General features: G+C 36.1%; 10 protein-coding genes across 16 annotated transcripts in view; 6 read left to right on the top strand and 4 right to left on the bottom strand.

Annotated features, from left to right (window-relative positions):
• Positions 1-1430, top strand: part of safb (scaffold attachment factor B) — a 9809-nt gene extending 8379 nt beyond the window's left edge. The window contains 2 exon segments of the mRNA XM_056447573.1: positions 1-43; positions 957-1430. The exon segment at positions 1-43 is cut by the window's left edge and continues 12 nt beyond it. Of these exon segments, the coding sequence (XP_056303548.1) occupies positions 1-43; positions 957-1107 (194 nt within the window). The 3' untranslated portion in view covers positions 1108-1430.
• Positions 1431-4289: 2859 nt separating this feature from the next.
• si:ch1073-396h14.1 (disintegrin and metalloproteinase domain-containing protein 10) lies at positions 4290-46889 on the top strand. 2 transcript variants are annotated; one of them, XM_056447335.1, is made up of 15 exons: positions 4290-4742; positions 7155-7302; positions 7393-7514; positions 9092-9247; positions 19663-19742; positions 21942-22061; positions 26774-26866; positions 28103-28271; positions 35441-35601; positions 37426-37597; positions 37749-37893; positions 40177-40360; positions 43378-43477; positions 43647-43867; positions 45738-46889. In XM_056447335.1, the coding sequence occupies exons 1-15, from the start codon at positions 4670-4672 to the stop codon at positions 45840-45842; spliced, it is 2049 nt and encodes a 682-aa protein (XP_056303310.1). In that variant the 5' UTR covers positions 4290-4669; the 3' UTR covers positions 45843-46889. The 2 variants fall into 2 exon arrangements, with proteins under 2 accessions (XP_056303310.1, XP_056303309.1); XM_056447334.1 differs by having other exon boundaries at positions 4292-4742; positions 21939-22061.
• Positions 46890-49233: 2344 nt separating this feature from the next.
• LOC130215512 (lipoprotein lipase) lies at positions 49234-61447 on the bottom strand. Its single transcript, XM_056447336.1, has 10 exons — positions 61197-61447; positions 60173-60357; positions 59682-59861; positions 59491-59602; positions 57668-57901; positions 56734-56976; positions 53031-53151; positions 52218-52424; positions 49686-49781; positions 49234-49604 (listed from the first exon to the last, which is right to left on the bottom strand). Exons 1-10 carry the CDS (start codon positions 61300-61302, stop codon positions 49583-49585), a joined length of 1506 nt encoding a protein of 501 aa, XP_056303311.1. The 5' UTR covers positions 61303-61447; the 3' UTR covers positions 49234-49582.
• A 3173-nt stretch (positions 61448-64620) lies between these two features.
• On the bottom strand, positions 64621-70473 carry lpla (lipoprotein lipase a). Its single transcript, XM_056447655.1, has 10 exons — positions 70188-70473; positions 68969-69156; positions 68702-68881; positions 68468-68579; positions 67288-67521; positions 66920-67162; positions 66727-66847; positions 66297-66476; positions 66107-66214; positions 64621-65978 (listed from the first exon to the last, which is right to left on the bottom strand). Exons 1-10 carry the CDS (start codon positions 70303-70305, stop codon positions 65927-65929), a joined length of 1536 nt encoding a protein of 511 aa, XP_056303630.1. The 5' UTR covers positions 70306-70473; the 3' UTR covers positions 64621-65926.
• A 21914-nt stretch (positions 70474-92387) lies between these two features.
• tpm4a (tropomyosin 4a) lies at positions 92388-117090 on the top strand. 4 transcript variants are annotated; one of them, XM_056447406.1, is made up of 9 exons: positions 92388-92688; positions 95906-96031; positions 108512-108645; positions 109366-109483; positions 109568-109638; positions 109734-109809; positions 110024-110086; positions 110180-110249; positions 114689-114876. In XM_056447406.1, the coding sequence occupies exons 1-9, from the start codon at positions 92575-92577 to the stop codon at positions 114769-114771; spliced, it is 855 nt and encodes a 284-aa protein (XP_056303381.1). In that variant the 5' UTR covers positions 92388-92574; the 3' UTR covers positions 114772-114876. The 4 variants fall into 4 exon arrangements, with proteins under 4 accessions (XP_056303381.1, XP_056303380.1, XP_056303383.1 ...); XM_056447405.1 differs by lacking the exon at positions 114689-114876 and adding an exon at positions 116379-117090 and having other exon boundaries at positions 92398-92688; XM_056447408.1 differs by lacking the exons at positions 92388-92688; positions 95906-96031 and adding an exon at positions 102315-102850.
• A 318-nt stretch (positions 117091-117408) lies between these two features.
• On the top strand, positions 117409-127168 carry hsh2d (hematopoietic SH2 domain containing). 2 transcript variants are annotated; one of them, XM_056448160.1, is made up of 6 exons: positions 117409-117693; positions 119472-119611; positions 119762-119851; positions 119976-120141; positions 121042-121236; positions 125567-127168. In XM_056448160.1, the coding sequence occupies exons 2-6, from the start codon at positions 119487-119489 to the stop codon at positions 126059-126061; spliced, it is 1071 nt and encodes a 356-aa protein (XP_056304135.1). In that variant the 5' UTR covers positions 117409-117693; positions 119472-119486; the 3' UTR covers positions 126062-127168. The 2 variants fall into 2 exon arrangements, with proteins under 2 accessions (XP_056304135.1, XP_056304134.1); XM_056448159.1 differs by having other exon boundaries at positions 117413-117693; positions 121042-121263.
• A 788-nt stretch (positions 127169-127956) lies between these two features.
• Positions 127957-151363, top strand: ankmy1 (ankyrin repeat and MYND domain containing 1). The gene is made up of 16 exons (XM_056448153.1): positions 127957-128514; positions 130910-131056; positions 131147-131592; positions 132283-132499; positions 133350-133526; positions 135786-136273; positions 136956-137127; positions 137891-138031; positions 138115-138225; positions 140392-140499; positions 141174-141305; positions 143818-143931; positions 144017-144167; positions 146227-146338; positions 146418-146566; positions 150364-151363. Exons 1-16 carry the CDS (start codon positions 128386-128388, stop codon positions 150513-150515), a joined length of 2946 nt encoding a protein of 981 aa, XP_056304128.1. The 5' UTR covers positions 127957-128385; the 3' UTR covers positions 150516-151363.
• A 2159-nt stretch (positions 151364-153522) lies between these two features.
• Positions 153523-199786, bottom strand: gpc1a (glypican 1a). Its single transcript, XM_056448112.1, has 9 exons — positions 199289-199786; positions 162909-163067; positions 161780-162177; positions 159583-159748; positions 158756-158886; positions 158474-158611; positions 158259-158389; positions 157140-157315; positions 153523-154117 (listed from the first exon to the last, which is right to left on the bottom strand). The coding sequence occupies exons 1-9, from the start codon at positions 199443-199445 to the stop codon at positions 153909-153911; spliced, it is 1665 nt and encodes a 554-aa protein (XP_056304087.1). The 5' UTR covers positions 199446-199786; the 3' UTR covers positions 153523-153908.
• A 6078-nt stretch (positions 199787-205864) lies between these two features.
• gpc5b (glypican 5b) lies at positions 205865-268016 on the bottom strand. Of its 2 annotated transcripts, none has more exons than XM_056448266.1 (9): positions 267627-268016; positions 263695-263856; positions 260355-261064; positions 257880-258061; positions 257318-257377; positions 256862-256984; positions 240439-240559; positions 227452-227578; positions 205865-206458 (listed from the first exon to the last, which is right to left on the bottom strand). In XM_056448266.1, exons 1-9 carry the CDS (start codon positions 267793-267795, stop codon positions 206271-206273), a joined length of 1842 nt encoding a protein of 613 aa, XP_056304241.1. In that variant the 5' UTR covers positions 267796-268016; the 3' UTR covers positions 205865-206270. The 2 variants fall into 2 exon arrangements, with proteins under 2 accessions (XP_056304241.1, XP_056304242.1); XM_056448267.1 differs by having other exon boundaries at positions 227452-227575.
• Positions 268017-270663: 2647 nt separating this feature from the next.
• rpp21 (ribonuclease P 21 subunit) lies at positions 270664-275669 on the top strand. Its single transcript, XM_056448065.1, has 5 exons — positions 270664-270815; positions 270899-270999; positions 271116-271198; positions 271293-271427; positions 275387-275669. Exons 1-5 carry the CDS (start codon positions 270759-270761, stop codon positions 275503-275505), a joined length of 495 nt encoding a protein of 164 aa, XP_056304040.1. The 5' UTR covers positions 270664-270758; the 3' UTR covers positions 275506-275669.
• Positions 275670-288358: the final 12689 nt, after the last annotated feature.

The raw sequence follows: 288358 nt of genomic DNA, 5'->3' as shown, positions 1-288358 counted from the left end.
GTGTCCCGGGACAGGGTCACATGGCTCGAGGAGGAATGGCGGGGTACTAAACTTAAGTCTATTTTTTATTTTTTTTGTAATTTAATGACTAGGGTTGGGTGATGTTGACCAATTAGGCGTCATACGATGTCTAATGGTGTCGTTGTCGTCATCGTCTGTGAATTAATTATTTCTGAATAATTCATTAATTCCTAACAAATGAATTAGTTGTAGCCTTCCATTTCAACTACCTGACCTGTATGGTCTCTGTTTTACCAATAACCAAATTATACATAAATAAAGATAAGTTACACACACATTACCAACTGTCAATCACTTTTCCCGCAGAGTGATCTGTGCCGTTATAGTGGCGTCGACAAACTTGGTTGGTTAAAAAAAAAAAGGTGCACAACCAATAGTATCTGATGTTTTCGCTAAAATGTCTAAGTACAAGTGTGAAAGCGAAAGATTGAAGCAGAGAACTGACGCTGTGACACATTACTGATAGATTCAAAAGACAGAAGAGTCGTTAGTTAGAGACTAGATTCATTAAATATCATGTTTAACAACTGTAGTGAGATACGGTGCATCCTTGATAAACTGTCCGACATGCACTGCTCTCTGGGTATTGTGCTCTGCACCCGCTGACTGCTGGAGCTCAGATGTGCGCATATGCTACAGCGCATGAGAGCATGTGTGTGATCGCGTGATGTGTGTTTTCAGCGGTATAGTGTGGAAAGGAGGGCTTTTTAAAAATGCTAGAAGAAACTCCAGTGCGGACGTGGATCGTTTTTGTTCTAAAATGCCATTTTAAGAAGACGTATTCGCGTTAACGCAGCCTAACTGTGTATTTTTTGCGAGCGGGTTGCTGCTGTCAACAGGCCATCAGCGATCGACCCAACCCTAGCAGTTACTTGATGATATGGGAAAGATTTTTGATTAGTTGTGAATGAAACTAATAATTGTGTGTTCCACAGCCGAGGTGGATACATGCAGGCAGGGGCATCCCAGTCGATTTCTGGGCCCATAAACCGACCCAATCAGATGATGCAGGGTAGTGGAATGCAAGGTGGTGGTGGTGGTGGTGCTGGCGGCGGTGGTGGAGGAGCCTTTGGTCGACGCTATTAACGTGAAACTCCATCATTTGTGTACCTGTTGTGTGGAAAGAATCTTTGCAGCTTGTACATTGCTAGTCGAGCTTTGTATTTTTTAAGTCCACTTTTCGTTTCAAGGTGTAAAGAACGGGAAATTGTTTAAATTATGTAAAGTGTGATTTTTATTTCGATATGCTTTTTGTTCCTGCATTCCACATTTAGATTTTAGTCTTACTGTTTGTACACTTGGTGAATGCTCAGGAATGTTTTGCTAAAACGCAAGCTGTCTTTGAAACCATAATTAATTTGGTGTTCAATTGTTCCTGATTATTCAATAAAATTGTTTTCTTTAAAAAAGGGTGCAGCCAAGTTTAATGCTTCACTCAAGTTTTCTTCCACTAGGTGGCGCCCATAGTCAAGTTTAGTCACCTTAATTTTGGTAGCGATTTCATGTAGTGCAGAAGATTGTCAAAGCAGCTTTAGGAGAGTCTATACTACATTGGAGGAATTGAATTCTGGTAGAGTTGTGACAATATAAGGGTGCTGTTATTGTTATTTCTATTAATGTATATGTGAGGCATGCTATACCAAGCGCAATAAATGGCATCGCTTTGATCATTTCAATGTGGTGGCCCATGAACATTCCTGCCTATCAAACCATTTCATAATTGTAGCAAGAGGCAATTCAATCATATCTCAATGTTAAAACAGCTATCATAACATTATTTATCAATATGTGGCTCTTTTTGGATTCTTGGAAGCTATAGAAATGAAATATGTGAAACAGGAAATGCGTTCAGACCATTGTTTTTGTTTACATCCCTTAAAATGGTCTATAGCAGGGATCACAAAACTTGTTCCTGGAGGCCCGGTGTCCTGCAGATTTTAGCTCCAACCCTAATCAAACACACCTGAACAAGCTAATCAAGGTCTTAATAGTTATACTTGAAACACCCAGGCAGGTGTGTTGAGGCAAGTTGGAGCTAAACCCTGCAGGACCCCGCACCTCGGTGAGATTGGTGACCCCTAGTCTATAGCATGTCCACTGGCCAATTGCTCAATCTTAATCATTCAGAGCTTCTTTTTTTTTTTGTCTGTTTGATCAACCATTACAAATAGATTCACTTTTTACATTTTAAATGTCAAGTGAAGATCAGAATGTCAGATCTTGTGCAAGCCTAATTGCTTGTGTATTAGATCACTAATACATCTACCAATAACTGAATGAAATTCCCATGGTGCACAAAACCCTCATGGTCATGAGTGGGAACGTTTCCTGAATGTTTATTTTAGTGTACATCCTCAACCCGTGTTGTAGTTCCTCATATTGCAGATGTTCCTCAGGATTTGAGGGGTGACGTTGTCCAAACTTCTGTTTTCAGTTAATCATTATCACAACAAACTGACCCTAGAGAGAAGATTGTGGATTGCTAGCTTAAAATTAGCCATGGAATGTTATTTAAACTTTGATGCAAACAACTGCACTGCTTTTTGTTGAGGTTCTTCACAGTAAAGTTCATCCAAAATTATAGACTAACAAAAAAAGATAGCAAAACTGGAGCACCTTTTGACTCCAGTGAGAATGAGGAACACTCCACTTTTTTTTTTTTGTATGTAAATAACCTCTTTTTTTATAAATACAGTTAAAAAAAAAACTTCATTTTACAAAGTTAAACATTTGAGGTTTACCATTTTTAAATACATTTAGCTGATCTCTGCGTTTGGTTGGAGCACTTTAGCTTGGCATAAATGCTTTAATTGGATTAGACAGTTAGCATCTCGCTCGAATGAGTTTTGATAAATTTCCTATTTGAAGCTTCACTCCTCTGTAGGTACATTGTGTATTAAGACTGATGGAAGATGTAAAGTTGCGGTTTTTAAGCCTGGTCTATGAAATCTGCCAGCAGGAGCGAAGAGTTTGCAGTGACTGAACATGGTCCCCAGCAATAGGTAACTAGTAGCGCTGTGTAATATCATGCCTCCTGCACCCATGGTATTGCAGCAAAATTACTTGATTTTTATGCTTGAATAGAAGCATAGTTCCTAGACATATTGACCTAGAAAATGTCAACTTTTCTGTCAGTCTTACAGCCTAGTCTATAGTCTATTTGTGATATGCTAATCTAAGATAAGAGTTCTCCTGCCAGAGCTGAATATCAGCTGAATGGATAAGAAATGGTAAAATTCAACTGTTTAACTCCAAGGCTGCTTTCCAGTCCACTTTTAGATACGCACTCGTGAACTTGCCTTCAGTTGTACCCTCAGGTACCATTCTGAAGTGCGTTCCACCTCATCAAGTGAACGAGGGAAGCTTGCATGGACACACTCTCGATCCCTTGATTTTGACCAAAGGAGCAAGTCTGCTTCATATGTTCACTCCAGCACCTAAATGTCCTAAGTGCTCAAGGGTTTAGGGCACAGTTCAAACTTAGTTCCTGGAGGGCCAACAGCTCTGCACAGTTTAGCTTTAACCCTAATTAAACACCCAATCAAAGTAGTTGAGTCCTCCAGACTTGTTTTAAACCTTCAGGTAAGAGTATTGAACCAAGTTTGGAACCAAACTGCAGAGCTGTGGCCCTCATAGAAGTTTGTCACCCCTGGTTTAGGGCATTCCATTTAAACCCATTCAGATGTTTCACTAATAGTGGACATTTGACTTATGTAATTAATGACATATCTGAGGAAACGAGATGGAGAGAAGTTAGCGAGTGAAGGGCATAATTTGGACTGGAATGCAGCCTAGGTGACTTGTAAGATGAGCCTATTTCCAAAAAAGGGGAGTGTTGCTTTAACAGATGACAATCTGAGAGGTGGGGGTCTGGGGGATGATGTTTCAGCTCAACAGTGTCCTAAAGTAACCTCAACCTAAAGAAACTTCTGGAGAGGCATCTTGAATGATGTCACTTACTTAGATCAGGTCGTGCACTGATAGCCAATCACATCCAGGCTAGGAGCCCTGGGGGTGGAGACTCAGAAAAAGATTTTGATTCCTAGAAAAGCCTGAAGGCCATAAAACTTTCATTATACATCACATTGTTGTAATGTGCCAGGAGATTCTTCACGAATTTATGCTCTCTATAATCCTGTCTGAACCATTGTCCATGAACTGCTGGTTGTCTTCAGTCCTAATGATATTATCCATTGTTTCAAGACTAAAGAAGCTGTTTGAACTGGCAAATGTTCTCCTTTGCAAATATGTCAACATCTGGACCAAGCTGTTTGGAGCAGAACTTGAGAAGAGCTGGAAATTCAATTACTACCCTGCGCATACCCATGAGAATTTCTATTCTCTCCTACAGGGAACTATACAATGGGTTTTCTGGATCTTTCCCAGAAGGAAATTCCTTTTTAAAGCCATGAAAGAACAATAAAATGGGAGACCCTTGTGCTCAGAACATGTCATTGTGTGTCCTATGTTTCCCCGAGCAAAGCTCATCTGAGATTCGCATTGTACTTTCGGAAGTGAATTGAAATTGTGGTCCTCCTTCAAAACACATCAACAAGTCTGTATATGTCTAAGACGTAAAGTTTAGGAATGTGAAACCAGACGCATTTCTTTCTGAATAGGTTTGAAGCACCAAGTAAGCTACGAAGACATGTTAGCCACACTTTTGAGTGCTGCCAGGATTTGTCTGCTGACTTATATTTTATCTAGAGGTCATTTTACAGGTAAGATACCTCTTGTCTTGTAGGTGGTGGGATTATCTAAGGTCAATGAAAGTATATCTTGATTTTAGATTTTTAAAAATCCTCTTTTATTGGAGTTGTTCACCCTTGATAGCTTGTCTAAACTTGTCCACATCAAAATAAGACGTTCTTTCCTACTCAGACGTGAGAAACTCTTAATCACAAGTGTTTAAATGGTAATAAGGGGTCTTACTAAGGTAAACAACACAGATTTTGGCACTTTGGTCTGTAACTTGATCTACTCCATTTGTGCTACAGTTTGTGGAGGAAAGATATGCTATTACATTTATAAGGAAATTATTTTCATTTGACAGGTAAAAGTGACAAAAAACAGTAAACTCACAGCCTGAGTCACATCTAGAAACCAGATTATTCTAGATTTTGTAATAGGCTCATAGCTGGGCCATCAAATTCACTTTGTTGACCATGCCTGCACATTAAAATGTTGATGCCCAAGCTGTTAAGCTGCAGGTGAGCAAGTCCCCAAAAGTGACCCAAACCCATTTTGTAAATCACCGTCTTTGTTTGATTAGTTTAAAAAAACGTTTACAGAAAACACCCTGCTATACTTGTCCCACATCCAGGTTCTTCTGATTGGATCATGGTTTTGACATTAAGGAGCTGCAACCAAGTGTGTTGTCCATCTGAAAAGTGAAGTAGCACTTATTAAATAAATCGGGTTTTTTCTTAAAGATCGTTTTCATCGTTTTAGGAAGTTCATGTCAAAATGATGCCTGTTCATCTAATCATTTTACATATAAGTTTGCTTTTAGTTAGTAATAGTGTTATAAAAAGGAATACTGACATTGAGTCCCTGCTGAAAAACAAAACAAAACAAAAAACTGATGTTGACCAGCCTGATTTTAGAGGAGTTTTGGCCATTTCCAGGCTGGTTTCCAGCCATTTTCAGCCTGGTCTTAGTTGGTCAGGCTGGGAGATGACCAGCCAAAACCAGCTATGTCCAGTTTGAACTAGGCTGATTAAGCTGGTTTCAGCTGGTCATTTTCCAGCCTGACCAGCTGAAACAAGGCTGGAAATGGCCTAAACTCCTCTAAAACCAGCCAACCAGATTAGGCTGATTTTAGCAGGTTTTTTTCCAGGTTTGTTTTGAGAGGTCAGAGAGGTCATTTATTTTTTAGAGGTCAGATATATATTTTTAAAATATCAAATAAATAAACAGAATAAAATATAAGGCACTGTTTATGTTAGATCAATGTAATTTTATACTGTGTATATATAAGAAAGAATAGATAAAAGATTGTTTAGTTTAGTTTAAAACTTTTTTAGAGTTACTCCCAATATCTTGGAGCACATATTAACGATGCCTTGAAGATGATTCTTGTTTTTGATAGACATTGAAGAAAACCAGCAAATAAAGGAAAAAGACAAAATACTTTCAATGAATGAATTGTAAAAAGGTCTTAAGAATAACTTTCTCTACATTACAAGAGTTGTGTCTCCGCAATAAAAACAATCTTTGACGAGCCTTATTAACAATTGTATGTGTTTTGATCAAATTTCAACCTATTGTCAAAAATTGTTTCTAGGTACCTATATTCGTTCACAACCTCGACCTGTGTGTCATTGATTAGCACCCTTTAGAGAGCAAGTATTTTTTTGTTTGTTTGTTTTTTTACCAAAGTTAATGAGCATTTCTTTGGTTTTTGACACATTCAGGTCTAGTCTCATTTTATTACACCATGAGATAAAATCATGCAGGACTGGACCATATTCCTGGTCTGAGTGAGAAAGCAAAGATAAAAGCACCGTATCATCTGCCTATATTTTCCTGTGTACTCTAACAATCATTTGTATATAGTATAAAAAGAACAGGAGAAATTACGCTGCCTTGTGGAGAGCCTGTAGAAATAATTATGATGTCTGATAGTGCCCCATTTACCCTAACTCGTTGTTTCCTACATGTTAAGAAATTCATAATCCATAACTATACTATGGTTAAAATTAAACTGTGTGATAGGTTTCTCCCCTAAAATAATAGGTTGCAAACAATTAAAAGCAGTGCCGCACGACAGAATTTCGCACACACAAAGCCCAGTGTGACCGTAGCTTTACACCAGCTTTCTTTAATATAAATACACACCTCCACCGTGATGTTTTCCATTAGATTGAATTTAAATAACAAGATTAACAGTTATAAGGACTTTTTTTTTCAAAAAAAAAAAAAAAAAAAAAAAAATTGTGTGATAAAATGTAAATTGTAAAAGTCATTTCTACAATATTGCTTGTGATTAAGTAATTGTTATTTAATTTTTGAGAAACTTTTAATTTGACATGGAGTCAAAACGTGTGAGACGATTAAGAAAGTGGTGACTTTCTATGTCGTGCTATTTTTAACTGTATTTAACCCAGTATATTTTGTTCAAAACATTTCAGAGGCTTCACACGCCATTAGTGAGTACATAAAACATTACGAAGGACTTTCCTACGACCGAGAGCTCGTAAAACAACATCAACATCGCATCAGACGCGACGCAAATCCAAACAACCGAGAGCTTCATCTGGACTTCAGCGCCTTTCAGAGGTAATTTGCAGGCGTCCAGGCATCTGCGCTATTTCAACATACAAATGAATGTGCACTAGTGAACTTTTATTAAGCCCAGGATTCTTGCAGGGAATTCCACCTGCGTCTCACGCCAGATGTAAATAATGGCTTCACAGAAGATTTCAAAGTCCTGTCAGAAAATGAATCTCAGATGGTGGATCTCTCGCACATATATTCTGGAGTACTAGAAGGTAGTAAAGACATTAATTGTTTTCCCTGCTACAAAACGATAGAAAAAAACATAAAAAAATAAAATAAAAATCACATGGTTGGCTGGTTTTAGAGGGGTTTTGACATTTTCAGGCTGGTTTCAGCCATTTCGAGCCTGGTCTTTGCTGGTCAGGCTGGAAATGACCAAGTAAAACCACCTTGACCAGCCTAGCAAGGCTGGGAGAACAGCCAAAAACTATGTCCAGTTTAAACCAGGCTGGTTAAGGTGGTTTAAGCTGATCATTGATTTCCCTGCATGACCAACTAAGACCAGGCTGCAAATAGCCAAACCCCCTCTAAAACCAGGCTGGTTTAAGCTGTTTTTTTAATTAATTAATTAATTTATTTATTTATTTATTTATTTTTTAAGTAGGATTTCACTACAAATACAATTTAAAACATAACAAACCCTTACATTTGAAATTCAGTCAATTCTTTTGGTTACTATTGCATTTTGGGACATATTCAAATAGGTTTTATTGGTTTTCCCATACCACAAATAGAAGGCAGAATTGACCAGTAGACCTAAGCCACCATTACAGTTTCATTAAAACAAATATAATTTCCATCATAAAATTTAGATTAAAGGGATAGTTCACTCAACAATTTTAATTGTTTCATGTATTACTTAATGTATTGCTTAATTACATAAAATTTTTTGTCATGTGGTCCGTGTGAAAGCAAAATTCATATTGGTTTTTTGCTAGCACACATTGTTATTTATTCATTCATTTTCTCTTCATCTTATTCCCTTTATTAATCTGGGGTCGCCACAGTGGAATGAACCGCCAACTTATCCAGCACATGTTTTACGCAGCGGATGCCCTTCCAGCCGCAACCCATCTCTAGGAAACCCACATTGTTATTTTGGTGAAAAATTAATACATTGTACAAATCAATCCACTTGTAAATAAAATGTTTGTTTTCTAATCTTCAGTCAAAACCATTTGGATCTGCATTTGGAGTTGCAATTCTTCAATGATGATGTCAGTTTGACTGCTTCAGCCAAAATCATAGACCGTAAAAGATATGGATTAAGTATCCGTGACTTCACCCATAGGTTTCCGAAGAACGCAAAAGAAGCTACAAGTTGACGTGGCCAACTGTTGCCATTTTGTTCGCGCAGTTTTAGTTACTTAGGTATTTGCTTCACGAGGGAGAGCGGGAGGTTGTGGCTTGGCCACAATATTCTTAGCCATGCCCCTCTTACCGTTAGTTTTCAATGTGGGAAGGATGCGTAAAAAAAAAAGAGAGCCCCGCGCCCTACTCAGTATTCTTCTTCAGTTGGAAGTGCATCAACATACTGAAATAAAATCAGCAACTTCCGGTTCAGGCAAACTTTGAACCTTTGTGAATTTCTTTCTTCTGTTAAACGCAAAAGAAGACATTTTGAGACCCATCGACTTCCATAGTACTAAAAAAATTACTATGAAACAATAAAAAATTTTGGGTGAACTATTGCTTTTAAACCATTACAAATTCTATGATGGTTTCTATAGTTTTGGTCAGTCTTTTAATATGTTATCTAAAATGAAAATGTTTTGTGTCTCTCTCAAAGATGACAGTAAATCGTCATGTCAAGGTTCGGTTCTTGAAGGCCAGTTTGAGGGCTCCATCACAACATCCAATGGGACGTTTTATGTCGAGCCTATTGAACGATACGAAACCACTCATTCTGACCACCATTCCATCATTTATCATGAGGATGATGTGGGTAAGTGACATGAAATACATTTCTTTGTCAAAACAATTGATAGGAGTAAATCATAGTTTTCTTGTGTGTTCGCTGCAAAAACATTAGAAATCTTTTACTACGTATGTGTGCAGATTTGTGTGTGAAATCTGCATACAATTTTATTTGAAACCACACGCACACACACATATATTATTGACAATTTGTATGAATATCATATTATGCTTTGTATATCATATTTTGCATATCATATTTTGCTGTTTGTATGAGAAAAATCAGTATGCACTGTAAAAAAATAACCTGGGTTCCACACAAATCCTTCATGTTGTCCCAACACAAATAAATTAAGTTGACTTATTTGTTTTTATGAACTTATTCAAGTGAATTGAACATAAAGCAACTAAGTTGTCCCAAAATAAACTTTAGAATTGTGTTGTTTTAACTCATTTTAAATAAGTTGTTTGAACAAGAAGCACAACCCAGCAAGCATTTCTTGCTTCTAAAAGATGTCTAATAGAACAGAATAAGTGAAGTTTATTTATAAACTAATTTCGAGAGGATCACATGCTTATGATTGCTTGTGGCTGGCCCTCATTATTCAATTCATCATTCACCAATCAGACGACTACTAAGCCACTATAAATGCCCTAGGTTTCATGCCACAGTCATGTTTGTTTTGAAGAATCCCCCCTTCCACTCCTACTCCTCCTCCTTTCCTAGATGGGTGGCACGGTGGCCCAGGGGTTAGCACTGTAGAACGTTTGTTCTAGTCATTACCAAGCCAGCCAACGTTTCTGTGCAGAGTTTGCACGTTCTTAACTTAAGTTAATTGACTAGTCCAAATCGGCACCATAGACATGCACCTAGTAGGTAGTTTTCTCTTATCACTATCTGTTCATTAGCTACTACAGCAGGGGAGTTCTCGAGTTTTACCTGAGCTCAAACTCCTCGCCTTGCAATGGGAGGGAGCCCCACACTCGAGATTCGAGATTCAAACAAGCTTTATATACAGTCATCAGCTAAGTGTGAACTCTTAAAAGAGAATTGAATGACTACACATAAAATCGGTCTAATCTGTCTATTTGACGACTAGTTTTGGGCTATTCTTAGACATCTATTAGATTTTCACTGACAGCCCAAGTTTAGCCTTGTTTTTGCCAATTGTCTATTAGACATCTATTAAAGGTTCAAAAAACCCTTGAGTATCTTTTTTTGAGATTTTTTTAGTGTATGTTGAGCATTAGGTAAAACAGTGTTAGCACCTGTCAGCTTTAATTGTGGGGAAAACTGGATAATTTTGAGCTTTTGTCAGCTAATTCCATCTTCCGGGTTTAAAATAATTTTTGGGGCGGGATCAAAATTGGTGACGTAGCGCGAATCTGCTAGTGGAGTGATGATGCATTGGTTTCTCATTATTATTCATAGCAGAGTTTTCTTATACTATGAGAAGACCCTGCTTCTTAATTTTTCATGACTGTACGTGCTTTCCGCAGGCAAGGCAGAATTGCCAAGCTGTGAGATCCTATAGCTGGGTGAAACCGCGTCCACGGACTCCGCATACGGCACGCAGTCGTTCATGAAGGGTCGTATGTGTTTGTTACCATGATCCACAGGGTTTGTTGCATGTTTTTCCTTGCGATGCTGTCAGGGCCGATACAGCAAAGCTGTTTGTGTGCAGCAAGCATTTTTGTCGGGAGAGCTGTATGAGAAATGGAAAAATGGCGGACTTTGTTTTTTATCAGTTGAGTTTGTTACCATTCAGACACATCGCCTATCTGTGCTGCTGTGTTCGCCCATGTTTAAAATCCTCCGGATTACTTGTAGGCTTAATGGTTGACAGGACAAGAGACATGCTGCACTGCTATTAACTGTGTCTGCATTCAGACCCGGGGATTGAGGAGGAGAGAATTCCTCAGTTATAGTGTCAACATAAACAAGATTATCTTTTTAATGATACAAATTGTGGTTTATTTGTATATGAAATTATGAATAACATATGTAGCAGGACATTAAATTACTGTTTATTTCTTTGCATTTTTAATTTTGTAAACTATAAAATCATGCGTCTCCTCATGGTTTGTGTCTCATTTTGTGAGCCAACTGACAACAGTTGTTCGCTCCCCTCTTTCTCCTGCTCTGCTGGCCACGCCCACTCCTCCCTCTGGTCGCAGCGCTCCATGCCCATTATGATGCTTTTTTTTTTAATTCTGAGATAGACTTGAATGGAAAGAGGGGGGGTTCATGGACCTTTAACCACAAAATTCTTTGCTGGGAAGTCATCAAAACATTTCAAGATGCTAACAAAATCTTTAATTTTTTTTTGTCAACTTAATACCATTTATGCATCTCAACAATGCTAGTAACTAAAAGTGTTTAGCATTTATTTGATTCTTGATAAAACATTGGTAAATGTAATCACCAGAATACCCTAAGAGCTAAAATACAAGCTCACTCTGGAGCTAAATGATCACTCGCCTATAAATTTAGTTTTAAAAGTGAGACTTGTACTTGAAGTGGCGCTGATGTTGCTGTATTCCATTCTCTTTGTCCAAACATGAATTCAGTGAACTCTGTGGGGTATTTTTTTCTTTTTTACTGCAGTTCAATGCCCTGTTAATATGCTCACGCAGGGGAGCCACACGTGTTGCACGTTACATTAACCATTCAAAGGAATAAGTCTAATGAATCTCACAAACGAGTCCATTTACACCATGATGGATGTTATGGAGAAGCCTGATAATGACTCTAATGCATTTATTGTTCAGCCAAGCAGTGTTTAAATCCTATTAATCTTCCTTCTCTGCCAACTGACATGGAAATGATTGCTTTAAGTAGCAAATGTGGAGAGGATTAAAGATATTTGTCTTGTACTGTAAAGAGATTTTTCCCAATCTGTCATGGATGTACAGTGTGGAAAATGCATTTCCCATTGGCTATTTGGCATGGTACACAAGTTCAGATTTGCTTTAAATGTGCTTTTTTACAGGATTATTGGCATTTTGTGAGTGGTCTGAGATGTTTGTACCTTGTACTGTTTTAGTACAAGTGTGTTTCTGGGATTTACATTTGTGTTTGTTACATTTTTTTGCTTGGGTGGGGAAAAATGGAAAAAAACAAACGACAAAAAAAAAAAAAAACATGTGTTCCTGCTTTTGTATAGCAGGAGGTAAACATTGGCAGAGAGACAAGTGTATGTATAGTCTGTGGATATTAGTGATCATGTGATCCTGTGGCTGAAGTCACACCATATTCATGTGGTTTCAAGGTTACTCTAGAGCATTTCCCATGAGTCTGCAGGTGATTTGAGTTATTCATGTGTTATTAAAGATCGGTTTTAAAGGTGGATCAATTAAAACATCAATGCTATTTTTAGAGACCATATGTTGTATGTCAAAACGTAATAATGTATAGAAATAAGAACAGAATTTGCATAATTGCAGAAATGCTAGACATTTTGGTGCATGCAGGTTAAAATGCACACTAAAAAAATGCTTGGTTCCACACAATTTCTTCATGTTGTCCCAACACAAATCGAATAAGTTAATTTAATTGTTTTTACAAATTTAAGTGGATTGAACTTAAAACAATCAAGTTGTCCCAAATAAACACAAGAAGTGTGTTGTTTCAACTCATTTTAAGTAACTAGTTTGAACAAGCAGCAAAAATATGTTTTTGAGTACAGCATTAGTAGTTAACTATAATTAATCTTTTTATAAATGGTTAAAATGTATTGCAATTTACTGTATTTTCATTTAAAGTACTTTTTAGGTAATTTACATTGAAAATCCAAAAAACTGCACATACTTTCACAGAATTTGAAAAAATTTCAAATAAAATCAGTTAAATAACAATTCTGTAATACATTAAATTGTTTTATACAGTGTTTTGAGCTGGACATTTTAATGTAGATGTGAAAAGACTACAGCAGTAAAAGAAAAGGTTTTTAGTCAACCTGCAGTCTTATCGTAAATGGACAAAAATTAACATATTAAATGCACTTGAACATTATTATTTCTTGTAAAGTCTTTTAGAGGGTGAATTACCATATAATTTATGGTAAAAACACATTTTTTAAGTGACTTTGAACAAGGCATGGTTGTTGGTACCACTCCTGTCAACTCGGAACAGGAAACTGAGGCCACGATTCACACCTGAGGCTCACCAAAACTGCATAAAAGATGATTGCAAAAATGTTGTCTGGTCGGATGAGTCTCGATTTCTGCTGCGTCATTCAGATGGTTGGGTCAGAATTTGGCGTCAACAACATGAAAAACATGGATCCATCCTGCCTTGTATCAATGGTACAGGCTGGTGGTGGTAGTGTAATGGTGTGGGGGGTATTTTCTTGGCACACATTGGGCCCATTAGTACCAGTTGAGCATCGTGTCAAAGCCACACCCTACCTGAGTATTGTTGCTGACCATGTCCATTCCTTTATGACCACAGTGTACCCATCTTCTGATGGCTACTTCCTTTGCCATGTCATAATGCGTGAATAATCTCAGACTGGTTTCTTGAACATGACAATGAGTTCACTGTACTTAGATGGCCTCCACAGCCAGCAGAACTCAATCCAATAGAGGACCTTTGGGATGTGATGAAATGGGAGATTCACATTATGGATATGCTGCCGACAAATCTGCAGCATCTGCATGATGCTATCATGTCAATATGGACCAAAATCTCTGAGGAATATTTCCAGTAGCTTGTTGAATCTTTGCCACTAAGAATTAAGGCAGTTCTGAAGGCAAAAGGGGGTTCAACTTGGCACTAGTTAGGTGTACCTAATAAAGTGGCCGGTTAGTGTATGTGCGTATATAATTTATTTCAGTGTACTAATTTGCACTGTAATTTGTAGCAATTTTAAGTGATGGATTTCCTGCTTGAGTCTCTTGATGAGTGAAGCTGATTGTACATATCAGATCTGTTGTTTATATACCAATCTCATTTTTGGACAATGCCGTGGCTTGTCTGCCATCTGGAAGTTAAAACTAACAGGAAGAGGAGCAGATTTTTTGATTAGGTTTTGCTGTAGCTGGCTCAAATAAGGAAACAACCAATCAGGGCATACGACACGATAAACTTAGATATGAAAACACAAGTGGGACGGTTTCCAAGCTTAAATTTGGAAATCAATTTAACAGCAGGTTAAATTAGATTTTAAAACTAAGCAGTTTTACAGGAAATGAATGTCTTTAGAGCCAGGGTTCCCACGGGTTGTGGAATTTCATGGAATTTTAATAGGTTTAATTCAGACATTGAAAGTCAGGGAAATTTTATATTTGTTTGTCCAAGTGATTTTTAAAAAAAATATAGTTTTCGTTCATCAAGATGTAATTATTTGTACTTTCTTTTTTTTTTGTAGTTTCACAAATATTGTTATGGTTAAGCTATTTTCAGCTCTTCATTTTATTCCTTTAATGCTCATCAACTGAATGTTCAGTTCAATTCATGTTTATTTCTACAGTGCTTTTACAATGTAGATTGTGTCAAAGCAGCTTAACACAGAAGCTCTAGTACATTGAAACTGTGTCAGTCCAGTTTTCAAAGTTGAAGTTCAGTTTAGTTCAGTGTTGTTTAAATTTCACTGCTGAAAGTCCAAACACTGAAGAGCAAATCCATCGATGCGCAAGCCCTAAACTAAGCAAGCCAGTGTTGACAAACTTCACCAATTGACTAAAATGAAGCAAATTCATGTGTAATAACCAGACTGTGGCTCAACTAAGCCTAACATTTCACCATAATATAAAGTTCAAGAGCTTTAGCTACGAAATGACCAGTTCAAAAACTGGGTGTTAGAAAGTAGATGACAGAAAAGCTAAATATGAAGCTTGTTAAACTATTATCAAACAATCAAACATGGAAGAGGGAGCACTTTGCAACCATGTAAACAGCAATTACTTCAGATTTGTTTCAATTATTTATTGTTGTTCTCATAGTGTCTATATAAAAATCATTATATTCATGCTAAAATTATTTTAATATGTTATTTTTAACATATTTTGATATTATTAATGTATAAGCACAACATCATCATTAGATGTCATGGAAATTCAGCTTTTTACTCAGTGAAAGTCAGGAAACTTCATATTTGGCTTAAATTGGGAACTCTGTAGAATTCAATCTTCATGCTAGCAACAACAAAGTTGTGTATTTGATTGTCTGCAAACTTGTGTGGTATTTAAAATTGTCACATGAATGTAGTTTAATAAATTACACGCACTGGATGGCTAAAAAACTCAAGCTCAAAAAAAGAAAATCAGGGTCTGTTTTCCAGATTAGTCTTTGATTCCGCAAGCTCTCTTGCACAAACATTCATTTTAATTTCCGCTCCCCTCTAGAGTGGATTGTTTCTTGATAAATTCAGGCATATTTTTTCCTCAAACAAGCTCCTGAAACCTTTCAGCCTTGCTCTCCACATGCGCAACTACTTGAAAGAGAGGCGCGCAGGATGAAGCCAAAGTCTGGAAGTAATTCCATCAATGGGTCAAAGCCCGACATTTACCCTTGCCTTCACATGCTCCATTTCTCTCTACTCAAACTCAGCGATCCAGGAACGACTCTACCAGCCTTCGTGTTTATAGAAACTCTGATCAGGTTCCAGAGTGTGATCTGAGACCAGCTGTCCGACTCATTTACATTACAGGACTCCTATTGGCTGATTCTTGCACACCAGGATGGTGTGATCCAATCCCTTTTTTGCTAGTTGGAGGAACATCCTGACATTTACTCCCAGCTAAGTTTACAGTGTAGGTAAAACTTAACCAAGCTGTTGTGGATGAAAGTCACCTGATTTGAATGAGCTTGTTTTTGTTGTACAGTATGCAATTACTCCAAATTAATGTTTAATCTGGTTTGAATTGTAAAACCTCACTTAAGTCTTGAGTTTTAAAGGGAAAGTACACCCAAAATTTTGCACCTAATTCTGTCATCATTTAGTCTCTCTTGACTTGTTCCAAACCTGTTTGACTTTCTTTTTTCATGTTAAACACAAATGAAGATATTTTGAAGAAAGCTGCAAGACTTCCTTGGTATTTGTTTTTCTTCATATAGAAGGCTTTCAGCTGTCTTCAAGATATCTTCTTTTGTGTTCAACAGAAGTAAGAAACATATTAAGGTGTATATCTACCTTTAAAGTTAGTAAGTAATGAGTGAATTTTCATTTTTGTGTGAACGATCCCTTTAATGTTATACAGTCTACATAAAGCTAGAAATGTTATGTCTGGTTTAGGTCACAATGCATCAATACCACAAACAATCAGTTCAGCATAGACCAAACATCACCTTGCTCTTTTTGAAGTGTCCATGAGAATGCTTTTAAGTTATTCTTTGAGAGTACTAAAAAAAACAACATAGTTAAGGTGTTTTTATTTGTTGATATGCTTTAAGATCAACAGCGTTTGTAGATGCTAAATTTGTTATTCCAATAATGCAACTTTAAGGGTCATACTGTGTTTGACTGAAACTTGGTGGTTAAAAGTATAGTTCAACAAAAGAAAGACAAAAGAAGGTGATGACAGATTTTTTTTTTTTGGGGGGGGGGGGGGGGGGGAGGGGGAAACTATCCCTTTAATGGAGGTAAAAATTCACATTTTTACTCCAATTTGTTTTTAATTTGTGTAGTTAATTTTTTTCAGACTTTTTTTTTGGTCTAAGAGATAATTAAAAGGCACAAGATATCAATTAGTTGGTGGAGTGCACTCAAAAATATTAATTTACATTTATTTCAAATATTTAAAATGAGCTCAAACAGCACAATTTTTTGGGGGGTTGGGGGGAGGTAGACAGCTTAATAGTTATGTTCAATTAACTTAAAAAAAATAAAATAAATAAAAACATTGTTAACCTATTCGATTTGCATTGGGATGACATGAGCGGATTGTGTGGAACCTGGCATGCTTTACATTTTGGACAATAAAAATTTTTTGCTGCTTGTTCAAACTACTTTTTTTTTCAAATAAGCTGATACAAAACGATTCTTGAGTTTTGTTTTGGGACAACTTAATTGTTTCATGTTTAATCCATTTACATTTGTTAAGTTAACGTAATCTTACGTAATCTGACGTCTTGGCTAAATTTGGGCTGTCAGTAAAAATCGAACTGATGTCGAAAAACAGAAATGGAGAGGTTACACATACATCACGTGTGTGGTCATTCATTCCAGTCTATTTAATAACGAGCCTATTAGACTGTTGTTGGACGTCTGTTAGATTTTCACTAAAAGCCCCGATTTAGCTTTGTTTTATCCAAGACGTCTATGTTTGGATGTCTATTAGACGTCTTTTAAACAAAGAAAATGCTTGCTGGTTTAAAACAAGTACATTTTTTACTAAATAAAAACTCGCATTCCTTTTATTTGTGAGGCCTAAGTGCCATGCCTACCAAAGTTTAGTACAGTTAGAAATGATGTCACAATGAGGTTTTTCGAAAGAGGTCAGAACTGATTTAGTCGCTTAATTCCCAGTTGAGCAATCAAATCGATTTCGCAATGAATTCATTGTTTCAAGACTGCACGAAATAGTCCAGGATTTTTTTTTTGCAATCTTTCCTTGTCAGAGTGTCTGCACGTCAGCTAGTCCTTGATTTCTAAGGACAGCAGTAGTGAATAAAACAAATGTGTTTAAATGTACATTTAAATATTAAGTACATATAAAAATGCATTTGCTAGTATTTTAGTGGATTCAGTGCTCCCAAAAAAGGTCTGCCTCAAGTTTTGCTCTAGAAATCATTCGCACATCAATCAGTTGCATTGAATTTCATGAGTGATTTACACATTTGTTCTGTCTCAGGAATGAGACACTCTGGCACTGATGTAACAGAACATCACAAAAAGGGACCAACAAAGTATCTTTTTCATACATATACAGAAGTTTGTTGTGTGCTTTTGTCATTTATTTTTTATTCTGTGTGTATCTATAATTATATTTAACTTTATTCTAGGGGATAGTTCACCCAAAAATGAAAATTCTGTCATAATTTGCTCATCATCCACATTCTTTTGTTGAATAGAAATGAAGATATACTGAAGAATGCTGTTGGGAATTTTTTTTGTTACTACTATGGACATCAATGGCTGCTTTTTCGAACATTCTCCAGAAAATCTTGTTTTGTGTTCGACAGACAAAAGAAAATCGATTCAATTCATGTTTATTTCTATAGCGCTTTTACAATGCAGATTGTGTCAAAGCAGCTTAACATAGAAGTTCTTGTAAATTGAAACTTTGTCAGTTCAGTTTTCAGCGTTTGAGTTCAGTGTGGTTTAAATTTCACTGCTGAAAGTCCAAACACTGAAGAGCAAATCCATTGATGCGCAGCTCCACAAGTCCCAAACCAAGCAAGCCAGTGGTGACAGTCGCAAGGAACAAACTTCACCAATTGACAAAAGTGAAGGAAAAAAACCCTGAGAGAAACCAGGCTCAGTTGAACACGACCATTTCTCCTATGGCCAAACTTACTGTATGGAGCTGCAGTCTAGGCACTGGAGGCTGGAGAACACTGGACGCCCATCGTGGAGAACTGCACAGGATCAATGTGAAGACTCGTCTGTCACTGGGGTCTTTCAGAAATCAGTCTCATGCTTTCCGCTCCTCCATGACCACTGCAGCATCAGTTCAGGGAACGGCCTGGTCCAGGATTATGGATACCTTGGCATAATTTCTTCACAGGTCTTGGATCGCATCAATGGCGCTGCATAATCTCTAGAGACCTCGGGTTGAGTACCCCCTAGTGGAAATAGAGAATAAAGAAAAAAAATTGAGTAGCTGCTGTTCATAGTGTATTTAAACACAATGTAAAAATGAAGTGCTATAAATGAAAATTTCAGTTATAGAAACAAACATGTAAAGCAAATGAGAGTTTCTAACACAACGTCTGGTGTATTAAGACAGGATGAGTGTGTCTTACAGGTGGGTGGTTTGTCAAGCCCGCTCTCCTGCGTGGAGCACACTCATGCATCACACCATTATGTGATGCATTGTGTGTATGGTTTACTAAAAAGATAGGTCTTTAATCTAGTTTTGAACTGAGAGAATGTGTCTAAGCCTCGGACATTATCAGGAAGGCTATTCCAGAGTTTAGGAGCCATAAATTAGAAGGCTCGACCTCCTTTAGTAGACTGCTATTCTGTGTACTACCAGCAGCCCAGAGTTTTGAGATCTTAAACCATAAAGCTTTGAAATCATAAAAGTTTAGAACCACTTCTGTGAAAATGTTATTTTTTTGTGTGAAATATCCCCTTAATTACTCACACTCAGACCATTCAACATGAGACCGTAGTCTTTGGTGATTCATTAAAATGTAAAAATGTTCACTTTTGGTTGATTTGTTACATATTTGGTTCAAATGTTAATATATAACATCAAAAGCTTTAATTTGATACCATTTGAGCTTCATGTTGATTAAACAAATCTGGTTAATTTTTGATGTTTCCCCCACAGACGACACCATCTTGAAAAATGGCCATGCTGGTTTTTGTGGTGCCGAACGGCTGCAGAATCTTCTCCAAAACCTCAGAGAGGTCAGACATGACCTCACTCATTTTCAGTTCAGTCTGTACATTCACAAATTGTTCCTCTAAGAGGAACACCAAGGCTTGAAATAAATAACAAATCAGATGTTCAGATCACTGCACTCTCAGGAATAAATCTTTAAAAGCTGTCACTGGGGCGGTGACTTTTTAAAACGTGAATTATTATTACTATGTGATACCATATTAAAATTAGTAGAAGTAGAAGTAGTACAAGTATAAGTCCACCTTCCAATTTGAGTCAAGGTAAAAAAGGCCATGAATTTAATTTAATTAAGTAATAAAAGTAAAAGTACTTCAGTGAGTTGTTTACCGGAGACTCACTCTGAACAGATCTTTTGAATCAGTGAGTTGTTTACTGGAGACTCACTCTGAACAGATTGTTTGAATCATTGAGTTGTTTACCAGAGACTTACTCTGAATGCATCATTTAAATCAGTGAGATGTTTAACTGAGACTCACTCTGAAAAGGTCATTTGAATCTGAAAGTTGTTTACTGGAGATTCCCTTTAAATGGATATTTTGAATCAAAGAGTTGAGATTGTTTACCAGAGGCTCATTTTGAATGGATCATTTAAATCAGCGAGTTGTTTTGCTGGAGACTCACTCTGAATGGATCACTTTTATCAGTGACTTGTTTACTGGAGACTTACTCTGAACGGATCATTTGAATCAATGATATATTTACCAGAGACTCACTGTAAACACATAAATGGGTCATTTGAATCTGTGAGTTGAGTTGTTTACTGTAGACTATCTCTAAATGGATCACTTGAATCAGTAAGCTGTTTACCCGTGACTTACTCTGATAGATCATTTGAATCTGCAAGTTGTTTACTGTAGACTCACTTCAAATAGATCATTTGAATCAGTGAGTTGAGTTGTTTACCGGACACTCACTTTGAACGTATTATTTGAACAGTGAGTTGTTTACCAGAGACTCACTCTGAACATATCATCAATGAGTTATTTACCAGAGACTCACTGTAAACGCATCACTTGAATCAGTGAGTTTACCAGGGCTGCACGGTGGCGTAGTGGGTAGCACGTTCGCCTCACAAAGAAGGTCACTGGTTTGAGCCTCGGCTGGGTCAGTTGGCGTTTCTGTGTGGAGTTTGCATGTTCTCTCCGTGTTGGTGTGGGTTTCCTCCAGGTGCTCCGGTTTTCCCCAAAAGACATGTGGTATAGGTGAATTGGGTAGACTAAATTGTCAGTAGTGTATGAGCGTGTATGGATATTTCCCAGCGATGGGTTGCAGCTGGAAGGGCATCCGCTGCGTAAAACATATGCTGGATAAGTTGGTGGTTCATTTCGCTGTGGCGACCCCGGATTAATGAAGGGACTAAGCCCAAAAGAAAATTAATGAATGAATGAGTTATTTACCTGAGACTCACTGTAAACGCATCACTTAAATCAGTGAGTGGTTTACCGGTGACTTACTCTGATAGATCATTAGATCTGCGAGTTGATTACTGTAGACTCACTCTGAATGGATCACTTGAATCAGTGAGCTGTTCACAGTCTAATTCACAAATTGATTGTTCAGTGTCATTTGTGAACCAAATTAACAGGTTAATTGATAAAATTCAGCCTGTACACCAATTAAACGCCACTATCTTGTCACTTTGCTCCATTTCCTCCCCTTCAAAATAACGTTTAAGAAAAGTAAGGGAGTAAAAAGTACAATATTTTATTTTGGAATAAAGTAAAAGTTTCCTAAAATAAAAATACTCTGATAAAGTTTGATAACTAAAATGTGTTTAGCTACAGTAGTGATTAAAAACACTATATGGACTTTCAGGTGCAAATGTGTACCTTCTGAAAACGTACCACCCCATTGATAACTATTGTACCTTTATTTTTGAGAGTGTAGTGGAAGTGGTCTATATTGCAAAAACACTTTGTAATGACACTCAGTGATTGTTTTGCTCATCTACTTTGTCCTGTTTTTGAGAGGTGACCCAAGCTATTACATGGAATAGAGCGTTATCTATTGTTTTTTGAAGCACCTGGTAGGGGTAAAGCCATTAAATCGGTGCAAGGACAACCTGTCGTGTTTTAGAATCAGATAGCATGTTACCGTTTTTATTTTAGGCGCACAATTTCCACTGGTAGGAGGGCAGGATTGAAAAAGCAGATGTGAACCATCACCTCATGTTCTCCCTTGACGCTTTCTCTGACCTACAGCAGATACCAGTGTCCAGGTCAAAGCGGAAGGTCGACCAGTCCAAAACCAGCTGTCTTTTGCATCTCCATGCTGATCACCGATATTACAAACGCTTTGGAAGCATTGAAGCTGTTGTGGCTCAGGTGGGTTCCCAAGATCTTACATTGATTCAGTGTTGTTTTTCTCAGTTTTTACCCCCCTTTGTTTCCCAATCTCCCCGAAGTTGTATTCACAGCATGTTCCTTCCTTGATCCCACTGGGCACTTCGGCGAAATTGTGGGATTGTGTATCACTGATGGACCAAAGCCAAGTTCTTTACTATGGCTGTTGAAAAACAAAGGTCTCAGCTGCTTTGGTTGAACTTGCTAACGTTAACGTTATGTAATGTTTGTATGTTGAAGATAAAAGACAGGATTTCCATGAGTTAAAGTGTCCGTTTGTTATCTTGTGTCTGACGAGTTTTCCAGATTGGTGTATTCTGGGGGCCGGTCCGCCTGCTTTATGTCTGAGGTCACACTGAGCTTTTTCGGAGGGTAGTTCCCATTGTCTATGTAGGTTACGCAATGTTTTTGTTTCACTCTTCACAGCTGGGGATTTTTATTGTTTTTTTCAAATCATGAAATGTACAATATTCCTGAAAAGCAGCATCCCTGCCAAAGGAATAACCCAAAACAACTTTTGAAGAAAGTGCCTTTTGGTTGTTATTTTGTTATTTTGTTGGTCTTTTTATTTGGTTGGTTTGTTGGATTGTTATAATGATTTGGGTTTTGTTTCCTTAGCGAGAACAATCAGCATTTTGTTGGTAAAAATATACACAAATGTTCAGAATTTTTGTGTCAATAAGAGTATTTTTTTTGTTTGTCATGCATTTTTTATGCAAATTTTTTTAATAATTCAGAAAGAAAAAGATTCTGTTTTACACATTTTCTACATTTACACTATGTAACAGGCAAAGCAAAGAAGAAAAAAGAAAAGGAAAAACTATATCAAAATCATAATAGTAAATATAAAAAACCCACTCAAATAATAACACATAAAGCCAACTTGTTTACAAAGACCTGCTTGAACAACAGAGTATAATGACAAAGCATATTAAAACATTACAGAAATGATGCATTATGCCACAAGTTTTTTTTTTCAAGATAACAGATAAAAAAATGACAAATTTTGTCAAATTGTTTTTTTTTTAATAGTATCTAATTTGCACTAAATGTAACATAGAGGTGATTTCCCCAAGCCACAGTTTACATTCCTTTTTTCCCCAGAGTACTAGCAGTAACCATGCAGTACTGTAGTTAAACAGTATGAGAGCGATTTATGTTGTGAATTTGAAAACAAATGCGTTTGTTTAGAAAATCACAGAAATTAAATCCGAATTTGGATCCGGTTGTAATTGCAACTTCAGCATCTCAGAAAGCTCTTCAAAAATTCCATTCCAATAAGTCTGTATCTTAGAACAAAAAATAAAACTGTGAGATAGATCTGCATCTGATGAATTATATTTGTCGCAAAGAGGTGAAAAATTTTGGAAGATTCTGCGTGCATATATATATATATATATATATATATATATATATATATATATATATATATATATATATATATATATATATATATATATATATATATATATATATATATTTATTTATTTATTTAATATATTTATTTTTTTATTTTTTATTTTTTTGGAGTAATGTAACCTATGAATTATTTTTAACTAAATAAGACAATGTCTAGAATTAATAGATTGTTCATTAATATCCTCCAAACCTGATTGCCACATTTCTTCCGAAATTTCCACTCCCAATTTTTTCTCCCACTTTTCCTTTTTGTGGAGGAAGAAGCAACGGATTGTAGTACATTTTACTGATGATGATATTTGGATGAATAGAAATACAAAAGAACAGCATTTGTTCAAAACTGTTAAAAATATTATGTAACATGAGTGTCCGTTAAACATTAATGTTATTATATATACAGTGCACAGCATAAAGCACACACCTTTTGAAAATGTATATTTTTATTCATTTCACAGTGAATATGGACAATATATTTTGGTGAATTTTTAGTACACAGTTATATTCAATATGAGTGTGTTCACCTAAAATCTTTAGGAATAGAAAGCTTGCTTACTTTCTCCCAGTGCCATGTATATCAAAGTTACGCCATGTTGGTGTTTCGTAACATCCAATTTTTTTTTACGAGGTAGGTCATTAGCCCAATGCTCCACCCCCAACCTGGAGGACCAGGACATACACACTTGCACTACAAACAATTTTTGCTTACACAATTCATCTATAGCACATGTCTTTGGGCTTATGGGGAAACCAGAGCACCTGGAGGAAACCCACGCGAACACAGGGAGTACATGCAAACTCCACACAGAAATGCCAGCTGACCCAGCTAGGGCTAGAATTTGCGACCTTCTTGGTGAAAAAAAAAGCTACAAAATTGTAACTAAATGTAATTATTTTTATGGTCTTCTTGATTTTTTTCCTTAAAAAAATCCTTAAAAAATGTCCTTTAATATTGTTCCCTAACATATTCATTGGGTTGTACACGTTTTTGCACTGTGATCTTAAGTTATTTTGTTAGGTTATTTCCAGTTTTGGAAATATAAATAATTTTAAAAAGTAATTATTAATAGTAACAATGGAGCGTCACGGTGGCGCAGTGGGTTAGCACAATCGCCTCACAGCACTACACTATAGTTATTACTATTAATAAATACTGTTTGATTTATGATTTCCATTTCCAAACTGGAACTAACCTAACAAAATAACTTAAGATCACGGTTTGACCCCCGGCTGGGTCGGTTGGCATTTCTGTATGGAGTTTGCATGTTCTCCCCGTGTTCGCGTGGGTTTCCTTCAGTTTCCCTCACAGTCCAAAAACATGCGGTATAGGTGAATTGAATGGGCTAAATTGGCTGTAGTGTATGTGTGTGAATGAAAATGTGTGTTTCTCAGTGTTGGTTGCGGCTGGAAGGGCATCCGCTGTGTGTAAAACATGTGTTGGATAAGTTGACGGTTCATTCCGCTGTGGCGACCCCTGATTAATAAAGGGACTAAGCCGAAAAGAAAATGACTTAATGAATGGTGTAACAATACTGTACAATTTAAAATATATATGTCATTCAGTAAAAAATACTTCTGTGCAGCTGACTGGCTTTCCTTAAGTTATTGAAAAACACAATATTTTTTATACATTTTTTTAAAGATTTTATTTTAGCTTTTTTCGATGGAAAACACAATTGTTTTATGCAATTTTTGTATACTTATTTATTTTTCGCCAACTTCACACTATGGGAATTCTCCAAAGCAACGTAACATTAATTTAGTGGGTAATTTGTTTTATTTATACAATCTCATTTGTATATTTTGGTACAATTTGCTCATCCCCGATGAGGGGTAGGGCTCGGGGTGGGGTTTTAAGGCAAGCATCCTTTTAAAAAAAATCATACATTTTTATTCAGATGAAGTTGAATGAATTCATATGAATTAGCCACTTTTCAGATAATACGTAAAATAGTTACGTTTCCTCATGAGATTGGTCTGGAATTTTCCTTTTCACCTCCCTCCCCAGCACCACCTGTCTAAACCCTCTTCAAAGAAAATCCCTGCTTTTTTCATTTTTTTTTTTTTTACTGTACTATGTTTTTCTGTAACAGGTGCATGTTTCGGCAGTAGCCTTCTCTCATCCAGCAGCACCACATGTAGTTCGGACAAAGCAGATATACATTTAAACTAAGATGCTGTTTAAAGGAATTTGTTAGGAATAAAATAAATCTGATAATAAAATTCAGTGGTCCCTCGTTAATTGCGGGAGTTACGTACTAAAAATAACCTGCGGTAGGCGAAATCCGCGAAGTAGTCAGCTTTATTTTTTACAATTATTATAGATGTTTCCCAGACAGGCATTAACATTTTCCCCCTTTATTCTTTTGTTTAAACGCACTCAAAGTTCAAACCTACGTAGAAAAATAAGTCCAGTATTATAAAAAAACTAAATCGTCATTTATTTATTCAGTAATGACGCCCTACAGCCTCAACTTCTTCCATGTCCAGAAGTCCAACTTCTTGTGCGTTGGTTTGCATCGTTCTCTGCATTTTGAGTGCTACCGCAGGTGCCTTTGACGGCGCAGAACGTTTCGTCGCCATTGTAGGGAGAAAACTTGCAAACATAAAGTCCAGCACTGCAGAGTCACGCTGCTAGCGATCGAAGATTTATGTAAAATTGGCAAGCTGAACACATTCTGTACTGTACAGGAGACACGCCACGGAGGAGATTGATTGACAGTGGTCTACAGCCAATCAGGACGCAGAACACAATGCGCTGTAGAAAAGAAGCATGTCAAATTACTCTAAACAAATCTGCAAAACTGCGAGAGCAAGGGATCACTGTACTCCATTTATAGTCATAAATTGTGCGTGTTTATGCACACTAATATCTTCCAATGTTTTATTATTTTACACATTCAAAAGTGTTTTTGAAGTGCAAATGGGTGTAGGTGCTCAGGCTGCATGCCATGTCACTTCGTTATTCCCCATTACTATATTTACCCAGTGCTGTGTGCTAACATGTTGGTTTTGGCCTGCGCGGTGTAAGGAGCAGAGGCCAGAATTTCACTCCTGTTCCCTACCAGACACTTTACCCAAGAGTGGTTTCATTCCCTCAGAGGCCAAATGTGCCTTTCACTGACAGTGACTGGGGCAAGAGACTGTCCAGAGGATTCACTGTTGCAACTGGAACTCTGAAGAACAGTGTCTCAACTGATCAGATAATTTGATAAGACGTCTGTGGCTAAATTAATCTGTCTAATTGAGATAAACTTAATGAAATGATGTGTTTTCAGATTGCCTCCTACATGAAAGCTGTAAATGACGTTTACGACAAAGCCAACTTTGACGGCATCGAGCTGATCAACTTTAAAGTGAAGTTTCTCACTGTAAGGTCCAAGTTTGTATTTTTTTATCTTCCTTTTTGGAATAGCTCGCCCAAAAATTATGTGTACTCACCACTTACTCACCTTCAAGTGGTAACAAGCTTTAATGCATTTTATTTATCAAGACATTTTGAAGAACGTTGTAGAAACCAGTAGTCATTTACATACATCGTAGGAAAAGTCAGTAGCTGTTTCTTTCCACCTATGGTTATACATATTTTAGACAATCACATAAAAAATTGCCTAATGGAAAGGTCATATTTAATATCACACCTACAAAAGCTACCGCATTTCATTGTAGAACTCGATAATTATTTTCCATATTGAACGATAACGATAGATATTTCGATATCAGTTGTTAATTCTTCCAGATTTAAAAAAAGTACCCCAACAATAACTAAAGCCACAAAAATTAGAGGGTCCATTAAATGACAATGATTTTCGGACGATACATTTTCTGTGGCCGAAAATTTGGTACATCTCTAGTATCAACACATTTTTAGATTCCCATTGATGTGTGATTGGCTCTTAGTTCAATATAAAGTAAAATAGTCCAGAGCTTATCATTGTTATTGACATAAATTTTATCACGATTTGATATAATATCGTTTACCGGCACAACTAGTTTAATAGATAAGAAAAAAAGGCCTATTACGGCAAATTATAGTTTTCTTTTTGATATTCGACGTCAGTTTATCAGGAAGCGATGATTTTGTTCTCTTTGACTCATTACATGGAATCAAATCGACATAACTAATGGCTTCTTAAAAATATCTTGTTCTTTTGTTAAACAGAAACTTAAACAGGTTTGGAACAAATGGAGGTGAGCAAGTGATGGCAGAAATTTCCTTTTGGGTAAACAACACTTGCTGCAAAAAACAAACAAAACAAAACGTCATTGAATTTGTAATAGTTTTTAATTGGTATGGTTGAAAATTGAATTGTTTTAATGTAAATATAATGGTTCTTTGGGTCTCAACTGCTAATTCCTTTGCCTTCTATAGGTGGCATGTTAAAACCAATCAATTCTTATTGAAAATGTCCCAAAATTGTGGTTAGAATTTGATGATGTGTCATTTGTAATGGTTTTTGTAGTGGAAATTAGAACTTGCGTGATGGTTTCTACTGATTTTATCAACAGTGATCCGAAACCTTTATTGTCATACTTCAATCTGACAAAATTCTTCATCCAAGTCAAAGATTTGCAATTCCCCAAAACAATCTGTTTAATTATTACAGGTGATCACTGAGGAAGATCCCAGCAGTCCCATAAGCATTACTCACGTTGGTCCTGAGAAGCTTTTGAGTTTGTTTTCTGAGACGAACTGGAATGACTACTGCCTATCTTATCTGTTGACTAACAGAGACTTCAGCGGGGTTCTCGGCCTGGCCTGGGAAGGAAAAGCAGGTAATATTTCAGCCTATCCGCTCTAGACAGCATCGCCAACACAAGCCGCCTCACTGACGTCCACAACAAATGTCACATGGAGAAATATTATGATACTCAATGGTGGCCAACTATTAATGCCTTTGGTATGCGACCTCCGTGTCTTAGACGCTACACGACATTGAATGGAAGCTATCTGATAACATCACTCAAGCCCCAGACACCCTATTGAAAAACTGTAGTGCGCATGGTGGGGGTCTGGGCGTGGAGCGGTAGTCTTTTGGGGAGTGTTTTCTTGGAAAGAATGTGCGCTCGTGTAAAATTCAGAGAAACGACCTTCCTAGAAAAAGTTTTTATGCGATCGAATGTGCTGTTTTATGGGGTACAGATGGATTCAAATTTACTAATATGAAACTGCAGCACTTTCTGGGGAATCATTTGTTTACAATAACATTCATGATTGGGTGAGTAGATGTAGGAGTAGATACATTCGTCTACATAATTGAACAAATAAATGCAGTTGTAAAAGCTTACAAAATTGAATGTATATAGATTTTATTAAACAAGTTCACAAATTTGAACAAACAGATATAATTTAATGACACAACATGGTTGAATAAATATACAATTTAAAAAGTATATATAATCAAGTAGTTGACCACATAATTGAATAAATAGATATAATTTTACAACTAGACATAGTTTGAATGGTTAGATGTAATTGAATAACTAGACAAGGACACAAGTGTTTACAAAATTGAACAAACAAATAATTTACCAATACAACAATTGAACAAGTAGACATTATTGAACAAGTACAGATAGTTGAAATTGTACACAGTTATGTAGTTGCATGCGTAATTGAACAAATAGATGTAACTAAACAACTAGATGCATTTGAATGGTTAGATGTTACTGAATAACTAGGCAAGGAGACAGTTATTTACAAAAATGAACAAACAGTTATAGTTTAATGATGCAACATAATTGAATAAGTAGACATAATTGAACAAGTAAATAGTTGAAATTGTCCACAATCAAGTAGACGACCATGTAATTGAATAAATAGATATAATTTTACAGCTAGACATAGTTTGAATGGTTAGATGTAATTGAATAACTAGACATGGGTACAGTTATTTACAAAATTGAACAGACAGATAATTTAACGATGCAACATAATTGAATAATTAGACATAATTGAACAAGTATATATAGTTGAAATTGTATGCAATCAAGTTGACCATGTTGACCACAACCATTCAAACTAGTAATTGGTAAGAGGTAATTGAATAACCAAATATGAATATTATTATATACAAAATTGAATAGATGTTATTGAACAATGCAGCGAAATTTAATAAGTAGAAATAATTGAATAAGTGGACAAAGAGCCAGTTATCTAAATAATTTAAAATCGTAATTTGAATGGTTAGAATTTGAATGGGTAGAAGAATACAGTTATTTACAAAACTGAACAAACATGTAATTTAATGATGCAACAATTGAATAAGTAGACATTATTGAACAAGTACAGATAGTTGAAAATGTACACAGTCATGTCGTTGCATACGTAATTGAATAAATAGATGCAATTAAACAACTAGATGTATTTGAATGGTTGAATGTGATTGAATAACTAGACAAGAATACAGTTATTTACAAAATTGAACAGACATATAATTTAACGATGCAACATAACTGAATGATTAGATATAATTAAACAAGTATATATAGTTGAAATGGTACGCAATTAAGTAATTGACCACATAATTAAATAAATAGGTATAATTTTATAACTAGATGTAGTTTGAATGGTTAGATGTTATTGAATAACTAGACAAGAATACAGCTATTTACAAAATTGAAGAAATAAAGATAATTTAACGATGGAACGTAATTGAATAATCAGACATAATTGAACAAGTATGTAATTGAAATTGTCCGCAATCAAGTAGTTGACCATGTATTTGAATAAATAGATATATTTTTAGAACTAGACGTAATTTAAATGGTTAGATGTTATTGTAATAACTAGAAAACAATACAGTTATTTACAAAATTGAAGAGATACTATTGAACAGAGTTGCGTAATTTAAAAGAAATAATTGAATAAGTACATATAGTTGAAATTGTATCTAAATACAATCATATATTTGCCTATGTAATTGAATAAATATATGTAATTAAACAATTATAAAGTTAAATGGGTAGATATAATTGAATAACTAATATTAATTTGAAAACAAACTTAATTTAACAATGAAATGTAGTTGAATGAGTTTGCATAATTGAACAAATACATATAGTTGAAATGTACACAATACACAATCGTGTATTTACTATGCAATTGAATACATATATAACTAGACAAGCATATGGTTATTAACATAAATGAACAAATGTAATTTAATAATGAGGCATAATTGAATTATAGACAAGCATGTAGTTGTCTATAATTGAACAACTGTAGATATAATTGTGCAAGTAGATGTAAATTAACATACGATTATTTACATCATTGAACAAATATGTAATTGTCTGCACGGACATAGTTACCCAAGCTACTATTGTCTACATAACTATATGAGTTGACCAGAACATAATAAGGAAGTATGATGCTTAATCAGTAAAATCTTACTATAGCTTTTTTTAAAGCATGTTAGTGCATTGTTTGTAGTACCGCTACTAAGATGGCCTTGTAATTAACATTCCTCTCGGCAACACAATGAATGCCGCATTCCCCATTAACAGCTTCCTCTACATGACAGGACATGACCTCAGCTCTCATTCCCTTTAATCTGGTCATCAACTAGATCCCGAGTCTCATAAATGGGACCCTCCCATGTTCATTGAACAATTTATTCATCTACTAGCATGAATTACCATGGAACTCCTTTTGGTTAAAGGGATAGTTCACCCAAAAACCATTTACTTACCCTTCATTTGTTCAAAACCTATTGAGTTTCTTTTGTCCGATGAACACAAAAGAAGATATTTTGAAAATTGCTAATAGCTGCACCCACTGACTTCCATAGTAATTTTTCATTATGGAAGTCTATGGGTGTCAGCAACCAGCATTTTTCAAAACATCTTTTGTTTTCAACCCCATATAAACACACGAGGGAGTAAATGATGAGGTAATTTTCATTTTTGGGTGAACTATCTCCTTAAGCTAGTTAGTTAAACATCCAAATAAGGAAATCCGAACAAATTATAGTTACAAAATAATACAAAATAACCTAATTGTGTGGTATAAGTGGGCACTAATTTTAAAGAGCACATATTTTACCCCTTTTCCCAAGATTTAAGATAAGTCTTTTGTGTCTCCAGAATGGGTATAGTTTCAGCTCACAACACACAACATTTTAGGGGTTCCCAAACTTTTTAATTCGCGACCCCCAAAATAACAATGCCACTGACCCCCAATATCCTCTGAGGTGCTTATAAATATATAAACCTTGCACACAACGGTGCACATAACCAATAGGCCTAAGTCTATTCCCCATTTAACTTTGGAGAATGCCATTCAGAGACCAATCGATGGCCTAAATTTATTTTTAACATACCTGAGTGCTGTAAAGGTGTCAGTAAGTTTAACCTGTGGGCATAAAATCAATCTGCTACATCTGATGCTATTGCTGTGTCTTTAATATAATTAAATTACCCCAGGGGTCGCAAAATAATCAAAAGGCTGATGGCTTATTTTTAGCTTTTTGTATGCAAGTATATATTTTCTTCTGTATGTTAATTATACTAGTATACGGAAATTAATTAGATTTTTGGAAATCACCAAGCAATCCCTGCTCATTGACCTGAGACCGCCCTGGGGGTCCCGACCGCCACTTTGGGAACCACTGGAATATTTATTAATATAATTCACATTATCTGCTCTAAACACACTGTTTTTGTTGCCCGTGTCTCAATCTCCACCAAGGGTGCGTGCGTCAGATAAACAGCACAGTGACAGACAGGAAGCAGGTCTCACGTAACGTTTGTGAAAGATAATACAGTAAGAACTTCCAATGATTATTTGATGTATTTGTTGTGTAGTTCATTCAAGCCTTTCTGCAGTGATGAGTCACACACAATGTTGTTACAAAGTTCACAACACACGGAGACGGAGACACACAGTGCGTGCGGTTAACTTTGCACTGTTTTTGCACTGCAAATGTGACAGGATACACGTTAATATTCACTGCTGTATGGACAGCCGTTATGTTACTGTATAAATTGAACCTGATTTAACGTCCACAAACCAGGATTGAAGCATCTTCTTTTATAATTGTATTAACATACGGCTCTGGTGATAAAGACGGTAAAATCGCTGTAATTCATTACACACATGCACTGTTTTAAAACCGTTTTAAACTTGTAAAACTCATTCCTGATCACATTTGATGATGATTGATGATCACAGAGAGCTGAATAGTTCTATTAATCCCAGTTGCTTTGCGCACGTCCTGTCTTGTTGATATGATTATGCGTGTTACTATGGAGACATGTTAACACGCGTCTGTCAATCAATTAGATGGGCGGTGAAACCTCACTCCTACGTCATGTTGTGGTGGGCCCTTAAAATAGGAGGGATTTGGATCCTATTTTAACATCAGGAAATTAAAGAAAAGAGATTTGTTGTGTTTATATCACTCCAGTATGACTGTGGACTTGCTATACCTACACACATTTCCGTCTAAACAGCTTACAAAAGATGATTTTAATCATAGGTGCCCTTTAAGTTAAATGCTAATAAATGTTGTGTATTATGTGCATTATGTTTCAAATAGGTCTTACAAATAGGTCTGGCTTCTCAGCAGGTTATTTACTCATCTGCGACCGCATTCCTTTCAATTTGACTCTTCATGATTCTCATATCTTCGAGTGGATGTTTTCACAGAGGTTGTGTTTTGTAAATCTACACTGGCCTCAATTCGGTTACACCATCTAAATGTCACCAGGATCTCAGTTGGACTGAAAACTGAGCAGTCATTGTTTTGATTTTTGTTGCGGTTGGAGGTGCAGGCCACCAGTGGACTGAGAATGTTGCCATGGGATTGACAACAGCCATCACTGTGATTGGCTGAGAAAGGAGGTGTGAGTCCAAAGCAATTGTGTCATGTGACCACAGAGTTATGTGCTAGACCTCTGCCCCCCCCCTCCATGGTAAAACCCTCACGTAAGGAGGTTTCATTAGACATGCGTATTAGCATTTAAACACCATGCAAATCCGCTAGCAAGTTGCGTTTGATTCTTCACAGTGGTCCTCCTCAAGTGTAAACTTGTTTTTGGACAATCTTCACAGCGGCAACAACTTTTGATGTGACTTCCCAGTGCTTTAGCTCTTAAAACATGTCAGATAACTTGATGAATGCTAACGCTAATGTCTGGGAAGTTGAATAAAGACATCTGCAACAGACCACAGTCCAAACTTTGTTGGCATTGTTTTGACTGGGCTTGTTGTCACTCATTTATTTCACAGCGGGGGTTGGGCCTTTCTTCTAATCATCCTCACCAAAATAATAGGCACACTACTATGGGATTTTGTAGGAGGTCTGCAATTTTTTTGTATTTTCGAAGCATTAAAGTGTCATATTATTTCATTTGTCATGTAGAGTTATGCAGGCATGAGAAATTTAGGTATTTTATGTGAATTTTGCTGGTCAAGGAGCTTATTTTGTGCTTCAATCAAAAATCATAAATGTTTAATTGGGTTTTTGTCAAAGGATCCAAGGAGTGTTAAATTTAGGGTTGTTTTATGAAAATATATCATGCCTTTTGAGCTTTATTTATCCTAATCAATAAAAATGTATGGGAGCTTTGGTCAAAAAAGTCCTATTTACTTTCCATTCTCTAAAATATTTCCTTGATCTAGACTTTCGTGCCAATTATTTAAAAGGTTTTAACCCTAGACTATGATGAATGCTCTCAGTTGACTGTGTTGGGGTGCCAATCAAGCCTTGTGCCCTAAAAACCTCGTGACAAAAATAACTCCATGCAAGCCAGTGGAAAATGAGCCTGATATAGCAAGCGTGACTGCCAGTGACGTTCCCAAGGGGCCTTCCTGGTCACCTTGCAAGTTGTTGAATGAGGTGTAAAGGTGCCTCTTAACTCAAGTACACAATAGTAAACGTTTCACCTTCGTTTCACTTGGCTCTCATCCCAGTCATATGAGATGAGCAAGCTCTGCAACCATGCATTGCATTTATATTCCACTGCCTAATTGAATATAGCCCACATAGTTGATTTAATATGTTTGTGAGGACCAGATGTCCTGGTTAGAAATTGCCTGCAAGACCTTAATAGATCTTTGTGTTATTGCGTATTATTATTATTTTTATATATTATAGTTATAGATTATAACTTACTATGAATGTATATATTATATAAGAGATTATTATAAACTGTCTATGCAAATCTCAGTTGAATTTTCATTAGAAGCTCTGGAGACAAATGACTCAGCAATTTAAAAAAAAAATCAAGACCTGTTTTCCGTGTGATTATGTAAATGAGACACAGATGACCAGACAACTGTAAAAGCTCCATAAACCCTCATTTCCCATATGTTTTATGTGAGCAAGTTCATCCGACCTCAATGTATGGTTCTTGTAAATTTCCACCCCTGACAAGCAAAAAAAAAAGTCGATGGTTTCATGACGTTTTCCCAGCAGGCTCGAAACACAAATCTAACAACATCTGAGGAAGCCATAAGCTTGACCTTTGGTTTTGCTGGACTAAAAGTTCATAGGCTGGTTTAAAACGATCCAGGACTTTGGGTTTTGATGGACAGGCTGGTCTTGACCAACTACAACCCCTCTTACCACCCACCAGCAGAGTTTAGTGAGCAATGATGTAATTGGTTAGTGCTGTGCGAAAAACTCCAGATGTTTGTGATCAGCAGTAAAATCGTGTGTTGGCATTTATATAAGCTTGAAACATGGGGGAGTATGATATCCTCATAGGATATTATTTGGCAAGCCTAAAAGTCAATTTCAAAAGACACTATATCTTTACTTTTAATGTATAGCCAAGTGAGCTATTAAGAGTTTACCGCACTGAAACACAAAGTCAATAAAAATGACCTGAGTGAATCCAATCTTTGCTTTAAAACAACATGCCTGAAGCTTGTTATTGTGTTCAGCTATGTTTTTAGCTTGAGTCTCATTTCTGATTGTCCTTTCTCTGATTCGCAGATAATTGGGGAGGAATCTGCTCTAAAATGATCCTCAAGAGCGGTCACAATTGCAGCCACAACACTGGTCTAGTAACTCTTCAGACCTACGGCCACTACCTTTCTACCAAACACGTACATCTGACCTTCGCTCATGAGTTGGGCCATAGCCTTGGAGCTCCTGTGAGTCTGATGCCTCTCTTTACTGTCATCACCAGCTGGATTAAATCACCAACATTTGGTTTGCAAATCAAATATGGCTGCACTGTGTTGCTTTGTTTTAAAAAGCATGCTGTTACATTGTTGTCAGATGCTAGCATGTATTTGCTTGATTCCAGACTTTAGTGTAGAATGTCACTCTATTGCATGATGCTGCATATCTAAATGCATTTCAGTGACTCTTATTTCCAGCAGTACTAGGCATGTTTCTCACACTACATAGAACTCGCATTAACGTTAAGTCACATTTGACAGCAGAAGGCTGACAAGCATGGCTCATTGTTTCCAGACTGAATTTGGGATGCTGTGTAGATCAGAAGGTCCGCATCACCTGTAATTTATGGGGAGGCCTGGGAAAGGGGCCAAAGGCCCTTGCTCCAGTTATCTCATTTCATTCTTGAAGCTCAAAATATTCTGTAGAGCATCTGTGAATAAAATGCACGACAACACTATAGTGTTTAGACACTATAGTGTTACACATGGAACTATTTTTCAGACACTCAGAATTAATTTTGAAAAATTAATCAACTGCTATCATGTAAAAATAATTATAATATTATTATTTATTATTTATAATAATATTAAGGGCATCCGCTGCGTAAAACATATGCTGGATAAGTTGGCGGTTCATTCCGCTGTGGCGACCCCTGATTAATATAGGGACTAAGCCGAAAAGAAAATGAATGAATGAATAATATAAAGAAATTTTGTTAGACTTTTCAAATTCAGCCCAATAACTTGAATTGTACTGATTTAAAAAAAAACGAAACAAACAAAAACAACGATGTTTTATTGGCAGTAAAATATTGAGAGGTGTAATTTTACCAGTGTTGTCAGGACAGCACATTCCATGTCAAAACAGTAGTGCTATTGAAAGCAACAGAAACAAGTATACTGCATAGAACTGCCCTGTCAGGTCGTTATTCGTGTAGGCTATGCTTCTCTGGTGAGCATGTGCAGTTTGTGCATAGATATGTGTACAGTTACATGAGGGGAATATCCAGAGTGCAAAATACTGAGCTATTTTAAAAAAAACTGACTACGACGTGCTTGCAAATTAATGGATTTCATTGTGCGCCGCTTTCCGCAAATGGTGTGAAAGTCACTTCTTGCAGTGACTGGCCTTGAGAGTGAAACTGTTGCCAACTTTTTTAAGGCTCAGTTCCAACTGTTTTCTCTTTCCGACAAAAAAGGCAATAATTTCAAGTAGGGTATAAACGGAGGTCGGACCCATCTCTAAGTGGGTGGGACTTGAGCTCCAAGTGGGTTGTACAAACCTGGAGTTTTCATTATATTAATGTCTTTATTGTGATACAGAGTCCAACCTACTGTGTTTTATGAATATCTACACCAGGGGTGTCCAAACTCGCTCCTGGAGGGCCAGTGTCCTGCATATTTTAATTCTAACCCCAATTAAACAAACCTGAACCAGCTAATCGAGTTCTTTCTAGGTGTACTAAAACCTCTCAGGCAGGTGTGTTAAAGGAAATTGGAATTAAACTATGCAGGACACCATCCCTCCAGAACCGAGTTTGGACACCCCTGGTCTACATCTACCCCAACCCTTAACCCAACCTCACAGTAACCTGTTGTGTTTTATTAATGTCTACTACCCCTACATCAACCCAGCCCACTTGCGGTGTACGTGCCTCCCACTTGGAGGTCACCCAGCCTACTTGCAGTAAAATCCCTCCCACTTGATGGTCTCCACGCTGCAGCGATACCTACTTGATGATTTCTGCCAGCCAAAAATTCAGTGATCAAATTGTTGTGTTTTGTCTACAACAGCATGATGAAGGCACTAACTGTGGGGACCTGGAGGTCACCGGTGGCAAAGGAAGATTCTTGATGTTCCCGAAAGCCGCCAGCAGGATTGAGGAGAACAGTGACAAGTTCTCCCCCTGCAGTCTGCAGCATATGAGTCTCCTTCTGAATATAAAGAAGGACAAATGCTTTGTTGGTAAGATGCCCAAACAAGTTTTAGGGATGCAGCGGATGTGCTGATAAATGTTAGGTTATTCAACATTCATTCTTAAATGTTTTAGATTCATGATTGATCAAGGTGGGAGTAAATCTAGCTGTCCTGCCTTATACCGGTTTTGTTTTGTCAGATAGTGACCAGCCCATTTGTGGAAACCGCATTGTAGAAGAGGGGGAAGAGTGTGATGTGGGCCATGATGATAGCGATCCATGCTGCTACAGCTCAAAAGAGCCTTCAGGCATTGAGTGCAGACTGAAACTTGGCAAACAATGCAGGTTTGCATTAAACATTTTAATATCTGTGGACTGTTTTGATGAAATGAACTTCCCAAATTTAATCACTTGACGCCATGTCTTGGTTATGTTGTACTGACTTTAGTATAATAGACATCTGCGGAGATCACCACAAAGGGGTTTTCTAAAAATATATATCATTATTGCTTGAAATGCTTGTGAGTTCCCTTTTCAAACACACAATGAATGTCCAAGAGCGTCCAGTCCTGCTTCTCAAGTTGCCACCTTCTTCTGGAGTTGAGACTCAGTTTTAATTTAACACCTTATTTGAAATTAGTTGACAAAGGAATTTGAACAAGTTGGAGCTAAACTCTCCATAATGCTGGTCCTCTGAGAATTGGGATTGACACCCCTGTCCTAGAAGGGGGAAAAGTCCCATCCTTCTCTTTTGGTGGACTACTTTGTTTTAAAAGTTTAACTTTGACAAGTATATCTAAATCAACTAATCCAGATTCTTCAAGGCATCGTGCATCCGGAAAGTATACATAGCCTTATTCCAAAATGGATTAAATGTATTTATTTCCTCAAAATTCTACACACAATACCCCCTAATGACAATGTGAAAAATGTGTTGTTTTTTTAATTGTTGCAAATTTATTAAAATAAAAATTCTGAAAATCACATGTACATAAGTATTCACAGCCTTTGCTGCGAAGCTCTAAATTGAGCTCAGGTACTTTCTGTTTCCACTGATAATTCTTGAGATGTTTCAGCAGCTTAATTGGAGTTCACCTGTGGTAAATTCAGTTGATTGGACATGATTTGAAAAGGCATACACTGGTCTATATGAGGTCCCAGGGTTGACAGTGCATGTCAAAGCACAAACCAAGCATGAAGACAAAGGAATTGCCTGTAGACCTCCGAGACAGGATTGACTTGAGGCAGAAGGCTGAGGAAGGTTACAGAAAAAATTGTGCTGCTCCGAAAGTTCCAATGAGCACAGTGGCCTCCATCATCTGTAAGTGGAAGATGTTTGGAACCAACTGGACTCTTCCTTGAGCTGGCCAGCCATCTAAGCTGAGTGATCGGGGGAGAAGGGCCTTAGTCAGGGTGGTGATCAATAACCTAATGGTTACTCTGTCTGAGCTCCAGCATTCTTCTGTGGAGAGAGCAGAACCTTGCAGAAGGACAACCATCTGTGCTGCAATGCACCAATCAGGCCTGTATGGTAGAGTGGCCAGACAGTAGCCTCTCCCCGCATGGATTTGCCAAAAGGCATCTGAAGGACTCTCAGACCATAAGAAACTAAATTCTCTGGTCTGATGAGACTAAAATTGAACACATTGGAGTGAAAGCCAGGCATTACGTTTGGAGAAAACCATGCACCGCTCATCCCCAGGCTAATACCATCCCTACAGTGAAGCATGGTGGTGGCAGCATCATGCTGTGGGGATGTTTTTCAGCAGCAGGAACTGGAAGACTAGTCAGGATAGAGGGAAAAATGAATGTAGCAATGTTCAGAGACATCCTGAATGAAAACCTGCTTCAGAGTGCTCTTGACCTCAGACTGGGGCGACGGGTTATCTTCCAGCAGGACAATGAGCCAAAGCACACTGCCAAAATATCAATGAGTGGCTTCACAACAACTTGATGAATTTCCTTGAGTGGCCCAGCCAGAGCCCAGACCTAAATCCTATTGAAGATCTCTGGAGAGATCTGAAATGGTCGCTTCCCATCCACCCTGATAGAGCTTGAGAGATACTGCAAAGAGGAATAGGCAAAATTCCCAAAGGCAGGTGTGCCAAGCTTGTGGCATCATATTCAAAAAGATTTCAGGCTGTAATTGTTGCCAAAGGTGCATCAAAAAAGTATTGAGCAAAGACTGTGAATACTGATGTACATGTGATTTTTTTCAGGGTTTTTATTTTTATTACATTTGCAACATCTTTTTTCACATTGTCATTATGGGGTATTGTGTGTAGAATTTCGAGGAAATAAATTAATTTAATCCATTTTGGAATAAGGGTGTAACATGTGGAAAAAGAGAAGCGCTATGAATACTTTCTGGATGCACTGTATCTTGAAACATGTTTTAGCTAAACTAAAAGCAAAATTGACCTCCAGGACCAGGATTAAGAAATGCTGCCCTAGATCAGGGGAGGGCAACTTGAGTTGCGCAGTTGACTTTTGACCTGGCTTTTAGAGCAGGTTAGACCTAAACTTTCTAGGAAGGCTGCCCTCTAGTAGTTAGGTTTGCACCAAAGTTTTCCAAATGAACGTTCTTGAGGTTGACCATTAACTGTTAACATCTTTTATCCCCTTCAGTCCTAGCCAGGGTCTGTGCTGCAGCTCCCAGTGTGTCTTCAAGGAAGCTGGGCTGATGTGTGAAAGAAACTCAGAGTGTCGTAACAAAAGTGTTTGCGCCGGTTCCTCTGCTGTTTGTCCGGAACCTCCTTCTAAGCCTGACATGACAACATGCAGTAACGGCACACGCGTCTGTTCCAGTGGGGTACGTCCAACAGGGTGTATATGGTTATTCTTAAAGGTCCCATGAAATTAAAAGGAAGCAAAATAGATGTTAGTTTATAGATATCTATTAGCTAGTGTGCTCCAAAACAGTGTCAAAAACGTGTTTAGATTATATTAAACTGATATAAACATCCAAAGCTTGCAGTTTGTCACTTAAGCCTAAATAGATCAACTTTTTTTCACACCACCTCATACTTAAGTTTCTTATCAAATCTTGACTAATTATGGCTCGTTTCCATTAAGTTGTTTGGTACGTTACGGGTCGGTATGGGTCACCTTTATCAGGCTTGCATTTCCACTGCCAAAAAGGTACCAATGATGAGTATGGTGTACGACAAAAAGTTTATGTCGACGTCGTTCTCGCTCGAGAAAATGTCAAAAAACAACAGGCAACATATAGCCCACAGTCAGTGCAAACCTGTCATCTGTATCTTAAATCTTACCAGCACATGTAGCCTCTCATTAGAATGTAATTCCATCATTCCGAGTTCATAATAGTCCAAATGATGATAATATTTTAACATGGCAGGTTGTTCATGTTTTAGTTTGCTGAAAGAATCATTTGCTCCTTTTGTTTTTTCCGGCTTCTCCTTTGTTTTTTTCACACGTCACTCTCGCGTTTGTTCATTTCTGAAAGAATCAGATATCAGAAGTACTTCAATAATCATGCGCAAGTTATTATCATCAGCTCAAGAAGTTCGCTATTTCAAATATAGATGCGCACGCGAGCTCTCCAGTAAGTAAAACCGCTCGCGGTTTAGACAGCCTTGTAAACGGTGCACAGGGTAGATTCTGCTCTTCTTCCCTTATGGACTGTTCATCAAGACGACGACAAGGTTTGTTTGAGCTCGGGTTGACCATGGCTCGTTATTATATGTATATATTTTTATGGTGTAATATCTCGGGTTGTATTTAAAAATGGCGCTTCCTTTGTTTTTATTCTCCTGGTTTGTGCACAAGCTAGTTACGATTCAATAGCATTCAGCTGCGCATCTTGCTCCGCCTTTTGATACACTTTTGTTGTGCTAGGTACCCTTTTGAAAGAGTACCCAAAAAGTGGTATGGTACGGTTCGCCTTTTGATACCTTTTGACAGTGGAAACGGTCATAAAAGTGCACTGTACCGTATCACTCAGTGGAAACGGGCCATTAAATGCTGTCTAGTATTAGACATGACCTGCCCCCTTCAAAACGCTTCTCATTTGCTTTTCATTTGATCTGCTTGATCTCAACCACTCACTGGCAGAGCTGTGATAAAATAAAAAGTGCTATTGGCAGCTTTTTAAAAAGGAGAGGAGCTACTCTCTCCCACCCTCTCTTCTTTTTTCAGTTGAGATTACTTCAGACATTTCAGAGCACTTCATGGGACCTTTAACACTAGAACAGGAAGTCATTTTGACCATGTTTAAATGTTGTCAATTTGATAACTTTTGTTAAAATAAAAGCCCACATAATAACTGTACCCTGACCTTTTCCTAATTGTGCGTTTATTTCAATTGTAAAGGGATTTTATTTAAACTACAAAACTGAAAGCTAAAGCATTTCAGCATCCACAACTTTTTTTCCTGTGCTTTTGAAAATACATACCTCTGTTGCCTAGCATCTTTCTACTAACAAAATCAACAAAAAAACTTTCTGATAGCAAACATTTAACAACATTTTAACTTCAGTAAAAAACTTTGCTTTCCACTTGCTGGACAAAATGAGGTACCCACCTTCAAGGGCAGTAACTTGTACATAATTATATAGGCTATATTACAAAAAGATTGTGTTTTTAGGGCAGTGGTAGGGAACCTATGGCTTTTTGACCAAAAATACGTGGCTCTCCAGCTGTGTCCCTATAATAATATTTTACAGTTAAAAAAATTATAAGCGGCACTAAAGTTTAGTTAGATAGTCAGTTTCCTATTGTAAATACAATTATCGTTCCCTTTTTTTATTGTATTTTTTTTACAGCAAAATGAATAAAAACTCAGTTTACAATATAAGGACATTTCAACCAATGGAAAAACTTGAATCGCAGCACTAATAAAGGGCAAACAACTTGCGTAATTTCACGTAAATTCAACATTCATGAGTGCTGATGGCGAAAAGAAAAAATTTTATAAATTGTCTTGTCTTCATTCATGGACTTGCTCAACATGTGATGCTTCATATTTGTTCATTTTTGAGTTGTGCATGAACATTAGTTAACTCAGTTTTTGCTAATTTAAGTGAATTGAACATAAAACAACTTTGTTTATTTCAATTTATTGTTCGATGTCCCAGCGGAATCTCAAGATTTGTGTTGTTTCAGCTCATTTTAAATAAGCAGCTTGTACGAGCAACAAAAAAAGTGTATAGCCCAATGGCTCTTTAAAAAATGCATTTGCCAAAAAAATCTGAACTGGCTTTTTGCTGAAAAAATTTTCCTGAACCCGGTTTTTATGGTAATGAATGATTTAAATATGACAACAGACATTTAAAGTTTAATTCTCAAATCTCAATAGAGGCTTTGAATTGACATATGACGTGACAAATTCAATTCATTACAGTCTAATTTGATTGGTCAGCAGTAATACTGTAGCATTCTTTCAGTTTCAGTGCTAAAACTCTTCAGTGGCGTTCACACTGTACTAATTTAATGTGGATTTGAAATCCAATCTGAAGAACTTGTTGTCTGCATATTGCAAACCTTATTTGTTTGTTCTCAGTCCAGTGCTTAAACACATTTGAATCTGGTTCCAGACCCCGTATGGATATAGTTTGGATGCTGTTTGTCAGATTTCATGCATTCTTTTACTATTCAGCATGCAAAAAACAATAGCCTTGAGCACATACAATATGCCGTACAAATATGTTATTTAATTGAAAACAGTCCGTTTTTGCGGGCAGCAATAAATATCTGTTTCCTTGAAGATGATAGAGTGAAAGGACAAGTAGTAATATATTTTGTGTATTATCATTTTACACAATGTGATTTCCTGTTTAATCGTTGTCTTGTGGCCTGATGTTGCAGGAATGTGGACTGTCTCTCTGCGCGCTACATGACATGGTGCAATGTGACTGTCCGGGAGAGAGCAAGAGGGAGAAGTGCCACATGTGCTGCCAGCAGAGAGGTAACCACAATGTTCCTCCATAACATGTGTTTACTGCTTCAAATAAATTAGATGCATAAACAGCTATTTGTCTTAACGGACTATTTGCGCTGACATTACTGCTCTATAAAAACCCAAATGATACACACATGTTCTTGTATCCGACTTGTATTTGTTTTTTCCTTCATAGATAAACCTAATACCTGCGCGAGCACCACTTCTGCGGTTCTTTTGCAGTATTTTAGTGGGAAACGTGTGGCTTTGGTTCCTGGGGCGCCCTGCTCTGGAAACCAAGGCTACTGTGATCAATTCAATGTGTGCCGAATACTAGATGCTGATGGTCCAATCGCAAGGCTCAAGAACTCTTTCCTGAAACTGGATGAATTCGAAGACTTGGCCGGTTGGATGAAGGTTTGTTGTTTGCATTTGAAATAGTCTAACGTTAGCATGCTAGCATCTGTCACTGGGTGTTTTTGGCCTGTGTACAAGTTCGCCAATTATACTACGCCCTAAATGTGTGTAATCTTTTTTTGGGAATTTAAAATACTTTTGAGTGTGTAACTGAAAAGAGGGCAAGCTTTGAAATGTATTGTTTCATCATTAAATGACAAGCCCGCCGATAAAAACAGCTTGAACTAGCCTGGTTAGCTAGTTTTAGCTGATTAACCAACCTACTTTTAGAGGGGTTTTGGCCATTTGCAAGCTGGTTTCAGCTATTTACATCCTGGTCTTAGCTGGCCAGGCTGGGAGATGACTAGCTAAAACCAGCTTGACAAGCCTAGCCTGGCTGGGAGACCAGCCAAAACCAGCTATGCCCAACCTAAGCCAGACAGATCAATGATACCACAATGGTTGACAGGACAACTAAGCAACAGAATTCCCTGCTGAATAAAACTGCTGTCGGCTGGTTTTAGCTGATTTCATTGGGGTTTTAACCATTTTTAGCTATTTCTGGAAATGGCCAAAACCTCTTTAAAACCAGCCGACAGCAGTTTTTTTCAGCAAGGAATTCTGTTGCTTAATTGTCCTGTCAACCATTGTCATTTACTACAAATTTCTTTTATATTAAATTTCCCACCAATCTCATGCTGAGAATTCCCCTCATGTGTTGTGACTATAAACATTCGTAATGCTGTTGCAGATTAAATATAACACACAGGTAACTATAGATATTAAATCAATAATTTCACCAGGTTAGATGGTAATAATTTATTTACCTAAAGCTGCGTTGAAGACCTCCTGGGACATTCCTACTTGCGAGTTGTAACAACGTCAGGTGCGTTCACATCACTTTCGTCAGCACAAGATGGCGTCATACCAACTTTTGATATATTACAATAAAATAAAGCAGGGATTGTTAACTCTCAGGGTTTAAGACTTCACATCAATTGTGTTTCCTCACTGACAACCACAAGAGTTGATTTGAAGAGTTGCATCCATGTATTCACTGAATCCTCATTTATATATGTTGTACAATGATATACAACCCCAAATCAGAAAAAAGTTGGGACAGTAAAGCATTTACCACTTTGTAACTTTGTAAAATTGAACACTTAAAAGACGTTTATGGACTGTGTTTCATGTGTAATTTTGTCCCATTCTTCCTGCAAACATGACCTATGGTGAGCAACAGTATGTAGTCTTTGTTGTCGCATTTTGCACTTTAAAATGCACACACATTCTCTATTGGAAACAGGTCGGGACTGCAGACAGGCCAGTCAAGTGTGTTCATATTGTCTACAATGAAATACAAGTCAAAGTAAATTTGGAAATCATTATTTTTTATTTGCATTTTCCATACGGTTCCAACCTTTTCTCATTTGGGGTGTATATTTAACTCTCGATTATAGACTAGTCATTCCGCCATGTTTCTCACTGACACTCCCCCAGCTCGGAAACTCTGGGATTAAAAATAGGTTGAGTTTCTCACTCTTAATAAACTTTGATTTGGCTTTCATGTGCATTTTACTCGTAAATACAATTTATCCAACATGGCTTCTCCAATTAACTATTGGTCTTGCAAAATCCACCATGTTTGTAGTTTATTTTAACAGTTTTTGTCATTGTTTGTAGTTCTGATCAAATTCATGTATTGTGCTAAATATTTAGATCTGCACTTTGAGTTTTTAACAAAAATAGTTCGATAATTCGGACGTCGGAAATTCTCATTAAACAATACGACTTGGGACACGCAAATACTGTTTAGCGCTGATCGCATGCAAATTGGGATGCAGCGCCAGCGTTTTCTTTGTGTAACCTGCTTTATGCTTCTCTTTTAAAGGCACATTGGTGGGCAATACTTTTGGGAATTCTCACCATTTCCGCCATTATGGGCAGCACTATCTTTTTTCTTGGACAGCCGCTTGAAATTGATGAAGACGTGTAACCATCTATACACTTGGGGCACTCCTAGCATGCAGGAAAACATTGCTTTTGAGGGAACTTCTGAGTGTTCAAAACATCTGACTGATCATTGGAGGCTGTCCAGTTGCACAGCTGAGAGTCGACTGCATCTGTCCAAACACGATTTGAGTTTACTTCGACCTCCTCCACCCAAGTGTCTCACCATTGGCCATTTTAATGTTGTTTTAACTCCACTGCCGATTTGAGGATTGAACACCATCCAGTTTTTTGTGCAGCTGTAAATCACTGTGCTCTCAGTAACTTTGTACACAGTGTTTCTTTCTTTGAATTATTTCAAAACACCTTAAGAACATGACACATGATTTTGCAAAAGCAGAATTATCTCAGTTTAGTTAATAACAGCATATGGTTGTAGTTTTCATAGAAAGCTAACATTTTTTTGGGAATGCTACAATAGGAATACAATATATGTCAACCTATGACTGTCTCTCTGCATGTTTGGTTCCACCGGAAACGATATCAGCAAGGTCAAAATGTAGAGTTTTGCAATTGTTTGGCTGTGATATCCAGACACCAGTTTGTTTGAGGTGCTTGATTTGCTTTCATGATTTTATCTCGCTATTTTGTCCTTGGAGGGGTTACCATGATAAGCACCAAGAACTATATGACATTTACCCTTGAAAGGTAAAAAAAGGCCAACTTTTTAATAGGACAGTGGTTTCTAACTTGGGATTGTGATTGCCCAAAGATTACGGGGTTTCTGCAGGTTTCGCAAAGTCAAATTTAAGACTTTTTAAGACCATTAAGAATGAAATTTCAGGACTTTTTTATATCATATAATATTATAACAAAGACTATAGAATACACAAGACATGTCACTAGTATAGTTTCGAATGGGGAAAAGTGTAACGGTCAATATGATGAATAAAGCCCCGCCTTTTAGTATGGGAGCCAATCAGCGATCAATGTAGACTGAAGATTCTCTGGGGGAGGGGCTCGGACCAGATGTGAGTTTCTGCAGATTTTGTGAATTGAACGTTTAAAAATGAAACTAAAGAGATAGTTGTTGTTTCATTGTATGAGTGATTCCTAAAATGAAATTTAATCGTAAGTTTGGCAAGCAATTTTGGAGAATTTGATGTTTCCCCATTCAGACAGACTAGCCGAGAGGCGTTTCAAAGATGACTTCCTTTAAAGAGACTTTGATGTTAATTAGTTATCTCTTAGCCACATGTTTTAAATAAATTGTCAAAACAAGCAAACCCTAGTTGTTTGCATAGACATTTTTCTTTTTTTATATAATTATTTTTTAGGAGTTTTTCCACCTTTATTATGATAGGACACTAGAGATTTCAGACAGGAAGGCATTGGGAGCAGAGAGAGGGAAAGGATCGGCGAAGGACCTCGAGCCGGGAATCGAACTCGGGTTGCCATGAGCACGACGGTGCCATATGTTGGCGCGCAATACCTCTTGTCTATTGGCGCCGACAACATGGACATTTTTCAACATAATCATCTTTAAAAACTATAATAAACTAAATGTACGCACAACAGTCTGTCTAGGTCAGTGTCCTCACCATACGTGGACTATAAATACAAAGAGAACTTTCAAACGCGTATTATTGTAAGGATCATATTAAACCATATTGGTAAATAGAGTTATAAATCGAGTGTTCTTATAAGTTCTATTGGGATGGATTGTTGGTGATTGGATGCGTGTTGGGTAGCTTTACATGGACAGAAGAAAATAAAGACCTGTTTACAATTATTTAAGACCTACAAGACACAATTTCAGTGAATGTAAGACTTTTTAAGGCCTAAAATTAAGGTTTTGAAATTTAAGACTTTTTGAGTCACCATGGACACCCTGGATTAATCAGGGGATTCCAAACTCACTCTACACTGAAAAAATGCAAGGTCCCGCACAATTCATTCATATTGTTCCAATACAGTTAACTCAACATCAGGTTGGATTGAACATAAAACAATTACGTTGTCCCTCATTTTACATAAGTGGTTTGAACAAGCAGCTAAAATATTTTTTTGAATATAGTTTGAGGGTTACAAGGCCTATATAACAGTTTGAACTTTTAGGAGTTCCTTTCTTTTGATATTCTGGAGAATGTTGAAAACCAGCAGCCATTGACAAAACCCAACAGTCAACTTGATCAAGTGAAATGAGTGTAGTTAACTCAAAATACTGAAAGTTAATTCTCATTTGAAAAGAGTTTTGAACTCAGTGTTGAAGGTAATGAGTTAATTAAATACCTCATTACTTCAGCTTAAAGGGAATACGTTTGAAGTACTCATGTAGATTAGTTTGTTAACTCAATTGGTTTGTAGCAATCGGTTTCCTCAAATGGTTTGAGTTGCCTTAACTTATTGGGTTTTCCAGTACTCAGTTGGTTTAAGTTCTCTTTATTTATTGGTTTGAGTTTTCTTCATTTTACTGTGCTCAAATTGCTTCATTTACTCAAATGGATTTTTGGATTACTCAAATGTTTCAAATCGGTTTCTTTGTTGCAATCGGTTTCCTCAAAGTGTTTGAGTTATTTAAGTTTTTGGGTTTTACAATGTAGGAACATAGAAGACTGTGGATGTCAATGGCTGTTTTCCCAACATTCTCCAGTATATCATCCTTTATTGTGCTTAACAGAAGAAAGAAACTCAATCTGGTTTGGAGCAAGTTGACGGAGAGTTTCTGTGTGAACTGTGCCTTTAAGAATTTTGAATGTTAAAATAGAGGGAATGACTGAAATAGGACATGATAATGATGTATTAGCATGTAACTTTCACATAAAGACAAATAAAATCGATTGAAGAGGCAAACATTTAGCTCAAATATAGAAGTCATTTTATTTTATTATTTTATAGATTTCTTTGACGTACAGGACATTACTTACATAAAAAATGTATAAAATGTTTTAGCAGTTTGTATGATGCTGTAGATCGGTGTTTCCCAACCCTGTTCCTGGAGGCACACCAATAGTACAAATTTTGGACCCCCTTATCTGACCCATTCACTTCAGGTTTTTCAGTTCTTCTAATGTTTTCATGACTTGATTCAGGTGTGTTTGATTAGACAGAGGATGAAAATGTGTGCTGTTGGTGTGCCTGCAGGAACAGGGCTGGGAAACACTGCTGTAGACCAAATAAATGGCAGTTACAGTATATTTTATACTTTTGCTAGTCAATTATCTCTTTAAAGTGCAAGAAATAAATATACACTTGTACGATAATAAGCTTTCATGGCTCTTTAAATAAACAACTTAATCCAATTCTGATTTATTCAGACTTTAAATATGTAGACCTAATTGGTATTTTTGCTATATATATATATATATATATATATATATATATATATATATATATATATATATATATATATATATATATATATATATATATATATGTATATGTGTGTGTAACGGTATGGATGACTGCAAGTATAACTTAAAATAGTACCAAACAATAATGTTTTGGACAATTGTGCTAGCCAGAAGCATAAGCATCACATAAAATGTTAAACAGAATCAACCAATTACATGTTGAAATAAAAAATAATCCAATATAATTTAATAAACATCACATTGAGGCTTTTTGAGCCCATTCCATACAATCGTACAAAGGTCTACAATCCATATGCATGAATCACATTCATAGCAAAACATATTCAATACAGTACAGTCAGTGCATTTGCGATCATAATAAATAAGTTGTATAAATACATTGGTGGTTTGGAAAAGTCTCTTGTGAATAATTTCAATGGCTCTTCAATTTGGACCTGTGTTGGAAGAAATTAAATCACTGTTATTAGAATCCTTAATAATACATATGAAAATATAATACGCTAGATTGTTGTCACCTTTTAGACGAAGACCTCCACGATTCCTTGCATTTCACAAATACAACGTCCCGAGCCAAACTTGGTGTTTGGGGGTCTTTCAAACACAACACCATCCTAAATAAAGAAGAATGGTTACTTTTAGACACCTAAAAGTCTCTATATGTCATTTATTGTAAAGAGAGACAAAATTTTCAACCAAAACCTTTCTCAAAAAATATACTTGAAAAGTGGATATGTTTAAGATTATGGCTTTCTCAATTTCAAGAACGCAGAGAACAGACTTGCGTTCTTGTGGAGACCGGTCTTGCCAGGTGTCCTCGGAAGAACGAACTCGGGAGACCACGAGAACAGAGAACGCATCCTCTGAGAAATGAGATGCTGCGTTTTTACTGATGGTCACGTGACCTTCGCGCGTTTTTAATGGAAAATTATTTAAACATTACAGCCTTCATACAAGAACTTATTGTTTTTCCCTTTTTCACCAGATATACTTTACATAAAAACATTATAAATACACGTTGCAGAATATAAATAAAAAATTTTTATCTAAATTTCAGCAAACAAACACCCTTAATGTTTTTATTCTTTTATTAAGATGTCCATAATAATGTTTACTTTCACCGTTTCATTTAGGGAAACTCCTGAGATAAATAAGTGAGATCTCTGAACTTTAATAATAAATCTAAATAAAATGCTGCGCTTTCCCACCTCCAGTCGCAATGACTTCTGGGACTTCTAGAGCGAGATGGGTGCTCAAGTGCGTCCTAGATATCAAGAACACATCCGGGAAGTTTCACGCGTCCTCTGTTCTTGCGGTCTTGAGTATTGAAACTGAACTTTGGCAGCAGATGATGACGTTACACGAGAACACGAGGATGCAAGACCGCTGAAGAACGCATTTTGAGAAACAGCCCCTATGTCCTGGTTATGAAACGTTTGTGGTTCGTAATTAATGTGATGAACTTGAAACCTGAAATCTTCCAGGTTGCCTGTGTGAGACTGTGGAGAACTGTTTACCTTGAGGTGCATTTATTCAAGTTATTGAGTAAAACTGGTGCAGAAATGTGATTATTCTTACTTTTCTAACTTTAACAATACACCCTTTTCAATGAAAAACAGAAAAATACTTTGTTTTGGATGTTCATTTACAAGATGGTTTCCTTTTGGAGTGTTTACAGGATGTTTCTTTTAATTGAGTGAGTTTTAAACCAATACCATTGTCCTCTCATTGGCTACATTTACATGGACACAAATGATTTGTTTGCAATTGTACTGAGGATTCAATCAGATTCTGATATGTAAACACATGAGTTCGATGCGACTGAGGTTGATCTAGATGACATTACGATACAGTTAGGAGTGGTTTATTCATTTTGTAATCCATGCCAAATATTACGAAAGTAAATGCTTGAATCCCACTTCTTTCTTAAGTGTATTCAGAAATCTGGAGCACATGTGAAGTGCAATGCTGACATGAATTAGCGTGTGCTTATTTTAACCACTGGCTGTTTATTTTCATTTAGCTGCTCAATGAAGCACATTATTTTTAGAAATGTCCTGTAAATTACATCCAAGTTTAAATTAACCATATAAATAATATAATTAATTAAATAAATAAAGTAGAATTGGAATATTAGATAATAGAATTAAGAATTGTAACAAAGAAAATCTTGTTCAAAGCCAAACAGAATCACTGTACAGTGTTTAGGTCTCAAACTCAATTCCTGGAGGGCCACAGCTCTACACAGTTTTTGCCCCAACCCTGATCAAACACCGCTGATCCAACTATGAAGGTGTCCATGACTCTTGAACACGTTGATTAAGCTGTGGTCACACTGGACTTTTCTCCCCATAGACCTCCATTCATACGCACGCAAATGCGTCAGACCGGAAATGCAAGGTTGTGCATCAAGTTTTGCAGTTCGCTGTGTTGCAAAGTTCAAGCTTGGTGAACTCTGACCTGCGAAATCGCATCACTTGAGTGCGTGAGACCAATCGAGGATCAAAACATGACCTCTCTGGACAGAAATTTAAAATATGGAGCATTCGCTCGCTTTTCTAAATGTCTAATCATCTTGTTTAATCCCGCCCCTTTACAGTACAGTACAGTGCCGTACGACAGAATTTCACAAGCTCAAATTCTAGTATGACCAGCATTATTTGGATCAGTTGTGTTTGATAGAGTTGGAGCAAAACAGTGCTGCGGCCCTCCAGGAATTGAGTTTGAGACCTATGGTTTAGAGCAGGGGTGACCAACCCTCTTCCTGGAGATCGACCTTCCTGCAGATTTCAGTTGCAACCCATATCAAACACACCTGCCTGTAATTATCAAGTGCTGTTCAGGTCCTAATTAATTGGTTCAGGTGTGTTTGATAAGGGTTGGAGCTGAACTTTGCAGGAAGGTCGATCTCCAGGAACAGGGTTGAGCACCACTGGTTTAGAGTATATAAACAAATTTGTAATCAGATTTAATTTATTCTGACGATAATTGATGCATGTAAACATAGCAAACTATGCAAATGCATTTTTGTAAAAATGATAGGAACATACTTTTTTTGTGTCTCCCCGGCTCTGATTCTGATTTTTTGGACCCGCAAACCAGAATCTTTGGGATCTCCGGACCACCACGACGAGAGCAGATTGAGTAAAGAGGAAGAGGAGTCCTCCATTTTAAACTTCAGCATCAGCAGATCTCCGATGTCCTTCTCCGTTACGATGAGAAATGAGTGAGTCCTATTGCTGGTGATCTTCTCTTGTCTGTTTAAAGATAGTTAACGTTTGACTCGTAAAAACATCAGATTGCTAAATTTGACAATTACAAAAGAAAGTGGTGACGCATTTATTTTGATGTGAAATGTAAGTAGAAAGACTGAAATACTGTAGAATTATCTTAATTTTAAGTATACAGCATTTTCATTTACATCACAATTTGCTCAGTTAGCTGTATATGTGGCCATGATGGAGATACTCAGATGTAAACAACAGCATGGATTGCATGCTAATCTACTACTGAATACTGTGTTCTGCATATTTATGCTGTCTAAACCACTGAAAAATGTGTATTAGCTGCTAAATCGTATAGAGAAGGACTTAGTATTCTGGAAAATGTGTAATATTTTGACTAACAGATTATAATAGGCTGTATTCTGCTAGCTTTGTTAGAACTTTTGTCAGCTTTTAGTACTTTAAATGTTTTTTCTGGTCTGACTGATTAGTAAAGGCCAAAATGTGACAATAACTGGTTGTTTTCAGCAGCAGTAATCTACAAAATATGCAGGTTTCATTCGCTTCAGTGGTGTTGTTTATATTCTGCTCTCCAACATGGCCGACTGATGATGCATCATGAACACTCTTGTTACTCACATGCTCAGCTTCAGATCTTCTGCTTCACCGTTGGTACCATAAAGTGAGATTGTCAGTGCTGGATCCATCTCTAAATGATTTATTTGTCCAAGGAAGTTGATTTTGAGCTGATAGTGAAAAACTGTAAAAAAAATAAATAAGTACAAATGTTTTAGCATCTGACAACTAGGGTCAGGGTCAGTCTGAGACGAAGGCCCTTTCGACAGTCAGGTTTATCTGCAGAAATCCAATAGTTTCTAATCTGCATCCACAGACTTTGTGAATAACAGGTCGCATATGATGTAACAGACTGTTACAAATTATGTAAAACAAAAACATATATGAAGTGTGCTTCACACAGGTAAGTGGGCTTGACAAACCACCTGTAGAAACACTTACTCTAGCATTTTATTCTCTGAGCACTAACAGTTCCTTGGAATAATTAGCACCTACTGTGTGTAATGCCTCTTCGTGTTGGACAAAAAAGTGGAAATGTACAAATTTTAGTGTATTCTGCGGCTCTGTCTGTGCTTATTTACAACACCACATAGGTGTGGCATAGGTATTCCACTGTTTTAACCACTTTTCCAGTTTCCATCTGGATGCAGATATTTCTTGAGATAATACGCACATATTGTCTATCCACTAGAAATTCACACCCTTTTGCAGGCATGTGCAGCCAATTTTGTAATAACTGGTATTAATGATCTCTGCAAGATCCAAGGAGGCATATTAAGATCAATCTCATAATAATAGGCGGAAATAATTGAGCAATTATGACAATTTTATTTACATGTCTTCTTGAGTGTATTGCAGTATTTTACGATACAATTCTTCACTGTGGTGGCACGGTGGCTCTGTGGTTAGCACTGTTGCCTTATAGCTAGTCCTGCTGGATCAGTTGGCGTTTCTGTGTGGAGTTTGCATGTTCTCTCTGTGTTCACAAGGGGTTTCCTCCACAGTCCAAAGACATGTGCTAAGTTAATTGGGTAAACAATATTGGCCGTAGTGTATGAGTGTGTGTATAGGTGTTTCCCAGTACTGGTTTGCGGCTGGAAGGCATCCGCTGCGTAAAAAAATATGCTGCAATAGTTGGCGGTTCATTCTGCTGTGGTGACTGCTCATAATCGGGGACTAAGCTGAAGGAAAATTAACGAATGCATGAATTCTACCTTGCAGATGCCCCAAAATGCCAGACATGAATAAATTGTAATTATTATTTCAGGTCCCAAAATGTCATGCCGTAACCTGTCGAAAGTTCTTTTCGAATTTCATGCTGAGTGTGTTTACCGCATCAATGAAACCACTGGTGAATTACATGATAGAGCTTGAAAAAGCAGTTTTTTTGGAAAAAAAAAATGTAAATACTAATTAGATGAATTAATAACAGAAAATAGGAATTGGATTAAGCCAAGGAATATTGATTTAGCACTTTTGGTTCAAAAGTTATTAGCATAAAAATGATTTAATTATGATTTTAAACAGTTGGTGGCAATAGAGAGTTTCATTTGGTGATTTCAAACATGCTGTGATTAAGGTTCAGACTGCCTTCCATCTGTGTGCCAAATTTAGTTTCTTTCACCATACGGTTATATAGGCTGCAAAAGAGTGGATTAAGAAATACATGAACACTAACAGTTATGATAAATGAATATAATTTAAAATATTAGCAAAATATAGCACATCAGCAGCATTGTCTGTAAATAGTTACAAAGTTATTAGTTACTGTAATTAAATGCCTTATTTGCCCTGTCACAACAGCAGCCAGCTCGCGAAAAATACACACTTAGGCCCTGTTTACACTAATACGTCTTAGTTTTAAAATGGGATTTCAAAATGAGAATGACCCACATCCACACTGGCATTTTATCTAGAATGTATAAAAAGCCCTCCTTCCATACTTTACAGCTAAAAATGCACATCATGTGACCACACACACACTGTCATGAGCTGCAGCGTATGCGCACGTCTGAGCTCCAGCAGTCAAGCGGGTGCTTTGAGCACAAAACCCCAGAGAGCAGTCAGACAGTGTCAAAATTAATAGTTTTTTCAGTGCACCGCGATGCAGACGCAGACAATTCGGTATTGTTCAGTAATAATCATAACCGGTTATCATGTACTGACGTCATTTATCTCATATGCTCTCTGTCGTGAGGAAGGCGAGCGCGGGTATTTACAACACTACAGGCGCCAACTACTTAAAAATTTCACTGTGTGTGTGTTTTCTGGAAAGTCTTTCACTGGCACTTACAGCAGAAGCCCCTATTTATCTGCGATTGAGGGAATGAAAGTACTCTATTTCTCTCTCTCTCACTGTGGCCCATTTCACCTGCTGGCGTGCCTTTTCCTCCCCTCTGTTTTCCTCTCGGCTGTATGCATTCCCGCGGCTGTACCTGTGCATTGTCGCGGGACCCGACCAGATTTCATGCGGCGCGGGAATAAATTTCCTAATAAAGCGCGGGAGCGTACGGTAACTCTAGTGTTTTTTTACAGGAGTGTCACAATATCGCTCCCGAGTGGGCGAGCAAGCAAGCGCGTGTGGTGTGTGTGAGAGAGTGCGTGTGTGTGTGCGTGTGCTTGCGTGCGTGCGTTTGTTTGTTTGTTGCTGTCTGTGTTTGTGTATGTGTGTGAATGAGAGACAGTGTGGTGCTACGTGTTCATGAGTGTGTGTGTGTTTATATAGACAACTTTTTATAGCCACCCCCCAAAATACAACACTGTGTATGGAAAGCATCGTCAATGCACCGTGATGCACCGAAATATCGAATTGAACCGAATCGATGGCATGATAATCGTAACCGAACTGAACCGTGAGACCAGTAGAGGTTCACACCTCTATTCGGTACACTGCTTCAATCATTTGCTTTCACGCTTGTACTTAGTCATTTTAGCGTAAACCTCAGATACTGTTGGTTGGTTCCTGTTGGTTGTGCACCTTTTTTACCAACCAAGTTTGTTGACGTCTTTATAACGACACAGATCACTCTACTTATTCATGCCAGAGTTCCGCAGAAAAAGTGATTGACAGGTGGTAATTTTTGTGTAACTTATCTTTATTTATGATTTGGTTATGGGTAAAACAAAGCCCATGCGGGTCAGGTAGTTGAAACGGTAGGCTACAAATAATTAATTCATTATAGATTAATTATTCATAAATAATTAATTCACTGGTACCTACGATGTCGATGCCATCGTCCATCGCGATGTTTCACATTAGACATCATACAATGCCAAATTTGTCGACATCGCCCAACCCTTTTACTTGTAATATACTTGCCTTGAATACTGCAATAAATTAATCATGTGTATGTACATCAGTTCAGAAAAGCATTGTGTTTTTGTTATACTAATAAAATTTTCAGAATTATTAGATTTTTCGACTAAAGAAGGTTACCATTGTCTGACAATCGCATGTGCTTAAGAAACAATGAATTGACTAAGAAAAAAATGACAATATAATAGCATGTATCAAATATGGTGTCATAACTGAAACATTTAGCAATTTTATACATATAATGTTTAATTTTTCTAAAATAAAGCTAAAAGGCCCTGTAGTATTGAGTCAAATAATTCAATTACTTATTAAGTAATTCAATTATTTTCAGACAAAGCAATTAGAAAGTAATTTAAATACAATTGTAATGATGCAATTAGTTATTAATTACTTTTTTGAAGTAATTTACCCAACACTGAACATCAGTGATACAAAAAAACTGTCACTGACCTCTGAACGGCATGGAGCCTCGTGTCTTGGTGAACATCTTGACACTTCTAGCCTTGCGAACCTTGCTAACGTCATAGCCCACGGTGTTGCAGCCATTCTTGCGACACTGAAGGCAGACGCCACGGTCGAACATGTCATTACTCCCACAGCTGTAGGCCCTGCCAGCAGCTTCTTCGTTCAACAGCGAGTCGATGAACAGGTGGATGGACCTCTCGTGCTCGCATCTAATAGCATTATTTATTGCTGAGGGTAAAAATGAAGCATTGTTTATTCAAGTTTGACCATAAATGTGACCAAAAGTTAGTGTCTTGATTCTTGAAAGAGATGAATGGGTTAATTGTGGAAAGGTTGTAGCAGGTTTTGTTGCCAAAATATATTAGAAAGGCGGATTATGAAAAATGTGATTATGAAACGCTGTCACAACCTACTCCTGATTTAAAACTGATCCTGTTCTGAAATTCTCACTTGAGGAATGTTACAGATTGCTTGTAAATGAGTGCCACAGTTCAAAATATAGTTATATGTTTGAGGTTATTAGGGGAAAACAGCCTTTTAAAAATAAATTATTTCTTAGTATTAATACATTTATTATTTTTATTAATTTATTCTTAATAAAAATGTAAACATAATGTATTCTAATATAATATTTTTTTGTTTACTTTATAAACCATCTGGAAATTATTTTAAGCATGATTATTAAAAAATATATATATATATTTCCATAAATGTTTATATTTTTATTAAATATATAAGTGATTACTATAGACAAATATCAATATCTGTAATGTTACTTACCATTGAAATATTTTAGTATAACAGTACAAATTTACATGTTTATTTTGCAACATAATATATTATTTAATGTGTAAATATGCACACATTTTCTTCAAAACAGTTTGTTTGTGTACATATAATTGCAAATGCATATATTTACCAAATATTCCATAACCAGCAATTTTCTCCAACGCTCCTCTCAAGTTGCAGCCGGGCTGGAAGCTTCCTCCATTGGGGTAAATATCCACATGACCCACCGGCTGCTCAATTCCAATACTGAGACCCAGAGAACCTCTGGTGAATGTGTGCAGGACATCCACAAAATGGGCATCATCTGGGGACAGTCGTCCGTGAGCATGAACCCCTTCAAAATCGGGCCCAGCAGGGTCTAGACCTGCAAAAACAAAAAAAAAAAACCTTGACCCATGTGTTTCTGTGAAGTTTTAGCTCAAAATTCCCCACTGATACTTAATTATTGCATATCAAATTTGCCCGTTTGGGTGTTGACAAAATATGCAGTTTTTCCATGTGCCACTTTAAATGCAAATGAGCTGCTTTCTAGAAAAGGGTGGAGCCTTTATATGCTACTCCAGAGACAACAAAACAAGCAAATCTAATGCTTGCTTACAACTTTTAGACAGAACAAGGACATTTCTGAACAGTTGGTGGAAACATTTTCGTAGTTGTGGTGAAGTAAAGTTCATTTGATGTGTTGGACTTTACAACATTGCATTATTAGTACAATATTCGTATCTTCAAAGGAAATGTAAAAAGTCTGTCGCCTGATTATACTGCTCGCATAAAAGGTGTGTTATGAATTGACTGTGTTTTCAAAATGGCTCTGGTCTCTGTGAATACAGTCAGATTCAATAGTAACTTAAGCCATATTAGCCCTACAGGATGCTAACATGCACATTCAGAAAGAACATTATAAAGCATGTATAAATGTATAACACTTTACCGACATCCTCAGCACATTTCTTTAACCTCTATGTTCTCAGTATGGGTGCAAATTACAGGGGGGGGTTTGACCCCACTAAATGAGTCTTGATCCCCACAAAAGCACATAAAACTCTTTAAACAGTGGAACATAGTTTGCACCAACCTGTATCTTAAATAGTAATTCATTTATTTTCCTTCGGCGCCACAGCGGAATGAACCACCAACTTATCCAGCAAATGCTTTACACAGCGGATGCCCTTCCAGCTGCAACCCAGTACTGGAAAACATCCATATACACTCATACACACAGATACACTACCGCCAATTTAGTTTAATCAATTCACCTATTCCGCATGTCTTTGTACTGTGGGGGAAACTGAAGCACCCGGAGGAAACCCACACAAACGTGGGGAGAACATGCAAACTCCACACAGAAATGCTAGCTGATCCAGCCCGGACTCCAACTAGCAACGTTCTTGCCTTAAATAGTAATATTATTAATTAAAAATAATAGATACTATACATTTGACCACCCCTATAATGGTTCGTACCAATGTGAATGCATGATTGTGCCCAGCAGGTTATACAGGAAAATGTTTAGTCAACAGACTGAAATGAGGAGATCTAGCCTACCGTAAGTGTTCACATAACACTTTTATTATAAAATAGGTGTTTGTATCTACATATTGCCTAAAAGTGAAGTATATTTTGATTTGTATGGTGAATTTTAATAGATGTCTATGGACCTACTGAAAAAAAGCTGGCCCTCCCCAGAGAGTCTATGTATAATTCACAAAATTTTATCAGTGGCGCGGATGTCGTGAGTCTATGTGGATTCATATAGTAGATCCAACTATAACTTTTGCAATGTTTTTTCTGGCACGGCCATTGTAAGTCTATATCTGCTCCAGCAAATAAACATAAATGGAAATTCTGCATGTTTTCTGGGTTGGTAGATGCAACAGGAACATGGGAAAATTCAGATTTTCATCATTATGTCCCTTTTATGACCTGCTGTTGTAAGAAAGAAAGCAAACAAACCTGTGATTCTTCCAATTTTGTTTGTTGCATGACTTCCTGCAAAACCCGCAACATGTGCTCCGAGACTGTAGCCAATGAGGTGCAAGCTCTCCAGAGGAACGTTGGCTGTTTCCTTATGAGTTAAACATGAGTGAAAATTCAAATCATCTGCAGTTATGTGTGTTATGAAGATTTGATTTGCTGACACCAACCTCTATCCAGTCTATGAAGAGTCCGATCTCTCGTCCCACCATTTTTGTGTTTTGTGCCGCCACCACATAATGATCCTGGGCTGTGTCCAACCAATCCACGACGATAACGTTAGCATCTTTCTCACGATTATACAGCGCTGCGACCAGTTTCTCAACCCAGCTCTCAAAGAGTCCACTCACCTGAAGAGAAGGTGTTAAATTAGCATGAACATAGGGACCATTTTGAGGGATGTAAACAAAAACAATGGTCTTAATGTATTTCTTGTATTACATTTTTAATTCTTATCGCTTCCGAGAATCCAAAAAGAGCCACATATTGATAATGTTATGATAGCTGTTTGTACATAAAGTTATAATTTAATTGCCTCGTTACAGTTATAAAGTAGTTTGATAACAAGCAGGAAATGTTCATGGGCCAATGACATCACCACATTGACATGGTCTATATTGGGGTGAATGGGAAAAGAGTCAGATGAGCTGATTGATTTTACCGTCCAACCGTGGATAACCAAAAAGGTTTTTGACGTGTGGTTGAAGTTGCAGCTGCTGAGAGTTTCCGCTTTGCCACGTACAATATAGCAGACGTCGTCATCTGGTTGGGACGGGTTTCTCAGAGAAAACTTGACGTTGAGTTTTTTGACATCTGACAGATCCCTTAGATCATCCAGGAAATGATCTATATGAGGGTAACAGTCATTGAAAACAACATAAATCAAATTAAAAATATAATTTGAAAGTGTTTGATCATTTTAGATGTCATAAAAATATAATATTTATAAAATATACCTCTAACAACATAATTTTTGTAACTATAATAATAATTTCCCTTCATTAAAGTCATATTTAAAAATATTTAATGTGTGTTTAGTTCTACAACGATTATTACCAACATAAAAACAGCAAAGCCAAATTAAAAATATATAAATTGAATTATATTACTTTGCTATTATTAATATTATAATATTTTAATTAGACACTAATAATATCATACATAACCTTATTTTAATAATAATTAAAATATGTATAATATAACATTAAACATAAATCTACATGCTTCAGATGTGACGTAAAGCTACATGGCATGCTTTATAAAAAAAAAAAAAGAAAGAAAGAATGAAAAAATAAAGAATAAATGGCGAGAGCACAAACATATTTTCATTGTTCTTCTCACCTGACATAATAGGTGGGTGGAGCAACAGTATCTATACACCTTTACATTAGCCAGCATATGAACTTAACATTTGATAAATTATTTTTTAAACAGCATTAAAAAACTAAACGATTCCAATATAATACAACAATGTACAGAAAATTAATGGACCAGCGTGGAAGGCTGATATTAAAGTCTTTGTCATATAAAATGCGAGATTTATAGTGTGATTTTTTTTTTTATTCACGGCCATTATGAATGCAATTCATTCAAAACAATTGCGACACATCCAAATAATAAAATAACGCCTCAGGGTTGTCCTGATCCGCTCCTCAGGCAGCATCAGTAAACATCTCAAATCTTACCAAAGACTCCGTTCAAGACGTTTCCTTCCTCCAGAGCAGCGATGAACGGACCGGTAAAGTTTAATACGAGCCACATGAAAGCGCACAGTAATGACCGAATGTTCATGTCGTTTCTGTGTCAACTTTGCGCACGTGTGATCTTGGCCGATTACTTTCGCGCGCGCGGGCTGCTGCTAAAATACTGAGAGGAAATGAAATATGCGCGAACTCCTTGAATAACCAGACTAAAACACTCTGAGCCTCAGACTTCAGCTCTGCTCCTAAATAGCTTTAGTAAGAGCCACTGGTCGCAGCCCACAGGCGGGACAAAACATTTGACGAGTCTGTCAGTTAATCTTTTTTATAACTATAGTATTTTTTAACTTGGTTGACACCTTTTAACTGACTTTTTAAAATCTATCTATCTATCTATCTATCTATCTATCTATCTATCTATCTATCTATCTATCTATCTATCTATCTATCTATCTATCTATCTATCTATCTATCTATCTATCTGTCTGTCTGTCTGTCTGTCTGTCTGTCTGTCTGTCTGTCTGTCTGTCTGTCTGTCTGTAGCATTTTTGTTTGTATGGTTGTTTCTTTTTTATTGTTTTGCTATCTATCGTATATAGCCATTCTTAGTTTGTTTGTTTTTATTGTTTATCTATCTATCTATCTATCTATCTATCTATCTATCTATCTATCTATCTATCTATCTATCTATCTATCTATCTATCTATCTGTCTATCTGTCTGTCTGTCTGTCTGTCTGTCTGTCTGTCTGTCTGTCTGTCTGTAGCATTTTTGTTTGTATGGTTGTTTCTTTTTTATTGTTTTGCTATCTATCGTATATAGCCATTCTTAGTTTGTTTGTTTTTATTGTTTATCTATCTATCTATCTATCTATCTATCTATCTATCTATCTATCTATCTATCTATCTATCTATCTATCTATCTATCTATCTATCTATCAGCTTTTTTGTTTGTATTGCTGTTTCTTTTAGTTTAGCTACACTGTAAAAAATGGCCATGACTTCAACGGTAAAAAACTGTAAAAATACTACAGTACAAATCCGTAACCTGGTTAACAGTATGTGTCCTTAATATATACGGTGAATAACTGTAAATTGACTTTCAGAATTCCCTGTATGGCACATCACTTTTTATGCTTTTTGTTGACATTACTAAAGATCTTTTTAGTTGTTTCCCCATCAGTTATGTACATTAGAGATTTATGTTACATCTAATGTTGATAAACAATGTTTATTTCATGACTTTAATTTTATGCGTGTTAACATACTGGTGTTTAGTAGCTGTGTGAATGACACTGAGCACCTTCCATATACTGATACACTTTTCTGCTTGTGGGAAAAGTTGATTGTGATGAGCATTGGATCGTTATGTAACTTCCTCATCACCACCTGCAAATGGGAGTGCTAACGTGGCTAACTGTGTAACAAAAGATGTGTATATGTGGGTAATTCAAAATACAGACATATTACCTCTATAAATGATTAAAATACGTCAATTTACCATAGATATTTGAAACTGGCATGAAGTTTCTGGCAATGAATGTACTGGCAACCACAGCTGCTGTTTTTTTAACGTAAATTTTATAGATTTATATTTTACAGTGTATCTTATCGTTCAATTTAGCCATTGTTTGTTGGTTTGTTTGTTTAACTAAAAATCTATCTATCTATCTATCTATCTATCTATCTATCTATCTATCTATCTATCTATCCATCCATCCATCCATCCATCCATCCATCCATCCATCCATCCATCCATCCATCCATCCATCCATCCATCCATCCATCCATCCATCCATCCATCCATCCATCCATCCATCCATCCATCCATCCATCCATCCATCCATCCATCCATCCATCCATCCCTTTATTTTCATTGTTTGCTTCCTGTGGTTCTAGCTGTTGATTTTAAAATGTTGGCTATCTATATATGGTTCTATCATTTTACATATTTATTGATTGGTAACTTGTTTTATTTTAATGTGGTGATCTGTTATATATAATTATATGTTATATAATCTTAAACTGAATAAGCACGTAATTGGGTCAGATGGGAAAATTGACAATTTCTACCCTTTTTTTTTGCCAACGACCTGTTATATCATGAATGTTGACATAAAAGGTTATGTCAATATTCATGGAAAACATTAATGAACAGCATGGTGGAGAGTGAATAACAAACAACAAAATGATATATTGCGCTCAAATTTCTCTCGTCATTCAAGACTTATAACTCATTATGTGGCTATTCATGTACTCATTGCTCTAAGTCACAGTCACAACATAACACTCAGACCCTGCCAAAACTCTCAATGACAGCTGCGTCATTTGTTATAGCGTAAGCCACCAATGACGTTGCTATCAGCCAAAAAGTTCTTTGAGAAATAAAACATAAAGTAATGACCTGTCACATGCTCTTTAGCAGATGGAAAAGCAGATGGAAACACTTCTAGAAATCATTGCCCACTGTACAAGAACTCAGAGGAGGTCAAATATGACTTCTCCGAACATTTTGAGAGCCAAAAGCAGATTCAGATCCCCATATCTAATGTTTTCATTCCTATAAGTTATAAATTGGCAAAAGTAAAGTGGATATAAAAAAAATTAACCTTGAGATTTCACAACAGTCTCCTTGCAGAACATTCTGACTAATGAAAGTATGGGAATGCTGTATTTTCATTCCAAGAACCTGCTCTTCCATGAAAAGGGGAGGAGATCTTGAAAAAACAAGCTTCTTGTGTTTTGATTCAAGGTTCCTGCACGTGTGTTGCTCTCTCATTAAACAATAGAGGGAGTCAATCGCCCCTCACTTTTCTTACTCACAGATTGTTATTTGAATGGCGGATGCTGAATTCACGTAGTACGAAGCCAACATAAACAAAACAATGACAGGTGGTTGTCTTAGTAATTATGTTTTATTAGATTCCATAAAGATAAAATAAAAATATTTGTATGTATGTATGTATATGTATATATGTATGTATATATATATATATATGTATGTATATATATATATATATATATATATATATATATATATATATATATATATATATATATATATATTAATGTATATATGTGTGTGTATGTATGTGTATATATATATATATATATATATATATATATATATATATATATATATATATATATATATATATATATATATATATATACACAAAAATGAGATTATATTTAATGTTTTCCCAAGATTTGTTGATGTGAAATTTGCAGTTCTCAGGGATTTTATAATTAGATTCAGTTTCACTGTTAAAGCAGTTCAGTGCATATTTCTTTCCATGGTCTTATAGTAACAGATTTAAAACACAGATTTAATACAGACATGGCATTTGGACATCAAATATGTATGTACGTTGGTGTACTGATTTAAATTAAAAGCCTAAAGCGCTCAAATACTGCAACATAACGTTTATTAAAATGACATCATACAGTGCACGGCTTATAAATTCATACGATCACAACAGTTGACCAAATACGGTTCAGCTCATCTCCTTCCTGCAACTTCAATCAGTCAATGTTTGAAAAATGTTTATAAAAATAGAAAGGCTACATAACTCGAAAGAGAGGCAAGAGCACCACAGAATCATTGTATACATATACTATGTGCTTAATATACAAATATGTACATTCAATAAATAGGAAGAAAGAACAGTTTTGATGTATTTCTGGCTATTATGCGGAGCAGTCAACACTATCAGGCCTGAAAAAAAAAACATTTGTTTTTTCTTAGATCAAATTAAGTGTTGGCTGGCTCAAGTGTGAACGAAAGTAGTTTCTTGCCTCATTGCATTCAGGAAATCCAGATAAAAGAACTTCTGAAGTGCTTTAAAAGTCTGTGACGGGAAACAAATCAAAAGTGGCAGAAATGTTTGTTGATTTTGCTCGATTTACCGAAACAAACTAAATCAAAGGGAGGCAAAGCCTTTAAAGTGACCTGTGCCAGACACAATAACCCAAGAAAAGAAAGAAAGGTAGACATCTGAAGAGCTGTTTGTAAGTATATATAATGACAAATTACAAATATTTACAATAATCATTTCATCTTGATTCAGCAGAGAGAGAAAGAGAGAGAGGATTTGGTCCCATTTTGTTTTGTTAAAGCATTTCATTCAGACTGACTTATGGCTGCAACAAAGACAAGTCTGAAAGTTTTGCTTTCGGAACTGAGGCAAAGAGGATTAGCATAGCTAGAAAACTGCTTTGGTACAACTTAATTCACAGTACAACCAAACAAAGGCATAAATAACCTAGTTGTTCAGTCTCTAAGTGGAATAATACTGATAAATGCAACAATCCATATAATTTCGAGTGGCTGTTTCTTTTCTCAAAAATGAAAGTCTCTTTGGTGGACAACTAGCAAACCCTGTTAGCTAAGTGCAAGTCACTTTTAGATAGATCGGAACAGATTACTTGCATAAATATATTACATGGAGACAAAATTAATATTGTATGTATTAAACCATTTCAGAAAAGATTGTCTAGCCAGACCTGTGATGTTTCCAAAAAGATTTGTTTTTGTTTTAAAACTGCACAGCAGTAACATTTTCAAGATGTGGTTTCTTGCAGAATGTGCTCCTGGACTTGGGTTGGGTGAAGGTTGTTAGTCCGAATATACACGGGAAAGGCCAGATTCTACCATTCCAGTTTTCCCTGGCAGATTCTGTGCCAGATCCCAGCAGAGGTGGATTTTGACGTGTCTTTACTCAGTGTTCTGTTTGAATGAACTGCCGTGCATCTTCATCTTGTGCAATCTGCCAGTGTAAAGTGCAGAGGGTTTAGTCAAACAAAACTCGCCACAACAAATAAAACAGGAACATATAAACTGAACAGGAAAGGTCACTTTTGTGGATCAGTGTCAGTAGATTTGATGGAAATTTACCTCTGGTTTTTGCGGCTTGACTGGGCTTCTTTGTCTTTCACAAAGACGGCCGCCTCACCTCCACGGGAAAGGTAGGAAAATTCACTTTCCTTTGCACTAAAGATGATCCTAGATAAAAATACATTGTTTAGAAATTTTGCTACATATATATATAAATATATAAGAAATTAGTTTTTATCTCTCTGCTTACTTTGATTGTGTCTCTCCAGACTTGATGCGCAGTTTGCGAATGTGGAAGGTGTCGGAGTTCCACCAAGGCCAGCTGATGAGCGTGTCTTTCTCCCAGAGAAGTTTAACCATCAGCAGCTCTCCGATGTCTGCATCCGTGGTCAACAGGAAAGACACGGTGCTGTTTGTGGTCAAGGTAGGCCTGTGTAATGAAAAACAATCTGTGTCAAAACTGTAGAGCTATCTCAGCACAGGACAGAGTCCAATCTGATGTGAAATGCAGTATAAAAAGCTTGCATGACCTAGTTTTTTTTGTTAACTAAGGTCATAAAAAGTCTCTGAAACCTCTAAGAATTTTTTGGTAAACCTTGTAATATTGCATTTTTAGGGTTTTGGTAGTTAGTTTCTGATATATGTCCTGACATATTTATCTGAAAATGATATTAACTTACATAATGTAGGGAATATTCTCCTTCTCGCCGTGCATTCCATACAATGAGATCTTCATGGGCTGGTCAGTGTAGCTTAATTGTGTCTTTCCAAAGAAGTGGACCTTCACTTGATAATGGAAAACTGTGGAAAGACGGCTATATTTAGATTTTTCAAAACCAAGAACAATTGCAAATGTTTTTTGATTAATCTTACCTTTATATGGCATCATCTCTCTGGTTTTCATGTACATCTTGCTGCTCCTGCGCGTGCGAATTTTGTTGACTGCGTATCCCACCTTGTTGCAGCGGTTCTTACGGCAGCTGAGGCACATGCCCTTGTTAAAGCTGTCTCTGGAGCTGCAGCGGAAAGCCATGCTCTGATGGTCCTGGTTCACCAGAGAGTCAATGAAGAGGTGAATGGAGCGCTCGTGAGAGCACTTCACAATCTGATCCATATCTGCAGAGAAGAGATAGAGGTTGCAGCTTATATTATATTATATTATATTATATTATATTATATTATATTATATTATTGTGATTTTCATATTAAAAAAACGTCTGAAGATGACAATGGTAACTTACTTCTCAAACCAGTAGTGGCCACCATTAACATCGTGTTTTGGAGATCGCAGCCAGGTTGGAAGGTCCCACCATTGGGGTAGATGTCTATGTGTCCCACAGGCCTCTGAATCCCAATGCTACGATCTGGAGAACCACGGGTGTTGGTGTGAAGAACATCAACGAAATTGGCGTCGTCTGGAGAAAGAGTGCTTAGGGAATCTGCATACTCAAAGGTCGGGCCAGCAGGATCCATGCCTGAAGATTAAAGAAGCGAACACACATTTAATGGGTTGATCTTCACATTTTTAGTGGTTTGAATGGTAAAATAGAAAGTTGATACCCTATAGGCCCTGACGTACAAACTGCTGTGATGTAATATCCAATATTAGGACAAAATTAAGTTCATTTCAGGAGTTCAAAACAGCCTGCCAGAGTGAACTTTGGAAGAAACACCCTGTGATCTACCAGTGGTCCATTGGAATTATATAATGGGGAGGTGTAGCTCTGAATCTCTACCTTCATTGACATTGAATAACATGAAGCAAATGTTATCCAAGTAGTTTTTCATAAGGCTTTCATCAATTTGTTCGAGCATCTGACTAAAGTATTGGTAACTTCGTTAACGACAGTAAACAAGGCAACCATAATCGTGTTCATGTTGGTGTAATGTTCGCTACATCAGAGTTTAACAAATGAGTTTACATCTCCTATTATTCGCATTAACTTTATTTGGCACAAGTCCTAAACCACCTCAAGCAAGTGTGTAAACTTTTTTGCGAATTGAGGGATTTCAAAATTTGCTGTTTCCATCACTCGTTTCTCATGCGAAACATCAAAATGTGCATTAACACTGGCTGATGGAAACCCAGCTATTGAAATCATCCCAAGTTAATTTCTTCTGGTTAGACCATCAAGATCAGATAAAGGGAAATGTTGTTCTAATTTAAAGAGATGCTACAAGTTCCGATCTTTAGCGTCTTTGTTCACCAGCCTCCCACTCCAGTTTAAAGCCCATTTACAGTGGTATAGTCTTCACTCCCTGGACTTCAAGAAATGCACAACAGTGTGACCATACAGGGTATATTTATCTCCAATGTCAGAAAGAAGATTTAAATCCAGCATGGAGTGAAATAGGGGCTACACGGGAAAAAGATCTTTGCTATAAGTATGTCAGGGCTTTAAGAAATCTAAATCAAGTTACCTGTGATTCTGTTAACTTTATGTTTGGTGAGAAGGCCAGCGATTCCTGCAACATGGGCGCCAAGACTGTAACCCAACAGATGCAGCTTTTCCCAAGGATAATCAATTTCAGCCTGGATGAGGAAACAAGACATGCGGGATAAAGTTTAAAGCATGAAACAAGCTCTATATCGTCATCAAATTCACTCTCAATGATTGTAACCAAAAATTGCAAATGTCTGAGGGCTTGGCATACCTGTAACCAGTTGACAAATTTGGCCACGTCTTTGCCAACTAGTTTTGTGTAGGAGGCTGATGTTGGGTAATGTTGTTGCGCACGGGACAACCAGTCCACCACAATAACATTGGCTGTGGGCTCTCGTTCATAAAGAGCTGTTACCAGTTTGGGAACCCAGCTCTCAAACATACCCGTGACCTGAGAAAAAAAAAAAACACACACAAAAAAAACGTCATTGTTTGGACTGCAGTGCACATTCAGTGCAGAAAAAAGGGCAGCACTAACCGTCCATCCATGAATAACTATGAAAGTCTTGGTTTCTGTATTGAAGTTGCAGTCTTTGATGGATTGGGGTTGACCGGGAACTATGTAGCATAGATCGTCTTCTGGTTCTTCAAGGGTCCGAAAAGAAAACTTGGACTCAATGTCGGTGAAATCCATCATCCATTCTGTGGCATTGCCTATGATGTCACCTTCACAAAACCAGATCAACAATCAGTTTAACCTACTGGCTAGCAATGCACCAAACAGTAAGTGTTGATTATATTCAGCGCTTTTTTCCACATAAGCTGCTTATAAATATTTTAATTATTACTTTTAAAGAAGCTTATCTTGCATGTGCTTATACTTTTGCTCTTTTTTTCCCTAGACAAAGAATTATTCCCACATGGCAGGATTGGATCCATTCCCAGACTGATTATCTTCAAAATAATTTTGCTGTAATATTTTACGTGTGAGGGTATAACTGAGCATTCTGACAAGTCAAATGGAATACAATAATATATTCATGTTATTATTGCAGGAACCAAATAAAAACAATTGAATAAAATATATATACTTTTTTACATGAATTTTGAGTCTTTTCCTAGCGCTTGACTGATAATATAAAAAGTACAATGTCCACATATCTGAAAGTACATCTAAAATTTACTCTAATTTCTCGCCTGTGTTGTAAAAAGTCTACAAATTCGATTAAATTGAAGATGTTTGTAGTCGTTTATATAGTATAATTTGAATAAAACAAAAGACTATAAAAACTTTTACAGACATTTGCATATAAATAATAAAAATGCATGGAAAAAACATCCAAATAAATAAAAAGTTTCAAAAGTTTCACTGAATCTCAACCTTTATATAGCAATAATGGACTTTATATAGAGCAATAATCAAGACGGTTTATACAACAATATATAACTGTTTAATTAAAATATATACTTTACTTTTTAAAGTTTTGTAAAATCTTTATATTTTTGCATTAACATAATTTCCTGCTATACATTTATATATTTATATGAGTTGATGAAAAGTGAAATAAAATGCAGTCAATGAAACATGACTTGTGCATTATGCCTCGTGCGTTCATACCGGGCGCTTTCCGTTATTTCTGTGCGTTGTGATTAATTATGCGACTCTCTGATCCACATTTTAGCCGGTAGCTTGAACTTTGGACACGTATTAAACTTTATGAACACTCGTTTAATAAATCAAATAACCTTATACTTACTTAAAGTGATAGATTCAGCAGTTGGGTCAATTGTAGTTTCCATTCCCGAGGAAATGTAGACAAAGTACATCCAAGATATTAAAAAAGCGCTGCTTACTCTCCCCTTATTAAAAATCATAATGATCACGGATTCAACAACTTGTTATGATTGAATGTAAAAGGCGTTGAGATCCGGGTAATTACAGTGTTACAGCAGGTTAATATTCCAGTTGGTGGGCAGCAGCTGCTTTAGATGTCTTGTGTCCAGAGTTCCTCTCAAAAGTTTAAATCGGTGCCGCTACAAGCGTGTCTTTATCCTACCGTGCGGGACCTTATGCAAATCAGCGGCATTTTATTGGTCAACAGAGGCGGGGTAAGGCGCGATCTGACCAATGAAAAGCAAGGAACCCCCACACTGACTCATCACTTACAATTACAAGTCTGAAAGTTGTGAGGCCCCTGAGAGTCTACAAGCAAATCGATTTCTCAAGGTCTTTCTTTTGTTTATTATTCTTTCTTTCTTTCTTTCTTTCTTTCTTTCTTTCTTTCTTTCAATTAAATCCTGTGTTTTATGTTAAGATATTTATCGTTGAAAAAAACATGAAGGATTTATGGTAAATTATCAACTTTTATTTTTTATATTATTATGAAACTAGTTATGATGAATTAATTATAGTTTTAGCATTTTAAACTTAACTGACATTTCATTAGGGTTATGCAAATTTATCTTCTCTACATAGCCTACAAAAATAAACAATTGAAATAATGCCTTGAAACAATACTGAAAAACTGCATTACACGACTACGCTTAAAAACAAATATGTAAAGAAACAATTTTACACACAGAAATTGTCATAATTTAATATAAAATATAAATAGAGTTGAAGTTTTTTTTAATCTTTTTCAAAAAAAAAAAAATTCCCAAATTATGTTTAACAGAGCAAGGAAATTTTCACAGTTTGTCTGATAATATTTTTTTTCTTCTGGAAAGTCTTATTTGTTTTTTTTATTTTATTATTATTATTATTTTAAACCATTTTAAGGTCAAAATTATTAGCCCCTTTAAGCTATATATTTTTTCAATAGTCTACAGAACAAGCCATCATTATACAATAACTTGCCTAATTACCTTATCCTGGCTAGTTAACCTAATTAACCTAGCTAAGCCTTTAAATGTCACTTTAAGCTGTATAGAAGTGTCTTGAAAAATATCTAGTCAAATATTATTTACTGTCATCATTGCAAAGATAAAATAAATCAGTTATTAGAAATGAGTTATTAAAACTATTATGTTTAGAAATGTGTTGAAAAAATCTCTTCATTAAACAGAAATTGGGGAAAAAATAAACAGGGGGGGCTAATAATTCAAGGGGGCTAATAATTCTGACTTCAACTGTATTTAAATAAATATTTAAAGTCACAGTGCAGATTTATTTCATATCATTAAATAAACATGTAATGTAAATTAATATTTTTCAAATGCTTTAATTTATAAAGAAATCACAATTTTAACATTTTTAATGTAAATGTTGTGATTAATTATAGGACTAAATGGTTAAAATGTGCTTTCAAAAATAATAAATAATTAAGCAAAACGCAGAAAACACTGACAAACTGAAGTGCATTGAAAAAAAGATAAATGTTTTAAATGCTTAAAAAGAAATGCCAAATAACATCCTTTTTTAAATTAACAAATTGTACGAATAATAACATTATCAATATTTTATTTAAACATTTATTAATAATCATTTTATATGCTCATCAAAAAAGATAATCTTTTATTTAATTTAATAATTTTATTATACTACTTATATTTGAATCTAATTATTTTTTAAATAATGAAGACGTGTGTTCAAAATGTTTAGGCCATGTGAAGACACTTCTTTATAAAAAGAGTTGCATTATTTGTATATTTTAGATCTGCTTGATGTCCATCAGCTCCAGAAGTTTTACTCTCAATCATCACAGTCTACTCAAGGTCATCACAACTGATAAAATCGCCCACACCGACTAAAATCATTGTTTGCTCAGTGCGTCCCAACAAATTAAAGAGGTACTTTAAATTTAAACATTGTACATTATGTACTTCCTGTCGAACTAAAACACAGTTATTTGCCAACTTGATAACCAACAACACAATCTGTGCCAATCACAGCCTGCTCTTGGCAGCAAATTAAAGAGAGTCACAAAATATCAGTGACTTCCATTGAGGGAGACGGTCAATGGGTGTGTTTGACCACCTGCCCTCTCATTGGCTGGAGAGCAAATCCAAAGAAAATGATGCAAATTCCTGCCTTTTAAGTAAAAGAACTCATTGCATCTAGAATTTGTTCAGTCTCACTTCTGAAATGTTGTTTTGCAGCACTTCTCAGATTATTACCCTGATTTTTTTTCTGTTCATCTTCATCCGGATTAAGAAGTACTAAACAAATACGTCCAATTTAGGAATTAATGCAAAAAATAAAAGCACACACACGTGCCTTTTCATAAACAAACACTTACGTTTGCATGTCTCAGTGCATATAAACATTTACACTCTTTGATTACTCGTGTTTAATCATTGATGCATTGAAATACACAAGGCAGTTCGCTCACAGAGATATGAAATTGAATGTGATCGCTCTGGCACTGTGGTTTATACAGAACACATGTTTAAAAGCGTTGCTGAAGTGATCCGATAAATGATACAAGAGCTGAAAAATGCAACACCGCCATGTTGTCAACGTGAAAAAGTCATTTCAGTCAGTGTTTGGAGTCTGAAGTATACTTCGGTTTATATCTGCATATAGTGTGCATAACACAAATTTCGACATCAGCACTATACACTGCAAAAAGTGTTGCATGCAGAACTGTTGCAAACAATTTATTTGTGTTGATTTTAAACAAACAAATTAAATTTAATAATGTTCAACTTTGTTTGTTTAAATTCAGCCCAAATAAATAGTTTACAACCACTTAATGTAAAAAAATTGAGTAAATCCAAGGAATCATCTTTGAATAATTTTTTTCAGTGTACGTGCAAATCCTAAAGTACACTTCGTATACTAGCGTAAAGCACATATGTGGGCTACTCTAACATTTGATGCATGGTTACAAAAATGATATATGAATATAATATGAATATAATGATATATGAACTTTTTTTACTACTAATTTAGCGTAAGCACAGTCAAATACATGGAATGCGTAATGGATAATCAACAGATTGCCATAAACCAAAGTATTTTAAATGCACGACGCAGAGTTGGGTGGTAGCCTCCTCAAATTGCATTTAAAAACCTTTAACACAACAACGAAACAAGTTAGAATTAGTTTTACAGTTTGCGACGCAATTTTTTGATCAACTTTTCGTCATGTTAGATATTCAATTCATATTTACTTCTATAGCGCTTTTTCAACGTAGATCGTGTCTAAGCAGCCCAACTTGGAAGTTCTAGTAAGTATTACTATCAGATAGATCATGTGTGGGCATATCTAATAGCTAGGCCCACACGGAATCTGCACGAGCATAATTCCACAGATTTCCTCAGATTTTTAGCCTATCATTAATTCTGTTTATTTACTTGAGTAAATGTGTGCACATCTATATTTATACAGTTTTTTTTATTTAATTACAGTAATATTATTGACTAATATGAAAATGTTCATCTGATTTCTGTACAATGCAGTTTGTAAAGTAATATTTTCAGTTTTTTAGTAGATATATTTTATGAGAGACTTGCTTTGTTTACCAATTAAAGTGAATCTAATTGGATTTGCATTTTATACATTAAATAAAAGTTAAAAATATATTATTTTTATTTCACATATTAAGGTTTTAGTTATGATACTCCCAAAATAATTCCGCCCAAAATCTGCAGATTTTTACCAAAATTCTCAACAGAAATAGCAAAAAACGTCTGCAGATTCCGTCTGGCCCTACTAATAGCTCATAGTAACATGCATTCGCTACCTCTTCACAAATATTTTTGCGCATATTTGCAGGTCGCTTAATCAGTATTGACTTCCTGGTAACGCACATATTGGTGTTCCTCGAGATTAGAGATATAAAGGCACTGGCAACTGTTACTTTGGTTGCTACTAATGTTTGAGGGAAATACATTGCAGTCAAAGTGGACCTAAAGTACCTGCATTAAACGATTTTATTGCACACCTGCTATCCAATCAGAATCAAAAATTTCAAGAGGCGCTCAACTTTTACAATAATAAACAAAATCATTTTCTAGTGTCTCTGCTTTTTCTATCAAAAAGTTTTGATACTTTATACGTATTTAAAATAGGCGAAAAAAGTCAAAAATCGCTCTCAATTGAAGTTTTTGTCTTCACAAACTAACAAATATAACAGAAGGTAATGGCAACAAATGTTTTGGTCGTTTTTGTTTTCCGGTATACACATTTTACCTAAATATTTTTAGTCAGTTTGATTGATGTCTTAGTAATGTAAAAACAACCTCTCCTCCAACTGTACAGGTTGAGATACCAACCATAGGAGTGTTTACTACAGTAGTTCCTCTAACGCGATTAAAGGCTGATTTATACTTCAAGCGCACGCGTATGGTCCGGCGCAGCCTACGTGCGTTCACATAGCCCTCGCCGTGGCTGACGCCAACGCTGATGCGCACCTCTCATAAAAGGTCAGCTTGGTAGCTGTGACTAGCGTGGGCGGTGCTGAGAGCTGCGAGCCTGATGGAGCGAGTGTTTACAAGTGTCGAATCTCGTAAAGGAACTCCAGATGGAAACTTTTGTTTTGTGTTAACCTAATGATTAAAGTTGTTGCACGTCCACCAGTTCCCGCCTCCGAATGAGCGAGTTTTAGCTACATTTGAGGTAGTGTTCAGAAAAAACAAAACACCCGCGAAGAAACTTGACACAGAGGAACATAATAGCCTACTGCCAGCTAGCATTGTGGAAGTGTTATTGCAGTGCAACACAAACAGCACGCAGAAGCATAAATGCACAACTACGTAAAAGGCATGCTACGTGGGTCGACGCAGGAGTATAAACCAGCCTTAAGACAATGCATTCTGCCGTTTGTCCACAAGGTGCCAACACTGAACCAGGCCATCATTGTTGTATAACAAAAACTGCAGATGACCACAAAAACATAACGCTGTTTGCCATTACAAAAATATCTAAAACTGCATTTTAAAAGAGTACAAAGACATTTTATCGTAATAACTTTAAAAAAAAGAAAAAACTGAACAAGTATGAAACTTTCCAGTGTTTGTTGAAATATCAACGCAATCCCATGCAATTCTTAGCTTTTTGATTTAGTTGTTAATTCGTATAAATTCGTAAGATCTCATTCTTACAGTTTAGTACGATTTCCTCATCCGCCAATGACGGTTGGGTTTATAGGTGGGGTTTGGTTCCGTGCCTCCTTTTTAAAACCATACATTTTTATATGATTGAACTCTGAATTAGCCACTAAACTGACAAAACATAAAATAGTTACTTTTCCTCATGAGATTAGGCTGAAAATAAATGTTTTAAGCTTTGCAGTTCTAACCTAAATTCCACGTTTTTGCTAACATGAGACTTATTTCATCCCTAGTACTAAGATTTTTCTTGGAAAAACAATGTTTTCTAAAACACAAACACAAATTACCAAAGTGTTTAGTCTTGGGAAGGCAATCATATGACAGGTCTGTGCATTAATTTTATGTCGAAAATAGTCAGTTGTCTTGATTTAAGAATAAGGGAAGCTTAGGTTATCCTTAATGACCCAACCCAGAAATTCCAAAGCAGACAACGCCTAACAATGGTTTATGTCTATGGTTTAGTCACATAGTAATCAGTGTTGACATTTGGTTGGTGGCTGTGCTTTCAGAATATTATCTAAATGAGACTCTGCAAATGAGATGCATGTTGAATTTAAATGCGTATGTAGTTTCTAAAACATTGCATTTCTTACTTTTTTTGCATGTATAATGTGTAGCACAAATAAAAACAACAACATTTGTCGCTGAGATTAGCATCAAGAACTTTATCTAGCCCGGTGTGGGAAATATTTTACCAACAAATCCAAATGTTTGCACGAGCACTAAATAAACCCATCTGGTCAAGGCTGTGACTCATGTTTGCAAGGCTATCATCTCTGCAGTCGTATCCTTCATGTCCATCTCGAAGTTAGCAAAGGTTTTTGATTACATGAATGAGGCCAGTGCACGAGTCTCTTGTGCATCTACTGTGTTACATGTTGAAACATTAGGATTGCAGAGTCAGATCCCGGTGGGCATGAAGCTCAATGCCCCTTTCAGCTGTGAATGTTGTAACTCTGTCTGGCTAAACCCTCGAAAGGAAAAGATTTGAAGCGATTTAAATCTTTGAACATGTAAGATATAATTTTGATAAAATAATTACTTATTTTATAATACATTTGTATTTAAATGAATATGAATATTACACACTATTTTAATAATGTTTATTTGTATAAAAAAAATGTAATAATTATGTTTTTAAAATGTAGATATTTAATGGCTAATGCATTCGGTTACTATTTAAGGAAATAAAAATAGCGATTTCGTCATTTTGCCTTTCACTCACATTATTTCACCTTTAGTAACAGGATGTGAGGAAGAGTCTATAAAAAGCATCGTAAGTCTCACTTCTCAAAATCAGTGCGTTTTGCAAAGGGATAATTATTTTTAAATAAAAGATTTAAATTTGTCATCATTCACGTCACACATCGGATTTAATGTTGAAATTACAGCCTACGATGATGACTCTAAATGTCAAATTATGACAAATAGTAATGCATAAACATGATTTATAGTCAGGCAGCTATTATTCACAGGAACAAATTCAAATATATTACGGGTCAATCTATGAAACAAGTGCTTTTTATTATAGGCTTTTAATGTACATGTAAACTAAGTATTTATAACAATTTTAAGCCAAATCACTTCGACTTCAACACTTAAAGTAATATTTTGCCCAACTTTATTGTCATTTTCATTCATTCATTTTCTTTTCGGCTTAGTCCCTTTATTAATCTGGGGTCGCTACAGCAGAATGAACCGCCAACTCATCCAGCATTTGTTTTATGCAGCGGAGGCCCTTCCAGCTGCAACCCATCACTGGGAAACACATACACACTTATTCACACACATACACTACGGACAATTTAGCCTACCCAATTCACCTGTACCACATGTCTTTGGACTGTGGGGGAAACCAGAGCACACCCACGCGAACGCAGGGAGAACATGCAAACTCCACACAGAAACACCAACTGACCCAACCGAGGCTCGAACCAGCGACCTTCTTGCTGTGAGGGGACAGCATTACCTACTGCGCCACTGCGTTGCCTTAACATTTCCAATAATAGTAAAACATTATTTACATTTCTCTTTCTTTTCTAAATTAAGTGTAGCAGAGGCTAGCTAGTGAAATGCCGTGAGAGTAAACCTCAAGAGGTGCTCTATCGACAGACGCTAGAGGCCATGGTCTTTAGCCTCCTTGTTAGATGAACCGACTCCCATACAAAGAATTGCCGGTTTGATCCCAGCTCGGTGCAGGTTGTGTGGTGTAGGACTGGTGGGGTTACATTGATGCTGTGACCCGGATGGGAGTAAAGTTTAGGGTGGTGAGTGTAGCGGAGGCCAGCTAATGAAATGCTGTGCAGGTAAACCTCACTCCTCTGACCTCTAAATGTGCTCTTGCGACAGACGCTACAGGCCATGGTCTTTAAACTTCTTGTTAGAGCAACCCACTCCCATGCAAAGAATCGCCGGTTCGATCCCAGCTTTGAGTGGGTTGGTGTAGGACTGGCGGGGTTACAAAAGCATTGGACATAAATTTGTAACTGCTAGAATAAACTGATTAAACCCGCATGATATTAACTCAATAATCATTTTGAAGAAAAAAAGTTGGAATTGTGAGATAAAAAAAGATACATTAAGCTTTATTACCAGAATTATGATGTAGCAACTTGTAAAAAAGCATTCTCATATCATTATATAACTGGACAAGACCATCGTTTTAAAGAGTTGTCATTTTAAAATGACAGTAATTACGAAATGGTTTGAAAGCAGCTATAAACTCAGAATCAAGAATCAAAAAAGCAGTCAAACATTTAAAACTCACAACTGCGTGATCATTTAGAAGTCAGAATTAATGCTTTTGTCAAATAAATCAAATTGTATTGTTATACATAGAAATAAGTGCAGAAATTAGCATTTTTTTAAAACTAAATAAATCAATAAATGTATTTAAATCCCGTAATTTTCCAACTAAATGTGCATGCTTGCTTGACCTTAACATTTTGAAATGATTTTTTTTCCTCATGTTTAACTCGTGGACTTAGATTTAGAGGTTTTTACAGAGCAAACAGTGGCTGTAAGCCTTCCGGCAGACTTGAGTCACGTGCTGATGAGGGCTTTTTCCCTCAGTGTGAGATAAGCCTGGTTTGTTTTCCTTGCGTTTAAATGCAGGACTGTGGAAAACCACGAATGCTGAAGGCAATAGAATAATATTTCAATCCACTGCAACTCATTGGGTCTGTTAAATCGAGAACGCCTCCAAAAAAAAGTAGTGTTCATAGTGAACAACAGCTGGTGCAGAGTGTTTCCAAGTGTTTAATCTTTCCTAGACAGCTGGCCCCCTAGATGAGGAACACCCATGTGATTCACACACTTTTTTTCGGATATTGAAAGCAGGAAGATTCAGACACCTACAGTCGACTTTAACCCCCCCGTTGGTGTTAGTCTATTGTGAATAAGTTCTGTGGTACTTTTAACTCATTCATTTAAACGGCAGCACATGACGTGGCTCTGAATGCGCGGGTAACCTATGGAATAACACGGCTATCAGCAGGGTCTCTGATTTATGTTTTTTTGTCAGCGATACTCTCATCGTTTATCCCCCTTTTCCCACCAGAGCATAGAGACCTCGGTTCCATATGCCACATCTGTTATGCCACATGTTAGAGTTGTATGTAAGGCACGCAAAAGTTATCCAACACATATATGTTTGGCATAGGTTGATGTACATTAGACTTCTAAATTATGTCGTGCATTTTTGGTCAAAACTTAATGTAATCAAAATGAAAGCTAAGTTTTGTATGCTACTCATGTGGACGCCTTTGTAAAATGTTGTGTAAAGACAACAAACCCTTAATAATTGTGTTGTTTCAGCTCATTTTAAATAGGTAGCTTGAGCAAACGGTTTAATAATTTTATTAAGTGTATGTGTTTACATTGGACTTGAAATCCAAACTGATGCTAACAATTTTTAGCTAACAATTGTTGCCAGACCATTCTCAGAATTATCCAAAAGAGAATGCTCTCTGTTGGTTAGCAAAGAAAGTGTGCTTTACACAAATACAAAATTCCCTCTATGAGAGAACATTCATAAAACACTGTCTTTGCTCTCTTTTAATATGTTGCAAAAATGTTCTGGGAAGGGTAGTTACAAAAATATATATAAGCCAAATGCGAACCATGATAGAATGTTATAAGAATTTCAATGTGAACAAAGAACCCTGGAAACATAGAATGTTCTTCAAGTTAATATTTTTTATAGGATCTTTGGGTTCATTCAGACTTTAAAGTGGAACATCCTATCAGTCACATGAAATAGAGCAATTGCAAGACATAACTCTCCAAGATATTTCGTCCTACATTTTTCTTTTTGGTTCATTTGTGTTTCTTTATTTGCAAATAAAGACTATCTAACTGCTGTAATTTACCTCATGTTGTATATTTGATTACTGTGGAACACCTCTTATCAAAATTACTAAAATCAAATCAAAATAAAGCATGATTATCACATTGTATCATGTTTTTTTGTACACTAACCATAGTTTAACCATGCTATTAACCATGCAAACTGTGATTTTACTAATGGTAATCAATAAAAAACATGGTTGCTACACATTTACTATAAAACTATCTTTCATTTTTTTTAAAGGAAAAAAATAGATGAAACCAGGAAGATGCAATAGTAATTGTCACTGTCAATGTTTTGTAACCTAATGGATAAAAAAAATTAACACTGTATTCAATTTTTATTTCCAGCCATTTGATAGCTTTGTCAAATTTACAATTCGAGTAAATATTTACTTAATTTTACATGTTAGTTTGCTGGCTAGTTGAAAGGACTGAACTTTATTATAATATATTTATACAAATTATTATAAGTTATTATAATTCACTTACTTCACTAACTTAAAGCAATTTTTTGTGAGCCAATCATGTACACTGTAAAAAAGTAGGGTTTTTTTCCACCGGCAGCTGGGGTACCAGAAAAAAAAGGGCAAATAACAGGCGTTAAATTACAGACATTTATCGTAAAATAACAGACGGTAAATTACAGAAATGTCCTTAAATGTATTCATATTCAACATATTCATAAGTTACCATCTGTTATTTTATGCCAAATGTGTGTAATTTAACGGCCAATATTTTATGTTTTTTTCCGGCACCCCAAAATAACAGATTTTTAAAATATTTTATATAGCTTCATTCAAGCTACAAAGAGTTCATTTTGTTAGCTTGTACTGTATACAATAGGGTATCTGCGGTACTATCCTAAAGGACTTTTAATTAGTCAGTAACCTGGGTTAACCGCTTCCTGTGAACCGTATGCCATTACAAAATCGGTGCGTTTAAGGTCTGTTTTCTTTAAAAATCAGCGATCTCCACTGATATCGGATATAAAGTGGGTCTATTGTACAAGAAGCGCCGCATTAAATAAAATGTTTCCCCGCCGTGTCTTTAAAATATGAACATTTATTTTACCTCAGTATATTCAATGGAGCTTCTGCGCTAGCCTGCCGATTCTGACGAGCATGTACAAGTAAACGGCTTTTTGTCTCGTTTTACGCTTGAGCAACTAAATGAATGGCAAAGTCTGTATAACTGATTGTATTTTAATTACATTGCAATATCGATGCTGTAAAAGGAATCGTATAAAATGGAAAAAGTCACATTAACTGTTCACCGGAAGTTTATCAATATGGGAAGAAACACTAGCTCCGCGGATACCCTACTATTTCTAGCTTCAAAGTAGCCATAACACTGTCTGGCATCAGAAACCTTCAGAAAATACCTATTCATCCCCTGCCTCTACTTGTCTGTTTGGGTGTGAACATTTTGCGAGTAGTTGTACACCACATTTGACATGTTTGATGCAGCAGAATTCATAGGCCTCATTAAACTCAAATGCACTTAGCACACACTTGAGGCTTTTACTCTCAGTAGGGGCCTCATCACTGACTACTGCAAAAAAAAGGTTTCACAAGTCCCAGGAGAATCACATTGAAGATGTCGGCTCAACCTCTCCCTCATCGCCTTTCACAATACTTCTGATTAGAGCATGATGAGTTCACTTCCAAATGCTTTGTGTTGTTTCTGGTGTGCTGTCGATTTTTTGTCGGTTCCATGGACACATGTGGTTGTTCGCTGTTCACATAATTTAAAGCTATACGTTTTTCCACGCTCCCATCTAAGAATCGATTCCACAGTAAAAACCAGATTTGACAGTTTGGATGTCTGCCACATTTATTCTATCATGCTGTGCATTAAAAACATGCATTATGTCACCAAACGCATGAGGGGTTTGAGCCGAAGAGTGGGAAACATCAGTTTCTGCTTGCATGTGCTATCTTCTAACAGGATGCAGGGGCCTCTGATTGATTTCAGAGAATAGAGCAACTTGAAGAATGTTTTTCATGAAAGCGGAGAGCTCAGCTGGGAATAGGACGGATTAACTGTTGGAATTAGGTTGATGGACTTGGAAGAGATTTGTTTTGGCACGTCTACTTTAATAGTTTAGTTACTTAGTCATTTGATTAATAAATCGTTTGATTTATTCATGCTTTTTTTTTATTTCTGTACCAACAGATGCACGTAAATGCAGCTGCAAGAAATATGGCGTCAACTATCTGCCATTGGTTGTACACACAGGGTCGATATGATATAAAAAATGGTTTATTTAGAGGAGTTAACCAACAACAAAACAACTTTTCTAAAAACAAATGTTTTAAAATGAACCACTAAGATAGATGACCTGCTGCAAAAACGGCCTCAACAGCAGAATTTTCCTCATATTTGAAGTCATTGCTCTCTCTGCTGGTCATTATTATAAAAAATGAAGACGAGAGGATACAATCAAAGTGGCAATCGCGAGACAATGAGGGGAAGGTGATTGTCTGGGTGATTTCCAAAACTCTTATATGTTATTAAACTATTAGAATTGCTGTATGTTTAGTTGCAAAAAAACAAACAAATAAAATCCAGTTAATATTAAATTACACAAATAAATAATGATTAATTTTTTAAAATTGTTGTTAGACTGTTGCACTTTTTTTGTGTTGTCCCTCTGAGGATAATGGGGGTCGCGAGTCACTGGAATTGTTATTTTGGGGGTCATGGGCTGAAAAGTTTAGGAACCCCTGCTCAAATGGATACTAATTCAATGCATTAATTTCCCTGTAGTTATTATGTTAATCTCCATGTTAGGCGATATCAATATTTGGGAGATGCTTTGATTTTTTTGTAAGATGGGCAATTATTATTTAAACATAATAACAAATTATTGGTCTTTAATGTTTTCCATTATGATAATTAACAATTAATAATGGTTGTATTTGCGAATGATTACTATAGTACAACCAGAGTTTTACTACAAATACAATGTTTTTTTATTACTTTATTTCAAGCTTTTATGTGAAGTTTATTTATAAACTAATTTCGAGAGGATCACGTGTTTATGATTGCTTGCGGTTGGCCCCACATAATCCAATTTATGATTCACCAATCAGACGATTCCTAAGCCATAATAAATACCCTAAGTTCCACATAACAGCCATCTTCGTTTTGAAGAATCCCTCCTTCCACCCCTACTCCTCCTCATTTCCTAGATGCGTGACACGGTGGCCCAGTGGTTAGCACTGTTGCCTCACAGCAAGAACGTCACTGGTTCTAGTCCTTCCCAACCTAGCCGATGTTTCTGTGCGGAGTTTACATGTTCTCCCCGTGCTCATGTGGTTTTCCACCAGCCGGGCTTGAGGATCTTATGAGCTCAGGGCTCTCTCCCAGGACAGCATGCCAAACAAGCTTTATAATCAGTCATCAGCCAAGTGTGAACTCTTGAAATATAGATATAACAAGAACAAACATTGGCTCATACTGTAGACATACAAAAGACAATATAAGAGAAAACAAACAAAAAAAAACACACACACACACACACACACACATAATAGTCACAAAACATACAATCAAAAGTAAAGAGGGTACATAACTTAAACCTAAGTGGGGTCACTGGATTGAGATATACTCTTGAGATATAGATTTGTCAAATACAATGGTTAAGCTATACGGTGAATGTGACCATGGTTAATTTGGGGTTTGCACAATTAAATTTGTTTTTTGTTGTTGTTTGTTTTATTGAAAACCGTTAGTTAGAAAAATTATAAGTGATTTATGTTAGCAACGAAGATCTGAAAAGTGGTTTTGATGGCTTTTTCCATAGAATGATGAAAATTATGGCTATTTTTTGCTATCACCATTAAACTTATTTAAACTTATTTAAAATGAGGTGAATCAACACAATTCTTGAGGTTTTTGGGACAACTTGACTTATGTTCAGTCTACTTTTGTGTTGGGACAACATGAAGGAATTATGTGGAACCCTGCATTTTTATTGTGAACTTTTTTGAGTTTTGGATCTGACCAAAAGACATGCTAGAGAGCCATCTGCAGATTTGGATTTGTTGAAAGTTGGAAGAGACGGAGGGGTATGATTTAGAATTATGAAGCCTTTGTTCTACTTTATATCGAATTAGTTGGTGCCCTGAAATAATAGATGCGTATTTATGATCTCAAACACAATCCAAACCTCATCAGCTACTTGAATGCCCATAAAGACATCACTCCTCTAATCCACTGGAAATGTGAGTGGGGAGAAGATCTTTTCACTTTAAAAGAATTACTTTATTTATCCGGACAACCTTAGCTTTTCTGGAACGCCAGAATGAATGAATGCCTTAGCTAATATGTTACCATCTAAAGAATTTTCAGAAGGTATCTCCAGAAAATCAAATATAATCTCTTGCAAGAATAGAAAATGTGTTGAATTTACATGTATGGCCATAACTGGACCAGATATTTGATGGTTTAAAGGCAAGAAATTGTACATGATAGAGATGAATTGTTAAAGATGGGAACTTAAAGCTTTCCCGACCTGACCATATGTTGACCCTACTGAAAAAAACAGCTTAAACCAGCCTAGGCTGGTTGGCTGGTTTTAGCTGGTCAACCAGGCTGGTTTTAGAGGGGTTTTGGCCACTTCCAGGCTTCCAGACTAGCCAGGCTGGGAGCCCAGCCAAAACCAGCTATGTCCAGCTTAAACCAGGCTGCTCAAGCTGGTTTTAGTTGGTTTTAGCTGGTAATTTTCCAGCCTGACCAGCTAAGACCACGCTGGAAAGGCTGAAAAGTGGCCAAAACCCCTCTAAAACCAGGCTGGCCAATCAGCTAAAACCAGCCAACCAGCTTAGGCTGGTTTAAGCTGTTTTTTTTCAGTAGGGCGAGAAAGAGTTTGTTTGAGATTTATTTGCAAATACAACACTCTAGTTCACAATAATAATGCTGGCGGTTTGGAAGGCAGTTAATTGTTATGTTGAAGTAATTGTTATTGATCTAATTTACTAATAGACTTTTTTTGTACCTTTTAAATGCATTTGATCATGTAGTCACTTATGTTGTTCACAAGATGGCGAAAGTGAGCTTGGAAAATGCGAATCTGGTATCTTGGTAAAATAGCCAACTGACTAGCTTTTTCAAGTCAAGTAGTGTATGCAAAGTCTGCCTTATACACAAGGGGGCACTTTAGTTTAGTTAGTACAGTTAGATAAAATCAGCAGTGTTTGCATAACTGCTAGTGACAAAACTTCAGTGCAGACTGCTTCACCAAAGCTAATCAGTTTTATTCATGTGAATTAACATGTAGGAAACCTTAATGTAATTATAATTATGTCTTAATGTAAAATACATGTATAAAGTAAGCTAGTACAAGATTTGAACACAGCCCCACAGACTACAGTGTATGATTTTGTTTTAAATCTAGCATACTTAGCGCCTATCTGTTTAAAATACAAGCATTATGTGGCAGTTTTTAGTTTATCTGACTCTTTGCTACTGTTAAAAGCAGGTTTGTGGTTGTGCTCTTGTTTCTTTAAATCGAGTTATATCTTACAACCGCTATTCCCAAGACACGCAGCCAGCGGTTTGGGGAATTTTTACCATAAAAGGTCATGCTGAGCCGAGCTAGGGTTTCCTGTGGGAGGAGCCTGTGAAATTCTGCCTCTGTTTCTGTCTCGCTCACAATTACTCCCTCAGTCATCATCATCTCCTCTTGTCTTATCTCCAGCTGAATGTCTGCACTTCCCACAGAACAGATCATTCCGCACTTTAAAAGAAGTATGCACTCTCCTGCAGCAAATACATCAACAGAGGGAAGCTAAAATAAATGTGTATGTGTGTAGAGGGTAGCAGAAGTGTTATTGTTGGAGAACACATAACACTTTTAGCTTCACATTACTAGCTTTAATGTAAATAAATGTAACTAGAAAACATTTAAAGAAGTATTTGGCTTAACACATTGCTAACAGAAAATGCGCTATAGACATAACAGAGGGAGTTATCCATTTTTAGTGACAAACTTATTAGGCTAAATGTCAACATGGAAGGCCATCTTGATGCTACTTGGTGCTACATCCATTGGCTGCTAAATAATACAAAGCTAGTAGCAAAAACATAGGGTTTGGGTGTAATATTTTTTGTTGTGCAATGCTAATTATCAAAAAAAAAAAAAAAAAGCTTGCTGTATTATGTTGTAAATATAGCTGGGCTAAGTCACGCAACAGAAAAATGTAGTTAAGCTAGTGATACAATTTTTTGTTTGCTACTTTGATCAGTCAAGAGACACTCCTAGCAAATGTCTCCTTGCGATTGTCCTTTGTGTTTAGTGTGGTTTACTCCCGTCTGGCCTGTGTTGTCAACATGCTTTAGAAAAGATAGACTGCAATATTGATCCCGTATGTACTTTTCAGCACATTTATCTTACTTTAAAGGATTCTTCTTATCTGTCTAGACTTTTTGGTTTGTTAATTTCCAATTACCAAAACTGTGGTTTGAGTAAAGTTTCAATGGAAGTAAAGCAAATGGACAACGATAGCTAAAAAAATCTAAATATTTTCGAAAATATAGCAAGACTTAAATATAGCATTAGCTTGGAGTGATGCGGTGGTTTTTATGAAATATGTACTACCTTTCTAGCAGCAGTTAGTATTCAATTATTGATAACTAATAAGTAGTAAAGCCATGAAATTGTGATTTACATTAGTTTTCCTTTCACAAATTTCACACTTTCTAAAAGTTTTTGACATTAAAACTCAACGATTTTTGTCAATATATGAATGGTCCTGCCTCGAAATAATAATTTTGTGCTTCTAAGTTTTGTTACACATAAAACAATTTGTACGGTTGTCAAGAGAGCTTAACATGCAGCAATTTAAGAAAAAAACATGCAATTACAAAAAGACGATCTTTCGCACATAGTTATTAGGTTAATATCTCCATGTTTGACGCATCAATATTTGGTAGATGCTTTTATTTTTTAAGATGGGCAATTATTAATTAAACATAATAACAAATTATTGCTCTTTAATGTTTTCAATTATGATAAATAACAATTAATAATGGTTTTATTTGCGTATGATTACAATAGTACAACCAGAGTTTTACTACAAATACAATGGTTAAGCTACGGTGAATGTGATCATGGTTACTTTGGGATTTCCATGATTAAACCATTGTTTTTTTTACACACGTGCTGCAAATCTTCATAATGCATACACATAAAAAATGCGTTTTCCCACAACGCAAAAAAACAAAATAAAATGTGCTGCATTTTCTCACAACACAAAAAGAACGGATCACAACGAAAATGTTTCAAAGAGACCCAAAAACTCGACGGACGCCGCTGTGCCGTGACTATTGCATAGTGAAGTTGTAGGTGGTCTTTGAAAGGTGAGTTTTTTGTTTGTTTATTTTATTATCCTGTGTCTTTAGTAGTGGTGGGCCGTTATGGGCGTTAACATGCAGCGTTAACATGACTCTTCTCGGGCGATAAAAAAAAATAGCGCCGCTAATCTATTCTCAAAGTTGGGTTGGGAGCTGGGTCTATTCTACGTAAGCTATGATGGCTTTCACCTTGATATTTTACCGCGGATGTGTACCTGACCGGTGAGCCGTCTGACAAAAAAAGTGCCCTTCTGAATCAAATCAGCAGGATGCCCTTCTGTATCTTTTAGTTACTTCGAAGACACTACTGACTACGCTTACATGGATATCTGTAATCTAGTTATTTGCCTTAATAGACAATAATCTAATTAAGGTGTTTACGTGAAGTGCTATCACGTAAGAGTTTCCTGTAATTTTGGGTGGCTTTAACTGCAGTTCGGCAGTTTCACATTCACTTCATGAACATTTCATTCATGCCCCATGACAAACTGGGGTATTAGACGCAAATAAGGAGTAAGGACTGGTGTTATGGAATTTAATAATGCACGCCGAATGGAAAGAAAAAACTTCCGCATTTCGCGGTGTGTGTGTGTGTGTGTGTGGGGTGGGGGTGGGGTGGGGGGGGGGTAGGTCCTTTACTGACAGCTGCGTGTGTGGATCTTGTCGGAAAATATGACAAAAAGTCCCACATGACGGCAATAGTTTGATTGCAGTGTTTACTTCAGTAATGCCACCAATATATGCACATTCCACGTTTTAATTCCATTTCTGTTTAGTTCAGTTATGACTTTAGTCAGATTAAGGTAATAAAAAATCGCTGTTTCGTGTTTATGTAGGCCTATAGTTCAAAATTCATGTTTAACTGAATAAACAGTTAGTAAACAGAAGGACATCTTATTGAACATCATTTATTTTCATCATAGTAGAACAGTTACTCAAGCAGTTTGTGATTCATTTTGGAAACAGGAGATGAGCCCCTGGTCTAATGCGCCACCTGGCTTGAGAAACCCTTTCTCAAAGACTTACTTTTAGTCATTATTTGGGTAACACACATATTCTGAATGCCTTTAGCAGAATTCAAATGAGCCATTTTAATCTAGATTAATTTCAAGATTACAGTGAGATTAAACTAGATAAAAAAAAAAATCTATGCCCGCCTATAGTTTTTAGTATGTATTAGCCTAAATAACCATAACCTAAATAGCCGGGTCACATTTTAGTGTCTCCTTAAAACATTTCCATTGTTTTGTGAGCTAATACAGCGCGTTTTATTAATTGTTTGCGTAGTGTAAAATGCAGCGTGTTTTTTTAAAATTGTGTTTGCGTTGTGAGGATTTGCAGCCTGATCTCACGAGAAAACGTAAGTATTTTACGTTTTGACAGTTTAGTGGCTAATTCGTACGAATTCGTACGAGTTCAGTTGTACGAAATTGTACGATTTTTAAAAAGGAGGCGTGGCACCTAACCCCACCCCTAAACCCAACCATCATTGGCGGATAAGCAAATCGTACTAAATTGTATGAATTAGATCGTACGAATTCGTACGAATTAGCCACTAAATCAAAAAGTTACGAATTGCCGTGAGATTGTGTTGAGATTTGCAGCACGTGTGCTATCAAACTGATGAAGATCTTTTCTCAATTTGCGGCCGTTTTTTGTAATTGCATGTTTTCTTAAGTTGCATTAATGTTTAAACTTTATATTAAGTTATAATTTTTAGTCATTAAAAATTTAAAATCCTGCCACAAAATGTTGATTTAGATGTTTTTAATTTTAAAATACAACTGTTGAACTGTATTGCTCCAATAAATACTATTGTTCTTAAGTGCTAAACAAGATTTGTGTGGTAAATAACATTACAAAATATTGCTTTACTTGCATAGAAGCTGCATTGTTTAAGCAATTTTTAGCATTTACCTGCATTAAATGAATTTCAATAGTACGGTTTTGTCTGTTGGCCGAATTTACAAAGTACACTTTGTTTCGTACTCGTCCGTTAAACTACTTTCATGATGGGGCATTACCCAATAACATGACACACATTCATACTTCCCCTCATGCTTCAAGCTCAGCAGGGCAGGCATGAGTAAGTAATGTTGAACGAGCGCCAAAGCACATTACGTCTTTTCCTCACAATAGTGCCTAAGGGAGACCAACAAAGACCGGGCAGGCTGGAGTAGGTATGCAGGTGCCAAACATCTGGCTATGACGTCATATGTAACGATGACATTCGGGAAACGTCAGAGAATCTGTTCGTCTGGATCACAGGTGTTTTTGGACACTTTTCTCAGAACGTTCATCCAGGTGTTGTGGATAGTGAATCATCCGTTTGACAGACGAGTATGTCTGAGGTACATGCCAAACATGTCTCTCAGTTTTACCACCTTGATGCTATAAGTTGTATGTGTGTGCGCGGATGTGTGTGTTTTGGTGGCATGGCAGGACTTCAAGCATTTGTTTAGTTAAAAAATTTGTAGAATGAGAGCTCGTGACAGAAAATGAAACCCAAGTCCTTACTTGGAAGAAGCTAAACAGCAGTTTGTTGTAATTGACAAAATGTCTACTGGCAGGGCAAGAGTCCAACAGCAGTTAAGAGAGCTGGTTGGAAAAGAGTGCAACATTCTGCACTTCAGTTCTAGTTTTTAGTGCCAAATCACTTAAACCCAACGGCTTCGCCTTTTAGCACTTTGGATCTCGACAACTGAAATCAAGTGTGCTCAGTTGTTTAGGTCAGACTTGATTGAACAAGGCAGAGAAAGGAACAGAAAGTGAGTTTGTTTGCTTTCTAATGCAGCAATGATTAACTGTTGTCTATAAAAGTTTGATTTCAGATTCATCTATAAGATTTTTATTGAACTTTTTTTTGTCAATTCTACCTTTTTTCTCCATTGGATTTGAAGATGTGTACTCTGATAGAATTGAAGGTTCCCTCCACCAAAATGTGTTTACAGATGGCTTTTCATTTTAGCTTTTTTATAAGGGTTATTACTCTTATTTTATGACATTTTCATGTCAGGCAACACAGTAGCTCAGTGGTTAGCAGTGTCGCCACACAGCAAGAAGGTCGCTGGTTCGAGTCCTGGCTGGGCAAAGTGGGCATTTCAATGAGGAGTTTGCATGTTCTCCCCATGTTCACGTGGGTTTCCTCTGGGTGCTCAGGTTTCCCCCACAGTGCAAAGATATGTCGTATGGGTGAACTAAATAGGCCGTAGTGTATGTGTGTGAATGCGAAAGTGTATAGGGGTTTTCCCAGTTGGTGGTTCATTCTGCTGTGGCGACCCCTGATATATAAGGGACTAAGCTGATGGAAAATGAAAGGATGAATGAATGAACTTTTGATGTACAAACAATAAGGGATAACATTTATTCAATGGCAAGTATTACAATTAAATATTAATTTTATTTTATCCTGTTTATTATTCAGATAATGTGGAAAGTAATTTATAAAAAACAGATTTGAATTAAAATCATTTTAGAATTGTTCCATTAGGATAGTTCACCCAATAAAACCAGATATACTATCTATTAGATAGATATATATTATACCATTTATGGTGCTTCATGGGAGTTGGTGGAGCTAAAGAGCTCAAAGAGCTAAAGAGCCTGATTTGGGGATTTTTCTGTAGCATCATGGGTAATGTAGCTTTTATTCATTCATTCATTCATTTTCTTTTCGGATTAGTCCCTTTGTTAATCAGGAGTCGCCACAGCGGAATGAACCACCAACTTATCTAGCATATGTTTTTGCGCAGCAGATGCCCCTCCAGCTGCAACCAATCACTGGGTAACATCCATACACACTTAATAAACACACATACACTACGGGCAATTTAGCCCACCCAATTCACCTGTACCACATGTCTTTGGACTTGTGGGGGAAACTGAAGCACCCGAATGAAACCCACACAAACACGTGGAGAACACGCAAACTTCACACAGAAACACCAACTGACCCAGCCGAGACCCAACTCAAAGACCTTCTTGCTGTGAGGCGAATGTGCTACCCACTGCGCCACCGTGCAGCCTAGTTTTTATTTAATTATCATAATTTTTTTTAAAACAAATTCAACCTTTAAACGTAATTGCTTTAAAAGTCGATATAAATTGAGAATTTGAATAAAAATGTTAACTCAACTGTTGGCTTTATCAACTCAATTTTAAAATATGTTTCAATTAATAAATGGTTCTTCAAAGAAAAGGGATAGTTCACCCAAAAATGAACTTTTTTATCACTTACCCTTCCTTCACTTGTTCCAAACCTTCTTTCTTTCTTTCTTTCTTTCTTTCTTTCTTTCTTTCTTCTTTCTTTCTTTCTTTCTTTCTTTCTTTCTTTCTTTCTTTCTTTCTTTCTTTCTTTCTTTCTTTCTTTCTTTCTTTCTTTCTTTCTTTCTTTCTTTTTCTCTTTCTTTCTTTTTTTTCTCTTTATTTGTTTGTTTGTTTCTTTCTCTCTTTATTTGTTTGTTTGTTTGTTTGTTTGTTTGTTTGTTTGTTTCTTTCTTTCTTTGTTTCTTTCTTTCTTTCTTTTTTTCTCTCTCTTTCTTTCTTTCTTTCTTTCTTTCTTTCTTTCTTTCTTTCTTTCTTTCTTTCTTTCTTTCCTTCTTACTTAAAAAAGTACTTTTGAAGAAAGCTGGAAGCCTTGACTTCTGAATTTGTTTTTCCATTATGGGAGTCAATGGTTACAGGTTTTCAGCTTTTAAAAATTATCTATGTTTGTGTTCAACAAAGAGAGAAACTCATAAAAGTGTATAACCATTTGAGGGTGAATAAATAGGTAGTACATTGTCATTTTTGGGTCCACTTTCCCTTTAAAAGGACCATTTTTCCAATTTTAATGACGTAAACTACTCCACGATAAAGAATGAAAAGATCCCTTAGATATGAAAGTTCTTCATGGAACCTTCGAAGCCAATAAAGAACTCTTAATATTTAAAACCGTAGACGCTTTTTCGACCTAACAAGGACATAAGAAGAAACTTCCTTCACTCTTACTCTAAACTAAGGGGTTAAATCTGGATGTAGGGCCTATATCTGCTCACCTCTCCATCCCTTCGTCCTTTTTTTCAAAAACAATATGCACCACTCCTAATAAGGAGAAGTGCTCCTGACTGTGTTTGGTCCAGGCCATTCCTTCACACAAGTGGTAAGATATGGAGACGAGTGGAGGAGTGAGGGAAGGGGGTGCTTCGGTTCGGTTTTTTAGAGCGATCCAGCATTTCTGGCAGCTCTTGGTTGCAGGCAGCATCAGCTGCATTCTTCTCCACTCCTAAATCTCCTCGCATCCATTAGTCTGACCACACTTTCAACCCAAGCACCAAGAACTGCACTTCGCTCGCAGCTCCCTTCAATTTCGCATCAGAACACCAGATCAACCTGCAACCATGGAGGCCATCAAGAAGAAGATGCAGATGCTCAAACTGGACAAGGAGAACGCCATTGACCGGGCAGAGCAGGCCGAGACTGAGCAGAAAGCTGCGGAGGACAAATGCAAGCAGGTATGAATCCTTATTTTCAGGACAAAATCTAAGAGGTTTTAGCAAAAGTTCTGGCAATAGGATCTGGACTGTATGGTTGTAATCAAGGAGATCTGTGCCAAGAACTCATACTTGAAAACCAAGAATGCATTTGAGCTGCATTTTCTGGGATTTTCAAAGCTGTGGCTGCTTCTTTTGTACCACTATGAAGGAATTCTGTAAAAAAACAACAAAAATAATCAGTAAGAATTGGATTTACAAATGAACAATGCTTCCTTGAAATGTTTTAATCATGATTAATGTTCATTTTAGCATGTGTTAATGGATTTTAATGTTAAAGTTGTATAGCGTCTTAAAGAAAACATACATTTTTATTATTAAGTGTCACCATTCAGGACATCTACACTGATGTAACCCAACATTGGGTCCAAACATTGGGTTAAAATCTTTATTTAAATTTGAATTGAATAAATTACCCCAATGTTTGTCCATATTTTAACCCAATGTGGTTAATACAACCCAGTGTTTTTTAGAGTTAAAGGTTATAAATGGACTCGAGCAGTCAGGCTGTCTGGAATCCCAGTAGATTATCAGACACTCTCTTTAACACAAGAGCCCAGCCAAGCTGATAGTCATAGATAACAGGGTGTTTGTGAGCATTTATCTCACTCACTGCCATACGATAAGTTAGATGTGACTAAAATTAAACACAGTTATGGGCTGACCACTAAAGGGAGGCCTGTGATTCAATATGGGTAAAACCAATGGTCACTTAATTAACATATTTTTTATCAATGATCATTGTTCTATTCGTTGTAAATAATTAATAGTTTAGTAATGATTAATTTATAAATTATTTATTAATTAATTTTATTTAGTATTTAACATTAATAGCAGCATGGTGGCTCAGTCGTTGGTCGAGTGTGTGTGAATTCAAGATTGTATGGGTGTTCCCCAGTATTGCGTTGCAGCTGGAAAACATATGCTGGAATAGTTGGCGGTTCATTCCACTGTGGCAGCCTCTGATAAATAAGGGTCTAAGCCGAAGGAAATGGTTATTATTATTATTTAATTGATGCACATTTTGACACATTATTTAAACAATCATTACAACAATAAAAACAATACTGTGCGACGATGACGATGACTATAAATGACCTAAATTAATAAAAATTACTACTAGTAAGAATTAGACAAAAGATACATATGATGAAGACCAATGACTGAAATCATAAACACCACATTAATAATAGCAATACTATTTATTTACATAGTAAAAATCTACTAGAATAATTAATAAATTATCTATACTGTAACTATGTAGTGAATTGATAAGACTCACATCATATACATATATATAAGATGATACACTGAACTCAGAATTATTAAACCCCCTGAATTATTAGCCGTTTATTTTTTTCCCCAATTTCTGTTTAACGGAGAGAAGATTTTTTCAACACATTTCTAATCATAATAGTTTTAATAACTCATTTAATAACTGATTTATTTTATCTTTGCCATGATGGCAGTAAATAATTTTTAACTAGATATTTTTCAATCTCAACATTTCTATACAGCTTAAAGTGACATTTAAAGGCTTAACTAGGTTAATCAGGATAACCAGACAGGTTAGGGCAGGGGTGTTCAACCTCAGTCCTGGAGGGCCGGTATCCTGGAGAGTTTAGCTCCAACCTTAATCAAGCACACCTGAACCAGCTAATCAAGCTCTTACTAGATATACTAGAAAGCTCCTAGCAGATGTGTTGAAGCAAGTTGGAACTAAACTCAGCTGGACACCGGCCTTCCAGGACCGAGTTTGGACACCACTGGGTAAGGGTAATTAGGCCAGTTATTGTATAATGATGGTTTCTTCTGCAGACAATCTAAAAAATATATAGCTTAAAGGGGCTAATAGTTTTGACCTTAAAATGGTTTTAAATAAATAAAAAACTGCTTTTATTCTAGCTGAAATAAAACAAATAAGAGTTTCTCCAGAAGAAAAAATATAATCAGACATACTGTGAAAATTTCCTTGCTCTGTTAAACATCATTTGGGAAATAATTAACAAAGAAAAAAATAAACCAAAGGGGGTTTAATAATTCTGATTTCACCTGTGTGTATATTTATTCATTCATTTTCTTTTCGGCTTAGTCCCTTTATTATTCTGGGGTTGCCACAGCGGAATGAACCACCAACTTATCCAGCATTTTTTTATGCAGCGGATGCCCTTCCAGCTGCAACCCATCACTGGGATACACATACACACTTATTCACACACACATACACTATGGACAATTTGGCCTACCCAATTAACCTGTACCACATGTCTTTGGACTGTGGGGGAAACCGGAGCACCCGGAGGAAACCCACCCGAATGCAGGGAGGACATGCAAACTTCACACAGAAACGTCAACTGACCCAGCCGGGGCTCGAACCAGCGACCTTCTTGCTGTGAGGTGACAGCACTACCTACTGCGCCACTGCGTTGCCCTGTGTGTGTGTATATTATATATATAGAATAAAAGTAATTAATCATATATAAGTAATGAATCATTAGATATAAAAATGGCAATAATTATAATAATATTTACTTAAAACAATTTTTCTACAGCTATAACATTGTATATTTATTGAGTAGTATTAGGTAAATGTTTATTATTATTATGTTGTTGTTATTCAGTTATGTATATCATTAATTTACAGTATTAAGCACTTCAACTATTTACAATCACATTGTTATTAGTATTGTTCAGTTTTATGCAGACTCTGATGCTGAAATGAAATAAAAATCATACTACAACAATAAAATGTTTAGTTATTTAGTTTAGGAATATAATTAAATAGCCTTAAAACATGATGTATGTTAAATATTATGTTCTACATATTATTTATACTTATCTTTATTAGAATTTTTCTTAAAGGAATAGTTCACCCCAAAATGTACATTTTTTTCATCATTCTAAACTTTTATGAGACACAACAAGCACTAAAGCAGACATGAGTAGGAACAACAATACTATGGACTCATCATTCTTCAGTACAGTATGTCTGTCTTTGTGTTTAAAAGAAGAAAGAAGGTTTGTAACAAGTTTACTCAAGTTATTTTACTATTGAATTGTATCATAAAGACTGATCATATTTGCCTACACATAGCAGACAGATCTGAGTTATCAGATATCTGGGATATGTCATGTATATGCAATGTCTTATATGTTTACTCACCCCTCCCTCATGCAGTTAGATGATGAGCTGGTCGGCCTCCAGAAGAAACTCAAGCAGACTGAAGATGAGCTGGACAAGTACTCAGAGGCCCTGAAAGACGCGCAGGAGAAACTGGAGCTGTCTGAGAAAAAAGCTGCTGACGTAAGTGACGCATTCCTACAGACGGGGGTTCACAAAAACACAATTAGACATGATCCACCACGATAAACAACTCGAGCCGTTTGGGCTTTTGTTATGATGCTTTCACTTCCTGTCATCGCAGATGCTTCATTTCAGGGTCACGGCACCAGTTCAGAACAGGGATTTATAGGGCAATAAAAAGCTTTACCTCAATAAAACATGTCAACGCATGTCATGAACCTTTGAGATCCCAAGTTAACCCCTGAAATAAGCACACTGACTTATTCAAAGATGTTTATGAATGGGTGGTCTGTCAGCTTTTTATTTTCAATTATACAGTGTAAGATGCACTGTAAAAAAACAATTAGTTAAAGTGAGTAAACTTGTAACTCTTAACTTGACCTTATTTATGCACACGGTTCATTTATATAATCATTTTAAAACAAAGTTTTATTTGAATTTCTTTGAAGTAAAGTCAACTAATCGCTTTAAAAACAAAGGGGTTTATTCTTTTTTTTAAATTTAAGTCAACTAATTGTTTTATCAGCAATGGGTTTACAAATTTTTTTAAAGTAACATCAACTAATTGTTTTAAAAGCAACAGATTTACTCACTTTTTTAAAAAATAAATCAGCTTAAAAGTTCACTTGAGTTGCTTTAAAAGCAATGGGTTTAATCACTTTTAAAGCAAGTCAACTAAAGTTGAAATGTTTTTGTTAAAGCGATTAGTTGACTTGAATTTTTAAAATGTGAGTAAACCTGTTTACTGTTAAAATGATTAGTTGACTTTAAAAACAAATAATTGACTTTAAAAATGATTAATTGATGTTACTTTAATTTTTTTGTAAACCTGTTTCTGTTAAAGTCAACTAATTACTTTAAAAGCAGCAGGTTTACTCACTTTTAAAAAAAGTAAAGTCAACTAATTGCTTTAACATCAACAGGTTTACTGGAGTTTTTAAAGTAATGTCAACTAATTGCTTTAACATCAACAGGTTTACTGGAGTTTTTAAAGTAATGTCAACTAATTGTTCTTAGTCAACTAGTCCCTTCAAAAGCAACAGGTTTACTTGCTCTTTTAAAAATTAAAGTCAAATAATTGCCTTAAAACCAATGAATTTACTCACATTTTTTAAAAATAAAGTCAACTAATCACATTTCAAGTCACCTAATCACTTCAAAAGCAACAGGTTTACTCATCTTTTTAAAATGAAAGTCAACTAATCACCTTAAAACCAATGAGTTTACTCACATTTAAAAAAAAAGTCAACTAATCACATTTCAAGTCAACTAATCACTTTAAAAGCAACAGGTTTACTCATCTTTTTAAAATGAAAGTCAACTAATCACCTTAAAACCAATGAGTTTACTCACATTTTTTTAAAAAAAAGTCAACTAATCACATTTCAAGTCAACTAATCACTTTAAAAGCAACAGGTTTACTCATCTTTTTAAAATGAAAGTCAACTAATCATGTTAAAACCAATGAGTTTACTCAAATATTAAAGTAAAGTCAACTAATATCTTTTTAATTGTGAATGCATGCTTTTTTTCTATTGTTGTTTTTCACATATTTTACTTCTGTTTCTGTTGACTTCCTGGTTCTACGAAGCCCCTCCCTCAGAAATGGGCTCTGATTGATCAGCTGGCCCAGTGTGTTGTGATTTGGTAACTGTCTTAAGAATATTGAAGGAAAGTCAAAATCAGGGGTGGAATTTATGTAAACGTAAAGGCTTGTGATGTCACCAACCCTGGAGGAAGCTCATTGTAGTTTTTACCTGCCATTTTATTTGTAGGACTTAAAGGCCCCAAAATTAAAATAATGTCATTGTTTTCTCACCTCTCACTTCATCCAAATTAGTTTGAGACGTTGAACATAAAATAGTATATTTTGAATAATGTTGGAAACTGGTAACCATTGACTTCTATTGTATATTTTGTGATTAGTATGGATGTCAATGGCTTAACTTTAAAGTTTAAATGCACAAACTCTGTACCTTTAAACTGAAATGATCCAAAGCACAACACATTCTGCCTGTGAGAACACATTTAGCCTAGGGACGTGTCTGAAAATTGCCGTAATCACACCTGCAATTTCTGTGAAGGGGTCCATGCTGATAACCTCAGGTTACTCCTCATAGTATGACCTCAAAGGAAATGACTGCATAGTTTGAGGAGGAAGCTGTGGAGGGGCGAACCACTTGTTTGTGAATTCTTAATGATTTCAACATGGGGTGAAAATGCATTTGTGAATGAGAGATTTAGAGTGTCCTCCATGTGTTTTTTTCTTTTTTTCCCCCCCACAGGGATTCCAAAATAAATAACCTTTAAGTGAATAGTTCTTAAAACATTAACATTTTCTCTTTTTTCCAAGTTATGGACAAAACATTTAGAGACTCTCTTAATTTACTGGATTTGTTAGATGTGAGTTTGAAATGTTAGTTCTGATAACATTTCTTCCAAATTTGAAATACAAATATTAATTATTTAGTTTTTTCTCGAAAAATTGCCAATGAAAATCAGGGTTATTACACCAAATTTTGTATTCTGAAGTCTTCTGATGTTAAAACATTTGTATTGTGTTGTCTAAATATGAATATGAACTTCTGAAAACACCATTGCCACAACTTTTTGTTATCTTTTAAAAACAATCATGCTCTAAATCCCATAATTTTTATTTTAAATTTGGAAGAAATGTCATCAATAGTTTACAGAATAAAATTAAAATTACGTTTTATTCTTGATTTATATATGAAAAAGTAGTTAAATATATAAATATCTTTATACACCCAGAAATAAAGGTACGAGAGCTGTCACTGATACATTTGAAGTACCTAACTGGGGTAAAGTTAGTTTTATATACGCACATTCATTCATTTTTGAACAGTGCCAATTTGTGACATGCTACTTTAAATATTCGGTCTGAAATGACATTCAAGTATGACCTCAAAACAACATTTGAACTATTTAATCAACTGTGAACAACGTTGTACTTTGATAGCCATTGACTGCCAATAGGATTTTACTATTTAGAATTGGCAAAGAATACTTTTCTGAAATGATGGGACATTCTGCCAGAAACGTACATTATCTGTCCCTGAGATAAAAACATAAATACAGACGTAATAAAAAGTATTTAATCACAAAAATGTCTAAAATGGACTGATGATTGATTTCTGTGAGTTGCTCTGTAAAGGAATGTCATTCATTTGGTTCTCAGATTTATTTCTTTATTAAAAACTCTTTTACAAATGTTGAAACCCTGTCTGTGTCCTTGTCCTCAGCCCAGTTGAACCTAGCTTTAATAGTATTGTTATGCTATTATCTGCACGTTTAAGGTTATGACACTGAAGTGAGAGCATTTGACGGAGAAGAAGCTGACAGTGATCGAGGACACGTTCTGTCACTTAATTGTTTGAGCTTATGCTTGTTTTTGTATGATTTTTTGACGACAAGCTTAAAGATCAGGCCCTATCACATTTTTGAAGTGAAAATGTAAGTTTCTAGTAGAATGTTCTTTATATTAAAAGGTGAAAGTCCGAATGTGCGAATATAAAACCAACTTTACCTCAGTTTGTTCCTAGGGTCCATAGAGGTACCTCAAAAGTACATACAGTATTGGTACCTGAGTTTCAAAAGAGGTACACCTATGTACTTTTAGTTACATGTGTTGAATTTAAACAAACAAATTAGTTTTAGTAATGTTCAACTTAATTTGTTTGTTTAAATTCCATATAAATTGTTTACAACCACTTAACTTAAAAAATTAAGTAAATCCAAGGAGTCAACTGTCAGTGTTTGTACTTTTAAATGACTGAAATGTGTCAGTTACAGCATTTGTACCTTTATTTTTGAAGGTTGTATATATGTGCTATGTATGTGTGTGTGTGTGTGTGTAACATCTAAAGAATCTTAAATGGAAAGTATTTGAAAAGTTCTTTTTTGGAATCAAAGATTCCAAAAAAGAACCACTTTTTTTAGAATGTTGAACACCAAATTCTTCTTGAGGACACAGCGTGACATCAGACTTTATTCAATAAGTGCGGTACAAATGCAGTTTTGAGTGCGCTTCATTTCCTGTAGAATGTTCTCGTTTTCTTTAGACACACTGAGAGGCCTGAAACTGGGGATACGAGCACATTTCTCTGGTGCGTTGCCCTGAAAATGTGCTCCAGACAAGCCTACCACATGTCATGCATTAGAGGAAACTGTAAACTAATTATACATCTGCATGCTCAACGCCAAAGAAGTAAGGTAGAAGACTCTGAATGAGCGAGGGATTTTTCGAGGCCTGTTACTGATAAGTCAGTGGAGCAGCAGGGGAGATTGGGATTTCGGTTGCCATGTAGCAGCCCAGGAATCCTAGGAATGTAGGGAAAGCAAACACAGAGGGCCACACTCCTGTGACTAATGAAATCAATGCTTCGAGATCCCCGGCTCGTCTTTAGAACAAAAGCGCACTTCTGAGGAAAGCGTGTCACAGATGAAACGGTGTGTAACGTCAAGATTGGAGCTTTTAATGGCGGGGTTGTGATTGAACACTTGAGTTTAATTGTGGTGGTGGTTAAATTTGTAAGTCATAATGTGCATTTCATATTTTAAATACTTTTTAGTTATTTAATTAAGACATTTTGAAAGAAAAAAAAATCAAGCATGCAAAAAAGGATAGAAATAAAAAATTGACCAAACCAATTACGGAATCTTGTTTCCGCCATTAAATAGAAAATAAAAATTGTCACTTTTTTTCTCAAAAATTGGACTTAAATTGGAATTATACAGTTGAAGTCAAAATTATTAGCCCCCCTTTGAAATGTTTTACTTTTTTAAAAATTTCCCAAATGATGTTTAACAGAGCAAGGAAATTTTCACAGTATGTCTGATAATATTTTTTCTTCTGGAGAAAGTCTTATTTGTTTTAGTTTGGCTAGAATAATTTTTTTAAAACAATTTTAAGGTCAAAATTATTAGCCCCTTTATGCTATATATTTTTTCGATAGTTTAGAACTTTGTACAATATCTTGCCTAATTACCCTAACCTGCCTAGTTAACATAATGAACCTAATTAGCTTAAATTTCATTTAAGCTGTAGAAGTGTCTTGAAAAATATCTAATAAAATATTATTTACTGTCATCATGGCAAAGATCAAATAAATCAGTTATATGAAATGAGTTATTAAAACTATTATGTTTAGAAATGTGTTGAAAAAATCTTCTCTTTGATAAAACTACAATTTGGGGAAAAATAAACAGGGGACTAATAATTCAGGGGGGTTAATAATTCTGACTTCAACTGTATATCTCACAATTTTGACTTCAGTTAAGTTAGAATTGTGAGATGTAATAATGAGAAATAATTTGTAATCAATCAAAATCTTTGCAAAAAAGTACATAAGTTCAAATAAATTAAAAACTGTGAGCTAGACATTTAAAAATGCAAGATATAAACTCATAATTGCGAGACGTAAACTTCAATTTCAAGATATAAATTCAGAATTATGAGATATGGAGTCAGAAGAGCAAGAAATGATAAGTTCAGAATTGCCCATAAACTCATAATTGTGAGAAATAGTCACAATTTTGAGGGCAAAAAGTCAGAATTTCACATTATGCACTCGAAATACTAGCAATAAACTTCAGTGATTTTAATTGTGCAACATAACATTCTATTACATTTATTATGGGAAAAATGTCAAAATTGCAGTATATAAACTGACAATAAAACAAGTCTGAACTGTAAGATAGTAATTCAAAATTGCGAGATTCTAATTAAGGATACATTTCTGAATACGTCACAAAGTTTTTAGTTTGAAAGAATTGCAACTGACGCACAGTTAAATGTGTGAAAAACAAAAAATTCTAAAATATCACATCGAAAGTCAATTATATGGGTCAGATCAGTTTGACAGAAACGGCTTTATATATTATAGTAATGTGATTTGATAAAAAAAAAACCATCTAAAATAAAAGTTTTTAATTAGATGAAAAGTGAAAGCTAATATTATTTTATTTGACCCCACAGATACTCTACCTACATTTCCATATTTATAGTTACAATTATATCGTGTTCATTAGTGTAAAAAAGCACAAAGAATGGCTTAAATTATTCTGTTATTTGATTGTTTAAAATAAACAAATAAAAATGCTTTAAATAGCAGTCAAGATAAAAGAAAAGAGTACGTTTTTATATAGGTTACATTTTTTAAGGAGTAGGCTAATCACTATAAAGTGAGTCTGTATTGTGACTCAACGGGCGCCCCGCCCACCGTGACGTCACATGGAGCTCACTTTTCCACAGTTACATTGAAACTTTTCTGCAGAAGTTCTGCCTCCTCACATTCTCCCACATTCCAATGACTCCATGAGACTGAAATAACCTCCTGCGAAGACCTTTTTTTGTCCATTCAACCGTTTTGTATTGATCCGGACTGGGAAGAACTTGGATTGCACATTTCGTGTTTTATTTTCCGCTCATTATTTTCCCTATTTGCACAGATCATCTAAATACAGCAGCATTCCGTTATTTGTTATACCATCCCTGTATGCAGGGTAAAATAGAGCTTTTTTAGCCTTTACATTTTGATGTATTTATATTTTATAGCTTTTTAAAACTTTTTCCGTTGTTTTTGCACATCGTTTTGTTTCTCCTCGACCAAAGTCGCGTTTCGTTTTGTTTTCTTTTAGTAAATATAATATAATAAACTAGTTAAAATGACAGGTGTGACTTCTTTGGACGCAGTGAAGAGAAAGATCCAGTGTTTGCAGCAGCAGGCGGATGACGCAGAGGATCGGGCTCTGGGTCTTCAGCGCGAGCTGGACAATGAGCGCGAGCTCCGGGAGAAAGTGAGACAAATCTTATTACTTTCTGTCTTCTTACTTTTCGTCTCTACCCTCTGTGGGCTCTTCTACGCGGTCCATCCGTAAACACGGGCACCTATAAAAAGCTCCCGGGCTGCTCTGAAGATTATAATTGTATGTTTAGGTGAACGGCGAGACCTGGATGCAGACGTGAGGTTGTGGAATGAAAGGCGTTGGTCCAAAAGAACAGTCCGACCCCAAAATCTGCTTTGGGCCAGTCGTGAGGCCTCATTGTTTTCCACATACGGTGTTATTGGACCATTTTCGCAGTTTTATTGATTGGCATTATTTAATTTACACAATTAACTCATTTTTTAACAGACAACTGCTAAACTTGAGTTTGGTTTAAGAAAGATACAGATATTCTGTTATTTGACTGCTTAGTACTTTTTATAAAGTGTTTATAAAATGTTACTTTTATTCAGTTATCATCATCTTCATCAATCAATCAATCAATCAATCAATCAATCAATCAATCAATCAATCAATCAATCAATCAAAAAAAAAAAAAAAAAAAAAAAAAATATATATATATATATATATATATATATATATATATATATATATATATATATATATATATATATATATATATAATTATATCTCTTTTGGGAAGGGTATAACTAAATGCTTCCATGCATCCATCCATCCATCCATCTATCTACCAAGACAGTATACTTGCTTGCCTGATATAAAAAAGCAATTAAGAGCAATTTACACCAATAAGCTTTTTGATATAATGACGTATTGGTAAATGGTATTGTCCAAAAAAAAACCCTTTTCATTTTGAACCAAAATACTGTCTGTAAGGAAGTTTTGTTCTTAAAGGGGTAGTTTTCCCTAAATGAAAGTTCTATCACAATTTACCCAGCATTTACTTGTTTCAAACCTTGTTTCTTTTTTCCGTTCAACACAAAATAGGATATTTTGAAAAATGTTGCAAACCTGCAACCATTGACTTCCTTAAAATTAGTTTTATCTACTTTAGAATCAAGGTTTACAGGTTTTTAAAATATATATTAAGTGTTCAACAGAATAAAGAAACTCATTCAAGTTTTCAGGTACTTGAGATCAAGTTAATAGTGAATACATTTTTATTTTAATTTTTATCCCTTTAATACCAAGATGCTTGTCAGGAAACCCCCTCCCCCACAGTCCTCGTGGGTTTCAGGTGGTCCATTTTAATTTTCAGACTCATCCTTTAATGTTTAAGGAAATATGACCAAAACCTTGCAGTCATTGGAACGCACTGGTATTCATGACTGTAGGGATGCAAATGTTCCCTTGTTTCACTGATTTAATCAATGAATGGCTGTTTGCAGATCTTTCGTAGAACTTAAGAATTCGATTGTGTTGCTCAAGAAAGACCCAAAAAGGATGTCCCATCCTGAGCTCCCGAAGGAACTGAGTCAGGATGTTGTCTCTTGTTCCACATTGGAGTTTCCTGTGGACCCTCTTCATACTCAGATGACCATGCAGATATGCAGGAAGCTGGAACAGCTTAAGTAAAGTCCTGTTCTTCTAGTGTTTGTAGACCGAATAGTGCATCTTTTGTCTCTCCGTGCCCATTTAAGTCTTAAGCAACCAAGAAACAGAAACGTGCGCACATCTAGAATTCTCAAAGGCAGGTGCTCGATCAAAAACAACCTGATGAAGACCATGTAGGTCGAAGCGATGGTATATGAAAAAAAATTGAGAGCTAAAGTGGTAGTGTGCCGATTTTCTTTTGACCATTTAAGTCTTAAGAAATGTTAGTCAGCATCATGGTCCCATTCTTCCACATTAATTCTTTCTTCCTTGTTTTAGGGGTGTTTCACTGAGTCAAATGCTTGTGATATAAATATTGCTGACTTTGCTTTCATAAGTGGGAGGTTTCCCACCCTTGGACTTGTTAATGATGTGACCTATGATCTCTCCATGATGGTCATCATAAGTTATGCAGGCCATGATTCACAGTGGGGTTAAATGTCAAAAACAAGACTGGAAACATATGTGAAGCATGTTCTATAAACATTAGACTTTTGAGAACAGGAAGGGTGTCCGTTTCAGAAATGCTCCTCATATTTGCATTGGCAGGTTCCCATGGTGTTAAAAATTATGATATGAAGGCTTCTTTTGCATATCTTATTACAGTTAAGTGTGCACAAGTGATCACTTACATGGAAATGCTCCAAAAATTGTCTGCTTTTCTTTGTGATTGTTAGAAACAACCAATAGGTTTGCATCTGCACCCAAGTATTTGGCTCTCTTGCCAATCAGATCTCTGAAATATGGTGAAAAAGAAGCACGTTCTGTTCATTTTCGTCTGATAGGCCTTATTTTCATAATATCAGTCCATAAAAAGGCCATTACGTTGATAGAGCTGGTCTCAAGTGTTTGCTCAATGTCACATACAAAACTGTGGCTCAGGAAGTCAGCAACTTAAGTCCCAGGTGATTCCCCGACATATTAGACCTAATCGTATAATTGGACAATGACGTCACAACATCCCTGAGTGTATCATGATGTAAGTGGACTCAGGAATCCATCGATCTCTGAATGCCTTCGTTTCATATCACACAAGTGCGCGCTTGGGTTCATTTTGTACGTGATAAATATTCAAGGCTGCGTCCAGACGCTTCCCGATAACATATGGCTGTCTTATTATTTCTTCCATTCTTCAGCCTTTAAATCTTTTTGGCACTTCACCACTGGCATTCTCCAGAGTTTATTTTACCATATATGGCTTGCGTTTAAAGCAACAGGGAGCACAGTGACTAAGGAAAGGGCACGGCTCATGAGGGAGTATCCTGACCCTGAACTGAATGTGCATGTTGGGAGGGGAGAGGATGTGGAGTGTGTCCATTTCCTGTGCATTTTTCTCCTCCCCTCTTTGGCTCCCTTTTATTCGAAAGGGGGTTAACTTCCTTCACTCTTAGCCTGTTGGTTAAATATGTGTGAATAAATGTCCATTCGATCCTTTCTTTATTGATGTCAAGCTCCAATAGCACATTCAAATGGCGTTTTGTGAGATAAAAAGGCTTGCATGTAGCAAAGTACAAAGTATATTTACATTTTAAAGCCCGGATGTATTCTATCTTGAGATAAAACATAAGGTCTCACAGTTATGACCTTATTTCTCATAATCGCCAGATGTAAATTTAGATTTTGAGACAAAGTTTTATTGATTGTTGGTTTGATTATTTAAATAGCATTAAGTAGCATAGAAGTAACGCAAGATATTAAGTTATATTTTAAGATAGAAACTCAAAATTCTTGCCATTATGAGAAAAAAATCTATTCAGTTGGTATGTCGTGAGCTAGAAAATCCTTTTCCAAGATTCAAGCTCAATTGAGAGAAAAACTTACAATTTCAACATATATTTAATCTTCAAACATAACTTCATTTATACAACTGTATATAGAGAGAAGATTAGTGACTTTGTGAGATATAAAATCTAAATATATGTCCAAAGTCAATTATAGGGAAATAAATAACATTCTCTCACCATTATAAGAAAATAAGTAGTGATTATGAGACAAAAATGGCATTAGAATTGGACTTATAGACCTAGACTATGATTTATGGTAATGTTTGTGTTTATAACAGTGTTTGAACGACATCCAATAGAGAACTAGCTACCAAAGTTACGTCTAAATTTGTTTTACTTCATCTCTCTTTGAAGTTCTAATAATTTTCCTTCGGCTTAGTCTCTTTATTCATCAGGGGTCACCACAGTGGATTGAACTGCCAACTAAAGCTGCGGTCACACTAGAGTTTGAGCTAGCGAAATTCTGCAGTACGGCGCTGCGAAAACGGGCGGGATTAAACAAGATGATTAGACATTTTAAAAAGCGAGCGATTGGTCCATATTTTTAATTTCTGTCCAGAGAGGTCATGTTTTGATCCTCGATTGGTCTCACGCAGTCAAGTGATGCGATTTTGCAGGTCACAGTTCACCAAGCTTGAACTTTGCAACGCAGCGAACTGCGAAACTTGTCGCCCGAGCTTGCGTTTCCTGTCTGACGCATTCGCATGTGTATGAATGGAAGTCTATGGGGAAAAAAGTCTAGTGTGACCGCAGCTTTATCCAGCATATGTTTTTCACAGCCATTTACACAGCTGCAACCCAATACTGGGAAACACCCATACACTCTAACATTCATACACATACACTACATCCAATTTAGTTTATTCAATACACCTATTATGCATGTCTTTGGGGGAAACCGGAGCACCTGGAGGAAACCCACGTGAACACATGGAGAACTCCACATAGAAATGCCAACTGACCCAGCTGGGAGTCGAACCAGTGACCTTCTTGGTGTGAGGCAACAGTGCTAACCACTGAGCCACCGTGTCACCCTATTTGAAGATCCAATTTTATATTTACAGAAAATGATTGGTTTGGTTCCCAGTACTGCGTTACGGCAGGAAGGGCATCCGTTGCATAAAACATATGCCAGAATAGTTGGCGGTTTATTCCGCTGTGGCGACCCCTGATAAATCAGACACTAAGCCGAAGGAAAATGAATGAATGAATGAATGAATGATTGGTTTGGTTGTAGTTCTTTACATCAAGTCACATTGCCAGTTAAATAGAACATTTGTATTGTGATACATAAGTACTGTGTGATAAAACAGGAAACATTATGAAAAAAAGTCGTAATGTATTGGACTCAGACCTATACTATGATTTATTATGATACTTTTTATGTTTAATAATGATTTTTTGATGACGTCTAGTAGCTAAAAAGTGGCAAAAAGTCTATAAAAGTAAGTAGTGTAGTAAGTCAGCCATGATGTGTTTACTACTGTTCATGCTCCAAATGCTCCACCAAACATTGAATGGAGTCCATAAATACCAGCAGCTCTGACTCAAAAACAAAGGTGCAATCAGAAAATGTATGATTTGCTCTCTTTGACTTTTCCCCTTAGCCTTGTTTTTCTGTCTCCTCTGAAACTTTAAACCCAGATACAGTTTCCTGGCTTTGAGATTTTCCTACCGAGTGATTGGCATGCTCGCTCAGTTAAGGGTCCGCACTCTGAGAGAGAACCACGGTGATATTCGTCATAATTATAGTCGCAATTATCAGCGCAGTAAGTGGGCGGTTTGGCTGTGAGGTCTCTTAAAACCGAGAAATGTCACAGAGGCACCATTGTGCTCATTCTAAGGCCAATCTTTGTTTGAATCACAACGGGTGGTGGTGGTCGTAAAGGGTGCAAAAATGTTTTTTCTTCTGCAGTTGATTGTGCTTTGTGCAATAACTGACAAACATTACATGTCGTCATTGAGAGAATCCCCGCACACCTGAAAACATAGCAGAACGTTATTTCATATCCCTAGTATAAATTGTTGGGTAACACGTTGTTTTAAGTACCAATTCTCACTAATAACTAGTAGCTTACACACATTCTGCTTGATCTATTCTACCGCTCTAATCCTACCTAATTCTTAAACCTATCTACTACCTTGATATCTATTAATAAGCAGCAAACTGGGAGTTTATTGAGGGAAAAGTCATGGTTTATTGTAAAAGTCATGGTTTAAGTCATGGTCATGGTTTAATAATAGTGAGAATTGTACCTATAATGAAGTGTGACCAATAGTTGTTAAATTAAAATGTCAGAATGTTATTAACCCTTGACCTTTTTATTACCATCAGGCGGAGGGTGATGTGGCGGCCCTGAACCGCAGGATTCAGCTGGTGGAGGAGGAACTGGATCGGGCTCAGGAACGACTGGGAACTGCACTGCAGAAACTGGAAGAAGCGGAGAAAGCAGCAGACGAGAGTGAGAGGTCAGTGGAAACTTTTAATTTCGAAATAATGTTGGAAGGAATGATTTGCTTTGCTACTTTGAGTTCAAACTACTTTGCTTCTTTCGAACAAAACACCTTTATCTCATCGGAAAACAATCCTGAAGTTGACTGCATAAGACGTTATACAATGTGATGGAATTCAAATATAATTGAGATTCAAATATAAGTGAGAACACAGTTACTTTTATTTTGTTCAAGAGGTTATATTTAAAGGGATAGTTCACACAAAATTGAAAGTTCCAAATCAATTTAATATTCTTTCTGACAAAAAAGATGTTTTGGAGAATGCTGGAAACTGGTTACCATTGACCTCGATGGTATTTTTATCATACTCTGGTTATGGATGGCTGTAAAATTCCAACAATCTTTAAAATATCTGCTCAAGAATGAGGAAATGGCCAATTTTAAGGGATAGTTCAGGCAGAAATGAGACTTCTGTCATTGTTTATGTACGCTGCACTTCTTCAAAACCTAAACTATTGAGTTTATTTGTAACACAAAAGAAAATTTTTAGAAAAATGATGGTTGCTGCGACCAGCCTTCTTCAATACATCTTCTTTTATGTAAATTTTTATGTGAACTATTCCTTTTAAGTGGATTTTCAATTAAATCCAAGATCTTTCATTCACATATTTGTTGAACTTTATCTGAAAGGTCATCAGTAATGACTGCATCACTAACCTTTCGTTTCAACTCCAGAGGCATGAAGGTAATCGAGAACCGTGCCATGAAGGACGAGGAGAAGATGGAGATCCAGGAGATGCAGCTGAAGGAGGCCAAACACATCGCCGAGGAGGCCGACCGCAAATACGAAGAGGTGAGTTACAAGCACCTTAAGGCACGTAGCTTCCAGATGGTTTGACGTTTGAAACTGTTCATCTGAAAGCCATCTCGACTACAGGTGGCCCGTAAACTGGTGATTCTCGAGGGTGAACTGGAGCGTGCTGAAGAAAGAGCCGAAGTCGCTGAATGGTATCGTCTACCTATTCTCACACGTTTAATCTTTCAGACTAAAATGTGAATGTTTGCTGCCTTACCAATTAAAAGATTGTTTTCTGTTCAAACAGCAAAGCTAGTGATTTGGAGGAGGAATTGAAAAACGTTACCAACAACCTTAAATCCCTAGAGGCTCAGGCAGAGAAAGTAAGTCAACACTTCTGTTTTATCTGCTAACTTTCGCAAAGATGCAATTTGAGGCTCGACTTCAGAGCCTGATAATCACTTTGGAACCGAAACACGGCAATTTACAGACTAACGGTTGAAGTTCTCACAACACAATAGCTTCAAGGGTAATGCAAAGTTGATTTGATGTTGTCGGAAAGTGAAGTGTTTTTTCTGTGTCTGTCTTTTGCTTCAGTACTCAGAAAAAGAAGACAAGTATGAAGAGGAAATCAAAGTTCTTAGTGACAAGCTGAAGGAGGTAAAGAAGTCAATAAACGAGACAAGGTCTAAGACAAGCTGCCCTTTCTCATCCCAAATGACTTTTGTTAAACTTCCTTATTGTGTTTATCAGGCCGAGACCCGTGCAGAGTTTGCAGAGAGGACAGTGGCCAAACTGGAAAAATCCATTGATGACCTTGAAGGTACGAACTCATTAATTAGTTCGATGGGTTAATCTCTGTGTCAAGTTCTTTTTTTAGCAAGATTTATGTAGCGCAAAACAGTTCAGCTCAAACAGTTTTAGCTACATTGTTCATGCAGTTATTCATAGAGATTCTGCTAATCTGATAACGTTTTCCAGACGTGCGAGTAGCTGTTTCAAAAACACTTTAGCTATTCTAGTAATAAACAGTGACCTAGATACTGCAGTATGAATTGTGGCAACAGATTGGGAAAGTTTATCATTTTGGTGAATTGGCTCATTTAGATAGTTTGTTTTTGTGAATTTCTTTGTTTGAATGGTTCATTTGAGTGAACTTCATCTATTGTCAAAGCTGCTGCTTTTTCTGGAATGCGATCAAATGTAAGAATGGAGGAGTTACCAGATGTTTTGATGACTCAAATGGGTTTCAAAAAACAGATTTTGGTTGGTTTTGAAAGGTTCATTTTAGTCAGTTGCTTCATTCAGTTGACACACACAGGTTCCTAAACTACATTTGATTGGTTTGGGTGGTTTATTTTAGCAAATTATCTTGAACAGGGGTTCTCAATCTCTGTGTCCCACAGATTTTAGCACCAAACCCAATCAGACACACCTGGGCTAATCAAGCTCTTATTAGTGCTGCGTCCCAAACCGTTCTACATAGTATTTGAAAATAGAATTAGCATGTCCCAAATCGTAGTATGTTGACAATATGTTGATATTGCCCACAGTACATTGTGCGTTGGACGTGATTTCGATTAGAACTACAAACGCAGGTGAAAAGTGTAAATAAACTACAAACATGATGGACGTGCAAGATCAACCGTCAACTAGATGTAAACCGTCAGTAACGATGTTTGTATGACTGTAAATTAATATCTAGCCCACTAAAAAATATTTAAATCGCGCTTTCTGTGTTATATTTCATCTGCAACAACAATACTGAACTTATATAAAGACGTGTTTGGACATTAACGTCTAAACGCATAAAGACCTGAGAAGATTTCTCTGCATGAAAGACTCGTGAATGGGAGATTAACCTGCTGCTGTATCTCCAATAAGGTAGGAAATTAAATATGCCAGAAATGTGGATGATGTGTCGAGATGATTGACAGGGCTCATAAATAAGCAATGTAACGATCTGTTAACGAGGAAGTAGTGTGTCCCAAAGTTTGCACACTCTTCTGTTACACACTCAAAACTATATATTTTTTCCTTCACAAAAAAGTACATATTTTTAGGGAATAGTATAAGTATGCGATTTGGGACACAGCATAGGCTTTCTAGAAACATCCTTGCAGGTGTGTTGAGGCAAGTTGGAGCTAAAATCTGCAGGACCACGAACCTCCAGGACAGAAATTGAAAACCCCTGATCTAGCTAATTATCTAGTGATGTAGTTAAAAAATAGCCTTGATTGGTTTAGCAAAGGCGACGTGGTAGTAGGTAGTGCTGTCATGGTCGTTGGTTCGAGCCTCGGCTGGGTCAATTGGCGTTTCTGTGAGTTTGCATGTTCTCCGCACATTCGCGTGGGATTCCTCTGGGTGCTCCGGTTCCTCCCACAGTCCAAAGACATGCGGTACAGGTGAATTATTGGGTAGGCTAAATTGTCCATTGTGTATGTGTGTGAATGAGAGTGGTGTGTGAATGTGAGGGTGTTTCCCAGTGATGGGTTGTGGCTGGAAGGGCATCCGCTGCGTAAAACATGTGATGGACAAGTTGGTGGTTCATTCCGCTGTGGCGACCCCAGATAAATAAAGGGACTAAGCTGAAAAGAAAATTAATGAATGGTATAGCAAAATGCTTCATTCAGATGACTCAAACTGGTTCCAGAACTAAATTTTAAATGGTTTAGGTGGTTCATTTTAGAAAATCATATTTTTTGACTTAATGAACTGGTTCAAAAACTAGATTTGCTGAAAAATTGTTCATTTGAGACTGCATCTAAGCCATTTAACATATTTATTTTTCTTTGTTTTTGATATTTGTTTTGAAGAATGAACTGAATAAACTTGATCAAAAAGTTCTCATTTGGTTTATAAGGTTATGTTTATTGAATTTAAAAACTAGATTTAATCAAAAAAATTTTTTAAAACTTGGTTGAAAAGCAATGAACTGGTAAAAAAAATAAATAAATTTGATTGGTTTAGGTTGCTAGTTTTTGGTGAAACGCTTTATTCAGTTGCACCAAACGGGTTACAAAATTAGATCTGATTGGTTTGGGTGGTTCAATTTAAATATTTTTCCCTCGACATTGTGAACTGTTTCAAAAGCTAGAGTAACTAATTTATTAATTTCAGATTGCACTTAACACTAAAACCGTCACAAGGTAAATTTTACCCGTGGGTATATTTCAAATGTCCAGACCAGGTTTTTAAAAAACATTTAAGTCTCTCAGTCAATCACTTTTTACTAAAAATGTATGATTTACAGTCCCCTAGTGTTAAAAATTGTTTAGCTAAACCCACCCATATACCCATAAGCGCCAGGGCGGGTAAAATTTACACACTATATGATGCCTGTATTTTCGGGCTGTCATTTATATATTTCATATATTTTGTGATGACTGTGGAATAATACAGTGAAATAAAATGCTCTTTAGACATTAAAACACTATTCATGTGCGTGGGTAAAATTCATAGATATTTATATTAGATGTTGCCTACCCTGTTGTTGTCTATTGGAATGAATGCGTCAATAGAGCCGCCATTTTAGTACATGGTAATGCTCCTTTGAAATGAATGCGAGACCAATGTGCAGTGGGGGACTGGCCATCCAGAGCCAGAGATATATACACATAAATACATATATCTATGGTCGGGAGTTTTCCGTGTGGTCAGTATGCAACTTTTTTTTTTAAATTCGAAAATTATAATTTTACATCACTTTTCTACATCGATGGATAAGTGACCACACGGGCATTGCTGACAAACAGCATGTATTTGTGTGTATTATCTTCCCTCCCTGTTAAATTTGATCTAATCTAATGTCCTAAAAACACACCCCCCTCTCCTGCTTTCACTTCTAATTCTAAAGGAGGGAGCGATTAGTTTGTGAATGAATCTCCGTTATGAACGACTCGTTCACTTAACAGACTATAATACAAGTTTCTGGCACCGCAGCATCTTGTTGTCATATTTCATTTACGTTGGTTGCTTATTTTATTCAACAAAACTAGCATAAGCCTAGTATTTAGTGCGAGTTGGTGATACTTTTCCTTATGGTCAATGCAGTAAGTGACTGTATTATCATCAATAACGTGACTTGTTTAGCACAAACGTTCATAACACACACAAAAATGTAAAAAACTAAATCTTACCTATAAAGTGTTCTGCGTTTATGCTTTGTTTTCGTTGTTTGCTCGTTACTACACCCGTACACAGCATCTTCACATTGGCTTTGGTCTTGACTAGTGCGGTTGAATGACGTTTGTGCTAGGAGCACTGTACAAATGTGGCGGCGCTATTGACGCATGCTCAGGGTCCGTATGCGATATCTAGTGTATATATCTTGGGGTAAAATTGACCCGCATGGCGGTTTTTGGTATAGAGCGACCCCTGGCGGTTGTGCTAAGCCATTTAACATGGCCTTTTTGAAGTCGTTTAGGATATTAATCACAAAGAAAAGAAAAATACTCTCGATACAAAAGTTCATTCCAAAATGATATTTACGTTTTCAAATGAGTTACTATACCTAGATATTTGTTTTGGTAGCATATGGTGTAGCTAACAACCATTTAAATTGGGTAAGTTTGACTTGGCAGCAACACTATATGCTCTAAACGATTTGTATAAACAGTGAATTTCTTAGTGAACTTTAGTGAAGGTTAGGAAGTGGCTAAATGAACTTTTCACCTTCGGAAATAACCAGTGGCTAGCAGCACACATTGAGAAGTCTTGCATGGATGGGGTTTTACAGGTCACAGGCGGGTCATCCTCCCTGCCTATATAACGGCTATAAAAATCTTTTGAAACACACAACACCATATTGTTTTAGAGATATTTTGTCAGAGTTCCAGCAGGCTCATATTTCACTCAACTTGAACCCTTTACTGGAAGACGATATAGTTGACTCTGTATATGGAATCAGTTTGAACAAGTCTGGTATTGCTTCTGTCCTAAGAGAAATAAAGTATGTCTGTTTCCTATAGCGCTGGTCAATTCAGTACAAGACTAAAATCTACATTTGCTTAATAAAAATACATGCCTGATAAAAGTAAATAAGGGTGCAAATCTTCTGTGGGTCGAATGGAAATTTTACAGTCATTGTTGTTTTGCACACAATTTGCTTGGGTTGTTTCGAGTAGAAGGGGATCTCTGTGTGCTCCATAGCATGTTTAGCTTCATACATCCATTAACCTCTTGTCTTTCTCTTTTTCATTTTGCTTCTGGTCATTGCTGTGTCTCATCCTTCGCTTTCCTGCTTTTCCTGCCAACCTTCAGATGAACTCTATGCTCAGAAGCTGAAGTATAAAGCCATCTCTGAGGAGCTGGATCATGCTCTCAATGACATGACATCCCTGTAGATCCATCTCTGTCCTGCTCTACTGCATCTCTTTCTTGACACTCTCTTCATTTTAGCTTCAATGTTTTCATTAGTCTCAATAAAACACTCATGTTGTTTCATTTTATATTCTTAATCTTCTGCGTTCATTCCTAATTTTTCATCACGAAGACTGGAAAAGGAATCTATATGTTCATGGAAAACCTAGAACTATTTTAAATAAATATCGGCTTTAAAGGGGTGGTCCAGAGTGTATTTTTAAGGCTTGGTTGTGTTTTTAAGATGCGTGCTCATGCTTCATTTGTAAAAAAATCACTTTATTTTTTTTCATATATCCTACTTTGATTATATACAGCTACTAACCTAACATGAAAATGACTGTCATATTTCCTAGTTCCTCTGAAGACCGTATGTTAGTCAGTTAACATAATGTGCTGTGATTCGCAGATCAGCTCCATATCACAAGGAAGCGTCACTGTTATAACATTACAGCCCCTCTGGCCACACCCCTTGGCTGCACGAGGTGTACGTGCGTAATCTAAAGGGTTTATGACATCATTAACCTGTATGTATTTTTTGTAGTCCCCAAACTTCGTTCACTGTAGGCTTTGCTAGGCTAACTCTGTAAAAGCCAATGTCAATTGAACTTTGAGCGTCTTAGATTCAGAAATGTTGTTCACACAGCTACATTACACATCGACTAAAGTTTAAAATATGATATCGTAGTAGACCACCCCTTTAAAGGCGCATTTTGATTTTAACATGTAATTGATTTTCAAGTGATTTATTCTCTTGGTTGAGTTCTTGAGTTCTTGTTCAAATCTATTCACAAATCTAAAATTTTTAATTGATTCAATTTTTATCCATTTATCCCAAATGACAGGAAAGGTCATGCATTTTCGGAAATTTCTATAACTATAACATCTATAAAATAACTGTATTTGGTCAAAATCCCACAGTTACAGTGGTTCCTTTTCTATATAGTTTAAAATATATTTAATAAATAGATTAAAGTATGTTACAAATCATAAAAATGTACTCCATATAACAATGTAACATTTTTCTGCTCTTATATACGCTTTTTTCTGATGTCCACAAAGGTGAGGTTACATTTTAGATGTCTGATTTCACGCTAATATAAAAATAGATATATAAAGAGTTCAGATGCCATCTAGAATTTTCTTCTACAATGAGCATTTTTCTCTGCCTCTTATGTTTATGTTCATTTATTTCATGTTAAAATCGATAAAAATTACCTATTCTTTGCCATAAACGTGACATTACTGAATTAAGAAGTAGGACGTCTGAGAAAATGCAATTTTTAGAAGAAAATTCCAGATGACACTTAGAGGTTTTTGCGTCTGAACTCTTCATATATTATGTTAATATAATATAATAATCCTAACAGTTTAAGATTATTTAATTGTACCCATACATGTCTTGCTAATCTAATATTATTACTGACACACTGACTTGTCAACACAAGCAAAATGAATGTTTACCTTTCTTTTTTTAACACTTGCGTGGTTGTGGATGAAGAACACTAAAAAGTGCACTAAAGTGCTTGTAAAAATAGTGTGCATAGCCTAAAATGAGCACCTGACTAATGATTTTCATTTTTGCTTTTAGAAAAATTATCTTCTGCAAAGGAAGAAAACCTCGGAATGCACCAAGTGCTGGATCAAACACTTCAGGAGCTGAACAGCTTATAAAGAAAGAGACGATGAGAGCGAACGACGTCCATCTTAAAACATTCCACAAATACTCTCCTTCATTCCAACTCGCAAACTATTGAGCCCTATTTTCTCACAGAATAATAATTTAATTTTTGGTCTGAGGTATTTCTTTTATGCTTTTTCTTTTCCCGACTTGGCTCGACAAATTTCAATAAATTAGGTGCTATATCCGAGTTTTCCTGTTATATGAAACTTAATAAATGTCATACCTCATGGAAAGTGAACATTCATGTGCTCGAGCCAAAAAAAAAAAAAAAAAAAAAAAAATCACTTGAAGTTGTGCTATTGTGTTCTGAAGAACCGAAGAAGTTATGAAGGCGTTTGAAGTGCAGTGTTTTTCACAATTACATCATGCGCGCCATCTACTGGTCACATGATGCATTGCAGTTCATTACTCTATTGATAATGGACCATGGTATGTATACATATATATTAAAGTACCAGGGTAATTTTGTGGAACCAACACAAAATGAGGACCAAAGAAATATTAGCTATTCCCGAAACTTTTCTGTGAATTTTCGTTTTTTCCCTGTCAAATGAGTATTTCAAAATGCCTCAAAAGTTTCTTTTTCCACTTTCTGTGTAATAAATTTTTATAAAAAGTCTGTTCGTGAGGTAAATGTTTGGTTATTTTTTTTACAGAACCATCTATTTTACAGTGCTGAATTGCTGATTTAACATGCTTGCTTAGCAGTTTGAGCAAAACACCTCACACAAAAAATACTTACAGTAAGTGTTAGAAAATTACCATATGACACAAAACGAAGCTTTTTTTTTTTTACAGTAATCCCCCAGAACTGTCAGAATCTTAGTAAAACTGCCAGACCAACACCAAAAAGTGGGACGAACTGGCTTATGAATATTAATTACGTAACGTGACGTTCGTCGAGCAGACATACCTGATTTGCCTGCAGGTTCAGCTAATTAGACTTTGGCCAGACCTTTCAGGAAGGTGAAAGTAACGTAAATACTATTCATTTTATGAACTTACGTCAGCTTTTCCCGCGAACAAATCAACTTTCAACGTTTGTAAACTGGATATATGTTTTCAACTGAAACCGAAGAATGATTTGGAGAACATTGCTGTTGTTATTTATAGTTTAAATGTATGTGTCGATTACTTTGTTTAAACCACACCCATACAACAGTTTTTAACAGGTGAGGTCACGTCAGCTGCTGTCACAAAACCGTGTATTGTACATCGACAGGTGAGTGCATTATAAACATTGCAATTTTGATGCGTTATTGATAGTGTCAGACATATAAAACATGTATTATCAACAGCGTGTCACGTATACAGCACTGGATCGTATAACTACGTGTGAATTAATTTGATTTAACAGTTAAACTTGAATTAGTCATACTTCAATTAGCGTTGTTGACTTTACTTCTTTATTATAATCTTTGGGCATGAGATGAGATTAAATGAGAAATTATTTAATTAAGTTATTTAACATTTTCATCATAGAGAGGATAATCTGTTTTAAATAATCAATGTGTGTGTGTGTGTATATACAATTGAAGTCAGAATTATTAGTTTATTTTTTCCCCAGTTTCTAATATTTTTTCAACACATTTCTACACATAATAGTTTTAATAACTCATTTGTAATAACTGATTTATTTTATCTTTGTCATGATGACAGTAAATAATATTTGACTTGATATTTTTCAAGACACTTCTCAACAGCTTAAAGTGACATTTAAAGGCTTAACTAGGTCAAATATTTTAACTAGGCACGATAGGGCAATTAGACAAGTTATTGTATAATGATGGTTTGTTCTAGACTATCGAAAAAAATTGCTTAAAGGGGCTAATAATTTTGACCTTAAAATGTTTTTTTCTTTTTTAATTAAAAACTGCTTTTTTTCTGGCTGAAATAAAACAAATAAGACCTTTTTCACAAGAAAAAATATTATAAAATATACTGTGAAATTTGCCCTGCTCTGTTAAACATCATTTTGGAAATATTTAAAAAAGAAAATAAAAATCTAAGGAGGGCTAATAATTCTTCAACTGTGTGTGTGTGTGTGTGTGTGTGTGTGTGTATGTATATATATATATATATATATATATATATATATATATATATATATATATATATATATATATATATATATTAAATTTGACCCTATCAAAATCTCTCTCACTGATATAAACATTATACAGCATATTAAATGAATTACCTTTTTTTTTTTTTGCTTAAATTTTTATATACTTATATTCAGGGTTTCTGCGGGGACTTAAAAAGTCTTAAACATTGTGAAATATTATGTTGTAGGTCTTAAATCTTTTGTTTTGCTATTCAATCTGGCCAAAACCCAAACAATCAACATCAAATCTCAATAAAACTCTAAACTTTTATTTCAAAAAGTAATTTTGAACTGTATTTATCATAATGGTTTAATCATTTTACTTACAATAACATTTGTTTAAAAGTTCTCTATGTATTTACTGCTGAGGACACTGACCTGGACAGATTGTTGTGCATAGAATTAGTTTATTTTAGTTTTAAAACTTTTAATCATTTGTTCATTTTTTTGATTTTTTAAAAAACTTTTATATTGGAAAAAAGTGTATGGATACAAGTAGAGCTTGTTTGTTTTTACACAATATTTAAAACATTTTGCTAAGAAAAAAAATTATATTGTATTATTAAATGTATTATATTAAATTATTTTTTTGATAGGGCAAAAAAAAATCTTTTCCATCTGGGCCTTTTGATAAACTCCTTAGCCTTTAGCCCTTTATAGGTCTAAAATTTCATTCATAATGGTCTTAAAAATGTCTTAGAAAGTCTTAAATTTAACTCTTTAAATTTAACCTGCACAAACCCTGTATATTGTTCTCATTTGTTTCTCGCTTTGGATAAAGCATCTGCCAAACAATTCAATGTTATTTTCATGTAAATCTAGATCTAAACACAAATTTACCTTTATGTATTCAAAGTGTACATTAATTCATCAAATTATTTATGTGATTATAGGACACTCTGGATGTCATGGCCGTTCCTTTGCCAAATGACAGCAGTAATGCAGCATTTAGCTGGTTTACAGAATACCAGCGCAGCTGCATTTTGGAGAATGGAGTTGTTCCAGAATGGTTTCATGGCATAATATCCAGAAAGTAATGGACTCTGTATTATGTTACAAAAATACGCAAACATGACTTAAATTGTTAAAAAAAATGCTCAAAATGTGTCAAGTCATGTTGATGTCATCTACCAGAAAATCAGGTTTCTGATATCCAGTCCGATCAAATATTTTTGTATTTTAGAGCTGCAGAGGAAATGCTGATGTGCAAACCGCCTGGTTACTTCCTCATTCGTGTTAGCGAAAGCAGAGTGGGTTATACATTATCTTATCGGTAAGTGTGTGTGAATATGGCCATTGTTGCTAGTTATTAATTTTGACTATAAGGAAGTCACAAAATAAATGAACACAAATGAGTCCATTAGACTTAACAGATGACCTGTAATTTTTCTTCTTAGAGCTGAAGATCGATGCCGACACTTTATGATCAACGTATTGCCAGATAACCAGTTTATTATAGTGGGAGAAAAGACGGTCTATTGTTCCCTTCATGACTTGGTGGCTTTCCATCGCAGATGCCCCATTCTCCCCTACAATGAATTACTCACTGTGGCCTGTGAACAGGTATAGATTTACACTTAAATGTTAGCATATTGTTGCTCTGTATGTTACAAACAGGTTGTTTATAGTTATTCATTATAATTGACTAGATAGACACAGTCAAGTTAGTGCTAGGTCAGGTCTGGAGGGCCAGTGTCCTGCATAGTTTAGCTCCAGCTTCCTTCAACACACGTGCCTGGAAGTTTCTAGTATTCCTAGATAGAGCTTGATTAGCTGGTTCAGGTGTGTCTAATTAGGGTTGGAACTAAACTCCGCAGGACACCGGTCCTCCAGGACTGAGTTTGGGCACCCTTCAGATGTCATATGACCTGCTAAACAGGAACATGAAGCTACAGTAGTATGAAAATATTTTCACCTTTTAATATATAATTTAAACTGTTATTTGTTAAAGATTTAAAATACTTTTCTTAATTTTGTTGAACTAATAGTGCACATTAATTCTATGTATCAAAATATTATGCACAGAATATTTGTATAACACATTTCTGACATTAATAGAACATTTTTATATAAAGATTATATACATTATATGATGATAATTATAATAGAATGTGTAAAAATAATTCGTTTAAATTAAATAAAAGCAGATTTCTCGATGAGAAAAAATATTATAGGACATACTGTGAAATTTTCCTTAATCTGTTAAAATTGTTTGTATTATAATTGTAATGTAGGGCTTTAAAATACAGCCCTAGCATCCTATAAAATTTATACATCACACATTTAAAACAAACATTTAAAATAGAAGTTTTGTACACTTTTGCATTATCATATAGCATGAAATTGTTGTTTAAAACATCGGAAACACTAAGAGTGGAAGGAAACCATGTTTATTTTCACCATCAACATGAATCGTAATCTTTGCCTTGAGTCTTGAACAAGTTATTCACATTTGTATTTCAGGGTGGCAAAACCAACTATGTTGAGCTGTTATTTCCTCAAAAGAAAGACTTAAGCCATAGACAGGTTGAATGGATAAGTTCTTCAACAGAAGCAAATACACTTCAATCAAATATCTCTGAAGAAAACCAGACGTCGCAGCTTCAAAACAATTCTACAAGTCATCCTGCGAGACTATATCCCAGCTTGGAGACAGAAGTGAGCGCTTTGAATATACACAGCATGGTAATATAACATTAACAGATCCTATATATATAATTTTTACAACAATACTGTTGAATGCTTGATTCTAATTAGCTGATGAAAGTTCTAAGGTGTGCGGATATTTTCTGATGAACGCACAGCTGAAGTAGTTCTACATTACAGTTTCATATCACTATGCCAAAGACTATAGAATACACAAGACAGGTCACTCGTATCTTTTTGAATGAGGAAAAGTGTAACGGTCAGTATGTCAGATAAAGTCCGTCTTCTAGTACAGTAGCCAATTATCGATCACTAAATGGCGAATAAAGACCGCCTTCTAGTACAGGAGCCAATTATCGATCACTAAATGGCGAATAAAGACCGCCTTCTAGTACAGTAGCCAATTATCAATCACTAAATGGTGAATAAAGACCGCCTTCTAGTACAGGAGCCAATTATCGATCACTAAATGGCGAATAAAGACTGCCTTCTAGTACAGTAGCCAATTATCGATCACTAAATGGCGAATAAAGGCCGCCTTCTAGTACAGGAGCCAATTATCGATCACTAAATGGCGAATAAAGACTGCCTTCTAGTACAGTAGCCAATTATCGATCACTAAATGGCGAATAAAGGCCGCCTTCTAGTACAGGAGCCAATTATCGATCACTAAATGGCGAATAAAGACCGCCTTCTAGTACAGTAGCCAATTATCAATCACTAAATGGCGAATAAAGACCGCCTTCTAGTACAGGAGCCAATTATCAATCACTAAATGGTGAATAAAGGCCGCCTTCTAGTACAGGAGCCAATTATCGATCACTAAATGGCGAATAAAGACTGCCTTCTAGTACAGTAGCCAATTATCGATCACTAAATGGCGAATAAAGGCCGCCTTCTAGTACAGTAGCCAATTACCGATCACTAAATGGCAAATAAAGACCGCCTTCTAGTACAGTAGCCAATTACCGATCACTAAATGGTGAATAAAGACCACCTTCTAGTACAGGAGCCAATTATCGATCACTAAATGGCGAATAAAGACCGCCTTCTAGTACAGTAGCCAATTACCGATCACTAAATGGCGAATAAAGACCGCCTTCTAGTACAGTAGCCAATTATCGATCACTAAATGGCGAATAAAGACCGTCTTCTAGTACAGTAGCCAATTACCGATCACTAAATGGCGAATAAAGACCGCCTTCTAGTACAGTAGCCAATTACCGATCACTAAATGGCGAATAAAGACCGCCTTCTAGTACAGTAGCCAATTACCGATCACTAAATGGCAAATAAAGACCGCCTTCTAGTACAGGAGCCAATTATCGATCACTAAATGGTGAATAAAGACCGCCTTCTAGTACAGGAGCCAATTATCGATCACTAAATGGCGAATAAAGACCGCCTTCTAGTACAGGAGCCAATTATCGATCACTATATAGGGATAAAGAGCGCCTTCTAGTACAGGAGCCAATCATCAATCACTATAGACCGAGAATACTCCGGGGAGGGGCTCGGACCAGACATGAGTTTCTGCAGATTTTGTGGGATTTGGACGTTTAGAAATGAAACTAAAGACACAGTTGTTGTTTAATTTTATTGGTGATTCCTAATATGAAATTCAGTCGTAAGCTTGGCAAGCATTTTTGGAGAATTTGATGTTTCCTCAATCAAACAGAATGCCCTAGCATACTGCCTGAGAGGTGTTTCAAAGATGGCCGCCGAGTGAAATGACTTGCCTTAAAGAGACTAAGCTTAAAGATGACTGCCAAAAATCTAAACAAAACAAAATGCTCTGGATGAGATGTGTAAGAAACTAGGAGTAATTTAGGACAAAAACCAAACAAATGTAACATCAGAACAATTACTGTTCTACTGTTGTAGTAACCATAGTATAAGTGGAATAACACTTCTGTCTGTTGAATTATTAGAAAGTAGAGGTGTAACAGGACACAGAAGTCTCCATCTTTACATTGTTTGCTAAACATTACTAGCAACCCTCATAGAATGTTTAGAATTCTAAAACATGGTGCGGCGCTTTCCATCTGGGGTGTGATTGCTCATGTCCTCATGTTTTTCTATGTAAACTGTAAAATGTGCTTGACGTATGTTCGTGACCGATATATACTTACATCTTTTGTAGCACCTTGCACCTTGCGTTTTGTCCTTCATGCCATGTTCACACTTAATATTTTGATGCATTTTCGCCGATCAGATCACAAGTGAACAAAGCAGACACATTACCGTTCACACCTAGCATCTTAATGCATGGCTTCCGGTACATTCATTTTTCCATGACGGGGCGCCACACAAAAATTCATCCTGCCACGGCTACATTACAGCTTCTCATTTAAAACATTCAGTCATTTTTTTAAAAAGCAGGTTATAATTGCTCCAAAATGTATTAAAAGGTAAGTGAATTATAACAGAGCAAACTTTTCTTTAACTGTGGTAGTGCTAGCAAACACCACGTAGCTTTCAAGATTTTCACAAGAAAATCTGCACTTGAGCATATTTGAGGGGGCGTGGAAGAAGTTTTGTGCAGAAACAGAGGAAATTGGCGCGCAAGCGAAGAGATTCGCATGCTTGTATCACATAAATACGATCTCGACTTGTAATACTGCGCTTACGACATTTGGTAGTTGGTAGATCTGTGTAAAAGGCCTGCCGCCACAGCTGGAAAAAATCCTAGAGGAAACACTGCAGTGTGTTTCCTCTATGCATTTTCGACTTCTTTTAACCACTTCAACCATCAAAGTGGAGGGTAAATCTTGTGGGTACACGTTGGTGCGCACTAATACTACGTCAGAACCCAGCTGCTATTGTCAAGCTTGATGATGCTGCACAATGTGCGTGTTTATGTATGGGCTTTTTCAGTTATTTCGAATCAGTGGTTGAAATAAGCTCACACAACTAACATTCATTCATTCATTTTCTTTTTGGCTTAGTCTCTTTATTAATGAACCGCCAACTTATCCAGCATATGTTTTATGCAGCAGATGCCCATCCAGCTGCATCCCATCAATGGGAAACATCCCTACACTCATTCACACTCATCCACTACAGCCAATTTAGCTTACCCAATTCACCTATACCACGTTTTTGGACTTGTGGGGGAAACCGGAGCACCCGGAGGAAGCCCACTTGAACACGGGGAGAACATGCAAACTCCACACAGAAATGCCAACTGACCCAGCCGAGGCTCGAACCAGCGACCTTCTTGATGTGAAGCGATTGTGCTACCCACTACGCCACCGTGACACTACAACTAACATATCAGCAGAAATTAAGCTGGCAGCTAGCTCTCGGCAACTCTCACATGGTCACCCACTGAAGCTAAGCAGGGCTGCTCCTGGTCCTGGATGGGAGACCACATGGGAATGCTATGTTGCTGCCGGAAGTGGTGTTAGTGAGGCCAGCAGTGGGCACTCAACCTGCGGTCTGTGTGGGTCCTAACGCCCCAGTATACTGAAGGGGACTCTATACTGCTTAGTGAGCGCCATCTTTTGGATGAGACGTTAAACCGAGGTCCCGACTCTCTGTAGTTGTGAAAAATCCCAGGATGTCCTTCGAAAAAGAGTAGGGGTTTAACCCTGGCTAAATTTGCCCACTGGCCTCTGTCCATCATGCCCTCCTAACCATCTCCATATCATAATTGGCTTTATCACTCTGTTTTCTCTCCACCAATCAGCTGGTGTGTGGTGTACGGTCTGGCATAATATGGCTGCCGTCTTGTCATTCAGGTGGATGCTGCACACTGGTGGTAGATGAGGAGATTCCCTCCAATCTATAAAGCGCTTTGAGTGTCCAGAAAAGCGCTATATAAATATAAGGAATTATTAAATGTAAGGAATTATTAGATTGACAGAGAAAGATGTGGAGAATAGCTGAAACTTCCGCTTATTATCAAAACGATAAAATGATAACATTTCTGGTCAGTTTGGGACAGAGGGCGGTGTTTAGAGGCAGATCAACCACATGTGCGCTTACACTGTTGCAGCAACCCGATCAAATGCTTTTCGACTACCACTGAATGTGGTCGAAAGTTGACAAGCTCAAACCTTTCAGACCTTATTTACACCTGTACTTAGCATTGTCCACTTGTGATCAGACTGAGGAAAATCATCTTAATATCAGGTGTGAACAGGGCCTCAGTTGTTGCACTGCTGTAGTTTTTTTTTGCCTAACTACGGTGACTGGTACATCTGGACTGACTATTTGTCATCAAAATACATAAATTGAACCATAAAGGTTCGTAATGAAGAACACCAGAGAACACTATTCCTTTCATAAATATTCAGAATTAATAAACAGGTTAATCAAGTTCTGTTTTTTAATTTAGGATCAGCCAACAAAGCCAGTTCCAAAGCCTAGAACCGTATTTGCTTCTAAAACTCCAACTGAAGAAACACCACCACAGTTACCGCCTAGAATGCGCTTGCCAAGCCGCTTACAAACAACCACAGAGGACAGATCGCAAGGGTTGATGCCAGTAAACCCTGACAGACAGCAAATCACACCAAACACACCCAGTGAAGGCCGTACCCAACAGAAAAGCCAGCAACAGAAACCTGTGGTCCTGAGCCTGGTGCACATCAAGAAAAAGCTGAAAAAGAAGCGCTCTGAAGATCACACATATGAGGAGATCGCTGGCGGTTTGTTTCAGAAAGATGCCACTTCTGTTTTGGAGAACAGTAACACTAACGTTGAAGGACTAGTGGAAAATGACTATCAGGAGTTAGCTGTACATCCGATAACTGATGGTATTCCCAAATCCAGTGATGGAATCTTACCATCAGAGTACCGACATCCACCGCCTTTTGCACCTGGTTACTAGATAAAAACACAAACAATGCCTTTTATTGTTCTTTGTTGGGTTGTTATTTTTAAACACGCTGCATTTCAATTTTGTTTAACGTGTCACCTGGAAAAACCTGTCTGGCATGGTTAAAAATCATCATATAATAGGAACAGTATGTGCCTACGGGCATGAATTTGAATACTTTTAACTTCCTAAAATTAAGCATTTTATATTTTGGGAGATTTTAAAATACTCTGTAAATATTTGCTTTGTATTGCAGTTGACCAAAAATTGTACAGATAATCTAAAAGAGATAAGGATTTCCTCCATGTATCCTAGATTGTGATAGTTTTATGGTTTATGATGGTTCAGCGGGTTTTCCATTTATAGGTCTTCCGTGTGCTCTTTACATGCTGGGCTGTTTCAACTTAAGTAAAATATGGACCAGCTCACCCACTGGGTTAAAAATTGTATCCAAATTTGTGATGAAACATTCATTCATTTATTTTCTTTCGGCTGAGTCCCTTTAGTAATCCGGGGTCACCACAGCGGAATGAACGGCCAACTTATCCAGCACGTTTCACGCATCAGATGCCCTTCCAGCCGCAACCCATTTCTGGGAAACATCCATACACACTCATTCACGCACATACAATGTAGCCTACTCAATTCACCTGTACCGCATGTCTTTGGACTGTGGGGGAAACCAGAGCACCTGGAGGAAACCCACGCGAGCACAGCGAGAACATGCAAACTCCACACAGAAACACCAACTGACCCAGCCGATGTTCGAATCAGCGACCTCCTTGCTGTGAGGCGACTGCACTACCTACTGCGCCACTGCGTCGCCTGTGTTGTAACAGTCTAGAATATTCAGACTGTAAGTCTTGGCTGGTAACAAGTGGCAAGAAGATATCTCCACACCAGTACACCATCTCCTTAATCTATGATACAGGGCAAAATGGATCCATGCTTTCATGCCAAATCAAGACTCATTACAGGTGACCCTATTCCAATCTTCTATTGTCCAGTTTTGGTGATAACATGTGAATTGTAAGCCTCAGTTTGTGTTTTTCTGCTGCTGTAGCTCATCTGCTTCAATGTTTGATGAATTGTGTGTCCATAAATGCTCTTCATTTGTAATGAGTGCTTATTTGTAGCCTTTCTGTATGCTGAACCAGTCTATAGATTGTCTGCTGAAATACTTCTGGCATGTACAAAGCATTTTCCCCCACTGCTTTTCAGTTTTTCTGACCATCCTCATTTATAAACCTTAGAGATGGTTGTGCATGAAAATCCTGTTTCTGCACTCCAGTTTCTGAAGTGCTCCACCTGGAGTCAACAACCATGCCACTGTCACCTAAATCACCTTTCTTCCTCATCCAGATGCTTGGTTTAAACATCACCAGACCATCTTGCGTTGCTGCAAAATTATGAGCTAATTAAATGCCAGCGTTAAAAAGAAGTTGAACCTGTACCTAATAAATTGGCCAGTGAGTCTTATTGTTTATTTTTATTTATTGTATTGTATTTGTATTTTTATGTAAACTATATTAATCTGTCATTTTACCAGTTTACTGGTCTTTTAGACTGGACTTTCAGTTTGTTTAGCTGATAAAAAGAGCCTATATACTCACCTCAAACCCCTTTCTGTGGAAAATATCATGGGTTTCATTGTAATTATTTATTCAAATGGTCAGGATTCTTAATTAAATGTTTATCTCGTCAGAAAGGCACTGTGTTCAGCAACCTATACTGTAAGTATCAGTGTCATTAAGTAACATTAAGTAATACCAGTCAAGTATCATGTTTCGCACGCCCAAGAGCACGCGCTCGAGACAGCTTGTTGCACACCTGAGTGCCGTCAAATGAGTCAGGAAAAATTATGTATTTGTTAACCGACAATATTATTGCACATATGTGCTTGACATACAGCGAGAAAGCCGTAATAGCGCGTGCACATGATGCGCGCTCTCGACAACCCCAAGTTATCGCGGTTGCTTAGTTGCGCGGCGTTTAATAGCTACAATAGCAGATCACTTGAAACACAATAACAAACCATCGAGTGACACGTGCTTATTTGAAAAGGCTCTCCGGCTTTTGTCATGTATATTATGTTGTGAATAGACCATCTGGAGTACTATACCACTGAAGAACCGGCAGTTCATTTAATAAGGACTTTATTTTTCGCACATATTATGGCTCTGGCAGAAAATTTACGACAGTTTGCGAGACGTCATGTCGTCATGGTAACCGTCAGAGGTTAAACATTACAATATAGTGCAGACAGAAGTACGCTGCTTAAATAAAAGTGTATAAAGTCAGAATATGAGCTGAAAAAGAAAGACAAGAACAGTATAATGTGGGATATTTCTTGCAAAAGAAATGGATATGGAATCCAGGAGTGGCCTGATGGATGTAAATATGAGGGGGAATTCGTAAATAACCTGAAACACGGCGATGGCGTCTTCACCTGGACAAATGGAGAGGTGTGTTTTTCTCTTTATATCCTGAAATAGTTTTATCATTCTGTTGTGATCTTATTGTCATTAAACATATTTGAACAATGTTTATCAGTTTTTGATAAACTTTTATTAGACAAAACTGACCTTAAGTTAACATGAGTAGTAATTATTAGTTTTAAACACCTTGAATCAACTCAGATATCTGCAACAATCGATGTTTTTTTATACGTTAGACTGAATTTTAATATTTATCCCCCCCCACATTTCCCCCATATTTTTATAAGAAAAAATAAGTAAATATTGTTTGAATTGCAAATACAATGAATATAAAAGCAAATGTTTACTTAAGCAAGCTCAACATATTTATTATTTTAAGCGTTGTGACCTGTTTTAAATATAATTTTCCTAATAAATAACTGATATATTTATTTATGTTATTTATTTATATATCTGTTGTACCAAATCTTTGCTCTTTTTTATTTTCTAATGAAAATTTTCCATTAATTTAGCATGTTTTTTTTACAATAAATATTGGACAAAATAAGTATCTGCCTGTCCTTTTATCCATCTATCTATCTATCTATCTATCTATCTATCTATCTATCTATCTATCTATCTATCTATCTATCTATCTATCTATCTATCTATCTATCTATCTATCTGTAGTGTCACAATCACACTCTTTGATTTCATAATATTTTTACCTAATAATTTATTATATTTATTAGTGCTGTACAATATATCGTTGTAGCATCCATATTGCAATGTGCGCATCTGCAATAGTCACATTGCAAAGATAGGCAATGTCCAGTCTGAATTATAGTTGACCAGGAGCCACACAATTGTATTTACAGTCTTTCTCAGTCGCTTTGGTGCATTTCTCACAACACTTTTTACATTTGTACAACAGTTAATGCATTTCTCAAAACAATTAGTACAAACTGCAAAACGTAGTTGATAACCTGCAAAAGCGTGTCGCTTGCTCAATATGGATAGCTCATTCCTCAAAAGCAAGTATTCATGTCAATGAAAGTGTCAGTGTCATCAAGATGAAAAGTCCTGACACCATTGTTTATGAACAAGATAGTCAAATGGCTTTGGCGTTTTCTTTATGACAGTTTACTCTACATTTTGTCCAATGCAAAAAAGTCAGATTTTGCGGACACTTCCTGAAAATGCTCAAGACTATTTACTGTTTACAGCCATTTGAAAACTACAGTAAAGTCAGACATCACTGCATTTAATGAGGTATCTGAGTACAAGACACTGAATATGTAAGTTTCACATTTTACTGCATATGCTCTTTGCAATTCTAATTTATTCACAGCATTGTGCAAAAAATAAATACATCCTTATTTACAACAAACAAAAACTTCCTTTGGGTAGAGCTGTGCACAACTGTAAACAATACTGCAGTACATATTGGAACTGAACCTACAACATTCATAGGTCTGTAAATCATTTATGAAATTGTTCAATTTAGTAGACATTTTCAGGAAAAAAAGATAATTTATTATTATTTTTTTTAATAAAATATGCTTGAGAGATTTTGGCTATTAGTTCAACATTTTGTATATAATGAATGAAGTAATGAAATGAGGACTATTAGTTTTATATGGAATGGCTGTTCAGCATTCACAAGTTTAGTTATTTTGGCTGACATGACATAAGCAAATGATAATGCAGAGAGCTGTATGAAAGCTATTGATGCATGTCTAAAAGCATTTGAAATTTGTTGGAAGGAATGAGAAACTGCTACTATGATGTGCACAAATGACAAATTGTTTTGAGAAATGCATTAACTGTTGTACAAATGTAAATAGTGTTGTGAGAAATGCACCAAAGAAAAAAAATGTAATCTGTATTTATATAGAGTTTATATGATTTATGCAAAAAAAAAAAAAAATTCTTACTTAATTTTTGTCATTTTACATTTCAAAGCGAAAACAAGATTATTTCACTTACCCCACTGGCAGATAATTTTCTCCCCCCCACCCCCCCAAAAAGTCTTAATTTGGACTTATTTCTTCTGACAGTGAAAACTAAACAATATTTTTACTTGGTCTAAAAATTTGTGATATTTGGACAAGAAACAAAACAAAGTAAGAAAAGCATTTTTTCATTGTGATTATTCAATTTCTGTACCCGAATACACTTAGACTCCCCAGAAAACCATCAAATGGAGCCATTCAAATCTTCTCAAACTGTATTCGTATCGCAATGTTTATCGCAGAAAAATAAAATATCACAATATCAGATTTTTCCAGTATCGTGCAGCCCTAATATTTATAATATAAATCACGACATTCCAATTATGATATTATATTTAACATTTATTGTTATTTTGTTGGTGTTATTTTTTGTAAACATCATAAAGTCTTTGCCAGTGTGATATCAAACAATTATCATGCTTATTCAGTTCTACGAAGGTTCATTTTTTAAGGATTATCGTCACGGCAAAGGCACATACTCCTGGCCGGATGGTTCCAAATACACAGGAAAGTTTTATCTGAACCGAAAGGAGGGATACGGAGTGCAAGTTTTCCCAGATGGATCGAGCTTTCAGGTAAACAACTCTCGTTTTACTCACCAGCAATACATTTGCTTTTATAATACAGCCTATTACAGATAATAAAACAAAACCTTTTCTCTTCAGGGTCTATATCATGCAGGTGAACGTTTCGGCCCTGGGGTCATGACGTACCCTGACGGCCGACAGGATTTAGGCCTGTGGCACAGAGAAAAGTTACTGCAAATGTGCAGCACAGTGGAAGATGGTTTCAGTCTGGAGGATTTCCCGGAATACATGACCAGACGGCTTGAGAAAGACCTGAAACAGCCCCTTTTTCCTGTCGATGTGGAGGTGAGGGCAGACAGAGGTCATCGCATGTCAGATCTGTGTTTATTAGAGGACGAGGAGCACTTTATTCTGCCTCCAGAGATTGAGAGGTACTCCACAGACTCGGACCATCTGCCTGTACCGAGGCATCTGAGAAGAGAGCTGGACCTGCACTTTTTCGGCACTAGTGAGATCAGCACAGAGTCACTGTCCATAGCTGTGCCGCTACAGCAGCGCATGAATGCACACATGCAGAGACACAGGTAAGAACATTTCTGCTAGTGTTTTAATTGGTATTAGTATTTTATTTTTAGTATTAGTAATATTATTTATATATATATATATATATATATATATATATATATATATATATATATATATATATATATATATATATATATTTCATATTTAATATTATCATATTTAATATTATCATATTTATTGTTATCATATTTAAATATTAATATTGCTGCTTAGATTTTTATCTTATGTTATTTAAAGCAATTTTACACAATTACACAACATTTACGCAACAAAATTACACAACATTTTTACATGCATTTAATATATTTTTATATATTTAAATTATACACAGCAACATTTTATTATATTACAATTAAAACATTTTCAACATTTGTTATTTTATGATTATATTGCATAAATGCATTAATATTGACAATATTCATATTTTTTATTAATTGTCTACAAATGTTATGATTATTTTATATTTATTATTATTGTTGTTGTTTGTTTTGTTGTTGCTGTTGTTGTTGGTTATTCAAAATTTGGCAGATGGCAGATGGCTTGTATTTAATTTTAATTTGACATTATGACACTATATTTTATTTATTATATTTAATCTCAATGAAATGGTACTGTGTTTTAATGAATTTTATTTTACCTTGATTACCTTGATTGTAGTCATATATTTTTCTCTTCTTTCTCTCCCGCAGATTTGAAGCAGAAACTTTAGACTGGGACGTCGCTGCTGTGCTAAACATGAACAGGGCTCAGTTTGGACCCAAAGGTCCGCTGGAGCTCAACTCAGCGAGACTGATCATGGAAGCTTCTCGTGGTGAATGCAGGAATGTTCACCGAATCCTCAGAGATGGAGAAGTTCATCCGGATGTGAGCGATGCAAGAGGACATGCGGCTCTCATAGCAGCAACGGTAAGCTTATGTTGTGTGTGATCAAACCCAGTAGAAAGTCATTGGATTGTTAGCTTTTTATCTTGGTCTTTATTGTAATTAAATATTTTTATTATTTATGCAAAATAATGCAGAAAATTATGAATTTATATTATATTATATTATATTATATTATATTATATTATATTATATTATATTATATTATATTATATTATATTATATTATATTATATTATATGCATAAATATTGTAAATTAATATTAAATATTATTAAATTATTAAATATTTTCAACATTTATATATATATAAGCATTTATATTTTAGCTTGTTATTTTACATAATTTTGTGTATCTGTATGTTTGTATATGTGTGTGTGTATGTATGTGTATATATATATATATATATATATATATGTGTATATATGTGTGTATGTGTATATATATATATATATATATATATATATATATATATATATATAAAAATATACATACAATAAAATATATGAGTAAATGTATAATGTAATACTGTATATAAATTATGCAAATGATTGCATGTTTAATTGTATTGATTATTACTATTTTCATCTACACATAATCTGCACATATGTATACTTAAGCTACACATAGTCTGGCATATGTAACTTAAACTGTAGTTTGTACATATTTTGTTGCTGAGCTCTTTCTTGTCATTAGAAATAGGAAGCAGAACTTCCCAGAAGAGGGCAGCATTGTTTTTTCTTTTTTCCTTTTTCAGTCGTGAAGACGCATCAGATATGTGGGAAAACTACACGTTTCGTATATTTAGCAACAACATTACACAAGACAACTTGTTTAATGAGGTATGTAAATGAGGTTTGTTGTTTGTTGATTCAGGTTCAATGTCATGATGATGTCATCAACATGCTGTTGGACAATGGAGCTGATGTTAATAAGTTAAATGGTGAAGGCATGTCTGCTCTGGCCATCTGTATGGTCCTCTACTACCCTCTTCAGACCTTACATGAGACCCTGGCAGAAAAAATGCCTCGAAATATCAACCAAGAACCAGAGGTAAATAATACACCAGTGCATCATGGGTATTTTGATTTGCTTATCCAACTTTTTCGCACGTTTCAAGTGATTGAGAGCACTTTCTGTTTGGGAAACTTCTATTTAGAAGAACAGGAATAATTAATATAGTTGTGCTACATGTAATCCATATACATTGTGAAAACAGAGTTACTTTTGGGGTGAGAAGTAGGTAGTGCTGCCACCTCACAACAAGAAGGTCGCTGGTTCGAGCCTCGGCTGGGTCAGTTGGCGTTTCTGTATGGAGTTTGCATGTTCTCCCTGCATTCGCGTGGGTTTCCTCTGGGTGCTCCGGTTTCCCCCACAGTCCAAAGACATGCAGTACAGGTGAATTGGGTAGGCTAAATTGTCCGTAGTGTATGAGTGTGAGTGAGTGTGTATGGATGTTTCCCATTGATGGGTTGCAGCTGGAAGGGCATCCGCTGCGTAAAACATTTACTAGATAAGTTGGCGGTTCATTCCGATGTGGCAACTCCGGATTAATAGAGGGACTAAGCCAAAAAGAAAATGAATGAATGAGTTACTTTTGGCTTTTATTCATTATTCAGTAATTTCTTGGTATTTCAACATGAAATTTGTTTCACAAACAAAACAGTTCACTGCATTTTGTTCCTTATTATTTTCCCATTAGCGGGGTTTCCGTCACTCTGTGTTAATGTGCATTTTAAAGTATCACATAAAAAAACAAGTGATGGAAGTGCCATATTGTGATTTAAAAATCATTTAATTAATAAAATGTTTTACGCTCACTTGATGTGGATTTATATTTGCACTAAAAAAGTTTAATGTGGGTGATAGAATAGATGAAAATGCATTTGACTGACAAACACTGACATAGCGAATATTACAGCCATGTTGGTTGCTAGGTTACCAATACTACAACAGACTGCTCTAACAACTTGATGGAAACACACCTAATCCGCATTTGGGATGTTTTTTTGTGAACTTCAAAAAGATTTGAAGTTAAGATGGAAATCTGGCTATTTTATTTTATAAAGTTTGTTTTTTGGAGTTATTCATAGTCTACTGAAACAAATTAATTAATTCCAAACTGTCTTTTCATAAGCAGTAGATAAACGTTGAGGAGACGGCACATTTTAAAGTATCACATAAAAAAATGAGTGACAGAAATGGCAAATTTTGATGAAAAACTATTTAATTTTGAAAAGTCTTTGATGTCACTTGATATGGATTTGTATTTGTGCTAAAAAGGGTTAATGTGAATAACAGAATAAATGAAATGCATATGCCGAATAAACCCTGATGTAGCGAATATGACACCCATGTGACCCTATTGTCCTTGCCTTGTTAAACTGTTGGTTTCTAGGTTACCAATACTACAAAAGACTGCTCTAATAACTTGATGGAAACACAACTAATTCGCATTTGGGATGTTTTTTTGTGAACTTTAAAAAGATTTGCTCCACGTTTAGATGGAAATCTGGCTATTTTATTTTCTGCTGTACAGTTCATTGAATATACATCCATAATATTGCTTTTCAAGTTAGGAGTTATTCATGGTCTACTGAAACGAATTAATTAATTCCAAACTGTCTTTTCATATTCAGTAGATAAACAGTGAGGAGAATTCACATTTTAAAGTAAAAAAACTGCACAAAAAAATGCATGATAGAAATGGCAGATTTCGATCATTTAATAAAAAAAATCTTCGCTTGCTTCGCGTGGATTTTTATTTGCTCTAAAAAGGGTTAATGTGGATAATAGAATAGATGAAAACGCATTTGCAGAATAAACACTGTAGCGAATATTACACCCACGTGACTCCATTGTGCTTGCCTTGTTTACTATTGGTTGCTAGGTTACCAATACTACAATCAACTGCTCTAACAACTTGATGGAAATGCACATTTTTGTTACAAACTTTAAAAATATTTGCTGAAAAGATGAACTTGAAAACTTCAAGTTAATTTAAGATTGTATTCCTTACAGTACATTAATATTCAATATACCTCCATAATATTTTTGGGGCGTTATTCATAGTATGCTTAAACTAATTGCTTAATTCATACTGCCTTTTTGTATTCAATAAATGAAGTATGAGGAGAATAATGACACCTCGCTGTACCCAGTGAAAAACAATACAATTAAAATAGTGATTACTGATTGTTTGCAGTTTAACAGAAGTTACTCCCATAATTCACGCAAAGCATCATGAGGTGAAGGGAAAAGGACACTTTTAATCTCCTTTGTTTCTGTTTTTTTCTGTCCGTTACGCTGAAGATCAAGCCTCTGGAAGATGTTGCTCATGAATCTTCTCCAGATCCAATGACAGAAACAGCCAGAGATGAAAGCAAACCAGAGACATCCGAGAGCAACCAAGCTGACCCACATCTTGAACCCGAAAACCTTGAGGCGCAAGAAAAAATCTACAAAAAAGAGACGGTTGTTCAACTGGAGGAGCTCAAGACTTCTGAGGAAACAAATGAAAATACAGACCTAATCCAGGAAACGGTGCTTGAAGCCGAAGATGAGCAGAACATCAGGTCTCAATCTGTTCAAGTGTTGGATGGAAATGAAGAGGAAGATCTGGAGAGGAGTGTCAGGTCAGATGATCCGGGTTTCGACTCGGCCTGCTCTATGTTGAGTTTTCAGATCGAGGTGACGGAAGATATCTTGCAGAAGAGCGCTGAGATCTTGAGCCTGACGCAAACGCTGAGTCCCACAGACACACAGGAGACTGTCCGCAGAATCGCTCTGCTCAAGACTGAGTTAGTAAATACATTTCTCGAGAAAATGTTTTAATTGGTGATTTTTTTAAACAAAAAATCTGTGTGTATCGTGTTTTTCTAACCAAAAAAAACAAAATGACAACAAAAACAAACAAAAAAGAAGCTATTTATTTATTTTACACTGGATAACTAAGAGTATTTTACAAACAAATGAATAAATATATACAAATACTGTAATAAATACAAATAGAAAATGTAGACATTTACATTACTATTTAATGTAACAACAACAAAATAACAACATGATTTAATGTATTTATATTTTTAAAATGAATGAATTATGTAATTATAATTGACATTTGTATGTGGTAAGTTTCATTGTATGCAATATTTACATATATATATATTATGATTATTATTTTTATTACTACTACTATTAAGCAAAAAGTCAATAAAGGCAATTATTATTATAATATTCTATATTATTTTGGATATTTAATTTATTTATTTAAAAATGAACATATTTATATAGTAAACTCCATTGTTCCTATTACTGCTGGTACTTCTTTTGTAAACAACAATAACAATGCAGAATTGACTAACAATAATATTTATATTCCTATATATTCTAATATTACACAATAGCATATAATAATAATGTTTTTTGATATATTTAATGTAAATTTATATGTGATTAACTGGGGATTGTTTGGTCTGTAAGGCATCGTAATCGATGGGCAACAGTTGAGCTTCTGTTGGAAAGAGGAGCAGATCCGAACTCCTCTACTGTCCCGGTGCCTGTGATCTTCCTGGCCATCAAAGCTGCTCATGTGAAGAGCGTCCGGCGGCTGCTGGAGTGCGGAGCTCGTACAGACATTCCTCTGCCTCCAGAGGTACTATTTTATTTTATTTTATTTTATTTTTAGATTTATTTTATTTTATTTTATTTTATTTTATTTTATTTTATTTTATTTTATTTTATTTTATTTTATTTTATTTTATTTTATTTTATTTTAGATTTATTATTTTATTTAATTTAATTTTATTTTATTTTTAGATTTATTATTTTATTTTATTTTTAGATTTATTATTTTATTTTATTTTATTAATTGTTGCTATTTAATTTAATTGTATTTATTATTTACTATTAATAATATTTTTTTCAGACCCAAAATTTAGGCCATGAATATGTTTTAAACTGTATCTTTTATGATAAAATTGAATTATAATAATTTAAGTACTTGATTTCCAGAACAAAGAAGTTTTTTACTGTATCCATTGATAAATTATGAATACATTTTGAAACCCTATTATAATTAAAATGAAGTAAAAAATTAAATAAGCTGCAAAGTACTTTCTATAAAGAATATTAAAGTTTATATTTTAAAAAGTGATTTTGTTTGTATTATTATTATTATTATTATTTATTTAATTATTTATTATTTTTAAATTGATATATCTGTTTTATTTTATATCTTACATATTTATTTATGCATTTTTATTTGTGCATATATTTTTTCATTATTATTATTATTATTATTATTGTTATGTTTTTTTGCATACATATTGACAATAAATTCATATAAAATGAATCATTTGATTAACAACAAATCAATCAGAATAATTAAGGTATTGTTGTTCTTGTGTTTTTGACAGCAGAAGGGTCTGTACCCCCTTCACATAGCAGCTGGCTTGCTTGAAGCAGAGGGTCCTGAAATCACCGAGCTCCTCCTGCACGCACTGACAGACCCCGATCTCAAAGCTCAGGACCAACATGAGGTGTTCCAGCTTGATCAGGTCTGAGGAAACCATTGCTTTTGTGTGATTATTATCATCCAAAAGTGTTCAGCATAACTCTAATGAAAGAAATATGCCTCCAGGCTTTTGAGGATCCTCCTGTCGGTCAGTTCAGTGACGCTCATATCCAGTTTTCTCAAGAAGGCGGCAGGACGGCGTTGCACGTGGCCTGTCAGAGAGACTCCGAACATACTGTGAGATTACAGTAGATAGAGTACACTCAAAATGTACTTATTCTCATTTTAAAAAATAGCATGTGGGAAGAATATAATGGAGAAATAGCTACAAAAGATGTGATCTAGCCATCATAGAAATGACTAAGGCCCCAATTACACTAATACGTTTTAGTTTTAGAATGAAAACGATCTGCGTCCACACTAGCGTTTCACTCAGCGTTTCTGAACAACGAAATCGCACATCATGTGACCCCACACTCATACTCTGGCATGCACTGCAGCGTGCTTTGGGCACATCTACCCATATGAGAGCTGTGCACGTCGGATTGTTCATCAAGGATCTCCCGCTGGATCTAATTTCACTACATTTGTTAAACGTGAGATTTAATTCATCTTGTTTTCTATATCTAACGACATAACGACTTTGGTCTTTTGAATCTGTTACTTGTTCTCAGGTAACGTGTTTTGGCTGAACGCAAAGATAAGTTGAAAGATTAGATAAGTTGAACGAAATATTTCGTATTTTCAATGAAAATTAAAGGAGGCAGTTATGTTATAGGCTCCGTTTTGTTATAAATATGCATTCAGTGAAGATGACGCTCATATAAATATGTAGCTACATGACACCTCAACATTTTTGCTGTCTGTTTAGTTAATATCAAAATAAAAAAAGGCAGTTCCTTAAATCATGTTTTCATATGTCTCTTTTTTCCCCCACCCACACTAACACGGAGCAGCAGTGTTTTAGAATGAAAACAGCCTCTTCAGCGCTTTTAAAAAGCTCAGTTTTCAGCGTTTAAACTCAAAACTTAAGCGTTTTAAAACTAAAACGTATTAGTGTTAACGGGGCCTAAAACTATTAAAGGGATATTTCACCCATAAACGAAAACCTTTACACACCTTTTACACCCTTTACCTTTACTCAAACTTGAGTAGTTATAAAGCTTTATGAATTTCTTTCTTCTGTTGAACAGAAAACATGACTTTCTGAAGAATGTCGGAAAGAAAAACAGCCATTGATGTTCACAGTAGGAACAAAAAATACTATAATGAAAGTCAATGCCTGTTGGTTTCCAATAGTCTTCAGTATACCTCCCTTTGCATTCAACATAAGAAAGAAACTCAAATAGGTTTGGAAAAACTGGAGCATGAGCAAATAATTACAGAATTTTTTCAACTGCAATTTTCAGAAGCAAACATTTCAGTGGGTTTACTGGATTTATTAGGTATAGGGTTCAGTAAAATGTTGATTTCTGTTTTATTCTGGCAGTGTTAACATTTCTTCCACATTTTAAATTAATACAATGTACTTTAGAGCATTTCTGAACAGTTGGTCAGAATAACAAATCTGTCATTCAAAATCTGGGTTATTCCAACAAATCTTGATTTCTCAACTCTTCTGAAGTTAAAACATCAGAATTCACATCTGTTTTATCAACACTTAACTGACTAACAATAGAAATCACTTAGGGATGCTCAATATATTGGCCGATAAATGCTATTTTTAATGTTATTGTTCCAATAAGAAAACTAGGCCCATATCTTGAAACCGATAATTGATGTATTTTTCCGCTGGTTGAACCACTTCATGTTTGTTTCCATCACTTTTTTTTAAGTTATTTTACTGCTATTTTGATGTTGTGTTATTTACACATTTTTTCTTTTTGTCAGGCAGTAGATTATATTTATAGAAAAGATCATTAGCCTTAAAAAAAAAAGAGTAGTTGATTAATGAAGTTCAGAAATCAGTTCGAGCTGAAAAATCAAATGTTTCCTGTATGTGTTTGCCTTTTGTTTTTGCTATTATGCAGAAAATTTAGAAAAAATTGGCTAATATATTGGCTAATAAATTGTTAATAATAGTAAAAGGCTAATATATCGGCTATTTGCCTTCTATTTAAAGAGATATCGGTTATCGATATGGATCAAAAATTCCATATTGGTGCCTCCTTTACTCACTAGCTATTCCTTTGCAGTTTTTACTGTTTGTTTGATTAAAAAAAAATAGGAGAATTAAAAACACACCACTAAACTAACTCTGGCTTATCATAGCATTTATCTATCACTGCTCTCTGGTGACCTAATGTGATTCTATTATTCTCATCTGTAAGTCGCTTTGAATAAAGCATCTGCTAATTGACTAATGATGAAATGTGAATGCAAAACATTGGTATTGTGTTCCAGAATGCTAGAGATGTGGTGGCGCTGCTTCTGTCTCACTGCGCGAGCCCCAATGAAGTGTGGAGTGGTCATTCACCTCTGTCTCTGGCCATCGCCAGTGGCAACCACCTTGTATGTGGTACTTTCTAACATCACTGCATCATCTGTTGTACTGCTGCTAAGGGCTCTATGCATGGAATGTGTCTAAACCCATTGAAATTCTTTAGGTGAAAGGGTTGCCGTGATTCTAGTGATCTTAAATTTCACTAAAGTCCTTGAACAGCATGCACTCAAAAAGGATTTGGCTGCTTGTTCAGACTACTTATGTAAAATGAGCTGAAACAGCACAATTCTTGAGATTTTTTTGGGACAACTTAATTGTTTTATGTAAAATCCACTTCAATTAGTTAAGTTTGCTTAATCAAATTTGAATGAATTGCAATAACAGTGTAATATAATCAGAATCCAGTCAGTTCAATAGACCTAAGCATTCATTAAATACACAAGTATAGTAGTACCAGTAATTCTTGACCTTGTGGGGACATATTGTTTAGTCTCCATAAGGTCAAGAGCTCATAAATCATCCATGATGAAGTCATTTGAAAATGTAAAACTGCAGAATATTTTCTGTCAGTGTTGAATTTGGGAAAAGGACAGAATGTATAGTGTGCACAGTATAAAACTGATTACATTTATAGACAATCCCCATAAAACATGAAAACTCAACATGCATGTATATATATATATGTATATATATGTGTGTGTGCGTGTGTGTGTGTGCGTGTGTGTGTGTGTGTGTTTTGCAGGCTGTGGATGAGCTGTTGTCTGCCGGGGCTGATGTTAATCTTCCTTTGACTCGTCATGTAGGCAGTGCCCTCTGTGCCCTCACCAACATCAACTATGACCACGAGCAGCAGCCGCGCAACCATGTCAAGCTGGTGACTAACTACTAACCTATACTCAAAAAATTACTTTTGCTGCTTGTTTAAACTACTGATCTAAAATTAGTTGAAACAACACAAGTCTTACTTTTGTTGGGACAACTTAATTGTTTTATGTTTAATCCATTTAAATTTGTAAAAATGATTAAGTTAACTTAATTATTTTGTGTTGGGATTTGTGTGGAACCTAGTGTCTTGTTTACAGTGTAACTAAAGATGTGGCTGTGCATATATTTTGACTACCGGTCAAAAGTTTGGGGTCAGTAGCATTTTTAAATGTTTTAAAATAAGCTTCTCCTGCTCACCAAGACTGCATTTATTTAATCAAAAACACAGTACAAATAGTAAAATTGTAAAATAACTGTTCAAAAGTAGATTATAATTTATTTAATAATTTATTCCAGTGATTTTAAAGATGAATTTTCAGCTTTATTACTCCAGTCTTCAGAGTCACATGATCCTTCAGAAATCACTCTAATAATATTAATAATAATTATTATTATTTATTTATTTTTTTAAATATTTTTTTATGGTAATAGTAATAAAAGCAATGATGACTGGAGTAATAATGTTTATTTGAAACTTACAATACAAATGAGCATACAGAAAGAAAGCAGTTATTTAAAATGTTAATAAATATTTAGCAATTTAACATTTTTTACATTTAACAAATGCCACCTTGATGACAACAAACTTTTGACCTGTAGTGTATGTGAAATGTTTGTGAAAACATTTTGTGAAAACGCATGAATTTGGAAAGTGTATTATAGATATAAATATAGATATATAAATACAGATATAAATATATAAATATAGATAATATAAAATCTAGAATTAAAATTTAAATGTAGTTAGAGAAAATGCAGAGATAATTTTCAAAACAATACTATGTAATAGACCATTTAGTAATTCTAGGTAAAAATGGAAATATATTTATTCTTTATTGATTTAACAAAAATGAAATATGTCATGTAAAACAGTGAAAATAACAAATATAATAGAATAATTTATTATTATAATCATTAACTACAATTTTTAGAAAAAAAATGATTGTATAGATGGTTTTTCAAAATATATAGACAAAAAGGGACACAAGACAATAAGTAAGTGTCCTTTTGACTGATACTGTATTATAATACTCATATAAAGAATATCGGACAATATATCGATATCAATAATTTTTTTACTCTGATATCGATATTGGCATTGTCCCCCCCACAAAAAAAAACAAAAAAACATGGGGTTGTGCTCTTGAATATATGATTTAAAAATATGAATTGAAAATGTATCATAATTATTTGTAATTTTAATTCATCATCATATATTGTTATCTATAATTTTAATCATTTTAATTAATTTATCAATATAATTTAAAATGACTCCAACAACAACACTAATACAATATTAATATTTGAAATACATAATAGTAAAGTGAATATAATAACATAAAAAATACAGCTAATATTTCAAACTTTCATATGAAGGAATATTTAATTTAATTATTCGCTGCAATTTAAATATTTAGCAAAGGATAACTCGGTTTACATTTGGAATGTTTTTATTTATTTAAAAAAAATATATATATATATATTCCTATTTGATAAAAATTTTTTTTTTTCAGTACTGGGTTGTGGCTGAAAGGGCATCCACTGTGTAAAACAGATGCTGGATAAATTGGCAGTTCATTCCACTGTGGCGACCCCTGATAAATAAAGGGACTAAAAAAAAGTAAATGAATGAGTGAATAAAATAAAAATAAAACACATCACATGGATAAGTTGTCAGTTCATTCCACTGTGGCAACCCCTGATAATGTTTAATAAAATAGATTTTTTTTCGGTACTGGGTTGTGGCTGGAAGGGCATCCGCTGTGTAAAACATATGTCGGAGAAGTTGGCGGTTCATTCCACTGCCCTGATCTATAAAGGGACTAAGCCGAAAAAAATGAGTGAATGGGTGAAAAAAAAAAAAAAAAGCATACCACATGGATTAGTTGGCGGTTCATTCCACTGTGGCGACCCCTGATAAATAAAGGGACTAAGCGGAAAAAAATTCATGAATGAGTGAATAAAATAAAACATATCACATGGATAAGTTGGCGGTTCATTCCACTGTGGCGACCCCTAATGAATAAAGGGACTAAGTCGAAAAAAAATTAATGAATGAGTGAATAAAATAAAAATAAAACATATCACATGGATAAGTTGGCGGTTCATTCCACTGTGGCGACCCCTGATAAATAAAGGGACTAAGCCGAAAAAAAATGAATGAATGAGTGAATAAAATGAAAATAAAACATATTACATGGGTAAGTTGGCAGTTCATTCCACTGTGGCGACCCCTGATAAATAAAGGGACTAAGCGGAAAAAAATTCATGAATGAGTGAATAAAATAAAAATAAAACACATCACATTTCTGGCACAAAAGGCATTATTTTGTGCTATAAAAATATAATTCTCATCACTCTTTGTGTGTGTGTGTGTGTTGTGTGTATGTGTCCCAATCCAGCTGGATAAGCTAGTGAAAGCAGGCGCTGACGTTCTCATGCCTGTGATGGTTTGCGATGGCCGCAGGTGTACTATGGGAACAGTAGTGGATTATGCGCACATCACATTCCAACAGGTGCAGCTTTTCATCGCCGCTTCATCTTAAAAAGCATCATTTATCGCCTCAGTCATTAACCAGAGCTCTTCTGCTTTCCCTTCAGAACCGGCGAATGTCCCGCACCCCATATCATGCCCTCAGCAAACACGAAAGGCACGTTTATAACGCCCGCCGGCAGCTGCTCGGACTCATGGGAGATCTGATGAGACAGGCCTCTAGCAGGAGGCAAGAGGAACAAGGCCAGGATGAGTTTGGTGAGACTGGACCATTGTGAAACCTCTTTGTTATTTCCTGAATTTAGTTTAGTTTGTTTTGAATTCTGTTTGATCCACTTAAAAACAAAACTAGGTTCTGTTTTAATAGTTCATAACACATTTTACCGTCGAGATAATTTAAATCAAGAAGCTTAATAGATTTTTACAACATTTTATGAAGAACACAAAGGTTCATCTAAAAATAAAAATTCAGTCTTCATTTCCTCATCCTCCTCTTGATTCAAATCTGAGGAAGATAAACTGAAGAATGTTTGATAAAATCAGCCATTGACTTTTACAGTATTTTTTTGTTCCTACTGTGGATGTCAGTGACAATCTTCACAATATCTTGTTTTGTGTTTAACAGTTTAGAATTTTATAACTTCTCTAGAGTTAACAGTCGAGTTTTGCCATCTTTGAAACCATTGAGCTGATGTCCAGGTCTGGCGGGAGTGATTTTGGCTTAGCTTAGCATAAATCATTGAATCGGATTAGACCATTAGCATCTCGCTCAAAAATTACCAAAAAGTTTCAATAATATTAATATTAAATGGTTAATTTTACTTTTTCCTGTAAAACACAGGAAGATAAACTGAAGAATGTGTGATAAAATCAGCCATTGACTTTTACAGTATTTTTTTTTGCTCCTACTACGGATATCAATGACATTCTTTACAAAATCTTTTGTGTTCAATATTTTAGAACAAAAAAGTAAAAATATGTATATTTTTGGAAATATGCTCATTTTACAACTTCTCTAGAATTCGACAGTCGAGTTTTACAAGTTTTTAACCCATTCAGCTGATCTCCAGGTCTGGTGGGAGTGATTTCAGCTTAGCTTAGCATAAAACATTCAGTCGGACTAGACCATTAGCATCTCGCTCAAAAATGACCAAAAAGTTTCGATTATATTAATATTTAATGTTTGATTTTCTTTCTTTTGTTAAACACTGAGGAAGATAAACTGAAGAATGTTTGATAAATCAGCAATTTACTTTTACAGTATTTTTTTGTTCCTACTATGGATGTCAGTGACATTCTTTTTTTTGGAAATAAGTTCACTTTACAACTTCTTTAGAGTCAAACAGTCGAGTTTTACCATCTTTGAACCCATTCAGCTGATCTCCAGGTCTGGTGGGAGTGATTTTAGCTTAGCTTAGCATAAATCATTGAATCGGATTAGACCATTAGCATCTCACTCAAAAATGACCAAAAAGTTTAGATAATTTTATAATTTAAAAAAATTATATCTCTTCTGTCGACCAACGTATAACTTTTAATAAGTTATAAAATACAAATTTAAACGTATTTTGTTTTAAGAATACACTTAATTTTAATTATTCTTAATTTAATTATTCTTAAGTTTAATTATTCTTTAATGATCCACGATTCTATAATTTTTTTTCCATTTTTTTTATTCTAAATGATATTTTATATAATAGAAAATAGGAAAATTCTACAAACATTATATAATTATTAATAAATCGATACAAAGCTCATGCATGTATGTATGTATTTGTTTATGGACAATGAAACCGAAACACTTTAGTGTGTGAGGTTTCATGGCTAAATTTGAACAACCTTTCTGGAGGACCATGTGCACCCAATGGTTCAAACATTGTATCAGGAAGGTGGTGCCATGTACCAGTATGATAATGCACCAATATACAAGCAAGACTGGTCACAGAGTGGTTTGATGAACATGAAAGTGAAGTTGTACATCTCCCATGGCCTGCACAGTCCCCAGTTCCAAATATTATTGAGCCACTTTGAGGTGTTTTGGAGGAGCGAGTCAGGAAATATTTTCCTCCATCAGCATCACGTCCTGGCAACTATTCTGCAAGAACGGCTCAAAATCCCTCTGGCCACTGTATGCAGGACTTCTATCTGTCATTCCTAAGATGAATTGATGTTATATTGGCCGCAAAAGGAGTCCATACACCATGCTAATTTATTATTGATGTCTAAAACAGGCATTTCAGTTTTATTGTCCAACCCCTGTATATATATTTATTTAGAGCATAAATCAGTGTCATGTATACATGTTGTGTTGTTGAAGGTGTGAGTCCCTCAGAGAGGTCTGTGTACAGTCGATCAGCAGTGACATCCAGTCTCCTGAACTCTCCTGAAAACATCAGTAGGACGTCCTGTAATAAACAGAGAGCACACAGGTACTCCACACGGACTTTGTGAACCACACTGACTCTTTCTGACAGCTGAACACTGAATGAGTGTGTGTGTGTGTTTCAGAAAGTGGAGGTTTTGTGAGGAGTGTGGTCGTTCAGTGGGTGTTCATCTGACCGCCTGCAGCCGCTGTCATGAAGTCTATTACTGCAGCAACACCTGCAGAGGCAGAGCATGGGAACAGCGCCATCGAGAGAAGTGTGTGCGGCTGCCAGGTCAGTGTTAGTGCTCAGTACACTTCACAACACACAAAACCTGGAGATCCTGTGTTAAACATACACTACACAATTTAGTTTCATTATAAATTGTTTATAATGTAACGAAAATTGTGTATGTTTAATACATAACTGTTAATATATACATATACATTGTGTGTATATAAGTTTAATCGTCGTTTTTCATAATTTATTTTATATTAGAGAGATAACGTAGGAGCAGTTTAGATAGATAGTGTAGCATATTTTGTTAATTTATATACTTACATATTTTTAAAAATATAAAAATATATAAAATTCACTTTTATAACTGATATGATGATTGAAAATTTGGCATAAATGTTTAGTACAATTTCAACAAAAATGTGGCAATTATTAGAAAATGTACCTGTTGGAACTGAAATGAAATCAATAAACATACATACATCACACTTTATGTGTGTATATATATATTTGTATGTATGTATGTATGTGTATATATATATATATATATATATATATATATATATATATATATATATATATATATATACACATATATATTTATATATATATATGTATATATGTGTGTGTGTGTATATATGTATATATGTATATATACTGTATGTGTGTATGTATGTGTATATATATATTTATATATATATGTATATATATATTTATATATATATGTGTATATATATATATATATATATATATATATATATATATATATATATATATATATATATATATATATATATATATATATATATATACACATATATATTTATATATATATATATATATATATATATATATATATATATATATATACACACATATATATTTATATATATGTATATATGTGTGTGTATGTATATGTGTGTGTATATATGTATATATATGTATATATACTGTATGTGTGTGTGTGTGTGTGTGTGTGTGTATATAAATATATGTATATGAATATAGACTTTACTTGGGTGGGTATATTAACGGGCGCCCAAGTATATTAAGTGACACTGCGAAGAGATGTCAATTGTCAATATGAAGATCGCTAAAACTAAACTGTACAAATGCTTTGAATGCAAATTACACCCAAAGAGCATAAAATCACCAAGAGGCGACACTCTAGTGCGATTTGGGAAACAGCCAATTCCAATAGAACAACAGCATAAAAGTCTGTAAAATAAACTATTAAAAGTGCTGATGATTGTGATAGTAAGTGTTGTATTGTCATCTTTCAGGTTGTATCTCAGCTTTAATGTGTGTTTTTAAAAAAAATTAACTAAAAATTAAAAAAGATCCAATGGACGGCCGACCGATTTCGCTCCTAAATGGCGGAATCGCGGGGCTGCTGCTGGCCGCTGCTGTTGCAATGGAACGTTCTATTGAGTGTCGCCTCCTGGTCATTCTAAGCTCTTTGTTACACCTAAGAGAGAAGAACTTAATGTTTTTTTTTGTTTTTAATAATTCCGAGTTTAAATGTTGGAACGTTCTAAATGAAAAGGGCATAGGGGGGATAACTGGGAATAGAACACAACCAGGAACTATGCTTCTAACTACAGCTCTTGAGGTGTAGTTACAAGCGTACAAGTTTGCGAATGTTTATTGGAATCAACTAATCAACTAACACTAAATCAACTAACTAGGTTTGTAATGACGGAACCTTAGACCTTAGTAGGCTAGCAATGTTTTTCAGAAACACACCCCTGTCTGGGATATCTAAATCTCCTAAAATGTCCAGGAATCGACTTTTGCTTTCGCTTTCTAATGCTGTCGTTATTTATATGCTTATTCATATGCTTATTCATATTCATATGCCTACTTTCGCTTGGCTTCGCAGCTCACGAGAGCTAGAGAAACATTAAATAATTTATTCTTTAATCTAAACGACTCAGCGAAATGTTACTCTATACTCGGAGAGGACGAAATGACTGGTCTAAACTGCCTGCAAAATACATGTAAAACATAATGGTTAATCAACACATTGCCTTATTTAAATAATCTACACATTTTAATCTTGTAATTATAATGTTTACAGATACTGTCTGTTTTTATTCCTTTTTCTGTCATCTATTTCTTATTTGCTGGATATTTTATTAATTTGATGATGTCAATATATTACATAGGCCAGTGTTTCCCAACCCTGTTCCTGGAGGCACACCAACAGTACATATTTTGGATGTCTCCCTTTTCTGATCCATTAACTTCAGGTGTTGGAGTCTCTTCTGATGTTATGATAAGTTGATTCAGGTGTGTTTGATTAGGGAGTGGTTGAAAATGTGTACTGTTGGTGTGCCTTCAGGAACAGGGTTGGGAAACACTGACATAGGCTATTTTATATACATATCTAAAGTGCTTTGGCATTAAAATTTGCTTTAAACTTAAAAGAGAGAGAGACAGTGGCAGGTTTTACTTGTCAGTGGGTGCACATGGCTCCTGAATAGCATAAAAATAAGAGTAATAATGGATTTCTTTTTTTTATTTCAACAGTCTTATTTTTACTTTAACCCAATTGAAAAGAAACAGTGATAAAATTGTCATAATAAACAAAACAAACCAAAAAAAAAAAAAAAAAAAAAAAAAAAAAAAAAAAAAAAAATATATATATATATATATATATATATATATATATATATATATATAATTTTACTGGTAAAAAGGACGATACATAAGAAGCTGAGAAGTTTCTGCCGAAGGTTTTTACAAAAACTAATCACCATAACGCATCCAAAATGTGCCATCCAAAAGTGAATTAAAAACTATAACAAATAGCCATAAAGGCTGTTAAATTATCAATAGATTGTTAAAATAAAACACAAACATATTTTTTTATCAGCAGTAAAACCTATTCAAATTTTTCATTTTCAAAACATTTAAAAAGTTTTGCTGAGATTCTGATCTGTGAAGCACATAGTTGGTCTGTGTCCGAGAAGCTGAGCGGTAGCGAAAGAGCGGGGATTTGTTTTGAAAACAGACAGAAGATCCTGTGGGATTTGGAGAATGAGATGAGAAATGCTCTCCTCTGAGATGAGGAGCGCAGGAACAACAGTGATTGAGGAAGAGTCTGTGAGGCCACGGCAGAACAAATGAGAAACACACTGAGGGTCATCGGGAGCCCTGGAGGATCTGTCTGTCTACAGTACATGAGACAGTAATGCTACAGACAGCACAAAACATCTAAATGAAAAAGAAACAGATCAAACATAAAATAATGAACATTAAAATTGAAGTGAAAAACAAACTTAAATGAATTCATTAAATATATTAAATAAAAATAGTCTTTTTATAATAAAATATGGCTAAAAACTAAAATGACAAAAACAACAACTTAAAACTCTTACATTAAACCTGATTCAAAAGCTTTACAATAAAATATATTTATATTGATATCTAAATATTTACCTATGGAGGAATAAAATATTTCTTTTTTCAAGTGCTTTATAAGGATTTTATGCATTATGGAAAAATAAACCTGTTTAAACGCGTTTTTGTGAAAGTACAAATCGATTATTTGTATTAACTATTTGTATTTATATTTATAATTATTTATTTCTGCCTAATTGTTTTGTGACCAAAAAAATATACACAAAAGGATTATTATATAATAAATAATAAAAGATTATTATTATTTATTTTATTTATTTAACACTTATCTATTTATTTATTTTAAGAAAAATGTAACGCCATTTAATAAATTTAGCTTATTTTATGAAAGCATAAATAGTTGTACTGGAGAAAATGTTTCATGTTTAATTTAGCAAATAAATCAATGAATTAATATGTAACATGTTTTTATTTTTAATCTTTCTCAGTGGTCAATGGAAAAAGCAACAGTGGAAGAATTGAACCCAACAGACCACATTCACCGTCGTCACCCAAAGATGCCAAAGCCAACCCCTTCCACCTCAGCATCAGCCCAGAAATACAAGAATACGACCTCAATGAAAACTACAGCTTCATTTAAAGTGCGGTACGACATTAACATCAAAACCCACAGCGTCACATTTACATCTCATGAAAAGACAGAGACCGAAAGACGCATCAAATGTATGCAAAACATCTCGAAAGACACACAACGTCCATTTCCTTCAAACAACTGTGCATGTTTATTACATAAAACAGAGCAAATTTACAAAGTCAGACCTCAAATAAAACGCAAGTGCTGAACTAGAACAAAATCAAAGGTCTCTCGAAACGCATTACGCTTGTGTTTGAGCCCTTCTCACTGTCCTCTCGTTGAGTGCTGTCAAGAGTATACAATGTGCTTTTTATTTATACTGGACAACCGACAGACCCTCCAGGATTTCGCGATTTCACGATCGCCAAATTTAACCCAAAATTAAGCAAAGCAATCAGGACACTGTTCAAATTCCTGCCACGAAACAGAGCACCGTCTGCATAGTTTTACGTTCACAGATAATATAGCATTCACGAATAGATTGTGCTCGTCCAGTGTGCAAAGCTTCGAATTGTCATTACGCTTCTCATACGATGTGTGGTCCACGTCACATGATGTTAATGTAGCGTGAATTCAAAGCTTGTTTGAAATAGTCCACATAAGTATCAATCAGTCACACACAAACGAAAAGCACACGCGTGATTATTTCCATCAATGTGTTTAAATAGCTTCCTTTCCTTCGGCTTAGTCTCTATTTCAAAGGTTGCCACAACGGAATATTGGTTTCACTTTCAAATTTGATACAGCAGGTTTAAGGGGTAAGCTCTAGTTTGCTTTCTTTTTTTCTCAGTGTTTTCTTTATACAAATTTTTATTCTTAAGGTCAAAATAATAATAAAGGATTAAGAATGTACATTTGTGTGTATTTTCACATTAAAAGAAATTTCACAAAATTTGCCGCAAAATTTGACTTAAAATTTGCAAAAACTCAAGTCCCAAAATTACCTTTTTTTCCGAAATCCTGGAGGGATCGAACCAAGTACAAAAAACAAGCGTCCCGGGACAGAGACTACATACATTTTTCGACTGCGTTTACATTCCACCATGTTTACATTTCCACAGCCTTGTGGATTGAACAATAGTTGTGCACTGAGAAAGGAAGAGTCATTAGAAACAATTAATAGAAATATGAAGATCGTTTGACACTTTAAATGCAAGATGCACATGTACACTACCAGTCAAAATATTTTAAAAGAAGCCTATTCCTTTCATCAAGGCTTCGTTAATTTGAACGAAAATATTAGAAAAACAGTCAAATCTGAACTGTTTTCATATCGAATGTAGTTTTAAAGCATCAGTTTAATTCCAGTCTTCAGTGTCACACGATCCTTCAGATTATATTACTTATAATATGCATTAAACATGTATTTACTTTTATTCATCAAGGACACATTTAAAGGTTCAAGAGTGAAATTAAAGTCATTTATTTCAAATAAATGCTGTTATTTTTAACATTATTTTCACTAAAGAATCTTAAAAAGTCAAATGTATTACAGTTTCTACTAAACTGTTAATCAGAAATAATTGTTTAGGATTTAGTGCCAATAATTATTGAATTATTATCATAATAGAACATCAGATCATCCATTCATTCATTCATTTTCTTTTCGGCTTAGTGCCTATATTAATCAGGGGTCGCCACAACGGAATGAACCGTCAGCTTATCCAGCACATGTTTTACGCAGCGGATATTTTCGCCTGAACCAGCGACCTTCTTGCTGTGAGGCGACAGCACTACCTACTGTTCCACTGCGTCGCCACTAACATCAGATCAGCATATTATTATTTATGAACAATTTAAATTGCAATAAGAAAGTAGATGTTTAAAATTGTAATGTTATTTAATATTCAGTATTTTTGATCAAATAAATGAGCAGACTAGGCCTTAAAAAACAACTTTTGACCAGTAGTTAAAATATCTGTGCCATTTGATTTAATCCTATTGCTCTGGAAAGTCTTAAACTGTATTTTAATCAAAAGTGACACTTGGTATTTTAAAACGATACATTCTGTAAATGACTGCTTCCCATTAGCTTTGGCTGTAATGAAATTCCATTCATAGCAAATCGGTTCATTCAGGGTTGACACATGCTTCTGTTTAACTTGGCATCGATGCTGAAAGTATTCAGAAAGTGACATTACTAATATAATTTAGCATCGTTCTGAGTGTTAATGCATGGTTTTCATGGGATTAAGTGAAGCAAGTATTTTGTGCTTTTTTTTGTGATATTTTTTGATTTTGTCTGTTGAATGTCAATTATTTTGCATTTACAATTCAGACAAAAACATATGTCCGGGACATATTTCACAGCTAAATCAAAAACAAACAAATATTGCATTAAAAATAAAGCATTTTTAAAATGAATCAATTATTATTATTATTATTTTCTTTTTGCATTCTTTTCTCATTCATTTTGTAATGAAAATAAAATGAAATTAATCCAGAAAATTATGTATTTTGATATACTAGAAATTATATAATGAAATATAATGAAAAGTTGTGAAGGTATAATTATGAAATTATTAGAAACTCAATGTTTTTCATCTTTATTTATATATATATATATATATATATATATATATATATATATAAATGCAGATATTTACATAAAAAAATATGGAAAAAAATGTATTAGCCCTAAAAATGCTCTATTTTCTGTTATGCAAAAAAAACCCCAAAAAAACGATTCTTTTTTTGTTTTTGATGTTGGTGTGAAATAAATTGACATTTCTTCTATTCAATAAAATTTGTCCATTATCACAGCTTGTTATTGTACAAAATTGGACCAAACTAAATGAATCACAGTTTAAAAAAACACCATTACATTACTCAGCAGTTCCATATTTCAATCCATGTCCATGCCAAAGTTCATACATTTTGTAATCTAAAAGGGATCTGACTGATGTAGTACTTTGTAACAATGTCCATCTGTGACATATTTAAGACAAAATGTACAGTTGTGCAAAAACAAACTCGCGTAACTCAAGCATGGTGAAATGAAACACGAGGTGACTTGTTGACTGTGACTTTAATAGCAAAGAACTGTGGGTGGGTAAGTCACTTATGTTTTCAAGAAGCTCATATTGTATCTCTAAACCAGCATTCCTCCTGTCCATCTGTTTACATTCAAAGGTAAAAAAAAGCAATATGACGATTGATGCAACAAGTCAGCACTCAAATCTGACGTATATTACAAAACATAAAAAAACACAAAAGCAATTCCTTTCCCACCTATTCCAAAGGAATTAAAATGTCCTTTCACTCAAAATGCTTCCTTTTTTTTTCTTTTGGCAATTTTATTACACTCACCTGTTCCCATTTTCTCAATTTTTTCTCAACATTCCTTGTCCTAATCCAAATTTCCTGACCCAGAACCCAAAGTTCAATTTAGCATCTCCATTATCGTCTGAGCAATAGACTCACAAAGAACACAACCAGTAAAATGAAAGAAGGCTGAATCTGGTTTCCGGACCCTTTGACTCTTTTGTTTTCAGGCCCAGTGGCGTAGAGTTTGGGCCTGTCCGTTTTCGGCCCAAAAACCGGAGGTCTACCACGAACGCACAGGTGGTCTGCACACATGCCGCTTCCCGAGCCACTGAAATCATCACCTAGAAACACATTATGGAAAAACATCATGATTACTTTGGTAAATAGGCTACAGACGTAATGGTTGCTATGCAGTATCTAATTTGCATGAAATTGCATTATGCTTCGAGACAAAAATCAATATTGCAAATTGCAAGACCATCCAACCTTATAATAGTGCTATATTTAGATACAGAAGTAGAACAAACATAGTGTTTTAGACACTGTTTACACATGTACTGTATTTAGTATTATTAACTGGTGATTAAATAGTGAATTGTGTTAAATTGTAATAAATAGACAAAACTGCAAATGTAAACACGGCAAAGTGGTGTACAGTATAACAATATTAAAACTCATAAATTTATTTCTTCGGCTTAGTCCCTTATTTGTCATTCGCCACAGCGGGATGAACCACCAACTATTTCAGCCTGTTTTACACCGCGGATGCCCTTCCAGCTGCAACCCAGTACTGGGAAACACCCATACACTCTCGCATTCACACACGCACTCGTACACTATGGCTAATTTTCTTTACCCAATTCACTTATACTGCATGTCTTTGGACTGTGGGGAAAACCAGAGCACCCAGAGGAAACCCACGACAGCAAAGGGAGAACATGCAAACTTCACACAAAAATGCCTACTGGCTCAGCTGGGACTCGAACCAGCAACCTTGGACTGAAAAAATGTGGTACTGCCCCCATTACCTCCACCCCTATCTACCACCCACTACCCCTGTTTTTGTCCCAAAACTGAAACTAAAATTCAGTGTAATGGTCGTTTGAGAATGACTTAATAAAATATACACAGTGGCCCAAAAACCCAATCAGGGAATTGTGTGCTGACACCCTCATTTTCTAAACTAAACATACTCCAAACTAAGCATTTCCAAAAGTGTGTGTTTTTGAGTGACAAAAAAACATCAGCGTGGATGTCATGTGTAAAAGTTATGTGTTTAAAACAAAAAGAACTAGTGTTCCTTAACATTGCCCATGCCAAATCATAAACGCTGCTCCCACACCAAATCAAACTGTACAAAGGCTCCAATACCATGAACTGAACCAAACCATGGCATTGGTATTTCGGTAGACCTCTAGTGAATAAGGTCCAATCCCAATTCTACCCCTTAGACCTTCCCCTTACCCCTACCCCTCGTTTTGTGCGTTTACGCGACGGGGTAGCCGTGTCTTAATTCTCTTTAGCTTGAAGGCCTAGGGCTAAGGGTAACATCTAGATAGCCCTTGAAATGCCCAGGACCACACTCGAAACAATGGGGTATGAAAACTTCCCAGAATACACCAGCTACAACGACAGCATGGCTGCACATGGAAGTCAGGAGATTAAATTAGTATTTTTTTTGTCATTATTATGAATTTTTACAACAAACAAGCACATGTTTTAATATTCATAACCGATTTCATTTTTTACCGTCATGCTTTCAAGAGTTAACATTTAGCTCATGATTTATACATAGCTTGTTTGGCGTGCTGTCCCGGGAGAGAGCCCTGAGCTCAAGGGATCCTCGGGCCCAGGGCTCCCCCCTTTCACAGGGCGAGGGGAAATTGAGTTCAGGTTGATCTCAAACTCCCCTGCTGCTGAGACCAAGGTGAACTTCCTGAGAGTAAGAAATTAGAAAAAATATTTAGGCTTATTTTATCTACAATGTAGAGCATATTTGGACGGTGGGAGGAAACCGGGGAACCCACGCGGACACAGGGAGAACATGCAAACTCTGCACAGAAATACCAGATGGCCCAGTAAAGACCCGATGCCATTGGTATTCTTGCTGTGAGGCAACAGTGCTAGTCACTGGGCCACCCTGCCGCCCATTCAGGATAAAGGTGGAAGAAGGGGAGGGGGGGTTTCTTCTAGACGAAGATAGTTGTTGAAAGGAAATGAGGATATATATAGTGACTTGGGGTCCTTTGATTGGAAGATCATGATTAGCTAATGTGGGTCAGCTGGGTCAATCATGAGCATGTGCTCCTCTCGAAATTAGTTTAAAATTAAACTTCACTTAAAAGAAAGCGCTAAATTTCGCTTTCTATAATCCCTGTCAATAACTCCAGTAAAGTAGTCCCACAATATTCTGTCACTCGATGACAATCGAATACCCAGTCAGTAAAGTCTAGTGACTGGGAAAGACCTTTGTACAGTATCTGGTATAATTTTAATGTTGTTTTTGTGTGTTTACTTGGATGAATATGGCCACGGTGTAGATGCACAGTACAGTTACGATTTTATTGTCACGTTATATCGTTATGATAACATGATATCATTGCCTTCTGTGAACATAACACAACTTAAATAACTACAGCAGTCACGATCGTCGATCTCATATGAAGCAAGAGATCACGATGACATATGAGGAGTAAATTTTGAAGCCCTTCCCTTTCATACTCTGTTTCAAGGGCCAAGAGGTAGGGGTACAAAAATAGAATTGGGATTGGGATGAAGTTTAAAGCATTTTAGGCTACGTTTAGATGACAGTAATGTAGCCAAAATGGAAAAGTTTATCCCTTAAGTTTTGAAAAAGTTTCACGTCTACATGACAATGTTTTCAAAATGATCGATGTTTATGCATCTAGGCATGTAAACAAACCAGCAACGTGTATATAAAGTTTCCCGTTTTTGGCTGAAGACATTGTGTAAATAGCCTTGTAGGACCCCATTTACTCCTGCTTAGAGTTGTACTCTTGTGTCTGTATTTACAAAAATACATCTTAATAGTGTAAATAGGCCACAGTGTTGAAGGTGGACAAGCTCTTTTGACCCTTTTTATACTTATATTTAGTGTCATCCAGCTTTTATCTGTATTATCTAAATATTAGGGGTATATAATGCAGTATTGGTCAAAATCGGGCAAGCTCAAAATGTTTTAGATCCTATATTAATGTGGTCCCCTTTTGATCACACACTGGCTAAAATCCATCTTCACTTGTTTTTAGAACTTTCCACTTTAGATCAGATTGATGAAACTGCATCTTAACACCAGGTGTAAACAGGGCCTTAGTTAGCACTAAGCAGTTTGTAGCTACATACTTGTGTCTTGGAAATCCACATCATTGCCTTCGAGGGCGTTTTTCAGGCGGTTAGACATGATCTTCAGCAGCATGATCTGTTGACGTATAGTCCTGTCAGGCTTAGTGATGTCGATCTCCACCTCTGGGTTATTAATCTGATTGGCCAGCCCATCACCCATGACCTCTGGGAGGTAACTGCAGAAAAAAAATCAATTTCCACAACCATTTCAGTCACGCACATTTTGTTAATACTTCTTGGATTATATTTTTCACAATTTATAGTCCTGAGCTGAAATTAAAACGTATACCGGTGGTACAAACTGGATTATAGTGTCATGCTAGCATAGTGACTGTCAAAATGAACTGTTTTTAAAATGTAGCTAAGGTGTTTTGATTATTTTTTTAGCATGTTGCTCAACATTCAGAGGGTTTTAACACATTTCTGTGTGGTTGCTAGGTTGTTCTGGGTGGTTACTATGCAATGTTTTTAGTATTTTGCATTATTATTTTATTATGCTATAGCATCTGACCGGTTTGCTATGTGGTTGCTAGGGTGTTTGTTACTAAGATTCTTTGTTATTCTAGTCTTTAGATTTAGCTCACGTCCCTTCATTTCATTGTCTGTATAAATCATAACTAGCAATAGTAATATGAATACTTGTTAGCAAACATCACTAATAACACCAGTATGTATTAACTACCCCCATAAGATTGCAAATTTGGTTATGTAGAGCTAATAGGTATTAGTAGTGACCAAAAATAGAGCTTTTTTTTGGCCATACTTGTTAAAATCTTCTCACATGAACGCACATCTAGTGATTAATCACTTCTGATGACTTTGAGCAATGGGAGTTCAGGTCTGTGGCAGTGATTGCTAAACAATCAATTTAATGACTTTGGCCGCAAAAAAGAGGGAGGGATGCAGTTTTGAGAAGTCCGCCAGCACTGACCATGAGTAACGATCTATAAATTCATAATGTGCATTCATCCTAAAAGTCATCCATCAAAATCCTGCACACCTATTTAGCCTTGAGAAGTGCATACATTTATTATCTAAAAAATTATCTGCAAATTACAGATACCGACCGTCTAAATATACACCTCTCATTGTAGAATTGAAAGACTTTACTTGTAATACCTGGCTTTAGTGATGCCATTCCAGCATTTGTCACCAGTTGTTGAAGATGCCGTTTTACCACTGCACAAAGCCGAAGGGAGTTGGATCCAATAAAGCTGCATTTCCTTGAGTTTGCTGGACACATCCGTGACCTGGCAATTGCACAGATGTTTAAGAAATATTGTATAAAACTCATAGAAATGTTCAGAAGTGGACCCAGTCACACATTCACAAACCTGGACCTCCAGTCTGGCTGCAGACTTAGGGCTGGGTTTGTATTCCAGAGCAGTCACTGTGCTTTCCTTCTTTTTTGGCTCCTCAGATATTGAACTTGGTGTGCCTTCCTCACCACGGTCCCCACAGGCCTTAAAAACCTGAAACACAACACAAGCGTACATATACATTTGTACAAATGATGCTTGCGTGATCAATAAGTCTCTAAACTGACACCTCGAGTGCAATCAAATCTAACAAACTCGCACAAGATTAAAATAGATGCTTAATTTCAATGACCTAACCTTGCTGGTATAGATCTCCATGTTCTCCTGCATGGCGAGGACAGCTTCTGAGATTTTCACAGGAATTGAATAGATCACCGTGTCCATACTGGACTCGGCACCAAAACTGGAAGCCACCTGCAGCATGGTTTCTGACGAAGATAAGAGGGTGAATAAATTTGTGTCTTTTCCAATTTCTGTCAAGACTGTAATGGTAGTTTTTACAAGGCAATAAAAAGAGGTAATGCAACAAAAATAGGAAAAAGCAAACAAAAAAAAAAGAGTAAAGGCTGATTTATACTTCTGCGTCACATGTTTGCTCCGGTGCAGCCTTCGCACGGTCGCATAGCTCTTGCCAAAGGTGATGCTGATGTACATCTCGCAAAAAATGTAACTACATACCGCAACGACGCGTAATGCAAGCTCTGTGATTGGTCGGCTTGGTAGCTGTGACGAGTGTGGGCAGTGCTGAGAGCTGCGAGCCCCATGAAGCGAGTGTTTACAAGTGTTGAGTCCCGTGAAGGAGCTTCAGCTGGAAAGTTTTGTGTTTACCTTATGATTAAAGTTCTTATGCACGTCTACCGGTTTCCCCCTGAATAAGCAATCTTTAGCTACTTGTACATTAAGGTACTGTTCAGAAAAAAAGAAAACACTTACAAAGAAACTCGTCACAGAGGAACACAACCTACTGCCAGCTAGCGTTTCGGAAGTGTTATTGCAGAGCAACACAAACAGTGCACAGAAGTATAAATGCACGACTACGTGCAAGGCAGACGCCGTGGATCACGCCGATCACTTGACGCAGAAGTATAAACCAGCCTTAAGAGTTATAGAGTTATAAGCTCTACCTATAAGGCTCTGCCACTCAGTGTCTAGGTCAGCCTGATTAGCCAGGCAGCCCTTCATCACATTCTTGCAGTAGTTGATGCAAGGTTTGACTGATCCCAGACCTCTGCAATGAGGGCAGTACACCAGTTTCATAATGGCACGATTGCACTCTGGGCTCAGAGGAACCTGTGGAAAGAGTGACCATTGCCATTTTTAAGATTACAATATTCAATTAAACTTTCACAAATAGTAACCATGGCATTTATCAGTGAGCAAGGCAATTAACTCAGTATCTCTTCAGGGGAGCTGTTCCGATAGTAAAAACACAAATTTTGTAAATTTTGAATGAACACTGGTAAACTTTAGCACACTAGATGTGAGTTAGCTTGATTTCCTGAATTGTACCTGCTTATTACCTGCATGTAGATTCAGGTCATCTACTTCAATCTATTTAGCCTTTTGGGAAAGCCAAGTATGGAGGGCAGAGTAATCATGCTTATATATTAGCTGAAGGCATCTTCAGTTTAATCCCTTTATTCTGAAAGAATGTGAACCTGTCATGTTGCTCAACAAACTTGAAAATGGCCATGACTAAACATATTCATGTTTAATGCTAATCCCTATGAATTTGCCATGCAGTGGAATTCAGATTTTACAGATGTCAACATAAAACCATTTTTTAAAAGGCACGCAATATTCTGAACTGATATATTCCCAACATCAGCAAGAATTTAGGTCTGCTTAGCAGGAATCTCTTGAGAGTTTGGCAGCGGGAGACTGAATCCAATTCTGTAAGAAATTCCTTAAAAAAACAGAGAGGTACCATTGTGCCCTACTTTCATTTGTCAAAACAGCAGGGAGTAGTTGGGAAGGGAAGGGTAGTCACTAAGGACTTGGACTAATTTTTCTTGTGTGGGTTCGGAGCCAACATCATCTGTGAAGCTATTGTTTAGCCATTTGCCTTGATGTCATTGATCCATTATTGATGAATTTTTTGATTGACTTGCTAGCCAGCTAGGACACATGAAGGTATTGCGCCATTCTAGTACAACCAGACCTCCCACAAATGTAGTGACATTGAAAAGTATTTGTAGTTTTACACATTTAGGCACATCAATTCAAAGATTGATAGCCACAAATGCTTGTCTGTGGGCCTTCTCGGAAGACCAGTGTTATACCAAGGAACAATGATTCACTGAACATTTTTTCCATTTCTGTATAAGTCTAATGTCAAACACACCTGTGTCTAGAATAATACACACTTCATTTCCAAGGCAACACCCTACCGCAGAACTCAAGGATCATTATTAGCAGATCTGCGGCAAGTTCTTGAAAAATACTAGTCAGGGCAAGGATATAAAACATATTAAATATACCTTGAAGCACTATGAGGTTTGTCATTATAAAGGTGAGAACTGAACTTCCTCCAGAATTGGGTGTCTGGACAAGAAGGGTTTGGCAACACTAAAGTGTTACACTTATACACAACATACATTTGAGAATCTCATGAGGCATCAATATCATGCCAAGAACAGAACCACTTCATAAATTTGGTTCATAAAGGTGGAAGAAGAAAATCTTTGTTATAATTTCTTTGCTGGTATTTGCCCAAAAGGCATGTCAAAGGCTTGAGGGAGAATCCCTGGTCTGATGACACCTTAACTAAGCCTTATAATTTTTAAGTGAAGCGCTATATTTGGTGAAAACTTAAACCCAAGAATTCACACTGGAAAACACATTAGAAAATATTGATGTCGGTATATGGCTATTCCAGGGCTTTTTAGGACAACTCTTAGGTGATTAATCTTACAGCATGGAGGACAAAATAATTAAGTCAAGAAATTTAGACTTTAACATTACAAGACTAAACTTTCAGCTCCCACACGGCCCGTTTCCAATTTGTAGAAGCTTTGCTAAGAAGATGCAAATCTAGCTTCAATTCGTTCAGTGCTAGTAGGGACTGGAAATATTGGTCTTATAAACTCTTGGGAATTTATTTTTAACTTATTTAGTCGAACCCTTGTTTTTAACTTTCATGCTTGAATGCCGCCCTTCACCCTGGAGCATTCTGGAATTAATTGCCTTGCTTAAAGGCAGCATGGTCTTGGCACAGGGCATGCATCTTGTGTGGATCAAACCAACAACCTTCCGGTTACCAGCCCTGGGCATTAACCACTACATCACAGTATCCTGAAAAAGAAAAATAATCTGCTGTACCTGAGACACCTTCCGTACAATCTCTCCAGCTGCGTTGAGGCCCTGGACGAATGCCCGGGCCGCGATGAATGCCCGCACCAGCTTGGCCTTTAGTTCCCGTGGAGCATCTCCAAAAGGACGCAGGGTCTCGGTCTGCTTGGAGGCACAATCAAGGAAGTCATCAGAGAGTAGGGAGGCAGTTTCAGGGTCAGACGCCTTCAGAAGTCGCTCCAGGAGCTTCATCCAGAACTCATCCAAGGCCTCCTCGAGGTTCAGGGAAGCACCACCGTAATATCGATGCAGTTCGGCGTAGAGGTCACGAAACACTCCTGCATTCAATCGATACAGTTCTCCAAGTGCAGCCACAAAAGCCTCTTCTAACCACCGTTCAGAGCCATTCAGGAGTTCCAGGAAATATGCTGCAAGATAAAAAAGGAGTCACTTTTCACAGAAGGAAACTAATAACCAAATGAATCTTTTTTAGGTATCCTGTTGGCAACAACTAACTCTCATTAGAGTATTAGTACACTGTCAGGATGCAGTTTAGAGTTAGAAAAATAAGCGGACATACTCGCAAAGTTGCTTATAGCCCGTAAACAGTTTTTTGGGGACTTGCAGGAAGTGTCTGATTAGAGTCAGGAACTCAAACAGCTGCATCAAAATCTGTTATCATTATTGGGCGTCACTATAGTTTATCATTCCTAAATGGTGCACTGCAGTAAAAGGCTATAAAAGCCCACTGTAATTGCCTGGCGAAGGACCACTTGGTGCGAAAGCATATGAGCTACAGAGTTTTCCTTTTATCTAAGCTTACAATGACACAAACCAGGAGAGAGTTTGGACTTCAGAGTGCTGCAACTATTTAACCCTACACATTCATTAACCCTGATGCCGTTAAATCTGCAGACGGGTAAAAAGAAAAAATGTTAACTAAAAGCAGATGAAGTAAACTACTGCTCTGGATAAGACAGCCATTCGTGACAGTAAAAGCACACTGTAAAAACCCCTAAATCTCATTTCCGCTATGAGCTGCTGTAGTTGCTACTCTGTTTTTCTTTAACTTTACACTGGGTGGAGAAATGACAACTTAAAAGGTGAGGTTCCTTGAAAACTGTTTGGCATCAAAACCCAAAAAGTGCTGTTGACTCACTGTCAAAGGTTCTGTACTGAGCATTAAGCAAAGCTTGAATGGATCGTCCTGCTTCCCTGACCAGGCCTTCAAACTCTCTGCGGCTCAAGTTTGACAGTGTTTCCTCCATGGCACTGGTGCAGCAGGTGTAACCTTGAGGGCAGATGCGGAGATGCTCTCCTGGAAAAGAAAACATAATCTCATTTAGAGAGACTTTATAACCTAGTTATGGCACTATCTATGTCAGTTACACTTATAACATAATATATCAAACTTATATCAAACTCTATTAGGTTTCAAATTTAACCTGATGCATGAAAAGGTTAAATGTGATGTCATACTTCCACAAAGACCAGTGAAGGTGTCTGTAATGTGTGAGGGATGAAAACAAACAGTATATTCCCATCCATCCATCTATCATTTGTACTTCCTTCTTGTTTCCCATCCATCCATCCTCCATCCATCCATCCATTTGTACTTCATACTTGTTTCACATCCATCCATCTATCCATTTGTACTTCATACTTGTTTCCCATCCATCCATCCATCCATTCATACTTCTTTCTTATTTCACATCCATCCATCCATCCATCCATCCATTCATCCATTTGTACTTCATACTTATTTTCCATCCATCCATCCATCCATCCATCCATCAATTTGTACTGCCTTCTTGTTTCACATCCATCCATCCATCCATCCATTCATTTGTACTTCCTTCTTGTTTCACATCTATCCATTTGTACTTCCTTCTTGTTTCACACCCATCCATCCATTCATCCATCCATCCATTTGTACTTCCTTCTTGTTTCACATCCATCCATCCATCCATTTGTACTTCATACTTGTTTTCCATCCATCCATCCATCCATCCATCCATCCATCCATTTGTACTTCCTTCTTGTTTCACATCCATCCATCCATCCATTTGTACTTCATACTTGTTTTCCATCCATCCATCCATCCATCCATCCATCCATCCATCCATCCATCCATCCATCCATCCATCCATCCATCCATCAATCACTAAGTATTAGACCTACTTATGGGTTGCCTGACTAGTTGAATTATGAGTTAGTTTAGCTTTTAGCCTAACAGTTTGATGTTTTAAAATAGCTTCTCCTGAACATCACTAAAATCAGAGCATTGGGTCAGCTAGGTACTCTAGAGAGCAAGAGTTTCTTGGACCCAGATGACATTTAGCAAACAACTTTCCCAGTTAAGCCTGTCTTGGGTCATGACTTAGGGAACTAGAGCGAGAGATACCATCGCTACCATGCATTTTTTATGCAGCAAGAGAAAAAAAATCACAGAAAAGCACAATTTTAGACATTCACCATGTTAAGACTGCAGAACAGGGGTGAAAATACTCACTTTCACTACTTATTGGTCAACTTCAGAGTCGTCCAGTCAGGTTTTGGTACCTAGATTTTTTGTGTGCTAAAAGTAACCTAGAGTGCATCTATATCAAGACACGCTGGCAATATTTTATTTAAGTATGGAAAAAAAATGACACTTAGAAACACTCAAGTCAACTGAAATATGCAAGTGCCAAAGTAAGCATTGTTTGATATAAATTTTACTAACAGTACATCAGTAGTTTTAGCATGTGTGTCGGTAAACTAAAACTGTTTTTTGGTAATTAGAATAATTTAAAAGTAAATAAATAAATGGTTGCACTTTATTTTACAGTATGTGTATTTATCTAAGAACTACCGTGTTATATACAGTAACCACATGGGGGTTATGGTTAATTATAGAAATTTTGGAGTTGTTCCTACTGTAGTCATTACCCAGTTTATGTATTAGCTAGACAGATGCATACTTCTCTATACTTTGTGAAGACCGTATCTGAGCCGAATAGTATATGTCTGAATTCATAGTATTTGAAGTAGTATAACATAGTATTCTAGAGTTAATAGTATTCATTTTAGTATAACAGTAGGCTAGAAGTTCCCAGATGACATGTAGTTCGGAAGTGCGGATCCAATGGACAGTTTATTATCCCATGAGATCATGCAAGAGAATCTATGAATGGGAGTGAAGCAATGCTAGTGACATGTGTTTAATAACATGACAGATACAGTACATTTGAATTCCATTTATGCTACTCATATTCATACTATATAGAACATACTTTTCTAATGGTGGTAGAGTAAATTCAAATGTAGTACTCACTTGAGTAGCATGCGATTTTGAACACAGCTACTCTATATAGGCTCTCTCAATCCCTATTATTAAGACTGCAGCTCTCATGAGGTATTTAACACACTCCGTGTCATGAGGCTGTTTTGAGATCTGTTTGAGATCCCAACATCATATTCTGCATGTCGCTCTGCATCTACTGGTGTTAAAGAGCCTTCAGTGTCATTACGCATCGTATCCCAGGCCCTTCATCGCAGTCCGTGAGCAGCACAGCCGTGTGGTCTGCATATCAATGTGAACTGACTAGGGATCGTCAGACACAAGACAGATGAGGCTTTTCCTCCTTCTCTGGTACACAAAGGAAGAATCTGCACCGACAATGTGCCTGCACACCCTATATATATATATATATATATATATATATATATATATATATATATATATATATATATATATATATATATATATATATATATATATATACATACATACACAGTGGGAGTCATAATTATTAGCCCCCCCCCCCCCCCTATTTATTTTTAAATATAGCTTAAAGGGGCTAATAATTTTGACCTTAAAATGATTTTTAAAAAATTAAAAACTGATTTCATTCTTGCCGAAATAAAACATATAAAACTTTCACCAGAAGAAAAAATATTCTTAGACATACTGTGAAAATTTCCTTGCTCTGTTAAACATCTTTTGGGACATATTTAAAAAAGAAAAGAAAACAAAATTCAAAGGGGGATAATAATTCTGACTTCAACTGTGTATATATACATATATATATATATATATATATATATATATATATATATATATATATATATATACATATATATACATATATATATATACATATACATATATATATATATATATATATATATATATATATATATATATATATATATATATATACACAAACTATATATTTGTAAGTAATATATACAAACTATATATATATATATATATATATATATATATATATATATATATATATATATATATATATATATATATATATAGCTGAAATCTCACTTTACATAACATAGCAAACACATAACAAAATAGAAAGCGAAAGTAAAAGAAAAAAAATTACTGACAAATAGATGGAATACCATATCTGGACAATTCAGAGTTGTTTTCCACATGTACTGTATGTTTATTGCGGATATTGTTATGCAGGCATGCAAATGAAACAAAACATTCCTGTGCATAGTTTACATTAGCAAGTTCCAGTGCACAAGGGGGCTATAGAGTTTTGTTTATATGTGTTTGTCAATAACTAATGCCAAGACTGCGTGATCTTAGCCCCAATTTTGACTCGCTGACAGATTTTGAGAAATCTCAGACAAATGCCTGATCTCAGCGATCTAAGAGAATCGCTGATGAGTCGCCGACAACCATAAAATATTTGGCATGCTAAATATCTGGAGCTGTCAGTGATTAAAATCCTGCTGTGTGAAATGTGTTCTGACTGAAAATAACATTGGCGATCACCTACAGCCAATGAGAGAACAGCATCTGCTAGTATGGGTATCTGCAGGCCAGCGGGAGGTTGGGGGAGAAGATTAAAGTGCTTCTTCTCAGTCTATTTGCACTCAAGAAATGGAGGAAAAACTAGTGTAAATTTGGCAGGAGCACCGGTGTCATCTGAGCAATATCACAATTAGGTCAAAAAAGAAAAAAGTTGAGGAGAAATTGCCTAGTGAGAAATTCCCTTCAAAAGCCAGGTGAGCAAAACAAGTATATTCTACACCACTAAAGGCTTCTTTCTCATTATGTAGTTAATGACAAAAGATATGCTACGTAACCTTGCGTTGTTTCCATGTCAATACTCTCATGTGTTAGTTTGTGAGAGATGTAGTTTTCGTATCGAGACAAAATTGTCGACGATTCTTCCGATTCTAAAGTCATGCAGTGTGATACCCCCTGCCGCCGATCTATCCTACAGTGTAAACAAAGCAGCGACGAAACGCTACCCCAGATAGTCAAGCAGTGTGAAAACACCTGTGACTATTTTAAAAATCATGCTGCCTGAACTCGGCTTAACTTAAATTATGTTACAAATCATGTTAAATTTCTTATAAAGACTAATAAATTCACTTTAAAAGGGTGTAGATGTCACAATTTCACACTTCAGTTTATTTGGTCGAAACCAAGGACAACTGATTGCTCTGGTTCGATCTACAGTATCTGAAATCAACTAAAATACAGTCATTTGACAACATCTACATCATACGTTGGCGAGATGTGTCATTGAATACTTTGTCTAAACTGCATTTTGATTGGTCCGAATTGCATGAATATACCGAACTATCGAAAGTAAACAAAAAGAGGAGGAAAAGTCGTCAGACAACACAATACTTCTTAGTATGCAGAGAGAACTGTTCTGGCTGACTGTATCCCTGCTCATTGTATACAGTATTATATAGTTTATATGCATCACTTTAGACAAACTATACATTTCGAGAATAAAGCATGAACGCAGTTTGAAAACAATGTTTTAAAGCACTGCAAATGGCGAAGGTGGATAGCAAGTCACTTTAAAAGTGAGCTAACATTGAGCTGTTGCTAAAGCATTGTAGCATTTTAAGTTGGATCTGATGTTCTCATCACAAACTAACAACTTTAATCCACTCACGTGCGATTGCTGCATTCACATCTGTCCAATTGTACCTTACCAAACAGGAAAATGAACTCTGACATGATTCAACCAAACTCAATGAGTCAAATGAGCTCAGTGGGTCATCAGGAGACATTAATTAAAAAAAATTGCAGGCAAGAATAATCTAATTGAATGTCCTGAGGGAGAATAAATTAACAGCAAATCGTCTCTTAAATGCTAACATTTTCACACTATTTTTATAAGTGTATGCAGTGTATGCTGCTTAGAAAGCAGTATGCTAGTATTCCATGTATTAAACATAGTCAGAGATGGAGATAAACAAAGATTGATCTTATGCATGCACGTGTATCTCCCCGAATCCCCCACAATTCCAGATCAAGAGATGATGCATAGCTTTACAAATGTGGGACGCTTGCCAAGGCAGTATTTTAAATAAGCTAAAAATAAACACAGAGGAATTATCTCTTTCTGTTCCAAATAAACATTGTTGGAGCCTCCTTGTGCTGCCGCATCCGTGCGGCAGATGAAAATCGACAGCCTGCCAACGGAACAAGACCCTGAATCAAAGCCTGACAGAGAATCACCTGTCAGCCGCCTCCATCTGCCCTGAAAAATCAAGGGTTTCTTCAGACAGCCTAATTGTTAGAGACGGACAGCTAGACAAATAGTCAAACGGGATGACAAACAGGCCGACTTGGAGGAGAAACCTTGCGGTGTGGTGTCAGATGAGGCAAATGCCTTCAAGTCAAACTGTTAGCAGGTTGCTTTCCACGCAACTGCCTCAGATCCTTGAGGGCTGGAGACTGTTTAATCAAACAAATGCTCCATACGGTGTTGTGCAGATCGCTCTTATTCCACTCTTCTCTCTTGCATGCCTATTTGATATTCGATTACATACTGAAAAACACACCAGGGTATAAACTTTTGAACAGATCATTACAAATAATGGACTTTTGAACACAGCACTGGGAAAATGCACAGTGGCTACTTACAAGCGTTTTTGTCTGTGCTATCAAAAGAGATGTGTTGTTATTCAAGTAATTTGCTGTGAGCATTTTGCTTCACCTGGCTAAGCAAGATTTTCTTTAAAACATTACTCTGTCATAATAGTAAATTACCTGAACACTATGTCAATAATATAACCAGACCACTATTGAAACTGCAGAGCAGCACTCTGGAAACCGATCAGAACAGAAACCATACAGCAATGCTGTTGTAACTGGTCAGAACACTTTAGAAATTGGAAAGCAATGCTGTAAAAACAAGCCAGAACACTGAAGCAACCACACAGCAACACTCTGGCTACAAGTCAGAACAGAATGGCAATCACACAGAAACACCCTGGCAACCAATCAGAAAACTTACTGTAAACACAACGCAAGGCTCTGGCCAGAACACAATAGTACCACCATGGTAACGCTCTACAGATTAGGAGTAGGACATTTTTGTAAAAGCATGGCAACAGTGTAGCAATTAGCCAAAACTTCTTAGCAACCCCATAGTAACACTCTAGAAATCTTCTAGAACACCATAGGAACCATACAGAAATACCCTAGCAACCAGTAAGGAACTGCACAGCTGTGTGCACCAGTGTTATTGTTGTTAGCGCACTGACAGATTTGCCCCTGGTGAGCAGCGACCCAAATTTGATTCCCGACTCAAGGTTCTTTACCACTCCATCTCCCCTCTCTCTGCTTTCCTGTCCAATTTCTACTGTCCTGTCAAATTAAAGCAAAAAAGGGCATTCATTCATTCATTTTCTTTTGGCTTAGTCTGTTTTTTATAAGGGGTCACCACAGTGGAATGAATCGCCAACTATTCCGGCATATTTTTTACGCAGCGGATGCCCTTCCAGGCTTAACCCAGTACTGGGAAACACTATTACCCTTTTAGCTCTTAAGTGGCTATTTAAAATACTTTGAATGTTTTATATTTTGTTGCAGACATACAGTGTCATCCTGCAACTGTTTTGCAGCATATGAAATGTCCCAAACACTATTTTTAACTGTCCAAAATGGAGAAAAAAAAAAGTTTTTACTCTCTAATAGTCAAAGCAAGTTAAAAAAAAATTCTATGTTAAATATGCATTAAAAACAATTCAGGAAAAAGTGTTTTATGTAAATTCGGATGACGAGTCCACATATATGGACATCATTTTTCTCTAAAAGTACATCATATCAAAAGATGATACTTAGATTTTTATTCTAATTAGGTTCCAATAAGCCCAATATAGCAAAGAGAAATAAAAAATGCATGTAAAAAATACATTGGGCCTTAAGAGGATACACACTCATTCACACACACACTAATACACTATGGCCATTTTAGTTCATCCAATTCACTCATAGCACATGTTCACTCATAGCTCCGAAAACCGGAGCACCCAGTGCAAACCCATGAGAACATGGGGATTGCATGCAAACTCCACACAGAAATGCCAACTGGCCCATCCAGGACTTGAACTAATGGCATTCTTGCTGTGAGGTGACAGTGCTAACCACTGAACCACCATGCCACTCAAGGGCGAAAATATAACTTAAAAACAAAACTGCAGAACAATACTAGTGAGAACAGCTAGAAACCAGCAATGCTCTGTCAACCAATCCGAACACTTTAGGCTCTGTTCACACATGATATTTAAATGTTGTCTTTTTATCCAATTTCAACCACTACTTTAAACTAATAAATATATGAAGAGTTCAGATGCAAAAACCTCTAAGTGCCATCTGAAATTCTTCTAATACTAGCATTTCTCTCAGGCTTCTATGTCTTGATTCAGTAATTTCACTTTGATGGCAAAGAATAGGGAATAGGGAAATGCGTTCCACTAGTGTCTGAAGGGAAAGGCGCGTTCACGTTTTACCAGAACCAGCTCTTCATATTTGGTGGTGTAACGTATTGACGTCGACATGTTCAAGTAAAAGATACAAACCCAACACGATTCATTTATTGGCCTCTGAGTGGACTATTTCGTTAAAGAATCAACAGTTTTAAACATGTTACACTGAAGGTCATTTTCAAAATAATATAACAGGGGCTCTTTAAACACTTCAGGACTGGTAAGAGAACATTATACTCTACACATTTTTTTTTTGCCTAAGATTATCAACGGCAAACTTTAACGTTCATTAAACACTGCGGCAACTACCCACAACAGATAAAATCTCAGTGAATACTGCTTTCATTTTCTTCACAAGATGTAGAAATGTAGTTCTGCCAAACCACAAATAGCTAAGATTGCTCAGCTGACTTATGATAGAAATCTTCATCATGGCTTATGTAAGGTACATGGTACAAGAAAACATTCACAGTATGCATGCAGGATGCTCAAAGGCCGATAATTTGTGAATGTTGACTGATTTTCCCTAGCCCGTTCTGTAAACCACATTCCAACAAGAAAATCTGCATCCCAATTCGTAAAAAAGCACTGATGTTGACACAGTGGGCTAAAAAGCCCTCATGCCTTCTGGATTGGCTTTTGAAAATTGACTTGGACGGACATCAGAAGAAAGAGGCGTGGCCTCGCTGTAAGAAGTGAACCACCAAACAGTATGAAGGAAGTTCTTTTGAGGGATGTTCTTCAAGTTCATCTTCAAAGCCCCTGACATACCAATGTGAATAGTTCTTTTATTTTCCCATCTCCGTACTTTCCTTCTTTTCCTGGGAGAGGATTTGAGTGGACTCCTTTGAGATGAGAGCAAAGGCTGCCTCAGGCACCGGTTTACCAGCAGCAGGTGCGCGGGGATCTACAGGTGAGCCAGGTTGAGGTTTTAATTCCCTGCTCTGGCCAAAAAACATACTCCTGTCCTCCGTGCCTGATTAACAGAGTGCCTCTGAGGAATGAGAAAGTGTTTGGTAAGCTCGCTTTCCAACCAAGCACTTCTGGAAGACATATAAACACCACACCCGCGTTACCACACAAGTACCGCATAGCATAACGCTCGGGAACAAGCTCAGCAAGCAGTAAAAGAATTTATGGATACACACTGAGAGGTTAGCTTAAAGTGCTTCAGAAATGGAGCTCAAGTGCTGACATACTGACTTGTATATGAATTACTAAGTAAAGGTGCGTTAATGCTTTCCTTGTCATCTTTGACTGCCAAACAATGAGCGGAAAGAAATAGAACTATGTTGAAAATGGAGACAAATCAAAAGTAGATTCCAGATTATAAAAGAAACTTTGAGTTAACCTCACCTAGAATATGTATTAACATTACACCTCGTGTGAAATATTCTTAAAATATCCAACAGATGAGGCCTTATTGTCTGGTTTACTTACAGATCAGGACATGACGACAACTGCTGCACAGAAACTCTAGGCTTGCTGCCATTCACAACTAATCTCTCAATCTGACCTTCTTTTCAAATATAAGGGTCATGGGTGAGATGGCACTTTGCCAAACATTGGTCTCAATTAAGAGGATAAGCTGCCTTTAATGAACACAATGCTATATCTCTGTAATCCCCAGCAGAGCAGTGTCCTCAGAGGACACTGGGAAAATGTGCTGAGGAAAAATAAGGTTAGGAAGACAAAGAGAAATGGGGGGAGAAGTGCGTAACAGAGCAAATTCATCTGTAAAAGAAGTGTGCCAAAAACCTTTGCATCTGTGTCAGCGACATGGATTTAAATTTAAGCATGGACAGATTAACACACGTCCCTGCCAAGTGTTTACCTGGGCTCCAAACCAGCAGGGGGCCATAATGAGAACACTGCAATACACTAGAGTACTTCATTTATAGTATATAACAATGGCCCCTTCCCAAATGGCACCCTGAATCTTTGGCACCCAGTAGCACAGTAAATCCTCAATGTGTGCTCGACAGGAGTACAGATCGAAGGCACATAGTGGCTTCAAAGATCTTCTGACAGCTAACATTAAGTATGGGGCACCTTACTTTTTGGTGCAGGTAATGGCCATGTGGTAGCCACTGTAGAGCTACAAGTGCACATAAATTGTGCTATTTGGGAGAGGTCTAACGAATAGGCTAGATCGTTTCTATCTACCTATAGCATACATCAGCAGATTCTTCATGTACCTGCTCCTAACCAAAGCTGAATGTTAAGGTGCATCAATCCCTGAGAAAAATGGTACAATTCTCTCTCCAACCCAATTTTACTTTCTTCACTTTCCCAATTTTACCTACCCTTCTGCAAAGCATGCTGGGATTTACAAATTCTCAGCAAAAATGATTGGTGTGGCTCCAACACAAATTTGACCCCGGACCTCAAATTCAGCCTTAAGTTGCGTGTGTATATTTGTAGGAATAGCCAACAATTCAAGATAGGGGTCAAAATGATGATGTTTATGCCAAAAATCATATAAAATATTTGAAAACATAATTTTTGATTAGTAAAAGTGATTGCAAAGTACTTAATTTGGACTACTTTAAAGGCAGTTTTCTTAGTATTTTAATTCTTTTGGACCCTCGGATTCCAGGTTTTCCAATAGTTGTACCTCGGCCAAATATTGTCCTACCATAACAAACCTACATCAACGAAAATCTTGCTTATTCCGGTTTCAGGTGAGAATAAATCAATCTCAATTTCCAAAAATTGACTCTTTTGATTCAGCATCAAAAATGGATTTACAAATGTACAAAAAATTTTGTTGCGGCAAAATTATCAAGATTTGCCTTGCAATTTGTTTTTTTAAAACAGAGGTGCCCAAAGTAGGGCGCGTGGGTCAAAGTTGACCCAGGTAACCTTTGGTTTTGCCCACCATCCCATCAGAAAAGAGTGGGAGAATGATGGGGAGTTGGTTGGGGCGAATGACTTTGACAGAGATCGTCATTTCAAATTCAATATACTGTATACCCTTTTGTTTAATTGAGGAGCTACAAAAAAGGCAACTAGTGTATACAGTATTAAATTCCATTGTGTTATAAATTGGATTGTTTATGTTTTTACCATAATAAGTTGATTATAAAACATTAAAAAATGATAAATAATAAGAAATAATAAGCCAACAAATGAGCAAATTTAATGTAATACTGTTTGGTATATTTAACTTTGGCCCACAGCCCTCAATAAAGTTTGGTTTTTGGTCCTTTATAAGAAAAGGTTTGGGCACCCCTGATTTAAATGAATAAGCTCCATGATTGTTCTGTCACCACATTATACTTGAAGACAGAACTTGATGAGCTAAACTGTCTACAGTTGAAGGCCCACAGACTATTTTCATGGTATCTCACTCCCATTGTACATGATCCGGACATCTCAGGGCATCCTAACGTCATAATCTGTTCCCATATACAAGACAGACCCTGTTGGGGAATAAAACTGATTAAGGATTAAGCTTTTATACTATCGACAGTATAAACGTAATCTAGTGCTTCGTCACCTCTGGCCGACTCTTTTAATCTCCACTCCTGTCCGCTTCTAGTCTGGTCTTCCGCCACATTTCGAGGTGACCTTTCTTTCAACCTCTTCCTGTGCCTATTAGCACTCATTACCCCCCTCCTGCTGGGTTTCTCGCACTCTCTTAACCATCTGCCTCTGGTCTCTCTTATCCGCTACCCTGCTGAGTCGCGGGGCTACTCAAAGAGTCCCGAATGTCCCAGGCGCCGTGCCGTCTTGCGCTCAGAGCTTGTGACCCCTGAACCGGGCCTTGCACGAAACCGCAATAAAGGCGATTGACGGCCACTCGCTTTATGTGCTAAAAGAGACGACTTCAGAGCAAGCCCCAGGTACGCCTTATAAAACTCTGGAAAGCACCTTTTAATTGATTTCCTAGGTTTCTCTAAGATGCCAGCCTTTCCTTTGTTGGATAAATGGGCAGGATCGTCAAAGCCGATGTACGTCTGGCCGTAATCGGCGGTGAAAATAGCCCACGCCTGACTGTGATTTAGTTTGCACATGGTCTGCTCTCATATTCGTGTTTACAGTTTTATGACCCAGGGGAACTGAGGAAGCAGAAGGGAGTGTGAAATATAAAGGCCATAACAGGTCGGTCTAATGAGCTGCTGTGATCCTATAACACGCAGTATATGAGCGGGTTCAAACGGAAAATACAACCCTGTTGACTTTATATTTAGAACATGATATACTGGGGATTTTTGGGAAACTAATAAAAAAAGTACAGCTTCGCATTACATTGATAGCATAGTTTAGATATTTGAATTTAACTGTAATAGCAACAGCAGTAGTTAAAATACTATTAAAGACATATGAAGATGTATAACAAAGTAATACAGCTTTTTTCGTAACATTCTTTTTAAAATTTTCAATTATTATTGTTTATTTTTGGCTCAGTGGTTAGCACTGTTACCTCACAGCACGAAGGTAGCTGGTTCGAGTCCCGGCTAGTTTCTGTGTGGAGTTTGCATGTTCCCGCCAAGTTCACGTGGGTTTCCTCCGGGACTAAGAGACTAAGCTGAAGAAAACTCATAAATGAATTATGTATTTTTATATTTATGGTGGCTTGAGAAAGCCAACATACTGTTGTAGTACATAAACCTATTCTTCTTCTTCCGTCTTCTTCTTCTTAGACTATTTTAAGAACTCCTCCTTGACCATTCATACTATACCCATCAACCTAACGCCAAACCTCCAAACTATACTGAATTAAGTTGCTATATCTTTTCCAACTGATCCAACTTACGGTTTTCCGAAAACTGACCTGGAAAATTCAGAAAAGTCATATTGACCTTACATTAAACAAAATTTTGTGATCTCATAACTTTGCACCAGACTGTCATACAGACTGAAGGTTGGGCTCATTTAACTCAGACTACCAATCTGCCAATCACTGATGACCTTTCAACTTACTAGCCACACCTTAGCAACCACTTACGGCACTGTCCCATAGACTTCCATTGTAAAAAAAACTGCTATTGACTTTACATTGGACATACTAACAGCATAGCAATCCATACTAGAAACATATTAACAAACATACTAATCATATTAGCAACAAGCTAATTCATACTAAATTCATGCTAACAAAATGTTACTTTATACTAGAAACATGCTAGTGCTAATATATACTAGAAACATGCTATCAACATACTAACTCGAACCATGCTAATTTATGTTAGCAACTGCCTAGCAACTACTCAGAACAACTTAGCAACCACCTAGCAACCACTCAGAACACTTTAGCAACTGCCTAGCAACACCTTAGTAACCACCTAGGACACCATAGCAACGCCTTAGCAACCACCTAAAACACCCTAACAACCACTCAGTACACTTTAGCAACTGCCTAACAATGCCTTAGCAACCACCTAGGACACCCTAGCAACCGTATAGCAAAGCCTTAGTAACAACATAAAACACCCTAGCAATGCCTTAGCAACTACACAGAACACCCAAGCAACCGCATGGTAACCACCTGGCAACACCTTAACAATTACATGGAACACCTTAGCAATGCCTAGCAACCACTCAAAACACCTTAGCAACCACCCAGCAACACCTTAGCAACTACTCAAAACCCCATCTCAACTGCCTAATAAGAAACATGCCAATCCATACTAGAAACATGCTAACCTATATGTAGTTAACAATCTATGCCAACTGTTTCAAAGCTCGGACCAGAGCTCGGACCAGACGTGTGCTTTTATGAGTTTATGTGGTTAACAAATGCACTGGAATCTCAGCCAATACTTGCTTCACAGGCATAAGAAATATATTCACATTGCAAGAGTTCACACTTGGCTGATGATTGATTATAAAGCTTGTTTGGCATGCTGTCCTGGGAGAGAGCCCTGAGCTCATAAGATCCTCTAGCCCGGGGCTCCCTTCCTGTTTGCAAGGCGAGGGGGGAGTTTGAGCTCAGGTAGATATCGAGAACTCCCCTGCTGTAGTAGCTAATGAACAGATAGTGATTGCTCTTAAGAGATAACTACTTACTAGGTGCATGTCTATGGTGCCGATTTAGATTAGTTAATTAACTTAAGTTGCATGTTTTTCGATGGTGAGAGGAAACCGGAGAACCCGGGGGAAACTCACGTAAGCATGGGGAGAACGTCTAAACTCCGCACAGAAACGTCGGCTGGCTTGGTAAGTACTAGAACCAGTGACGTTCTTGCTGTGAGGCAACAGTGCTAACCACTGGCCCACCGTGCCACTCGTCTAGGAAAAGAGGAGGAGTAAGGGTGGAAGGGGGGATTCTTTAAAACGAAGATGGCTGTTATATGGAACTGAGGGTATAGTGGCTTAGGAATCGTCTGATTGGTGAATCTCATAAATTGGATAATGCGGGACCAGCCACAAGCAATCATAACCACGTGATCCTCTCATGTTCCACCCACAAACAAAGAGTCACTGTCATTTCTGGAGGAGATTCGCCATCAAGACCAAGTTGTGGATTCTTCAAAAGAGCAGTGTGATTGGATGATCATTATTCATAGGATGATAATAAAACGGCCATAAAGGAGGTTTGTGTCGTGATCTCATTTCTTTGGAGTGCGCATACTTGTGGCTACCTGAAAAAAAATGCCAATTTTGTTTGATTCGAACGTTTAGAAATTAAACTTATGAGACAGGTGTAGTTTAATTTTATTGGTGTTTCCAAATATATAATGTAATCGTAAACTTGGAGAATTTGATGCTTCCCCATTCAGACAGAATGCTCAAGCATACTGCCCCGAAAAGCGTTTCAAAGATGGCCACCGAATGAAATGACTTGTCTTAAAGGGACTTTGGCTACGTCGGTCGCGTCTTTTTCATTCTCCAATAAAATTAAAGCAGAGGCAGGGTTTCCCTTTATGTGATGGCAGTGTTTGTATTATAAAGATGACTACGGAGACTTTTAAAAATGGAGAAGAGACTAGTGGTCGCTGTTTCGCATTATCCGGAGCTGTATGACTTCACAAATCGTGAATATCACAATATTATTATTACAATTATAACAATATCAACAGTAACGTTCACGCACAATACACTGCTGATTCAGTCATTGCTCAACGACATAAAAAGCACAGCGCACTTCTTTTATTTTGTGTTAACAGATTGCGTTCTCAGATTGGAAAAGCACATTCGGTGTCATCGGCCCCTAAGTTAGCCATCAGACGATAAATTGCACTTAAAGCAGAAAATTAGGGCACAATTTACATTTCTTTTTTGTTTGAACCTCCCAATTAAACTGAGAAAACAGTGGCTCAACGAATGGCATGAGTTTTGGTCAGGGCTGTCTGTTTTTTTTTGTTTGTTTTTTTGGCATTATTTACAATCATTTATTTAATCTGCCAATTTATATTCCCTAAAGAGTCTGAATTATTCCTCAGTTCACAGTATTTCAAAGAAAAATATCTTGACAGTTTTGGTTGATGATTTTGCACAATGCTTAATTCGCATCAATAGGTGTCAGTATCAAATGAGCCCACTGATTCTACAGACATTAAAGGGCACATAGTTTACCTCTTTTTTATGATTTAATGATAATATTATGGTTCTTCTGAGTGTGCCAGTTTAGGTTCAGTTTAAAACACAATTGAGATATTTTTATTATAATGTGTTAAAAAGTGTCATGTTGGGGACGTGTCCACAGTTCGCTGATTTATGGGTCTGTTGCTTCACATGTAAATTAGTTTCGGCTTCCCGCCAACGTAACAAGGGGGCAGGGCCATGAGCTCACCCGCTCTGCGTTTCCAAAAGAGTCTGACAGGCAGACGGAGAAGGAGAGAGAGGATCACCATTCAGTCGTACATGTACGACTCTGACACAGACCAAGCAGAGAGTACAAAATCATGTGTCTTTGTACAGTTTTACAGCCAACTGTGTGCTAGTTTCAAGTGCCGAGCTTGTACACAGAAACTAATAACCACGCACACTGAATTAACTTTGACTGAGGCACCGGATGCGCCGCTCGAAGCCGCGACACGGCACACCGGACACTCTCTGTGGCGCACCAGAAGCATGAAGTGTCCCGAATCGTCGCGCCACGCATTTTTGAATTCTAAACATAGGTTTCTGCAGCGGTCCGCGGCGCCCAGCCGTCGACTTGAGTGTACCCTGATAGAAACCGATGTTTAGAATTCTAAAACGCATGCTAGTTAAGATCACAGGGAGCTTCTGGGATCGCGAGAAATGCAAACGGCTGAAGTATAAGGTAGACTCAATGAGAAGTACACATGTTTGCAAACCTACCTAAAGCTACAACCAATAATTCCGATTAGAGCGATAATGTGGAGAATATTGCTCTTGTGTTGAGCCCAATGAGCCTTGCATCTAAAAATAGAGCTAGCGTGTTCCTTTAGTGATATCGCTTCGACTCACGCTGAAAGTGGCAGACGTGAATCAACAAACTGAGGATATGATGACGAGCCTGTCAATCAATATTGGAGGGCGGGGGGACCGCTCTCCTACGTCAAGTAGCGGTTGATTTGAAAACAGCTCCAATTGGTTCACCCTTTTTTATGTTGTTAAATTGAAAAAAAAAAAAGCACTGGGTGTGCTTATATCACCCCAATATGACAGTCTATACACCATACATGCACATATGTCTGTCCAAACAGCTTGAAAAGTAGATTTTTTACCATAGGTGCCCTTTAATATTTATTTATATTATAAATACAGAAATTGCTTTGTTTTATAACTCTTAAAAATATTCAAATATGTCAAACCAAATATTGGTTAATAAAATCTACTAGAAATGCTGTATTTGGACATTCAAAACAATGATTTTTGCTGATTGTTCAAACTACTTATTTAAAATTAGTTGAAACAACACAATTCTCTGGTTTTTGGGGAAACTTAATTGTTTTATGTTCAACTCACTTAAATTTGTAAAAATTATTTGTTAAAATAATTGATTTGTGTTGGGACAACATGAAGGATTTGTGCGAAACCCTTCATTTTTTACAGTGTGTAGTTACTTACTGTACATACACTTTGCATACCACATTATAGCTTAACAGACCTGTAAACATCTCATAAACCTTTGCTGCTCAGGCAGTACACCTAGGTAGGAAAGCAAATTTTTTTACTTGTTTTATTCTCTCGAGCATTTGTTGAGATCAGAACACGTAGCATGCATTATGGATATGCTCCAAAAACCTGTGCCTCGCTTCGCTAATGGTGAAAGATGGCTAAGCGCTCAACCCGGCTCTTCGAATCGGACATTTCTAGGTTTCCATAAACCTAAAAATACACTGAAGCTCAGACTCTGCCCCGCTGCTTAGATACACACGTGTGCGGGTTGAACACGTGCTTGTGTGTAAACAGCGCCCGTAATTGTGCACATTACAATGTTTGGCTAACCTTGTTAAAACAGACATCCTGAGCTCTAATCGAGTATGAGGCTAGGACACGTGTAAGAGTGTGGATGAGAAAAACAGGCTAAGGAGTTCTTAGAGAGATGGTGAAACCTAAGAAAAAAGACCGCAAGAACTCCTGTTTGGTTGCTTCAAGACTTCTTAAGAAGTATTTTTAGCTTGGATTTTGGTGCTGAAATATTCAGCTCTGGCTAGTGTCCTTCTTTAAACACACAGATGTCATTTAGCAAATATGCTATTTTCTTAATACAGATACAAAAAATGGGTTTAATTTGTTTTATTTAATGAAATAAAATAAAATAAATTAACTAAAATGAAATAAATTGTATGTATTTGAACTATAGGGTTGTCCCCGACTAAAGATTTTCTTAGTCGACCAGTAGTCGTTCATTAAAGCCATTAGTTGACTAATCGGCCGTTTATTTAATTAGGGCTACCTAAGCAAATAGGGGGAAATAGTTTGAGTTTAAGGGTTTAGAAAGAATGTTATTTGTAACATTTTTTTTGTTACAATATAGAGAAATACTATAATAATAAGTGTTAAAACTAGTCATTGAAAACATTAACATGCATAAAACGACATTGACGAATTATATTTTTATGAATGTGTCAGAAAGAAGCGGCACGGAGCTTTGCTGATGTTTAGCCTATAATTTATATTAAAATAAATGGTTAACGTTCACACAAATCACAATTAATGAATTTGCTAACAATAAAACACGCTGTTTGGTAAATAAACTAAAAAACAATTAAATATATCACAAAGTGCAGCTTTCATAGCCTTTTTTTGCATCAAAATAGCCAAAAACATTATTTCCTATGTTAAATATTTGTGTAAGTCAAACATAGCCTATAAATTAACTAAATTAAACACAACAAATATAAAAGATCTAAAAGAAACAATGTTAAAAGCAGCAAACACATTAAGTCTGAAGGACGAGCCATAAAATTAAACATTGAATGAAAAAAAAAAAGACATGGGAAAACATGTGGGCAATTATATATGGGCAATTATATATCCCAACACTAGGGGTGTGTATGAAACGTTACACCAAAAAAAAAAACGACTTACAATCTAACAATAAACGACAAAATAAACGACATGCATGCCCCTAGTGGTGTGGATAAAATGTTACACCAAAACAAAATAACAATCTAACAATAAATAACAAAATAAACAACATACCCCTAGTTGTTTTTTTGGTGTAATGTTTTATCCACACCACTAGGGGTGTGTATGTCGTTTATTTTGTTGTTTATTTTTTTGTGTAACGTTTCATCGACACCACTAGAATGTCGTTTGTGGATGTCGTTTAGTTGTCATTTATTGTTAGTTTTTTTTGTGTAAGGTTTCATCCACACCACAAGAAGTGTGGATGTCGTTTATTGTTAGATTGTTAGTTTATTTTTTTTATGTAACGTTTCATCTACACCACTAGGGGTGTGTATGTCATTTATTAGTCGTTTATTGTTAGATTGTTGTTTTTTTGGTGTAATGTTTTATCCACACTACTAGGGGTGTGTATGTCGTTTATTTTGTCGTTTATTGTTAGATTGTTAGTTGTTTATTTTTTTTGTGTAACGTTTCATCTACACCACTAGGGGTGTGTATGTCAATTATTAGTCGTTTATTGTTAGATTGTTGTTTTTTTGGTGTAATGTTTTATCCACACTACTAGGGGTGTGTATGTCGTTTATTTTGTCGTTTATTGTTAGATTGTTAGTTGTTTATTTTTTGTGTAGCGTTTCATCTGCATCACTAGGGGTGTGGATGTCCTTTATTTTGTCCTTTATGGTTAGTTTTTTTTTTTGTGTAACGTTTCATCCACACTACTAGTATAATGTGCGCTTGCTCATTAACTTCTGTAGTTAGTTCAACATTGCCATGAGTTACTAAAAGCAGGGAACAAATGAATAAATATTGGATCTACCATGAAATCATTCATCCCCACCTCTAGGTGTCAATGTAATTTGCTCTTACCTTGTGACTTTTATTGGAATATATATATATATATATATATATATATATATATATATATATATATATATATATATATATATATATGTGTATATATATATATATATATGTATGTATGTATATGTATGTGTGTGTGTATATATATGTATGTATGTGTGTGTATATATATATATATATATATATATATATATATATATATATATATATATATATATATATATATATATAAATATATATATATATATATATATATATATATATGTATATGTATGTATGTATGTATGTATAAATATATATATATGTATATGTATGTATGTATGTATGTATAAATATATATATATGTATATGTATGTATGTATGTATGTATAAATATATATATATGTATATGTATGTATATATGTATTTTTTTCATACATACATATATAAGGGAAAATCTAAAAATGAACAATTTGTACGGAAATTTCTATGGAATATTTAACGCTTTTATTTATGAACATACTAAGATCTGTCAGTTATTGATAGTGTTAACCACAAGTTTGTTGCTGTGTAATAACAGGAAGAATCCTGGGAGGAAAAAAGAGATAAATCACTGGGCTTGTTGCCAGGCTGTGAGAGAGGCAGAAAGTGAGAATGTGCTTACTTAGTAGACTATAAAAACAGCAAATGATAATGTCCCGTCATTTTCAATGTGATGCATTAATTTTATAATCCCTCGCTGAGTTTTATCGACCGCAGGAGCTGTCATTCAGTGCGTTCGGCTCTTCCCAGCGAGCAAGGAAAACGTGCCATGGCTGAAGCGGCAAGTCATTATGCAAAATACTAAGTTCTTCATAATTGCTTCCACTCAAACAATAAAAAACGTCACAATAAATAAATCTCATCAGCCTAATGGTCTGTCGCATTCGCTGACAGGGTCAAGACAAATGAACAGAACACAGCAAGAGCAGAATGGATTTGAAGGCCGTCATTTTTTAAATGCATGATAATGTAGGTAAAGAGGTCCTTTGAGTGCTTTTCTTGAATGTAAAATCCTTGCTTTCTAACAAGGTCAAGACGCTCGCAAATTGCCATGCTAAAATCTGGATTACGGGTCCACGGATTACGAGTATTTGAGCCTTAAAGAAATCCTAATCCCAGAGCTGTCACGCATGGAGGCAGAACAGTGTCTTTACCAGAGTACGGATGTTTTGTTTTCAGATTGTGAACAAACACATCGTTGTTTTGGGAAATGTAAGCGTTTAGCATTACTGGTTTCTCTCCATGCTAATCAGCTGCAGGTTTAATATCCTCAAATTAAATATTTACTTAGAGATATCAGAGCACTTCTGTGATCTTCCACCTGTCTGAGTTGATTTTCATGATTGTAGGGAATATGTAACCTGTCAGTGTTAGCATCTGTTAAAAATTTCTAGCTTCTCCCAAGTTACAGAAGATTTTTCACTAAAATGTCACATTTAGCTGCATTTCATTAGTTAGATTAAGCTATTTTATCATTATTTTATGTTAAATTTGACTATTTTGATAGTCTGAGATGCAAAACATTGTGAAATTGGAAGGAAGAAATGTTTTGCTAACATGTCAAGTAGCTGAAGAGAGGCTTTGATTGCACTTTGTTTATCATCATTAACGTTATCTTGTACCCAAACAAACCTTCATTTAGACTCATGATTAACAGTAATCATAATGATGAATAGTAAACATGTTTGGCTCACATTCCATGTAGCAAAGCATGTGTCGCTAACAAGTAGCTAGCTAATAAAAGGCTTTGAATATTTAGCATTGTTAGTTTTGTTCCAAAATGTGAATGTGAAACATAATATTTGTGAAAAGAAACATGTTTCACTGAAAAATTATGTAGGTAATGATAGACTGTTTAGTAGCTCTGACTTAGCACTTTCATTAGCATTGTTTAAAAGCAGATCTTCATTTTTGAGTTATGAAACATGGTAGTTAAGAAAGGAAAACATGTTTTTTCATGTAATTAATAAGAGGCTTTAGAAGTAGCATTCACTATTTAGTTCCACTTTATTTACATTTATCATTTTGTAGCATCGTTTGCTGTTAGCAGGGAAAACATTCTCAAAACATTACTTAACAGTTTTTATTTTAGTAAAGTTTTAAATATCGTTCCTAGAACATTGATGTAACATGAGACAAAATATAACAATTTGAATAATGTTATAACCCAAAAATAATGTCATAATAATTTAAAAAAACGTGTTAAAAATGATAACACTTAGGGAACATTTAACACGATGATAACAATAAACTGAGAACATTAGGGAAAAGTTCTTAAAACATATAATGTGGATGGAATGTTCTAATAACGTTTTAAAAACATTCAGAGAAAAAATCTAACAAGACTGAAACGTTATGAATAAAATGGATGTTTTAAACTTTCTAAGAACATTAAAAATACCTTATATAACTTAATGGGAATATTAAGGGAACATTTTTTTGAGGTTCTACCAAAACCTGAGCACAGTAAACAGTAAAAGTCAAGGGGAAACCTGTTTTGCTAACATGTCATGTAGCATTACATGCAAGACAAAAGTTGAGCTGAGGTAAAGCTTTTACCAGGTCCTGTCATGCATTGTTCTCCATTAGATCCAATTACAAGGAAACGCTTAATGAGTAAACGGTAAAGAACCGATAATTCACTCAATGTCAAGACCTTAAAGACATTACCTGACTAATGCAGTCAACGCAGGATGATGGCTAACATCCCTCAATGCTAATGTGACACGACCCTGTTTTCAGGACAGCGGATAAGAGACAGCGAGTTTCATTCACCAGGACATGTGTACACATCATTTTGTACATTTTCACAAACAAATCCAAATATAAATATGAATAATCTGTGCAGTTGTTAGCGAGTGCGGCCCTCGCACTCATGTTAAAGCATTGAGACAACACATTTCACAGCGCTGTGACTTTCAAAACAGCATAATGTTCCCTTAAAAGACGCTGACAGCGATAATAATCACATCTCCGTCTTCATCGTTCGCTTCTCTTCGCTTTCAGCAGCATGTTGGCAGTGCGAGAACCTGACAGCTAACTGGCTAACGTGGAGAAATGTGCAATTAATATTGACAGAGCCAAACGGTTGGAGAAAAGCCCGGCATGACTGTGAATTATTCACGACACGGCTGCTAGTGCGCATTCAGCACGAGGAGACAAACACTTGTCTGCGGCTGCGGAAGACTGATCACAAATGAAGCCATTTTGTGTATTTAATTAGCTAGAGGCGCTAACAGCGCAGCTTAAACAATGAACTCTACTGCTGCTGAGTTTGAAGTGTGAGTGTGAACTTGTGGAGAGTTAGAATTAGTTGAGGATTTATGTAAGTCAAGTGTGCTATCGACATACAACACCTGCTTGGCTGTGCTTATAACTTTAACTCAATGCTAACTGCTACAGCGTAATGAATGTAATCTTTTACTACACAGGTTATTCAGCTAGAGTACTTTCGATAACATAAAGTTCCATTCTGATGCAATTCTTTAAATCTTTACTTGTTTTTCAGGCATTACTTTAGAGTACACATTACCACTTAGCATTAATAATGCTAAACAATGCTAAGCCCAAGTTTTTGATACTTAGGAATTTCAATGAACTTGGTTGAACTTGACCTTGAAAATAAAATCTGTTTTGTATTGTAAATAATTTTATTTATTTTTATTATATAACAGTTCGATGGCATAATCGTGTATATAAAAAGAAAATTAAACACTTAGAGTCTCAAACTCTTTTGTACAAGGAACTACTTCCGCCATTCATACACATTTGCAGCAGACGTCAGAACAGCAGAAACCGTTGCTACTTTACAAACGTCACTTTAGAGCTAGTATTTTGAATGAATCTCTTGCATAATGTCTAAGTTGATGACAAAGAAGGTGATTTTGCTTACATTTTAAGATAGCAAGAAAAAAAAAAACAGCTGAACGGCATGAAATGCCATCAGTCTACAGAGATTTAGTTACAATCAGAAGATCACAATAATTATCCTCGAAAAATCCAAAGCAGCGCAAACACTACCAGATTAAGCTGCCGTTAAATTCTGTCGTGCGGCGCTGCGAAAAGGGGCGGGATTAAACAAGATGATTAGACATTAAAAAAAGCGAACGATTGCTCCATGTTTTAAATTTCTGTCCAGAGAGGTCCTGTTTTGATCCTCGATTGGTCTCACGCAGTCAAGTGATGCAATTTCGCAGGTCAGAGTTCACCAAGCCTAAACTTTACACCGCAGCGACATGCAAAACTTGACGCATGACCTTGCGTTTCCGGCATTCGTGTGCGTATGAATGGAAGTCTATGGGAAGAAAAGCCCAGTGTGACCGCAGCTTCACTGTTGTGTTTCTGATAAGGAAAAACGCTAAACACATGCGAACAATTCTCTCTTTCTGATTACTGAACTAGTCTGCAGTAGCGAAAACAGAAGACTCGTTAGAAACAAAAAGATAGTCAACCTAAAAGTAACTTTATACAAGTTATACAAAGAGTGGCCAACACAAAATACATACATTTCTAATATGTGAGTCTCATCTCACACTCAATACACTACAATCATATGGTATAAATACAACACCCCAACAAACAAAAGAGAGAGATCGACTTAGAAAGTGACCAGATTTATAGTGATTTGATCAGCTGTTTGTAGTTTTACGCTGAGGATTTCTCCTCTAAGGGCTTATTATATGGTCTCTATCGCCATCTTGTGGATGGACAACATCAACCGTCCTTGCTCTGCTCAGGATGCTGACATATCTCCAAAATTATAAATATTTAAAATAGGCACTATCCTTATAAATAAACTGCATAGTTGCAATCTAAACAACTACATTCTTGAATAGTACATTATGTTGTCCAACAGCTGCAATATCTGTCAAACTGTAGTCCTCTGCTTGCCATTGTGTGGGCGGAGTAATACACAAGAGTGAAGAGGCTGTACGAGTTCTGATATTGCTGAATATTGCACAGCTATCCTTTATAATTATACATATTATATATAATTATAGTTTATATATTCTATTTATATTCTAAATAATAATTATTAAATAAATTTTTACCTTTAATACTTTATGAAATAAACATTATTTAGACATTATGAAGCATTTGTATATAGGCAATTTTTCAAAATATTTAAAATACTATTATACATTTTTATATATTGTATTTTAGTTGTTTTTAGATATGGATTTTAGATATTCCTATAATCAAATTGATTTTAGTTTTAGGATTTTAGATTTAGTTTTAGTGAATGACAACCCTGCACTGAGATACAATAATTAGTTGTTCAATTACCTTCCTACTTATAGGAAATTATAAATTAACTTATTTTGAGTTTTAATAAAGTTAATAAAGCAATAATGTTTGGTCATTTTTATTTATTTTTTAATTCTTAAAAGTATTGAAATGACAAAAGCATTTGACAAAATTGGTAAAACTTGATTAAAATGTTTTAAATTTATTATTATTATTACATCCAGCTTTTGTCAAACATATATTAACGCTGTTTTTTAACCTCCATGTTAACCCTGTACACTACTTAGGTCACAAACAGCGCTTTTGACATGTTCTGTTCAGCATTTACACTCATTTCAGCACACTTGAGCGCCAGAGAAGCTGCGAGGTCATTCAAATGCAGAATTAATGAGTTCAGATTGTGTTTACTGGACATCAGGCCAATCAGATCTGCATGATTTCGGCTGTAAGAAGAACAATCAGTGGGTCGAGCCAGAGCCGCGTGTGGGAGAACGTGTGATTATTCGCACATAATCAGCAGTCGACAAATAATCAGTGAAAACATGAGCGTTCGCCACTAATGTCTCTGTGCACAAACTGAAACCGCACGAGAAAACGGATTACTTTAAAATGACTTGTTGATGTAAACAAATATTTATATATTAGAGCAAATATAACTTTTGTAATGAAAAACGTAAAATATAATATATATTTGTATGTATGAATTAAATATATAAAATTAATAATAATAATAATAAATAGTATACATTTTTTTTATAATTATACACAGTTTATAGAACCAGGTTGATTCATTAATAATTATTATTCTATTAAACTTTCATTTTCAATAACGTTTTCAAATAGTTTCAGTCAGTTTAAATATAAATATTGTATATTTATAGTCTTTTTAATATTTATGTATCACAATTTATAATAATGATGAATAATTTTATTAAATATACATTATTATTATAAATTGTGATGCATAAATTTAAAAAATACTATAAATATACAATATTTGTATTTAAACTGACTGAAATTATTTAGATTAAATTAATTATGTATAGAATTTTTGTTACATGAAATAGCATGTACATTAAAAATAAATAAATAAATATATATATATATATATATATATATATATATGCAAAATTACAATTTAATTTAAAAATCATTTACATTTTCTCTTAAAAATTTAAATTAAAATATAATGTAAAATATAATTGAAATATAATATAAATTTAATATAATCACATGTTTAGTTCATGCTTCATTTAGCAATTAATATCTACTAATTACATGATTTTTGAGGAATTACCACTGGATTAAAATCGGCGATGGTCGTGCAAACATTAATTAGATGCATAAATCTAATTAAACCACTTCGAATGAGTGAATCTGATTGTCACTCTCCAGCGAACGAATATATTATAGAATCTGCATGTGTGAGCGGCTTTAAAACATGCAAAAGCCTCAGCATCTCCACATGGGGTTGATGTGCGGGTGGCGGATATTGTGTGTGTGTGCGCGTCTCTTTCATTTCACACAGGCCTCATGGGTGTGTGCCGCGCCTATACAAGAACAGAAAATATGAGCCAAAATACTTGAAAACCAGTCAAGTCACAAAACTACCAATGCTACGTTAGTAAAAAGCTGGAAATAAATCTCTTAAAGCAAGAAACTACAGCTAAATAAATAGAAATAACTTGATAATAATCTAACAATCTAACCGAATAATCATACGTTCCCCTGTTTATTGATTCAATTAAGAAGAGCAAACTTTTTTGCTTCACAAGTTCTCTAAAACGTTGTTTAAATATGCTAATTAACCATTATTTCATTAAATATGTGCTAATTTGCATACATTTCCTGCATAAAATTCTAGGTGTTTTACATATTTACTGTAAAAAATGCTGGGTTCCACACAATCGACTTGTGTAGATACAACCTGAACAAATTAAGTTAACAGTAACACTTTATTATGATGGTCCATTTGAGTATTAGTAGACTGTCTGCTTAACATCTGTTGATGCGGCTTCTTCAACAGACATTTAACATTTTACATGTCAACTTACACTAACCCTAACCCCAACCTAGCAGTCTACTTATAATCTAATGAGAATTAGTTGGCATGTAGACCATCAATATCAAGTGTGACCAAGTTGACCAAGTTAGTTTTAAAAATTTAAGTGGAATTAATGTAAATTAATGAAGTTGTCCCAAAAAAACCTAGAGAATTGTGATGTTTTAGCTTATTTTAAATAAGTTGTTTAAACAAACGGCGAATGTCATGTTTTGAGTGTTAAGGCCATAGACTGTAAAATATATGGACGTAGCATCCGTGACGTCACCCATAGGTTTCTGAACACTGCAAAAGAAGCTACAAGTAGGCGCGGCCAACCGTCGCCATTTTGTTTGCGCGTCATCGCACCCACGGCGGGATACCAAACAAGGGCAAAGAGGCGGAGAGTGAGCGGAGCTACAGACACCTGCTGGCACTTAGCTTACACCTGGCAGACAGACTTTACTTTGGGAGAAACGCTTGATACTTTATTACCTGCGACTCGTTTGTGTCCTGACCACATGTGCTTGGCTGTACACTATATCAGTAAAGTGTTTAGACTTTTAAAAACACTGTAGTAATACATTGAGCCACTAAACATTGCTCTTATGACGTTTTTCTACAGGAGGAAAACGCGAATTACTTCCAAACACTTCAGATATAGTGTGTGTTAGTAAATGCAAGACTATTGATGAAATCCAGCATAACACTGTATGACAACGCTTCAGATGACTGTTCTAGAGCATACAGCTAATCAATCTGTCAGATTCTGGAGTGCTTTACGGGTCTAAAAAAAATATTAAGGATAAATGATCTTAAATAAAACAAATACATTTATAGAGATGGTATACAAGTATATAACTTTACTCACATGGGAAACGGAGGCCACATAAATGGATTGTGAGCACAATTAAGTGCACACAGCACCCATATCATCTGATAATTGTATGAAATAATTCCAAAAGGCAACTGACTGTGTAAAGCCACATAAAACAACACAAAAATACGATGAATATGCCGAGATCAGTGGCTAATCTGCCGGATTCAGCTGAGGTGAAATGACGGCGACCAGCGAGACCTAGCTGTCACTCAAGTGGCCACGCCCTTAATTATGCAAACTTAATATAACCTAATAAAGGAAATGGATGAGTTGTAAAAAAATTCACCCCCCTCACAGTTGTCATGGAGGGTAATAATAGCTATATGAACCAAAATCGTTCTTTGTACCAGGCTGTAAACACCTTTTTTTCTGCTGTAAAGTTGGCCATTCTAACAGTGGGCTCAATTGCAATTTGCTCTATTATGGAGCCAGGACTAGCGGAATTTTGATGAATTGCAGTTTCAGTTAATTCCGTATTGGCTTCCCGAGGGAGAGCGGGAGGTTGCCGGGACACACCGGGACGCTTTTCATTTGCGTTTATCGTCAGCGTTTTTCACGACGTTTTTACGTATTCAAATTCAAGCGATTTTCTCTGGCGTTGAGCAGAAGAGTATGCAAAATCACTCCTTGACGTTAGATGGCGCTACACAACTTTAAGCTTCTGACACATGCTTGTAACATAGAAAAAATCGACACGCCCTTTTGTTATGAATGGTTCAAGTAGCAGCTTCAGCTCTAGCGATGAAGAAATTATTATTGATCACCAGTGCAATAAGCAGCACTACGTTCATATTGCCTCTGGGCATCTTCTTCAATGTGCGCTCGCATTGACAGTTTTGCGCTTGAGGGCCTCCAATTGCTGTCTACTGTAACTTCAGCAGCTCCGTGCACGTGAACAATAGTGCCAATCTGATTGGTGGAGAAGGTCCTTCTTTAAAATGACACTTTTAAGCCTGGTGTTTTGGCCGTTGGTATGCACAATCACATTGTTTGGCGCCCTTTATTTAGTCACGCGGCATTAGCAAAAAGCGTCTCGGTGTGCGCGGGCCTTTAGAAATGTTTTTAACAGAGGGGATTTTGGGAATTGTTCAGAAATAAATTGGAAAATACTGTGAACAGACATAATCAGCTTTATTATGTGGGTAGTTGACTAATAGGCAGTAAAATAGCTTTTTTTTGGCCTGTTTTTGCCAACAATGACCCAGCATACCGTCCATGATTTCAAATTTTTTTTTTGTGAGCACTTCTCTGACCATTGTGGATCTTAATTGCTTTGTACTGTGCCCACAAATTTTTTAACTTTTCACAGACTTGTACCGTTGTACGCTGAATCTGTGCTTTCGCAAGCTTAGCAATAATGTATTCGATCACATCCTCGTTTCTGCAAGCGCCATCTGCCGCTGAACATTCTCCTCAGCATAAATCTTCAGGAGAGCCCTGGTGTCTTCAATTGTCCAGTACTGTCTGTTCTGTAAGCGAGCGCGATTGCAAAACTAATGTTAGTGAAATGGGCATCTTGCCACCTCGTAATCAGACACAGAAAAACTCTGCCTTTGCCCTTAACCCCGCCCCAAAGCCCTAGTTGGCCCGATCTGGCCCAAGGTATTGCGAAAAAGGTAGACCGCTGGCCCAGAGGAAGCCCTGCTTTGGCCCGATCAGGCCCCGGAAGTGACTGTGGAAATGCGACTGGCCCTGGCTCAGCCTGGCATGCTCACTTTAGGCTGCCGTAGTGGAAACGCGGATATTCACATGATCTTGAATGGGGTTCTTCAACTAATTAAAGTTTTCTGTTGAATTGCCTGATGGTTTTCAGTGACAAAGTGTATCAGGTTTTTATGTTTTTAGAAATATAGTGCTCAGCATATACTGTATGAGTACACCCCCACAAATCTCTCATTTAAATTAGTATTTTCTATAGGGGCATCGCGGTGGCACAGTGGGTAGCACGATCGCCTCACAGGTCACTGGTTCGAGCCTCGGCTGGGTCAGTTGGCATTTCTGTGTGGAGTTTTCAAGTTCTCCCTATGTTCTCATGGGTTTCCTCCGGTTGCTCTGGTTTCCCTCACAGTCCAAAGACATGTGGTACAGGTGAATTGGGTCAGCTAAATTGTCCGTAGTGTATGTGTGTGAATGGCTGTGTGTGGATGTTTCCCAGTGATGGGTTGCAGCGGGAAGGGCATCTGCTGCGTAGAACAGATGCTGGATAAATTAGTGGTTCGTTTCCGCTGTGGTGACCCCTGATTAATAAAGGGACTAAGCTGAAAGGAAAATAAGTGAATGAATGAATTTTCAATAGGATGCTTTACAATATTATATTTGTGCATATACATTAGTTTATCTGTGGTTGCTAAGGTGCTGCTAGGGTGTTCTGAGTGGTTGCTACATGGTTGCTAATGTGTTGCTAGGCAGTTGCTAAGGTGTTGCTAGGCGGTTGCTATGGTGTTGCTAGGCGGTTGCCGGGGTGTTCTGAGTGGATGCTAGGTGGTTGCTAAGGCTTTGCTAGGTGGTTGCTAAGGTGTTGCTAGGGTGTTCTAGGCAGTTGCTAAGGCATTGCTAGGTGGTTGCTAGGGTGTTCTAGGTGGTTACTAAGGTGTTGTTAGGCGGTTGCTAAGGTGTTCTGAGTGGTTGCTAGGCAGTTGCTAAGATAAATTACCATGGCTCTAGTTTGAATTAGCATGATGCTAGTAAGTTTATAGTATAAACTAGCATGTTGTTAGCATGAATTTAGTATGAATTAGCATGTTTGTAGTATGTTTATAGTATGAATTAGCATGTCGCTAATATGATTAGTATGTTGTTAGTATGGATTGGTACAGTACAATGTTAGTATGTCCAATGTAAAGTCAATGGCAGTTTTTTACAATGGAAGTTTATGGGACAGTTGCTAGGGTGCGAGTGGCAAGGTCATCAGTGATTGGCAGATTGGTAGTCTGAGTTAAATGAGCCCAACCTTAAGTCTGTATGACAGTCTGGCGCAAAGTTATGAGGTCACGAATTTTGGTTAAATGTTAAGTCAATGGAACTTTTCCGAATTATCCCGGTCAGTTTTCGGAAAACCGTAAGTTGGATCAGTTGGAAAAGATATTGCAACTAGTAGTTTGGTGGTTGTAGTGTGAACAATCTAGGAGGAGATGCGTATAGAAATTAGTCTCAGAAGAAGACGGAAGAATATTAAGTCTATGTAGTATTACAGTATATTGGCTTCCTCAAGCCACCATAATAACAGCAGTTCTATAACAAGAGGTCTATGGAAAACAAAGAAAGGTTTAACCATTTACTACATTTTAAATGGTGACAACTAATTATATTCATTTTTGTCATTTGTGACAGTGAAAAATATCATGTCAACAGTCCATGTATGAACAAATCCCTCAGTAAAAAGCTTCATGAATAAAACCCTGCAGTTTGGTGTACATGTAAAGCTGCTGAAGTGGACGTTTATGGGAAAAAACCTTTAAAAATAGGTAATAAAAATCGACAGATGCAAATTGATAAAGCGTTACAAAAGAAAAGTATTTTGGATGTTTTCTTTAAATTAGACCCAAGAAAAAAAAACACTTTATGTAAAACCAAAAAACACCAAATCTTAAAACTGACAGGTGGATGACAAAGTGTCTCATCTCACAAAACAAATGCGAGATGAAGCACAGACCAGACCTGTGTCTTCATGGCCTATTTGAGCGAAATGTGAGAGTGTCATTGTTTCAAGACACCGCAGGGCTCCAAGTGTCACACAGTCGCCCGTTGAACAATACGCGGCCTCTGTGTTTGTAAAAAACGGCAGACACACAGTAGTTGCGTCTGTAACTCTAGAGCGCAGCATTCAGCTCTGGTTCCTCTCTGACCTTTAGGTGATGCTTTATGATCAGCTCTTTCTAAAACACCTTCAAACCTCAAACCCTCCGACTCTGAATGCAAATGATGGGTATCACCGTCACACCCAGCAAAACCGCATTGAGATAAAGGTGTATTGTAGGCATTCGGAGAGACGACGGTGATATAACTAACTACAACGTCGGTTCAACATTGAAACAATGTTTTGTTAATGTTAGATCTAACGTTCTGCGAAAATCACTATGATGTCAAAATATTGAAAGGAAATATGTCAATCATCTGTAAATTGGAAATACTTTCCCTATACGTGGAGCGAGAAATGAGACGCTTTGGTGCATGTTCAGGCTGCACTTTTCCTAACAATGAAGGGGATGGGGACTGTCAAACTAAAGAAAATACAAAAAAACATCAGAAAAGTCCTTCAAACTATTTTTTACTGTTTTATTACAAAAGTGCTGCCTTAATAAGCAACAAACTGACGTTGTTATTGACTAAATAACTAACTACAACAGTTTAAACAGTGTTTTATTGACATTGCATCTAATATTCAGTCAAAATTTTGTCAATTGTAAAAATAGCAATAAAAATCAATAAAAATCTGAAATTTATGCTTGCTGAAATCTCAGATTAACATTTAAATATTTTATTGTTATATCTAACATACTGTGAAATCGATTTCTGTTGTCAAAATATTGTAAAAAAATATATAATCAATATTTTGACTGGCTATTTTATTCCATTGAACATAAAAGAAAACCTTTTGAAGTATGTTCATGCTGCACTTTTTTAATAATAAAAGGGGATGGAAATTGTGCTGCATTTCAAGTCTATCTGAAACGGTAAAAAAAAAAGCTATATTACTTGGTAGAATGTCAAACAAGTTATTTCTGTTACATGTAATGTTCTCTTATACTGTCTGTTGTCAAAATTTTGTACAAATTCTAGAATCATATAAATTCAAATCAAACATAAAACAATACTTCCAGAATATATCATATTTGTGAGTAATCAGTCAAACAATGAACGTTCGGTCATCATTGGCACATGCTCATGTGCAACTCAAACTAGAATGACTCTTTTATTACATTGAAAACAAAAGAAGATGTTTTGAAGCATGTTCATGCTGCACTTTTTGAAAATAGAATAAAAGGGAGTGGAATCTGGGACAATTGAGCTCCAAAAAAATCCAAAAAGTATTGTACTGCTTTCCAAATCTTTTTTTAAAACTGGTAAAAAACTATAAAAATTTGTTAAAATGTCAAACTATTAATTTTTATTTATTAATATAACAATTTTTATGGTTTTAATGACTAAAAACTTACAAATGAACAATCTAACTTATAAAACGTGAAGCTAAATCTTATTAACAACACAATTTGCTTCCAAAATGTAACACATTTCTAAGTATTTGGTCAACAACTCAACATTCTGCCATCATTTACACATCCACGTGCAACTCAAAACCAGATTGACATAGTTTCTTCTGTGGAACACAAATAAAGATGTTTCGAAGCCTGTTCATGCTGCACTTTTCCTTACAATGAACGTGAATAGGGTCCAGGACTATCAAGCACCAATGAAGCACAAATAAAAGCATAATTCGTATTTCATTTAAAATTTGAATCACTTTCTAATATGTGGAGTGTAAAATGAAATGCTTTGAAGCATGTTCAGGCTGCACTTTTCCTAACAATGAAAGTGGATGGGGACTGTCAAACTAAAGAAAATAATTTAAAAATCATAAAAGTGGTCTCAACTCAACATTCTGACATCATTTACACATCCACATGCAACCTAAAACCTAAACGACATAGTTTCTTCTGTGGGACAAAAATAAAGACGTTTCAAAGCATGTTCATGCTGCAAGAAAGTGAATAGGGTCCAGGACTTTCAAGCACAAAAAAGCAGAAATAAAAGCATCATCCGTTTGCCATTTAAAACTGCAATCACTTTCTTATAAAGTGGAGTGTAAAATTAAGCGATTTGGAGCATATTCTGGCTGCACGTTTCCTAACAATGAAGTGTATGGGGACTGGGACTGTCAAACTAAAGAAAACATAAAAAAAAACATCATAAAAGTGGTCTCAACTCAACATTGTCATCATTTACACATCCACAAGCATCTCAAAACCAAAACGACATAGTTTCTTCTGTGGAACACAAATAAAGACATTTTGAAGCATGTTCATGCTGCACTTTTCCTTAAAATGAAAGTGAATGGAGCCCAGGACTATCAAGAACCAAAAAAGCAGAAATAAAAGCATCATCCGTATGCCATTTAAAACTGGAATCACTTTCTTATACGTGGAGTGTAAAATTAAACACTTTGGAGCATGTTCAGGCTGCACGTTTCCTAACAATGAAAGTGTATGGGGACTGGGACTGTCAAACTAAAGAAAATATGAAAAATCATCATAAAAGTGTTCTCTTCTGTCAAGACACCGTTTCTTATTTTCTTCTGTGAAACACAAATAAAGACATTTCGAAGCATGTTCACGCTGCACTTTTCCTTACAATGAAAGTGAATGGAGTCCAGGACTATCAAGCTCCAAAAAAAGCAGAAATAAAAGTAGTCCAAATGACAATATACAATACTGCCATGATACAATATTGCCATGCAAAGCTGTGTTTTTGTGTCTTTATTTTAACACAAAATCTTGCTTGAGAGCCACAGTATAAAGCATTTTTATATTTAAATAGTATCACCCCCCCCCCCCCCTTAAAAAAAGTCCTTATTAACCACTAACACACAATGCTTCTCACTAAATTAAAGACCTATTTCCACCAGACAAACACAGTCTGCCCGCCAACCACTTTAAAGCCTAAAAGCGAACAACTTAGTCCGACGGTTAGTGCGATGAATAAAAGATGTTGAGACGGTCTCAGGGCGAGACGCTGGCAGTGGGCGGCCGACACATGCTACATTTTCCCTCATCTTCCCCCTTCTGTCATTGAAACCGCAGGCGATGACCTTGAGAAATATCCTCACGGCCAATAGGAACTCTTTGTTTGCCTTAGCCTCTCAAAATCTGCTGAGGATGCCAATGCATAATACACTTATTACTGAAGGAGCAGATGTTTGTTTTGTGGAATGCAGTCTGGAGGCCGAATACACTGTATGCTGCACATATACAGTTGTTCTTTATCTTATAGGAAAAATACATCGTGAATAAAGGCGATGTTGCTCAATTTGTATTTCCTTCCAAGCTTATGTTTTATTTACATGTTTATGTGTGAGAATCATTTATCTCCTTTAGCTTGTTTTGGGCACACAATTAGACGCTAGCACCCCAGAGGAATTCTGAAGGGAAAAAAACTGGAGAGCATCATGGATTGATATAATTGCATGTTTACGCCGGCTGATTTGTGACATATTACTGGATATAATGCATCAAAAAGATGGTTGTGTCATAAAGATTGATGGCAGATTTCATTTGAGCCGGCGCGCATGGGACAGATTCACAACCTGCCAACATTTCTTTGGCCTCTAATGAGAGCGTTAAAAATCACTAGCTGCTGCTGCGGATCATTTGCTGACTGCACGGATTTCGGATGATGCCTGTTACTTCTACAATCGGGAGATTTTACTTGTATAATTAATACAGTAACACTAGTCCTCAGAAAGTTCAACACTGAGGGAATCCACAAATCCAACTGTGGGTGTTTACCTCATAACATGACCTACAGGGGCCACATACTGTCGAGGACACGCTCTTTCAAACCACATGGGGATCCAAACATCAGGTGGGTGTCTGTGTGAAACCCATGAATGAATCCTAGGGTCGTTTTGTTTTATGATGCTTGTGATAAAGTCAGGTGTATCGCTGTGTTAGAGCGGTTTGAGTTTTTAGTCTATTGTTTGTGGTGGGCTTTTGTCTGGGACGCTCCATCTGTTCATGCGCTTTCTGAAGTTGACAGTATAAGAACACCTTGTGGAGTGTTGAGGAAAGCGACGAATGAGGAAATGCTGGACATTTATTGGTTTACAAGGAAATTAAATAAACTGGAAACAGACAGAAGAGAATAGAATAGATGCGGAAAAATAATGAGAGATACAGAAGATAGATAGATGGATGAATGGATGGGTGGATGGATGGATGGATGGATGGATAGAACAATGAGATGGATGGATGAATAGATGGATAGAACAATGATTGAAAGAGAAAGAAATAGATAGATAGATAGACAGACAGACAGACAGACAGATAGATAGATAGATAGATAGATAGATAGATAGATAGATAGATAGATAGATAGATAGATAGATAGATAGATAGATAGATAGATAGATAGATAGATAGACAGAACATTGATTGAAAGAAAGAGATAGATAGATAGATAGATAGACAGAACATTGATTGACAGAAAGAGATAGATAGATAGATAGATAGATAGATAGATAGATAGATAGATAGATAGATAGATAGATAGATAGATAGATAGATAGATAGATAGATAGATAGATAGATAGATAGATAGATAGATAGATAGATAGAACAATGATTGAAAGAGATAGATAGATAGATAGATAGATAGATAGATAGATAGATAGATAGATAGATAGATAGATAGATAGATAGATAGATAGATAGATAGATAGATAGATAGAACAATGATTGAAATAGATAGATAGATAGATAGATAGATAGATAGATAGATAGATAGATAGATAGATAGATAGATAGATAGATAGAACAATGATTGAAAGAGATAGATAGATAGATAGATAGATAGATAGATAGATAGATAGATAGATAGATAGATAGATAGATAGATAGATAGATAGATAGATAGATAGATAGATAGATAGAACAATGATTGAAAGAGATAGATAGATAGATAGATAGATAGATAGATAGATAGATAGATAGATAGATAGATAGATAGATAGATAGATAGATAGATAGATAGATAGATAGATAGATAGATAGATAGATAGATAGATAGATAGATAGAACAATGATTGAAATAGATAGATAGATAGATAGATAGATAGATAGATAGATAGATAGATAGATAGATAGATAGATAGATAGATAGATAGATAGATAGATAGATAGATAGCAATGATAGATAGATAGATAGATAGATAGATAGATAGATAGATAGATAGATAGATAGATAGATAGATAGATAGATAGATAGATAGATAGACAGACAGACAGACAGAACATTGATTGAAAGAGATAGATAGATAGATAGATAGATAGATAGATAGATAGATAGATAGATAGATAGATAGATAGATAGATAGATGGATGGATGGATGGATGGATGGATGGATGGATGGATGGATGGATGGATGGATGGATAGACAGACTCATGAGGATAGATAGACCACAAAGAAATGACAGTGTTGAATATGAATGAGACTGTACTGCTTGTAACAACGACCGGCAGTTCATACCTGAGATCTCGGACTGCGGGACGCCGTTTAACGTGAAGCCTTTGCCGCTGTAGAACTGGCGCACGTCCGCGCAGCTCCGCGCTTTACCGCCCGCGTTCTCCGCGGACAGAGACACGGACACGAGCGACACAAGCAGTGCGACCGCTGTCAGATCCATTGTGTCCCGGATCCAGAGGCTGAGGAGGAGGAAGAAGAAGTCCTGATGCTCTGCACTTCACACAGCCAAACAAAGCATCCGATTCTCTCTGCAACTGCGGGACAGAGTATAAAATCCACTTGTTTAGCGATGTCCTGTCTTAAAAGCGGTGGTCCTGATGAAAGAGGGTGCGTGTGTTCTTGATCAGTCCGGTGGGGATCTGTTTCTGGCGCTCATGTCTTTACGAACTATTAATAATGCATAACTGATAATATACCAATAATAGAATAAACATTAAATGCCGTTGGAGGAATAATCTCTGTGCTGCTGCTGTGCGCTCCTGTTCTGTCTGCCTCTCTACTGTCCCGTCCTCACTGAACAATAGTCATGTCCGATTCGCAAACGAGTCGTGCTTTTGAATCGACTCATTTGAACGATTCTCTTGAACAGATTCGGTTCTGAAATTTTTTTTTTCAGCTTAAAAACAGTTTAAAGGGCATGGTCGGACTGATGTACACATACTGAAACTAGTTAAGACAAGCAAACATAACCTAGTTTAAGCAGATGTCAGGCTTAGTATTGAGCAACTCCTAAAAACGTTTAGCCAACTGCCATTCTTGTGTCAAGTTTTCTTCTGACAGCCAAAAATAATTTTAACAAAACGAAAAAGGGAAAATTCTGTGGTAAACTGTAACATAGGAGATTGAACATGATTCAGTGTCCCAATCTCTCCTCCTAATAACAAAATAAACAACAAGAATGACATCACAAACGTGGAATAGGCTAGATCAATCCTTGCAGGCACAGGACGTCAACGTGATGTCATATTGACGTTGTACCCCAACGTCGTGGGGATGTTGGATTTTGTTTGGAAATGAAAATCAGGCTGACGTCAATGTCCAATCTAAAATCAACCAAATATCAACGTCTAATCATGTTACACCTTGGCGTTGTGTGGGCATTACCACAATGATGTCTATCAGACATTGGATTTTGGTCACTTTTCAACACAACCTAAAATCAACCAAACATCAACCTAATTTGACATCGTTATTGGATGTCAAAATAACGTTGTTCTTAGACCATGGCTAGACATTGAATTTTGGTCACCTGATGTCATGACCTAAATCTAACCTAATGTTAACGACTGTTGTTGTGTGCCTGCTAGGGTTCCCATATTGCTTCAGTTTGGTTCATTACTATTTAGCAAATAAAAATGTTCTTTTTTTTAGTAACATAAACACATTTTTAAAAATATATATAACTTAAAAAGAACCTAAAAGAGAACCGAACAGAACAAACAGAACATTCTCCTAACCTACAGGCAACATCGCCTATAAAGAAAAACTTCCTGGACAACCAAACCCAGAATGTTTTGAGAACCAAAAATTGTTAGCTGGGTTGAATACATTTGTGTGTGTGTGTGTGTGTGTGTGTGTGTGTGTGTGTGTGTGTGTGTGTGTGTGTGTGTGTGTGTGTGTGCGTGTATGCACAAGTTAGCCTAAAACCCTTTTGATTTTCCTAGCAAAAATGTCTCGAGTCTCTCACAATAAAACAAATCAATCTCCAGTCTTTGACAGAAAATCCATTAAGCTGTGATAGGTGTAGTTTCATAAACTGTTCACATATTGACAATAAAACATGAAAATTTGTATATAATAAGGGATTATTCGGGATCATTAGAGCACTGAATGACCAAAATTTTAATAAACACCGTCACTTATACATAAACATTTGTTATTAGCAAAAAAAATAGTTACCGTTGAGAAACAATTGGATGTGACGAATCACATGAACCGATTCATTGAAAAGCTCCGTTCGTTCGCATTCCCAACGAATTCCCCCCAACGTTACTGAACAAGTCCAGCCCTGTGGTAGAATAAAAGAGAAGGGGTGGGTGTAAAAACACCTGCAGGTGGTAGTAAACGCCCCCTGCCGCCTTGCCAGACTACTGTAACAGAATGAATCCAGCATGGCAATTGATTTTGAGGCGGGATATTAAATGGGCGCGATCGTGTAACAGAGTGAATCGGTTATGGGCTGAAACCGAGAACACAGCCGGCAGAGAAAGCCTGTTATTTTTCAGTCAAGACACGTCTAATTAAGAGCACTTAAACTCTCGCGGGTTTGTGTTGAGCGGGTTTATTTCAATTACACGGGGGTTACAGCTGCATAAAGATGAAGAATTATTTTCACAAGACGCCTACTTGTAGCTACAATATACGCGTATTGAACCGCGAGGCTCGGTTGATCTTTTAGACGCGGGAATGAAAAATAAAAGTGTCATCATTGACCATACTAGTAAGAGAATATTAAGACACTCACCTTCAAGCTTAAAGCAGTTTTACATTTCTATCCATTTCTAGTTGCAATGAACTTGGTTGGCACCAAAAACAATGGGATTAGATTTGTGCAAAATAAATTGAATAACATGTATACACTGAAAAATGATAATAGAAATAAAATGAAACTTGCAAAAAATAAATAAATAAATAAAAGACAATCAACTTAATAGAAAAAGAAAAAAAAGTAAACCATTTTCTTTGTTGATTTCACTTTCAGCTTCACTTTAAAAAAAAAAAAAGCTTTGAATGCTCCTCCAGTGCTTTCGGAATAGATAGATAAAAGCTATCTACCACTTTAACAGTATTTATTTTAAATTACTATAATATTTTTTTCTTGCAGGCCAAAAATATATATTTTTAAATAACAGAATGACTCAAATGTCATATTTTAATGCTAAATCGCGTGACTTACAATCATATGACCATCAGTAAATCGTCATTTATGTCCTTATTATAATGCACACCATTTATATTTTTGATATACACTCACCGGTCACTTTATTAGGCAACCCTAACTAGTGCCAGGTTGGACCCCTTTTGTCTTCAGAACTGCCTTAATCCTTCGTTATATAGACTCAACAGAGTACTGGAAATATTCCAGATTTTGGTCCATATTGACATGCTATAGCATCACGCAGTTGCTGCAGATTTGTCGTATGCACATCCATGATGCGAAACTCCCGTTCCACCACATCCCAAGGGTACACTATTGGATTGAGATCTGGAGACTGTGGAGGCCGTTTGAGTACAGTGAACTCATTTTCAATGTACAAGAAAGCAGTCTGAGATGATTCATGCTTTATGACATGGAGTGTCATCCTGCTGGAAGTAGCAGAAGATGGGTAAACTGTGGTCATAAAGGGATGAACATGATCAGCAACAATACTCAGGTAGCCTATGGCGTTGACACGATGCTCAATTGGTACTAATCGGCCCAAAGCGTGCCAAGAAAAATCACCTTTACACCACCACCAGCAGCTAGGTCACCAGCTGAACCATTGATACAAGAAAGGATGGATCCATGCTTTCATGTTGTTGACACCAAATTCTGACCCCACCATCCGAATGTTGCAGCAGAAATCGAGTCTCATCAGACCAGGCAATGTTTTTCCAATCTTCTATTGTCAAATTTTCGTGAGCCTGTGTAAATTGTAGCCTCAGTTTCCTGTTCTTAGCTGACAGGAGTGGCACCCGGTGTGGTCTTCTGCTGCTGTAGCCCATGTGCCTCAAGGTTGGAAGTGTTGTGTGTTCAGAGATGCTCTTCTGCATACCTCGGTTGTAACGAGTGGTTATTTGAGTTACTGTTGCCTTTCTATCAGCTGCAACCAGTCTGGCCATTCTCCTCTGACCTCCAGCATCAACAAGGCATTTGTGCCCACATAACTGGATATTTTCCTTTTCGGACCATTCTCTGTAAACCCTAGAGATGGTTGTGCGTGAAACTCCCAGTAGATCAGCAGTTTCTGAAATGCTCAGACCATGTGATTGGCTGATTAGAAATTTGCGTTAACGAGCAGTTGAAGGTGTACTTAATAAAGTGGCCGGTGAGTGAAAATTACAGTAGACTGTAAATCAGAGGTCACACAAGCTATTTGTTTCCCAAATGCTAAATATCACATTTGCAAGCTCAATAGCATTGAGTAGATTAAGAGAATAATAAAACACCTTTCATTCATCTCAAAGCAGTTTTAAAGGCAAATTCTAAGCATTTCTATAGTTGCCATGCACTTGGGTTGGCTCAAAAAACGTAGCAACGGCAAAATGAAGGGTTTCAGTGTGGCGGGAGACCAGGAAATGTTCATGACAGCTTAATTGGCATCTAAATAATAAGACACGGCTAATTAAAAAAAGCAGCATAAATTACAACATGACTGCTGAAAGACATGAGGACTCAATTGCGCGTTTTGGCTGTGATTGGTTTAATGCAAACACTGCTCAGCTGTAAATTAGTCTAGAGAATATGTTGTCAGGAGTTATGTCATTGATACAAAGAAGGTTCAAATGAAGGTGAAAAACATTTATTAGCATACACAAACCAGGCGAACAGGAAAATACACCATGAAGCATTGCTCAGATGTTGACACTGAGGTGTGAAAAACTGACTCAGATTTAAACTTCAAAAGCAATAGTGTGGAAAAACGTGAAAACTTATGACATCTTATTGAACGACTGATGTGCAAACACTTATAATAATAACATGGCGCTGTCAGAGCTACATGGAAAGTGACGTTGATGAATTCAGACAAAAGTTTTAAGACTGTGACGTCAAGAACTATTCAAATTAACAATATGTGGTAAAATGGTGAGTCTAGCAGGGTTAAACCCCAAAGTTATGAATGTCTGTACTACAAATAAAGTGTTTTAATGCTCTACGATTTAAGCTACTTGCAATATTTTAATGGTTATATGCACAACCTGACTATCATATACACACTTTGTATAGACATAGATTTCAGTATAAATATGTTAAATGTACAATTTGCCTTTTTATAAACAAAAATAAAAGCCCTAAAATTGCACAAGCAGGTGGGTCAATCTTACAAAAATTATTTTTTATCCCAAAAAAAAAAATTATATATATATATATATATATATAACTTAAAGACAAGCAAAAAGAAAATCAGCCATTTTGAAGTCTATTATTGAATTCCTAATGAAATTTGCAATACTCCATTTTGAGAAAATAATATTTATATCAAATATTTATAAATAAATGTACTTAAATTATATTTATAGGTTGTACAATATTTATGCATTTTTAGATAGTAGAAATAAATCAGAAATAAAAAATCATCATTAGCAAAAATATGCTTTCTTTTTATTTTTCTATTATTTTGAGGTGAAACACTACCATTGTGAGATTCACCAGCCTGATCTCACGAGGAAGCGTAACTATTTTACGTTTTGTCTCTTTAGTGGCTAATTCGTACGATTTTAAAAAGTGGTGCGGCACCAACAGTCACGTCGATCAGCTGGTTTGTCTATAAGCTGATATATGAGCGATCCGCTGATGAATTGCGGCTTTAAAACGCTCCAGTGTCCCTGTATCTGTGGTTACACTCAGTAAACAGTAGTGAGTTTAGTGAACTGATGATCTTCACGGCCAATCAGTCATTTCTGTTGAGCATGAGAACACAATGTCAAATCAGCAGTGTTTAAGAACATACTAAATTGAACAAATGAGATTGTACAAATTTGTACGAATTAGTCACTAAATCAAAAAGTTACGAATTGCCATGAGATTGTGCTGGATTTACCTACGTAACTGATAATAGAGTTGTCACGATACTGGAATTCCGTACCAATTGGTACTGTAATTTTAAAAACGTCCATTTCCCGCTAACATTTGAGCGCTGTTGAGCACGTTCTAAACAGCAGTGGCTTGCCATTGTGTTCACGTGCTCAAAATAAATGACTGATTGGCCGTGAAGGTCATCAGTTCACCGCTGTTGACTGAGTGTAACCACAGATACAGGGACACTGGAGCTGTTTAAGAATGCGCTCAACAGTGCTCAAATGTTAGCGGGAACTGGACGTTTTAAAAATTTCAGTACCGATTGGTACTGAATTTCAGTATCGGTGAACTGATGAACTTTACAGCCTATCACAGTCATTTCTGTTGAGCATGTGAACACAATGGTAAATAAGCAGTGTTTAGAATGTACTAAATTAAACGAATGAGATTGTACGAGTTAGCCACTAAATCAAAAAGCTACGAATTACCGTGAGATTGTGCTGGATTCACCCAGGTAACTGATAATAGGGTTGTCACGATACTGCAATTCGGTACCAATCAGTACTAAAATTTTAAAAGCGTCCATTTCCCGTGAACATTTGAGTGTTAACGACTGTGATTGACAGAGAACGTAAACACAATGGTAAATCATCGCTGTTTTAGAATGCGATTGACAGCGCTTAAATGTTCGCAAGAAATGAACGTTTTTAAAATTTCAGCATTGATTGGTACCGAATTTCAGTATCGTGACAACTCTAACTGATAAAGAGAGAATAATTAAAGTAGCTCTTTAAAAAAAAAAAAAAATATATATATATATATATATATATATATATATATATATATATATATAATACACACATATAATAACACAGTAATCACACATTTAATAAAGAAAACAGACAGCATTCCCTTTATCTTGTGAAGTGTGAATGAATTCGGACCATGATACGTGTTACTCCAAAATGTCTCAAACCAGACTAGCATAACTATATCAAAGAAGCTCCAAAATAACTGTGCCATAAAACGCGACAGCAAACCATCAAAGTTGGTGGACATCAATCACACTTGAGTCTCGCTTCACTACTTAGTAGCTACATAAAAACCCCTTTAAAACAGGCCAGAGCAAAACCAATATCCAGTTTTTGAACAGCGGCATCCTGAGGGAGGCCGACAGGAGAACTTACTGATCAGGAGATAAATGTGCAGACTTCTAAGGGCCTAGTGCAAATGCATGCTTGAATCGTTCAGTCTTTTTACTGTGCGTCAGAAGCCATTGGGCCACAGGAAGAGCTGTAAAAGAGGAAGAAGTAGGATGATGGAGATGGCTGGGATGTGGGTGACTCCGCTGGTCTGCACTTTCTGTTTGGGTCCATAGTTAAGAGTTTGGATTGGGATTTTGGCATCCTGGGATGGAATTTGAACACTGTTTATGTTTTCTGTTGTTAAGTGCGCTGTTGGGAGAAGAAAAAACGAGGTGAGGATTAGATGCAGATATCACATTTACGCCGATTTTTAGTGCTTTCTGTTGATATTTGTTGATATCTGTTGCTTTCCATAGATATTTCAACTGAGACATTCTTTTTCCAGATAACAAGGAATAGTTCTTTGGATAACTTTCTAGCAACATTCTCTCAACATTCAGAACAAATAGAATGTTTGTTAAATATTAGCGTAAACCAATTATTTCCACGTCCTTCACAGAGCATTTTTCTGAAACGGTTTGATTTGACTTTGCCTGTTAAAGGTCCCGTGGAAGTTTTTTAGATGTTAGTTTTAAGGATACTGTATCCATAAGCTAGTGTGCTCCAAAACAGTGACAAAATTCACATTTGGAAGATAAACCTGAAATACCTGTACACATCCAAAGCTTGCAGTTGGTCACTTCCGCATAAATGGGTCAACGATTTTACGACGATCACCTCATACCTCAAATTCTTATCAAATCTTCTGAACTTTCAAAGGCTCTATAGTTTCTCACATCCCCTACCCTCTTCAAAATGCTTCTCATTTGCTGTTTATTTGATGTGCTTGATTTCAACTACTCTCACTGATTGGCTGTTTTTATAAAAAGGAGGAGCTACTACAGTATATGTCCCACCTTATCTTTTTCTTTCAGATTGTCAAATAAAAAATACACATTTCAAAGCACTTTATGGGACCTTTAAATCAGTTTTTCCCAACCCTGTTCTTGGACGCACACCAACAGTACATATTTTGGCCGTCTCCCTTATCTGACTCATTAACATCAGGTTTTGGAGTCTCTTCTTATGTTCTGATGGCTTGATTCAGGTGTGTTTGTTTAATTAGGGAGAGGTTGAAAATGTGTACTGTTGGTGTGCCTTCAGGAACAGTGTTGGGAAACACTGCTTTAAACATTAAGGGCCCTATTTTAACGATCTAGGCGCAAAGTCTAAAGTGCATGGTGTGTGTCCGAATCCACTTTTGCTATTTTAAGGATGGAAAAATACACTCTGCGCCCCAGCGCATGGACTAACAGGGTGGTGCTTATTCTCTTAATGAGTTATGGGTGTGTTTGAGCATAACGAATCTCCCATTCCCTTTAAGAGTCAGTTGCGTCATGCCTAGGCAGATTTGCTATTTAGATGGCGAACTTTGTAAGAGGAAAAACTGAATGCTTCACTTGCGAGAAAACAGTTACACAGATCATCTGCGAAAGGATAACGTCTCCGCCATTCAGCCTCTTTACTTTCTCTTTACTTTATTTTAACTCTTTACTCCTTTACTTTCGTAGACAATAAAAGGTGTTGTACGCACTCCACTAAAAACATCCATTAGCCTACATATTTAATTTTGTTTGTTAAGCACAAAGAGTTCTTTAAAACAATTTCTAAATTCAGTTCAAATTTCCAGCAAACGAATAAATGAACAATAATAACAAAGTGTGGTCAAAAAACAGAGTTATATCCAACTCCTAGACCAGACTTTAGACCGGCTTTTAGTTGGTCAATGGTGTGGTCTATTTCAGTTCCTCAAAATAGCAACTTCCCAAAAATGCGCCTCAACACACCTCCCTTATAGACACCTCCCTTGTATAGGGTTTCGCTGGTCTGAAAATAGCAACGAATCATGCCATACATGTCTTGCGCCTTATTGCGTTGGGTGTATGATAGGGCCCAAAAACTCCTTTCAAATGGTTAAATGTCACTTTTTAACAAGAAAAAATTTCTTAATGGTTCCATTTAAGGGAGCGTCCCATTTCTAACAGGTCTTTTCTATTTAACGGGCAAAAATTTTGGCAAGGATTTTCTCAAAGTCTCAAATGTGTGATTAGAGGTGAATTATGGCCACATGGTGTGAATGATGTGGAATGCCATGACGTGTGGAATGTAACTGAATCAAAAATTCACATAAGGAGAAAAACATCCTATGAGTAAACTGGAGCTAGTGAAGTGGTGATTTGCATCTGTTGTGAATACAGCATAATAAATCAATCAAGTTTTATGGGGGTTTCCAAGCGATGTAGTTTTATAATGTACAAACCAACACAATCTCACGGTAATTCGTAACTTTTCGATTTAGTGGCTAATTCATACGAATTCGTACGATCTAATTCGTACAATTTAGTACGATTTGCTCATCCGCCAATGACGGTTGGGTTTAGGGGTGGGGTTAGGTGCCACGCCTCCTTTTTAAAATCATACAATTTCGTACGACTGAACTCCTACGAATTCGTACGACTTAGCCGCTAAACTGTCAAAACGTAAAATACTTACGTTTTCTCGTGAGATCAGGCTGGTACAAACTGTATGTTCTGCCTCCCTAACCTAACTCTACCCCTAAACCCAACCCATTTGATTTTTAGATTTTTTTTATATATGTCATTTTGTGTAATGAGTCCTTTTCCTCATCGGGACTAATAAATGTACCCACGACATCATAATTTACTGGTATTGCTATACTTGTGGGGACATTTGTCACACACACAAGCACACACATGTACACAGACAGAGTAATGTCTTCAGCTAAACATATGTGCATTGTGCAGCAGATGATCAGGGCCATATATCAGCAGCAAACTTGCAAATACAAACCAACAGACGGCAACACATTAACACGTCACAATCAAATGATGCATAGCATCCACACGGACAAAAACCAATGGCTTAACGTTTGGATATCTGGCCGCAAACAAACACATACAAGGTTTGATGTTTCACAGGCGTGTTTTACCTGATTTCACAATAAATACAAGCCAGACGCAACAAGGCAGGGTGAGACGAAAACAAGTCACACCTTTTCCTAATGAAACCCAACCTGAGATTCTCACACAATAGCCATTGTGCTGCGTTGTACAATACACAAAGGCTTCATTTATTCACAATCACTGCTGATGCCAATTAAAGGGTAAACGGATCTGATTGGCATCAGAGTGGAGAGCGAATGCCCGCGGGCTGCTTGGCTTTGACAGGAGTGATGTGTAGGAATGATCACATATGCTGGATAATATCTCGCTAAATATGTGGTGGCCGTGTGAAATTGAGGTTTCTCGCTGACGGAGGGAATGTTGGAGGATATACAAATTCAGCATATTGTACTTTTGGTGCCTCTTCAAATAGCATTGGGAAGCCACTATGGGGTGTATTTGAGGATGTTTTTACAGCCTAATTGATATACTGTACTTTTTTAGCATAGCAAAATGGGAGACTCAGCAAGATTTCAGCATTTCTAATCAAGACCACATCATTTTTTCATCGCATCCACACAGAAATTAACTGGCACTGAATAAAAATAATAAAAATAATACTTATAATTTATAAAAAAATATAAAATGTGTAACATCCTATATATATATATATATATATAAAATAAATTACAGAATATAAAACTATATAAATTATATAAACTAACTAATTACAGTTACTAATTACTTCATTCAAAAAGTAACTCAGTTACTTTACTGATTACGTACACCAAAAAGTAATGCATTACTGTTAAAAGTAATTGAAGAGTTAAAGAGTTTTAATTAATGCTCCAATTAAAACCCTTATAACGTCACTTTAGTGCTGCATGGCGAATACACTGTTGATCAGCTTCACAGATTTAATTAATTTGCATTCTGACAACTAAAATACAAGACAAACGTTAATAAAAAGTCATTTTTAAACTCTAATTTATTTCATTCAGATCAGCAGCACAAAAATAAAAAACATCACAAGGTTCTAAACCAACTGAATAATATATCCAGAAACAACAAAAAAGTAAAGTAAAGTTGCTTCAGCATCAGAAAAGTTTGTCTTTACTTGGTGTATCTTGCGCAGATTCAGTCTCTGCTTTCATGCACGACGCGATGCCACAATGCGTCGCCACTGTAAACAGGAAAATGTGGGCTAGACTGCAGACAAAATTATTGAACTTACCAAGTAACGGACAAATGCATCATATTGTAACAATAATGGAGTTACTATATTTAAAAAGTAAGGCGCTACAATGTTAGTTACGGTCAAAAGTAATGCCGTTACAGTAACGCATTACTAGTGGCACGTTATTGCCCATCACTGTATGTAAATCTATCTACATTTAATATCTAGATTTATAAATTCTGTTATAGATTTATAAATATATATATTTTGATTTACTTCTTTGCATTCACAATTAATATATATATATATATATATATATATATATATATATATATATATATATATATATATATATATATATAGGCAATATTTTACTATACATTAATGATTTACATCTATATATTACCATTTATCATTTTGTATTCTGATGTACATCTACTGTATATAATAACAATTTACATATTCTGATTTATAACTATATATTGATATTTGTAATTAAATAATCTGATCCTCATATAAATATATATAAAAAATCACATTTATATATATTTTATAGATTTATATCTATTTAACTACGTTCTAATTTATTTTCCACATTGGCAAATGCAGTATTAGCACACAGTACTGTACACTTATCAAAGTCTAAAATATCATCACAATATTCACATAATATTAATGCTTTCAATATTGACGACAATAATAAATGTTCCTTAGGCAGCGAATTAGCATATCTGAAGAACCATGTGAGACTGAAACCTGAAGTAATGATGCTTAAAATTCTGCTTTGCGGCACAAAATATTTTTAAGCAGATCTCTGAAAATTTGAAGAAGAAGAAAAAGAAGCACTATATTAAAAAACATCTTGAGAAACTATTATAACCATATCTTGGCTTTACAACTTTGATCAGATGGATATTAAATATGCATCCAGCTTCTAGCCTCAGACTCGCTGAATGCCAACCTGCACAACAGCAGCACTCGTGTAATTGCTGTGACATGTGGCCACTCATTCGTAAGACAAAAGCAAATGGTATAATTACGCCTCCGTAAAACCATGTTTACCTTCTGTCTATCAAACATGCAGGTGAAGCATGACCACGCATGACAGCAAGAATGATTGCATTTCAGATCTTTCCTATGAAGCTGGAGCAGAACGCTACTGAACCGCCGTCCTGAACGGCTCACGGAACACAAACGACAGACTGAATAAATTAGCTCGACTTGGCCTAGTTTTCAGTCAAGAAACAGTGACGAACAAGTAAAAAAACATTCTAGACGAGACTTCTACTTGACCTTAAGCATATTTAAAAAATTTAAAGCACAGCTGCTTGGACTGTGTAGCTATTACAATGTTCAAGTTTATCTGAACAATGTTGCAGCTAACGAAATTCGTAAGTTAGAACGTTTTGCTGATGTTTCCGTTAGGTTATGAAAACATCATGGCCTTAGAATGTTTACAATTTGTACACCATAAACATTCCATTTTTAAAAACAACTGACATAATTATTATTATTATTATGTGTAATGTTGATAGAAAACGTTGATAGAATGCTTACGTTTTTCGCTTGGTGAACATTATCCGTTTGTTAATTCGTGACATATCGGTGACGTATGAAATACTGTTTCCGGGACCAAGCTACTCATTTGAATTGGGAAAATATTCATTTATGGCCACTTTTTAGTCATATCACACATTAAAGTGTATTTATACAGTATATATTATATATAATAATTATTATATATTTAAAATTTTATATATAATCATAGTGTACACAACAGTCTCTGGGCTTGCTGCATCACAAATACCAAAATTTTAACAATTTATAAAAAATGTATCACTTTCTGGCCATCTGACATTAGGCATGGAGATATATATATAGAGTGATCGGGATTTTCGAAAGTATTACATAGCTTTGTAAACGTTTATTATTACCATTTGATGAGTCTCCCCATACAGTTTGACCCAGGAGCCGCTTCACGTGACGTCACACTTGTTATTTATAAGTTTAGTTATAAATAACCAGGGCCAGACAGAATCTTTTTTGCTATTTCTGTGGAGAATTTTGTAAAAAATCTGCGGATTTATGCGGAATGATTTTGGGAGTATCATACCTAAAAACTGCATATATGAAATAAAAAATAAATACCTTTTTAACTTTTATTTTATGTTCACAATGCAAATCCAATTAGATCCACTTATTTGGTAAACACAGCAAGTCTCTCATATAATATCTCTACTAAAAGACAGAAAATATTACTTTGCACACTGTATTGTAAATAAATCACATGAACATTTTCATATTAGTCAATAATATTACTGAAATTAATAAAAAAACGGAATAAATATAAATGTACACACATTTACACAAGTAAATAAATAGACTTGCAGCCGCAGATTCCGTGTGGGCTCATAAATAACTAATGTTATTAATTAGTACTTAAACATTTTCTAAACTTTTGAAGAAAAACGTTCCATGTACGAATAATATAGTAACAATGTTTAAAAATATTCAACAAATGTTTTCTAAAATGTAGCAGAAAACAGTGTATAGCTTACATTTTCAAAAGGCTGTTGAAGCCTCAATGTTTTTTCTTGGTTATGTGAAAGTTGTAATGTATTCGATCATTATGTGAACATTATAGGAATGTTACTTTTGAATATTTCTGGAGTCATCAGAAATGAGCAACACATTTTCTTCAACTCACATTTTCAGTTTGAAAAGTATTGTAATTTAAATAATCACATGTGCGTTTAATGTGTTAGTATAGTATCATTAGACATTTTTACTTAAAACTTAATTAATTAACTGCCCATGTGACCACAAAAGACAATTATTTCTCGAAGCCTGTGTTGCTTAAAACGTACTAATAACATGTAATGTATTGTGTATATATATAATGTGTAGAACACCAATGATTCAGTGGCAGATTTTCAGCATCATTACTGGAGTGTCACATGATCCATCTGAAGTTATTTAAATATAATGATTTGGTGTTTAAACCTCACTTATTATTGGTAAAAAATATGCTTTACAGTAAGCGCAGCGCAATGCTTTAAAAAAGCTTTTTTTATTCTGAATTTAATTGATTTATTCGGCATTTAGTGGTTTAATAGTGATCACAGTTCCATCATAGACATTATGTCTAAAAGCAGACAGGGCGCCATTGTTAACTTGTCCACCCACAAAGTAGGTATAATTATGTGTGGTACTTGGCACTCTCGAAAACTCTTGATGTTTATGAAAGCGAAGACAAAACATCTCCATTCATTCATTTACTTGAGTTTTTTTTAAGTCCAGAGGTGGGATAAGCAGGTGTGGAAATGTGATCTCCAACCAACAATGCCAAACACATGAAGCCAGATGCTAGAAGTAATGCTTCCTTCATCCACTGTAGAAATATCTGGTAATTAACAGTCATATGACTGTATATATAAAGAGAAAATATCTGTAGATTGTGATTCACAGGTGTTTTCCCTCAACTATTTGTGCTTTTGAATTGCATTATGGGAACTTGATCTTAGCTCTGACAACATTTGGTGTTACTAGCTTCATCAGTTGCCAGTAAAAGTAATTTTATGGAAAACGTAAAGTCTTACTGTTAACAAAGATATCTTTATTTACATTATTAATAGTTTAAAATGAATTATATATTGTCTGGGTTGGACATTGGACAATTATGGTACATATAAAAACTGTGAGATTTAGCAATATAAATCAGATACTGAAGAATTTTCAGTCAGCTCTGTCGGTTTGGTTCCTTGACATTGTTGTGTTGTTCTAACACAAACTAAACCAGCAGTCTACCGCTATTTTCAGCTTTTTCCCAAATTCACTGGGGCATTTTTTTCAAAATCGATATCTTAATCAACTTGAATTATACATTTTATCTGATCGGTGTTCGCAAACATCGAAATTATCAGCCAAGAAGTTCAGAAATGTTGATTTTCCTGAAAAATTTGAAACGGCGAAAAAGTTTTTGCTTTAAAGATTCGTCTTCTTTAGCTTCTAGCGTTTGTGCTTCAAAAGTTATTGACATAAACATTAGATCTGAGGCAAAAGCCATTCGAGAAATTCTCTCTTGAACCGATTCTGAGTTTTTGTGCTTTTATGCTTGACAGCAGCCATAATCTGCTTGCATCCAAAGTTAAATAAAACGTTACATAAAATGAATTACAAGAGTGTTTGAGCTGTTGAAACAAGACAACTTACATGACTTACACGAAAGCTTACATGACTACGCACAAGCGCTCTTCCTCAAGAGCAATTGAGTGTATGGTTAAAAACTAGCCTGGAGCGCCATCTGTTGTTAAAAACAAGCCTAGAGTGCCAACCGCAGTTAAAAACAAGCCTAGAGCACCATAACCAACCGAATCGATTTGAGGGACAAAATCTTAGAATTGATTTCTCGAACAGTTTTGTTTTTGTCTGTTTTTTCCAATTTGGACAGTTGGTGAGGCTAGAGGGAAAGTTAGAGTTAGAGTCTCAAAATTTGTTGTGGTTAACGCAGACTGTCCAATTTTATAACATTTTACCATACACTTCTTTAGGTTGTTGAACATACATTCAATGCTTTGTCACTAAAAACACAAGTCTGACTCTTTGAACATGGACATGGCCAATGCAGTGTCAAAAAAGTGACATTTTTATTACTAGCATGGCTAAAGCTACATAAACCTGCTGTTTCTGACACAACGGCTGCAATGTTTCCTACAGCTGGGTACCTTTGGGACTCAATCTAATCATCCTCTCCTGTTCTCAGTCAGTGTGCAAGGGGGAAGGGTGTGAGGAGAGCCAGTGGATCTGAAATTATTTTAGCATTAGCTACGCTGACATCTACTCGCACAACAATCCTGTTTGTGATTTTAAGATCTAAAAAAAAAAAGGAATTTAGTGGAAGAAGCAGGTGCTGACAAACCGACAGCGGTGCATTAGCGGGAGATGAGGTCACCTTAATCAGAGTTTACCAAACTGTCAGAGCTTGCCTGCTCCCATGTCTGATGCTGGAAAATAATCTGATAATTACCAACCGAGACACGCATGAATGCCAATGCAGTAACATGAGTGCGGCTGCCGGTATGTGCCAAACAAACAACAGTCGTGGGTTTTAAAATAAACTTTTTTTTTTCTTAGCTGTTCATCAAGGACCTGTTCGTTTTGTGTTAAAGGTGATGCTTTCAATTACTCCATCTAAAAAATAAGAGAGAAATAAAATGAAATTTGTTTCCATGCACACATCTTCCTAAATAAAATTAATTAATTTACATTTACAATCTCTATCTCCTTTGAAAAAAAACGTAATTGGAATAACCTGCTCTGCCACGTCATAATCCCGTGTTTATGTGTGTGTTTGTAAATATTACAAATTACATTTTTATTTTAAAAAATAAATACAATTTTATAAATATATATATAATGAACCATTTTACTCATGGGGCAAAAACTACTAGCATTGATATACTTGTGGGGACATTTGTTTTATTAGCGCTGTCAAATTATTAATCACGCAATATTGCATAAAAAAATTGTTTGTATTAATATCATGTATATGTATAAATAAATACACACACACAAAATACTAAAATATACACAAAACATAAGTATTTACATATACACTACCTGACAAATTTCTTGTTGCCTATCCAAGTTTTAGCAACAACTAATAATAACTTGATTTCTAGTTGATCATTTGGTATCAGGAGTGGCTTATATGAAAGGCAAAGGCCTCCAAATTGCGCATATTTTACCAAAATAAAATACCATCATACCATTTGTAATTATTTAATTAGAACAGTAAGGTCTGACTTTGCTTAAAAAAAAGTCTTGTCACTTAACAGAAATAATGTACAGTAGAGAATATAAAGTCATGGTGCAGTGGAAAAAGAATTAATATTGTGTATGACTCCCATGAGTTTGGAGGACTGCATCCATACATCTCTGCAATGACTCAAATAACTCATTATTAAAATCATCTGGAATGACAAAGAAAGTGTTCTTGCAGGACTCTGAGAGTTCATCAAGATTCTTTGGGTTCATCTTCAATGCCTCCTCCTTCATCTTACCCCAGACCTGCTCAATAATGTCCATGTCTGGTGACTAGGATGGCCAATCCTGGAGCACCTTGACCTTCTTTGATTTTAGGAACTATGATGTGGAGGCTGAAGTAGAGGTCCGCATTCCCACGGCTGTACCGTGTTTTTTCGGAGGCATATTGAATCGCTTTACGTTTTACATTCCTCGTTGGCCCTATATGTACCTGCCACGTGTATAGAAATAATGCTGATATGATATATTAAACACAGTCGGTAGTTGGCAAATATATTGAGTGGATATGTTTGCAAATATGACTTTGAAAGAGCCTCACCAGCCACAAACCTCACCGCACGTCACGCGGCACTCATGTCTCATTATAAAGGGGCAAACAAAACTGACATTTAGCCAACAATCCTTGCACAACTTACACTTTTATCTGTTATCGCTCTCTTTTGATGGTACTCAATTTTAACGTGAGATTTTGAAAAACTGAATGGATTCGGAATGGTTGGGTTGGGTAGAAAACACGGTGGGTCAGGCAGCGGGTGAACAAAGGCTGAATATACGGTCGGTGGGGGAATAAAATCTGGCGGGAGCGGGACTAAAAATTTTGTGCCGTGCAGATCTCTAGGCTGAAGTATAAGAAGGAGCACTATCCTAAGGAATTTGCCCTCTCCTGTGGTTTGTAATGTAATGGGCAGCACAAATGTCTTGATACCTCAGGCTGTTGATGTTTCCATCCACTCTGCAGATCTCTCGCATGCCCCCATACTGAATGTAACCCCAAACCATGATTTTTCCTTCACCAATCTTGACTGATTTCTGTGAGAATCTTGGGTTCTTCAGGTCTTCTGCAGTATTTGTGATGATTGGGATGCAGTTCAACAGATGATTCATCTGAAAAATTTACCTTCTGCCACTTTTCCAAATGATCAACTAGAAGTTAATCACAATAAATGTTATGTTTTGACGGTACCTACATATCTGCGCACATTTTTCATACACTTAATATTACAATATTATTACAAATATTATAAATGAAATAATAAATACATTATATATATATATATATATATATATATATATATATATATATATATATATATATTACATTACATTCTACTAAAATAATTAGCTCCTCCTCCAAAATTCTCTTCCTTTAGTCATTTGTGGACTTTTTACAAACTCTATAAATTACCCCCTGTAGAATCTATTTTCACCCATATTACCAAATTTAAATTCATCAAATCCCACACTGTGATGCAAAGATCATTTGCATACAAGACTAATTCAGGACACACACGCACACACACCCTGCTGGTATTGTTTGACCTTCACTAGAGGCTTGAGGTTGGGGGTGTAAAGGTATCTCTCAAAATCCTTCTTGAATCAGTAATGAGTCCTTCATTACCCAAGAGACACGAGCGGCCACAGACCCAACACACACACACACACACACGCCTGCGTCACATTAAGGGCATTAATTGATATATTAAGCTGGAGTGGTGTTGTTCAGTGCGCTCTGGACTGCTGGATTGAGTAATGAGGTTTCACTCACTCTCTACAACACTGATTCAATAGCGCTGGTGTCAATGTCACTTCATTTATCAAAGTAAAGCTGGAGAAAGAGGACGACGACACTTAAGCGGACATAAAAACCTTGCACTTACACTTTGCCACACGACTTAGACTGTTATGAAATGTACAGAACATAAATTACAAGAACAGACTCGCTTAATAAACCCTCACTTGCTTAAGGGTGTGATGGTGAAATTTGGTTATTTTAGTGAAATGTCAGTCCTACTCTTGCCAGGTAGGGATGTGGTCTGTGCACATTTACTTCTCAACAGATTAGAAAATATATAGGAAAAAATTGATCGAACCAAAGGTCTTACTGTTTGTTCCATGGGTATATTTGTGGGACTAGACAAAAATATAGCGTGACTTGGAAATTAGAATATTAAGTAAAGATCATGTTCTGTAAAGACCATGTAAATTATCTGTAAATTTTCTTCCGTAAATACAGTGCATCTAGAAAGTATTCATAACGCTTCACTTTTTCCACATTTTTTTTATGTTACAGCCTTATTCCAAAATAGATAAAATTTATTTATTTCCTCAAAATTCTACACACAATACCCCATAATGACAAAAGTATTCACAGCTCAATACTTTGTTGATGCACCTTTGGCAGCAATTACAACCTCAAGTCTTTTTCAATATGATGCCACAAGCTTGGCACACCTGTCTTTGGGAATTTTTGGCCATTCGTCTTTGTAGTACCTCTCAAGCTCTATCAGGTTGGATGGGAAGCGACGGTGTGCAGCCATTTTCGGATCTCTGCAGAGATGTTCAATAGGATTTAGGTCTGGGCTCTGACTGGGCCACTTAAGTACATTCACTGTTGTTGTGAAGCCAATCCAATCTGAGGTCAAGAGCACTCTGAAGCAGGTTTTCATTCAGGATGTCTCTGTACATTGCTGCATTCATCTTTCCCTCTATCCTGACTAGTCTTCCAATTCCTGCTGCTGAAAAACATCCCCACAGCACGATACTGCCACCACCATGCTTCACTGTAGGGATGGTATTAGTCTGTGATGAGCGGTGCCTGGTTTTCTCCAAACGTAACGCCTGGCTTTCACTCCAAAGTGTTTTAGTCTCATCACACCAGAGAATTTAGTTTCTTATGGTCTGAGAGTCCTTCAGATGCCTTTTGGCAAATTCCAGGTGGGGAGAGGCTTCCGTCTGGCCACTCTACCATACAGGCCTGATTGGTGGATTGCTGCACAGATGGTTGTCCTTCTGTAAGGTTCTCCTCTCTCCACAGCAGAATGCTGGAGCTCAGACAGAGTAACCATCGGGTTATTGATCACCTCCCTGACTAAGGCCCTTCTCCCCCGATCACTCAGCTTAGATCGCTGGCCAGCTCTAGGAAGAGGCCTGGTGGTTCCAAACTTCTTGTACTTACAGATGATGGAGGCCACTGTGCTCATTGGAACTTTCAGAGCAGCAGAATTTTTTTCTGTAACCTTCCTCAGCCTTGTGCCTCGAGACAATCCTGTCTCGGAGGTCTACAGACAATTCGTTTGTCTTCATGCTTGGTTTGTGCTTTGACAAGCACTGTCAACCCTGGGACCTTATATAGACCAGTGTATGCCTTTTCAAATCATGTCCAATCAACTGAATTTACCACAGGGGAACTCCAATTAAGCTGCTGAAACATCTCAAGAATTTTCAGTGGAAACAGAATATACCTGTGTGTAGAACTTTGAGGAAATAAATTAATTTAATCCATTTTGGAATAAGGCTGTGACATAAAAAAAGTGGAAAAAGTGAAGCGCTATGAATACTTTACAATATAATACAATAATTTTAAGGTTATTATTAGTCTCATAAATTTTTTTTTTTTTTGGCTGTAGAACAAACCACTGTTGTCCAAAAACTTCCTTAATAAGATTTACTTGCCTAGTTAACCTAATTAAACAAGTTAGGCCTGTAAAATCTGCTGTTTCTTGCCAAATAACTAGCAAAATATTATATACTGTCATCAATGCAATGACAAAAATAATATATTAGTTAATAAAACAAACTATGTTGAAAAATGTGTTGAAAAAAATCTTTGTTAAACAGCACTTGGAAATTTGTTCAATTTGACGTATCCTATATATCAACCTATAGGACATCAAGAGTCGCTTTATAGTTTACCAATAAAAAAAGAAGGAAAAATCCAATAGACAAACAAAAAGGCTCTGATCCAGCATCACAAACCTTAATCACCTTTAATGGATCAAGTGATCCATTAAACATCACTGATGTCGACAACTTTTCATCACAAGCCGTCAAGAATTAATTATAGAAGAGAAAAAGTTGCTGTGAAACTTTCCCCCATTAACCTTACTTTTTACAGTTTCAGACCTAAATTACTGGAGTTGATGAGACCCTGAAGCGCAGGATGGCAGTCTGTCTCGTGCGGGTCAAGGAGGTCCAGTTTCCCCTCACAATCCATCAATTATTCATTCGTCAGGAAACGCTTCATTAGCGGAGAGCGGAGCTTTTTATGATCGCGGCCACTTCTCTGGTCTCCGTCTACTGATACTGAGGTAAATACTCGGACACCACCATTAGCACTGTTTGTTTTCGTCAAGCGTAACTTGTCGTAATTGAGCATGACGGAGACACACGCAAACAGACACTGCAGATGATGGAGATCAGGGTTGGAAAATAGCATGGATTAAGGGAGGGTGACATGACTATATCCCAATATTTTCTGGTATAATCGCGACATCGATATTAATAACGATAATTTATTTCAAGCTAATTTTCTAGCTAATAGCTAATTGACCTAGCCTTTACCACTGTGTATCGTACTATACATTTAGATTTAGTCATTTAGCAGATGCTTTTTTCCGACTTACAATTGAAGAGGCATTCAGTGATTCAACAAGAAGAGGCAATACACACAAGAAGTGCTAATTATACAGTTAGTAAGTTGAACTGGTGGGGAAATAAGTGCTTGAGTTAGGAGGGGGGAGTGTTTTTTTTCTTAAAAGAGAGAAGAATGTTTCTGCAGGTGGTTTGTCAAGCCCACTCAGCTGTGTGATGCACACTTTATAAATGCACAATGTTTTTTTTAAATTAGATGTTAAGTGATTGTAAGAACAAGTATGATTTCAATGTATGATGACTATAAAAAAGTATGATTACGTCTGTAATATTAAATCTAGTCACAAAAAAAGAGCGATTTCAAACACTTGACTGATGATACATAGAACAAAGAACTTAAGAACTTAACAGTAAATCTGTTTGTAAACACAAACCGTATTGCACATGTGCTACTGTTATAAATCATTGCACAGACCGATCATACAATTTATCATTATTACAGTGATGTCCCATTTTTATTATCATGGGGAGAATTTTTACCAGTGTAGGGATTTGCACTAATGTATTTGTATTTACTGATAACAACTTAGAAATATTCGAACTGAATGAAGTAGCCGGTTAAATGTTTTCAAGAGTTCACACTTTGCTATTACTTGATACTAGCTGCAGGTTTGGCATATTGTTCCGGAAGAGAACCCTGAGCTTGGAGATACTTGAGCCCAGGGCTCCCGCCTGGTTGTATAGCATAGAAGGGGGTCTGAGATCAGGTAGGTCTCAAGAGCTTGCCCTGGTAAAGGAGAAAAGGGGTAAATGGGGTGGATGGCAGATTCTTCAAAAAAGAAGATAATGGAAGAAAGACAAACTGGGATATTTATTGAAGACTTGGATTTGTTTAATTGGTTTATCGATAATTGTTGATGCGTGATCAATCATAGCATGTGATCCTCTCAAAATTAGTTTTATAATACTTCACTTATTATACTACGGGGAAACTTTCAGATAAACGCACAGCTAAAGTAGTTGACCGCATTACAATTTCGTATCACTACACTGAATCATTTGAGCTATTTCACAATTATTGGAGCAGTAAAATTACACTGGAGGAGTTTGAAGTCAAAAACCTAAAAAATTACTTGAATTACAACATCTGAACAGTGTCTTTAGGTGTAGTAACTGTAGTATAAGCAGAACAATTAACTCATATCCATTGAATTATTAGAAAATAATGCAAACCTGAGGTGTTATTTCACTTTGCACGTCGATGGCCACCACAGATGTGTATTATTTTCTAATTATTTCAAATGTTGTTTTCAATTATTCCTTACATATTTGATATAAAAGACAAAGTGAAGTTGCGAGGCTACTATAACAACTGCCATTATGCTAAAATTGCCTTTTGTAATAAGTTCCACCACAGTGGAAGAATGAATTTCTTTACCCTAATGGAGAGCAAAGCTCTATTAGACCAACAAGGTCTGTTTTGGGGTTTTGTTTCTGTACGTTGAATAGGAATGTAGTATTTTTTTTCCTGCGCGCCTCATTGATTGTTTCCTGAACCCCAGAGATTCTCTGTCTGCGTCAATAATGCTAATACGCTTTCTGGCCGTCGTGTTTAAACTCAAGGCTTGTTTTCTTCAGCTTGTTTACACAGCAAATGATTGTGTTGGAGTAGAGCTGAGCTTTATATGAGTCCAGGGTGATTGATGGGTTCGTTTTATTACACAGTGAAAGGCAAACGTCAGTTTTGTTCATATTTAAGCGTTTCTTATTTGTGGAATGATCTTCCCAATGAACCCAATAGCAGAATCACGGATAATATTCAAGATTCATTTACTGCATTGGTCAGGTGAGATTTTTTTCACAGACTTCAACAGAGTGTAAAAATCTGGATGGTTCGGTGGGTCTCATTTCTTAAATCTGATCTTTATTTTGTATTATATATTGGATTCAAGTCAGGTGATTGGCTGGGCCAGATTGATTTTCTTTTTATGAAAGCATTTGAGAGTTTCCTTGGCTGTGTTTTGGATCATTGTCTTGCTGAAATGTCCACTCTGGTTTCATCTCCATCATCCTGCTAATGTAGATGTTGGACTGATGCAGCGAATATTAATTTACACTGCGGAAGGGTAAAGGGTTGCTGAAGAACTTCTAAGAGATTTCAGCTGCTGTCTGAGCTTTCACTGCCATTTTACACCTCCCTTTCTTCATGTGTTCAATACTTTTTTCTGTGCCATTTCATTTTATTTCACATAACTTAATTTGTAAATTAATTGCATTTGTTTTCTTTTTTATATGTATTTCTTTGATTGTTATTAACATCTGGAAAAATATCAAGTCAACGGTACCTTTAGGAATATGTTTTCAGAGGAAAATGGTGACTTGTTGAATACTTACAGTATTTCCCGCACTCTATATGGGCTCAATTTAAACTAACTAATTAGGTTGAACATTACCAAATTTAAAGTGTTTGTTCAATTTCAGACCATATAAATTGTTTGCAATCAGTTACCTTAAAAAAAAATTAGTAAATCCAATGAATTTTTTTTCAGTGTACTATATGGTTGGGTTAGCTTACTTTATGTGGGTAAGGTTTGTTTAGATAATGTTTAGCTACATGTAATTATGCATAATTCATTTTAATTACTATAGTAAGTGCACGTGTAACTACGTCACCCTAAAATGTTACCAACATTTTTTGACTAATAATATATATATAACTGTATAAATTTCTTTATTTGATGATATAATATCGAGCGTTTTCTACTTTATTTCTCCTGTCGTGTCCTCTTGTGTCCGCCAGTTTTTGTCCTCTGACTCTGCAGTGTTTGAGAAGGAAGTGGGATTTCAGGTGTAACTTTATCTAGTTGTTTATGGAACCGAGTCTGATAAGCACTTGCTGAGGCTCAATCCTCCAGACAAATGAAATCAAATCTGTGTGTGTGTGTTTACCGTTTGTGTCTCCACATCTGCAGTGTGTGAGTTTATAGTTTGGACAACCAGAGCAGAGCAAAGAAAACAAGGACATTCAAACTGAAACAGTGCCTTTCCAAACTACTGAAGTAAAAAAGCTCAAATCAATACAAATTCATTCATTCACGTTCGTTTCGGCTTAGTCTCTTTATTAATCAGGGGTCGTCACAGCGGAATGACCCGCCAACTAATACAACATACGTTTTTTTGCAGCGGATGCCCTTCCAGCTGCAACCCAGTACTGGGAAACATCCATACACACTCTTTCACACACATACGCTACAGCCAGTTTAGTTTCTTCAATTCACCTATAGCGCATGTCTCTGGACTTGTGGGGGAAACCCACGTGAACACGGGGAGAACATGCAAACTCCACACAGAAATGCCAACTGACCAAGCCGGGGCTCGAACCAGCGGCATTCTTGCTGTGAGGTGATCGTGCTATCCGCTGCACCACTGTGATGCCCCATCAAAACAAATTATTCATTCTTTTTCTTTTTGGCCTCCAGGGTCGCCACAGCGGAATGAACCGGAATGAGCTGAAACAACACAATGCTTGAGTTTTTTTGGCCACAACTTAATTGTTTTATGTTCAGTCCACTTAAATTTGTAAAAAAACTATTAAGTTAACTTAATTCCTTCATCTTGTCCTAACACAAATTGATTATGTGGAACCCATTATTTTTTAGAGTGTATATTAGAATTCTTGTTGACTTTTTAGTTGAATCAAATGAACTTTTCTAGTCATCTCAACTTACATCAATTAAAAAAAATATATAAAGTTAAACTTTTAAAATGTAAAAAAAAAATTTGTTGAAACCTGATAACCGTATTAAAATAAGTTAAAGCATTATAAGTACATTTGTTGTCTTGACATTTTGTGAATACATAAATTGCTTCAGTATTACTACTGATATTTATACATACAAAACAAGACATCTTTCATTTTGTTAGTGGTCGCTAGTTATTCGTGGGAGTTACCTTCTAAAAATAACTGGCAATAGGTGAAATCCGCAAAGTAGTTCGCTTTATTTTTTACAATTATTATAGATGTTTTAAGGCGGTAAAAAAGAGAGACAGAATACATGCAAGGTAGACCGCGTGTCCACGCACGAGAGAGCACTATTAACGTTACTATTATTAATTACTATTATTAATTCTACTATGTTTGTTGTTTTAAATAAATAAGCACACATTTTTTATCTGTATAACAAAGTAGTAGACATAGTGCCACACTACACACTTAATACACTTTTACCAGACCGGATTTAACATTTTCACACTTTTCTCTCTTGTTTAAACTCTCGAAGATCAAATCTTCGTAGAAAATTAAGTCCAGAATAAAACCATTTGATCATTATTTATTTATTCTGTAATGGCCACATAACTTCTACCTTCCTTTAGCGTGTGCAGAAGTTCAACTTTTTGTGCGATATTTAGCATCTTGCTCTGCATTTTGGGTGCTACCACAGGTGCCTTTGACGGCAGAATATTTCGTCGACATTGTGGGGAGAAAACGTGCAAACATAAAGTACAGCACTTCAGAGTCACACTGCTAGCGATCGAAGATTAATGTAAAATTGGCAAGCTGAACGCATTCTGTACTGTACAGGAGACACAGCATGAAGGTGATTGATTGACAAAGGTCTACAGCCAATCAGGACGCAGAACACAATGCACTAATCAGGTTGCAGAACACAATGCGCTGTAAAAAAAAGCATGTCAAATTACAAGAAAAAAATCCGCAAAACTGAGGCTGCGAAAAGTGAACTGCGTTGTAGTGAGGTACCACTAACTATTTACTAGTGGATTTATCATTGTATATTTGTTCACGCTATGCTCTATTAATTGAATAAATTCGGAAATGAATTAATTGTAAATATTTTCAGATATATTTCAGTATTTTATTTATTATGTTGAATATTTGGAATTCTTTACAAAAACAAAAAATGTCATTTTATAGATTTAAAAAATGTTTTTCATTATTATTTATTATTAGACGTACGTGCTTGTAAGTGATACAGTAATATATAATGTAGTAATAGTGTAGTGAATTTCTGCACAACTTTATTCATTTTCCTTCAGCTTAGTCCCTTATTTATCTGTGGTCACCACAGTGGGTTGAACCACCAACTATTTAAGCATAAGTATATTCTTCCAGCCTCAACCCATTATTGGGAAAATTTTGCACAACTTTTAAACACCAAATGTGCTCATAGTAGAACAAATCATTTTAACTGTATATAATTAAAGAACGAAGATGATTTTACCAGTTAATGTCCTAGCTTCAGCCGACAGAATGATGTTTTTGTTAATGTCTGTTATGCTAAAGCAGGGATGCTATGGTTTGTGGAAATGGATCTGAGAGCAATGAATGAACAGGCAGACATTACAGAAGCTGCAGAGTAAAAGAACAGCAGGAGCTCCTTGAGAAATGCTGCAATAACTCTGTTCTTCTATTGTAAGTCTATTCTAAATCTATTATTCAGTGCAGACTCTCAGAAGAGAACAGCACAGATCTGAGAGGAAAAGTTATCTAGAGAAAACTACTTATCTGAAGCTTTAATAATAATACGAAAAAAATATCCAAAATAATATGAAAATATCCAGTATATATATATATATATATATATATACATATACATATACATACAGTTGAAGTCAGAATTATTAGCCCCCCTTTGATTTTTTTTTTTTCCCAAATGATGTTTAACAGAGCAAGGAAATTTTCACAGTATGTCTGATAATATATTTTCTTCTAGAGAAAGTCTTATTTGTTTTATTTTAGCTAGAATAAAAGCAGTTTTCAATTTTTTAAAAAACATTTTAAGGTCAAAATTATTAGACCCTTTAAGTCATATTTTTATTCGATAACCTACAGAACAAACCATCATTATACAATAACTTGCCTAATTACCCTAACCAGCCTAGTTAACCTAATTAACCTAGTTAAGCCTTTAAATGTCACTTTAAGCTGTATAGAAGTGTCTTAAAAAATGTAGTGAAATATTATTTACTGTCATCATGGCAAAGATAAAATAAATCAGTTATTAGAGATGAGTTATTAAAACTATTATGTTTAGAAATGTGTTGAAAAAAATCTCTCCGTTAATCAGAAACTGGGGAAAGAAATAAACAGGCGGCTAATAATTCATGGGGCTAGTAATTCTGACTTCAACTATATATATATATATATATATATATATATATATATATATATATATATATATATATATATATATATATATATGTATAATATATAATTTATTTATTTCTAAAAAAAAATACACATTGTGGAGAAAAACAGTAAGTTTGAACCAACAAAAATAAATATACACACATATATTGTATGAAAAAAGTTTTTATTTTGGATGCGATTAATCACTATTAATTTTTAATTTCTAATAACAAGCTCTAATTAAATCTTAATACAAGAAAAATCAAGTTTGTTTTCAAACAAAAATAGATTTAAATGGTTGTTTTACTATAAAAATGTATTCAAGGTTGCTGGGATTTATATGATTTATGGGCATACATGTAAATTAAATTTTTTTTGCTATATATATATATATATATATATATATATATATATATATATATATATATATATATATATATATATATATATATATATAGCAAAAAAAAAAAGTTTGCATTTATTTCCAACATATGAGGAAAAAAAAAAAAAAAACTCAGGCCAGTAAACGCTCGTCCTCTGCTAGCTGTATGAGACTCACCTCTCTCGTCTCCACGTCCCGAACCCTGACAGCCGTCTTCATCATCACACTCGCCACTGCCTTCTGCACTGCTGGACTCCACAACATCTGTGCCACCTGTGCCCAAACCCGTCTCTGCCCACATCTCCTGTCACCAAACACACACACACACACACACACTTTGGGTATTCATGTTTTATGGGGACATTCCATAGACCTAATTATTGGTATACTGTATATTCTGTCCTCTTCCCCCAAGCATACCCCTGTACTCAACCCTCACAGTTCAACATTTTGTAAAAATATTTAATTCTGGATGATTTATGAGTGTTTTGCTAACAGAGACCAAAACAATGTCCCCACGTGGTCAAAAAAGACCGGTGACTGTTTTTACTACACAAATTGATGAATACTGAAACCAATAAATATGGTTAGTGTTCTAATTTTATTATTATGTTTTTTTTAATTCATTTTATTATGTTATTTTTCCATTTAAACATATGCGTGCGGATATTGCATTATTTACACAATAATCAAGAACTGCCCACAAGGGGGAACAAATTCCAATTCTGAATGTTAAATGACAAATTTAAATATTGAGCACTCGCATGACAACATCAAATGTTCTATCAGGTCTTAACACGCAGTGAACATGTTATTAGAACATTGGTAGTGTGAATGACACTCCAAGCATGTTTTACCATGTTTCTAGCATGCTTCTGGCAGGATTTAACACGTTTCTAACATGCCGTAGTGTACTGTTAACATATTGCTAACACATTTTAGCATGTTGAGCGCTTGTTTTTGTCATGGCTCAGCATGTTGTCCTATGGTTAGACAGAAATACAGACAGATCAAATTGTTAATAAAACACGATAAACTGATCGCTAGAGTATTTGAACAGATTCCTGCTATCATTAAACACACCGCTAACATGTTACCACACATGATTTACTACACTCCTAGCATGTTTTATTACATTGCCAATATGTCTAGCATGATTTAGCATGCTAACATGTTGCTAAAACACTTATAACCTATTTTAGCATGTAGTTAGCATGCTGACACCATGTTTTTTTTACCCTTTATGGCACATTATGTTGTTTATATTTGTTAGAACCGATAGATAGATAGCCTCTGTAACTACTAGTTGTATGTTTCAAAATTACTTCTGTAAGTCCAAGCCCAATATGCAGCTGAATGGTAAACTGTGTTTGAAATGTGAAGCGAGAGAGACGAGTGTTCAGCTCAAGAAGTCAAAGCTCATTAGACAACGATTCCAGGTCACTAGACAGTGATCCAGTCAAGTGTAAACCCCATCTCCACAGATAGAGAATATTAAACACATGATTCAGGAAATCACACAAGCGCATAATTCATGACATCTTAACAGAGTTATTTTCTGGCTCCCCGTTCTGATTCTGATTTTATATTCTAGCTTATTCTTTACAACAGCCGCTATCAGAAGACTGGTTAGGTTTAATATTGAGTGGAGCAATATTTTGGATCAATAAGAATTCACTGTGTGTGTGTCTAACAAGTGTTTCATAAGTTCACACTTAGCTGATGATTGGTAATAAAGCTAGTTTGGCATGCTGTCCCAGGAGAGAGCCCTGAGCTCATAAGATCTTCGAGCCCGGGACTCCCTCCCGTTTCCAGGGCGAGAGGGGAGTTTGAGCTCAGGTAGATCTTGAGATCTCGATTTTAGGAAGGCTGCTCACACAGCTGAACACTTCCATTCAAAATCAGACTGTCGAAAGTGTGCGATCATACAAATAGCTTGGCTCCAAACTCTCCTTTGACGAGAATTGTGAAGCAGTGTGTAAAAGCGGCACCAGCGACTATTCTGTTTGAGAAAGTTAAACTGTTTCCATATTGATAAACACATGAGGATTTTTTTTACCATGCTTTTCTTGTATCTGTTTTATCTTTTACTTTGGTGTCATGGTTTGGAAACCTTTCTATTAAGAATAAAAGCACACTTAATCAGATAGTTAAGTGGTCCAGTAAGCTGACTGGGGTGTCACAAGCCAATCTTGAGCCAATATTGAGCCTACCTTCTGGTCGCAGGTTTTTTTGTATCAAGCTGTAGAACTAAACGATACAAACATGGTTTCATACCAGCAGCCATTAGAGAATTAAATAAAAATACTAAAGCAGAGGTGTTTCTGTGCTTGAAAAGAGTGCTGGATACTTGAAGAGATTATTTATTTATTCTTTTTTTATTTAAAGAGTGTTTCGTATGTTTATGTTTTATGTCTTTATGTCTATTTGTTGTTGTCACTATGTGAGTTTTTTTGTGTGGTCCTGTTATGAAATGAGGACCTAAGTAAGCTAACCTTACCCACCCTAACCTAACCTAACCTAACCTAACCTAAGTAACCTAACCTTATATATATACAATTGAAGTCTGAATTATTAGCCCCTCTAAATTATTAGCCCCCCATTTACTTTTTTCCCCCAATTTCTGTTTAATGGAGAGAAGACATAATAGTTTTAATAACTCATCTCTTCTCTAATTACTGATTTATTTTATCTTTGCCATGATGACAGTAAATAATATTCCACTAGATTTTTTTCAAGACACTTCTATACAGCTTAAAAAAAAAAAAAAAAAAAAAAAAAAAATATATATATATATATATATATATATATATATATATATATATATATATATTATTGTATATATAAACAATGTATTATGTTATTTAAATATTAATATTATGATAGCCTAGTGGCAACCCGAGTTCGATTACCGGCTCGAGGTTCTATGTCGATCCTTCCCCTCTCTGCTCTCAATGCTCTCCTGTCTGTCCTCCCCTATACTATCCCAATAAAAGGTGAAAAAACCCTAAAAATAATTATTAAAAAAATATTAATATAGTTAAATAATTAGGCTAAAATATTAATTCATAATAATATTATCTGATATTTTATGAAATAATGTACTACATTGGAACACATTTTGCATTCACTTCCCCTTCCTCCTTTTTCTTCCAGACGGAGGAAGGAAACACAATTAAACTCCACAGTGACTTTGAGGGAATCGTCCCCCAGGGGACTGTTAATTAACTCCTGTATAATGAATTATGGCAGGCGTCAGACGAGCACCATAGAAACAGACTGTCCTCCTCCAGCGCCTCCATCCGCTTCTATTCAGATCAAATAGCAGCACACTTATTACTGCTGGCTTTATTCTTCTCTGCCCGGGTCATTATTCAATTGAGCCGCACATTACATTTTAATTGCTTTGTTTGTGATTAGAGAAGAAACAATTAAAGGAGGATCTCTCCCCCTTAAAGGGACAGTTCACCCAAAAAAGAACATTTTATTCTATTTTTATTCTATTTATTTTAATTTATATTAATCTTTAACAAAAAAGTTGTGCATAAATAATATAATTATTAAATATTATGATGAATAATACTTTTAATTATTTAAAATTCACAATTTAATTAATGATTAAATAATGTAAATGCAATTAATTAAAAAGTAAACGTATTTAATTACACCCCAAAAAATATTTTTGCTGCTTGTTCAGAGTACTTTGTATAATTATTATTTATATAATTAATCAATTATTGTAAGAAAATGCAATCAATTAAAAAGTAAATAACTCAATATATAATTATTTGTATTTATTTTTTATATTGTGATAAATAGGCGATGCAGTGGTGCAGTAGGTAGTGCTGTCGCCTCACAGCAAGAAGGTCGCCGGTTCGAGCCTCGGCTGGGTCAGTTGGCGTTTCTGTGTGGAGTTTGCATGTTCTCCCTGTGTTCGCTTGGGTTTGCTCCGGGTGCTCCGGTTTCCCCCACAAACCAAAGACATGCAGTACAGGTCAATTGGGTAGGCTAAATTGTCCGTAGTGTATGAGTGTGGGTGAGTGTATGGATGTTTTCCAGAGATGGTTTGTGGCTGGAAGGGCATCTACTGCGTAAAACATGTGCTGGATAAGTTGTCGGTTCATTCCGCTGTGGCGACCCCAGATTTATAAAGCGACTAAGCCGAAAATAAAATGAATGAATGAATGAATTGTAATAAATAGTAATTTTTTCTATTTATTTAATATTTGATATATTTTAAAAGAAACAAATGAAAAAAAGAGTAAGGGCGGGACCCTGGGGTCTCTGATTATGAAAAGTGGGTGTTTATTTGTTTGCCCTGCCCTTTATCACAAGCCCCGCCCTTCACATAAGCAAATTGACCGACACGTTGCAAAAAATGCTTCTGTTACCTTTAGTTTATGTCTTGTTTCTAGTCTAAATATTTAGTAATTTCTAAATCAAGAAGCATTTTTTTAGATAAGCAAATAATATTGTCAACAATATAGTAACAATAAGTAAACAATATAGTCAAAATTAAGTGATATTACCCTTAAAACAAGCTAAATAATCTGCCAATGGGTTTAGAAATATCATCTTATTTAAAACCAAAAGTGAGGTGACACGATGGATTAGTGGTTAGCACTGTTGCCTCACAGCAAGAAAGTTGCTGGTTTGAGACCCTGCTGGCTCAGTTGGCAATTCTGTGTGAACATTTCATGTTGACGTGGGTTTCCTACTGGTGCTCCAGTTTCCCCCACAGTCCAAAGACATGCGCTATAGGTGAATTGCATGAACAAAATTAGCTGTAGTGTATGAGTTGTGTGGATGTTTCCCAGTACTGGGTTGTGGCCGGAAGGGCATCTGCTGTTTAAAACATATGCTGGATTAGTTGGCGGTTCAGCACTTTGTGGTGACCCCTGATGAATAAAGGGACTAAGCCAAGGAAAATTACTGAATGAATTAATGAGATTTTTTGCTTATTTTAACGACAAAATCACTTAATTTGCTTTATTACTTCTAAAAAAACAACTCTTTTACTCTTTTACTTGTCTAGTAATGCTTCTTAATCCAAGATTTTTTTTAAATATATATTTTGATTAGAAGCAAGACAGAAACTCCAAGTGAGAAAATAATTTTTTTGCTGAACACAAAATGTTTCTGATGGACTGAAATGAAGCCATCATTCTTCTTCTAAAAAATGGACAACCGTTCATAAGAAATGATATTTTCTGACACTAAACTTCTTACATGATCCACTGAAATACGAAATAGGACAGATGCTAAAATTTTCAAGGATGTACATTAATATTCAGAGCTCTTCACAGTCAGTCTTCATTACATTCTCGCTTTTCGCCAGAAGGATTTTCAGCACAATTCAGTTCCAGTCATTTGGGAAACAAATTCCCTCATATCCGTGGCAGATTCAAGACCCCATTCAAGTCGACGGATCGATGGGACACTTTGGGGGTCTTTGTTGCCAAACCGCGTCTCCTTGACAACAGTCCTCATCAGCTGGACTGAGATTCAAATTTAATGGTCAAAGGAAAGCGATACAGAGGTGCAGTCAACAGGGGTCTGATAAACAGACCAATAACTCATACCGATGGTGCATATTAATGTTAAAATTACAAATAATTATTCTATAATTCTGTTTTTTTGCTATTATTTATATACTAGTATAGTATTTGCTGATGTTTAATTAGCTTTTAGTTAGTTTGTGCTTTTGACATCTTCATTCTTTGTTTTTAATATTCCTCTTTAGTATTTTTTTGTCATTTTAGTACTTTAGTTTTAGTGAAATTTAACAATGTTGCCTTAAAAACTAACTAATATGTAAATATATTTTCTCAGTTTAACTTTTTCATCGTAAAAATAGTTTGATTCGTAAATAGACAAAAAAAATGCTTTAGTTTTAGTTAGCAACATCAGCACGATTATTTTCTAGCATGGAGTTTATTTTTACATGCAATGCGAAAGTTCATTCCACATTTTTTTTTCTGAAAATTTTGCACGTTAAAAATTCAATTCGACCTCACGTTGGGTCAATCACATTTACACATTGCCTCTAAAACTTTTATATGATCTTTTTTTTTAATCAGGTTGCATTTTTTCTATTTTTCTCAAGAACTTTGAGAGGTGTTTTGATGATTTACAGCCACCGTACAAAAAAAAAAAGCCAAAATCGCAGACCTTTCCCATGTCAATGTTTGGAGTGTGTGTCCATATATTTTGACATATACTGCCATTTTTTTTAAACAGAGAGGACAACACAAGCATCCCTCTGTGAAGACACATTTTGTAATGTTTTTTCTTTCTTTTATTTTTGCAATGGATTCATTGATCAGACTCTGTGTGCAGACTGTGTGTGTGATGAATTTTTAGGATAATTAATACGAACAAAACATAAAATTTTGATGATTTTTTAAAAACAATTTCTTACTATTTATTGACCTATATATTGATAATCAGCTTCCAAATATGAAAAGTTATATTTTCTGACCATCACATCATTCCAAACGTGTATGATGCTTATCTTCATTGGAATCCAATAGGAGAAATGTTAGTACCTTTTCCTATGGATCCACATATATCAGTTGCCATACTGTTATCAGCAGATAAATGATGCTTATTCTGAAAGTAATTGTTATCATCCTGATAAGAAAATAACGCTTTATGAAAAAAAAAATCCTTACAGTTTTCTTGTCTTCAGCAGTTAAGGTTTAAAATAAAATTAGTTGTCTTTTGTATTTGTTTGCTTTCTGAGTACCGGGTTGCAGCTGGAAGGGCATCCGCTGCGTAAAACATGTGCCAGAGTAGTTGGCGGTTCATTCCGCTGTAGCGAACCGCTGATAAATCAGGGACTAAGCCAAACGAAAATGAATGAATGTATTTGTTTGCCCTTTTCCTTTGTAAATAGGCTTAGAAAAATGTATATTTATCAATTTTCGGCTTTCAAATATAAAAAGTTATCGTATTGGGCAAAACTTTTATGTAGGTTATGTAGGTTTATGCAAATCTTAATTTATAGATAATTATTAATAATTACAACTCCAAATCCTGTACAGGTTACAATAATTTCACATTTATTTCTTGACATCTTTGTTCATAATAATTAGTTTTGTAAAACAATCCTACATCCTAAATCTACAGCAGGAGGGAAAATATAAGTGCAAGTAAAATAAGTAAATAATAGTAAAATATCATATAATTTCAGAATTTAGCACCTAATTCAGGCTTGAGTACTTTTACGTTGCTCTTGGTGGTGGTTCCTGATATAAATCGCCAATTGACGGTTCGATTTATGGGGGAAAAAATACCTCATGGACAAAAGGGTCGTCATATGGGTTTGGTGAACTATCCATAACAATTACCGAACAACACAGACTCAGGTGTCTTGAGATGGTATTGAAATATGTTGCGGACATCTACTTGCATACGTTATATCTGTATGCGTTTGTGTGTTTTGATATATGTTTACTTGCATAGCGACTTATGAAAGCATTCATACTCATTAGCATCCGTCCGTGACACATCTCGGCTGTTGTAAGTCACGCCTGGGGTTTACTTCATTCGCCATTTGCACAGGGAGGACTCATAAATTACTTAGCTTTATGCAAAAGAGTATTACATCATACTGTCCGCTCAAAGCTAAAGGACGCATGGAAGAGTCAGAGAAAAAAAAATAACGGCGACCTTTGAAGTAAACTCGCATAAATCTTCCCTGTAGCGCAAGATGACTCACCCACGGAACATGCTATTGCAATATTAATTTCTCAATAAGCGTTGATCAGAGATGGCCTGGGACTGGGGCTCTGGTTTTTATTTCAGGATCTCTCAGAAAGAACAAAGTGACACTTAAGATGCCAAATTGTCATGATATCTTGACACAATTACTATTCAGTGTGTAACACATGTCCTATTTACAGGACACTTTATATTGCCGGGTATGTTACCTATGAAACAAAGACTTCTGAAATACAGTAGATCTATATTTGACGACCTTAAAGTACATTGGAAAACAAATGATTTTATTTTGTGTAATCTTCTAGTTAAAGCATCTAAAGATTTTTTAAGCAAGAATCATATGCTCATGAGACAATACCACATTAAATATTAAGAGGTGTTTTCATAAAATGAATATTTAATACTAAGTGTGTTCTTCTCTTGTATTTTGAGTGAGACAAAATACACTAATAATCCAACACACATCGTAAACATGTCTTAAGCAGTATTTCTCTTTAAAGGGCACATAGTTTACCTATTTTTTATGATTTAATATTAATATTATAGTTCTTCTAAGTGTGCCAGTTTAGGTTCAGTTTAAAACACAATTCAGATTTTTTTATTATAATGTGTTAAAAAGTGTCATGTTGGGGCGTGTCCACAGTTCGCTGATTTAGGGGTCTGTTGCTTCACATGTAGATTAGTTTCCCGCCCAACGTAACAAGGGGGCGGAGCCATGAGCTCACCCGCTCTGTGTTTGGGCAGACTGAGAGAAAGAGCAGGAGTCAGCAATCAGTCGTACATATACATATACGACTGTGACACAGACCAAGCAGAGAGTCCAAAATCATTTGTGTCTTTGTATAGTTTTACAGCCAACTGTGTGCTAGTTTAAAGTACCGAGCTTGTACACAGAAACTAATAACCACGCACACTGAATTAGCTTTGACTGAGGCACAGGATGCGTTGCTCGAAGCCGCGACACGGCACACCAGACACTCTCTGTGGCGCGGCAGAAACATGAAGTGTCCCGAATTGTCACGCCGTTGTGTGTACCCTGATAGAAACCTATGTTTAGAATTATAAAACGCATGGCACAGCGTCAGGTACAGCAGCACCTAGTTAAGATCACAGGGAGCTTCTGTGATCGCGAGAAATGCAAACGGCTGAGGTATAAGGTAGACTCAATGAGAAGTACACATGTTTGCAAACCTACCTAAAGCTACAACCAATAATTCCGATTAGAGCGATAATGTGGAGAATATTGCTCTTGTGTTGAGCCCAATGAGCCTTGCATCTAAAAATAGAGCTAGGGTGTTCCTTTAGTGATATCGCTTCGACTCACGCTGAAAATGGCGGACGTGAATCAACAAACTGAGGATATGATGACGCGCCTGTCAATCAATATTGGTGGGCGGGGGGACCGCTCTCCTACGTAAAGTAGCGGTCGATCTAAAAACCGCTCTAATTGGTCCACCGTTTTTTATGTTGTTAAATTGAAAAAAAAGCACTGGGTGTGCTTATATCACCCCAATATGACGGTCTATACACCATACATGCACATATGTCTGTCCAAACAGCTTGAAAAGTAGATTTTTTACCATAGGTGCCCTTTAAATAAATGTGTCTTGTTTGTTTTTAAAGTATTTTTTTACTTAAAGTGCCACGAAACCCCCCTGTCTCAGCAGGGTGTTTTCACACCTCTAGTTTGGAAAAAGTCAGGAAAGTGGGTGAGTCCAGCTTTGTTTAGGTGGGAGTGTCGGGGGAGGGAAAGAGGGAAGGTTTTGCATAAAAATGGAAGTTTCCGTTTGGGCACGCGCTGATTTTCACAAAGGGAAAACAAACACAGACACAGGGGAGAAAGACAGTGACTGTGTTTGCATGGACATCAGTAATTGAATTACTTGCCAAATTATTATTTAGTCAACTTTAACTGCAGTTTGGCACTTTCACTTTCATTCAGGAACATTTCATGCATGCCCCCCGTAAATGTTTGATACCGCACAGCGAATAGAAGAAAAAAAAACCTTCCCTATTTCTCGGTAACTTAGATGCACTTGGTAGGTAATGTGGCATCAGAAAGCTGTGTGTGTTAGAGATGCGCGGATCAGCTGAAATGACACCCGAATCCGCGGCTTCATACTAATCATCCACCCACCACCCGCCTGCACAAATTTTTTATCTGATATATGTATCCGCACCCGATCGTCACTTTAATCATTTAATTGTTTGTTTTGTGCATGATAGGTCACCGTCAGGGCCGGAGCAATCTGAACTGGAGCTCTAGGCAAAAGGTGATCATGCCGCCCTCATACCGAAAGCGAAAACGAGAGACGGGGGTGTGATTGTGCATACAACAGCGAGGACCTGTAGAAATCAGGACAGGACAATCAACACCAACTGGAGCCACGTCTTTTTTAAAAGGAGACGAGTGGCAAATCCGGATTTCACCATTTCCAGATGAGAAAAGCTCTCGGGTAAAAAATGTTCCTTACAAACGCATTTCTGTCGCGTGCACTGTAGTCCACACGTGAGTCCAGCTGCGCTCTCATATCGGGAAATGAAAACAAAACCTTCGTTGCAGCATATTTATAAACACAACACTGACGACCCATGTCTCCAAGCAATTCTTGTTTTTTCACTTGTTTTGGCAACACAACGTGGCATCTCTCTGCCGTCTGAACACTTCACCTCTTCGAAGCTATCACGCATATTAATGCAAGTTGTACCTCATTCACAATAGAGCGCACTAAATGGGTTTGAACCAAGTCTTTCTCTTGAAATAATGCTGCACACTCAGAGACGTCACGATGTACTCGTCAGTACAGACATTCACTCTCTACAGTGGAATACACACAAGGATCTGATCGCCATGACGCAGCTTTAAAATTTTGTTTCAAACCGGAAGAACGATTTTGCACGAAATGCCGCAGTTTTTTGTGAAATATGTGTCCTAATAGTGTTTTTAGCAGTGTAGGACACATATATGACTGTCAACATTTAAAAAAAATGTGTTTTAGTGTTTCGTGACCCTTTAAAAACATGGCAAAATATACATTTTTGCAGTGTGTACAAGGTGGCGATAGTGATCAAAAGTCATTTATATTAAATTAAATTCAAGTAAGTTGCTGAAAACATTATAAAAACATTCTAAGTGAAAAGCGCACAATGGAGAATTAGATTTAAGATTGGGAAGGTATGGAACAGTTTTTGAATTTTTATGCACAATTGACTTGGACTAATTTTATGGTGCTTTCATGGTTGGCTTGAAAACTTTCAACAAAAGAAAGCCATCATGGTTGGTTCCCTCTTGCCAAAATACAATCCCACACTACTGATACTAACATATTACTTTAATTGGAATTTGTCAACAATTATGTGAAGACTCTAATGCTGATATGCTTTGAATACTAACTCATCCTGACTAACCATGTTCAAGTCTCTATTTTGGAATGCCCACTATTTATTACATAGGCTCCTGTTCCCAAGGGTACAGTACATAGGTTAAGTATTACCATTATTTGTACACCAATGACATATTTTACCTGTCAGGTTTTACACAGGAAGGTTAATGAAATACCAGCTAGACACTAAAAACCACCATAGGTCACTGTGACAGCAAAAACCCATGTGATGACCTGTGGGAATAATGGGAGTAATTCTGCAAGCGGTTCATAGTGACCTTCTCCTCAACCCCTGACACAAATCTACTGTACTTTCCCAGCTTTCTTGCCTGCCAGTGATGCAAGTCCTCTCTGCGAAGCATTGTGGCCAGGGCTGGGTCGGGTTTGGACATAATGTGGAACCAGAGCGTCTGGTTTTAATGGAGCAATGAAAGATGTTACAAAATGGCTTCCAGAGGGCCAACAGAGCTGCCCACCGTCCCCTCCCAAACACAGCTGCAGGAGCGACAGACTCTATCGCCATGCCAAGCGGGTCTTCAACACTCCTGCTGAGGATGCTTGGCATGACCATAGACTCTGATCACAGAGCAAACTCTGGGCTAATGACAGTCTCACCACTCCTGACATGTGATGAGTTGGCCTAGACTATTTTTGTTTGGTGGGCAAGCTTGAAACTAGCATTTCTTGTGGTACCTAATGTCTTCTTTTTTGGCTTGCAAAGCAAACATTCAGTGAAAGGTTTATAAAAAGAAATACACACAAGCCATAGCTGTACTTTTTTGCTTGCACAATTTGACCACAGTATTATCTTGTTTAAAAGATTAAAAAAATGCATCTTTAGTAGAAACTTTACACTAAAGATCTGTAGACAAAATAATTTAACAAATCTTGCATCAGGAATCCTGTCATTCTCTTGGTGTTGGTAGCCTTATAGGGAGTGCACTGACATACACTGTAGCACAACTGTGGTTTGGGCATCCCGAGTTTCATTGCTGGCTTGGAAATCTTTCCTGATCCTGTCCTAACTGTTCAGCTCTATCTTCACTTCCTGTCTAACTAATGTCCTATTAAAATGAAGGCTTAAAATGCTAAATAAATATTTAAAAAAGAAAGCTTGTCATTGTAAATGTGGGTATAAATGTGAAGTCTAAAAATGTTAGCCAAGCTCCATTATTTTTTCTTAATTGGCCAGGGCTTGGCTTGTCTGTGACAAGTTCCTGATCATTTGAAGCTTAACATCTTGTTATCTTGATCAATTATCTTGATGTCATTATTTACCAATAAAATCAAATTTAAATCAATGTTTCTGTGTAGAAAACACAGTCCCATCTGAATGAATTTGCTGGAGGTTTACAAGAACTGACTTGCACAAACTGCACATGAAAATCCCCTTTGATTAATTGCCCAACTTTAGTTGGTTTGGATTTAGCTGAAAAGTCGATCAAACTGAATGATAAGAGCTCAAACTTCTGATTGTCGGATCTTTCTCAGTGCACATCTGGCCTACACCATCAAAGCCATATTATCTATACAACAAAACAGTTATGTTTCTTTTTGAGAATTAGTTTTGGCATTTTGGCTTATTGTGAGAGCCAGTACAAGAGAAGGGGGGTGGGATAAGGACAGATCCCCAAGTCGGGACTCGAACTTGAGTTGCCTAAAGCAAAACCAAGCTACATGTCAGTGCATTGCCCAGAAGGCTGCTGGCTTCAACTAAATAGAATTTCTTATTATTCCTCAAAGTTGTACCAGATATCTTGACAAACTGTACATAAGTTTAGTACTACACACTTTTTGTCACACTTATGTTTAGAGGGTAAGGTCAGGGGGGTCACATATAGAGGGGAAAGGATGGACAGAGTACAAAGGTCTCAGCAAAATCCAGGGTGGGTTTCCCCCAGAATGTGATTTCAACAAAGGGGGCCTGAAGCAGAAGCCTGTGCATAGGGCCCAGAGTCCCTAGCAGTGCTGCGAATCAGGGTAAAGGTCAAGAATACATCTTTTGAGCCAAATCCAGCCGGATGGATGTTCTAACTTCAGATGTTTTTGGACCTACCTGGTTGAAGTGCTCTAGCTTTTCCTTCACGCTGACGAGGATTGGATTTGCAGTTTTGACCTTTATCTCTGGGTTGTGTTTCTGGGCTTGCAGTCCATTCCCCACCACGTAGCCTGTATAGCTGTGGCGGAAAAAGAGCAAGAGATAAGGTACTGCTACAGAAATCGAGCACTCTTTGAACTGATAATGATCTTCTAACTAGTTCTGGTGTCCTAAAAATGCAGGGAATGCTCAAGTCTTGCCTATTAGAAACAGGCCCAAGGATTGATCGGATATTCAGACAGCCTTTTCACCCACATAAATGATTCATTATGAAATCCCGCGGTGAGGCCTGAAGACACAACTGTGCTGCAAATGTAAGTATTGACCCTATGTCCTTTCATTAGAGACGCTGGAGGAGAAGACCGGAGGGCATCCTTCAACAAAGGCCAAGTCGGTGCAGCCAAGACAAGCCACACAAGTTACAAACCTACTTTAAGATATTGATAGCAACACATCTGGACAGGCTGACATGAAAACCATTTCATGCATCCCTGAGAATGCTATTCAGAGAAGGATGTGGACACACACTTGAGGAAGAGGTCTCCACAGGTCTTCAATCTTCACTCTTCAGGTGGACACCTCAATATTAGTTGCCATGGTGACTGTCAAAGTGCCATGCTCAGCAGCCTATGAAATCAATGGGTCAAGCTCAGGCAGGGCAGATAGGTTAAGACTCTGATTAAGCACAGAGCGTGAACTTTAAATACAGACATGACTGGTTGGTGGGGTGGATAGATTACCACCATGCAAAACTGTAGGGATTTTATTGACTAAAATAATTTTTAATCTTGTGAAGAGAAGCACACAATTTTGGGAAATAGATGTTAAATGATATGGTATTGTTTTTGGTTGTGGCCAGAATGATGCGGGGTTGCTATGTGGTTACTTGAGCAAAACTGATAATTAAAATGTAACCTTGTTACAATGTTGCTAGGTGTTTGCATTTTGGTGCAACTCAGTATGAATTTAAATCCATACAAAATGTCATTGTTCTGTAGTTGCTAGGTGGTTAAATTTAGAGCACACAATTACAATGGACAAATTACCAATTTATATAATCTATTCAGAATATTGCTAGCTGGTTAATTTTAGAGATGGTAAGTTTGGATCATTTTACTGACTCTGACCTTTGAGTCTTGTTCATCGAAATGAACAAATCTTTTTTTGAGTTGTTTTGTTCATTTTGATTAATTTGCCAAACAAACATTAAAATGTTACAAGATGCTTCCAAACACATCTACACCTAGCCCAAATGTTGATCAAGTCATAACTAGAAAGCTACTATACTAAGAAAGAGGAAATAATCCTTCATTGTTTACCTGGTGTTTTGCCTATGATCACCTCATCTGGCATGTCTTTAAATTTGAGTCATTCCTTCACCTGACGCTGACAGTTCCATATAAGCTTAACTAATGTGTACAGTCTGAGCCGGAAACACCCATGATTAGTTCACTTTTTGAGTCTTCGGGTTTTTGAGTCGTTCGTTCATCATGTGACGGCATGTAAAGAGATTACCCAAAACCGAAGACTCAGGAAATGAACAGATCAAATCCTTTTCCGGCTCTAAACTCATATCATTGGCTTCTGTCTTTCATGTGATGAACGAACGACTCAAACCGAGGACTCGAGAGATGAACGCATCAAATCTTTTTCCAGTTTTGACTGCATTTGATTGGCTTCTGTCTTTCATGTGATGAAAAAACAACTCACACCAAGGACTTATTCACAAATGAATCGCTCCCTCCGTTACAATGTGAAGTGAAAGAGGGAGTGGGGGTGTGTTTTTCAGGACACAGATTAGATCAAATTTAACAGGTAGAGAGGATAATACATTTCTATGCACAAAAACACACGCTTTTTGTTGGCAATGCCCGTGCGGTCACCTATCCATCAATGTAGAAAAGTGATGTAAAATTTGAATTTTCGTAATTAAAAAAAATTATTTGCATACAGCCCACGGGGAAAACCCCCGATCATAGATATATGTATATATGTGTATATATCTCTGGCTCCTGATGGCCAGTCCTCCACTGCACCTTGGTCCCACATTCATTTCAAAGGAGCGCTACCCTGTACTAAAATGGCGGCTCTATTGACGTATTCCTTCCAATAGACACCAATAGCGTAGGCGACATCTAATGTAAATATCTATGGTTCTCGAGTCACATAAAAGATTTGTTCAAAATTAACGAATCGTTCAAGAACGACCCTTCAGTCGGCACCAATATCCTCGACACATAGCACTGAGGTGCTCGCGGCGACCTGAGTTCGATTCCTGTCTCGAGGTCCTTTGTCAATCCTTCCCCTATATCTCCTCCACACACTTTCCTGTCTCTAATCTCCACTGTCCTATCATTAAAGGTGGAAACCCCTAAAAAATAATTATAAAAAAGAAAAAAGAACAAACCTTCACTAGTTAATTTCTGGTTTGAGTGATAGGAATCCAACTTTAAATAATAAATAACATTAAAATTACCCTTTCTTATTAACAATGTTACTAGGATGTTGCTAGGTGGTTGCATTCCGGGGGCACATATTAAGCCAAATTTTAAATTTGTTACATTCTTGGTGAAAGGGGGCTCATTTTAAAACCCATTATGAAAATGTGTAAAATGCGCAAAGAAATGTAGCATAACATATCACATTCATAATGTTGCCATGTGGTTGCGAGGAGGTTGCTAGGTGAGCACATTATGGTCTATGTCAAAGAAAGTCATTTTTAGCTCTGTCGCCTTACAGCAAGAAGGTCGCTGGTTTAAGTCTCGGCTGGGTCTATTGGCATTTCTGTGTGGAGTTTGCATGTTCTCCCCATGTTCACATGGGTTTCCCCGGTTTTCCCCACAGTCCAAAGACATGTGCTATAGGTGAATTGGGTAAGCTAAATTGTCTGTAGTGTATGTGTGTAAACAAAAGTGTATAGGTGTTTTCCAGAACTGGGTTGCAGCTGTAAGGGCATCCACTGCGTTAAACATATGCTGAATAAGTTGGTGGTTGATTCCGCTGTGGTGACCCCTGATGAATAAAGGAACTAAACCGAAAAGAAAATGGATGAATCAGGAATGTTTTTATGTAGTTGCTAACTTTACTTTCAAAGTAAAGTTTCCCAAGTCTATATATTATATATTACTACATGTACTGTAACTCCATTATTCTGTTCAAGCTAAAATTAACTTCATAAATAGCATGACTTTTTTGAACTGTTGCAAATTTGCATACCATCACACGAAAACGTCACGCATCCATCAGTTTATGCAAAATTGTTTGTCTATGCACTTGCTAGATTATCACAGCGAAGCTATTTCCAGTAGCAAATGTCCTTGAGACAGACGGGCAGACAGACAGTCAGACAGACGGATCAAAGGGTTAACAGTGGGGGGGCATATAAAGCACGGCAGGAGGGCAGAATAATGCAGCCGTGTGCCTGCACATCAATAAATGAATGCTTGTGGGAGAATCGGCCCGCTGTTTTCAGCGCAGCTAATCTAAGTGAATAAATAATGACCCCAGACACCTCATGCTGCATCCGAACAGCAGCCGAACACACTTTGCAAGGTGGGAGCACTTTGTCAGGAACCTACGTGAGACAGAGTTGTTTGTCGGTTTTTAACTGTCATGCGTAAATACGTTTTGGCGGCAGGGATGGTGGAGATGAGATATGCGAGTTTTCACTACGTGAGAGGGGAGGATTATGTGGCTTATCTGAAAGAAGAATGAGCTGTCGAGATAGTGTAATTTTTACAAGCGCATTCTTCCATGGGAGAACCAAATGCGCTATCCATATGCGCATAATTGAGGAGGAAACAATCTGCTCGACGTGTTTTATTAAACAAACAGCCAACCTTAAGACTCCCATCATTTTTATGGAAAATTACTATAGTATGGTCACTCGTCTTTCTGCGGGCACTTACAGGAAGAACGGATTTTTCACTACCCACTTCAATTTGAGCGTGTTGCATTATTGATGAAGTCTATCAATGGCGCCATTTCGAATAACTGATTAGTGGACATCAAAATCAACCCTATTTATGGTCTAAACGAATGTTTCCGGTCTTTGTGCAGTTAATTGGAATTAAATCTAAATTACACCTATTGCATTAAAGCGCCAGGAAATCCCTGTCTCAGCAGGGTGTTTTTACTTCTCTAGGTTGAAAAAAGCCTGTAAAGTGGGTGAGTCCAGTGCTGTTTATGTCAAAGTGTCGTGTGGCGAAAGAGGGAAGGGTTTGCATAAAAAACGGACTTTCATTACATGTACAACAGCTGATTTGCACGCCGGCAACACAAACACAGATTCAGGGAAGACATTCCCAATTCGAGTACAATCCATCCTAATTAGTACTTGTAAATAGAATTAGTATGTGCCAAATCGTAGTATGTTGAAAAGAGTATGCCAAAGGTTCACGGATGGTTTACTATTTCAGGTAAAAATTTTAAGTGTAGAAGCGTCCATACTCTAACCACTGATATTGCCCACAGTACATTGCGTGTTGGACGTGATTTCGACTACAAACCCAGGTGAAAAGTGTAAATAAACTACAAACATGGCAGATGTGCGAGACAAACCGTCAAGTAGACAAGCTTCGGTGAAGTTGTTTGAATGACTGTTATTTAATATCCAGCCCACTACAAATATGTAGTAAATAAAGTTGTTTGAATGACTGTTAATTAATATCCAGCCCACTGGAAAATTAAATCACATTTTCCGTGTTATATTTCATCTGCAACAACAATACTGAATTTATATAAAGACGTGTTTGGACATTAACGTCTGAATGCATATTTATCCAAAGACCTGAAAAGATTTCTCTGCATGAAAGACTTGTGGATGGGAGATTAACCAGCTGCTGCTTCTTCAATAAGGTAGGAAATTAAATATTAAAGAAATGTGGATGATGTGTCGAGATGATTGACAGGGCTCATAACTAAGCAACGATCTGTTAACGAGGAAGTAGTATATGTCCCAAAGCTTGCATACTCTTCTGTTACACACTCAAAAGTATTTATTTTTCCCTCACAAAAAAGCACATGCTTTTAGGGTGTAGAATAAGCATGCGAATTGGGACGCAGCAAGTAATTCGGAGAGCAGCATTTACAGCGGATCTGAGAATGCTATCTAACTTTGCCATCTGAAGTGTTGTAGTGATATTACTATAAACTTAGGGTCACACTTTACTTTGATGGTCCATTTGTTGAATTTTAGTTACATTGCATCTACATGCCAACTAATTCTCATTAGATTATAAGTAGACTGTTAGGCTGGGGTTAAGGTTGGGCTTAGGGTTAGTGTAAATTGACATGTACTTGCCAAGTTTCTTATAGTCAGTTAAATGTCTGTTGAAGGAGCAGTATCAACAGATATTAAGCAGACAGTCTACTCAAATGGACCATCAAAATAAAGTGTTACCAACCTTTGTAACTTCATTTATTTTAACTAAGGTATGTCTTCAAAATCTAAAAGAGTACTGTTGACGATACTAACTTTGCCATCTGAATAAACATAAAGAACATTAATCTTGCACTGACCAAATTTGTAGAGACGTGACAATCAATACGAACTGGAACCGCTTTTTTTTTTTAAAAGAAGACGAGTGGCAAATCCAGATTTTACCATGTTTCTTATAAAACAAACATACCTTGTGTGATAGCAGACTACTGTAATTTAATTGCTTGCATTGACATGCCAGTTGTGCTTGTGTTGCGGAGAAATGGAAGCAACACTTTTCTTTCGGCACACTTTAAAATGGAACACTGCTGACCCATGTCTCTGAACAGTTCTATTGAATTTAATTGTGCTTGGTAACACCATTTGGACCATGCTTCGCTGAACTCTCTAAAGGTGCGGTCACACTTGACTTTTCTTCCCATAGACTTCCATTCATACGCACGCGAATGCATCAGACCGGAAACGCGGGGTCATGCGTCAAGCTTCGCATGTTGCTGCGGTGCAAAGTTCAAGCTTGGTGAACTCTAACCTGCGAAATCGCATCACTTGGCTGCGTGAGACCAATCGAGGATCAAAACAGGGCCTCTCTGGACAGAAATTTAAAACATGGAGCGATCGCTCTCTTTTTTAATGTCTAATAAGCTTGTTTAATCCCGCCCCTTTTCGCAGCGCAGCACGACAGAATTTCGCACACACAAAGCCCGGTGTGACCGTAGCTTTCCAGCTAAGAAGCGATGAAGATATGTCATGCACAGTGGTGGAAAAAGTACTGAAAAATCATGCTTAAGTAAAAGAACAAAAAAATGTAGTGCAAGTAGAGTTAAAGTATCTATTGTAAATATTACTCAAAGTATGGGTAAAACGACCTTTCAAAAGTTCTCAAGAGTAGTGAGTATTACACTGTAAATTACATGTAATTTGTGGTTGTGTAAACATAACATTCTATAGTGCATTTATTTATTGCCCAGCAGGCACACAATGTCATAAGACATTAATATTAGGTTAGATTTAGGTTGTGACGTCAGGTAACCAAAATTCAATGTCTAGCCAGCGTCTAAGGACAATGTTATTTTGATGTCCAATAACGTGGTCAAATGACGTTGATATTTGGTTGATTTTTAGCTTGTGTTCGAAAGTGACTAAAATCCAGCGTTGAGCCAACATCTTAAACCAACATCATACTGACGTCAAATACTGAGATTTATTCGTCAGGTATGGCAACCAAAATCCAACATCTGATAGACGTTAAAGTGGTAACGTCCACACAGCTTCAAGCTGTTACATAATCAGATGTTGATATTTGGTTGATTTTAGGTTAGACGTTTTCTAATCCCCATAGACAAGAAAAAATAAAGTAATGACTGCAGGTTGAAGGAAAGTAGTGGAGTAAAAGTACCGATACTTCACTAAAAATGTACTCAAGGGAAAGTAAAATTGCACATTTTTAAAGCTACTTAGTAAATTACAATTCCTGAGAAAAACTACTTAATTACAGTAGTTTGAGTATTTGTAATTTGTTACTTAACACTGTTCGTGCATTTTAATTATGTTGTATGTCATCCATAAAAGACACGCTGATTGGTTCAAACCAACTCTTCCTCATAAATAATGCAGAGACATACTGAGAACTCAATGACGTCACTTTGTACTGATCGGTGCTGACGGCTAATCACCACACAGGAATTTACACAATGACCTCATCACTGTGACATTGATTTAAAAAAATTTTTAAACCAGAACAACGAATTTGCTCGAAATAACGCAAAAACAACCAATTTTCATTTTTTGACTGAAATATATGTGTCCTCATAGTGTTTTTAGGAACAAACATGGCATATATATATATATATATATATATATCTGTAAACATCTAAAAAAAATTGTTTTAGTTTTAGTGGTTTGTGACCCTTTATGCCTAAGGTTTTTCTAGCTGGTTGCTGAGATTTCTCTTGTTGCAGTGGTTTGTCGAAATTTTATACAATATTCAGAAATTTCAGTCATTCGTCATTTCAAGCACTTAATTTTTTTATCCTTGAATTGAATTATACTTGTAATGAACTGAAAAATCAAATGCTCTTTTGTACTGGGGCCTACTTAAAAGCAAAGCTTGTAAATTTGTAATCAGGCAAAACTGTAAGCCAATCATACCAGTGGCCATTTACTTTTGAGTCTACAGTCTGTGTCTACTCAAAAACTGTGATTAGGAGTCAAAACAACACAGAAAAGAATGATTTATGATGCCTTTTAATTAAAAATATCAAGTCTTGACAATATTAGTGGACTGGACAAACATGAATCTTTCTAGTGATGGAGAGATCGCACGGTGGCTTGCTTGGTTTGGGACTTGTGGAGCTGCGCATCAATTGATTTGCTTTTCAGTTTTGACTTCCAGCAGTGAAATTTATCCACACTGAACTGAACTGAACTGAACTGAACTGAACTAAACTGTACTTAAACTCTGAAAACTAGACTGACACAGTTTCAATTTACTAGAATAAAAAAAAAAAAAAAAAAATGATTTAACCTTCAGATAACAAACAGGCATTTTCAACTTCCATTGTTAAACATACAGTATATAACATTATATCCAAGCAGCATATAATAAACAAAAACAGTACAAAATAATAATAACATAAATAAACCTTAAATAATACAAAAGAAAATACATTAAATTCAAGGGGGGTCAGTCCATATAAGTTGACAAAAGCTTAGAGAGCTTTAAGGCACCTTCTGTTTTTACCTGTTTTATAGATTTATATAAAATGTTGAAATCATTTTTAAATGCTTTGAAACAAGGACAAACTTTAACAAATCTACATTTGTGAATATAAAATTTTGCTACAATCAACATATTATTACACAGAAATTCAATTTCTTTGTTTTTCATAAAACTGCCAAATTTCACAATGGGATAGTCAAACGCAGGTATTACATTTTTGGTCATCAACCATTCATACATTCTGTCCCAAAAGGATCTGACAATAGAACAACTAGAAAAAAGATGTTCCTGAGATTCAATATCTTTCAAGCAGAAAATACAAGCATTACTGTCTAAATTAAACCTTATTCTAAGGAATTCGTTACATGGATAAATGTCATTAATTGTTTTGAAATGTACTTCTTTCATTTTAGGTAACAAGGGAAATGATAGGTATCTTTTTCTAACTTCAATAGTGTCCGCTTTGGAAAATCTCTCAGATAAAACTTTTCTTTTAACAGGAAGAGGAAAATATACTTTTGTCAGTAGTGATCTCAAGACCTTGTTGTTACATTTAATATCCAGAAATGAATAATTATTAATAAACAAATCAACCAGTGTAGGTATTACAGAAGAGTATTGTACTATACCTTTAACTAAATTCCTCAAAGCTACAGGAATAGCGTTGACAACCAAAGAGAATTCTCTATATGAACAATTAAAATTGAATTTTAACTTAAAATGATCATAACTCAACATATTACCATACAACATAATCATCATCCATTAAATGAATTACATTCCAAACTCCTTTGATTTACTAGAAATTATATGGTAAGCTGCTTTGACACAGTCTACATTTTAAAGGCGCTATAGAAATAAACATTGAATTGAATTGAAAAACATGGAGTGTACTTTGAAAGCCTGTCGCTTCGGCTATGAACATACAGTACATTGCTTGTTAGCATTAAAGTAATATACTTTGAGCCACATACATTTTAGCATTAGTATGAGCAATGCGAAAGGAAAATTTCCTCAGCAAGCTCCCGCTAATATTAGCAGAGCCTACCGCATTGCGCTCCCCCACACAATCCAATCAAACACCGATATAATCAAGTTCTGTTCTCAACCGAAAACTTTTCCTACACAAAAAAGACCACAATAAACAAGCCACCTCATGAAGTACTTTGATTACGACACAGACAAACTGTTTCAAATAAGCTACAAAGGGCACCAGTCTCTTTGAACAGATGTGCTAGCGAGAGCATGGGTCTTACAGTTCACTGCGATGGGCTTGTCGCTGCAGTCACCCACATTTCTCACAATAATTAGCAGCTAAATAAATCCAAACCAGAAAAATATTTACCCAGCTCAAGACCAAAGAGTTTGGAGTTTCCCTTTGACTGAACGCTGCTTATTTTCCCATAGAAGCCACACACACACACACATATCCCAGCTCCAATTAAGTTCATCTGCTATATTGGATTAGCTCATATGTTTGCTCAGAAGGTTATGAAACTCAGCAGCTAATGAGCTAGCAATATCCGTTCTTCATGAGCTGTGCATCAGAGGATTCTCTTTTCTTTAGTAGCCTACAGCTTTTCCACAAGTTATTGCCTTTGGCATCGACGCACAGCTTAAACGGATGCTGGATGCTTATATTTCAACAAGTCCTTTTCTTTTGAATACCCAGATATGGTGTTTAGCATCTAAGTAAGCTACGCTATCCTGTCTTACGTCAGCATGTGTGCCTTCTCATGTGTGTAATAACCGGGTGTAAGGCCTTTTGGTTGCTAGTTTTCCATCCTATTTATTGTCTGTGGTCTATGAAGTTGGGAAGGGCCTGTGCTAATGTAGGGCAGATGTAATATATCTAGTCAGCTTTGAACTGCACAAAGCTAACAGTGGCGTTCTGTATTAAAGCAGCTGTTTGGAATCGAGCAGTTTAATAATAAGTTGTAATACTAGCACGGGATATCCTATATGCTGCAACCGTATCCATTACAGGTTTTCAGGTCAATCAGCCACTCTAAATACAGTGTTGCTTTTAGCATGTAGCATTTGCAGGCAAAACCTACAGTACATGGCTCAAAAATGTTGTCTACACTGATTATTCAGTAGGTTTTCAGATGGCCTCATTCAAGAGTTTATTATGCTAATAGTTGCACAACTGTGTCTCAGCACAAATACATGCGCTAACCAACCACAGTCCTGTTTGAGCACATGCAAAATGCACTAAATTGCACTGTGCTGAGTGGATATTAAGTCTTTATCATTCTTGTCACAGTAAACACACCACTTTTATGTTTATTACACCAAACACTTGGTGTATAAGTGTTAGCATTATTATCACGCAGAGGCGTAAGCATACCTACAGTGAAGCTAAGCTGAGCTAAACATGCTAAACATGCTAAACATAGAATCGAGCAACTTAATAATAAGTTGTAATACTAGCACGGGATATCCTATATGCAGCAACCGTATCCATTACAGGTTTTCAGGTCAATCAGCCACTATAAATACAGTGCTGCAATTAGCATGAAGCATTTACAGGCAAAACCTACAGTACGTGGCCCAAAAATGCAGTCTAAACAGATTATTCAGTAGTTTTTCAGATGGCCTCATTAGAGAGTTTATTATGGTAATAGTTGCACAACTGTATCTCAGCACAAATACATGCGCTAACCACCCACAGTCCTGTTTAAGCACATGCAAAACGCACTGTTCTGTATTGAAATGAAGTCTTTATCATTCTTGTCACAGCAAAGACACCACTTTTATGTTTATTACACCAAACACTTGGTGTATTAGTGTTAGCATTATTATCACGCAGAGGCGTAAGCTTACCTACAGTGAAGCTAAGCTAAACTAAACATGCTAAATATGGAATCGAGCAGCTCAATAATAAGTTAAAATACTAGCACGGGATATCCTATATGCAGAAATGTTATTCGTTTCAGGTTTTCAGGTCAATCAGCCACTAATAGTAGTAAATACAGTACTGCAAATATTAGCATGTAGCATTTGCAGGCAAAACTCACAGCAAAAATGCTGTCTAGACAGATTACTTAGTAGATCTTCAGATGGCCTAATTTGAGAGTTTATTATGCTAATAGTTGCACAACTGTATCTCAGCACAAATACATGCGCTAATCACCCATAGTCCTGTTTAAGCACAGGCAAAATGCACTAAATTGCAGTGTGCTGTATTAAAATTAAGTAATTCTTGTCACAGCAAACACACCACTTATTACACCAAACACTTGGTGTATTAGTGTTAGCATTATTATCACGCAGAGGCATAAGCATACCTACAGTTTAGCTAAGCTAAATTAACATTTGATAGACCAAATGTTATTATATTATGCAAATGCTAAGCAAAAGTACAAATTTTGCCTAAAAAGAGATCAATAAACTGTGAAATTCTTTCCTGAGGTTTTCAGATGTGGTGTTTTAACCTATAGCTAAGCTAAGTGTCTTAAAATAACTTTTTCAACATAAGATTTTTAAAAAGCAGGGAGGCTTTAACTTAACAACATGTTTCCACTGTGTGGATGAATGTTTTTAGAAAGTTTAGTTGTTTCTGTCAGGAAAATGCTGATAAGTTTGTTTTTGAACGTGACACACCATTTTAGATTAAAGATAAAGCAGCCAAAATCTGTTCATTTCAGTGTAAAGAATTTTGGACTACTATCTTAAACTAGCCAATGCATTCTGCACACATTATACAAGTTTTAATCATATATAACCAAATATTCCTGTGAGTATTTGAAAGGACAGGCCTAAAAGAGGTTTATGGAACTAGCATGTTCAGTCCAAGCTCCTAAAAATGAAAATAAGTGTTATAGTGAGCATAAGGGCGAGTCCTGAATGAAAACACATAATCTAATAGAGGTGTAATGGAGGACACGGCCAGCCTAAGACCACAGAGGAAAGGAAAACAGCAGTCAGATTGGTCATGGACACAACATTGAGGCTTTAGCATTTCATGACGATTGACACTGAGTCACTTTTTTCAATTTGTTGAACTTTTATGTGGGTTAAAGCTTGGCAGTGACAGCAGTAATGGACAAAACGTGAGAGAGAAACTACGGTCAACCCAAAATACCAAAAAAGCCTTCCACCACAGATGGTAGTTGCCTAAAATGAAAACAAAAACAAACCGTTTCCACAGTAACCTCACACATCCAGCCGCCTGGAGTCTGGCTGACACCGAGTTATAAGTCATGCTAACATCGGTTAACGCCACCATCCTACGAAACATCCATTCATACACTTCACTGTGCAGTGGGAGGTGAACCACAACTCCAGCTAAGCATTTTCCTAAATGACCTTGTTCGCTCAATTTGATATGTTATGGAGCCATCCAAATGGACCTGAAAAGTCCAAGCCAAAAATGCACGTTTTGGATTAAAAGCTCAGCCATCTTGTGAACACATGTCTTCCTCAGTGGGCTTCTTTGACCCATAGTTTATTATGACAAAGTGGGAGAATATTTTTAGTTGTATGAATTTCTTCTCTGAAATGTTAACTTGTTTTGGCCAGAAGGGGGCAGTGTTGACTCACAGGATATGCTATTGTGCTGTATGTTCAGAACAGCATGCTAATTCAGCTATTTCTGCAGTGTATAACATGAATAATGTACACAGAAAACAAATATTGCTTATTTTCAAGAGAACTGCTCACTACAAGCACAGTAGAATTGTTTCATAACATTTATTGGGTTTAAAGGTGTTTAACTAGACATACTAGCATTATTCAGTACAGAAAAACTACTAAACAGTGTAGCATACTACTATTCTGTTAGAATTTTGTCTTTACTATATTCTGTGCATGCTAGAGTAACCAGTATGCCACATAAAGTAGCTTTTTCAAAGAGCAGTGATGTTAGCTTAAGAAAAATGACCAGCGTGCTAATTTTATGTAATTTGTGGAACCTGCATTTGAAAATACAAAGCATTTAAATAATTGTCAAAATAAATGTATTTGTCAGTAAGATTATAAATAGGGTTTATGCAAAATAATTTCTGTGACTGTTAGCATAGAGCCAGCTAACTCTCTAAATGCTTTATGTAGCCCCGTATAAGAGAAAATACAAAGCAATTCTTTGATAAATTACTTTGTGTGTCTGTAAAGCTGTATAAGGACTGTATGACCAATAATTTATGTCACTATTAGCAGAAAGACAACAGACTAACTTGCTAATCTGGTTTTGTAGTGTATGACAGCTAATTTCTGTGACTATTAGCATAGAGCTACTTTAACTAGCCTGCTATTTTTGTTTCTGTATTAGAAAATACAAAACATGCTTTTACAAAAATATGAATCTAAATTACTACATCTGTAAAACTGTATATGACCATTAATTTCTGTCACTGTTAGCATAACAGACTAGCTTGCTAATCTATTTTCGTAGTCTGTTGAAATTTGTCAAATCTTTGTATTTAAAAATTTAAAGGATGTTATAGCTGTATTTAAGCCTGTAAATAGATAGTATGACCATTCATTACTGCGATAGATTAGCAAGCTAGTATGTTGCCTCTATGCTAACATTTTTTGTAGTTTCTGAAGTCTGACATAAATAAAGCATAAATGTATATATTTTAAATGGAAACGCTTTCTCTGAAAGATATAGACTTAGTGATTACTTTTTGTTATATACCAAAAATACCATTTTGTATTAGTCACACAAGCAACCAACTAATGGCACTTAGGGAGCCACCAAATCTTTATCTTTCAGACAAAGCAATTTAGTTTGACAGAATTAAAACTTGTCTTAATACAGAGATTCCACAAACCAAACAAACTATTAGCAAGCTAGTCAGTTTTTCCCTTGGTAACGGTGGCCAGTCTCCAGGACGAGCTGTGTTTTTGCCACCGGGGGCCCTTGTATAGACGTTGCCAGCCTTGCGTTACTGCTGTAGTGTTGACAGCGATGGGGCAATTTGTCCAGGGGTGGGTGGGTGTGTAGAAAGTGGGATCTTTAACCTTTAAGCCAAAGCTGAGGAGCAAATGAGGCCTGACTGGGGAAATATCTGTAATTATAAAACGGTGTCCATCCAAGCGAAGTGGTCACAGTCATTTTATGTTGCGTAAGCCAAAAGAGTGTGTCCAAATGGATATATGCTGATAGCAAAAGCGCCTATATGCAAATATTTATTTTAAGTGTGTGTGTGTTTTTTTCAGGGAATCTCATTTGTGTCACAATAGAGCTCCAGAACTTTCTGAATGAAGCTTCTGTCCGAAAGGGGACTGGAGAAAAGCCACGATAATCCATGGCAACCATCACTCCTTCTGGCCATCTTATGAACTTCATGACCTCCAAGAGAGGATGTAGACCTTTTTTTGGACATATATCTGATTTAACAGCCTTAATTTGCAATTCATTTGAATGGTATGCAAAAACAACATGATGAATAAGTTTTCAGTTAGCTTGAAGATCATATTTTTTTGTGCAAAACTACATTAATGTGCAAAACTACATTAATGTAAATAAATATGATATACTAGTTTCTAGGAATATGGGCCATTGACAAATCATAATGTTAAAAAAGTACTTAAAATAAGGAAAATGTTCAATTTAAGGTTTACATGATTGTACCATGTAAAAAGACCCTTCAAAATGATTGTAAACATGAAACATTCCCAGCAGAAAAGGATGTTAACATTACGTCAGATTGACATAGTAGCCCAACATCGTGGGGACATCTTGTTTGGAAATGGGGAAATACCCGGCAGCTAGCTCTCTGAAACTCTCACATGGTTGCCCACTGAAGCTAAGCAGGGCTGCGCTCGTCAGTACTTGGATGGGAGACCACATCGGAAAGCTAGACTTCTGCTGGAAGTGGTGTTAGTGAGACCAACAGGGGGCGCTCAACCTGCAGTCTGTGTGGGTCCTAATGCCCCAGTATAGTGAAAGGGACTCTATACTGCTCAGTTAGCGCAGTCTTTTAGATGAGACATTAAACCGAGGTCCCGACTGTCTGTGGTCATTAAAAATTCTAGGACGTCCTTTGAAAAAGGGTAGGCGTTTACCACCAGCATCCAAATTTGGGCCAAATTTGCCCACTGGCCTCTGTACGTCATGGTCTCCTGACCATCCCCATCATAATTGGCTTCATCACTTTGTCTCCTCTCCACCAATCAGCTGGTGTGTGTGGTGTGCGGTCTGGGGCAATATGGCTGCCGTCACATCATCCTGGATGAGAAGATTGACGTTGTGTGGACGTTACTAATATGACGTCTATCAGACGTTGGATTTTGGTTGCCATACCTGACAACTAAATATCAGGTTTAGGATGTTGGTTGACTTTAGATTTTGATCACTTTCCGACACAACCTAAAATCATATCAACAGAATTTGATGTCGTTATTGAACGTAAAATCTAACCTAATATTACGTAAAATCATAAAAACCTAAAATTACGTATTTCCTAATCAAGAAAATGGACATAAAATCTTGATCTAAATCTAACCTAATATTAACGTCTTATGATGTTGTGTGCCTGCTGGGTTTATACTTTCGTTTCAGATTTACGCTTACATTTATTGCAGAAAAAATGTCATGTGTTATGAGACCACATGAGAGTTTTCTTTGAAATTCTGATACTATTATTATTAATTTATATAATATAATATAATATAATATAATATAATATAATATAATAAATATAATATAATATAATATAATATAATATAATATAATATAATATAATATAGAATAATATAATATAATATAATATAATATAATATAATATAATATAATATAATATAATATAATATAGAATAATATAATATAATATATTATAATATAATATAATATAATATAATATAATATAATATAGAATAATATAATATAGAATAATATAATATAATATATTATAATATAATATAATATATTATAATATAATATAGAATAATATAATATAATATAATATAATATAATATAATATAATATAATATAATATAATATAATATAATATAATATAATATAGAATAATATAATATAATATATTATAATATAATATAATATAATATAGAATAATATAATATAGAATAATATAATATAATATAATATAATACTACATTAAGCGATAATTGAATCATTTACATTTTAAAACTGCTTTGTCAAGCTATTTAATTTTATGTGCATTTTTAATGCATTTTGGAATAAATCAAATCTTACCATGTCATTGACCCGTATTCATCCACGCATTAACATGTAAATTAGAGTTCAAGCTCACCTCTCCACCACGTCTTCTCCACTCCAGCAGGTGTTTTCATCCATCACCACCTCCCCCTCACACAGCATCTCGGGCAGGTTGGAGAAGAAAGATTTGTACCGCTGGATGTAGCCCATAAACTCCCTGCAGGAAGTTCAGGCTTTCAGGAGGTGATCAAAAACCATCAAACCGGGCCTAATTATAGAGTACAACCAGTTCTGCCCCAGTCATCATGATTTCTCTAATCAAACATGCCCAAACACTGATAGACACAAGCTGCCTTTTTTGTTGTTTGTTACCGTTATTAATGCTGACAGCGTTCTTCCTTGCTCGCACACGTTTATTTGATGTGAGATTAAATCGTTAGTACATTCTTAGGCTGGCAGCCAATGTGATTTTAATGACAAAATAATTAGAGGTAATTTCATTTAAAAAAATCTTAAGGGTATGAACGGAAACACAAATGCTTAGTCTTACTTTGAAATCTTTCTCAGGCTCCTCGGTTTGTCATATTTGGATGCTTTGAGAGGCAGAGACCTGCAGTCATCGACATGTGGGGATTTGTGAAGAAAAAAAAGACAAGTTACATATAAGCTACTGCTTGTATGTGTTGCTTACATAGTATTTGCACTGTCGCACATGACAAAAATGAAAATAATTAGTACTGACATCTTTTAAATTTATTGAAAATAATAAACTTAATAATAATAATAATGAACTTTATTTTCTGTAGCACCTTTGTGCAACAAATGTCCGACAATTCATGTAGAAAAAAAATATTATTTAACATTCCATATCAAATAAATATTGCTATGCGATGTGTCCAAAAATTAAGATATAGCGCTCTCTCGCTATTTGTACATTATTAAGATTAGTTTTTCTTAATTTTTCGTTTTATATTAGTGACCTCTTACATACGTCAGATTTCGTACATTAAAGCATTTTTTACTGCCTATTTGTCAACTACCCATGTAATCAAAGTCTTCGTTGGAGTTTCCTATTCTTAGATAAATATAGGTTACGTATGCTATATTCTCACCTTCTTTTGAGAGCTAAGTGCTCGTGTTGGTTGCCTGTGTCAGGCAGTGTTGTAGGGCTGGAGGATATGATTGAGGTTTGGAGTTCAAGGCTTGGATTCACTGACGGAGTCAAACTTCCCGAAGTCGAATTGGCTGGAGTGGAAGACACCCATTCGGTCAAGGACCCGCAGACTTTACCAACCTAAAAAAAGAGGGAGAGATGAGGAATAAAGAGCCACTGGATGTTATGGACAAATTGTGAGCTGACATATACCAGTTCAAACAAACAGCTCCATCTAGTGGACACTAGTAAGTGGCACAATAACACTCTAGTATAATTTACAATAAGTTTAATTAGAGCAAGCTTGCATGATAGACGTCTTTTAACACTGAATACTGGATTTTAATGCCGTAACATTGAGATACATACATTATAAGGGCAAGTTTCGGGACATGTTTTCAAAATAAAGTGGAATAGGCTTTAAGAAAGTTGTCTATAAGAGCGTGTAAACGTGTTTGTATTTGTATATCTTCTACAGAGCTTTATTTATCTGAGGATTAGCCGAACTTTCTCATTCCCCCTGCTCTGGCCCCTCGCTAGCTGCATTGCATTTTGGGAAGGGGCCGGTTGGTTCACGAGAGCCGTCTTTGTCCAGAGGTGAATTTGCATGCAGGACATCAGGCTGATTGAGACCAGACAACACCCAAACAACTCAAGCAGCACCAAGATAGCGCCAGACCACATGCAGCGTGAGGAACTGGAGAGGCCCCATAGTCCTCCGTGTCAATGCCACTGCGGGCGGCACATATAGACATCTTATAAACAATGACGATAACAATTCTAATCAACTCAGTTTTATTAGTATCAATTTGACAATGAAGAGGGCCCCCAAAATACTCCATACTAGCTTGTTAGCGCAAATGTTTCTAGCTATGAATGTTTGGCATGTTATTATTGTGTTCTAAATCCTGACTGACTACTTTGTAGCACAAAACAGACTTGCATTGTATTCTGTCTGCCGGTTTTACCATGAAATCATGGAGGATGAAGGATGGTAGGATGAATCATATGCTGATTAACTTTTAAAAGTTGTTTTTGACATCAAAACATGTGTAAACATACCTCTACAGTGATTTTGCTACTTCATCCACAACCCACACTAGCAGAAACTAGCCTAATTAGCTAAATGCCCACATAGAGACATACTGTGGCATTGCCATACCCTAGAAAACCATGAGCAAAACCATGTGATGCAAGTAATAAAAGGCTTAAAATAACATTTTTCACTTACGAAGAATATAAGCTTGCAGTATTAGCACTGCTAGTAGTTAGCACAGCTAAGAACACAAAACACTTTTTAAATTTTTAAATACACTGCCACTTTATGTATTTTCTCGGTCCCAAACCAGAACCATCTGTTTTAGCCAAATCATAACTTCAGTAAATAATTTGGTTAGTTTAGCATGTATGTCATGTAAGTTAATGGGTACAAGCAACTAGCATTTTCCAAAATACCTTCTTTTGTGTTGAACGGTTTTGAAAATTTGAATGGTGAGTAAATGATGACACAATTTGTTATTTTTGGGTGAACTATCCCTTTAACTAGCACTCTGTTTTCCAACTCTTACGCCTGAATCCAGACCAGGTAATGCGAACCCTAAGTCATTCCAGTCTTGTGGCATCGGTGAGAGAGAAACATTTGATACAGTGATGGATTCAAGGAGGGGTGAACTCCCATAAGCAGCCTCTATTGTAGAGCGGTAAGCTTGCGGTTAGTGTTTATGAGTGCTGTAGTTGGAGGCTTAAGAAATAATATCTCCCATTCTGAATGGTATGTCTACACTCTTTGAGACAGATTTGTGGGAATGCTGTCTCAAACTTGACCTACACATATAGATCTGTCAGCACTGAGACATGATGTGTGCAAAGCCGGGCTGTCATGAACCTCTTGACCCCTGTGGCCCCTTCTGCTATGATTCCACTGAAAGAGTAAAGTGAGAGAGACCGGCAGACGGCCATCCCATGCCATGCTTATAGACTTTGGCGTTGATGGTATGAATAGCCTCAGGGTGGGCGGATGGGTATTCACTTACAGACAGCCATAGTCACACTGTCATGACCAACACATTTTTTACAATGCGTGTCATATTACCACATAATCACGGTTCTAATCATTAAGCTAATAATAAACCCCTTGCAGATAGAATAATCATAGTGCTTCATTATACACAAGCTAGAGCAGAATTTTTTAGGCTGAAATGCTAATTTATTCAAGCTATTTATTTCAGATTCAAGCCAAAATGTCTTAAAAGTGCAAACGGAAGCCTTGAAACTGCACAGACTACGATTGGTCAAGACATTTGATATGCACCAGTCACTAAACATGCTGCTGCAAGTGCATGCCCACTAGAACTGATTAGTCCAACATATGGTGGAGCTCGTTTGTGGAATAAAAATAAATGTGTTCTATGAATCAGAGTGTAGCACGACTCACCACGGCGCTAAGATGTGGCCCGTGCAGTTGCGCAGTGAGGATGGCATCATTAATTCCTTCCCGGATGCGTAGAAGTGCCAGTTCCACTTCATATCCCTCTGATAATGCCCCACTCAGCCCCTCTAGAAGCGCTACATAATGTCGCCAGGGAGCGTCCAGCTCAGCCACGCCTGCCAGGCAACCTCGCATCACGTTGAGACATAGACCTCCACATGGCCGGATCAGAGTCAGTCCTCGACAGTGAGGACAGAACAACATGCGGACTAGTGCACGTCCACACACTCGTCCCATGCCCACAGACTCTGTGATGTTAAGTACATCTGCACCGACTGCCAGTGCCCGGCTGAGAGCACGACCAGCCACAAGTGCCTTGGACAGTCCCTGAGCAAGTTCTTGTGGGTGACGGCCAAAGGGATTGATATCGTGCCGTGTGGCACGAAGGCACTCAGTTCCTTCGGCAGACCAGGTTGAAACAGGTGAACCCAGGCCAGGATTGACCAGATGCTGGTACACCAACGGGAAGAGTTTGTCATAAAATCTGTGAACTGAGTGTTCCACAGAGATGTTATCATCGCCTCGAAGGTAGAGATCAAGGTCATTGAAGAGGGTGGACACCAATGGTCTTGCATCTTGGGAGATTGTCTCGTAGGTGGTGTCGAAAAGGGAGTAGGTATGATTTAAAGTGAACGAGAGCAGGGAATGGAAGGTATCTGTGGGAAGAGAAAATAAAAGAAAGATTTTGGACTGAACAAGCATCATAAAAGACCTCCATGAACAGCTATTTCATAATCATCCTAAATGGATAAACATTCGTAACATGAGAGGCTAACAATTGCTGTAATTTTGTTTGACATTTACGAGAGGGTCAAAGATACTAGTCTGTCATGGTGCACCTCTGCCTTGTCTCACATTGCTTACGACTCTTTCTTGTATATCTAATCTCTCTTTCCATTGGGCTAATGGGAGCTGACAACACTTAATCCATGGATCTTTTGGGCTGGCGCTATTGGGCTGAAGGTTAGTTTGGAGATATGTGACAGGTGTGACTAGCTTATTACCAATTTTAGCAGTCAGGGCGTCATTTTATACCTCACTATGCCTATGGTCTTCAAATGGAAGTTGAGGATCATAGTCTGTTGTGCCATATACATTATTTACAATGGCATATTAACATCTGTGTGACAAGTGACAGACGGGTGCTTAAGTAGACAGCTGGTAGAACCCTTCAAAGTACAGTTTGCTTTAGTGTCATCTCATTCATAATGACCAAAGTATTCCAGCTCTGTCTGGTTTCTTTGTGAACTGCTCAAATGCTAACAATGAACGAAAATTATGATTGCACTTTATTGATGCAGGAACAAAAGAACATCTGTTTGGCCCGTGATACTAAAAGGCACCCAAAAGAAACTTTCTAAAACAAACCTTTGAGGTTTTAAAAGAAATACATCTGGAATCTTGAAATATTGGATCTCTGCTCTTGCTATCTCTTGGTGTCTCTTCTGGAATTCCCACAACATCATGTAAATAAACTCCTTGGGCAAGGAATAGTATCTGCATCCTTTCACCCAAGCCCTAAACCACCACCCGGGATAGGCAGTTTGTATGAATGACTGGGAAGTGGGAATTGCTTTGAACAGGTTCAAGCACTGACACTTCAAACTTAAATTTATGTAACAAAACTGCTCAACCTCAGACTTACAGCACTAGGACTAAATTCAGGGTGTAACTTGGCAACTACATCCAAACACCTTGGTATCAAGTGACATGGCCAGGGATTACACCCGGATGAAGTATTGGGGTTCTTCTCATGTGATTCTGGGACATGGAGGCATGCGGGGAGGACGATCCATACTTAGGGGTCACAGAGGGTGCCTAGGAATAACTACAACTGACCTCTAACCTCTGGGACAGCGGGATGTTCTGAAAGAACAGACAGAAGGGTCAACCTGGATGGCCTTTCAATGATTGCTCTATTAACTTGGAGCCTGCTGGAATCGATATGGGTCCTTCTTTAAAAAACATCAGTGTCAGACTCCACTCACTGTACCCAGTCCAGGACTGAATTTAGATCAAGGAAGCACACAAGTATTTTTAGTTCCTCTCAGGTTAAAGAGGATAGCTGGGCTTTGTTGGATAGCTAGTACGTGAGTAGCATATGTTGGGTTTGCTTTTGGAGTGAAATCACTTGAAGGGCAGAGAGGACTTTTTAAAGAAATAGTTCAGCTAAAAAATGTACTCACTCTCAGATCTTTAACGGTTCATGCTCCTTCCAATATTTTGAGGTAGGTTTGAAGTCAGCAATATCAAATGTTTGATTCTCACATGTCTGTGTTTGTGTATATTTTAGTCCTTTTCCCTAATATGAAAAAAAAATCTATTTACCCTTGCCTTCCATGGAAGAAAGTTACGTTTCCCGAATGAATCCATAAGGTTCGTACTTGAGTTATTACTTTACCCTTAAACACACAAGTATAGTCGTAGAGACAAAAAGCGGTCTACATTAAAAATCCTCTTTCACGTGGGAATGAAAAACACTTTACAAACCTTCTTTCTTTTAAACAGGACACCAGCTACAACCATGCGAATAGTAGCAGAAAAGGACAACTGATCTTTTCAAAAGCTCTCATTATAGAGCAATACATTGAAGTGCACTGAGACGGATCTCCAAGGATACGCCAAGAATTTCAACATTTCTCTTTTCGTTTGCTTTACACTCGTTAAATATTCACTCGGCTGGCAGCAAAGACAGAGAGGACAGCGGCTGTGCCCTTTTCCTGTGAACCTGAAAGGGTTTTTGTGCAAGTTTGGGGAGACAAATTGGATGAACTTAAATATTTGGTTGGGCGAGGATTTGGAGTTGTAAATTGGAAGATTGCATGGTTTATGTCATCACATGCTATACATGCACCGGAGGAGATAATGATATTCACAGAACTGGCCTAAGTGTGTGAGTTCTGGTTCTTTTTGTATGTTTTATTCAAACAGTGGTTGTGAAAGGCCTTGTCCTAATCCTAAAGCGCCAATCAACCTCTAGGAAGCACATGTATTGCTTCACAGGAGACCTCAGGCAGATAAAGGATCATCCTGTGAGCATGAAAAACAGCGGACAAAAGCCAAATCTCCAAGTAACCTTGGAAAGTCATAATGTACAATGTAAGAAATGTTAAACACCACCTCTGTGTTTCCCATACAACACATACAAAGCAATAACATGTCCCATGAACCACCTGCTGTGGCAGGGACTTGATCCCTTGACCTACTCCGGCTGCTGCTGCAAATGCAAAAAGCACAGTCCTAGTGTTTGTTTGACCAATAAGCTTCATTCCATCTTAATACATACCCTGGAAGGAAGAAGCATGGCCCAGGATGAGATACTTGAGTTCGAAGCTATAGGAGAGAATGTTTTGGAGTGTGTCTCTCTGAGCAGCTGAGAAGTAGCTATCCTCCATTTTGCGGGTACAGCATGTGGGACCCTGGTGTTTACAGATGAGAAGATCTGCATCTGTGATGGATTAATCATAGAAGGTGACTTAATTAGAAGAATTTGTGAATATTTAAACCACATGTCTCATAACTCTCATAGGTTGGAATTCTGATTACAATTTTTAACCCTCATGCACTGCCTCCTCTAGAGTATTTTTTTAATGGAGTATTTAGTTAAGCTAGCAAACTGATTATGAACACTGAATGGCTTTTCTGTGGTAAATGTAATTTTCAAATTCAAGTGACATACTGTTTACATTGACTATAAGTAGTTGTACAGCATTTTTACAAGTTAACCTGAAGGGTTTTTTTGTGAAAGTTTGGGCAGACAAATTGTATGAACTTATATATTTGGTTGGTCAAAGATTTGGAGTTGTAAATTGGAAGATTGTATGGTTTAGTAATGCGCACAATTTTTAACCCTCATGCAATGCCTCCTCTAGAGTATTTTTCCAAGTTAACAAACACATTATGCACACCGAATGGCTTTCCTGTGGTAAATGTAATTTTCAAAGTCAAGTAACATACTGTTCATAATGTTTCTGAGTAATTGTACAGCATGTTTGCATCAGACTTAATATCTTTTGTGCTTTATATCAACAATACAATGCCAGATTTCATCAAGGCAATATTAATGGTGGAAAAGGGGCAAAGAGTGCATAGAGAGCCTATTGAAAGGGTGTATCTTAAAGAGCTTCTTTCAAACTAAGCCTGTTTTGCCCATGCCATCAAATTTTGGATGAATTGATTACCAAAACAAAGAAGTTTTTAGTAGATTTTGGAGATAGGCTCCTTTAACAAGTCCTCTAGAGTTAAACAGTTGAGTTTTACCATTTATGAATCCTAAGTCGAGTAAAGGAGGTCGAGCCTTCTCATTTATAGCTCCTAAACTCTGGAATAGCCTTCCTGATAACGTCCGAGGCTCAGACACACTATCCCAATTCAAAACTAGATTAAAGACCTATCTGTTTAGTAAAGCATACACTCAATGCACCACTTAGCGGGTTTCCACACAGGTTCTGCATCTTGTTTATATAAACTATGAACAGCAGCTACGCTAATTATTCTCTTTATTCTCCATTTCCACCTGGGGATACTCTTCCCGAGGCCCTCAGACTATGCAGAGTCACTGATTCGATCCAAGACCAATGACGAGATGATCCCAAGGTTTCCATATTCTGGACCAGGCCATATCCTGAGCAGTTACTATGGTGGTCATGGAGGAGTGGAACATGAGACTGTTCCTGTGACGCTCCAGAGACAGACGAGTCTTCGCTGAGGCCAGCTTCCAGCCTCCGCCGCTGAGACTGCAGCTCTGCACAAGACGTTTGGCCAGCGGAGAAATTAAAATGGTCGTGCCCAACTGAGTCTGGGTTCTCTCAAGGTTTTTTTTCCCTCTCCGCTGTCGCCACTGGCTTGCATGGTTTGGAATCTGTAGAGCTGTGCATCGTTGGATTTGCTCTTCAGTGATTGGACTCTCAGTAGTAATTATTAAACCACACTGAACTGAGCTAAACTGAACTGAATTTAAACACTAAAAACTGAACTACACTGTTCCTATTTACTATGACCTTTTATGTGAAGCTGCTTTGACACAATCTACATTATATAAGCGCTATACAAATAAAGGTGAATTGAATTGAATGAATCCATTCAGCCAGTCTCCAGGTCTAGCAGGAGCACTTTTAGCTTAGCTTAGCATAAATCATTGAATCGCATTAGACTATGCATCTAGCATCTCACTCAAAGAATAAAAATCCGAACCATACACTCTCATAATAAAGGTTCAGGAGCTCTCACTGGGGCAGTACCTTTTTTGTACCTTACCTACTTATTTGTACCTGAAGGCAGGGTCGTAACGGACATTTTAAAAGTGGGGGGACAGCTGTATGAGATCATACGTTCATATAATTATTAATCACCTGTTTCTAAATGGTCTGTCTCTAAAAGTGAGGGGGACGTATCCCACCGGTTGCTACGCCCCTGCCTGAAGGGTCCATAATGGTGCTTTTTAGGTACATTTGGGTACTATTATGCACCTTTTAGGTACCACTGTGGACTCTTTGTGTACAAATATGTATTTTTTGAAAAGCTACTGCCCCAGTGACAGCTCCTGTACCGTTATTTCTGAGAGTGAAGCTGCAACGGGTACAGTGATATTATTCAGCACTTTTATCATTCAATAACGATTGATTTAATGCTACAACAATGCTAATCTTTCTAATCATTACATTTTCTTTAAAATACTAATGGGACATGATTAACATACAAAAAGTGTGGCATAGGGGCAAGTAGGTGCATGTAAAAGGGAAAACATGTGACCAAGACAGATAATATCTGCTCTGTCAGTCATCCGGCTCTATCCTATGTGACCAATTTTACACCAATGGGACCCCATAAGCCATGCATTAGAGCAGCTGACTGTGATCACCGGCATTCGGCTGACCTCTCTCACCTCTCAATACACATGGCCTCTGAACGTATGTACTAAGAATATAACTTTTTGTAATGGTCATACTTTCTCAACGTATCTTTTCCATAAACAAGAATGTGAGACAAAGCAAATATGTCTAGCTTTCAATTTCATAGGAACTCGCAAGCATTTTTGAGATGACTTCAGTTCAGGAATGCGTTTTTGATTTAACATGAAATGCGTAACATGAAAAACATTTGACAGCCTATCCTACAGTCGTTTTCATTTTGTCAACACCACTGGCATTTCTGATTTATGCTCTGTCATCAAAATGACCTGTTTGTTAGACAGCTTTTTCAGTCACATTTTATATAACATATAGTTCAGCGTATACATACATATTTAAAGTGATATTAAACTGGGGAAAAAACATGGTGTAGATACAATTTTCACTAAGGCAATGTTAGTAAAGTTTAAAAATGATTACAAAGAAACACGTTAATTTAAACATGGACATTTAAAAGCCTGCAACATTTTTCCTTGTAAAAAATACTCAGATAATCTCACAAAAAATAGTAAAAAATATAAAAATCTACAGGATAATTATTATTTAATATAATATAATATAATACACACACACACACACACAACAAATAAAAAACATTGTTCTATTTGTAATCTATAACATTAATAGAGGTTACTAAACCAATAATATACTTTAAACTTTTAAAGATTCAAGTTCAAGTTCATTCCGCTGTGGCGACCCCTGAAATAGAGACTAAGCCAAGGCAAAATTATTAATTGAAAAGATCATTTGTGATAAATGTCAGAATTAGACAACCTAAAGTTGAGAATTAACGGTTAAATGATCAAAGACTAAGATGATCAAACACATTCCTCAAAATGTTTTTGATAGTTTGGAGTAACTGGCGTGTTTATTTAACGTTATATGTTGTTAGCGAAAACTATGTTTTCCTAGTTTTGTACGTTAGCGCTTCCATTTTATTTGTTTCATGTATTGTTTTGCCGTTCAAAATTAGCTACAAAATTAGCTGTTTATCGACTACGAAAACTTTATTAAATGTGACAACATGCCGAGTTATGTGGGCTATTTAACTTGTAATTAACATGATATTACTGTAAATCCCTGACGTGTTCTTACACACGGTTAAAATTCAGTTGTCGTTGTTTGCAACTTAACAGTATATTTTGTAACTTCTAGTTACATAAACATGTTAATTAAATCCTTGCTTTTTGTCAACGTGTTCAATTGGTCATAATTTTTATTCTTGACGAAGACTATAGCTAACTAGCCATCATAGGAAACATAGTTTAGGATGTGACTGTTTACACAGTTTCCTCCGGTGCAAACAAACCTGTAGCTGCTGTCTCCGGAACCCACCGCAATGAACCGACCTGCCGCAGCTGGAAAGCGGTTTTGACCTCATGACAGCTCTGCGCACCGGCGCTCTGAACCCTCCATATCAGCACACTGGAGAGCAGGATCCACATCCAGCAGACACGCGGTGCTGTCCCGCGGAGCATTGCACCATCTCAGTCAGTCCACGGAAAAGCCCTCTGAGCCAATGTGAAGGGAAAAACACGAGGCGAGACTGAAGAAAGTAGCTATTATCCGGAGGACAGGCACATTTAGAGCCGCTTAATGAAGTATCCAGAGAGAAAGTTTTGCAGCCTAGCAGGGGCTTCACATGCTGCGCGATTTGACAGTCTGCATTGGGGACATGTGAGGAAGGGCCCCTGTGTGTGTCCAGAGACTTCTGCCAATTTTGTGTGTTCAACACACCCTGCACACACTCCTAACACAGGAATAGATAGATAGATAGATAGATAGATAGATAGATAGATAGATAGATAGATAGATAGATTTTTACATCTGTTTTTATGTTATTTTAAAGCTTATTTAGTTAGAGAAAATGAATAAAGTTCATTTATAAATATCATTAGTTTTTGCTTTAATAGATTAATAATGCGAACTGTTTAAAATGATCAAATAACTGAATTTACAGCCACTTTTGGTAAGATGAAAGAGAAAGTTTCAACAATTTATAAAGAAAATGTCAGCTCAATAGAGGGCAGCAAATTATCTAAATTATATACTAGAATAATAAACCAGAAAACTTTAGAAAAAAAACATTTGTGTGTAGGAAAAATATAGCTTTACACACACACACGCACGCACGCACGCACGCACGCACACACACACACACACACACACACACACACACACACACACACACACACACATATATATATACATTCCATGCAAATGTCAACCTTGCCATGAAAAAGTAAAAAATAATACAGCAAAACTGTTCCTGCGCTTTTTGTGTAGGCTTGTATTTTACAGTGCTTTAAAAATACTGAGAAAATACCTGTCAGTGTTTTCAAACAAATATATTTGATTTATCAAAGTCACACAAGTGACAAATTCACATCTGTCACATCCATAACAGAGAGATGACACATCCATAATGAAGCTTTTTCCTCATAAATGCAAAAATATAAAATCAAATAAAATCAATCAAGTTTGTTCTATCGTGAGCCAACTCTTATCATTTTGATTAGCATAGTTTTTTTGGGTTGTGCAGTTTAATTCACAGAATTTCTACAAAGCATGTTGTATACTGTAAACTTGCAGCCTTTTTTGTCACATCCATAACGCATGTTTATTTTCCTCATTTAAAATATAAAAAATGTTTACAGCTTGATATTTTTCTGCTCCCACAACTCTTTGGCTAGTTGTTTTGATAAATATAAAGAGATGTTTCAATATAATATAAACTTATACTTCCTCTGTCAATTGAGACAGATTTTACAACAGTTTTGAGATTTTACAGCAAATGTCACATCCATAACGCTGGAATCAGCCATATATATATATTCATTTATTCATTTTCTTTTCGGCTTAGTCCCTTTATTAATCTGGGGTCATTTCTGTGTGGAGTTTGCATGTTCTCCTCGTGTTCGCGTGGGTTTCCTCTGGGCGCTCCGGTTTCCCCCACAAGTCCAAAGATGTGGTATAAATGAATTAGGTAAGCTAAACTTGTCCGTAGTGTATGTGTGTGAATATGTGTGTATGGATGTTTCCCAGTGATGGGTTGCAACTGAAATGGCATCCGCTGCTTAAAACATAGGCTGGATAAGTTGGCTGTTCATTCCGCTGTGGCAACCCCGGATTAATAAAGTGACTAACTTGAAAAGAAAACGAATGAATATTATTATTATTATTTTTATTAATGGTAATTGTAATAAAAGCAATAATCACTGGAGTAATAATTTCATTTGAAACTACATACAATAAGAAAGTTATAGGTTATAAGTTCATATATATATATATATATATATATATATATATATATATATATATATATATATATATATATATATATATATATATATATATATATATATATGAATTAACATATTTCATTTTAATTTAGTCACAATTATTTAAAATGTAAATATTAAAACTTTCACAAATACCCATGATTTTAACAGTGAATATTTTTAAGATAATTTTCAATTAGCTGAAAGAAAGAAAACAAATGAATAAATTTGTATTTTTGACAAGACATAGTGGGTAGAAAAAACTTAATTCAGATATTTAGAAGTAATACTTTCAGATATATTTATTTTTTTGCTTCAAATAAATAGCTTCAAATAATTCATGATTTGTTTTTCTATTTACAGTCATGGTTTTATAGGAAGAAAAAAATCTTGAGAGCAGTAACTTAAGAAAAGTCTTAATATTTAGCTAGTAACAAACGCTTATTTTAGGCCACAAATCAATAAATAAATTCATTTTTAGTCCAGCAACAATATCCACTTAATATTTTCTTCACACGACACAAAATGACTGCGAAAACATTTATAAATAATAAAAAAGGGCTGTCTGGAAGTGGATGAAATTGGTTTTGTGCAACCAGTTGATTTGTCCACTGAATATAAAGTAACACTCAAAACAACGAAGCAAATCAATATCTTGCAAATGCTGTGTGCATACACAAACACAAAACTCTTTTAAATATCACGTTGACGGTAAAATCTGCAATTCATCATGTCGACATTAACTTTAGTTTTCATATTCAGAAAACAGACTACATTCAAAACATTGTTAGCAAAGCAGCTAACTGTAATTTTAGCCGTGATTCAAAACTCCCACAGATTATATGACGCTTAAAAATGTTATAATTCATAATCTTCAGCTGTAAACATGCATATAACTGTTTGATATACAACTCACAAGTCCACAAATCAGCGTTATTTCGTCCTGTCGCTATGAGGCGCAGTATGTTCATTCCTCACACTCTTTTTTTTAATGAAGTAGTAATGAAGTACCACCACTAGATGGCGAAATACTGTAACTAGAGTGATTTTTACCGGATTCAGAGACGCAGAAGGAATTATACAAGCGTGCTGTAATGTTATGCACTCCAAGTTCACACTTTTCTGAGTTTGTAAGATCAGCTAAACGTTTATAAAGACACATGGCTGGGAATATAAAAGATAAAGAAGCATTTCAACGCCTCAATTTCCTCTATCAGGTTAGTCAGACTCTCTATCATACGTAATCATTTGAATATCTCCAAATCTTTTCCTGATGTTTTCTTCTTATGGTTAATCAAAGGCTGCTCACTGCGTTTTGGCTCAAAATCCAGAGAACATTGAATTAGCTCGATTTTACTGCTTCACACAGAAGATGATCTCTAAACGACTGGTTCTCAGACAGTAAGTATTCTGTATGTACTCTATAAGTGTTTTCATGAATAAATGTAAGGAATTTTAATTATACAAACTTAAGTTGTGGAGTTTCAGCAAAATATGTTTTTTTTTTCTATTAAAAGAGACCCTTCAGTGAAGAGAACCATTTGCAAGAAATGCTACACTTTACTAATACCAGGTGTCACATCAACTGTACGACAAAAAAGTAAGGTTTCCATCCATCCATCCATCCATCCATCCATCCATCCATCCATCTATCTAAAAGTTAACCATGTTAATTAAATCTGAATTGTTTTAAGGAGGAAAGGGGCGACAACATAAGACTATTGTACGATGTTTAAGTTGTGGACTGACCAAACAATTCCCAAACAACCCAAAACATAAACTGTGGGTGGACCAACCAGAGGCTCAACTAGAAAACCAGACTTCTCAAGGTAAAGATATTCAGTGAATAAATCCATACCTGGAGAAGAATATGCTCATCCAAATGAGTGGATTACATGCTTTGATATGCACTGAGGTAAAGTTGGTTTTATGCTTGCACATTCAGACATTAGCATTTAATAAACTAGTAAAGCAGAATTTTAAAAGGCTAATACAGATGAATTATCATGACGTACTTTTAAGAGTGCAACAAATTATATGAACTTATACGTCTATGTAAGGTATCTTTATTGTTTACCACACTACTTTAAGTATTCATTCTGAAATCATGTTAGTATGACTTCCAAACATAAGCACGATTTACTCGACTGTGAACAATGTTGTAGCTTGATAGTCATTGGATGATAATATGATTTCACTATTTAAAATTGGTTCATTTTTCTATTCAGTTAATCATAGCAACACATATTTTAAATCAAGTCTATCATTGATTCCCTAACATACTGTTTACATCGTTGACAAATCACAAACATGTCCAGAGGAGATACAGAAAAGTATCAAATCACAAATATGAAAATAATAAAATAACTAAAAAAATTAATATTACTTGAAAAATCCTATTACTCGAAATAAAACTGGAAAATGCTGCCATGTTTGTTTCATGAATGTAAATTATTTTTAAAGCATCATCTGATCTTTATGGGACATACAGCTGAAGTCAGAATTATTGGCCCCCCTGTTTATTTTTTCCCTAATTTCTGCTTAACAGAGAAAAGTTTTTTTTCAGCACATTTCTAATCATAATAGTTTTAATAACTCATTTCTAAAATTGATTTCTTTTATCTTTGCCATTATGGCAGTAAATAATATTTGACTAGATATTTTTCAAGACACTTCTATACAGCTTAAAGTGACATTTAAAGGCTTAACTTAATTAGGTTAACTAGGCAGGTTAGGGTAATTAGGCAAGTAATTGTATAACGATGGTTTGTTCTGTAGAACAAAATATCCATAGAAAAAAATAAGCTCAAAGGGGCCAATAATTTTGACCTTAAAATGACTTTTAAAAAATTAAAAACTGCTTTTAGAAGAAAAAATATTATCAGACACATTGTGAAAATTTCCTTGCTCTGTTAAATATCATTTAGGAAATATTTAAAAGAAGAAAAAAAAATTCAAAGGGGGCTAATAATTCTGACTTCAACTGTTTGACTTGCTATGTTAGAGGGATAAATATCAGATGAAATGTCTTAACATTTATATATAAAGTGTTGGTGTAAGAAAATGGGTGGGAATCATAATTAGCTGAAGAAGCTAATCTAAATGTTTTTTCATCTAATGATTGGTAATTTATTTGGCTAATCTTTTACTGGTATGTTAGAATAGCAGGCTACTCAGTTAGCATACTACTGTAGCATTATGCAAAGCTAATTGGTAAACCACTTACCTTGTGAATTACCTGAAAAAAGAGAATGTTTGTGGCAGTGAAATCCAAGCTAACTGGATAATCAGCTAGTGATGTGTTAGCTTGTCAGGCTAATCCGTTATTGGTATGTCAGGAATAGCAGGGGCCTGTTCTATAAACCAAGCTTACAGAAAAAGCCAGGCTTATTTTAGTAAGTCAAGTTTATTATTGGCAGATTCGGTTTCATAAATTAAATGTGCGATAGTTCAAACTCCGTTACTATGGCAACTTATGCTGTGAAACTAGCCTGGCACGGGGCAGGTTAACTCTATGGCTAAAACTTAAGTTCAAGCTTAATCAAAGTAATGTTAACATTCACCTGCCGTAATTTGATGCCATTTTAATTGACCTAACCTCTTAATAATGATTAACTTTATAGTCACTTAATAGAAAATAAATAGACACCAAACATATTTAAGAATAGAATGATAATACATTTAAATTCAAATAAGTTATTGCAAACAAAACAAAAACAAACTACAACATTTCAATTAAGTTTTACTTTTTTGTTTCGGTTGATTTATTTATTTATTTTCCTGTTAATTAAAATTAATAACAAACCTTACGACTCTTCAGGGTGTCGTAATTTCAGAAGGAAACATTTTGGCCAATCAAATGCTGCTGTGAATTGTGTGTAATAATGATCCCATAAGAAACTGCTGTTTTCCCTGCTAAATAAAACAGCTTAAAACAGCCTAGGCTGGTTGGCTGGTTTTAGCTGGTAGACCAGCCTAGTTTTAGAGGGGTTTTTGCCATTTCCAGGCTGGTTTCCAGTCAATTTCAGCCTGGTCTTAGCTGGTCAGGCTGGAAAATGACCCGCTAAAACCAGCTTGGACATAGCTGGTTTTGGCTGGGCTCCCAGCCTGGCTTGGCTGGTCAAACTGGATTTAGCTGGTCATCTCCCAGCCTGACCAGCTAAGACCAGGGTGAAATTGGCTGGAAACCAGCCTGGAAATGGCCAAAACCCCTCTAAAACCAGGCTGGTTGACCAGCTAAAAACAGGCAACCAGTCTATGCTGGTTTAAACTGTTTTTTTTTCAGTAGGGTTGCTTGGATTGGCCTGTTTTCATTGGGATTTTGCACTCACAGGATTTACATGAGAACGAGGAAACAATGTTTGAGATTCATGGTATCCCAACAAACACATCTACGTTGTAGCAATATCTGTACAACGTTGTAATTTTTCAAAGGCAACGTCGCCACTTACGTGCTCGCTACGTGCTCGCTACATTGTTACAACGTAGAAATGTAAGATGTGAGAAGGCTGTTGCAATGTTGTCGTGTGACATTCATCAACCATGAGACGACGTTCTTACAATTACGTTCAGACGACTATCAATACTGCCTAGAATACAGGATAAGCAGGAATAATTTTAAATATTGTTTAAATTATTTTTCCTTTTTAATTTGATAACTGCACATGTGAACTTGTGAACTGCACTTGTGAAAGTGTAAAAATGCCACACAAATGTATATAATCAAACTTTTTTTATTAAATATTTCAGAATACTTAGATGTGTACTGTATGTAGTACACATCTAAGTATAAGCAAACAGTATAAAATAAGGTTTAGATAACATTAAATAATTAACACTGGACACTACACCACTGGAGAATACATCAGCCCGTGCAGCGCAGCCGAAGGCCCGGCTTAGTATGGAGAACGCAGTCAGAGATAGAAACAAATCCAACAGAGAATACAGTTCAGAGATGGATCCACAGCAGCCACAAGTCAACATAGGCAGTGAACAAGAGAGGACAGATCAGAGCTTGACACAATAGGACTACACAAATGACCACTGATGTTTTATTAAGCAAGAAGAAATAAAGCTCTTCGTCTCCTATAATAATAAATATTATTATAATAAATACTCACATCTCCTCTGTCATTGTTGAATGAGACGCCGAACGGTCTGTTGAAATTTAAACTGATTCATTGATGACGAGTAAATGTTGTACAGTGGTTGTCCATGCAGCCTAAACACAACCTAAAGCAACGGCCGTTTAAATGGCAACATTATGACACCGTTGTGACAACCTTTAGCAACAATGTAGATCCTCAATCTTTTTACAAGGTTGGCACAACGTTGTAGGAAGGTCGTTACGTTGAGGCAACGTTGTGTGTTTGTTGGGATGCCATTTCCATGTATTAAGCACTTATTATTCAGATATGCCTAGATATATCCATATTTCTATTCTATGGCATCTTAATTTTTTATTTTACATTAGTAGGTAAACCTACAATTTACAAGCTAATCATCAAAGGATTTGCTAATAAATCAACCAGCGATGCAAGCAAAGCTTGAAGGCTTAGTGTCTAGTTTTTACCTATGAGGCTAATAATCTGTTATTAATATATTAGATAGAATACTGAGATAATAGCTAGTCTAACTCTCTTTAGCTACATTAATAAAACAAATGTTTATTTAATCATTTATAGTATTACATTTACAAATCTGAGACCACATACATAAGCAATTTAGCACTAATTAGCATTCTATAAGTGTTGTAAATTTACCCTATGGATCTTTATTTGTTCTACAGATGCTGGTCCTTCATCTAACTCCACAACCCAAGGGAGGAAATGTGATGCAAGTGGTTCAGCGTCCACAGCAGCGAAGACTACACCTACAGCTCAAACAAATAAAACTAAATCTTCATGATACTTGTTTTATGAGACTGTCTTGAGGCATTAGAATAGCTTCAACTGTTTGGTTATATCCTATTATTAGTTTTATTCTCCTGACATGGTGTGCAATATTATTTTTCATCCGCATCGAATGGATGTTTTGATTTGCAATAAAGTGATCCTACTGTAAGAGGCTGATTTACATTGCTAATGACTTTTATTTTGTTCTTCTATGCATGCTTTAATATCATTGAACTCTTTATGGCTTCCCATTAAAAAAAGAAGAAGCTGCTTTTATCACCCCGAGCATATAGAAATCTGTTGGGAATTCAGTTCCCTGCATAAAAATTGATTGATGTACTGTTGCTGAATTACCTCTTTATCCAAACCATCATGTGGATATTTCACTTATACGCGTGCAGCAAACTTATTCTTTTCTCACTCGATTTTTCGATCGATAGCTTTTTCCAACTTCTAAAGCCTGTTGATCTCTGATAATCTCTTGATCTCAGTGTCATGAGTTTACATCCCATGATGAGCATAAAGGTTTTGATATTATACTTTTGATGTTTTTGATGAGAACAAAAGCCTGTTTTTTTTCTGCGCGGTTATGCGCGTTCATGCATTATTCAGATCTGCGTGCACGAGCTCTCCCGAGTATCTCGCCTCAAAACTTGGATGCTCGACGCCGTTGCATATTCATGATATTCTGTACTCTGGCGGAAATTTATAAGTGATATTAAGGCATTTACACATGTAAGAGTGTAATTCAGTCGCAGCTGATGTTGTTAATTGGATGGGATATGGATCTTGTCTAAACGCATTACAACAGCGCGTTCCCGAGGATATGCATCTACTAGCTGTCGATACGAAAAAAGACTGAAAGTTCCACAAGAAGCTTCATCTCAACCAAATCATTATGGCAAGCCGTCTTTATACGTAGGCCTATAAACAAAGTAACTATTTTTGATTCCCCCCATTATTGTAGGCTACTTGTTTATTATCTAGGCTGCTTTATTTTTTAGCGAGTAGACCTGTCAGTAGCTCCTACATTTTAAAAAAGTAAATAATACTTAATTATAAAAATAAAAAAGTATAATATTTAATTATAAGAGATTGCATACTAGTACTTACCAAATAGACACTACATTTATGGCAGAATAATTAGCCTATTTATTATACAATTTTATTTATTCATTATGGATATCTTACCGATACTTTTCAATTACATAATACTTATATGTTATATTAATAGCCTATTTATTAGACCAGTGTTTCCCAACCCTGTTCCTGGAGGCACACAAACAGTACATATTTTGGATGTCTCCCTTTTCTGACCCATTAACTTCAGGTTTTGGAGTCTCTTCTGATGTTATGATAAGTTGATTCAGGTGTGTTTGATTAGGGAGAGGTTGAAAATGTGTACTGTTGGTGTGCCTTCAGGAACAGGGTTGGGAAACACTGCATTAGACACTGGTACTTGTTTTTGAATATTGTATACTACCAGTAGATAATAGTTGTTCATTAGTACATGGCCTTTTCTATTTAGCTGTTATCAACTGTTTAGTTTTGACTATATATTCAAATTGTGGCCATTGCATACTTTTATGTACTATATTTAATCAATTTGTGCTTATTTATGGAGTTCTCTTACTAAATAAATTGATACTAGTTCTTATTTATATCACACTAATATATATCCATTAGATAATTCTTAGATGATACTGGTTTCATACTGGCATTCATTTTGTAGATACTAGTGCATATTTATTACATGCTAATTAAAATATTACTGGTAATATTTTTTATGTTACTGGTACATTTTTAAATTGAACTCATGTAGTCATGTCATAAGACTGGTCATAGTAAGAAAGCAGATCTACACCTGACAAAAGCCTTGTCGATCCCAGTTGTAAGAGCAAATAAAAATAATTTGACTTCTAGTTGACCATTTGCAAAAGTGGCCGAAGCTAGAATTTTCTGATGTGCAATCTTTTGAACAGCATCCCAATCATCACAGATACTGCAGAAGACCTATTGGAACCTGCATGGACCCAAGATTCTTACAGAAATCAGTCAAGTTTGGTGAAGGAAAAGTCATGGTTTGGGATTACTTTCGGTATGGGGTGTGCAAGGGATCTGCAGAGTGGATGGCAACATCAACAGCCTGAGGTATCAAGAAATTTTGCTGCCCATTACATTACAAACCAAAGGAGAGGGCAAATTCTTCAGCAGGATAGCGCTCCTCATACATCATCTTCCACATCAAAGTTGCTGAAAGCAAAGAAGGTCAAGGTGCTCCAGGATTGGCCAGCCCAGTGACCAGAAATTAACATTATTGAGCAATGAGCATGTCTAGGGTAAAATGGAGGAGGCTTTAAAGGGCACCTATGGTGAAAAATCTACTTTTCAAGCTGTTTGGGCAGACATATGTGCATGTATGTGTATAGACTGTGATATTGGGGTGATATAAACACACCCAGTCCTTTTTTTAAATTTAGCAACATAAAAACGGTGAACCAATTGGAGCGGTTTTCATATTGACCGCAACTTTACGTAGGAGTGCGGTTCCCCGCCCACCAATATTGATTGACAGCTGCATGTATTAACATGTCCCGGTAGTCATGTGTCTAATCAAATCAACAAGAGAGGACGAGCGCAAAGCAGCCGGGAATAAAAGGTGTGTTCAGTTCGCTAGGATCATCAATCATCATCAAATGTGATCAAGAGTGAGTTTCACAAGTTTAAAATGTTTTAAAACAGAGCATGTGTGTCATGAATTACAGCGATTTAGCTTAGCTTTACTTCATCAGCACACGTGTCAGATAAATTATAAAGGAAGACGCTTCAGTCCCGGTTTGTGGACGTTAAATCAGGTTTATTTTGTACATTAACATAACAGATATCCATACAGCAGTGGATATTAACCTGTATCCTGTCACATTTGCGTGCAAAAAGAGTGCAACGCTAAACGGGCGCTCTGTCTGTCTGTGTGTGTGTCTGTGTGTGTGCGCACGTGAACTTTGTGTGACCCTGCCATGCAACTGCACAATAAATACTCATTGGTAAAGTTCTTACTGTAGTATTTCTCACAAACGCTACGTGAGTTCTGCTTCCTTTAAGTCTGTCTGTTGTCTGACGCTGCAGAGGGAGGAGATTAAGGCACGCAGAAAGGCACGTAGAAACGGTGGGCGGGGAGGACTAGCCTTAAAGAAGCAGTACACCAAAACCGCCACCCAGTGAAAAAATGTATGCATGGGAGTCTTACACAATATTATTTTTTCCACTGCACCATGACTTTCAATGCTGTACATTATTCCTGTTAAGTGACTTTTGTAAGACTTTTGTCTAAGCAAAGTCAGCCCTTACTGTCCTAATTAAATAATTTAAAAAAATCAAGGCATGATCATATTTTAGTTTGGTAAAATAAGGGTAATCTATAGGCCTTTGTCTTTTATATAAGCCACTTCTGATAACAAATGATCAACTAGATGTCAAGTTATTTATTTGTTGTTCCTAAAACTTGGATAGGCTTTTGTCAGGTAGTGTAACTACTATGATAAGAATTGTTACTGCTAATAATTATGAAAGACACCAGTGTCCAGTAATTAAGTACTAATATCTATTAATGGAATGGGTACTAGTGTCTAATAAACAAGTCATCCTTAATAAATGCTAACTAGTAATGTTTAAAAACGCACCAATCAGTATTGCAAATACAGGTTGTCAGAAGTTAATAGATGGGTATAAAAATCAGAATAACTACTAGCAGTGTTGGGGAAAGTAATGTGTTAATTTTGTGTTTGGGCTGGACTTGCTTGTTGGGAAAACACATTTTAATAGTGAATATTCAGAGTTTGCATTTCATAGATTTTCTCTCTCTCTCTCTCTCTCTCTCTCTCTCTCTCTCTCTCTCTCTCTCTCTCTCTCTCTCTCTCTCTCTCTCTCTCTCTCTATATATATATATATATTATTTTTTTATATTTCCCACATAATGTTTAACAGAGCAAGGAAATTTTCACAGTATTTCTGATAATATTTTTTCTTCTGGAGAAAGTCTTATTAGTTTTTACCAGCTAGAATAAAAACTGTTTTTAATTTTTAAAAGTCATTTTAAGGTCAAAATTATTAGTCTACAGAACAAACCATAAACGATAACTTGCCTAATTACCCTAATCTAATTAGTTGACCTAATTAACCTAGTTAAGCTTTTACATGTCACTTTAAGCTGTATAGAAGTGTCTTGAAATATATCTAGTCAAATATTATTTACTGTCATCATGACAAAGATAAAATAAATCAGTTATTAGAGATGAGTTATTAAAACTATTATGTTTAGAAATGTGTTGACAAAATCGTCTCTGCGTTAAACAGAAATTGGGGAAAAAATTAAACGGGGCTAATAATTCTGGGGGGCTAATAATTCTGACATCAACTGTATATATGTGGGATTTATAGAAAATATATAGATATTTTCTTGAAAATGAAAAAGTAGTGCATTACTTTTATAGGTACTCATTTAGCAATTAAAATAATCTGATTAAATAACTCAAGACTGGCTACTCATGTAAATAATAAAAATGACAAATCGTCACTACAGGAATAAATACTAGTCAAAGCTGAATATTCATACGGGCACCAGTATAGATTCAATGTAAAAATGGCTTGCCATAAAACAGGCCTCCCACCTCTTCAAATTAGAGAACTAAATCAATTGCCCCGAAGGCCAGAACGAGATGCATAGGAAGACAGGATTTAATTCAATTTGCATCGCATAAAGTCAGTGTTAGAGCATTGGAAATGAAAATGGAGAGCTTGAGGAATCGCGCTCAATGAAGATGTTCGTGGACTCGAGGAGCGTCAGAGGTGAGAGAAAGGTCGACAGGAGATCCAGATGAAGAGGGTCATTTATACAGTGGAGTACACACTCATATTCCTTAATATACTCAATATATTCCTACACTGTAAAAAAATTATATGAGCAATTAGACCTGACAGCATATGTTTTTTAGGTCATTGTAACTTATTAAAGTTTATTCTAAACTTATTCTAAGTTTATCCTGTTCTAACTTTGTCAGTTTAACATAATATAAATTGAAAGGACTCATATAAGGTTTATTTGATTCAGCTTAAAAATTTAAGGCAACCAGGATTTTTTTACAGTGTATTAATGTTTAACACATTAAAAGTGAAAATTACATTTTGAGAAGCTATAGCTAGTTCATTCCTGTCAAAATGTGAGGGTTAGACATTTATACACATTTGTTGTGTGCAATATAATTCAAAAACGAGTGTTTACATGTTTTAAATGTAAGTAAAACTGTTCAATATTTAGGGCATGTCATTACTGAAGATATGAGTGATAAGGGAAGTTTCATAAACTAATTTCGAGAGGAGCATGTGATATGATTGAGCACGTCTGGCCACTCATCTGTAATCAGTAATAATCCAATCAGAGTGATCCTAGTTTACTATAAATGGATCAATTTCTCCCTACTGCTCTATCTTCGTTTGGAAGAATCCCCCCTTCCACCCCATCTCCTAATTTTCCTCCCTTTTCTAAAGGGGGAGCTCTCGAGACCTACCTGATCTCGGATCTCCTGATATGCTTATCGACCGGGCGGGAGCCCTAGGCTCAAATATCTCCAAGCTCAGGGTTCTCTCCCGGGACAGCATGCCAAACCTGCTTTATACGCCAAGCATATCTAAGTGGGAACTCTTGAATAATGATATGTATAGGCAACATCGAAAGTTATTTGCTCAAGTAAATATGCTGGTGAGAAAGTTTTATTTGTGTTCAGAACAGTAAACCTTTTTAGAACATTGCAGTTCTTTATACACAGCTCCTCTGTGGTGTTTTAAAAAAGCGAGGTAAAAGTTCAATAATTTTCTGCTTTGATAAGAAATTTGATCTATACGTTTATTTGTCGATTGGAGAATTCTCAGATTAGCGTTTTAAAGTTGTTGATAAACCTGAGGCTTACTGAGGTGCGTTATCAGTCACCCTTGATCAAATATCGGCATGACTGTCTTATTTGAATGTATATTGTGTGCATGGTTTGTATTGTTTTGTCTGTCTTTTGTACTACTGGACCTAGTGTCTGGAATAAAGAGAATATGCATCATTTGTAAATTATGAATGTATAATGCATTTTGGTGGCGCAGTGGGTTGCACGTTCACCTCACAGCAAGAAGGTTGCTGGTTTGAGCCTCGGGTGGTTCATTTGGTGTTTCTGTGAGGAGTTTGCATGTTCTCCCCGCTTTTGCGTGTGTTTCCTCTGGGTGCTCTGGTGCACCGGGTGCAAAGACATGTGGTACAGGTGAATTGGATAGGCTAAAATTGACCTTAGTGTATGAATGCGTGAATGAGTGTGTGTGTTTCACAGTGATGGGTTGCAGCTGGAAGGGCATCCGCTGCGTAAAACATATGCTGGATAAGTTGGCGGTTCATTCCACTGTGGCGATCCCAGATTAATAAAGGGACTAAGCTAAAAAGAAAATGAATGAATAATGTATTTTGTTTTAACATTAGTTAATAAATGTTTGTTTTCATTTTATTACAGTGTTCAATGCTAATGATTTTATTCTACTGACCCGATTGGGCCAGTGGTTCAGAGTTTTACTTGCCCTGCCAAAATTTTCACTGGCCCCACCAAAAAAAGTTAACCTAGACTGTGATAAAAGGTTTAAAATATCAATCCGCAAATACTTTTTATATTGAAAATACGTCATCATGTGTTTTTTTCACCAAATCAGTGACATCATTTATGAATTTGCCAATTAAAGAGTTAAAATCTGTAATTTTCTAAACAATTTAGTAGTTTCTTATCGGGACTGAGGTTGATTAATAGATTTATGCAAAACAATTTGCATTTTCATAGCAGTGGATATTTTAATCCATAACATAAGAAAATGGTAGTAAATTTGAGCAGTGCACAAGGGTTAATGGCTATTTCTTAACCATATTTTTTAGCTATATAACTTTACATCAGAGAAGTAAGACTTTCTCATACATAGCCTCATTTCAGTTGTCAAGTTGTCAGTTCATTCAGTTGTCAAGTTTTGTAAAAATCTATCTATTGAATTAATCTTTTTAAAAAAAAATTAGCTAGAATTATGCATTATAGGCTTAAATTAGAGAAATAACAGATGAATCGAGACTGCGGTCAAATCATGAAGCAGATCAATGTTGATCTTTCTTTCAAGGCGTCAGTGCACAAATAAACAAAACAATAGGCCCAATACAACATATTATAAGATTAAAATATGGAAAAATGATCAGATGGTAATTTCTGTCAATTTTCCTAACGGATAAACAGCACTTGGTAATATTTCAACATGCTTTCACTTTTTTATACGACATGAAACGCACATTTACCAGTAGGAATGACATCCCGTCCTACTCTTAATTCTCTCTTCAAATAGCCATATATATCCATAATACACTGATATCACCTAGTTTGTTAGTTCGTTGGATCGTTTTGCCTTCTCATTACAAGTGATCTGCTCTAGAGTTCGTTTCAATCAAGCCGAGGCCACCTCATTCAGGCAATCTCGGACCGATTGTGTTGGCGCGGATCTGATTGCGGGCAAATGAGACAGGTTCCAAAACAAGCAGGTTAGGGTAATTAGGCAAGTTATTGTATAATGATGGTTCGTCCTGTAGACCATCAAAAAAGAATATAGCTTAAAGGGGCTAATAATTTTGACCTTAAAATGGCTTTTAAAAAAAATTAAAACTGCTTTTATCCTAACCGAAATAAAACAAATAAGACTTTCTCTAGAAGAAAAAATATTATCAGACATACTGTGAAAATTTTCTTGCTCTGTTGAACATCATTTGCGAGATATTTTAAGAAAGAAAAAAAAAAATCTAAGGGGGGGCTATATTATTATTATTATTTTATTATTATTATTGTTTATTCATTCATTCATTTTTTTTCAGCTTATTAATCAGTGGTTGCCACTGAGGAATGAACCGCCAACTTATCCAGCATGTTTTACGCAGCAGATGCTTTTCCAGTCACAATTGGGCACTGGGAAATATTATTTAATGAATTGTTTAATGAATTTTTTTTGTGTTTGTGTGTAGACATTTAAAAATTATGGTTAAAATATTATAATTAATATTTGTTAATAATTTAAATCATTTTTAAATTTGATAATTATTTTATTTATTTGAATAAATTTTCCTTTATCACTTTTTATATTTGTCTTTTCATTATATTATAACACTATTTAGTTAAAAATGTTGAGTATAAATGTGACCTGCATGTATTGAGTATATTTAGTGGGACTAATGGTTTGCAGCAGCTTTGGAATATAATATGAAATGCACTGGAGCTGCGGTCATGCGTGCACATATCGCTCATTTTTACAAACGCCTTTGAACGAGACCCCATCTCTTCATAAAGACACTTTATTGACCCCCGAGGGGAAATTCACAAGCACTGTTAGGCTGATATTAATAAACAACACTTACGCAGCAGCGGTTATGAATATGTAAGCACATATGTGACTCTAGAGATACTGCAATGCCATAAAAGTCTTTGGTCTCCTCTGCTGGATGCATATTGCCAATACGTTCTGTTTGCGCATGAATTTTTGATATGCTTTGGAAACGCACTTTTATTAAATTACCTGAACCTCGATGTTCCTCTGCGCTTTGACATTTCTGAGACTGATTTCAGGTCTGTCGTGTTTCATCTGAGGGAAAAAACAAGGCCTTTTTTGTGTTGCCAGAATTATTATGCGTACTTTTTTTATTGTATTGTTTTTGGCAGCTTTGGGAATTGGACCAAAATGGAAATGTTCGAGAACAAAATATCAGTCCACAAACATGATGTTGCGTTTACCTGAGGGAGAGATTTTTGGTGTTTGAATTAATCTGGCTGGATGTCTGCTGTTGTCTGGTGTTTATTTTGGGTTTATTCTGACCAAGAAGCCAAGACGCATCTGATTAGTTTGGAAAAGTCCTGGAAGACATGTAAAATAAACAATAGTTTATGTCGTAAGATACTAGTATTTAGATTAAAGTGACATTTAAAGGTTTAACTATAGGTTAATTATGTTAATTAGGCAAGTTGGGGTAATTAGGCAAGTCCTTTTATGATAATGGTTTGTTTTGTAGGTTCTCAAATCTGTGTGTGTTAGCAGATTTGTAGTCCTGAGTGAAGGTGAATGATTCTCAGCGATCTACAAGCCTTGATAGCTGGTGATTGTGACAAAAAAGGGGCGAATTATTTTGACTTTATTTGTACATAATAAATAATAATACAAATATTATTAATTTTAATATAAGACAAAATTGCTTTCATAATTGTTTTTTGTCAATTATTTTTATTGACTAAGAAAAAATACATAAATAATAATAGTAATAATATTTATATCATCAATAATAATGGATTTTTCATTTATTTATGCAAAATATGATCAAACTAAATTTATCTAATAGTTGTTAATATTCATAACATTATCATTATACAATACTACTATGATTTACTTTTTAAAATACAATAATAAAGAATGTTTATATTAAAATTATTCATTTTAATATAATAAAATAATTATAGTAATTGTTTTTTTCAATTATTTTATTTTATAATTATTGTTTAAAACAAAAGATATAAAAACACTTTTATGCTATTAATATACTTATAATAATAAATTATTTATTTATAAACCAGATCTTTACATCAGAGACTGCGAGTAATAGTAATAACAATAATAACAACAACAACAATAAATAACAAATAATATTAATAAATGTTTACAAAACAAATAATTAATTATTGTGTTTTTAATTAATTATTATGTAAATAATGAATATTAATTTTCGAGACACTAAGGACACCTTACACAATTTAAGCTAAATTAATATTGTGTTTTTAATTAGTAATTAAATAATAATAATAAGTAAATAAATAAATGTGTTAAGATACTTATGAACACTTTATTGTCAATATCAATGAATGAATATTTGAATGAAGAGATGAATGAGACACTAAACAAACAAAAGAAAGAAAGCTGACGTAAACAGGTGTAATAAAGAGATTTTTTTGAAAGCAGACTGGTAATTATAGACACACACACACACACACACACACACACACACACACACACACACACACACACACACACACACACACACACACACAAAACACATTTCTCTTGAATGATGCAACATCATATCATATCAGCTCAGTGCATCGGCAGAATAAATAAATACTTCCATACTTTTCTTCATAAAGATGGCATCAAAGCAGTTTGTGTGTGTGTTACAGACATAACACTAAGTGAACCATAAACACTTACATAGGCCTAACTCACTGAAATAACAACAATAATAATAATAATAACTATATAATATTATATTATTATTATTATTATAAATGTCATTTTCACTCAAGGACACCACAGGTAATGCAAACAAACAGATAAATATATTTATGAATTAATTATCAATTAACGGATTCTTGATGTACATGTCAAGACACTCAAGGACAGCTTATGCAATATAAACAAAAGAAAAATAATTAGTAGTATTATGTATATAATTAAAATGTAATGTATGTTTTAATGATGTTAATAATAATAAGAATAACAAAAGGAATAATAATAATAGCAATATAAATATTAGTTTCAAGACAATCATAGACAGCTTACACAATATAAACAAACAAACAAATTTATTATTGCATTTTTAATTTAATAACTGACTAATTAAAAATATCAACAAAATAAACAAACTGTCACAATCACCAGCGATCTAATCCTGGCAGATTGCTGGTAAACACGCAGTTCGATAAAGAACTACAAATCGGCCGGTGTGTATATGGGCTACAAGACCCGGTCATGCACCGCTCACACGCACATGTTCCAGATTCTGCTGATTGCACACACACACACACACATCCAGCGGATCATTATGGACTGATTACAAGGACTATATACACAGCACACACTGCACACACACACACACACACGCACGCACGCACACACACACACACACAAAACGCACGCTGGAAAGGGAAGCCGGAGCGACCAACTTCAGATTCAACACGCATGATCGCGTTCATCAAATTTGCTCAAACTAAGCGTTCTAAAATATGGCTGTATTTCACAAGGATACTGACACAACAACGTGAAGCAGACGCTTTCGTAAAAACTTTACAAAAATTCATCTGGCACTTTCTGAGTACTTTTACATGGACACCAATACTCAGATTTGCCGAAAGTCGAAAGTTAAAAATTAAAAAGCCGAAATTGCATGAAACACTGGAGGAAATGCTGGAGAGCCTTGTAATACAACATTAATTGTTTAATACTGAAACTTGCCTTCAAAAAGTGCTTCCTTTGTCTTATCCATATTTCTTTGCATGTTGAACACACGTCGACCACAACAGGAAATAAAAAAAACTGCAACTGCTATATTATTGCACGGCTATCAACCAATCAGATTTGAGAACCAGACAAAACTGTTGTCTATATCAGATTTGAGAACCAGACAAAACTATTGAATAGTTTTGTCTGGTTCTTAAATCTGATTTGTTGATAGCCGTGCGATAATCTGCAAAATCAGAACTCGTACAGCCTCTTCACTCTTGCGTATTACTCTCCCACATAGTGACAGCAGATGGATAAACTAACTACAGTTTGATAAATATTGCAGCTGCTGGACAACATAATGTGCTTAGGAGGCTTTTTTAGGCGAGAATATAGTTGTTTAGATTAGTGCCTATTTTAAATATTTATATAAATCTCCATCAGCCTGTCATTGAGCAGAGCAAAGTTGGTTGACATTGTTCATACACAAGATGGTGACAGAGACCACATAATAAGTGCTTAGAGGAGAAAAATTCAGCATGAAACTACAAACTACAGCTAATCAAATCAACATTAAACAGGTAAGTGACATGCTAAGTCGATCTCTCTCTTTTGTATGTTGTAGTGTTGTATTTATACCATATGATTGTAGTGTGTTGAGTGTGCGATGAGACTCACATATCAGAAATGTATGTATTTTGTGTTGGCCACTCTTTGTATGTTACGTTTTAGCTGGCCGTCTGTTTCTAACGAGTCTTCTGTTTTCGCTACTGCAGACTAGTTCAGTAAATAGAAAGAAAGACGAAATGCCCGCATGTGTTTAGCGTTTTTCCTTATCACAAACACAACAGTAAACTGGTAGTGTTTGCGTTGCTTTGGCTTTTTCAGGGTTAATTATTGTGATCTTCCGATTGTAACAGAGAAATTTTGGGAAATCTCTGTAGACTGATGGCATTTCATGCCGTTCAGCCTTATAATCGTAAAATTTTATCATCACTTGAGACATTACGCTAGAAAATCATGCAAACACTAGCTCTAAAGTGACGTTTGTGAAGTAGCAATGGTTTCTGCTGTTCTGACATCAGCTGCAGATGTGAATGAAAAAGGGTTTTTGAGACTCTCCACGTTTGATTTCCTTTTTTATACACTTGATTATGCCATTGAACTGTTGTTTAAACGCAATATCACACTCGTAAGTTCGATTTGGCTGTATATCTGCACTGGTGGGACACTAAGGCACTCAGCCTGATGCCTCGAGCCAACGCACGCCTCCATTCAGTGCCGATATATAGCCATATTGCACTGCTACATATATAAATATATACATATCAAAAAATAGACAAACATAAAACAGAACGAAATTGAAACTAATCTAAATAGGTGTCCATAAATGCACACAAACACACACACACACATATAAAAAAATCCACATTTTTCAAAACATGATGCAACATTATATCTTTTCATCAGCAGAATAAATAAATGCTTCCATACTTTCGTAAACGTCACTACAAATGTTCAGCAGCTGAGCTGATGTTACAGACTATAAACAATCTGTCGAC

Source organism: Danio aesculapii, chromosome 22 (assembly GCF_903798145.1).
Source record: "Danio aesculapii chromosome 22, fDanAes4.1, whole genome shotgun sequence".
Classification (NCBI taxonomy): domain Eukaryota; kingdom Metazoa; phylum Chordata; class Actinopteri; order Cypriniformes; family Danionidae; genus Danio; species Danio aesculapii.
Note: the sequence above shows the minus strand (reverse complement) of the source record. Positions and strands in the feature narration are given on the sequence as shown.

What these genes read in the sequence shown, in the direction of transcription:
- si:ch1073-396h14.1 (XM_056447334.1), top strand. Translation starts at nt 4,670, where the DNA reads ATGTTAGCCACACTTTTGAGTGCTGCCAGGATTTGTCTGCTGACTTAT. An exon ending in TTGAAGCTGTTGTGGCTCAG is followed by an intron (nt 22,062 to 26,773) that starts GTGGGTTCCCAA and finishes ATGTGTTTTCAG; the next exon opens with ATTGCCTCCTACATGAAAGC. An exon ending in GAAGGACAAATGCTTTGTTG is followed by an intron (nt 37,598 to 37,748) that starts GTAAGATGCCCA and finishes TTGTTTTGTCAG; the next exon opens with ATAGTGACCAGCCCATTTGT.
- gpc1a (XM_056448112.1), bottom strand. Translation starts at nt 199,445, where the DNA reads ATGGATCTGACAGCGGTCGCACTGCTTGTGTCGCTCGTGTCCGTGTCT. An exon ending in TTGTACGGAAGGTGTCTCAG is followed by an intron (nt 159,749 to 161,779) that starts GTACAGCAGATT and finishes CTCTTTCCACAG; the next exon opens with GTTCCTCTGAGCCCAGAGTG. An exon ending in TGGAGATCTATACCAGCAAG is followed by an intron (nt 158,612 to 158,755) that starts GTTAGGTCATTG and finishes GTTGTGTTTCAG; the next exon opens with GTTTTTAAGGCCTGTGGGGA.
- rpp21 (XM_056448065.1), top strand. Translation starts at nt 270,759, where the DNA reads ATGGCTGGGAATATAAAAGATAAAGAAGCATTTCAACGCCTCAATTTC. An exon ending in AAACGACTGGTTCTCAGACA is followed by an intron (nt 271,000 to 271,115) that starts GTAAGTATTCTG and finishes TTCTATTAAAAG; the next exon opens with AGACCCTTCAGTGAAGAGAA. An exon ending in ATCAACTGTACGACAAAAAA is followed by an intron (nt 271,199 to 271,292) that starts GTAAGGTTTCCA and finishes AATTGTTTTAAG; the next exon opens with GAGGAAAGGGGCGACAACAT.
- hsh2d (XM_056448159.1), top strand. Translation starts at nt 119,487, where the DNA reads ATGGCCGTTCCTTTGCCAAATGACAGCAGTAATGCAGCATTTAGCTGG. An exon ending in CATGGCATAATATCCAGAAA is followed by an intron (nt 119,612 to 119,761) that starts GTAATGGACTCT and finishes TTTGTATTTTAG; the next exon opens with AGCTGCAGAGGAAATGCTGA. An exon ending in TCACTGTGGCCTGTGAACAG is followed by an intron (nt 120,142 to 121,041) that starts GTATAGATTTAC and finishes TTTGTATTTCAG; the next exon opens with GGTGGCAAAACCAACTATGT.
- gpc5b (XM_056448266.1), bottom strand. Translation starts at nt 267,795, where the DNA reads ATGCTCCGCGGGACAGCACCGCGTGTCTGCTGGATGTGGATCCTGCTC. An exon ending in GGAGAAGACGTGGTGGAGAG is followed by an intron (nt 240,560 to 256,861) that starts GTGAGCTTGAAC and finishes TTTCCGCCACAG; the next exon opens with CTATACAGGCTACGTGGTGG. An exon ending in GGGACGTGGAGACGAGAGAG is followed by an intron (nt 206,459 to 227,451) that starts GTGAGTCTCATA and finishes TTCTCCCAACAG; the next exon opens with CGCACTTAACAACAGAAAAC.
- LOC130215512 (XM_056447336.1), bottom strand. Translation starts at nt 61,302, where the DNA reads ATGAACATTCGGTCATTACTGTGCGCTTTCATGTGGCTCGTATTAAAC. An exon ending in TGGTTATCCACGGTTGGACG is followed by an intron (nt 59,862 to 60,172) that starts GTAAAATCAATC and finishes CCTTCTCTTCAG; the next exon opens with GTGAGTGGACTCTTTGAGAG. An exon ending in TGGAGGTCTTCGTCTAAAAG is followed by an intron (nt 49,605 to 49,685) that starts GTGACAACAATC and finishes CTTCCAACACAG; the next exon opens with GTCCAAATTGAAGAGCCATT.
- ankmy1 (XM_056448153.1), top strand. Translation starts at nt 128,386, where the DNA reads ATGTGGGATATTTCTTGCAAAAGAAATGGATATGGAATCCAGGAGTGG. An exon ending in TCACCTGGACAAATGGAGAG is followed by an intron (nt 128,515 to 130,909) that starts GTGTGTTTTTCT and finishes ATGCTTATTCAG; the next exon opens with TTCTACGAAGGTTCATTTTT. An exon ending in TCGCCAGTGGCAACCACCTT is followed by an intron (nt 140,500 to 141,173) that starts GTATGTGGTACT and finishes TGTGTTTTGCAG; the next exon opens with GCTGTGGATGAGCTGTTGTC.
- tpm4a (XM_056447405.1), top strand. Translation starts at nt 92,575, where the DNA reads ATGGAGGCCATCAAGAAGAAGATGCAGATGCTCAAACTGGACAAGGAG. An exon ending in GCAGCAGACGAGAGTGAGAG is followed by an intron (nt 108,646 to 109,365) that starts GTCAGTGGAAAC and finishes TTTCAACTCCAG; the next exon opens with AGGCATGAAGGTAATCGAGA. An exon ending in TAGAGGCTCAGGCAGAGAAA is followed by an intron (nt 109,810 to 110,023) that starts GTAAGTCAACAC and finishes CTTTTGCTTCAG; the next exon opens with TACTCAGAAAAAGAAGACAA.
- lpla (XM_056447655.1), bottom strand. Translation starts at nt 70,305, where the DNA reads ATGATTTTTAATAAGGGGAGAGTAAGCAGCGCTTTTTTAATATCTTGG. An exon ending in TGCTGAATCTATCACTTTAA is followed by an intron (nt 69,157 to 70,187) that starts GTAAGTATAAGG and finishes GGTTTTGTGAAG; the next exon opens with GTGACATCATAGGCAATGCC. An exon ending in GAGAATATTCCCTACATTAT is followed by an intron (nt 66,477 to 66,726) that starts GTAAGTTAATAT and finishes TTCATTACACAG; the next exon opens with GCCTACCTTGACCACAAACA.